Source organism: Scyliorhinus canicula, chromosome 8, assembly GCF_902713615.1.
Source record: "Scyliorhinus canicula chromosome 8, sScyCan1.1, whole genome shotgun sequence".
NCBI classification, from domain to species: domain Eukaryota; kingdom Metazoa; phylum Chordata; class Chondrichthyes; order Carcharhiniformes; family Scyliorhinidae; genus Scyliorhinus; species Scyliorhinus canicula.
The window spans coordinates 41,587,401-41,875,758 of NC_052153.1; the positions used below are offsets into that span (position 1 = coordinate 41,587,401).

General features: G+C 48.0%; 4 protein-coding genes across 17 annotated transcripts in view; 3 read left to right on the plus strand and 1 right to left on the minus strand.

The window, feature by feature from the left end:
- Positions 1 to 798: 798 nt before the first annotated feature.
- On the plus strand, positions 799 to 41,564 carry LOC119970192 (coiled-coil domain-containing protein 17-like). 2 transcript variants are annotated; one of them, XM_038804422.1, is made up of 13 exons: positions 805 to 1,042; positions 10,316 to 10,468; positions 10,651 to 10,780; positions 13,588 to 13,741; positions 15,084 to 15,209; positions 18,640 to 18,779; positions 20,458 to 20,628; positions 21,974 to 22,164; positions 27,440 to 27,525; positions 31,985 to 32,200; positions 34,402 to 34,624; positions 36,751 to 36,861; positions 41,279 to 41,564. In XM_038804422.1, the coding sequence occupies exons 1-13, from the start codon at positions 905 to 907 to the stop codon at positions 41,456 to 41,458; spliced, it is 2,019 nt and encodes a 672-aa protein (XP_038660350.1). In that variant the 5' UTR covers positions 805 to 904; the 3' UTR covers positions 41,459 to 41,564. The 2 variants fall into 2 exon arrangements, with proteins under 2 accessions (XP_038660351.1, XP_038660350.1); XM_038804423.1 differs by lacking the exon at positions 31,985 to 32,200 and having other exon boundaries at positions 799 to 1,042.
- Positions 41,565 to 56,235: 14,671 nt separating this feature from the next.
- LOC119969978 (protein FAM166B-like) lies at positions 56,236 to 71,409 on the minus strand. 2 transcript variants are annotated; one of them, XM_038803944.1, is made up of 5 exons: positions 71,251 to 71,409; positions 65,723 to 65,955; positions 61,541 to 61,722; positions 61,262 to 61,454; positions 56,236 to 56,514 (listed from the first exon to the last, which is right to left on the minus strand). In XM_038803944.1, the coding sequence occupies exons 1-5, from the start codon at positions 71,325 to 71,327 to the stop codon at positions 56,420 to 56,422; spliced, it is 780 nt and encodes a 259-aa protein (XP_038659872.1). In that variant the 5' UTR covers positions 71,328 to 71,409; the 3' UTR covers positions 56,236 to 56,419. The 2 variants fall into 2 exon arrangements, with proteins under 2 accessions (XP_038659872.1, XP_038659873.1); XM_038803945.1 differs by lacking the exon at positions 71,251 to 71,409 and adding an exon at positions 69,679 to 69,900.
- A 27,941-nt stretch (positions 71,410 to 99,350) lies between these two features.
- On the plus strand, positions 99,351 to 218,674 carry LOC119970193 (UDP-glucuronosyltransferase 2A1-like). Of its 7 annotated transcripts, none has more exons than XM_038804431.1 (7): positions 135,954 to 136,257; positions 144,769 to 145,185; positions 166,468 to 166,616; positions 183,033 to 183,164; positions 190,269 to 190,356; positions 201,620 to 201,839; positions 217,822 to 218,674. In XM_038804431.1, exons 1-7 carry the CDS (start codon positions 135,966 to 135,968, stop codon positions 218,102 to 218,104), a joined length of 1,581 nt encoding a protein of 526 aa, XP_038660359.1. In that variant the 5' UTR covers positions 135,954 to 135,965; the 3' UTR covers positions 218,105 to 218,674. The 7 variants fall into 7 exon arrangements, with proteins under 7 accessions (XP_038660354.1, XP_038660357.1, XP_038660359.1 ...); XM_038804430.1 differs by lacking the exons at positions 135,954 to 136,257; positions 144,769 to 145,185 and adding exons at positions 148,724 to 149,515; positions 157,419 to 158,045; XM_038804426.1 differs by lacking the exons at positions 135,954 to 136,257; positions 144,769 to 145,185 and adding an exon at positions 99,351 to 100,073 and having other exon boundaries at positions 217,822 to 218,104.
- Positions 218,675 to 269,581: 50,907 nt separating this feature from the next.
- The window catches only part of ythdc1 (YTH domain containing 1), an 81,936-nt gene continuing 63,159 nt past the window's right edge, over positions 269,582 to 288,358 (plus strand). For all 6 annotated transcript variants that reach the window (XM_038804432.1, XM_038804433.1, XM_038804434.1 and 3 more), the window contains exon 1: positions 269,582 to 269,748. In XM_038804432.1, coding sequence (XP_038660360.1) covers positions 269,721 to 269,748 — 28 coding nt within the window. In that variant the 5' untranslated portion in view covers positions 269,582 to 269,720. The remainder of the gene's footprint in view (positions 269,749 to 288,358) is intronic.

A 288,358-nucleotide genomic window follows, 5' to 3' on the forward strand; every position in this document is an offset into this window, starting at 1 on the left:
TAAAATATTGAACAATGAATAACTGGTTATTCTTAATTTGATAGTTCATAGAATCCCTACATTGCAAAAGAAGGCAATTTGGCGCATTGATTCTGCACCAACCCACTGAAAAAGCACTCCACCCCTGCCCTATCCCAATAATCCCTTAACCACTCCACATCTTTTTGGACACTAAGGAAAAATTTTGCATGGCCAATCCACCAAACCTGCACATCTTTGGACTGTGGGAGGAAACGGAGCACCCGGAGGAAACCCACACAGACACGGGGAGAAAGGGCAAACTCCACACAGTCACCCAAGGTTGGAATTGAACCCGGATCCCTGCCAGTGTGAGGAGCAGTGCTAACCACTGTACCATGGTGCTGTACAATTGATAACATTAGAAGTAGGCTAATTAGTCAATCATGCCTTTGCAGCCCAAAAGAAGAGCTATCCAGTTGAATCCCTCTTTACAACTCTTGTTTGTGTGGCTGTAGGCAACCCCACACAAGTGCATTTTCATTTATTCAAAATGCAATGAGGGTTTCTGCCTCCACCACGCTTTCATACAATTCCAGGGCCCACCACCCTTTGGAGTGAAGACAAATTCTCCTCCGGTCTCCTCAAAGCCTCCTACCGATTACCTTAGATCTATGCCTCCTGGTTATTGACCATGAGGTGAATCAGCCATATTTACGTTTAGAGTTAACTTCACTTCTGTTTTCTCTCCCCACAGGTGTTGCCAGACCTGCTGAGCATTTGCACCATTCTCTGTTTACAAAGCAACTCAATTGACTGCCGAACTCGCAGTGTCAGCCTGAGCCAGCTTGACTCCCACCGCTAGCTGGCATCGCGGAAGGCGGGTCCCAGCCCCGAAAGCTGGCTGCACAGTTTGGCTCACTTTGTTGCCGTTCATGGCTCGGGAATGACGCCGAGGTACCTGAGCTGTTCGTGCTGCAAGATGACTTTCAAATCCCCCTTCCTGCTTGAAAAGCACCGGGAAAAGTTTTGCATTGGGACCGAGATCGGAAGGGGATTAATGACCAAAACCCCAGAAGACATGGTAACTTTTAAAAAAAAAGATATAATTGTTTCCATGATCTCTTTTAAACGCATTGTATCTGCAGCAATAACATCATAAGCAAAGAGGCGGACACACAATGTGGCATTGTTGAGATCTAGTGTAAACCTCTTAACTGTGGCTGGCCAGAGTTTTCATTTGCCTTGGCTATCGATAATCTTCAGTATTACAGGGGCAAGTGCAGTTGAAGAACTTCACTTATGTTTGCAAAGAAACACAAAATAATTGTGGAAATAATTAAACGTGGTTCATTAACATGCTCCGTCACGGTGTTTAGATGGATACCGATGGCTCTTTTCTTTATTTATAGTATCAATTTATTACATTCAAAATATAGTTTTCCGATCTTAATGCAGCTTCCTTTGCTTTAGCTTTTTAAGTCTGATCTAGCTCGAGGGAACCAGAGAGCTGAGAATTAATTTCCTTTTTGTAAATTGCTCATTTTCTTTTACACGATTTTTTAGTTGCACATACTGAAACAAAGCTTGCTGCATTGAATATTCTTCAAAACCCGAGGAGAATAATTGCAATCGTCGATTTGATTGTTGCTTTCGCCATTGCTATCGATTCAAATCGATTGTCTCGGTTCTGAAACCCAGCAACAGGACCGTGTATTTACTGGAACTCGTCAGTGCCGTGTGTGTGTGTGTCTAGCGCTTGTAACTAAATGCTGGTTGCTATGGGCTACATACAGGCTTGACACTGGGCCCCACAGAGAGCCCAGTATTTACTAAGTCGCTGATAAGACATATCGTTGGTGATCAAGGGATCCAAGTATTTACACCACGCAGATTTGAACTGGAATTGGAAATAGACCTGGGCAAAGGATTTGCATTCATACCAACAAACTGCAACCATGGACAGGAGAAGGTCCTGCTGTTTCCAAGACCCTTATTCCACCACCACTCCATTGCTGCCTTAACCCTCAATCATGCATGATATTTTTTCTGCTTTCAAGATTCACCAATCAATTACCAAACTATTGGAGCGGCATGGTAGTGCAGTGGTTAGCACTGCTGCCTCACGGTGCAGAGGACCCGGTTTTGATCCCGGCCCCAGGTCACTGTCCGTGAGGAGTTTGCACATTTTCCCCGTGTCTGCGTGGGTCTCACTCTACAACCCAAATATGTGCAGGGTAGGTGGATTGGCCACGCTAAATTGCCCCTCAATTTGAAAAGAAGAATTAGGAACTCTAAATTTTAAAAATAATTGACCAAACCATCACAGAAATGTGTGAGTAGAACCTCTGGTGATCGCACGTGAGAGTAAGTCGCACGTTGTTTTGATCCCTTCTGCCTGATTTCTCAGGAGATTTTGCGTTCCACCCAGTAGGTTGGTGTGGAGAACGGAAAGGGGTCAGAGGACTGTCAAAAGCTTCGGTGAGAAAAGCCATGGGAAAGTAATCCCCGGCTGGTAGCCCGACAGAGGAATCTAGGAGAGAAAAGATGGTGGAGATGGTCACACCCATCACGTTAGAGACGCTGGCTGGGATGACGGCGCAGGAGGTGGAGAAGTTTGGAAGGCAGATGGATGGGCAATTTGAGGAACAAGGGGAAGAGATTAAAGAGTTGTTCAAAGCCACCATCGAGGAGGCATTAGGTCTGATACAGGAGCAGCTGGGCAAGGCGGTCAAAGCTATGAAGGAGCAAAGGGAGATGCTGAAGGGCGTGGAGGAGGCCTTGTCGAGGTACGAAGATCAGCTTGTCCCTTTGGAAGCTGAGATGCTGCTCATGATGGACAGAAATAAGGGCCTGAAGGCCAAAGTTCAAGATCTGGACAACAGGTCGAGGCCTGAATCTCTGAGTGTTGGTTTTTCCAGAGAGAGTGGTGGATTTGCTGGGGAGAATGGTGGGATTGCCGGAGAGAGTGGTGGTTTTGCCAGAGAGAGTGGTGGTTTTGCCGGAGAGGGTGGTGGGTTTGCCGGAGAGAGTGGTGGTTTTGCCGGAGAGAGTGGTGGTTTTGCCGGCGAGAGTGGTGGTTTTGCCGGAGAAAGTGGTGGTTTTGCCGAAGAGAGTGGTGGTTTTGCCGGAGAGAGTGGTGGTTTTGCCGGAGAGAGTGGTGGTTTTGCCGGAGAGAGTGGTGGTTTTGCCGGAGAGTGGTGGTTTTGCTGGAGAGTGGTGGGTTTGCCGGAGAGAGTGGTGGTTTTGCCGGAGAGAGTTGTGGTTTTGCCGGAGAATGGTGGGTTTGCCGGAGAGAGTGGTGGTTTTGCTGGAGAGTGGTGGGTTTGCCGGAGAGAGTGGTGGTTTTGCCGGAGAGAGTGGTGGTTTTGCCGGAGAGAGTGGTGGATTTGCCGGAGAGAGTGGTGGATTTGCCGGAGAGAATGGTGGTTTTGCCGGAGAGAATGGTGGGTTTGCCGGAGAGATTGGTGGTTTTGCCGGAGAAAGTAGTGGTTTTGCCGGAGAGTGGTGGATTTGCTGGAGAGAGTGGTGGTTTTGCCGGAGAGAGTAGTGGTTTTGCCGGAGAGAGTGGTGGTTTTGCCGGAGAGTGGTGGTTTTGCCGGAGAGTGGTGGTTTTGCTGGAGAGAGTGGTGGTTTTGCCGGAGAGTGGTGGTTTTGCCGGAGAGTGGTGGTTTTGCTGGAGAGTGGTGGTTTTGCCGGAGAGTGGTGGTTTTGCCAGAGAGTGGTGGTTTTGCCAGAGAGTGGTGGTTTTGCCGGAGAGTGGTGGTTTTGCCGGAGAGTGGTGGGTTTGCCGGAGAGAGTGGTGGTTTTGCCGAAGAGAGTGGTGGATTTGCCGGAGAGAGTGGTGGTTTTGCCGGAGAGAGTGGTGGTTTTGCCGGAGAGTGGTGGTTTTGCCGGAGAGTGGTGGGTTTGCCGGAGAGAGTGGTGGTTTTGCCGGAGAGAGTGGTGGATTTGCCGGAGAGAATGGTGGTTTTTCCGGAGAGAGTGGTGGGTTTGCCGGAGAGAGTGGTGGGCTTGCCGGAGAGAATGGTGGGTTTGCCAGAGAGATTGGTGGTTTTGCCGGAGAAAGTGGTGGTTTTGCCGGAGAGTGGTGGATTTGCCGGAGAGATTGGTGGTTTTGCCGGAGAGAATGGTGGGTTTGCCGGAGAGATTGGGGGTTTTGCCGGAGAGTGTGGTGGGTTTGCCGGAGAGAGTGGTGGGTTTGCCGGAGAGAGTGGTGGGTTTGCCGGAGAGAATGGTGGGTTTGCCGGAGAGAGTGGTGGTTTTGCCGGAGAGAGTGGTGGTTTTGCCGGAGAGAGAGTGATGGATTTGCCGGAGAGAATGGTGGGTTTTGCCGGAGAGAGTGGTGGGTTTTGCCGGAGGGAGTGGTGGGTTTGCCGGAGAGAGTAGTAGTTTTGCCGGAGAGAGTGGTGGGTTTGCCGGAGAGAGTGGTGGGTTTGCCGGAGAGAGTGGTGGGTTTGCCAGAGAGAGTGGAGGGTATGAGACCAACCGAGTATTTTGCAGAAATGTTCTCTCGACTGGTGAGGGATAAGATGAAGTGTTCGTCCCCCTAGATTTGGACAGGGCAGATTGGGCTCTGCGACAGAAGTCATGGCCGAATGAGCTGCCATGGGTGGTGATCCTCTGATTTCAGAGTTTTACCAGAAGAAGGAGCGGGTCCTAGAATGGGCCAAGAAGAATCTTGGACCAGACGGTGTGCATCTATCAGGATATTGGTACCGAACTGGCAAAGTGGTGGACTGCCTTTAATAAGGCAAAGGCGGTGCTGTACAACGAGGGTGTGCGGTTCACGGTGGTATATCCAGCAAGGCTGAGAGTCACGTTGGACTCGAAGGATCACTATTGCAACACGCTGGAGCAGACCGAGGACTTCATCAAGGGCAAAGGGCTGGAACTGGTTTAAGGAGAACTGGTGGGAGTTTAAATGTGAAAGTTAGGTCGGGGTGGTTGTAAATATTGCAATATAGTGTGTTAATGGGCTGGTTTAGCTCACTCGGCTAAATCGCTGGCTTTTAAAGCAGACCAAGCAGGCCAGCAGCACGGTTCGATTCCCGTACAAGCCTCCCCGGACAGGTGCCGGAATGTGGCGACTAGGGGCTTTTCACAGTAACTTCATTGAAGCCTACTCGGGACAATAAGCGATTTTCATTTCATTTTTCATTATGTCTTTGTTCTTCTTTTTCTTGGAGGTTAATGGGGGGGATTTTTCCTGGAGTCCAGGGTCATGGGGGATGGTAAATCAGGAGGATTGATATGGTAATTGGAGGGAAAGAGGAGAATGGTAAGGGTGCTGGGATTTGGACATGGGCTTCAGGAAACCTGGATGGGCCAGGTGTTTGATGGTCGGGCCTGGGGGTGCCGGCGATCTTAATTAATAAGAGAGTTTGATTCCGAGCGGAGAGGGCTAAAGCTGATTGGGGGGTGGGGGGGGGGGTAGTACATGATGGTTGCAGGGGCATTTGTAGGGGCTGGTTTAGCTCAGTGGGCTAGACAGCTGGTTTGTGATGCAGAACAAGGCCAGCAGCGCGGGTTCAATTCCGGTACCAGCTTACCCAAACAGGCACCGGGAATGAGGCGACTAGCGGCTTTTCACAGTAACTTCATACTTGTGACAATAAAATATTATTATTATTAGAGGGGATGTCGGTGGTTCTAGCGAATGTGTATACCTGGAATTGGGACGATGTATCGTTTATGAAGCAGTTGTTGGCTACAGTACCGGATCTGGACACCCACCAATTGATTTTGGGGGTGATTTAAACTGTGTTGGACCTGCAGGTGGATCACCTCGGGCCAAAATTGTTGGTCCCGGGTGGGATGGCGAAGGTATTGTCTGCGTTTATAGAGGAGATAGAGGGGGGGGCAGATCCGTGGCGGTTTACGCACCCTGGGCAGAAGGAGTTCTCGTTTTTTTTCTTCGGTACACAAGGTGTATTTGAGGATGGATTATTTTATTATGAGTTGGATTCCCCTCACAGACGTGAGGAAGACAGAGTACCTGGCGGTGGTTACTTCAGATCATGCCCCACAGTGGTAGGGCTCTGCTGGAGGTGGGGTTAGACGTGGGGCTGATGTCGTACTTGGGGTTCTGTGTGAGGGTTTCGAGAGCCATAAGGGAGTATGTGGAACATAATGATAACAAGGTGGTCTCTCCCTGCACTTTGCGGGAGGCACTGAATGCGGTGATTGGGGAGAGATCATAGCGTTTAAGGCACATGTGGATGTGGGCACGAGGGTGGAGTGACAGAAACTGGTGGATTAGATTCTAGGCGTGGATCATAGGTATGTAAGGGTCCTGACCCCGGAGCTTTTGCCGTGCAGGAAAAAACTGCAAATGCAGTTTGACCTGCTGTTTATTGGCAGGGAGGTGCGGCAATTGAGACGGGCGGAAGGGGCAGTGTATGAGTATGGGGAGAAGGCCAGTCATCTCTTGGCTCACCAGCTAAGGAGGCAGCCAGGTTACCTGTAAATATACATGTTAATTTTTGCGTATTTTTTCTTTTCTTTTTTTTTTTCCTTTTTCTCTCTCTAATAATTTGTAATTTGTTGGATATAAAATATGAAAACTCAATAAAAACCATTTATTTAAAAAAAAGGAGGCAGCCAGAGAGATTGTTCAGGTTAGGGATTTGGAAGGTAGGCTGTCTCCACCTGGTTAAGGTGCATGGAGTGTTCAGAGCTTATTTTGAGAGGTTGTATAGGCCGGAGCTGCCGGAGGACGAACGAGGGATGGCAGAGTTCCTGGGGGGTTTGGAGTTCCCCAAGGTGGGGATGAATTGTGGAAGGAGCTCGAGGCACCACTGGGCCTGGAGGAGATGCAGGCAGCGTAGAAGCATATGCAGGCAGGGAAGGCACCGGTGCCGGATGGGTTCCCGGTGGTTTTCGGATAGGTTGGCTCCATTGTTGCTGGGCATGTTTAGTGACTCTTTGGCACGGGGCGCCCTCCCAGAGACACTGGGGCAGGTGTCCAACTCACTGCTCCTGAAAAAGGATAAGGATCCCACAGAGTGTGGGTCGATTCACTCGATCTCCCCATTAAATGTAGACGCCAAGGTATTGGCACTGAGGCTGAAGAGATAATTGTATCATTGGATGCGGAGAAGGCATTAGACTGGATGGAGTGGATGTACCTTTTTGAGGTGTTGGAGATGTTTGGGTTTGGTCCTGCATTTGTGTCGTAGGTGCATTTGCTAGTGTTTGTACCAAAACCATGAGCATGGGGCCTTTTTGGTTGAATTGGGGTACAAGTCAGAGGTGTCTGATGTCTCCCTTGTAGTTTGTGCTGGAAATTGAACCATTGGCCATTTTTTAAGGGCCTTGAATTGGGGCCAATCCTGGAGGAGGATATATGGAGTGAGGGGCTGCGGAGGGTTGAACGCCACGTTGTGTGCAAGATTGAGGCTGTTCCAGTAAAGGCAGTGTTTCGAGCATACTTCACTCCGGCTCGGATTACTTTTTTTGAGGGGTTGGAGGAAAGCTCAGAGTGCTGCTCGAGGGGGGCCCACACGCCACACACACACACACATGTTCTGGTCCAGTTCTAAGTTGGTGATAAAAAGCACCAAGGAAGTTAGTTTAGCTTAGAGTAGGGGTTAATAAAGGTGGGACCTGTAAGGGAGGAAGCAGTCTTTTGCACTATGTTTATAGATTCATGTACATTGTTTATTTTGTTGCTGTAAAACCAAAAATACCTCAATAAAATGTTTATTTTTAAAAAAGCACCAAGGAAGAGTGGGATAGTAGGCAAGTAGACAAAAGGACAAGATTAAAGTCAATGGTAAAGATTCTTGAGAATCATATGCAATGTAAACCCTCACTGAGCCCATTAAGCACTCCCATCCTGGCAATTTCACCCCACAAAGCCTGCTCACAGTAAACATCCACATATGTAGAACTCCAGCAATGACTGTACCCTCTGTTCACAAGTTTGTGGATGACAAAATCTTTACATGAACATGTATTAAGAGCAGGAGTAAGCCATTCGGCCCCTCAAGTCTGCACCACCATTGATAACGTAGCCTATATTGTACCAATGACTAAAACTCAAGCATTTAATTGGCTGTAAAATGATTTGAGATATGGTGAAAAGGACTGTGTGGCGTTTGTCTTTCTTTCATTACACCCGCTTGCAGTAGGCAGAGTGACTAGCAGTGGCGAATTGTGAGGCCCAATGCTGATTCTCGAAGGACGATTAATCACAGAACAATCAACTGATGTTTGGAAAATGGCTACAAAGAAATCACTGCATTTACAAAACATTTTTGTAGCGAATACAATCTTACCATTCTGACTTCTCTAGTGCCAAACCACAATATACCATAAATGGCATCTGACCCTTTTACAATACTGACACTATCCTCAGGGTTTTTTAATCAGACATCTACCAGTAGCTTCAGAACAATGGAGATTGAGTTGTTGAACTGAATTTTTCAGAGAAGAATGATACATGTTACATCAATTCAGCACAACCTTAACTCTTAACTCAAGAACTTGATTGCTTCTGCTTCCCCCAGAAGCTGTCTCACTAATTGTGTTGTACATTGTCAATTTACAACCTAAATGGAAAAATTGAGTTAATTAATAAGAAACCTCAAGAGCTGGGTAAAACGGTGGCGCAGTGGTTAGCACTGCTGCCTCACGGCGCCGAGGACATGGGTTCGATCCCGACCCTGGGTCACTGTCCATGTGGGCTTTGCACATTCTCCCCGTGTCTACGTGGGTGTCACCCCCACAACCCAAAGATGTGCAGGGTAGGTGGATTGACCACGCTAAATTGCCCCCTCATTGGAAAAAAAAAATAATTGGGTGCTCTAAATTTAAAAAAAAGAAACCTCACAGCAAACAAATGACACCACCACCCCAAGCCACCTGCAAACGTCCCCCAACGCCACCCACAACCTCCCCCAACACCACCCCTGCCACCCCACCAAGCCAGGGGATAAATCTTGTTCAATGAAGGGTGCAGGAGGGCGTGTCAGGAGCAACACCAGGCATACGTAGAAATGAGTTGTCAACCTGGTGAAGCTACAACACACAATTATTTGCATGCCACAGAACAAGGAGCAGGTATTAGACAGATCTAAGCTATCCTGCAACCAACAACTTACTGGAGGAGCACGCTCCACAAATATCCCCATCCTCAATGGAGGGGGAGCCCAGAGCATCAGTGCAAAAGACAAAGCTGAAGTATCTTTAGCCAGAAGTGCTGATTGGATCAATGATCCATCTTGGCCTCTTCCGGTAGCTCCCAAGATCACAGATGCCAGTCTTCAGACAACTCGATTCACTTCACATGATAGCAAGAAACAGCTGAAGGCACTGGATATTGGGAAGGCTATGGGCCTTGACGATATTGGGGCACCGTGTTGCCCATACCTGCCCCCCCTGGCATGGCAGCCACCTGCCAGGATATTGTGCCCAATTGGGTCAGGTTGGGGGGGGGGGGGGGGGGGGGGGGGGTTTAGCCAGGGGTTAGCATGGCAGACGTGTCTGTTCGGGAGAGCAAGTTGAGTCATACTGGAGAGTAGTCCGGCAGGCAGTGTGGGGTTTAGAGTAGGTTTTCGGGTAGGTGGAGTGGTCGAGGGAGGAGTCGGGGATTCAGCGTTTGGGAAGTCAATTCCATAATTACGCAGGAGTTAGACTCGGACTTTTTCCGTCTAACATTTCCTGGGAAATTATCTAAGTAAGCACATTGGCACTGTTCGAAATCTCTGACTCACATTTGGAGACTTTTGTAGAGGCTTCCGTGCAGCAGGGGATTTGCCCATTGGAAGTTTAGCTTCCCAGGTATTGCATTCGGAGATCAGTGCGTCGGGACTTCCGAAGGGGTGCAACTCTCAAGATCATAGCATTCAGTCTCTGATGATCCAGAGATCGGAAGATCTGTGCCAATTTTGTCCAGCAAAGAATAAAATGGAAAGTCTGCAATAGAATGAAGTGCAGGGATGATTACAATCCTAATTTGTATGTTCACAAAGAAGCCACAGGCAAGGTGATAATGGTGCAAGTATAGAAACAAGTAAATGGCTCCAGATGTGGCTTAAATAGCAATTTAAATGCAGAATAGTAGGGCAGTGAAACAGGGAAAATATAACCGAGAGCTAGGAAAGTGGCAGGGGGAAGGCAGATATAAGGGGCAATGGCCATCCCACCAACCAAGTCCCAACAGAAGATTCCCTCCCCAAGCACCAGCCCACATCCCCTTCACTCTCAGCAGCTCTGCTACAAACCATACTCCATTAGCCACAACTGTTGGTTGTCTGAGAGAAAATTGCTCTCCAAAGCTGCCATCCGACCAGTTGACCATTTCCAGAATTTTCTTTTCTTTTCATTTTTAAATTTAATTCGTTCATAACAGCTTGAGCAGCTGACGGACTATAAGCGGCGCCGTGCAGACCAAAGGAAGCAGCGAGAAATGGAGGAGCGAGATATCCTAGAGGAAATGGATGAGAATGAGAGGAGGTTAACATATGATAATTTCATATCTGACGAACAGGCAACATTTGACCAGGTAAGCTGTCTAGCGGTATCAAAATGGCCGACTGTCAACATTGAAGATTTGGTGTCCGATGATCCAAACCCACAATCAACCATTTCATAACACGGCAATTTATTTTTGATTAAAAACAGCACGTTATCAAAAATACTAGAAAATGTCTCTACTAACATTTTTTCCTGTGTCTTAAATATTAGGATGGCCCAAGCCCCAGAGAGCAGTGGTTTCGGGAACATAAGAATCAGCTGCAAAACCTGGCACAGGATCATGGGAAACATGTCACTGATCTATTGTCTCGTAACAAGGAACTGGAGGAACAGAGAGCAGGTAAATCCCGACATTCAGCCAGCAGCAATACTGAACTGATCACTGGAAAATCACCAAAATGCACGAGAGACAAGGGGATCTTATTTAAATTGTAATTGATTCCTGTAGAGATCGAGAACTTTTAAAAAGAGACATGAATCCCCTGGTGACCGACAGGAATAATCACATGACAAGATTTCACATTTTAAGATGTTTACTGTAAGAAGCAAGATAAAACCTAAAACAACTAAATATTAGTTAGTAGACAACAAAGACACTGAACTACAGAAACTGTACTCACCATTAACTAATTAACAGAATCGAATGCCCCACACTATGGGCGTGATTCTCTGGAAAGACTTCTAAGTGTTGCAGCGAGCAGGAATTGCCACGAGCTTCCCGACATCGACGTGATGGTGCGGACCATGGGGAACCGCCAGGGTTGGCAGAACCAAATGATTCAAGGGCAGCTGGGGCTCGAACCAGTTGCTCTTCCATCCCAAGGTGAACCACAGTACCCTATGAGCACCAACTGGGAAGAGGGGGCACAGTGCACCAACCCGGACCCATCCTATGGGGTGGTCCATGTCAAAGTGGATGTAGTCTTCCGCCCAGGCATACAGAGCATTCGTGCCCTGCCGGATGCACCTGTGGGCTGTGGCCTGTGAGATTTCCGCACTCGAGCTCTGGAACGATCCCATGGCATAAATGTTCAGGGCTGCAGTGCCCTTGACGGCCATCGGGAGCGGGTGTCCTCCTCATCCACGTGTTGCCAAGTCCGCGAGGATATGGCACAGGTGCCGCACTGTCTCCTTGTTAAGGCAGAACCTCCTGCAGCGCGCGCTGTCCGTCATTTGTTCGAATGACCAGCGACACCTGTACACAAAGGGTCATCGTGAGACTCCCCTGCTGGGTCCCTCCCTGGCCTGATGGGCGGCTGGGTCCTCAGGGTGTGGGGACTGGCACGTGAGCCACTGCCTCGAGCATCTGCAGACGCTGATGCTGCCGCCTTCTCCGGCGTCTGGCTGCATCGCGTAGCACCAGCACTATTAGCGCAACCTCTGCGTCCAACATCCCTGCCATAGCGTTCTATATCTGTGAGGGATTGGGAGAGGATGGGGTTAGACTGACAAATAGCAGTGGCTCCCACCCCGGGACCTCCATTGCCCCACAGATCCCTTCCACCCCCTGCCTTAAACGCCCTCCCTATGCACATCTGGCCGCACCGGGCCCCCCTCACCGGATACCAGACACTGTACCCTGGACACAACATCAACCGGATTGGGCGCTGGCCATTCCCCATGGCACTCACCCACCCTCTGGCCGTGGACATGCCCCCCGGAGCTGTGTCCCATCCCCTGGTGTTCGGATGTTGGCTGCTGCGTGTGTGGTGTTGTCGCCCGTAGAGTTCAGGTACACTGTCCAGGCATTGTGGTCTGATTGGGAGGCTAGACAATGACTCCCACATGCTACATGGCCGACCCACCCACAGGAATCCACTTGGGTTGTGTGAAGTGCTCATTTAAACACGATTGCCAATTTCCTAGAGGCTATAGCCTTCAGCTGCGCGGTCAGAAGCCTCGGCAGTCAGTGACGGTTATGGCTGGTTGGTGGGGCTGATGGGCAGGGACAAGGGTTGCCCCCGGAACGGGTACACAATCCAGGAGTTGGCATGGTGGTGCAGCAGATGGTTGCCCTCCCCCCAGCGACCCCACCCCATGCTCCCATGATGGTCCTCCCATGACGGTCCACCCCTGCAGAGAGTCCCCCTACCCCCAGTTGAGGGTCCCCCATCCTCCATCGAGCACAGGGGCAGCAAGCCCAGTGCCCCTGAGCCCTTTGCCTGTGAGCAAAGATGGCTACTCACCTTCCCGGCTCTCCACCGAAGCCCTTCCGCCAAGTTCACGTTTTTCAAAAGGAGCACTAATCAGCGCCAGCGTGACCACTTGCTGCGGAAGCCATTGAATGACAGGAGGCCATTGGATCAGTGGTGGCTCTAGTTTTATGTATGTATGAGACTTAAGTGGTGATAATTGGTTTCTCGCTACGCTACAGCGAGATCCCGATTTCGCCTACGGGCGCGGGCCGGTTGTATCGCAAACTGTTTGGCGTCTGCCGTGTTTCCCGTTTTTGTCCTTTCCCGCTATTCGCCGGCCTCGTTACCCTTGAACGCAAGTGTAACAAGACCGTAAGATCACGTGCAATGCGTGGAGAACGTAAAAATCATTCTACTACTTAAAAACACTGAAACCTTTTTATGTTTTTGTGAACGAATTAAATATTTTCTGTGTTTTTTAATGATGTGACCTTGGACACCTGCCCAAAATGAAAGAAAACATTGAGAAAGATCATGCACCTATCTTGATCTCCTGGACATTGCAAAGCAGCCAATAAAGTAGATTTGAAGTGAAGTTGCTGTTGTGTAGCTGGAAACTAAGGCACAATAAGTATTGACAAACAACAATCAATAAAATGACCAGGTTTTTTTTTAAGTATTGTTGACTTGAAGGATAAATGTTGACCAGAGCAATGCAAGAATTCCCATGCCCATCTTGAGCCATGGAATCTTTTCAGATACCTGTGAGGACAGGATGGCATTGACTTAATGTCCATTCCAAATGACAGCACCTTTGACAATGTAGCACTCGCTCAGCACTGCACTAAGGTGCACATGCTCCATGTTGAGGTGTGGCCTGCACCAGGCAAGGGGTGCAAAACGATGAGTATGAGATTTTGTGTTCAAATTTGGCTTTTCATAAAGTATACTTGGTGTTAGGTAGCTTTACAGAGATTGCAACAGTGATTTAGCATTTGTTATTTTACCGCAGACATTGTGAAAAAATTAAATGAATTGTCTGAGAAAAGCAAGGTCTCTTCACAAGTGGAGAAAATGTTGGCAGAGCTTAAGGCTCAAGAATACAAGAATGAGCTACTTCTGGAGTCCATGAAGCAACAGCTGGAGGTCCTACAACTAGAAACAATGTAAGTACACTTAATTACATCAGAGGAAAGGAAAACATCAAGGGAGCTCATTTCTCCTACACCAATCTTTGAGCGGGTGGCATGGTAGCACAGTGGTTAGCACTGCTGCATCGCAGCTCCAGGGACCCGGGTTTGATTCCGACTTGGGGTGACTGTGGAATTTGCACTTTCTCCTTGTGTCTGAATGGGTTTCCTCCGGGTGCTCCAGTTTCCTCCATTTCTTATAAAGTTTAATCGGGAACCCATCTGGCCACAAAGCCTTCTCTACCTGTATGTGCCTCAATGCTCTCTGAATCACTTCCAGACCTAGTGGTGCCTCCAGATCCTCCCGCAATTCAATCAATCCCCCACCTTAGGAATCTCCCAACCCAAGAACTCTGCTATCCCCCGTTCGGCCTCCAGTGGCTCCGACCTATGCAACCTCTCATAAAAGGCCCTAAACACTCCATTCACCTTCTCCGGGGTGGAGACCAGCCTACCCGCCGAATCCCTAACCTCAACACTCTCCCTGGCCACTTCCTGCCACCTTAGCTGGTGAGCCAAGAGATGACTGGCCTTCTTCACAAACTTATACACCGCCCCTTTCGCCCGCCTCAATTGGTGGACCGCCCTGTCTGTGGACATTTGCAGTTTTTTTCCTGCACGCCAAGAGCTCCGGGGTCGGGTCTCTCACATATCTACGATCCACCCCTAAAATCTCATTCACCAGTTTCTGTCGCTCCTCCCTCGCCTCCCCATCCACATCTGCCTTATATACTATGAACTCTCCTCTGATCACTGCCTTCAATGCCTCCCACAACGTTGAGGGCGAGACCATCCTGTTTTTATGTTCCAAGTACTCCCACATGGCCCTCACACAGAACCCCAAGTCCGACAGCAACCCTACATCCAACCACTACCCCCTGTGACACTCCAATGTGGGGCATGGCCCGAAATAACCACATCCGCGTAATCTGCCTTCTTCACCCTAGTGAGAAAAGTCCAACTCATAATAAAATTACCAATCCTCAAATGCACCTTGTGTACCGAGGAAAGAAATGTGCAGAAATCCTCGCCCTCTTTCCAGGTCCTCCCATGCCTTGCACGTTCCAGGCGACTGCCCTTGTCGGGGGCTTTTAACTCCCCCCCCCCCCCCCCCCCCCCCCCCCTTTTACCCTCGAGGCAACCATCACCACCGTGATGCATCATACCTTCATCCCAAGTTTGAAGTGACAGTGTTAATCAGTCTTCAACTCAAGCTCCAAGGGCAAAGGCCTCAATATTGGGAAACCTGCCAAATGTCAGAGTGCACCCCCTGGCAAGGAGTTTACAAAGAGTAATTCTTACTCTTCTGTTAATGCAGGCGAAATAAAGTTGCAAGCAGGCACAATACATCACACTCGCATTTATCGAAGAGAAAGGAGAAGGTTCAGCAGCTGCAGACATTCCTTCCTTTCTATGGAGGAGGAAGCCTGTCTTCTGAAATCAGGTAAATCTTTTCTCAACTAAATCTAGTTAATGACGAGGCTGTGACACTACATGGTGTGAAGTGTGCTTTCTGGTAAACTACAGTCACTGAAGAAAATTAAGTTAACAACAACTTGTAGTTATATAAAGCCTTTAATTAGGGAAATGTTCCATGGCATCTTACAGGAGCAGAATCATACAAATCTTAACACCAAGCCAGTTAGACTAAAATATTACGGATGCTGGAGTTCTGTAGTAAAGATAGAAAGTGTTGGAAAAAACTCAGCAGGTCGGTCAGCATCTATGGAGAGAGAAATAATGTTTTGAGTCCAATCAGATTTTCACAGTAACTTAATTGTTGTGTTAATGTAAGTCTACTTGTGATAATAATATAGATTATTATTAATAAAGATTATTATATGTACATAGTGGGTTGAATGACCTGTGCTGTAACCATTCTGTGTTACTGTGAGAAATCTGGAAATGGCATCAGCTGCGGTTCTTAATCATGAGGAGAAAATATTTGAACATGACTCAGTCAAGGAAATATTAAAATGTTTATTTGGTGCTGAAATTAAGTCAACACGACGCAGTCTTGTATGAACTTGTTGGTCAAAGGCATTTAGTCCAAGTCTCCTCATCTCTGATGGTCAGGGACTCTTAGCTCCATGACTTCCTGCTCTCCACTTACCAACCCCCCGATCTGTGACGGTCCATCTCCAGTACTGTCCTGCCCCAAATGTCTCTTTCAAGGGGCACAACACCTGCGTGTGCCTGTAAGACGTGTTTTCATCTGGTAGATGCAGTGAATTCAGGGAGGGTGACTACAGGCAGATGCGTAACAAGTGGAACTTTTGCCGGTTCAATTCGAGGATGTTTGCTGAGAATCAGGAAGCTGCGGCAATATCAGTTTACATGAGGATTGAGGTGAGTGGCAGTGATAGAGGGTGGAAAGTGGAGTTGAGGCATTGAACTGGCACAGTGGGTGCTGCGGAGCGCAAAGTAGAGTGAGGTGATGGAGTATATGTGACTGAACAGAGTAAAGGAGAATTTGTGTGTTCTACAGGATGTAGATGTATCTGCACTTGTGCTCACCTTTTCTGACCTGGTGAGATTATTAAACTGATTCACCGACTCCATGTCCTGAGCACAACACTCCTGCAGCTCATCTCTTTAACATCAGTCACACCTTTTATTTTCATCCGAACTGCCATTTGCTCCTGCACATTATTGCAGAATAGGACCTCCTTCCTATTAACATTTAGTTCAACACCTTCAGGAGTGTGAACTCTCTCCTTCACCGTCACCCCATTTTTATTTCTGTTAATTTATTTTCATTTCTTCCATTGATCTGTTTTCCCCTCACCATTGTCCCTCGTTCCCCCCACCTCACTTCCGCCAACTGTTCCTTGTTCCTAGTTGTCCTACTCTGTTCTGCCTTTCACACACTCTAATCTCTTTATGTGCCACGATCGGTACCCTTCTTAGCTTAATCACCCCCATTTACATTCCTTTTGTCTTTCTATCCACAACATCGTTGTCAATCTCCATCTATCATTGGATCCCAATCCAGCTCCACCGTTCCACTCTTCCACCCCCCCCCCCCCCAATAACAGCACAAATCTGACCCTATTTCCAGTTCCCGCCAGCTTTGACAAAGAGTCATCCAGACTCGAAACGTTTGCTCTCTCCACAGATGCTGTCAGACATGCTAAGATTGCGCAGTATTTTCTGTTTTTGTTTCAGATTCCAGCATCTGCAGTAATTTCCTTGAATCTTAACCTAATTTATTAGTGTTTTTAGTGTAAATTCTTATGGAGTCAATTTGAAGACTTCCAGGGCAAGCTCCCATCTGTATGTGATTGTGGTCTCTGCCACCTCAGCTAGGCCTACCCTGTCAGTCAGATAGGGCAGACCCAGGGATGGCCATGGAGGCATCTGAGACAGCTTTTCCACAAGTCTCCAGGTGTTAGCTATGAGGACGTTGGAGGGTCAACAGGGCAGGGTTTGCTCTTGTCATGTCCAGTTTTGAGGTCAATCCCAGTTGGGATTGACCTCAAACTTTGTCCAGTTTTATTCCTTTTTTGCCTTTTCTGTGTGGTTTGGGTTCTGTGGAATGGCCATTTCAGACAACAGTTAAGAATCAACCAAACTGCTGTGGGTCTGGAGTCACATAGAGGCCAAAAATGAACCAGATTGGTTTTTACAACAATCTAGTAGTTTCATCGTTACTGAGACTCGATTTTAATTCCAGATTTCTTTATTGAATTTAAATTCTGCCATATTTGGTGGGATTTGGGGAGATGATAAAGCCACTGAACTAGTAATCCAGAGACCCAGGCTAATGACATGGGTTCAGATCCCACTACAGGAGCTGGTAGAATTTAAATTCAATTAATAAATCTGGAATAAAAGCTAGTCTCAGTAATCATGATGTGGAGATGCCGGCGTTGGACTGGGGTGAGCACAGTAAGAAGTCTTACAACACCAGGTTAAAGTCCAACAGGTTTGTTTCAAACACGAGCTTTCGGAGCACGGCTCCTTCTTCACCTGAAGGAGGAGCCGTGCTCCGAAAGCTCGTGTTTGAAACAAACCTGTTGGACTTTAACCTGGTGTTGTAAGACTTCTTACAGTCTCAGTAATAGTGGCTATGAAACTATCATTGATTGTCGTAAAAATCCATCTAGTTCACTGAAATCCTTTAGGGGACGGAATGTGCCATCCTTACCTGGTCTGGCCTACATGTGACTTCAAACCGGCAGCAATAGGGTTGACTTTTCGTAGAATCACTGCAGTGCAGAAGAAGGCCATTCAGCCCATTGAGTCTGCACCGACCTTCGAAAGAGCACTGTACCTAGACCCACTCGCCTGCCCCATCACCGTAACCCCATAACCTAACCGATACATCTTTGGACTTTAAGGGCCATTTAGCACGCCAATCCACCTAATTTGCACATCTTTGGACTGTGGGAGGAAACCGGAGCACCCGGAGGAAACCCAATCAGACACGGGGAGAACATGAAAACTCCACACAGACAGTCGCCCAAGGCCGGAATCAAACCTGGATCCCTGGCGCGGTGAGGCAGCAGTGTTGACTGCTCTCTGAAGTGGCCCAAGAAGACACTCAGTTCAAGGGACAATGAGGAAGGGGCAATAAATGCTGGCACAGCCGGCGATGCCCACATCTCATGAAAGAATTTCAAAGAAGCAACCTGTGTCAGAGCATTAGCCTGGGCCTCTGCATGACAATCCAGTGATACCACCCTTACGCCATCATCCCCTTGGTGTCTTGTCCTCTGCTCCGCTCTTCCACAGATGGCCTAACTGATGGCAACTCATTTTTTTGGGAATGGCAGGCAAGAGCCGTGCAGTCTATTTTTCAGCAGGATTGGGTAATGCGACTCCCGGTGCGATTTGTCCTGACGATTCATGTATCTGACTTTCTTCTCCAGCACCTTGCGGCTTTCCTACCTGCAGAATGGCGGCAATGATCAGCTGATCCTCATCCAACTGCATGACCTCTTGGCTGAAGCTCTGCAACTGGAACAGAGAGTGAAGCACCCAAGAACTCACCGGAAAGAGAGGAACCACAGTATGGGTTGTGTAAAAGTTTGTTTATTAATGGTGCTAGAGTAAGGGAACGTTATTTATACCTGTGAGGAATATTGCCAGCCTGTTGTGCTAACGTGTACATCAATCAGTGTATATCCCCTACTGGCCAGCACAAAGGCAGCTTGACCTTTGAACGAAGGAGCAAACTGTTATTTTCAGATCATGACCAGGCCCTTGCTGTGATTGGTCTTTCTGAGTGGTTCCCCTCGCAAATGACCTTACATGAGAACTGGCCTAGTTTAATGTGAAAACACAACATTTAGGTGTGCACATTTGTAACAGAAAAACAGAGGAAGGTACATAATTCAACAATTATTCCTAAACAATTGAGGCACCTCAGCTATCAGATGCTGCAATATTGAAGCTGTTTAATAGCCCAAAACAGCTGGCAAGGTAGGCCGTCAAAGAAACAGCCTGGGTGCTATAAAGACAAGGGGCGGCATGGTGGCACAGTGGTTAGCACTTCTGCCTCACAGCTCCAAGGTCCCGGGTTCAATTCCGGCCTCGGATACTGTGTGCGTGGAGTTTGCACTTTCTTCCCGTCAGTGGGTGGGTTTCTACCGGGTGCTCCGGTTTCATCCCACAGTCCAAAGATGTGCAGGTTAGATGGATGGGCCAAGCTAAATTGCCCCTTAGTTAGGTCGGGGATAGGGTGGAGGCGTAGGGTACTCTTTCCAAGGACCAGTGCAGACCCGATGGGTCGAATAATTCTATGATTTTTTGGAGTAGTAATCCAGAGTCCTGGTTCAATAATCTCAAGATTGCGACTTCAAATCCTGACACTTGAGAACAGTGGAAAGAAAACGTGGAAATAAATGGTTGGTGTCAGTGAAGTGACCATGTAGCTATCAGATTGTTGTAAATCCCAATGTTCTTCATGTTCACGAATGTCCATTCGGGAGACAACCCATATTATCCTCACCTAAATGCAACTCCAGATCCTAAACAAGTGAACCATTTGCACCCCACAGTGCAATTGAGAGCCTGATTTAAATTTAACACCAGCCAGACAGCTGGCTCGATTTCCCAGGAATTGCAGCTAAATGAATATGAGAGTAGCTGCCTACAAAGATGAGGTGATTTGCCGAGCCCTGCTTCTGATCTAAGAGGAGATATGAGTGATCCCCCCCTCCCCCCTGTCCCAGATCCTAGAGCAAACCCTCTGACTCTCTGCAGCGTTGTGATCCCGAGCCTCCTGCCCTGCGATCTGCCAATCATCCCCTTTCAACGTGTGATTCCTCCCTCCTAATTACTGCTCTGAGCTCCCCCTGTCAAACACATGCTGCGGGATGCTCCGTCTCCTCCCCGCCGGCAGCGCACTCAAGCGTTGCCCAATGGTGTGGGGGTGGCCCACAATGGGAAACTCCATTGGCCGGCTGCGGGAACAGATAATCCCGCTGCCGGCGGAGCGCGTCGCACTGGAAAACCGGGCTAGCGGGACGGAGAATTCCGTCCATGATCTATCCCGGTTGCTGGAAACCATCCGCAGCTGCGGTCTTGCACTGCTGGCTTTCACACCTGGACTAAAGAAATGAAAATGATTTGTCAGTGCCTCCGGTGTCTCTGGCTTTCTCCCCACCTAAGTATCGGGGGCCCACCCCTATTTAAGTAATGTTTATTGAAATCTGAATTTGAACAGACACCACCTTGATTAACAGGGGAACAACACAGCACCTTTAAACGCAATTTGGATTCGGAGCTGATCTCGCTGGAGGTGGAAAACCAGAGGCTGGAAGACGAAATTCTCCAACTACAGCTAAAAGGACAAAGGAGCCGCACAAGTCAAAAACTACTCAAGACTTCCATCGGCCAAAAGCTTATGTTATCGAGTAAGCTCCTGAAAGTACCGTCAGTACTTCTTTCTTTCTTGGATGCTAAAAAGCCAGCACAGTGCAGTTTTATTGTGTTTGTGAGAGGTCAGGTTAGAAACAAAGCTATCTCACCTGTAGCATCAACACCTGTAGACATGTATTATTATATTGAGAAAGAACGTGCGATACACTTTTGATTGTTCTTAGGCTGGTTGGATTTCCTGTGATAGGCCAGTTTGTCTGTTTAAAGAAAAGTCACACCTTCAGGATCTCTCAAAATGTTTTAATTACAATTAATTATGAAATCTAATCACCGTTAAACTATAGAAAGTGCGGCAGCCAATTTCACACAGTAATATCCCACAAACAATAATGTGACAATGAAATTTTTTGTGACGTTGTTTAAAGGACACCAATAAGAACCCGTGGTTCTTGTTCAAATTATTGTATTGCCATAGGATTTTTTGTTACATCCACCTGAGAGGCTAAATTTAGATGTGGCCTGAAAGACAGCACTTCCAACCGTGCAGCACTCGCCCAGTACTGCATTAGAGTGTCAGCCTGGATTTCTGTGCTCCAATCCTGGAATGGGACTTAAACCCACAACCTTCTGACAGAGACAAGAATGTTAGAGACTGAGCCACTGCTGAACAATGAATACACCTGCCCTTATGACAGGATAATTAAAAGGTCCCAGAGTATTTAGCAGAAACCTTGTTGCACAGTGGTAGTGTCCCACTTGAGTCTCACTCTGAGACTTGATGGGGCTTGAAGGAGCGTACATTCATAACGTGGTTGATTGTCAACCTGCAGATCCTTCCAATACATCTACGGTGGGCATTGAGATCAGGAGAGTCTCCTGCTCAATCAAAACCTACAGAAGGCCACGCAACCCACTGCACTATCTTATCAAACATAGCCATGGACCAACACAAGGAAGTCCATGGTTGTTAATGCCGTCTAAGGGCATGGTACCTGAATAGAGAAAGTGAGTGTGTCTGGTGGAGAGAGTTAAATGTCACATATCTGCAAGAAGGAAAAGTATGTCTCAACCCCAGTGAAGTTTGAGGTTAAGGCATATTATTGAGGCACACTGGTTAGCACTGCTGCCTCATGGTGCCAAGGACCTGGGTTTGATCCCGGCCACGAATCACCATTCGTGTGGAATTTACACATTCTCCCTGTGTCTGCATGGGTCTCACCCCCACAACCCAAAGATGTGCAGCGTAGGTCGATTGGCTACGCTAAATTGCCCTATAATTGGATTTTGTTTTAAGAAAGACTTTAGTTCCCATACATTCACACAATTTGCTATGAGAAGGGCATAAAACATTGTAATTGAACATCAAAATGTAATTTTTAGTAGATGGAGATGAAAACGATCAACGTCAGCTAACTCGGAAAGATAGCAATCAGAAAATGAGAGCTCTGAAGACTGAGATTGACATCTTGAAACAAGAGATGGAGATTCAGCGCCTTCAGCGTCGCATGAGGACCTCGAAGACACGAGACCTTCCCAATGTGACAGCTCGAACTCCTCCATTCCTCCCAATGGTAAGTGCAGATTGTGACCAGATCGCGCAGCGTGGGGCACCAAACGGGTATGTGTGGGTCCTGAGCATTAAAGACGAAAAGCATGAGGAAGATTGCTTCCACTAGTATGGAAGTGACCATCGACAGACCATAGGTACAGGATGAAATATCAGGGGCGCGATTCTCCACTGCCCACGACCGGTCGGAGAATAGCGGGAGGGCGTCCCCGACATTTTTCACGCCCTCCCGCTATTCTCACCCCCCCACGACACGAATCGCTGCTCGCCGTTTTTTACGGCGAACAGCGATTCTCCCCAGGCCGATGGGCGGAGTTCCCAGGCCTTTACAACCGTTTTTAAGGCAGCAAACACACCTGCTTGCTGCCGTCGTAAAAACGGCCGCAACATGCCCGTTCTGGGCATCCAGGGCCCCGATTGGCACGGCCGTGCCAAGGGGGGCATGGGCCCGCGATTGGTGGGCACCGATCGCGGGCAGTGCGTCTGTAACGGACTCACTCTTTCTCCCTCCGCCGCCCTGCAGGATCAGTCCACGGGGCGGCCGAGGGAGATGACGGCCCCGGGCATGCGCGGCTGACGTCATCGTGCGCGTCAGCCGGAGTGACGCTTGGCGCGCAGACTTAGCGACGGTCGCTAAGGCCGCGATGCCGTGCTTCATGAGGCCCCGCTGCTAGCCCCGCCCGGGGGGGAGAATCGGGTCCCGAGAGGGGGCGCGGAGGCTGCCGTGAAACACGGCCAGTTTCACGGCAGCCTTTACGATTTGCCGCATTTGCGGAGAATCGCGCCCACTGTTAATATTCCCAATTAGATTGGGATAGATGGATGAAGGAGAAGAGAATGGACAGAGTGGGTAATGTGATTAGGATTATTTACACAATATAGGTGCTGGCCTGTTCCCATGTTACAAACTGAGCTGTTTGGCCTGTTTCCAGGTTGCAACATTTATATATTTCTGTTCAGCTTTTGGTAGCCATTTTAAAAGTCAATGTGTAGCTAAACGACCATTGTGTAGTATGTAATTTTTTTTTAAATAAGGATACTAAGTGTGTGTGGTTGGGGCAGGGAGGAAGAGTAGGGGCTTGGACGTGATGTCTCCATGGTCCGATTATGCTGCTGGCACTCATTGTTCAAACATGAAGGATGGGAGATTGGGAAAGGTGCTGGCAGGTTGCTGCCAGAATGAGTCATTGCCTTCAGTGGGAGGTGGGGAACAAAGGTTGAATTGTTAATGGTAAAACAAATTGAACCACCTTGTCACATTGAAAATCGTAAAGCATCTAATAGTGGCTCACGGTTTTGCATTAGGAGGAGCCAAGCAGAGTAAACCTGATATGTCTTGCCGTGAAACTTAAGGCTGTTTCCTCCCCTAGGACAGGACTGAAGGAACTGAATTCTGTAACTTCTTTCAGGGTCTCATTGCTTCTCAGTACAGTTGCCACTGAATACAGGTTCACAACACAAAGCTACATGGTCATAAGATGACGCAACTTATACTCTCGTTCTTAACCAGAAGGATGACTGATGTAGTAATTGACATTGTTAAAGCAGGGCTGTAACAGGTTCGGATTGGGACTGAACAGACAGAACTTTAGAATTAAAGAATGACTTGCATTTACATTAAGAAGTCTTACGACACCAGGTTAAAGTCCAACAGGTTTGTTTCAAACACTAGCTTTCGGAGCACTGCTCCTTCCTCAAGCTCAAAGTGGAGAGGATCTCCAGGAAGATCGGGCATGTAGACACTTTTAACCTGGTGTTGTAAGACTTCTTACTGTGCTCACCCCGGTCCAACGCCGGCATCGCCACATCATTGCATTTACATAGCACCTTTCCCAACCTCAGGACCTCCTGAAGCACTTTACAGCCAATGAAGTACACTTGAAGTGTTGTAATAGAACATAGAACATAGAACGATACAGCGCAGTACAGGCCCTTCGGCCCTCGATGTTGCACCGACATGGAAAAAAAAAAACTAAAGGCCATCTAACCTACACTATGCCCTTATCATCCATATGCTTATCCAATAAATTTTTAAATGCCCTCAATGTTGGCGAGTTCACTACTGTTGCAGGTAGGGCATTCCACGGCCTCACCACTCTTTGCGTAAAAAACCCACCTCTGACCTCTGTCCTATATCTATTACCCCTCAATTTAAGGCTATGTCCCCTCGTGCTAGCCACCTCCATCCGCGGGAGAAGGCTCTCGCTGTCCACCCTATCTAACCCTCTGATCATTTTGTATGCCTCTATTAAGTCACCTCTTAACCTTCTTCTCTCTAACGAAAACAACCTCAAGTCCATCAGCCTTTCCTCATAAGATTTTCCCTCCATACCAGGCAACATCCTGGTAAATCTCCTCTGCACCCGTTCCAAAGCTTCCACGTCCTTCCTATAATGAGGCGACCAGAACTGTACGCAATACTCCAAATGCGGCCGTACCAGAGTTTGGTACAGCTGCATCATGACCTCATGGCTCCGGAACTCAATCCCTCTACCAATAAAGGCCAACACACCATAGGCCTTCTTCACAACCCTATCAACCTGGGTGGCAACTTTCAGGGATCTATGTACATGGACACCGAGATCCCTCTGCTCATCCACACTACCAAGAATTTTACCATTAGCCAAATATTCCGCATTCCTGTTATTCTTTCCAAAGTGAATCACCTCACACTTCTCCACATTAAACTCCATTTGCCACCTCTCAGCCCAGCTCTGCAGCTTATCTATGTCCCTCTGTAACCTGCAACATCCTTCCGCACTGTCTACAACTCCACCGACTTTAGTGTCGTCTGCAAATTTACTCACCCATCCTTCTGCGCCCTCCTCTAGGTCATTTATAAAAATGACAAACAGCAACGGCCCCAGAACAGATCCTTGTGGTACGCCACTCGTAACTGAACTCCATTCTGAACATTTCCCATCAACTACCACTCTCTGTCTTCTTTCAACTAGCCAATTTCTGATCCACATCTCTAAATCACCCTCAATCCCCAGCCTCCGTATTTTCTGCAATAGCCGACCGTGGGGAACCTTATCAAACGCTTTACTGAAATCCATATACACCACATCAACTGCTCTACCCTCGTCTACCTGTTCAGTCACCTTCTCAAAGAACTCGATAAGGTTTGTGAGGCATGACCTACCCTTCACAAAACCATGCTGACTATCCCTAATCATATTATTCCTATCTAGATGATTATAAATCGTATCTTTTATAATCCTCTCCAAGACTTTACCCACCACAGACGTTAGGCTCACCGGCCTATAGTTACCGGGGTTATCTCTACTCCCCTTCTTGAACAAAGGGACCACATATGATGATAATATATATGCAGGCAATTTGGACACAGCTAGGCCTCACTTACAGCTACGTTATAATATTGAGTTAATCTGGTTTAGTGACATAGAACATAGAACAGTACAGCACAGAACAGGCCCTTCGGCCCTCGATGTTGTGCCGAGCAATGATCACCCTACTCAAACCCACGTATCCACCCTATGCTCGTAACCCAACAACCCCCCCCCCCCCCCCCCCCCAACCTTACCTTTTAAGGACACTATGGGCAATTTAGCATGGCCAGTCCACCTAACCCGCACATCTTTGGACTGTGGGAGGAAACCGGAGCACCCGGAGGAAACCCACGCACACACGGGGAGGACGTGCAGACTCCGCACATTGGATAAACATTGACCAGGACACCGGGGAGGACCCCTCTTTTCAAAATAGCGCTGTGGGTTCTTTTATTTCCACATGAGAAAGCAGATGGGAAACTCAGTTTAACATCTTTCCTGAAAGATGTCACCTGTGACAGTGCGGCACTTCCTCAGTACTTTTCTGAGGTATCAGCCCAAGTTTTGTGTCTCTGGACCTCGCTAAAACAAAATAAAAAGTGAAAACAAAGAAGATCAATTCTCCAGATAAATAACATTTCAAGAGCAGTGTTGCCTTAACATGGACCTTACCAAGTCCTTCCTAAAATCATCAGTGAGAACCCATTGAGAATATTGTGTAAAGGTTCGGACTGTCAACCTGGACATTTTTTACTGGAACCCAGGAAGGTTAAGAACATATCTAATAGAGGTGCTTATCTAGAGTGCGATAGTGACTTTGCTTCACTGTTTCACCACTGGCCAGACGGTCGATAGGATATATGGCACAGAAATGGGCCATTCAGCCCAAAAAGTCCTCACAAACATTTATGCTGCACTCAAGCCTGCTCTCTTTTCTCATCCAAATCTACCTTTGTAATCATCTATATTATTATACTTTTCCAATGAATTTTTATCTATAAACAAGATTAGGAAATGTATTAGACACTTGGTCGTACTGAGCAAAAGTATTATGATGAGCTCTAAGCCCAGACACCAATTTCAAATAGCATCAGTGTGAGTGCTGAGATAGCATAGACCAATCAATGTGAGCTCTGAGATAGGACAGACCAATCAGCATTAGCCCTGTGATAGGACTGACCAATCAGCATGAGCCCTGAGATAGGACAGACCAATCAGCATCAGCCCTGAGATAGGGCAGACCAATGAGTGTGAGCTCTGAGATAGGACAGACCAATTAGCATCAGCTGTGAGATTGGACAGACCAATCAGTGTGAGCTCTGAGATAGGACAGACCAATCAGCATCAACCCTGAGATAGGACAGACCAATCAGTGTGAGCTCTGAGATAGGACAGACCAATCAGCATCAGCCCTGAGATAGGACAGACCAATCAGTGTGAGCTCTGAGATAGAGGACAGACCAATCAGCATGAGCTCAGGGGTAGTGCAGACCAATCAGTGTGATCATGGGTAGTGCAGACAAATCAGTTTGAGCTCGGGGTAATGCAAACCAATCACAGCCAGCACCAGTGGGAATATTTGTTCTCCTTCAGGCTGCCAGTCTAATGCGAAATCAAGGACAGCTCATTGCTGGGTCCTTGATTATGAGGAACTTCCCAAATTCTCCAAATTTATGAAGGTTATCCTTGAGAGCAAAAGAATATTTAAACAGAACAAGCTGGCAGTTGCAAATGGAACATTGGGTTTACTGAAGGAAGAACATTTCATGTCCAAACAGATAAGTGGCTTTTTTTATAAAGACACAGGCAAATAATCCGCAATAGTACTTGCCAGAATTCAGCATTACAATTTTTTTTACACTGAAGTTGCTTGCATTCTGACTATTTTAGGTACGTCTTATACAGCAAAAACCTGTAAGAATGTGCAGCATGTGTGGTAAATCAAACCTTCTGTTAAACTCTCTCTTTTGTTTTTCATTGATTTAGGAGGATCCCAGGCCTCAAACTCCAACTCTTGCCAAACATTTTCTAGATTCCAGTGAGGGCTTGGGACCTGCACCTTATGATCCAGTGTGAGTCCATTCAGTAGGTTCTTGAGGGGCTGTAAAACTATATCATCAAAATAAATTATTTGCCTGGAGATTGAGGATAAAATTCTTCCTTTAATATGTTTACCAAACAAAGATGACCATGAAACCATTGTCGGAAAAAACCATCTGGTGCACGAATGTCCTTTAGGGAAGGAAATCTGTTGTCCTTACCTGGCCTGACCTACACTTCAATTCCACAGCAATGTGGTTGACTCTGAAATGCTATCAGGAATGGGCAATAAATGCTGGCCCAGCAAAGCCCACATTTCATGAACGAATTAAAAAAAAACAAATTAGTTCTTAATTGGAGCTGAGTCCACAAGGGCAGCACGGTAGCATTGTGGATAGCACAATCGCTTCACAGCTCCAGGGTCCCAGGTTCGATTCCAGCTTGGGTCACTGTCTGTGCGGAGTCTGCACATCCTTCCCGTGTGTGCGCGGGTTTCCTCCGGGTGCTCCGGTTTCCTCCCACAGTCCAAAGATGTGCAGTTTAGGTGAATTGGCCATGCTAAATTGCCCTTAGTGTCCAAAATTGCCCTTAGTGTTGGGTTGGGTTACTGGGTTATGGGGATAGGGTGGAGGTGTTGACCTTGGGTAGGATGCTCTTTCCAAGAGCCGATGCAGACTCGATGGGCCGAATGGCCTCCTTCTGCACTGTAAATTCTATGTAAAAGATCAGCCATGCTCTCATTGAATGGCAGAGCAGGCTCGAAGGGCCAGGTGGCTACTCCTGCTCCTAGTTTTTATGTTAATTGGGATTTCTGGTTTCTTTTGTTGGTATAATTCTGACTATTTTAGGTACGTCTTATATAGCAAATACCTTTAAGAATGTGTAGCGTGTGTGGTAAATCAAACCCTAAGAATAAAATTCTTATTGGGAGTACTTTGAAAAAAACTTCAGCAAAGATAGTCCTGTTGAAAACAATTGCAGGAGTTCAGGAAGAAACCAACTGCCAATGAACGTTAATGTTTCCACTTTGAACAATAGCAATTAGCATTGTATCCAGTTTTTTCGCAAAGCCCAGAGTTATTGCAGCCATTTGACCCATTGAGTTCATGCCAGCTCCCTGGAGAGCAATCCAATCAGTCCCATTTCTCCGCTCATTCCCAGTTCTCCGCTCATTCCCAGTAGCCCTACAAGTGCGCATCCATTTGAAATCATTCATCATCTCTGCTTCTACAGCTCTGGTGGGCATCAGGTTCCGGCTCATTACCACTTACTGCATAAAGAAATTCTTCCTCTGCTCCCCCTGTATCTCTTGCCCAGAACCTTAAATCTGTGTCCCCTGGTCCTTCTATCATTAGCTAATGCTAATTTGTTTGTTCACCTTATCTAAACCAGTCATAATCGTGTAATTCGTATTAAAAAAAAATTAAAAAAAATATTGTCTCTCCCTATCTGTGATAGCTCTCACGAGGACCATGGGGGATCGCTGATTGATCCTTTGTGGGCTTCATAGAATTGAGCAAGCAACAGCCCACCAAGCTGCGGCTCGTGAGTGGGACATTTAAACGTAGTTCCCAGACCGGAGCGACAATTCCTGATAGTCCAGGCTGGGATATTTGTATTTTGGTTTAAAATAAACTTGTTTGGCCTTACACGCAGCACTTTCAGGCATTGGCGATGAGAGAGGGATCAATACTGTCGCAATACAAAAAATAATTGTTGGCAGAACACACCTTGACCTCAAAAGGGCCACAGAACGAGCACTACTCTTGGAGAACGCCAAGAAAGGGACCCAGGAACTCCAAGGAATTATGGACAGTAGCGTTCTCAGGTGGGGCGAGGGGGGACCCTCATATAGAAAAGTCAGCATTCCCAGCGAAGACTCCCACGTGCCTCACCCACCACTGACTCAACATTTAGCCAGGACATTCTGGCATCTCAAAAGACGGCCAGATAACCTTCGAAGTACCAGGGAAGCTTCTCTGGAAAACTACAAGGCTGCTGTATGTGTGGCCAAAGGGCACAACCCACGCAAGGCTGTCAGAATCAGCAGTACGCGTGTAGCCCACGCCGGAAGCCAAAGCCACCTCAGGCTCACTTGCAAGTCAATCAGCCTGTAGAGGACGAAATAATGCAACTAAACCACATTATCACCCCTAAGGTTGCCCCGGTAAAGATAACACTCTTCGTCAACGGCCATTCTCTATGAATGGAGAAGGATACAGTCTCCCATCGCTGGGGAACAGACCTTCCAGCGTCTCTGGATGGATACCTCGCCCCTGGGCCTGCGAGGCACCAGGGCCAGGTTGGCCACATATACAGGGGAACCTTTGAAGATTACGAGTACCTTCTTGACCTCTCTGCAGCCTTTGTTGACCACACCAACGTCCTCCAACACCTCTTCACGATCATCCTGCTGGGTAGGAGTGCTCTTACCTGATTTCATTCTAATCCATCTCATCGTAGCCAGAGGATCATCTGCAAAATGTTTTCTCTTCCTACTGCTGCACAATTATGTCTCGTCAATATTCCCAATAACTTCTGCTTGCTGTAAGCAGCCAGCTTGTTATAATGCATGTTAAAAAGGGAATGTTGCTTATGTTCCCAGCCCGACACATTCCCAATTGCAGCATGGCTGCATACCTGTGCAGCTTAGAAGATCGTTGCCCTTGAGGTACCAAAGATTTGTCCTTGGCACCTCCTATTTCTCACATGCATGCTTCCCCTCGGTGACGTCAGTGGAAAATACAATGTCAGTTTCCACATGTATATTGATTACATTCAACTCCACTACATCACTATCCCCCTCAATCGCTCCACTGCCTCTCATTTGACACACTAATTATCCAACATCCTATACTGGATGAGAAGAGATTTCCCCCAACAAAATATTGAGTAGATTGAAGCCTTTGTCTTCAGTCCCAAGCACATACCTTGTTGCTCCATCCCTCTCCTAGGTCACAGACTTAAGGCTGAAGCAAAACATTTGGGCTTTGGTGTCAATTTGACCCAGAGATGATATTCTAGCACCTCGACTGCTTGCTTCACCCTCAGTAACATTGCCTATTCCCACCTTTGCGCAGCTCAACTGCTGTTGAAACATTGATCCAAGCCTTTTTTACTTCCAGACTTAAGTATTCCATTGTTTTCCTGGCCGGCCTCTCATCTTCCACTGTCCAAACCACCCTTGTTGATATCTTAACACACATACCAAATTCCATTATCTCCATCATTCCTGTACTTACTGACCCTCTCTGGATTTTAGCATGGTAACACCTTGATTATCTCATTCTTGTTTTCAAATTGCTCTGTGGTTTTGTCCCTTCGGCTGTCATATCTCCCCAGTTGCACACCTCCCCTGAGATTATTCTGCTCCTCTAATTCTGACTTCTTGAGTATCTACCATTATAATTGCTCCACCATTGTCGCTGTGCCTTCTGCCTACACCCTGAGATCTGGAATTCCTAATTTAGTTAATGAATTAATCTAATCATAGAATTTACAGTGCAGAAGAAGGCTATTCAGCTCATCGAGTCTACACCGGCCCTTGGAAAGAGCACCCTACCCAAGCCCATACCTCCACCCTATCCCAGTAACCCCACCCATCCTTTTTAGATGCTAAGGGCAATTCAGCATGGCCAATCAACCTAACCTGCACATCTTTGAACTGTGGGAGGAAACCGGAGCACCCGGAGGAAACCCATGCAGACAGGGGGAGAATGTGCAGACTGTGCACAGTGACCCAAGCCGGGAATCGAACCTGGGACCCTGGAGCTGTGAAGCAACTGTGCTAATCACTGTGCTACCATGCTGCCCTTATCAATCTAATTTGATACGGGTAACTTCCTTAATATTTAGAGCTGGCCAACAAAATTGAAAATGGGAAAGTGAAATAAACAGTTTGTTCAGATAGGATCTTGTCAAATATCAGAGAGTTAAACTTATGTGAGTTTTTCTAGTGGAGTTCAGCACCTTTCATTGTTGACACACACTTCACTGCTCCAAAGTACTGACACAATGAAGTTGTATCAGTACATGGGGCCTCACGGTAGCATGGTGGTTAGCATCAATGCTTCACAGCTCCAGTGGTCCCAGGTTCGATTCCCGGCTGGGTCACTGTCTGTGTGGAGTCTGCACGTCCTCCCCGTGTGTGCGTGGGTTTCCTCCGGGTGCTCTGGTTTCCTCCCACAGTCCAAAGATGTGCGGGTTAGGTGGATTGGCCATGCTAAATTGCCCGTAGTGTAAGGTTAATGGGGGGATTGTTGGGTTACGGGTATACGGGTTACGTGGGTTTAAGTAGGGTGATCATTGCTCGGCACAACATCGAGGGCCGAAGGGCCTGTTCTGTGCTGTACTGTTCTATGTTGTATGCCGGGAATGGAGCCTCACAAAACATTCTGTGAGAGGTAGAGTTTGCGTGTGATATTCTAGACATTTTGGATAAGCTATTAATGTTATAAATTTCTATTAACTCCTTCGCCAATTTTCTTTCAGAGCTGGCTTTGTGGTGTTCTATGATTTTCTCCTGGGATTGGATCCCAGGTATCGGGTTTGCCGCCTGGTGGTGGGGCTGTATCATGGCGGACAGGAAATGGGAGATCCCTCTCCACTTCCGGCTGTCTACTGTGATATTGATAACTTACCGGCCTATTTTCCAGAGATTAACAGAGGCAACAGAGCAATCTTGGCAATCAAGCAAGTTGTGCCCAGGTGCTTATCGATACAAATTATTTTTCAACTTAACAACTCACCAATTTAATACATAAAGCATGTGTAATACTCAGTGAAAAGGGCCTTCTGTTAGGCAAAGTGCCATTTGGAAGTCGCTGGTGTAGAGTTGGGATCTATCTTCAATTCTCATTCGGGGCAACTTCAATTGGGCAGCATGGCAGCTTCATGTGGCTTCGCAGCGCCAGGGTCCCAGGTTCGATTCCCTGCTGGGTCACTGCCTGTGCAGAGTCTGCACGTTCTCCCCGAGTCTGCGTGGGTTTCCTCCGGGTGCTCCGGTTTCCTCCCACAGTCCAAAGGTGTACAGGTTAGGTACATTGGCCATGGTAAATTGCCCTTAGTGACCAAAAAAGGTTAGGAGGGGTTATTGGGTTATGGTGATAGGGCTTAAGTGGGTCGGTGCAGACTCTATGGGCCGAATGGCCTCCTTCTGCACTGTATGTTCTATGTAATGAGACGCTACTTCAGAAAGTGGTTAGCACAGTAGCACAGTGGTTAGCACAGTTGCTTCACAGCTCCAGGGTACCAGGTCCGATTCCCAACTTGGGTCACTGCCTGTGCAGAGTCTGCACGTTCTCCCTGTGTCTGCGTGGGTTTCCTCCAGGTGCTCCAGTTTCCTCCCACAGTGCAGCTGAGGTGGATTGGCAATGCCAGATTGCCCTTAAGTGTCCAAAAAAAAGTTAGGTGGGGTTGCTGGGTTATGGGGAAAGGGTGGAGGCATTGGCTTAAGTGGGAAGCTCTTTCTAAGGGCAGGTGCAGACTCAATGGGCCGAATAGCCTCCTTCTGTACTCTAAATGCTATGACAGTGTGTTACGGTATTTGCTTGGCCTGTCGGTAGAACGCTGGTTATAGATGGAAGGTTAACTGGTTGGTTCGATGTTTTACTAGTTGACTGGCTGAGTTCGCTGACTGGTTGGTTGAATTTCAATATCACGAAAGAAGGGGAAAGTAATGGTCAGGGGCAGAGACGAATATAAATAAGAATGAACAGGACTTCTGAAAGTTAGTACTCTTATGACCTTTTAAATATGGATATAGCAGTGTTTCACAAATCGTCCTATCGGGGATTGAAGAAAGGTCTCAAGAGTTTTCCTGCGACCATTATCCTGAAAACAATGTTTGCCCCCCCCCCCCCCCCCCCCCCCCCCCCCCCGCCCCAACATGATGTGAGCTAATTTCACCAATTCGGTACCCTGTCCCACAAACCACCTGCCTTTTTCAAAGGACGATGAGGCTCATGGGCCACCCCTAGGATTCTGCAAGTGAAACAGGAGTACTGTATTGACCCAGTGCCTCATTTACTGTTCCTACCGTGAGCAAGTTAACATAGAAAGGAACAAGAAAGAATTGCAGAAATTAGTACCTTACATGGTCTCAGGGCATCCTTGAGCACTTTACAAGCAATAAGGTTTTTTTGAAGTGTGCTCTCTGTCGAAGTTTGTGCAAAGCAAGGCTCCACAACCAGTGAAATAAATGACCAGATGATCTGTTTTGGTTGATAGAGGGACAAAAATTGGTCTGAAAGCTGGGATAAGCTGGGGGGGAGGGGGGGGGGGTGGTTTGGAGGACAGGTGGAGAGAGACAATCTTAGGGCATGGAGATGCCCCAATGCATACAGTGCAGCCCCCTCCCCCACTGAAAAGGATATACTCCTCTTTCTAGCCTTGTGTGAAAAACCAACCTTCCCGCTCTTTCCCACCTTCCATTACCCAACATATTATGGCAGTGGAAGGAGATAGAGGGCTTTACATAGGTAATATTTGGCTATTTTAAGGCCTCAATAGGCCTAAGAGCGGGTGGTAACATAACCCACCCCTGTATTGTGGGGCTCGGTGGAAGGTGCGCGGGAAGGAGTGGACAAGCCATATTTTACCTGTGGGGGGGGGGGGGGGGGGTGCTGTAAAATCCAGCTCCAAGTCTCGAGTGTGCCTTGAACTTTGCCCTTTAAACTCAGAAGCATGAGTGCTATCATTGAGCCAAGGTCAACACCTTAAATGTTGGGACTTAAGTCTCGAGGCCTGTGCGTAGGTTGTGAACCTGTGTGCTCAATCAGGCAATGGCATTAAAGACCCGAAAATTAAATGGAAAAGTAGACGCTAATATTAAATGGTTTGAGTATATTAAAACAGGAATTAACCATCGTATTCCCTGGATTTTATTCATCCATTTTGTTATATACCAGGGTCCGTCCATCTCCAGGCATTAGTCTTATAATGGAGCTGCAGGCTTCAGGGGGCTATGATCCCTATGGGCAGGACATCAACCGTCTCGTCTCAAGAGGCTGGATCAAGATTGATATTTTTGACTCCCAGAATCGCGTAATCAGTGGCCGATGGAAGGTTCCTGTACGAATCCTACCAGTGAAACCATCCATGACTACTGGTGAACTAAATGGAGTACCTCAGGTAAAATAATCTGTGTGGTGTCTGAGATGGTGAATGCCCTTCATTATTTAGGTGGGAGTTTAATTGAACCATTTTAAAGTTTTCTAATAATGAGTTAGTAATTCACATTAAACCTGTGGTTGTAAGCTTAGTTAGACAAATTAATGAAATCGAGTCCATGCGCTGTTTAAAATGATAAAAGGATTTGGTGAGGAGTACAGTAAATGCTGAGAATCTGGGTGTGAAATTCAGATCAGAAGTGCTACTGTGTCTGCAGTCCTTCAAAAGGGAGCTGACAGAAGAGGACATATCAGTTATCATAGAATTTACAGTGCAGAAGGAGGCCATTCGGCCCATCGAGTCTGCACCGGCTCTTGGAAAGAGCACACTACCCAAGGTCAACACCTCCCCCTATCCCAATAACCCTGTAACCCCACCCAACACTAAAGGCAATTTTGGACACTAAGGGCAATTTATCACGGCCAATCCACCTAACCTGCACATCTTTGGACTGTGGGAGGAAACCGGAGCACCTGGAGGAAATCCACGCACAAACGGGGAGGATGTGCAGACTCCGCACAGACAGTGACCCAAGCCGGAATCGAACCTGGGACCCTGGAGCTGTGAAGCCATTGTGCTATCCACAATGCTACCGTGCTGCCCTCACACGAGTTAGCTCTGATTGGACTCCTGCAGTATTCAGGAGCCATGATTGGTTGCCCGGGGGAGGCAATAAGGAGTTTGCCAGTGGACTGTATAAATTGGCTGCACTTTCTTGCCACTTGTAGCTGGGTGGTCTCCATGGCTTCACTATTGTCTGGAGGGGTCGCTCTTGATGGTCTTTTCATTTGTAAATTCATGCATTTGTAGTCATGAGAGAAGTCTGCATGCGTTTGTGTTGATTTAGTTGACTGACCACAATTGCCATAGCAGTATCCAAATACATTCAATGTTAGTTTTCCCTGCTGTAACTGTTAACATTGAGAATAGTTCAAGCTTCCCAAGGTCTCCACCAGCTGCTTAACAACCACTGAAGGCTAGTTGGAAAAGGAAGGTTTCAGACAGCTCCAGTCAACTGCTGCCCCTCCCTTCACATCTGTGAGGGAAGCACTTTCATAGAATTAGAATTATAAGTGCAGAAGGAGGCCATTCGGCCCAACGAGTCTGCACCGGCTCTTGGAAAGAGCACCCTACCCAAGGTCAACACCTCCACCTTATCCCCATAACCCAGTAACCCCACCCAACACTAAGGGCAATTTATCATGGCCAATCCATCTAACCTGCACATCTTTGGACTTTGGGACATTTTCTACGTCAAGGGCACTACAAGCTTTTGCAGTGGGTAGCACTGTTGCTTCACAGCACTAGGGTCCCAGGTTCGATTCCCGGCATGGGTCACTGTCTGTGCGGAGTCTGCACGTTCTCCCCGTGTCTGCGTGGGTTTCCTACGGGCGCTCTGGTTTCCTCCCACAAGTCCCGAAAGACGAGCTGTTAGGTAATTTGGACATTCTGAATTCTCCCTCTGTGTACCCGAACAGGCGCTGGAAAATGAAATGAAATGAAAAATGAAATGAAAATCGCTTATTGTCACGAGTAGGCTTCAATGAAGTTACTTTGAAAAGCCCCTAGTCGCCACATTCCGCGCCTGTCCGGGGAGGCTGGTACGGGAATCGAACCGTGCTGCTGGCCTGCTTGGTCTGCTTTAAAAGCCAGCGATTTAGCCCAGTGAGCTAAACCAGCCCGTGGAGTGTGGTGACTAGGGACTTTTCGCAGTAACTTCATTGCAGTGTTAATGTAAGCCTACTTGTGACAATAAAGATTATTATTATTAAATGTTCGCCACTGTTAATTTGACGTTGTTTATGCTCAAAAACATTATTCAGTAATTTAAATTAAATAATTGAAGTAGCCCAAGAGTTTTTGTGCCATGAAATAACAATCATTCAAAGTTATCAATCTTGAATTCAGGGGACAGTCTGCTCTTGAGAAAGGAACCTGGAGATATGATGACATTTCATAAACAGTAACTAAGGGCATGAGGATCTGGAAATGCTAATTTATCCTCTAGATCCAAAGATCGTATCTGGATGTGCAAATTAAAACTGACATACAATATATTTTCTGCTGTCTTGCTTTTCTTCTTCTAGTTGGAAAATATGGAGTTATATCTTCGTTTAGTCAATGCAAGAGATGCCAATATCCAGACTACTGCTGCTATTGATACCAATAATGCTCGACTGTATAAATATCCACCACTGGTAAGAAAGATTTTTTCACAATTCCAAACTTGAGTTTCTTCATACCAAATGAGTACCGAAACACCAGCCTTTGCCGGGCACCGAAACATATAGAGGGCGGGATTCTCCCAAGCACAGGAGAATCGCCGTTCGCGCCGGATTTTTGCGCGACGCCTGTCTGACGCCGTTCCGTCGTTTTCCCAACTGACAAAAGGGTTTGTCATCGAGGTCGCCGCCACGCCACCCGGACAATCGCCCGAGGTGCTAAGTTTGGCGATTCTCCGGGCCCCCCGCTATTCAGCAGCCCGGATGGGCCGAAGTCATGTTATCCCGGTGGCCGTCAAGGTGAAGGTTGCCCTCAACTTCTACGCAACGGGGTCGTTCCAGGCGCCAAACGGTGACCTGTTCGGTATTTCCCAGGCATCGGTGCACCAGTGTATCCGAGCAGTCACCGATGCCCTGTATGCCATCGCCGATCGGTACATCCAGTTTCCAGAGGACCGCGCACACCAGAATGCCCGGGCAGCGGGATTTGCCTCCGTGGCCAGGATACCAGGATCCAGGGGGTGATTGATGGGGTGCATGTCGCCATATGTCCACCACTGGAGAACAGGGGCGTGTTCATGAACAGAAAGGGGACCAACTCCATGAACATTCAGGTGGTCTGTGACCACCGCATGAAGATCATGCAGTGTGCGCCCAGTATCCAGCGATGTGCATGATGCCTTTATACTGGCGCAATCTTTCATCCCCGCCATGTTCGAGGGACAACCCCCCCCCCCCCCCCCCCCTCTGCTGCTCCTACCTCCACCTGCCGCACCGGTCCAGCCGTGTGGTGCGCACCAGTCAGTGTCCCAGAAGCCTCATCACTAATGTACCCAACTGAGGTGAGGGTATCTGCGATGGTGGAGGGTGTGGGTGACAGCAGTAACGCAAGGTTCATGCCCTCATCGGACCCCAGGTCTGAGGTCTCCTGGGTTGAGCCTTTGACCGATGGAGGTTGTCTCCGGCCCATGTGAGGGGCTGTGTCCAGTCTGTCCAACATCTGTTTGGCCGTCCTCTGTACGTCACTATCCTGAGTCCCCGTCCTCTGTCCGTCACTGTCCTGGCTCTCCGTCCTCTTTTGTCCGTTTCATGCCGTCTGTGTCCTGACCATCCTTTGTTTGTCAGTGTCTTTTGTGTCGGTCCTCTGTGCGTCCGTTTCCTGTGCCCTGGCTTCGGTCGAGGGCCTTCCTGTCCGTCTTCCTTCCCCTCCCTGGCGTGTCTCCCTGTGGCGGATGGACGTGGTCCTGTACGGCTGTGGCTTGTCTGAGACATTCCGGGCGATCATCGGCTGGCCCTGGAATACACAATAAAGCATGTATCGTTAGACACGCAGTGATGCCTGGCACAGTGATGTACAACCTATGCCAGGGTTGGACTGGGGTGAGCACAGTAAGAAGTCTTACAACACCAGGTTAAAGTCCAACAGGTTTGTTTCAAACACTAGCTTTCGGAAAGTGCTCCGAAAGCTTGTGTTTGAAACAAACTTGTTGGACTTTAACCTGGTGTTGTAAGACTTCTTACAAAACTAAAATGCTGGAAGCACATCTGCCAGCATCTGTTTGAGAGAAATGTAGGATTATCATTTCAGGTTGATGATCTTTCATTAGGAGTAGACCGCCTTCTTCAATGGCTTACCTGAGAAGTCCTTATAGGCCAGGAGTTTTATTTCAGAATTGAAATTGAACCATCAATCATGCTGAGATTCGAACCTGAAAGGCCGGAGCATTGCCCTAGATTTGTGGTTTGCCAGTTCAGTGACCTACATGACTAAACCACAGGAGGAGGCCAAAATCTGTCAGCTAACCCATGCCTGCTACTGGACAGTTTTATCATCTACTGTGGTGGGATTCAAGCCAAGGACCCCAGAATATTGCTCTAGATTTGTGGTTTACCAGGAAATTCCCAAATTCAGTTCCTGATTTGTGATGTGTTGATTGATTTCAAAGAACAAAGATAAGTACAGCACAGGAACAGGCCCTTCGGCCCTCCAAGCCTGCGCTGACCATGCTGCCCGTCTAAACTAAAATCTTCTACACTTTTGGGGTCCGTATCCCTCTATTCCTATCCTATTCGCGTATTTGTCAAGATGCCCCTTAAACTTCACTATTGTCCCTGCTTCCACCACCTCCTCCGTCAGCGAGTTCCAAGCACCCACTACCCTCTGTGTAAAAAACTTGCCTCATACATCTCCTCTAAACCTTGTCCCTCGCACCGTAAACCTATGCCCCCTAGTAATTGACCCCTCTACCCTGGGAAAAAGTCTCTGACTATTCACTCTGTCTATGCCACTCATAATTTTGTAGACCTCTATCAGGTCACCCTCAACCGCCTTCGTTCCAGTGAGAACAAACCAAGTTTATTCAACCGCTCCTCATAGCTAATGCCCTCCGTACCAGGCAACATTCTGGCAAATCTCTTCTGCGCCCTCTCTAAAGCCTCCACATCCTTCTAGTAGTGTGGCGACCAAAATTGAACACTGTACTCCAAGTATGGCCTAACTAAGGTTCTATACAGCTGCAACATGACTTGCCAATTTTTATACTCTATGCCCCGGCCAATGAAGGCAAGCATGCCGTATGCCTTCTTGACTTCCTTCTCCACCTGTGTTGCCCCTTTCAGTGACCTGTGGACATGTACACCTAGATCTCTCTGACTGTCAATACTCTTGCAGGTTCTACCATTCACTGTATATTCCCGACCTGTATTAGACCTTCCAAAATGCATTACTTCACATTTGTCCGGATTAAACTCCATCTGCCATCTCTCCGCCCAAGTCTCCAAACGATCTAAATCCTGCTGTATTTCAGCTTCATTTGATCTCAACATCCCTCTTCTAGAAAGCAGACACCAGACAAGGCTTTTTAACCCTGATCATTGTCCAGTGACCACAACAGCAGCATATTCACTGTAATAAAATGGCCCAAAGCACTTCTGCACAACCATCATAAAGTCAACTTTGACATCAGGCAATATTAGTGACAAAGACCAAAAACCTGACCAAAGAAGTAGCCTTTAAGGAACATTTTAGAGGAGGAAAGGACGGAAAAGTTTAGGTAGGAAATTCCAGAACTTTGGACTAAGGCAGCTGACGGTATGTTCGCCAGTGGTGGAGCAGTTAAACACAGAATATTCAAGGGTCCAGAATTAGATGAGCGTAGTTATCGTGAAGGGTTGTTGAGATGGAAGAGGTTACAGAGGCAGGAAGAGAATGAGGTAATGGAAGCATTGAAAACAAAAATTAAGCACATTAGAATCAAGGCTTAACCAAGACTCAGTGTAGATCAGTGAGAAGCTTAGGGATGGGCGATGGGTGGGGGATAGGTGATTGGGACTTGGGGTACTTGTTAGAAAATAATGAGCAGAGTTTCAGATGATTTCTGGTGGGGGGGGGGGGGGGGGGGGGGGGGGGGTGATTGCCTGATTACACTCCTGTGAAGCAAGTTGGGATGTTTCACACAATTAAAGATGCTGTATAAATGCAAGGTTCCGTTGTTGTTGGGAACCTCTGGATGATTCTCCCCATTAACAATTTGCCAACTGCTGTGCTGAGTGAGATCACTAATTGGGAACAGCTGTTTTGCAAGTGGGACTTGTCAGGATTTCTTCATGCATCATTACGGTAATTGTTTTGAGTGAGTGTCAATCCAACTGTACCACTTGGTGCCATTTGACTGATTGATGCTACTCATGAAAATGAAGAAGTGCTTCAGATAGACACATTCACAGCGAAAGGCAGCAATTTAATTATAGTTTATATGTGACAGTATCGATAATAATTTCAGTGATAATACTGACCTCTGACAGGTTTATAATGAGGAAGCTTTGGGTTTGCATCCGATTCAAAATGCATAACATTTCAAGGGCAGCACGGTAGCATTGTGGATAGCACAGTCGCTTCACAGCTCCAGGGTCACAGGTTCGATTCCGGCTTGGGTCATTGTCTGTGCAGAGTCTGCACATCCTCCCCGTGTGTGCGTGGGTTTCCTCCGGGTGCTCCGGTTTCCTCCCACAGTCCAAAGATGTGCAAGTTAGGTGGATTGGACATGATAAATTGCCCTTAGTGTCCAAAATTGCCCTTAGTGTTGGGTGGGGTTACTGGGTTATGGGGATAGGGTGGAGGTGTTAACATTGGGTAGGGTGCTCTTTCCAAGAGCTGGTGCAGACTCGATGGGCTGAATGGCCTCCTTCTGCACTGTAAATTCCATGAATCTTTTATATTTGTACCATGCCTTAGCATTGGATTGATTAAGCAGAGAGCAAACACAATGGGTCGAATGGCCATGTCTTATGCTGCAATTGTCTACATTTCAAATCGGAATGGTCTGAATTGAATTTAATAAAGTATAGGGAAGTTAATAATTACTTGGACAAACACTGCGCTGTTTTGTTTCAGGCTTCAGCACGCACCACTATCCCCATCGATGCTCCACTTTCGTCTTTCCGTTCATCTTACCGCTACCCGACCACGCAGCTGGCTTTTCCCTCTTTTGAGGAGACTGTGGACCCTCCACCTCCTTCCGCGGATGTGATGTTATTGCAGCATTCTGCTTCAGCCAGAATTCAGTCAGGATGATTCAAAGCCACCGGATGCCAAGGCAAACCAAAATTCAAAAAAGCTGCAAGAAAACTACATTGTTTCAGTCGCATGATATTAAAGAATTTGCAAAAATCAAGCAGAACTTCCACAAGGTCTCCTGGGGTGTTGCTCATGGTCAATGGGAGATTTTGCTGAAATGTGATGTTTAAACTCTCGTAGGTACTGCGACACCTGCAGGAAATATATGTAATAGCTTTGAATATAAAATATAGCTGAGCTTGGTATAAAATCATGGAGATTAAGGAGGACTCTAGTCTCAACCAGTAGACATTGTGCATTATACTCACGCAGGAGGATCAAAGATGAACCAGTGTAGCAGATCCTCTTGCAACTGGTTCTCGTTTGATCTGACCCCTCTGCTGGAGTTGTATATATGTGGATTATGGGTGACAATACCAGGCTCAGTAACCACAATCTTGATAGTCGACTAGAACGCAGACACTGATAACCCAAGCTGACATGTGTTGAATGGTCACCGTGGGTGTGGCCCCCATTGGACACAAAATAAACCATTGCATTCAAGAGGAGAATGAGTTAGGATCATAGTGGGCGGCACGGTAGCACAGTGGTTCGTATTGTTGCTTCACAGCTCCAGGGTCCCAGGTTCAATTCCCGGCTTGGGTTGCTGTCTGTACGGTGTCTGCACATTCTCCCCGTGTCTGCGTGGGTTTCCTCCGGGCGCTCCAGTTTCCTCCCACAGTCCAAAGACGTGCGGGTTAGGTGGATTGGCCATGCTAAATTGCCCTTAGTGTCCAAAAAAATATTTGTTACGGGGATTAGGTGGAGGCTTGGGCTTAAATAGGGAGCTCTTTACAAGGGCGGGTACAGACACTATGGGTCGAATGGCCTCCTTGGGCACTGTAAATTCTATGAGTCAATGAACATCATATTCAAGAGGAGAAGGAATTAGAACAAAAAGTAAAGGAGACAATAATATGTAAATAATAATTCATCAATAATGTGGGTTAGGCCACAGTTGGGATACTGTGTTTCCCATTATCGAAAGGCCATTAAAGATATAGAATGCATACAGCATAGATTCACAAGGATGATATTAGTGTTAAGAAACTCAAGTTGTAAGGGGTGACTTGACAGACTGGGACTCGTTCCATAGGAATGAGAAGAGTAAGCAGAGATTGAATAAAGGTTTGTGAAGTGCTTGGATGCCTTGATTAGGGGAGTCCATGACGATGCGCCTATAAAATTGTCACTCAGAGAGGGAGGAGAGATTAGGAGAAGTTTCTTTATGTGGATTTTGTTCTTTACAATGTCACAATGCTTTATATAATCTGCATTGTCACTTACATTAGCAATGAAGTTACTGTGAAAAGCTCCCAGTCATCACATTGCGGTGCCTGTTTGGGTGCACTGAGGGAGAATTCAGAATGTCCAATTCACCGAACAGCACGTCTTTCAGAACATGTGGGAAGAAACTGGAGCACCCGGAGGAAACCCACACAGACACGGGGAGAATGTTCAGACTCCGCACAGACCGTGATCCAAGCCGGCAATCGAACCTGGGACCCTGGCACTGTGAAGCAACAGTGCTACTCACTATGCTATCATGCTGCCCTTTAGAGACCATTGCTATGGGGAGAGAGCAAGGCAATGGAATTATTACTGATATTTCAGCAAAGAACTGGAACAGATAGAATTGGCTGGATAGCCTCCATTAGTGCTGGGAATATTTCTGGTTCTTTCCCCCTTAACATTATAATCACATTTTCACAGCAAAATGGCAGTTTCCATATATATCTCCAATTAATTGAAACTTAAAGCCTTGTGTGTGACATAAATGGGACAGTATGCACCAGGTCTAACCATTGCATAGCAGATAAGTGTGAAGTTATGCACTACGGATGGAGAAACAGAAGGGAAGATTATTGTTTGAATGGTGATAGATTGGGAAGTGTTGATGTAGAAAGTGACCTGGGTGTGCTTGTACTCCAGTCACTGAAAGCAAGTATGCAGGGGCAACTAGCAGGTATAGAGGCAACTGGCACGTTGGTCTTCATTGCAAGAGGAGTTGGGTACAGGAGCAAGGCTGTCTTACTGTAGCTGTACAGGGACTTGGTGAGGCCACTCCTGGAGTACTAAGTGAAGTTTTGGTCTCCTTATCAACGAAAGGATAAACTTGTCATAGAGGGAGTGGAGCATAAGTTCACCAGACTGATTCCTCGGTTGGCAGGATTGTCATATGAGGAGAGATTGGGTCAACTAGGCTTGTATTCGCTGGAGTTTAGAAAAATAAGAGGGGATGTCATTGAAAGGGATACAATTCTGACAGGTTTGGACAGACTACTAGATACAGGGATGTTGTCTCTCCTGGCTGGGGAGGCCTAGAACAAAGGGTCACAGTCACACAATACAGAACAGGCAATTTGTGATTTGAAAATTCAACCTAAAACAAAGTCAAATTTATTTCCAAGTGAGATAACACTGAAGCGGCAATATACAATAAGAAACTAAGAATAGAATATTAGGCTTAACTAATGTATAAATTGTTCAGAGTAATAAAGAGGTCCTGAGCGCGATTCAACCACAGCGTTATGCCCAGTGCCGGTCCAGGCAAATCATTTTGTAATTCACTGGGCCCGTTCCCGATGGCGAGTTCTGGATCACGGCCAACAATGGAGAGAATATCATGAACCCACATTTGTATTAATTTCGATCTCATTAACAAGATTGAAGTTGAATGCAGCGGCCTCGCAGGAATTACCCGAATCGCTGGCAGGAAGTCACACGGGGCGGTAATACTCCTTTTCAAAAATGGGAAGCTGGCACAATGGCTACTGAGGGGAAGTGAGGCAAGTAGCCATTTTCTTTTTCCAGCATGTAGCTCAAAGGCAACAGATGAAGTGTGACGATAGTGACATACTCATTTAAGTTGGTCGCTGAGTTCTTAAATATGGACCAGTCCACTGTCTCTAAACAGTCACGTCGGAGCAGTACTGTTGCACAGTGGTTAGCACTGTGGCTTTGCAGCGCCTGGGACCCAAATTCCATTCCCCGCTGGGTCACTGTGCGGAGTTTGCACGTTCTGCCCGTGTCTGGGTGGGTTTCCTCCGGATGCTCCGGTTTCCTCCTACAGTCCAAAGATTTTCTTTTAATAAATTTAGAGTACCGATTTTTTTTTTCCCAATTAAGGGGCAATTTAGCATGGCCAATCCACCTACATTGGTACATTAATACATTGGTACTGAGGAGAGGGTACCCTGTTTCTCCAACACAAAAGTAGTGCTTGTACCATTTGGCCTTGTATGTATTTTTACTGTTTTAATAAAATAATATGGCCAGTCCACCTAACCTGCACATCTTTGGGTTGTGGGGGTGAAACCCACGCAGACATGGGGAGAATGTGCAAACTCCACACGGACAGTGACCCAGGGTCGGGATTCGAACCTGGGTCCTCAGTGCCATAGGCAGCAGTGCTAACCACTGCACCACCGTGCCAACCCTACAGTCCATGGTGTGCAGGATAGGTGGATTGACCATGCTAAATTGGCCATAGTGTCCAAAGGTTAGGTGGGGTTACTGGGTTACGGGCAGGAGTGGGGGCTGGGCTTAAGTGGGCTCTTTTTTTAATAAATTTTTTTTGAGGTATTTATGGTTTTACAACAACAAAATAAACAACGTACATGACTTTGTATACATAGTGCAAAAAGCCGTCTTCCTCCCTTACAGGTCCCACCTTTACTAACCCCTACTCTAAATTAAGCTACCCCCCCCCCCCCCCTTCTGCTGACAAACGGTTGCCACCTCCGGATGAACACTAACATTGACCCTCTCAGGGCGAACTTGATTTTCTCCAAACAGAGAAAGCTAGCCATGTCAAATAGCCAGGTCTCCGACTTCGGGGACTTTGAGTCCCTCCAAGCCAATAATATCCACCTCCAGGCTACCAGGGAAGCAGAGGCCAGAACGTCTGCCTCTCTCCTGGATTCCCGGATCTTCCGACAGTCCGAAAATAACCACTTGTGGACTCAGGGCCACCCTTATTTTTAACACCGTGGACATGACATCTGAAAACCCCTGCCAGAATACCCTAAGCTTAGGACATCTCCAGAACATGTGGACATGGTTCGCTGGCCCTCCCGCACGCCTTACACACCTACCTTCTACCCCAAAGAACCTGCTCATCCAGGGCACTGTCATGTGAGCCCGGTGAACGACCTTGAATTGTATCAGGCTGAGCCTGGCACAAGTTTTGCACGCATTGACTCTACTCAACGCATCCACCCAGAGACCATTCTTTATCTCTCCTCCCAGCTCCGCTTCCACTTGCACTTCAGCTCCTCAGTTTGCATCCCCTCTGACCCCATGAGTTCCTTGTAAATGTCAGAGACCCTCCATTCTCCCACCCACCCTCTAGAAACTACCCTGTCCTGTGTGGTGATATGCATCACTGTAAATACACAAAGGGTAATGTAAATACACTACAACTAAGTAAACACTAGAGGGAGCACCAGAGACATCATGACATGCAGACATACAGCTAATGAACACAAAGCAACGATGGAAGCAACGCAAGACTCCAGAGCGCAGTCCTTGCATGAACAAGACCATGAAGGTCTAACAAATTTATCTGAGCAACCAGCAGCAGATGATGCAAGTCTGCCATGCTCAAGTGCAGGGCAAGACGACTATGGCTCACGCTCACGTGAACAAAAAGACTATGACAGTCTACCCAGATTATTTGAGCCACCAGAAGAAGACCCTGACAGTCTACCCAGGTCATCTTACCGACAAAAAGCAACCAAAGGTATATCCACTGTATGTGCGACAAGTGACAAAGGCTTCACAATTCCCAAACAAGATGCGCGATGTCTCAGCGAGACTGACAGACCTCAGCTAATATGTACAGAGGCACTCGACAATCAAAGTGAGGCTACTAGTGACTCCAGTGACACCACATTAATTCAAACCTCATTCACTCGAGCCTCTCCACAAGAAAATGCATTCCTGAACGTTTTGATTCCGGACGGGGAGCATCAAGACACCTCAGATGATTCGAGTGAACCTGAAATGATTCCGGACGGGGAAGCATCGACAAGCCGAAGATGATTCCAGTGAACCGGACATGACTCCAGACGGGGAACGCCGAGGAATCAGAGACAGCACGCTCAATGAAACAGCAGATGCCACAAAGGACACTGACACAAGTAACTTTGTGAAGGACTCGAATTCTCCACTCGGTGTGGTCATTGAGTGCAACAAACACAACAAAACCTACAAAAACAACAACAAAGACAACAACAAGAAGCGTACCAAAGGCACCAACGTCAACAAGAAGCACGACAAAAACAACAACTCTGGAACAACGACTGGTACGACATGGTACAACTCTGCAAATGCAGGACAATGGAACAGAACAGCTCCTAACACTGGCAAGAGTACAGCTATACCATGGCATGACAGCAAATCTCACCAATTCAAGTTTGCTCCACTACAAACAAGCAAACCAGCTTTCAAGGCAGATGATTTTGCTCCACTATGAACAAGCAAACCAGCTTTCAAGGCAGATGAGTTTGCTCCCCTACGAACAAGCAAACCAGCTTTCAAGGCAGATGACATACTGCATCAATATCGCCATCACAAGAAACAGTCCACTTCGGACAACACAGATGACATACTGCATCGCGACCACAAGCATAGAAAAAAAAGAGTCCAAATCAGACAACAACGTGATTTGACCAATTGCACACCTCCTGATGACTTCTTGGTTCCTTAAGCACAGGGACACTGATGGTGTTCACAAGGAAATAACAATATCAACATGGACTCTTCAATAACAAAACAAGAAAGCCACTCAACCATATTAATTCATGAACTTTGGACTTATATATATTATTTGGTATTGTATAATCATCACTGTCATCATGATTTGTACATGTCATCACTTATCTACCTATTTTGTTCAATTTTCTTTAACACTGTACAGAAAATATGTAACATGAAAAAAAGGGGAGATGTGGTGATATGCATCACTGTAAATACACAATGGGTTAATGCAAATACACTAATACTATGTAAACACTAGAGGGAGTACCAGAGACGTCATGACATGCAGACATACAGCTAATGAACACATAGAATAGGACACGACCAATGGGCAGTCAAGACACCCAGGGGTGACACTACCACAAGAGGGCAACACATATAAAAGGACAGGGCACACATGCTCTTTCTCTTTCCACAGGCAACACTCAGAGAGAAGGACAGGGGCAGATCAGAAGCATCACACCCACCGCATGGCTTAGAGCAGACTGGTTAGTTAGACTGAGTTACTATAGCAAGATTAGCAGGAGAGTCGAACTAAAGTAGGGGAATTGTTAACTGTTCAATAAATGTGTTAAACCTATCTCCAAGTCAGAACCTTCCTTTGTCAGAGCATACATCAAGGAAGCAGCTTATGCTACATGAAGAAGCATAACACAACACCCTATATCCCCTTTGGTGGTAGAAGTGGGAAGGTTGAAACCTGCCTGCGTAGGAAGTCCCGCGCCTGCAGGTACCTAAATTTGTTTCCCCTCGCCAATCCAAATTTCTCCTCCAGCTCCCTCAAGCTAGGAAAGCTCCCCTCTATAAACATATCTCCCTTCCTCTCAATCCCTGCTCTCTGCCATCTCGAAACCCCCCGTCCATCCTTCCCAGGGCGAACCGGTGATTATTAGAAATTGGAGACCAAACCGATGCTCCCTCCGCTCCCACATATTTCCTCCATTGCCCCACAGACCCTCAGGGCCGCCACCACCATGGGGCTGGTGGAGTACCGTGCCGGCGGGAATGGCAGAGGTGCTGTTATCAATGCCTCCAAGCTGGTGGCCTTGCATGAAGCCGCCTCCACATGCTCCCATACCGACCCTCTCCCCACCACCCACTTCCTGATCATGGCTATATTCGCTGCCCAATAGTAATTACTAAAGTTCGGCAGCGCTAGCCCACCCTAGCCCCGACTCCACTCAAGTACCCCCTTTTTTACTCGTGGGGTCTTTCCTGCCCATTCAAAGCCAGTGATTACCTTATTGACCCGTTTAAAAAAGGGCCGCGGAATAAAGATGGGGAAACACTGAAACACAAACAAGTATCTCGGGAGGACCGTCATTTTCACCGTCTGCACCCTCCCAGCTAGTGACAACGGGAGCACGTCCCACCTCCGAAAATCGTCTTTCATTTGGTCTACTAGTCGGGCCAGATTTTAAGTGGGCTCTTTCAAGGGCCGGTGTAGACTTGAGCTGAATGGCCTCCTTCTTCAATTTAAATTCTATGATCTATGAGCTGGGAGGCCAGAACATTGTTCCCAGTTGATCCTAGCTGCAGGTTTACAGGGTAACCCTGTTGATAGTCACACATCCTCTGCAGAACAGCAGGATCTGTGACCACGTGAAGTGAATATCTAGCAAAAACAGAAAAGACGAGCTCCATGCACAGCCCACACACCCCAGTCCCTGTAGTGTCTATCGATAATAAGCATTTCATATGATTAAGAGAAAATGATAGGGTAGATAAAAACTATTTCTGCAGTTGAGAAATCTAGGACAAAGGGACATGGTAAAACCAGGCCTTTCAGGAATAAAGTTAGGAAAGCTTCCCACAGGTAAAGGGCGGTAGAAGTTGGGAACTTTATTCCACAAATGGCATTTGATGCGAAGTCAATTGTAAAATTTAAATCTGACATTTTAAGATTTTTGTAACCAAAGATATTAACAAATATGGGGTAAAGGCCGGTATATGCAGTTAGGACTGTGATCTGACTGAATGGTGGAACAGGTGTGTGGGGTTAAATGGCCAATTCATATTCCTCTGTCCCTAGAGGACTGTTGAACTGCCTTGGGCAATTGAAGCATGCTCATGGACTAGTTGCGTAAGACTCAATGTGTATGGCGCAAGTATTAAATGAGCATTGTCACCAGATTTCCCTTTGGAGATGTGAAACATGTCCCTTACACATGTATCTAATAGCTCACTGCATTCTGAAATGGTTCCCGTAGACTGGAAGGAAATTCATTTTGATTCCATCCTTTCAAAAAAGTTACAGGTCTGGTATCCATATGCCTATATGTTTAACATCAGTAATATAAACAATACTTGAAGGAATGCAATGTAAAATAATAATAATCTTTATTAGTGTCACAAGTAGGCTTATATTAACACTAGGGGATTTTCACATTAACTTCATTGCTGTCTTAATGTAAGCTTATTTGCCTGCATTATATGAATAGAGAATCACAAATTAGCCACCCCCAACGTGGTCTCCAGGAAAGGTCAGGACCGGGATTCTCCGACCCTCCGCACTGGAATCATGTCCGCCGCGGGTCGGAGAATAGCTGTTCCCGCCGGAAATCCGTCGCGATGGCGCTTCCGTGATTCTCCACGGACCTGCCAGTCCCTCGCGCGCGGTCGATGCATCGCCCATTGGGGGCCGTTGGAACAGACTCCCGCAGCGATTCTCTGCGGTCGATCGGCCGAACCCCCGCCAGCATGGTTTATATGTGGTACCACCCAGCAGGAACTGTGACCCGCTGTCTGGGGTCCTGGTGGGAGGTAGGGTTATTTGACTCCTTGGGGGGGGGGGGGGGGGGGGGGCTCAGCGGTGGCCAGGCCTGCGATCGTGGGCCACCGATCGATGGGCCATCGCGATCTAGGAGGGACTACCTTCCTCCGCTGTGTGGCTCCGCCATGCCGGTGGCGCCCGTGCCGAGGTGGGCCGCCGCGCGCATGCACAGATCCGCTTGCCGCGCGGTCTGGACAGCCAGAGCTGTGGGACGGACACCGGGGCCCTGCTAGCCCCCTGGAAAATGGAGAATCACGCCGGAGTTTCGAGGGAAAGGTCCGGAGTGATTCTCGCCTGTTTTCTGGTGGGCGCTTAGTCCCCAAAAGGGACTACATCTTCCAAATTTGATATTTTTTGAAAACCCACCAAAGTTGGAGAATGAGCAAAGCCCAATTGACATTGTCTATTTAGACTTCCAAAAAGCCCCAGCCAAGTTTCTCAGCACTTTTGCCTTTATTCTCCTTCATTGGAGCAGAGATGTTTCTACAAAACTGCTTCAATCTGAATCTTACTCGGCAGCAATTAAAATAATTTAAACCTCTAGGTGGCAGCCTTGGCGCAGTGATGGAGTTGAGCTGAAAGATTGTGGGTGCGATCGAATGGCCTTGTTACGCCCAACTGGGTGACGTAACAATGCCATTAAATTCCTCGAGAGGCCTCTATCACCGGTACTATCACCGTAGATAAACTGCACTTCTTGAAATTCATTGGATGGGTATGTGAATGTTCTGGTCAACTGAAAGCATTTTGATTTTGCCAGTTAGAATCCTCTTATCCCCAGGTTCAACTATCCTCAGCCTTAGTCAGAGTGTCCCATATTAAGATTATCTTTCATGTGTTGTCAACCTCAGTGCATCTAGTCTCCACATGCGTTGTCAGGGCAATGTGTGTAAATCTTCCTATTTTGTTTCTGTCGATGTTGTAACTTTTGAGGTGAAGCCATTGAGATTTTCCTACCCCTTTAACAGCGCAGAATGAAATTATTGTCTTGGTGTAGTTTCCTGGGTAATGAGGTCTCTGTGCAATTGACCTGGATCCTGGCACTGTAGTGGCACCAACATGTGAATGTGTGCCCCAAGAAGGATCCCCATTGCCCAGATTCACAGACCTCCCACACTGCCTCATACCCCTCACAGACAGAACCCATCTTATTTTTGGTTTTGCACAATGGGACTTCAACTTTACTACAGGATGGAGTTGGACCCTCTGACCTATGTTATTCTCTAAGTCTGAATAAAGATTGTAGACTTCCAGTTAACACAAATACTTTGTTCAATGGGTTTGTTCTGTTTCCAGTGCTGAACTAGATATAATACAGTCAAGAGGTATGACCAGTGAAACTAAGGTAAACTGCCTATGCTGAGCTGTCTCTGTCTGCTGCTGCTCACTAGCCCTGTGCTTCTGAAAGAGGCGGATCCTTGGGATGGACCCTTTATACCCATCTCTAATGCTGCCCTCCAGTGATGCTGTGGCTGTTACATCTGTGCTGCAGTCCCTGGTGTATGTGCAGATGTATATACAGATCACTACATGACCCTCACTGTCCGCATGACTCTAATTTACCTGGAGCCTCACGATGTGCAAGTATAAATGCCACCTGTTATTTTCCAGCCTCCCCCACTAATACTGGATCCTGTCGTCATTGTGGTGGACATTCCCCCCACCCCCAAGTCCCTCACCTTCTCATGGTCCATGTGGACCTCTACCCACCCCATCTGGAGACTTTGTGCATCGTTACGTTCAGAGGTGACAACCCTCCATGAAAGAATCACATACCCCACCTCAGTGTTATGTCTTCCCTATAGAGGCTGCAGATGCCCCCAGTGATCATTCCTTCTACAGCCCAGTAACAGTCTGTCACACCCAAGGACAGCGACTGCAGGTACAGCCCTGCACACCGCCGTTAGCTGTGTATTTTCCTGTGTAACACACGGACCTTGCCCCTCCCTGCAGCTGGGGTACACCATGTTCCTATAATCGCTCCTGCTGCATGTCTGCTGCTCCTCGACACTATCTCCTTCAGACCGATGTCCACAGAGCCCCAGGACAGCCTATTATCTCCTTTCCATTTCACACCAGTAATGTCTGTACTCTCTGACTGCGGTCTTCCAGCTCCTGAACTTAAACCGGAGCCTTGGCATAGTTCCCATTCCAAAAGAGAATTGTGGATATTCAACTTCAACTCCCATATTCTGGAGTGTTTGTGCGTCTACTTACATTAAACAATGTGGAAGTCATTAGACCACTTTGCTGTCAGCGTGTCGTGCATCCTTGTCGGGGTCCAGCTTCGACCTTTGACCTGCCCTGGTAGCCACAGTATGAATATGGCTATTCCAGTTCAGATTCTGATCAATGGTAACCCCCAGGATGTTGATTGATTCCCTCCCTATGCCTCTCTGTTTCACTACCTTGCTCTCCTCTTTTTTGTAATGTTTTTATTCTCCATTTCTACATTTTCCTTCAACATTTACACCCCATCCACGAGCAGTAAACGGTAACAAATACAAAATCAATCCCCCTAACAATAACAACGATCCCATCCTCCCACCTCCCCAAACAACGGCCCACCTGTCAATATATGCGTCCAATAAAACAAACCTTCCCTTGGTGGAAACAAAAATGAAATGAAAAATGAAATGAAATGAAAATCGCTTGTCACAAGTAAACTTCAAATGAAGTTACTGTGAAAAGCCCCTGGTCGCCACATTCCGGCGCCTGTTCGGGGAGGCTGGTACGGGAATTGAACCGTGCTGCTGGCCTGCCTTGGTCTGTTTTAAAAGCCAGTGATTTAGCCCAGTGTGCTAAACCAAAAACAAAGGAGAAAAAGAAAAAAAGGAGTCCGGGACCACCCATGGTCACCATAGAGTCCACTCCCCCCGCCCCACACTCAATGCCATCCAACCTCTGAAAGAGTACCGTACATGATACCCAAGAGTTGTAAACACACTCCCCCTCCACTGCCTCTTGTAAAACTCCTCCCCCCAACCTCGGCACACACACCCCGCATATCCACCTACACCCCAAAGAGCCCTCATTTCGAGTGAAAGTCCCATCACTTCCCTTGTCCAGATATATACATTGGCTCATTTAGCCCATACACCCGCAGAGAAACAAAAAAGAAGAAAATAGTCATGAGGTGGGGGCCGCACGGTAGCATGGTGGTTAGCATAAATGCTTCACAGCTCCAGGGTCCCAGGTTCGATTCCAAGCTGGGTCACTGTCTGTGTGGAGTCTGCACGTCCTCCCCGTGTGTGCGTGGGTTTCCTCCGGGTGCTCCGGTTTCCTCCCACAGTCCAAAGATGCGCGGTTTAGGTGGATTGGCCATGCTAAATTGCCCGTAGTGTCCTAATAGTAAGGTTAAGGGGGGAGTTGTTGGGTTACGGGTATAGGGTGGATACGTGGGTTTGAGTAGGGTGATCATTGCTCGGCACAACATCGAGGGCCGAAGGGCCTGTTCTGTGCTGTACTGTTTTATGTTCTATGTTCTAGGTTACATCGGCACATGGCCATTTCTCAATTTCTCAGTTCTGCCAGTCATTCTGCCTTCGCAAACTCCTCCGCTGCTTCTGCCTTTTCAAAATAACAGTCCTTGAGTTTGTAAGTCACCCTCAGCTTCGCTGGATATACAATGCCACACTGCACCTTGCTAATGTACAGTGCTCTTTTCACCTGGTTGAAAGCAGCCCGCCTCCTCTCCAGCTCTTCCGTAAAGTCCTGGTATACACATATACCAGCTCCAGCCCACTGCACCACCCGCTTCTGCTTGGCCCAGCACAGGACCTTCTCCTTCGCACTGTACCTAAGGAAGCACAGAGTCACTACCCTTGGCGGCTCACCCGCCTTTGGTACAGGCCTCCACACCACCGATGAGCCCGATCCAGTTCATATCGGGAGGGATCCTTCCCCTCCCCCAATAGTTTCGCCAGCATCGTGGCAAGATACTCAGTCGGCCTCGGCCCTTCAACTCCTTCGTGCAGCCCCACAATCCTCAAATTCTGTCGCCTGGATCTGTCTTCCAGGTCTTCCATTTTTCCTCGCAGATCCTTGTTAATCTTCATCACCTTCCGCATCTCCTTCCCCATCGAGGTAAGTTGATCACGTGCTGCAATAATGTCTCCTCCACTTCCTTCAGCACTTCCCCTTGCTCCCGCACCTCCGCCACTGCGCTCGCCACTGCCGTCGTCACCGGGGTAATCGCCTCCTCCACCAGCTCACTCAAAACCTCCCTCATCTCCTTCCTCATTGTCTCCATGTATTTTGTCAACTGCCTTTCGAATTCCGCAGCCATCACCTTAGTCATTTCTTCAGCCGTAAGCCATGTGGCCTCCCCTGGTGATCCAGCCTCCATTTTCCTTGGTGACCCCGCGGTGACCTTTCCACTCCCCGACGGACCTTCAACTGTTTATTTTACGGCCTTTTGTTTGCTCATCCTCGACATTTTCCTTTACTGTGTCTTCACTGTGCCTCCTCTGCGCCTTCACCCTGCTTTTACCGCCTCCGTGGACCCTGGGACCGGACTTAAAGCCCCGAAAATGCCGTTCCTGAACAGGAGCCCTCCATTGTGCGGCTGCCTCCCACCCGCCGTCACCGGATGTCGACCCTTGCTCTTCTCTTTTAAGACAGTTCTTTAAATCTACCCCTTTTTTTGCCCATTTGATGCAATGGCCTGGATTTAATTCCGTCGAGGCACGTAGGGGGAAGCAGGAAATTTTCCTGTTTCCCTCACTGCCTCGGGATAAAATATCTGTCAAGACAGGATCTTCATTGCTGGGGCCGGATGCGAGCTGGAGTCGGACAAACCTATCTGGGAAAAGGTATGAAGGAAGCAACAGGGCTGCCAGGTGCCAAGGTGGGCTGTCAAAAGGCCGACCTCAGTACCCTGAGACATTGTCCCAATACAAAAAACACAAAATTTCTGCAGCCTTGATCCCTCATACCCCCTTCACTTTCCAATACTCCCCATACCTCATCCATGATGCCTCATGCCCACATCTCTCCCCCGCAAGCCACCGCAGGCTCCTCATGACCGCTCTGCCAGGTCAATTTCACGATGATTGTTGACATAAGTCAATGGTTTCAAGTGTTTGTGGTTCTTCAAATTTCAAAGGACCTGGCAACGAACACTTTTCTGAGCTTGTTCTTTATATATTTTTTCAAAATAAGGGAAAGTGATCAAAGGATTACATTTTTTTCAAAACATACACCTCCCACTTTACACTGTGGTGAACATTTGTTGTTGAAAGCATAGTGGGTCAATGGGCATGGAAATGCCAGAGCCTGGCATGGGGACATAAGGGGACTTGTGGGTGGATGGAAGGGCTGAACCTGGCATAGGGTGCATGCAGGAGACCTTTTGAACTAACCTTTAGAGTTTAGAGACTAGAGTTCATGATTCTTCCGAGGGGTTGAGAATCACAACCCCTTCAAAACCTGGCCCGACTTCATCACAATTGTGGAGGAATAGGAGTTACCTATCTCTGCAATGGACCTGGCGAAGTCAGGAGCGCCCGGAAGCAGCCAGTATTCTTTAAGGGCACTCATGAAAATTGCAGTCAGAGAATGAGGTCAGGAATCCCGAAATCGGGACTCACCCGCCATTTTTATCGGATACATGACTCAGGGCAAATCCAAGTTCTCCTACGTGTCCTCAGTGTCATATTTTATTTTATAATGTCCCTTGAGATGTTTGGTTCCCTTAAAGGTAATATATAAATAAATTGTTATTGTTGGTTGAATGATAAATGTTGCCCAGAACAATGGGATAACTCCCCATGCTGTTCCTCAAACTAGTGCCATGGGACCAGTTATATCCACTGGCGTGGGCAGCCATCTATTCCAGAGTTTTGTGGGAGGGGAACGTTCCTCACCTCCATGCTGGTGCCGTCAGCGGGATTCTCCATTCTCGCTACCGGCCAATGGGATTTTCCATTGCGGCCACCCCATGCTGCCGGGATGCCTGTGGGCGGGGGTGCGCTGCCAGCGGAACGGAGAATCCTGTTGGCGGAGAATTTACCCCTAGGTGTCTCACCATCTTGGCACTGGACCAACTCCTTGTCAAGTTTTTACTGAAAGTACCCCTTCAAATTTAAAGATCAGAAAAAATTATTGCCCTTCGTACAATTTAAGTTCCTTGTAAACAAATAGTACATTCATCGTAATAAAACTGGATTTTTGAAAATCCATTGGACAGAAGTCTTTGTGAATTTCTCAGCACATCATTTAATGTGTAGGAGAATTAGTTCCAACTTCAATTTAGCGAACATGATCAAATTAACAATAGGTTTGATTATTGAGATTGATCTGCCAACACTCAAGTTTTCCTGATGTTCTCAGAGATGTGAAAACGGTCCTGAATTCAGCTATTTAGATCGCTCATTCCCAAATCAAGTGGGGCACAGTGACTGCGGTTTATCCTCTCCAATGCCCAGAGCGTTATAAGTACTGCGCCCCCAGTTCTTTCCAATGGAAAACTGATGACCTGCAAGGTAATAAAACATAATCGATATATATTCATGAGTCATAACAACGCTCACACCTGGGATTGCTTGGTAACAAATTAATACTTCAGAGAAGTTAGGAACACATAAACATGAGCAGGCCATTCCATTCTCTAGCCTGCTCCACCATTCAACTAGGTCGTGGTGATCTGTGCCTCAGCTAGTCTCAGTAATAGTGACACTGAAATCGTTATCGATCATTGTAAATCCGTCTGGTTCACTAATAACCTTATAGGAAAGGAAATCTGCCATCCTTACCAGGTCTGGCCTAAATGTGACTCCAGATGAAATGAGCACTCTGCTCAAAGACAATTAGGGCTGGGCAACGAATACTGGCCTTGCCACATGCCATGAAAGAAAATAAAGATCCCACAGATGGCACCAGAATGGCTCTACTGAGTTACTTTTATTTCCTTATTTATATATTTATTGTAGCCTCTTGCTTTTATTGTACTTAACATCTTTGATGAATCTCCAATCTCACCAGAAACTCCCATTGCTACTCCATTTAGCAGATATTTCCAACTCTGCATGCACATGTTTGATAAATGGAATAGTTTCTTTTAATGAAATGACGTTTGGTTGGATAAGGAAAACAGTATTGGGTTTCTGAGGCTACGTGCCGGCAGCAACGGAGAAACCGCGGCAGGTTCACAACAGGAAAATTCTGGTACTGGTGAGGGGCTAGCACCGGCGCCACGTGAAACTCCCGCAGATCGCGCCGAAAATAGCCGGAGCATGGCTGGGTCCTGGGCCGCGCATTTGCACGACCGATGACTTGCACCAGTCGCGCGTAAAACACGGTGCTAGAACCCTCCAACCGCGACCCCACAGCCCACCCCCTGGCCACCCCCCCCACCCTGAGCAGAAGCCCCTCCGGCCAGCGGCACGGATCTTGGCCGACTGTGATGGCGCTGGGTATTGTCCGCAGCTGGTATGCCGGGTTCCCGACCGCTGGGACCACACGTGGCCTGCGCAGTCGGGAACTCGGCCCATCAGGGGCGGAGCATCATGGGTGGGCTGGCTGATGATGCGGCAACGGCGTACAAACTGTGTGCGGCGCGCGTCACAATGACGCGGTTTGGAAGGGGTGGAGCATGGCGGACCGGCGTCAAACCGGCGCTGGCCCCGATTTTGACGTCAGGCTACGGAGAATCCAGCCCATAGTGTAGAACGGACTAGAATGTAGATTGGACTAGAAGAACATAGAATTCCTACAGTGCAGAAGGAGGCCATTTGGCCCATTGAAAGGGGCAGCAAGGTAGCACAGGGGTTAGCACTGTTATTTCACAGAGCCAGGGTCCCAGGTTCGATTCATGGCTTGGGACACTGCCCGTGCGGAGTCTTCATGGGTTTCCTCCGGGTGCTCCGGTTTCCTCCCACAAGTTCCGAAAGACGTGCTTGTTCGGTAAATTGGACATTCTGAATTCTCCCTCTCTGTACCCGAACAGGCCGCGGAATGTGGCGACTCGGGGCTTTTCACAGTAACTTCATTGCAGTGTTAATGTAAGCCTATTAATAAATATATTATTAAAGAGCTCCCTAACTAGGCCCACTCTCCTATCCTCATAACTCCATATAACCTACACATCTTTGGACACTAATGGGCAATTTAGCATGGCCAATCCACATAACCGGCACATCTTTGGACTGTGGGAGGAAACTGGAGCACCCGGAGGAAACCCACGCAGACATGAGGAGAAAGGGCAAACCCCACAGTCACCCAAACCTGGGTCTCTGGCACTTTGAGGCAGCCGTGTTAATCACTGTGACACCATGCCATCCCATATCAAGAAGAAAAAAATAATGGCACTAATATATGTTGATTGTAAATAGTGTGTTTATTAAAGGGTCGTTATGAGGGGTCGGTTTGAAAAAGCAGGCATATGTTATCAGGAAATGTGGTAATCTAAATGGAAGGCTGGTTGTTGGACAGATATGAGAGATTTAGGGTAAAAACAATGTTGCTGTGATTGGTGACAATTTTCGAGGGCTTGGGGTTGTGAAGCTGGAATTATAACCCTCCGGGTGAGAAGTTGCAATTTAAAATATTTTCAAACAAAGCCCCAACCCACAATTCCGGTTTTAACTAAACTCGATGTCAGACAATAATCTGGTCTCAGGAATTGGGTCGGTTGATAAAAGATTTGAAGGAAAATTGCACAACTCCATTTTAACTGTAATTTTATTTCCCAATCCATCACCATTTAAACAATATTCTGTCATTCTGTTTCTTCATCCGAAGTGGATAACTTCACATTTATCCATGCATTTGCTCACTCACTCAACTTGTCTAAATTACCTTGAAGTCTTCAATATATCCCCTCAATAACCCTCACAATACACCCCCACTTCAGCCTCTCAACTAAAAACCCATCTTCAGGTGATTGAAGAGGTGAGTTCCACAGCCACATATACAGACAAAGTCAATGATGCAAGATGATACTCTGATCTTGGATTCATGTCTCATTACGTTCACCCCCCCATCATCTGGCCTGGGCTTGTAAAATCCTACCAACTGTCCTGGCTTGAGACAATTCACACCTCTTTAACCGATGATTACCCCTCTCTCCAGTCATTCAGTCTGGACCTGTAAAAACTTAATTACCTGCGAAGACTTGCATTCAAAGTATCCTCTTGCATCATTGACTTTGTCTATATATGTGGTTGTGGAACCCAGCTCTTCACTCACCTGATGAAGGAGCTGCGCTCTGAAATCTAGTGATTCGAATCAAACCTGTTGGACTTTAACCTGGTGTTGTAAGACTTCTTACAGTGCCCACCCCACTCCACCGGCAGCATTGGATAGAAAACTGGTTGGCAGAGAGGAAACAACGAGTAGGGATTAATGGGTCCTTTTCAAACTGGCAGGCAGTAACTAGTGGGGATCGGCGCTGGAACCCCAGCTATTCACAATATATATTAATGATTTGGATGAGGGAAAAAAATGTAACATCTCAAAGTTTGCAGATGATACCAAGTTAGATGGGAGGGTGAACTGTGACGAGGATGGAGGGATCCTACAGCATGATCTGGACAGGTTGGGCAAGGGGGCAAATCAATGGCAGATGCAGTAAAATTTGGATAAGTGTGAGGTTATTCACTTTGGAAGTAAAAACAGGAAGGCAGATTACTACTTGAATGGTTGTAAATTGGGAGAGGGGAGTGTGCAGTGGGATCCGGGTGTCCTTGTGCACCAGTCGCTGAAGGTAAGCATGCAGGTGCAGTAGGCGATAAAGAAGGCTAATGGTATGTTGGCCTCCATTGCAAGAGGTTTCGAGTATAGAAGCAGGGATGTGTTGCTGCAATTATACAGGGTCTTGGTGAGGCCACACCTGGAGTACTGTGCGCAGTTTTGGTCTCTTTCTCTGAGGAAGGATGTTCTTGCTCTCTCTCTCGAGAGTGCAGTGAAGATTTACCAATTCCAGGGATGACGGGACTGCCATATGAGGACAGATTGTCTAGGTTGGGATTGTTCGCACTGGAGTTCAAAAGAATGAGGTGGGATCTCATAGATTTATAAAATTTTAACGGGACTAGACAGGGTAGATGCAGGGAAGTGGTTACCAATGATGGGGGTGTCCAGAACCAGGGGTCACAGTCTGAGGATTCTGGGTAAACCATTTCGGACAGATATAACGAGACATTTCTTCACACAAAGAGTGGTGAGCCTGTGGAATTCATTACCACAGGAAGTAGTTGATGCTAAAACTTTGAATATATTCAAGAGGTGGCTAGATATAGCACTTGGGGAGAATGGGATCAAAGGCTATGGGGAGAAAGCAGGATTAGGTTATTGAGTTGGATGATCAGCCATGATCGTGATGAATGGCGGAGCAGGCTCGAAGGGCCAAAAGGCCTCCTCCTGCTCTCCTATCTTCTATGTATCTATGTATCTCCACATCAAGGTAGCAGGTGGCAGAGGGCATGCCAGGGTGCCACCCTGTCCTGTCCCCGACTACCCAGGGGTCTCAGTTGGCCTTGGAGACTCCCCCAGGAGCTATTACGACTGGTTCATGTTTGTGGAAACCAATACTAAACGCCGCCTTGTTGGTCACTCAGGCATGGCCATTAGGTCCCGGGTGCTGGGAGAATCATGCAAACGCCTATTTAAATGAGCTAATTTAAATCTGTTGATCTGGATCTCACTAGTGAAGGCGAGATCCAGCCTGCGACATCTCGCGAGACTCCATTAAATCTTGCGAGGCATTTTGAATGTCGCAAATCTTGCGAGATGCCTCTAGTGAGATCCAATGGCTTCGTCCGATACCAAGTCGGACGCGACGAGGACGTTAAACTATGCCTCTCGTCTTTCCAAAATTTATTCATTAGCCCCTCGAGTGAGAAAAAAAATTAAATGTGGACCCCCGCCCCCTTATGAAATGGTTGGAGAAGCCTGTATTGCATTGATTGGTATTCCAAGCCAAAACCTGATATTATTAAATATCTCTTCAAACAAGGAGCAGGAGTGCTCCCTTGTGAGGTAAGGTAATGTAGAATGACATGTATCGTTTGAAACATTCTGGAGCTTAATTGAGATATGCCTGCCATGGTATGAAGAGTAAAACATGCAATGAGATCTATTGTGAAAGGACTATCATCAAGAAACATGTATTCATTAATTTTAACTACAATGTACAAAACCCAAGCTCGTCAAGACAGTATGAAGCAAACTAAATGATATTAATATGAGAGTGAGAGAAAGAGTTGAAGAAAGAATGGTCATACCTGGAACAAAACCATTATAAGTGGAATGGAGTGGTGAATCAGGTCTATAAATGATCCTGCTATTCTGCTCCACTGGATTTTCATCTGGTGTTTGGAACGTATACATCCTTCCTGGGTAACAAGGGTCAACAGGTGGTTCACATACCATGGGGATGAAAGTACAACTATCTGGTGGTCTTATTTCACCTGTTGGCTAAGCAAATAGAACGGAAGTTGCATTATGTGTTACTTCAGACACCATGAACATATCTGCATCATAAAAACTCCACAGAGTCTTACAATAACAGATGGAGGCCTTGATGACATATTTGGTGCAATTAGATCACTCCTTTTGCACTCCATCATTTCACGTTGTTTCAGCTCTTTTATCGTCTGAATGGCAGATGTTGCTTCAGGATTGTTGTCATAGACAGAATGCTTCAGAGCAAAATGATATTTTCCATCTCTCGGATAGAAATAGCCTACAATTAAAGGTGACACAGTTATTTTCTAATACATAGTGAGGAAAACACATTCATGATTTGTACATTCAAACAACACAATGGGGAATGGGGTGTGGAAATAACTGTTTACTGTTGTAACAATAATGAAAATGAAATGAAAAAATGAAATGAAAATCGCTTATTGTCACGAGTAGGCTTCAATGAAGTTACTGTGAAAAGCCCCTAGTCGTCACATTCCGGCACCTGTCCGGGGAGGCTGATACGGGAATCGAACCGTGCTGCCGACCTGCTTGGTCTGCTTTAAAAGCCAGTGATTTAGCCCAGTGAGCTAAATCAGCCCCTTATATACCATTAATTGTAAGCCCATTGTAATTTGCTGAGGAATTAATAAGGTAAAAGGCACCTAATATAAAATAAAAACAGAAAATGCCAGAAACACTCAGCACGTCTGGCAGCTTCCGTAGAGAGAGAAACAGTTAACCTTTTGAGTCCATATGAACTTTCTACAGCGTAGAAGAGGGAGAGAAAGGTGGTGAATGTTCTACTGTTTAAGAGGGGTGGAGCAGGCAGAGTAGAACATAGAACAGTACAGCACAGAACAGGCCCTTCGGCCCTCGATGTTGTGCCGAGCCATGATCACCCTACTCAAACCCACGTATCCACCCTATACCCGTAACCCAACAACCCCTCCCTTAACCTTACTTTTTAGTAGAAGGACAGTGTTAAAATCCACCCCCCCCCCCCCCCCCCAATAATCAACCGATGCGTATCCAAGTCTGGTGTCCTCGCTAAGACCTTCTTTACCACTGTTGCTTCACAGTGCCAGCGATCTGGGTTCAATTCCCAGCTTGGGTCAGTATCTGTGCGGAGTCTGCACGTTCTCACCCGTGTCAGCGTGGGTTTCCTCCGGGTGCTCCGGTTTCCTCCCACAAGTCCCAAAAGACGCGCTTGTTAGGTGAATTGAATATTCTAAATTCTCCCTTAGTGTACCCGAACAGGCGCACTAGAGTGGTGACTAAGGGATTTTCACAGTAACTTAATGGCCGTGTTAATGTAAGCCTGCTTGTGACACTAATAAAGCTTATTATTATTATTGACGTAGTCCACATCGTCCCAGTTAAGGGCATATACATTCACCAACACCGTGGACGCTTCCTCTAACCTTTCACTAACCATCACATAGCTACCCCCAGGCCCTCGACTACGTTACACGCCGAGAAAGCCACCCTCTTACTAAACAGCACCGCTGCCCACCTCACATCCAAACCCGAATGAAACACTTGTCCCACCCAACCTTTTCCACAGCTTTGTTTGATCTTTAACCCTCAGGTGAGTTTCCTGCATAAAAAACACATCCGCCGTCAAACTTTTTAAATGAAAGAATACTCAAGACCTCTTAACAAGTCCATTCAGTTCCCTCACATTCCCTGAGACCAGTTTGGTCGGGGGACTCCAAGAACCACCCCCCCCCCCCCCCCCCCCACCCCCCACTCCAGGCCAGCCCGACCAACTGTATCCAGTCCGAATGGCCTGCACCAGACCCACGTTTCACCCACCTCTCAGGTCCTCCTAAGATGGCCGTCGCCCCCCCCCACCTCACAACCAACTAGTCTATTAATAAACCCTCCATATTAGCAACCCAATCCAACACCCCCATCCCCTCCCCAAACAGAGAAATTTCCACCACTCCGGACTCGCTGCCCCAACCCACACAAAGAACAACAAGACCAAAAAAAACAACCCTCCCCTACTTCCACACCCCTCCCCCCACCCCTCCCAAAGCAACCAGCAGCAAGTAGAAGGACAGTGATAGGTAGGAACTGATGCATGATCAATCACTACTGAAGCGAGATTGTAGTTCAATTGAAGGCTTTAATGAACAAGTAGTTACCCCAGCAGCTCCGGTACAGAATGACTGCTGTGGGTGAAACACAGACTCTTATGCTCCGTCTGCTGGGCGGAACCAGCAGGCAGGTTCTACCACTCATACTACAGTATAAGGTACATCCCACCTAGGTACCGCGACACCACTAATATAGCCTACCACAGGAACTATGAGAGATTGCACAACAAATGTTTAGGGCACAAGACAAAAGGAAGTTTAATGGGAATGTTAAGGACTACAGAAGACACTAATAGTGACATAAAGGTAAGAGAGCATAATGTGTTAATAGGAGAACAAAGGACAGCGAAAACAAAACTGAAGAACAATGACAGATGGCCCTGTGATGAGTGTGTGTGTATGTGTGTGTTGGGGGGGGGGGGTTGGTGTGGAATTGCATTGGGTCAAAAATATTTTTGAATTTAAAAGGAGAAAGTTCACAGTCTAAAGTTGTTGAACTCAATGATGAACCCAGAAGGTTGTAATGTGCCTGATCGGAAGCTGAGGCATTGTTCCTCAAGTTTATGTTGGAACATTGCAGCAGGCCAAGGACAGAAATGTGAGCATGGGAGGAAGATGGCGAGTTGAAATAGCAAGCGACGGGAAGGTTGGGGTTATGCTTGCAGACTGAGCGAAGGGGTTAAGCAAAGCGGACACCCCAGTCTGTACTTGGTTTCCCCCATGTACAGGAGACCGCATTGGGAGCAGCCAATACAGTAGACCAAATTAACAATGAGGAGGGAGGTAAAGGGGCAGGCGTTGCATCTTCTGCAGTGGCATGGGAAGGTGCTGAATAAGAAACAGTTGATTCTCACTTCACTGAGCCCTGATGGTCAAATTTCAACTGTTGTTCATTGCCTCTAGACAATCATCTATTAGTCAAGATGACAGCAGTATCAGTAAAAACATTGACCGATTCTGCTGTGGCTCAGTGATAGCGCTCTCCTCTCTGAGTCAGAAGATCACAGTGCAAGTTCCATTTCAGAGACTGAAGCACAATATCCAGGCCGACATTTCAGTGCAGTACAGAGGGAGTGTTGTACACCCAGAGGTACCACCTCTCAGATACAACATAAGATTATCTTTTTGCTCTTTAAGTGATCTCTAAATTTACCCCTTCGGGTGGACGTAAAATAGCCCACAACATCATTCAAAGAAGAACAGCAGAGTTCTCCCAATAGCCTGGCTAACATCTGTCCTTCTTGAAATTACACAACATTTTAGCCTCAACTACTTTCTGTTGTAATAAATGCCACAGATTCACCACTCTCTGGGCGCAGATATTTCTCCTCACCTCAGTCCTAAAAGGTTTATCCCTTATCCTCTGGACTCCCCCAACATCGGGAACATTCTTTCTGAATCTGCCCTGTCTAATCCTGGTAGACTTTTATATGTTTCTATGAGAGCCCCTCTCAATCTTCTAAACTCCAATGAACCGATTTAGTCTCTCCTCATATGACAGTTGTGCCAAAGGGATGATGGGTGGCATAAAGAAAGGAAAGGGAGGAGTACGGATAAGTGGCCTGAGTCAAGGTAATGGAGAGTTCAGAGCTGGGGGATGGAGGAACGGAGCAGTTTACAAAGGTAGAGAAGCCAAAGGGGTTCTAAACACGGGATGAGAATTTTAAGTAAATAACCAAAAAGCAGTTGAACCGAATCAGATGAGCAGTCTGTAATGTTCCTATATAACCAATATCAAAAATGGACTAGCTGATGATCGTCAGTACTTACACACACACAACTGTGAACTCAAGGTACATTTTTATAACATCTCAAGTAGTATTTTGGAACAAATCTAAACTATGGATAAGGCAACTAGAAAGCAGCAATAAATGCCAGCATTGCCAGAAATGTCTCCATCCCGAGAATTATTTTCATAACAAATTCAATTCTCCTTTGGATTTTCAGTTGTCTTGTTTGCAAATATATGCAAGCAACACGCGATCAGCAATCGGAGACTAAATTCAGAAGGATCTTCTTTCTAGAACTTGTGAAAGAAAATCTTTTTCTGATACTCTGGAGCATTATTTCTTTTACGGCGTGGGATTACATTGAACTAAACATTCCTTGTGCCTCTTAGTCATCTGTGAATTATCATGAAACAAGCCTCACTGAATCACAAAGGGTCAACATCACCGTTTTTAATGTTTGTATTCTGCACCTGTCCCGCATACGTGGTAATTTCTGGGTGCCCGTAGGTCCTATTCAGCAGATGCCTTGGGACCTGGGGGTTGTACAGTGGTTTTGTTTGGGTTAGGGTTAAACGCGGTGACTTGGGTTGCCCAGGTTCATATGACAGCAGTCCCAAAGTAGCGTTGCCATAGGTCTCCCCGAAGTGGCTTCGTAACTTTGGAATGTACCCTCCGTACCTGCAAAACGAACAGAGTTTTCAAATCATTTCTATTGAGGTGGGGAGGCCAGATATTTCAGCTTCAATCTGACTATATCACAAAACACAGGAATTACTACATGAAAAAGATTATGACCCACCTAAATTGTCTTCTACCATCGGTATGTTGAAACATGGGGACATTCAGCTATTGCTACCCTTCAGTTTGATCATGGCTGATCTGTATCTTAACTTCATCTCCTGCTTCCGTAACCCTAAATACCCTTGTTAACAAAAATTTATCAACCACAATTACATGAATAACCAATGATAATAACAGTAAATCTCTATCAATCAGCCGACAATGGACCCAGACATGACAAGAGGAAAACTCCAATGGTGGACAGCTTTTGGAACGATGGTCAAACATCACCCATTCCTCCCAAAAATACTACACATACCAGATGTCAGGTCTCCAATTACCCATTTACAGTACCCTAAAATGTTATTTTCTGAAAGGAAATGATCTAATGCTATCCTCAGATACTCTATCCTCCATATATAATCTGCAGTAAAAAATAAATGGATAAAATATTCCCCTTCCCCACTGAATCAGCCAGGTATTAATTTTCCTCACTGCTCAGGGTGCTGAGGACCTGGGTTCAATCCCAGCCCCGGGTCACTGTCCGTGTGGAGTTTGCACATTCTCCCTGTGTCTGCAATGGGTCTCACCCCCACAACCCAAAGATGTGCAGGGGAGGTGGATTGGCCATGCTAAATTGTCCCTTAATTGGAAAAAGAAATCAGGTACTCTTTTTTTTTAACGTTTCCTAACTTGCTGTTGTTACACAGAAACATGGAGGCCATTCAACTCCTCAGACATATTCCATCATTCAATTAAATCCTACTTAATCTATCTCAATTCCAATTACTTGTCTTTATTCTATATCCTTTGACAACCTAACTGAATGCAAATAGGTTAGCCACAACAGCCTTTTGGGGAAGGGAGCTGCAGATTTCCACTATCTTGTGTGACAAAATGCTTTCTAATTTCACCCTTGTTTCTTCCAGTTTTAGTTTTAGTACTCCAGAGGAAATAGTTTCTCCGCATCTATCATATTGAATTCCTTTATCATTTTAAATACTTCCATTCAATCACCTCTCAACCTTCTAAAGCTGTCTACCTATTATTTTTCTGCCTTTGTCCAGATTCCCCCCCAATTCGCTCCTTTCTTCTGAACATGGAGACTCATTTTGGGGTTTGTTTCCAAAAGCTACAGCTAGCACTGGGAAAACACATTAACCAGGAACATCATTTGCAGTTAATGAGACCTTAGTGGTTGCGTTTATAATAATTTCAAAGTAATTAATCACTTTGGGATTCCTTGAGGGATGATAAATACCACATAAAAATCTATTTTCCTTTTTTACTCCTCATAGTTTCATACCACTTAATAAATCCTATTTGTTGTTTTTGGCAGACGATGTATATTCTTTCAGGGTGTTGTTTGTCCATTTATTGAAGAGAATCGAACGTTGTGAAGCAGCATCATAATAGATTCAGTGCCCCTAACCTTGTCAACAGTATACTACAACCAAAGACTGTCCTGAGGTGCTTCATTGATACATAATCAGATAAAAATGGCCACCATGCCAAATAAGGAGATGTTAACTGGGGCAACCAAGGGTTGTATGAAGAGGTTGGTTTTAAGGCTTTCTTAATGGGGGAGAGGCAGACAGATATAGGGAGAACATTCCAGAGCATGGAGCTTAGGTGACCGAGGGCCCAAATTCCAAAAGGCCAGAGTGGGAGGAAGGAAACGTTCTTGAGGGGGATTATTGGGATGGAGCAGACTACAGAAATAAGGAGGAGTGAGATCATGAAGAGAGTTAAATGGATGAGAATTTTAAATTTGGATAACTTTGGTCTTCCAGGTGTTTAATTGGAGGACACTGACTCATCAATAGTTTGACAACAGAACGTAGTGGAGAGATGGAGTTGGCATGTGGACGCTAGCCCGCTTGGCAGTTTTAGAATTCCCCAGCAGGGGGTACCTTTCCCGACCTCGCCACAATTTTCACTTGGACGGCCGAGGCCTAGGCTGGTCCACCTGCCCTTGCCCTTTGGAGGTCCTTAAGTGGTCAATTACCGACAGCTAGTATCGGCAGTGATCTGTTCACCGCAAACTCTTTGGATGATGGTGGGGAAACCCCGCCATCCGAAAATCCTGGCCCACTTTTGTAGATGTTGTAATGAAGAAACAGCAAATAGCCGTGGAAGAGCAGGGGGATGATGTCAAGGGTATATCCAGAAGTAATGGTGAAGGCAGAAAGAGAGGTCCTTGCTGGAGATGCACTCCCTCAGTACAGCAGCAAAGTATAATTCTAGGTTATGTGAGCAAGCCCCTGGAGTGGTACCTAAATCCACAACTTTCTAAAGCAGCAGTAAGTGCTCTTCCACTGAATCATAAGAACTAGGAGCAGGAGTAGGCCATCTGGCCCCTCGAGCCTGCTCTGCCATTCAATAAGGGCGGGATTCTTCCCTACCGGCGAACCACTCCGGCATCGGGCCACCCCGAAGGTGCGGAATCCTGCGGACCTTCAGGGGCTAGGCTGGCGCTAGAATGGTGTGCGCCATGCCGGCTGGCGGGGAAGGGGCTTGGCACCATGCCAACCGGCGCCAAAGGGCCTCTGCTGGCTGGCACGATTTGGCACATGCGCGGGAGCACCAATGTGGCTGGCGTCATCCCAACACATTTGCAGAGGGGATAATCTCCGCACCAGCTATGGCAGATTGCTACAGCCGCTGGTGCGGAGGAATAGAGTGCCCCCACGGCACAGGCCCACTGTGGGTCCCGATCGCGGGCCAGGCCACCATGGGGACCCCCCCCCCCCCCCCGAGGCCGCTCGCACAGCCAGGTCCCGCCTGCAAATATCTGGTGTAACATACGCCGGTGGGACTGGCCGAAAACGGGCGGCCACTCGGCCCATCGCAGGCTGAGAATTGCCGGGGGGGGGGCTGCCAGCGGCTGCCGTCCCCCCCCTGCCAAATCTCCAGCACCGGAGAATTCGGCAGCCGGCGGGGGCGTGATTCACGCCGCCCCCCGGCGACTCTCCGACCCGGCGGGGGGGGGGGGGTCGGAGAATCCCGCCCTAGATCATGGCTGATCTTTTTGTGGACTCAGCTTCACTTACCCGCCCACTCACCGTAACCTTTTATTCCTTTACTATGCAAAAATCTATCTACCTTTGCCTTAAAAACATTTAATGAGATCGCCCCAACTGCTTCACTATGCTGGGAATTCCAGATTCAGTTCTAGTTACACCCGCCTGTGGAAAAAACCTCCATGCTTCTATCCTATCTATTCCCTTCATCATTTTATATGTTTGTATAAGATCCCCCCCCTTATTCTTCTAAATTCCAAAATCACACAGCTCAGCGTTTAATCTGACTCCATTTTTAAAGCTATTTTTCGCTGCCATCTCTTCTGTTTGCCTCATCCCCTAAGCAAATGGGTGAATTGGGTTTGAGTATTCCCAAGGCCCACAATGGTGCTCCTGTGTGGTGCTGGTTTGAGGTGACCTGGGTCCTGGTCTGGGGAAGTGGCAGTCAGGACTCAATGCATGTGTGGGCATCAACCAGACCTGTGCCACTGCCAGCTGGGGAGGGAAACTGGATCAGTGAACAAACATACAGGGCTGCCTCAAAATGCAGCACCTCCACAACTTACTTTCAGGAAAGAACATTTATCTCGGATCTTACCCAGGCATGAAGTTCGGATCAAACGTACTGAATACATTCTCTGCCTTGAGAGGTAATGGGAACGGCATCTTAGATCAACCCAAGAGTAATAAATAATGAATCTGAAAAGCAATATCCTTGAAGTGATATCCTGGTTAAGCAAAGGGTTGTCGTATCCCAAATTGTTCCTGGCTGTTAATTTGTAGTTGGGCTGAGGTGCAGCAGTAACCAGGCAGCGGCATTTATGTTGCTTTAACAACGGCGTCACGGGATTGGTCACAAACATCCCGGCAGCTTGCAACAGAGGTCGCTAACTTTTACACCGAGAGTTGAAAGACTGTCACTGCAGTCTGCACTATGCTCCCCAGTGCAAGGAAGCCGCACTGAACATGCTAGTTTAGAGCCATCATTCCAGTTTGTTTGCTGCATCTAGTTATATTTGGGTTATTGTTGCTAAGTGCGTGGCGCTGTGTATCTAAAACCAAACACGCTGCACTTTAGAGAGAGAACAAACACCATGTAGTCCCATTAACATCCAGTCTGTGCACGCAAATGAAAAGAGTTAGCGGTTTGTTTACATGATTTGCACCTTCGACTTAAACATATTGTTGTAATGCTTCAAAGTTAATTTAGGTGTGTCAGGTGGCTCTCTGTAAAAAGTTCCAGCATGTGTGATAATGCAGGCTGTAAGATGTGAGACGCCTTTTTACTCATCAGGTCGTTACCTTGAATGAATTTTACTCTTCGATAGTCCAATAAACAATGTTGCCATTTGAATGCACTTTTTGAAAGGCCAGCACCCCCACCTCCTTTTATTTGCTTCCCTCTCTCCCTGTATCTAACATTTATACCTCTAACCTCTCTGCTTCATGCAAGTCCATTCTCCTACTCAGTCAGATCGTGGCTGGGCTGTACCCCATTCCAGTTACTGACTTTAAGCCATGTGTCTCCATACTCTTACATTACAAAAATTAGTCACTCCCAGTCTTGATCATTTCAATTGACTCATTTACCAGAAGCCTTGTCAGGAAGAGCATACCATATTGCCATTGGATTTCACGTGAACGAGCTGCTCCATATTTCAATCTTGGATGGCCCAGTTATAATTTTAAGTCTACCCTGTGGTGATATGCATCACTGTAAATAGACAAGGGGTTAATGTAAATACACTAAGGCTAAGTAAACACCAGAGGGAGCACCAGAGACATCATGACATGCAGACATACAGCTAATGAACACATAGAAAAGGACACGACCAATAGGCAGTCAAGACACCCAGAAGTGACACTACCACAAGGGGGCAACCCATATAAAAGGACAGGGCACACATGCTCTTTCTCTTTCCATAGGCGACACTCAGAGAGAAAGACAGGGGCAGATCAGAAGCATCACACCCACCGCATGGATTAGAGCAGACTGGTTAGTTAGGTTGAGTTACTACAGCAAGATTAGCAGGGGAGTCGAACTCAAGTAAGAGAATTGTTAACTGTTCAATACATGTGTTGAACCTATCTCCAAGCCTGAATCTTCTTTTGTCAGAGTATACATCAAGGAAGCAGCTTATGCTACATGAAGAAGCGTAACACAACATACCCATGGCCGATATTCCCCACACATGAAAACAGTCTCTTCATATTTACTCCTTTCAATACTTTGATCACCAAGCACATTGGACTAACTATTGTGCCTCCCCACCCACCCCCCGTGGTGAGTTTGTTGACATTGTAGTCTCTGTCACCTTCCTGCTTACACGGCAATTAAGTCTGGGATATGAATGCCCACAGATGGTTTTCCCACCACAAGGCCAATTGAGGCCCTGAAGTGGAAACTTAATGCCCAATTAAAGGCCTCATCCCACTGCTGCTGAATAGTGGTAATGTGGGTCATTATGACACATATTTTTAATATAAATTTAAAGTACCCAATTTTTTTTTCAAATAAGGGGCAATTTAGCGTGGCCGATTCACCTACCCTGCACATCTTTGGGGTGTGGGGGTGCGACCCACGCAGACACGGAGAATGTGAAAACTCCACGCGGACAGTGACTCAGGGCTGGGATCGAACCCAGTCCTCGGCGCCGTGAGGCAGCAGTGCTAACCACTGCGCAATCATGCCCACCTGATTATGACTCACGTGCCAGAGTTGTAACATCTACAGGCCAATTGACTAGAGTGTGTACTCAGGTGATATCTATTCCAGAGGGATCTATCGAATGGAGAGATGCAAATGTTGTTGGACACACTGGGGAAGCTACTGGCAAGTTTAAATATTGTCTGAATGTCCAGGTGTGATGACCAAGAAGGAAGGTCCATGGGCTGACTGAATGGGGTGAAAGAGTGGAAATTAAGCAAGTGCTGAGATTGAATCGAGACCCGACTCTTGCATTAGAAAACTACCACACACCAGAGAAAGATAGTGTAGGAGGTAGATCCATGCAGCAGTTGACCCAGAACAATTAGATATAAAAGTAAATGTTGTGGATTGAATAGATTATACAATGAAATAAAGGCCATAAAACCACCTCGGAACGGAACTAGAAGGGTCAGTTCTCAGGATTGTGAAGTTTTGGTGGCTACCGATAAACTGATGACAAACTAAAAAGATCGGCAAGGCAAAGGGAGTTTGATAGTTGGAGAGAATTTGGAATTTGTTCTGAGATAGACCAATCAAACAGCTTTGCCAATTTGGTGGGCGGTACTGAAAAAGTTGTTGCAGATGGAACGTACAAAGCTGCTGCTAGAGGCCACTCCCCCCGGCAAGGTACTCTACGAGTCCAGTAGTGGTAGCTACCCTCAAAATCTGGGGTCAGTGGAGACATCATAGGGGGGAGGTGAAGGCCTCAGTTTGGTCCCCGATACGGGGGAACCACCGGTTTGTACCAGGGAGGATAGATGGAGGGTTTTTGAGCTGGTATCAGGCGGATGGGGGACCTCTTCCTCGACGGGAAGTTTACGACCCTCGAGGAGTTGGAGGGGAAGTGGGGTCTTCCCACAGGGAACACCTTTAGGTAGATGCAGATTCAGGCATTTGTTAGGTGGCAGGTGGCGGAGTTTCCGCTATTGCCGCCAAGGGGGGTTCAGGATAGGGTGCTCTCGGGGACATGGGTCGGTGAAGGCACTCTCACATGACACACTAGTCTGCTGATTAACATCCGACCAGCAGGTCACACAGAAGCCAACTCTGGCCAGGTTGGATAACTGGCCCTCATTTAACCTGATTCTGCAGGGAAGAATTTGTACTATCGCATACAGAACTGATCCAGTCCTAGTTTGACAACATTACCTTGTGATATCAACACCACTGGAAACACAAACCAGTCTTCAGTCAGTTGACCTCTGAAAATTCCTCATTACACTTTGATGCTGGACTCTGGAACTCATTTGAGCCAATGTTCATTTTCCCTATGGTCTCTGTACTATATAACCTCCTTTCTCGATCCCTCCCTTTATTGTTATTAAGTGGGAAGTTGCAGTCACTCCCTTTCACATTTTCTTTTATGTGTTTAATAACCTAACCTGAGTTAATCCTAATTTGAGTTTGCTGTGGGGTTATTACTAGAAATTGAATCACACAAAAATTGAGGGGTTGGAAAACAAATTCGAAACACCTTCTGTTTATGGACAAATAATAAGAGGACAGATTAGTTCTGTTTGAACTGACCCCCTCCTGTCTTTAACACTTGGTACATAGGTAGGGTAATGCCCATGGAAGAATGGATATGGACCTGAATCCGGGTTCTGTTTTTAAAAATTTTTTTTATTCTCCTCCTTTTTCACATTTTCTCCCAAATTTACACCCACCAACAATAAACAATAAGCAGTAACAAATATATCAATCCCCATATCAATAACAGCGATCCCATCCTCCCACCAAACCCCCAAACATTAGCCCACATATTCACGCAAACAAATGACAAAAAGGAATTAGGGATCACCCATGGTCGCCATTAACACACACCATCCCCCTCCCCACAACCCTCCCACCCTCACGCCCCAACTAATGTTCAATAGATAGAACATAGAACATTACAGCGCAGTCCGGGCCCTTTGGCCCTCGATGTTGCGCCGACCTGTGAAACCATCTGAAGCCTATCTGACCTACACTATTGCATTTTCATCCATATGTCTATCCAGTGACCACTTAAATGCCCTTAAAGTTGGCGAGTCTACTACTGTTGCAGGCAGGGTGTTCCACACCCCTACTACTCTCTGAGTAAAGAAACTGTCTCTGACATCTGTCCTATATCTATCACCCCTCAATTTAAAGCTATGTCCCCTCATGTTGGTCATCATCATCCGATGAAAAAGACTCTCACTGTCCACCCTATCTAACCCTCTGACTATCTTATATGTCTCTATTAAGTCACCTCTCAGCCTTCTCCTCTCTAACGAAAACAACCTCAAGTCCCTGAGCCTTTCCTCGTAAGACCTTCCCTCCATACCAGGCAACATCCTAGTAAATCTCCTCTGAACCCTTTCCAAAGCTTCCACATCCTTCCTATAATGTGGTGACCAGAACAGCACGCAGTACTCCAGGAGCGGCCGCACCAGAGTTATGTACAGCTGCAGCATGACCTTGTGGCTCCGAAACTCAATCCCCCTACTGATAAAGGCTAGCACACCATATGCCTTCTTAACAGCCCTATTAACCTGGGTGGCAACTTTCAGGGATTTATGTACCTGGATGCCGAGATCTCTCTGTTCATCTACACTACCAAGAATCTTGCCATTAGCCCAGTACTCTGCATTCCTGTTATTCCTTCCAAAGTGAACCACCTCACACTTTTCCGCATTAAACTCCATCTGCCACCTCTCAGCCCAGCTCTGCAGCTTATCTATGTCCCTCTGTAACCTATAACATCCTTCAGCACTATCCACAACTCCACCGACCTTCGTGTCATCTGCAAATTTAATAACCCATCCTTCTACACCCTCTTCCAGGTCATTTATAAAAATGACAAACAGCAGTGGCCCCAAAACAGATCCTTGTGGTACACCACTAGTAACTGAACTCCAGGATGAACATTTGCCATCAACCACCACCCTCTGTCTTCTTTCAGCTAGCCAATTACTGATCCAAACCGCTAAATCACCTTCAATCCCATACTTCCTTATTTTCTGCAATAGCCTACCGTGGGGAACCTTATCAAACGCCTTACTGAAATCCATATACACCACATCAACTGCTTTACCCTCATCCACCTGTTTGATCACCTTCTCAAAAAACTCAATAAGGTTTGTGAGGCATGACCTACCCTTCATAAAACCGTGTTGACTATCGCTAATCAACTTGTTCTTTTCAAGGTGATTATAAACCCTATCTCTTATAACCTTTTCCAACATTTTACCCACAACCGAAGTAAGGCTCACAGGTCTATAATTACCAGGGTTGTCTCTACTCCCCTTCTTGAACAAGAGGACAACATTTGCTATCCTCCAGTCTTCCGGCACTATTCCTGTCGACAAAGACGACATAAAGATCAAGGACAAAGGCTCTGCAATCTCCTCCCTGGCTTCCCAGAGAATCCTAGGATAAATCCCATCTGGCCCAGGGGACTTATAGAACATAGAACAGTACAGCACAGAACAGGCCCTTCGGCCCTCGATGTTGTGCCGAACAATGATCACCCTACTTAAACCCACGTAACCCGTAACCCAACAATCCCCCCATTAACTTTACACTACGGGCAATTTAGCATGGCCAATCCACCTAACCCGCACATCTTTGGACTGTGGGAGGAAACCGGAGCACCCGGAGGAAACCCACGCACACACAGGGAGGACGTGCAGACTCCACACAGACAGTGACCCAGCCGAGAATCGAACCTGGGACCCTGGAGCTGTGAAGCATTGATGCTAACCACCATGCTACCGTGAGGCCCGTGTATCTATTTTTACACTTTCCAAAATTGCTAACACCTCCTCCTTGTGAACCTCAATTCCATCTAGCCTGGTCGACTGAACCTGAGTATTCTCCTCAACAACATTGTCTTTCTCCAGTGTAAACACTGACGAAAAATATCCATTTAGCGCTTCCCCTATCTCCTCTGATTCCACACACAACTTTCCACTACTATCCTTGATTGGCCCTAATCTTACTCTAGTCATTCTTTTGTTCCTGATATACCTATAGAAAGCCTTAGGGTTTTCCTTGATCCTATCCGCCAATGACTTTTCGTGTCCTCTCCTCGCTCTTCTTAACTCTCCCTTTAGGTCCTTCCTGGCTAACTTGTAACTCTCAAGTGCCCTAACTGAGCCTTCATGTCTCATCCTAACATAAGCCTTCTTCTTCCTCTTGACAAGTGCTTCAACTTCCTTAGTAAACCATGGTTCACTTGCTCGACAACTTCCTCCCTGCCTGACAGGTACATACTTATCAAGGACACGCAGTAGCTGTTCCTTGAAAAAGCTCCACATTTTGATTGTACCCATCCCCTGCAGTTTCCTTCCCCATCCTATACATCCTAAATCTTGCCGAATAGCATCATAATTGCCTTTTCCCCAGCTATAATTCTTGCCTTACGGTATATACCTATCCCTGCCCATTGCTAAAGTAAACATAACCGAATTGTGATCACTATCACCAAAGTGCTCACCTACATCTAAATCTAACACCTGGCCGGGTTCATTACCCAGTACCAAATCCAATGTGGCATCGCCCCTTGTTGGCCTGTCTACATACTGTGTCAGAAAACCCTCCTGCACACACTGCACAAAAACTGACCCATCTATAGTACTCGAACTATAGTATTTCCTGTCAATATTTGGAAAGTTAAAGTCCCCCATAACAACTACCCTGTTACTCTCGCTCCTGTCGAGAATCATCTTTGCAATCCTTTCCTCTACATCTCTGGAACTATTCGGAGGTCCAACATCGCCATAGTTTGCTGACAGCTGTGCCCCTGGGGGGCTTCTGCTAGGACCGGGGGGGGGGGGGGGGAGGTGGTGGGCTGTGCAGTCGGGGTAGATGGGCACGGAACATCATTGCCGCAGCCAGCAAGGCAGCTAACAACTCACTCTGCACCTAGTCCCATGGGTCGTATAGGTGACCCTCCCCCCCAGGGAACCCCCCCCCCCCCGGGGTGCCGTCTGCCCCAGCCAACCCATCAGCTGTACGGGCGCACTCCAGCACAACCAGTGCCAGCTTTTTGGCTGGGATAAGTGCGTGTAGAGAGTGTAGAGCATGCCAGTCTTAGAGTCGGCCGGTCAGGCACTGACTAGAGAAGGTCCAGTAGAGAACTACTGGAGCTGTGTAAATAATTGACATGTCAAATAAAAATAAGTTTTTTTTTCTCTACATCTCGGTATGGACTTTTTTTGTTGCCCCTTACAGAAGACCCTCTTCTGCACTCTCTCCAATGCATTCAATGCCTTACTATACTGTGGCGCCCAGAACTACACAATACTCAACTGAGGTCTTACTACTGCCTTGTATAAGTTCAGCTTTACCTCCCTGAGCTTGTCTTCTTTGCCCCTATTAATAAAACCCAGAATATTGTGTGCTTTATGAACTGCTGTCTCCACTGTCTTGTTTTGCTTGTCTTGTTCAGACATGGAGATAACTTCAACACATTTATTGAACTATTTACAATTCTATTACTTAGGTTCGCCTCTACTGTTGATCCTTCTATAGCTACTCAGACTGACAAACCAGTCTGCTACAATCCACGTGGTGGGTGTGATATTGAATCAACCCTGTGTCTCTACTCACTGAGTGTCTCCACTGGAAAGAGGAAGATCATGTGTGCTGTGTCCTTTCTATATGGCTTGGTGTAATGCCCTCCTGTGGTAGTGTCACCTCTGTGTGTATCGTGAATGCCCATTGGTCATGTCCTATCTAACTGACCTATTGGTTGAGTGTCTGCATGTCATGTCTCACGTGCTCCCTCTAGTGTCTAGCTAGTCTACATGTATTTACATTAACCCCTTGTGTATTTACAGTGATGCATATCACCACATCTACTTCTCCTGATACCATCAATGATCTGTGCCAGGTTTTTCAAACTCAGGGTCATGGCCTATGGGTGGGTCACGGGCTGGTTTCGAGATGGTCAGTCGTGGCGTTTCCGATCACAGGAAGAATACCCCAACGGCCTGGACCGGCTTTTAGGAATGCTGGCCACGGCATTGTGGTGTTTGAGGGCGCGAGGTTGGGATGTGTGCTGGTCTCCATGGCACGCGGGGTGGGGGGGTGGGGTGGGGACAGGGGCTGACGGGCTTCCACGTGGGCGTGTGATACTAACGCTGGTGGCCCCAGCTTGGAGCTCTGCTCTGGTGCTCATCCTCTGTTCAGCTCATCCTCTGCCACCGATCGACAGTATGCGACCTGCGGCTCCGCGCCCTTTGGGGGAGGTATATAGAGCTGCTGCCCTGTAGGCAGCTCTCAGTGCAGAGCAGTCGCAGGCAGGCACAGTTCTAGCTGATTAAAGCCACTGTTCACTTCAACTCTCCGTTTCGTGTGAATTGATGGTCGCATCAATTTAATCAGCGACAACATTGCGACGGAAGCAGACCTCAAACCTGACCGACTGGAACTCGACCCACAGGCCGCTGAAGCCAAAGGGATTTTTTCGCACTGGCTCCGCCGTTTCGAGGCCTACCTCGCCGCCTCCTCTTCGCCCTCTGTCACCGACGAACAGAAGCTGAGCCTCCTACACGCCCGGGTGAGCCATCGAATCTCCGTGTAAATCGAGGAAGCGACCACGTACGGAGACGTGGTCGCTATCCTGAATCTGCAATATGTGAGGCAGGTGAACGAAGTGTTCGCGTGGCATCTCCCCACCACTCGCCACCAACGCCCCGGGGAATCGTTGGAAGAGTACCTACATGACCTGAAAGTACTCGTGCAAAGCTGCAACTACAAGGCCGTCACAGCCTCACAACACATGGAACTCGCCGTCCGGGACGCCTATGTGGCTGGAGTCCGGTCCAACTACGTCAGACAGCGCTTGCTCGAGAAGGGGGCCCTCGACCTAGAAGAGACGGTAAAACTAGCCACCTCCCTAGAAGTAGCGTTTCAGAGCCTCAACGCTTTCCCCTCCGACCACACGAGCCCCTCGTGGACACCCGACCAGAGAGTACCCCAGGCCTGTGCCGCGCGGCTGCCCGCCCAACGCGGGGGGCTACCCTGCTATTTCTGCGGCCAGCACCCCAGGCAGCGCTGCCCGGCTCGGAACGCAACCTCTAGCAACTGTGGCAAGAAAGGACACTTTGCCAAAGTTTGCCTGGCGAGGTCCAAGTCCTCCAAATCACAGGCCTGACTCTCAGATTCACAGGCCCGCAGACCCCACAGCATGGCTGCGTGCCTGCCGACTCCGCTCCCTTCGGACGCGTCACCCGCCTCGTGTTGTCCGTGGGGGCAGCCACTTCAACCCGACATAACACGTGCGACTCACGGTGGCCGCCATCTTGGCCGCCATCTTCATCACCGCCTGATACATGCAACCGACGGGGGCTGCCATCTTGGCCGCCATCTTCATCGCCGCCCGACACATGCGACCGACGGGGGCTGCCATCTTGGCCGCCATCTTCATCGCCACCCGACACGTGCGACCGACGGAGGCTGCCATCTTGGCCGCCATCTTCATCACCGCCCGACACATGCGACCGACAGTGGCAGCCATCTTGGGACCACCCCACCACTTTTTTTTTTTTTTTTTTAAATTTTTTTTTATTGGAATTTTTTGCAGAAAATATAACAAAAAGTATAGCAAAAAGCAGTAATATGCAACTAACAGCCCCATAACACCCACAATTCCCCCCATACCGTAACATCACATGTATCACATTCCCCCACCCCCCCCCCAAACAAGTGAACTTAACCATAAATTAAAATTAGATAAATCAAATTTAAATAAAATAAGCTAACATAATCAACGCCCCCCCCCCCCCCCCCCCCCCCCGGGTTGCTGCTGCTACTGTCCCAGTACCCTATCGTTGAGCCAGAAAGTCGAGGAAAGGTTGCCACCGTTTAAAGAACCCTTGCACCGATCCTCTCAGGGCGAATTTAACCTTCTCAAGCTTAATAAAGCCCGCCATGTCATTGATCCAGGTCTCCACGCTTGGGGGCCTCGCGTCCTTCCACTGTAGCAAAATCCTTCGCCGGGCTACTAGGGACGCAAAGGCCAGCACACCGGCCTCTTTCGCCTCCTGCACTCCCGGCTCTACCCCAACCCCAAAGATCGCGAGTCCCCATCCTGGCTTGACCCTGGATCCCACCACCCTTGACACCGTCCTCGCCACCCCCTTCCAGAACTCCTCCAATGCCGGGCATGCCCAGAACATATGGGCATGGTTCGCTGGACTCCCCGAGCACCTGGCACACCTATCTTCACCCCCAAAGAACCTATTCATCCTCGTCCCAGTCATGTGGGCCCTATGCAGCACCTTGAATTGGATGAGGCTAAGCCGCGCACACGAGGAGGAAGAATTTACCCTCTCCAGGGCATCAGCCCATGTCCCGTCTTCGATCTGTTCCCCCAGTTCCCCCTCCCACTTCGTTTTCAGCTCCTCTACTGACGCCTCTTCCTTCTCCTGCATAAGCTTGTAGATATCGGATATCTTCCCCTCCCCGACCCAGACCCCCGAGAGCACCCTGTCACTCACCCCCTTCGCGGGGAGCGCAGGGAATCCCTCCACCTGCCGTCTAGCAAATGCCTTTACCTGCAGATATCTAAACATGTTTCCCGGCGGGAGCCCAAATTTCTCTTCCAACTCCCCCAGGCTCGCAAACCTTCCGTCGATAAACAGGTCCTTCAGCTGTCTAATGCCCGCTCTATACCATCCCCGAAATCCCCCATCCATGTTCCCCGGGACGAACCTATGGTTCCCCTTAACGGAGCCTCCATCGAGCCCCCCACTTCTCCCCTATGTCGCCTCCACTGCCCCCAAATCTTGAGGGTAGCCGCCACCACCGGACTCGTGGTATACCTCGTGGGAGGGAGCGGCCACGGCGCCGTTACCAGGGCCCCCAGGCTTGTATCCCCACAGGACGCTCTCTCCATCCGTTTCCATGCTGCCCCCTCCCCCTCCATCACCCACTTACGCACCATCGACACGTTGGCCGCCCAGTAATACCCCGAGAGGTTGGGCAACGCCAGCCCCCCCACCCCACCACTTCTGACCACGCCGGCTACCCGCAACTCGGCGTGGTCACCCACGACCAGTCACGCCCAAAGCACCTCAGGAACTCCACGATGACCGTCCGGGTCAATGGGCAAGAGACGCCCTGCCTGTTTGACTCCGGGAGCACGGAGAGCTTCGTACACCCAGACACGGTAAGGCGCTGTTCCCTCCAAATCTTCCCCCACATTTCAAACAATCTCCCTCACTTCTGGATCGCACTCAGTACAGATCTGGGGGTACTGTGTCGTGAACCTTGTGATACAGGGCGGCGAGTACGCAAATTTTACACTATATGTACTCCCCAATCTCTGCGCTCCTCTCCTGTTGGGACTGGACTTCCAGTGCAACCTCAGGAGCCTGACCCTAAAGTTCGGCGGGCCCCTACCCCCTCTCACCGTTTGTAGCCTCGCGACCCTGAAGGTCGACCCTCCCCAACTCTTCACGAACCTCACCGCCGACTGTAAGCCCGTCGCCACCAGGAGCAGGTGGTACAGTATTCAGGACTTTTATCAAGTCTGAGGTCCAGCAGCTCTTGCAGGAAGGGATCATCGAGGCCAGTAACAGCCCCGGGAGAGCCCAGGTGGTGGTCGTCAGGACCGGGGAGAAGAACCGGATGGTTGTAGACTACAGCCAAACCATAAACTGGTACACGCAACTTGGTGTGTACCCCCTCCCCCGGATAGCGGACATGGTTAATCAGATTGCACACTTCCGGGTGTTCTCCACGGTAGATCTGAAGTCCACATACCACCAGCTCCCAATCCGCCCGGAGGACCGCCACTACACGGCCTTTGAGGCAGACGGCCGCCTCTTCCACTTCCTCTGGGTCCCCTTCGGTGTCACCAACGGGGTCTCGGTCTTCCAAAGAACGATGGACCGAATGGTGGACCAGTACGGGCTGCGGGCCACATTTCCGTACTTGGACAACGTCACCATCTGCAGCCAAGACCAGCAGGACCACGACACCAACCTCCAGAAGTTTCTCCAAACTGCCCAAGCCCTCAACCTCAGTTATAACAAGGAGAAATGCGTTTTCCGCACAACCAGACTGGCCATCCTCGGCTATGTTGTGGAAAACGGAGTCCTAGGGCCCGACCCCGACCACCTCCTGCAACTCCCTCTCCCCCACTGCCCCAAGGCCCTGAAAAGATGCCTTGGGTTCTTTTTTTATTACGGCCAGTGGGTCCCCAACTATGCGAACAAAGCCCGCCTACTGATCAAAGCTACCATCTTCCCACTGGCGGCTGAGGCCTGCCAGGCCTTCAGCCACATCAAGGCAGATATTGTCAAAGCCGTGATGCGCGTGGTGGATGAGTCCATCCCCTTCCAGGTGGAGAGCGACGCATCAGAGGTCGCCCTCGCCGCTACCCTTAATCAGGCAGGCAGGCCTGTCGCCTTTTTCTCCCGAACCCTCAACGCCTCCGAGATTTGACACTCCTCAGTCAAAAAAAAAGCTCAAGCCATTGTGGAAGCTGTACGGCATTTGAGGCGCTACCTCGCTGGTAGGAGGTTCACCCTCGTCACCGACCAACGGTGTTCGACAACACACACCGGGGCAAGATCAAGAACGATAAAATCTTGAGGTGGAGGATAGAACTCTCCACCTATAATTACGATATCGTTTATCGTCCTGGGAAGCTCAGTGAGCCCCCACATGCGCCAGAGCGCAAGATGACCGACTCTGGGCTATCCACGACGACCTCTGTCGCCTGGGGGTCACCCGGCCTCTCCATTCATCAAGGCCTGCAACCTGCCCTACTCCACCGAGGAGGTCAGGGCCATGACCAGGGAGTGCCAAAGCTGCGTGGAGTGTAAGCTGCACTTCTATCGACCAGAAAAGACCCACCTGGTAAAGGCATCCCAGCCTTTTGAGCGCCTCAATATCACCTTCAAAGGGCCCCTCCCCTCTACCAACCGCAACGCGTATTTTATCAACATTGTTGACGCGTACTCGCGCTTCCCCTTTGCAATCCCCTGCCCCGACATGACCGCGGCCACCATCATTAAGGCCCTACATAGTATCTTCACCTTGTTTGATTTCCCCACTTACGTCCACAGTGACCGGGGCTCCTCATTTATGAGCGATGAACTGCGTCAGTACTTGCTCGGTAAGGGCATCACTTCGAGCAGGACTACCAGTTACAACCCCCAGGGAAACGGACAAGTGGAGAGGGAGAACGCGATGGTATGGAAGGCCGTCCTCCTGACCCTACGGTCTAGGGGTCTCCCAGTTTCCCACTGGCAGGAGGTCCTCCCCGACGCACTCCACTCCATTAGGTCCCTTCTTTGCACAGCCACGAACGAGACCCCTCATGGCTGCTTATTTGTTTTTCCTAGGAAATCCACCTCTTGCTTCCAGCCTGGTTGACGACACCGGGGCCCGTATTCCTCCGAAAACACGTGAGGAGCCATAAGTCCGACCCCCTGGTCAAGAGGGTTGAGCTACTTCACGCCAACCCCCAGTATGCCTACATAGCGCACCATGATGGCCGACAAGATACAGTCTCCCTCTGAGACCTGACACCCGCAGGGTCCCCTACAACCATCATGAAGCTCCAGAAGATACGCTCCCAGAGTCCACACCCGTGCCCGCATCGACGAGATCAACACCCGTGCCCGCAGCGTAACCAGAGCTCAGGCGATCACAGTGCTCGATCAGGGTGCCGGACAGACTCAACCTGTGAGCCACTTCACCCCCACTGGACTTCAATTTTTTTAACAGGGGGTGAATGTGGTGAATGTATTATGGCAGCCATTCACCACTGTATTGCATTGTGCTATGTTGTTGCCCTTGTGGGCTCCACATATGGACCATTGTATTGTATTACACCGCATTGTATCATGTTGGTGCCCTTGTGGGCTCCGCCCCTGGCTCCTCCCCTTTGGGGGAGGTATATAGAGCTGCTGCCCTGTAGGCGGCTCTCAGTGCAGAGCAGTCGCAGGCAAGCACAGTTCTAGCTGATTAAAGCCATTGTTCACTTCAACTCTCCGTCTCGTGTGAATTGATGGTCGCATCATTCCCGTTTTTTTGTTGCAACGGTTATATGTTATTTTATTGAATTGTATGGGTCTAATTGTTTCTCTTTTTCTTCTGGGACTGGGTCAGGGGGCAGGTATGTGATTGTGACAGGGACGCTGGAGGGGATGCTAGTGATGCTGGTAAGTGTATATGGTCTCAATTGGGAGAATGTGGGATTCGCGAAGCTGGTGTGTGGGGCCATCCCCGACTTGGACACGCATAAACTGATAGTGGGGGGGGGTGGGGGACTGGAACTTGGTGCAGGAGGCAAAGTTGGACAGGTCAGGGCTGCGCTCACTGGTCCCGTTAGGGGGCACAAAGACGTTGGCTGGGCTAATGGTGGAAATGGGAGGGGTGGACCCTTGGAGCTTTCTGCACCCGAGGGAGCGGGAGTACTTGTCTTTCTCAGCAATCCATAAGGTATATTCGCGGATCGACTTTTTCATGGTGGAGAAGGCTTTGCTGGCTGGGGTTAAAGAGTCGGAGTACTCGGCAATTGCAATATCAGATCATGCTCCGCATTGGGTGGATATGGTAGTGGAGAAGGTACAGAGATCAGGGTGGAAATTAGATGTGGGACTGTTGGGGGACGGAGGGTTCTGTGACGAAATTGAAAAAGTAATCGAGGAATATGTAGGTTTCAACTGTCCGGGTGAGATTTCGAAGGCAGTTGTCCGAGAGGCTCTCAAGGTGGTGGTGAGGGGTGAGGTGATCTCACTCAAGGCTAGGCTAGACAAAGAGGAGAGGTTGGAACGTCAGAGGGTAATAGATGAAATGATGGAGGTAGACAGGAGATATGCAGAAGATGGGGACCCAGCGAAGTTGAAAAAGACGAAGGAACATCAGGCGAGCTTTGACTGATTAAGGTGGTGCGCCAATTGAGGCATGTAAGGTGTGCAATCTACGAGCATGGAGAGAAGGCTATGTTAGCAGGTCAGCTCCGGAGGGAGGCTGCAGCAAGGGAAATTGTCCAGGTGCGGGACAGGGCAGGGAAGTTGGTGGTAGCTCCAGATCAGGTTAACACGGTCTTTAAGGGATTCTATGAGAGGTTGTACAGATCAGAGCCACCTGGGGAAGACTGGGAGTTGCAGGAATTTCTAGATGGGCTGGAGTACCCGAGGTTAGGGGGGGGGGGGGGACAGGCAGGGCTACATTAGAAAGGGCGATAGTGGAGCAGGAGATAAAAGATGCGATTGGGAGGATGCAGTCGGGAAGGTGGCAGGGCTGGATGGGTTTCCGGTGGAATATTATTTAAAAAATCAAAGATAAGCTGGCGGCCCTGATGGTGGGGATGTTTGAAGAGGCGATAGGGAAGGGGGTGTTACACAAACTTTGGGGCAGACATCGATTTCCCTGTGGCTTAAAAGAGATAAGGATCCGACAGAGTGTGGGTCGTATAGGCCCAGATCACTTTTAAACGTGGGTGCAAAGATTATTGGCGAAGGTACTGGTAGGTATGCCAGAGGAGTGCCTCCCGAAGGTGACAGGTGAAGATCAGACAGGGTTTGTGTGAGGGAGGCAGCTCTTTTCAAACGTTAGAAGGAGGGGAAGGAAACAAAGGTGGCTGTGGCATTGGACGCTGAGAAGGTGTTTGACCGGGTAGAATGGGGGTACTTGATGGCAGTTCTAGAGCGGTTTGAGATTGGACCAAGATTTGTGCACTGGGTAAAGCTACTGTATAAGGAGCCAAGGGCGAGTGTCCGCGCAAGCAACATCAGCTCGAGATACCTTTCTCTCCACCGTGAGACTAGAAAGGGATGTCCTATGTCTCTCCTGCTGTTTGCACTCGTGATTGAGCCATTGGCCATTGCGTTAAGAAGTTCGGGGACATGGAAAGGGATAGTGCGGGGAGGGGGTTAGAATATAGCGTGTTCTTATATGACGATGAATTGTTGTTATACGTGTCGGAATCGAGTGTGTCAATAGCAGGAATACCGGAGCTGCTTCGGATTTTTGGGTCTTTCTCGGGATACAAATTAAATCTAGACAAGAGTGAATATTTTGTGGTGCCTCATCTGGGGGTGGGGTGGGGTGGGGGGCTGTTATTCCCCAGGGCAGGAACTCACTTTAGGTACCTGGGGGTGCAGGTTGCTTGGATTGGGGGGGGGGGGGGGGGGTGCTCCGCAGGTAAAACATTTCAGTTTGGTGGGGAGAGTGAAAACATATCTGGCAAGGGGGATGGTCTCCCTCTGTCACTGAAGAGTCGGGTACAGGCGGTTAAAATGAACGTGTTGCTGCGATTTCTGTTTATTTTCCAATGCTTGCCGCTTTTCCTGCCAAAAACATTTTTTTGAGAAATTGATGGGAATATTACCTCGTTCATATGGGGAGGGAAAGTGGCCAGAGTTAGAAAGGTGCTGCTGCAGAGGGGAAGGCAGGCAGGGGGTTTGGGTCTTCCGAAATACTACTGGGCGGCGAATGTGGAGAAGGTGCGGAGCTGGGTCAGAGGGATTGATTCCCAGTGGGTCAGAATGAAGGAGAGTCTGAAGGATTGAAGGCACTAGCAACAGCGCTGCTCCCAATGCCCCGGCGAATACTCACGGAGTCTGGTAGTAATAGCTTTGTTGAGAATTTGGAGGCAGTTTCACCAGCACTTCGGGTTCGGGGCAAGGCCAAGGGAAATGCCGATTCGGGGGAACCGTAGATTTGAGCCAAGGAAATGGGATGGAAATTTTCGTGGATGGGAGGAGAAAGGAATTAGGACACTAAAAAATGTGTTTCTTCGGCATTGGTTTGTGGGATTGAAGGAGCTGGGAACGATGTATGGGCGGGAGCAGGGGGAAATATACAGTATGCAGGTTCGAGACTTTGCAGAAAGGAGAAACAGAGATTCCCAGTGGAGCCGGCCTCCACATTGCTGGAGGAGGTGCTGACAACAGGGAGGTTGGGAAATGGGGTAGTATCTGGGGTTTATGGGGCCATTTTGGAAGAGGAGAAGGCACCGCTGGAAGGGATCAAGGCCAAGTGGGAGGAAGAGTTGGGAGAGGATATGGAGAAGGGGTTCTGGTGTGAGGTGCTCCGGAGGGTGAACGCCTCCACCTCATGTGCGAGGTTGGGGCTGATACAGCTGAAGGTGGTGTATGGAGCACACCTTACAAGGGCGAGGATGAGCCATTTCTTTGAGGGGTTAGAAGATGTACGTGAACGTTTGTGGGGGGGGGGGGGGGGGGGGGGGGGGGGGCTCCACAAACCACGTTCATATGTTTTGGTCCTGTCCAAAGCTGGAGGATTACTGGAAGAGGGTTTTAGGGTAATCTCTAAAGTGGTGCACGTGAAACAGGACCAGGGCCCCCGGGTGGCCATATTCGGGGTGCCGGACCACCCAGGGTTGGAAACGGGTGCGGAGGCAGGTGTTGTAGCCTTCGCCTCTTTGATCGCCCGAAGGCTGATCCTGTTGGGATGGAGATCAACCTCTCCACCCTGTGCCTTGGCGTGGTGGGGGGAACTGCTGGAATTCTTGACTCTTGAGAAGGTCAAATTTGAACTGAGGGGAAGGATATGGAGGGGTTCTACAATTCATGGGCATTATTATGCACTTCGAGAATTGGATTACATTGAACAATAACGGGGGGGGGGGGAGGTTTTTGGGAGAGTTGGGGCGGGATGACTGTATATGTTAATGCTGACTATGGGTGATTCCTGGTGAGTTCAAGGACAAACCTCTTGATTTTTTTCAAAGGATGCAGCGAGAACGTATATCGTCAACTGAAGTCCTTGTCAGAAATGTAACATTGAATGACAAAGCGAGTGAGATCATGAGGACCAAGCAGGGTCACCTGCCCCATTAAAGGTAAGCAATAAAGGTGTGCCATGAAGATAAGCCAGCATGGGTTGCTAAGGTCAGCCAGCATGGGTAGCGATCATCGGCCGGTGTGGGTCCCAAAGGTCCGTCGGTTGGTAAAAGTGGGTTCCTGGAAAAAAAGTTTGAAAACACTGATCTATGGACATATACACCCAGGGCCCTCTGCTCCTGCGCCTTAAGAGTTTTACCCCTTAGTTTACACTGCCTATCATGTTCTTCCGACCAAAATACAGCACCTCATACTTCTCCACATTGAACTTTATCTGCCACCTTTCTGCCACTCCACCAACCTGTCTATATCCTTTTGAAGTTTGACTGTCTTCTTCACTGCAGGGCCGGTTTTAAGCCTATTTGACCAATTTCATCAAATTGGGCCCCGCACCTAAAGGGGGCCCCGCGCCAGCGGCGACAGAGTTACCGTTTGAAGCCTTTTCTGTATTCTAAGAGGAACTATAGGGTAGTTTTTACTTTTTGGGGAACGCACCGCATTACCGTCGACAAATCCTTCAGCCCTGCGCCGCCAAATCCTTCCGCACCGGGTAAGTAAGTTTCAAAATTTTAGTATATCAAGCATTTAATGTTTTTTTTTTGGTTAAAGACGAGCATACTACACGAAATATAACATACATAAATTTTTACTTTTGTAGAGTAGGGGCCCCGCCATCACTTTTCTAATTGGGCCCGCAATTCCTAGCACCGGCCCTGCTTCACTGTATACAATACTTCCAAGTTTTGTATCATCCGCAAACTTTGAAATTGTCCTCTGCACATCTAGACCGGGATCATTAATATATATCTTGAAAAGCAATAGTCCCAATACCGACCCTTGGGTAACAACACTGCAAACCTTCCTGCTGCCCAAAAATATCCGTTGACTTTTATTCTCTACTTCCTATTATTCAGCCAATTTTGTACCCCTGCTGCTACTGTCCCTTTTATTCCATGCTCTATACCTTTTCTCACAAGTGGTATCATATTGAAAGCCTTTTGAAAGTCCATGTACACCACACCACATCAACAGCATTACCCTTATCGGCCCATTCTATTACCTCCTCAAAAAATCTCCAGTAAGTTAGTTAAGCTCGATTTTCTCTACAGAAATCCGTGCCAGCTCCCCATAACCCCTGGTCCCCTTATTAATCAAGAACCTATCTATCTGTGTCTTAAAGACACTCAGTGATTTGGCCTCCACAGCCTTCGGTGGCAAACAGTTCCACAGATTAAATACCCTCTGACTGAAGGAATTCCTCCTCATCTCTGTTTTAGAGGATTGTCCCTTTAGTCTGAGATTCTGTCCTCTGCTTCTAGTATTTCTACAATTGGAAACATACTCTCCACATTTACTATATCCAGGCCTCACAGTATCCTGTAAGTTTCAATAAGATCCCCTTTCATCCTTCTAAGTTCTAACAAGTACAGACGCAGAGTCCTCAACCGTTCCTCATATGACAAGCTCTTCATTCCAGTGATCATTCTTGTGAACCTTCTCTAGAACCTTTCCAAGGCCAGCACATCCTTCCTTAGATACGGGCCCAAAACTGCTCACAATACTCCAAATGGGGTCTGACCAGAGCCTTATGTAGCCTCAGAAGTACATCCCTGGTCTTGTATTCTAGCCTTCTCGACATGAATGCTAACATTGCATTTGCCTTTCTAACTGCCGACTGAACCTACACGTTAACATTAAGAGAATTGTGAACAAGGACTCCCAAGTCCTTTTGTGCTTCTGATTTTCTAAGCATTTCCCCATTTAGAAAATAGTCTATGCCTCCATTTCTCCTTCCAAAGTGCATAACCTCACACTTTCCCACATTGTATTCCATCTACTTCTTCTTTGCCCACTCTCCTAGCCTGTCGAAGTCCTTCTGAAGCCTACCTGCTTCCTCAATACTACCTGTCCTTCTACAGATTTTTGTATCATCTGCAAACTTAGCAATAGTGCCTTCAGTTCCTTTTTCCAGATCATTAATGTATACTGTGAAAGGTTGTGGTCCGAGCACAGACCTCTGAGGCACACCACTAGTCACCGGCTGCCATTGTGACAAGGACCCCTTTATCCCCATTTTCTGCTTTTTGCCAGTCAGCCATTCCTCTATCCATGCCAGATCTTGCCCTTAACACCATGGGCTCTTAACTTACTTAACAGTCTCCTATGCGGCACTTTGTCAAAGGCCTTCTGGAAATCTAAATAAATCACATCCACTGGTTCTCCTTTGTCTAACTTACTTGTTACCTCCTCAAAGAACTCTAACAGATTTGTCAGACATGACTTCCCTTTGACAAAGCTGTGCTGACTCAGTCCTATTTTACCATGCACTTCCAAGTATTCCACAATCTCATCTTTAATAATGAACTCTAAAATCTTACCAGCCTATAATTTCCCATCTTCTGCATCCCTCCCTTCTTAAACAGTGGTGTTACATTAGCCACTTTCCAGTCCCCTGGGTCCCTTCCTGCCTCCAGTGATTCCTGAAAGATCACAAGCAATGCCTCCACAATCTCCTCAGCTATCCCTTTTAGAGCCCTGGGGTGTAGTCCATCTGGTCCAGGTGATTTATCCACCTTCAGACCTTTCAGTTTCCCCGGAACCTTCTCCTTAGTGATGGTCGCTGCACTCACCTCTGTCCCCTGATTCTCCTGGAGCTCTGGCATCCCACTGGTGTCTTCCACCGTGAAGAGTGATGCAAAGTAACTATTCAGTTCCTCTGTCATTTTTTGTTTCCTATTATTACTTCTCCAGCCACATTTTCCAGTGGTCCAATGTCTATTTTTGCCTCTTTCTTACCTTTTATATATTGAAAAAAACTCTTCCTATCTTCTTTAATTTTACCAGCTAGTTTGCACTCATATTTCATCTTCTCTCCCCTTATTGCTTTTTAGTTGTCCTCTGATCGCTTTTAAAGGCTTCCCAATCCTCTGTCTTCCCACTAATCCTCGCCCCTTTGTATGCTTTTGCTTTTCCTTTTATGCTGCCCTTGACTTCCCTCGTCAACCATGGATGCCTTGTCCTCGTCTTAGCATGTTTCCCCCTCCTTGGGGTGAATTTCTGTTGTGCCTCCCGAATAACCCCCAAAATCTCCTGCCATTGCTGTTCCACTGTCTTCCCTGCTCGGCTCCTTTTCCAATCAAATCTGGCCAGCTCCTCCCTCATGTCTTTGTAGTTACCCTTATTTAATTGTAATACCGTTACATCTGATTGCAGCTTCTCCCTCTCAAACTGCAGGGTGTTTTGTGGTCACTGCTCCCTAAGGGTTCCTTCAGATTAAGTTCCTTAATCAAATCTGCCTCATTACACATCACCACATCCAGAATTGCCTGTTCCCTGGTAGGCTCTGTCACAAGCTGTTCCAAAAAAACATCTCTTACACATTCCACAAATTCCTTTTTTTGGGATCCACTACCAACCAGATTTTTCCAGTCCACCTGCATATTGAAGTCCCCCATGATTATTGTAATATTGCCTTTTTTACATGCCTTTTCTATCTCCTGATTTATTTTCTACCCCACATTGTGACTACTAATAGGGGGCCTAAATCCCCTGAGGGTCTGTGATGCTCACATCCCATGAAAGAACAAAGGTAAATTAACAGCATGTTACATGGATATATTACATCCAATTGCCGGCTGATTTCACAATGCAGTTAGTTATTTTCAGAACATTTACCACAAGTTTTTTCAGTTAGCACATCCTGAAATGCAGTCTTTCACGTGCCCCCTCTTCAGATGTGAAAAATGAAATGAAATCGCTTATTGTCACGTGTAGGCTTCAATGAAGGTACTGTGAAAAGCCCCTAGTCGCCACATTCCGGCGCCTGTCCGGGGAGGCTGGTATGGGAACGTTGAGCTTCTTTCAAATTTCCTGCAAACCTCATTCGAATATGTCCGAACATAAAATAGGTGGAATTCCCCAAAAAAACTAGATCCCAAGGAAACCCTCAATCCATATCATGTATCCCTTCTTTAAGTATGAAAATTGCTCACATATATTGAATAAAACTGGGTTGGTGAATAACTAACAAAATACATGGGTGGGATTCTCCGCGAACCGGCAGGGGCGGGATGGGCCACTCTGGCACCTTCAGGGGCTAGGCCGGCATTGGAGCGGTTTGCGCCGCGCCGGTTGGCGCGGAAGGGGCTTGGCGTCACGCCAACTGGCGGCAAAGGGCCTCCGCCGTCCGGCGCGACTTGGCACATGCGCGGGAGCGTCAGCGCATGCTGGCGTCATCCCAGCGCATGCGCGGGGGGGGACCCAATTGCGGGCCAGGCCACCATGGGGGCACCTCCCTGGGCCTGATCATCCCCCCCCCCCCCCCCCCCCCCCCCTGTGGACCCTGGAGGCCACCCTCAGAGCCAGGTCCAGCCGGTAAATACCTGTGTAACATAGGCCGGTGGGACGGCCGAAAACGGGTGGCCACCCGGCCAATCGCGGCCCGGAGAATCGCCGGGGAGGTGCTGGCACTGGCCCTGCGCGGCCCGAGAGAATCGCCGGGGAGGCTGTGGCAATGGCCACCTGTCCGGCGCGGCGTGATTTTCCGCCCCCGCCAAATCCGACCCGGCAGGGGGGGGGGGGGTCGGAAAACCCGTCCCATATACTTTTAAAAGGAGGCAGAACATATCTAGAGACCTGTTAGCTTAAATAATGCAATCCCTACTAAAGATGAAAATAGAAATATTATAGTATATATTTAAAACAAATTTTTTTTAGAAATATTTTAGCGAGGCATTAGAATTTTTACATTCTAAACACAGAACAGTCCAACACACGCAAAGCCCCACTATAACATACCCACTTCCCCCCACCCTAACTCCTGGCGACCCATATATTAGGACTGCCTGCCATTATTCTCACATCCATGCCTCCCCCCCACCACCACCTCCCCCCCCCCCCCCCCCCCCTTAAGGCGAACTTAATCTTCTCTAGCCTAAGAAACTCTGCCATGCCACTGACCCACACCCCCGACTTTGGAGCTCCAAGTCGCTCCATCCCAGCAAAATCCGTCTCCCGGTCACCAGGGAGGCAAAGGCCAAAACATCGGCCTCTCTCCCTCCCTGAGCTCCCAGATCTTCTGACACTCCAAATATTGCCACCTCTAGACTTGGAGTCACCCTTCCTCCCAGGACCTCTGACATGACTTCTGAGAAGCCTTGCCAAAATCCCCTGTGCTTCGGACAGGTCCAAAATATATGTACATGATTCGCCGGGCTTCCGCCGCACCGCCCACATCTGTCTTCCACCTCCCACCTCCTCAAAAAGCCTACTCATTCGGGCCACAGTCATATAAGTCCTGTGGACCTTCAACTGGATCAGGCTAAGCCTGGCACACAATGAGGATGCATTGACTCTCCTCAGGGCTTTCTCCCATAGCCCGACTTCCAACTCCCCTCCCAACTCTTCTTCCCACTTTCTCTTCACCTCCCCGAATGGGACCCCTTCCCACTCCATCAGTTCCTTATATATTTCCGAGACCCTCCCATCCCCAATCCCTGTTTTAGACATCGCCTTCTCCTGTAGTCCCCTGAGACGGAGGCGAGGGAAGCTTGGAATTTGCCTCCGGACAAAATTCCGTACCTGCAGGTACCGGAATCCGTTCCCACCTGGTAATTCCTCGAGCTCCTCCTGGCTTGGGAAACCCTCCTCAATGAAGAGATCCCCAAATGTCTCAATCCCTGCCCACTGCCACCTCCCAAAGCCCCCATCCAGCTTCCCTGGAGTGAACCGGTGGTTATCACAGATCGATGACCACACTGATGCCCCGTCCAGTCTCATGTGCTGCCTCCATTGCCCCCACACTCTTGGGGCTGCCACTACCACTGGATTTGTGGAGTAACGAGCCGGCGAGAACGGCAGAGGTGCCTTCAGACTTGTGCCCTTGCAAGATGTCGCCTCCACTCGCTCCCATGCCGACCCCTCCCCCACTACCCATTTCCTAACCATCAAAATATTGGCCGCGTAGTAATAGTTAATAAAGTTTGGAAGGGCCAAGCCTCCCTCCCCGCGCCCCCGCTCAAGAAGGACTTTCTTCACCCTCGGGGCTTTCCTGGCCCATATAACACCCTAGATCGCCGCGTTCACCTTCCTAAAAATTGCCTTGGGGATGAAGATTGGAGACACTGAAACACAAACAGCAATCTCGGGAGGACTGTCATTGTCACAGTCTGTACCCTCCCCGCCAATGACAGTGGGAGCACGTCCTACCTACGGAAGTCCCCTTTCACTTGCTCAATCACCCTGTCCAAATTTAGTTTATGTAGCTGACCCCAGTCCCTTGTCACCTGAATCCCTAGGTACCTAAAACTCCTTCCCACCACTTTAAACAGCATCTCCCTCAGTCTCCTTTGCTGCCCCCTTGCCTGGATCGCGAAGACCTCGCTCTTGGCCATATTCAGTTTGTAACATGAGAACCGACCAAATTCCTCCAGTATTCCCATTGTGGTAAACCACTGTTGCACCTGTATTAGGTGAGGTATGGTAGGACCTGTACTACAGGTAAGACGGTAGTCCCTGCCTGCTGGCTCCGCCCAGTAGGCGGAGTATAAATATGTGTGTCATCCGTGCAGCAGCCATTTCGCCAGCTGCTGTGGGAGGCCACACATCTTAGAGCAATAAAGCCACAGTTGTATCCAACTCTCGTGTTTGTGCAATTGATCGTGCATCAATTTATTGCTCTAAGATTTTCAGAAGGTGGACCTCCGTTTCAAACCGGATCGCCTGCAGCTGGATCCGCAATCAAGCGACGCCAAAAAGGACTTTAAGCACTGGCTAGCTTGTTTCGAGGTGTACATCAACTCACCGCAAGCCCTGTTCCGGAGGCCCAGAAAATACAGATACTGTACTCGAGGTTGATCTCCAACGTCTTTCCGCTGATCCAGGTTCACCAAACTACGCCGAAGCCATGGCGCTACTTAAAGAAATTACGCCCAGAAGACGAACACGCTCTTTGCCAGGCACGTGCTCGCCACTCGCTCTCAACTCCCTGGTGAGTCCATAGAAGACTTCTGGCGGGCCCTAATCCCACTTATCCGGGACTGTGACTGTCAGGCCGTTACGGCCACTGAATATTCTAACCTCCTTATGCGGGACGCTTTTGTCACGGGGATTGGGTCGGACCTCATACGCCAGTGACTTTTAGAAGGGGCCACGCTTGATCTCGCAGAGACAAAGAAGCTAGCGCTCTCTATGACGATCGCCTCGCGCAATGTTCAGGCATACGCCTCCAGCAGGGCGGCCCACCCCTCCTACGCATCGTGGACCCCACAGACGGCCACCCCAGCGGGGGCGTTACTCAGCCAATACGCCTGCGCCACGCCCCAGCCAGTGAACTCCGGGGGTCCCCAATGTTACTTTTGTGGCCAGCAGAAACACCCCCGCCAACGCTGCCCGGCCCGCGCTGCCCTTTGTAAGGCTTGCGGTAAGAAGAGGCATTTCGCCGCGCTGTTGCCAGGCCAGCGCAGTCGCCGCTATTACCCCCACCCCCCTCGTTTACGGACAATAACTAACCACGGACCACGTGTGGTCAGTGGGCGCCGCCATCTTCTCCCCATCAGACCGAGCGCGGCCAGTGGGCACCGCCATCTTCTCCCCCTCAGACCGTGCGGCCAGAGGGTGCCGCCATCTTCCCCTCCACGCAACACGTGCGACCCATGGGCGCCACCATCTTGTTCAACCCCTGCCATGTGCGGCCCATGGGCGCCGCCATCTTGTCTCCCCATGACACATGGGCACCACCAGCGTTCCAGGACCCGTGTCCCCCCGGGCACCCCATCATCCGACACCAGCGACGGCTAACCACGACTTGCCTCAGTGACCATAGACCAGTCTCGTCCGCACAACCTGGCCACCGCATCGACCAGCGTTAAGATCAACGGACACGTGACCTCTTGCCTGCTGGACTCCGGGAGCACTGAAAGCTTCATCCTCCCGGACACGGTAAGGCGCTGCTACTCGGCCTGGACTTCCAGTGTAACCTCCAGAGCCTATAACTGAAATTCGGCGGGCCCCTATCACCCCTTAATGTGTGCGGCCTCGCGACCCTAAAGGTCGATCCACCTTCCCTCTTTGCAAATCTAACCTCGGATTGCAAACCCGTCGCCACCAGGAGCAGACGGTACAGCACCAGGACAGGACCTTCATCAGGTCCGAGGTCCAGCGGCTGCTTCGGGAAGGCATCATCGAAGCCAGCAACAGCCCCTGGAGAGCCCAAGTGGTATAATTAAAACTGGGGAGAGAAACAGAATGGTCGTGGACTACAGCCAGACCATCAATCGGTACACGCAGCTCGACGCATACCCCCTCCCACGCATATCTGATATGGTCAATCAGATTGCACAGTACTGGGTCTTCTCAACGGTAGACCTCAAATCCGCCTGCCACCAGCTCCCCATCCGTAAAGCGGACCGTCCATACACTGCCTTCGAGGCAGACGGTCGCCTCTATCACTTCCTCAGGGGTCCCTTTGGCGTCACCAACGGGGTCTCGGTCTTCCAAAGGGAGATGGACCGAATGGTCGACCGGTACGGTTTGCGGGCCACCTTTCCGTACCTAGACAACATCACCATCTGCGGCCATGATCAGCAAGACCATGACGCCAACCTTGCCAAATTTCTCCACCTGCCACTCTCCTAAACCTCACGTATAACAAGTAGAAGTGCGTGTTCAGTACAAACCGCTTAGCCATCCTCAGCTATGTGGTCCAGAACGGAGTTCTGGGGCCCGATCCCGACCGCATGCGCCCCCTCATGGAGCTCCCCCTCCCCCACTTCCCCCAGGCCTTCAATAGCTGCCTGGGGTTCTTTTCATACTATCCCCAGTGCATCCCAAACTATGCGGACAAGGCCCGCCCACTCGTACAGTCCACCCATTGTCCCCTGACGGCCGAGGCTCAACATACCTTCGCCTGTATCAGAGCCGATATCGCCAAGGCCGGGATGCACGCAGTAGACGAGGCGCTGCCCTTTCAAGTGGAATGCGCCGCATCAGACGTCGCCCTATCCGGCATCCTCTATCAGGCAGGTAGACCCGTGGCATTCTTCTCCCGCACCTTCATGCCTCAGAAATTCGGCACTCGTCCATCGAAAAAGAGGCCCAAGCTATCGTTGAAGCTGTGTGGCATTGGAGGCATTACCTGGCCGGCAGGAGATTCACTCTCCTCACTGACCAACAGTCAGTAGCCTTCATGTTCAATAACACACAGCGTGGCAAGATCAAGAATGATAAGATCTTGAGGTGGAGGATCGAGCTCTCCACCTACAATTACGACCCACCCGCGGGCCGCGACTCTGAGTTTTAAAACCCCTGCCCTACAGTGCAGAAGGAGGCCATTCGGCCCATCGACTCTGCACCTACCCTCCAAAAGAGCACCCCACCCAGGCATAATCTGCTTCTCCATCCCTGTGATCCTGCCTAACCTTTTGGTCACTAAGGGCAATTTAACATGCTCAATCCACCTAACCTGTACATCTTTGGACTGTGGGAGGAAACCGGAGCACCCGGAGGACACTGGGAGAAAGTACAAATTCCACACAGTCACTTGAGGTCAGAATCAAACCCGGGTCCCTGGCGCTGTGAGGCAGCAGTGCTAACCACTCATGCGCACTACGCACAGCACATATTTAAACAGATGCGCTGTTCAGTTATTAATGTGACTTATAATCATACATTGAAAAATCCAATAATGCAGAGCTGATCTCAGTGAAGCTACATTGAAAGATAAACACTCAAAAACTTGTACTGACAACAGAAAAATAAATTAACTTGTTTCCTGGGGGGCCTGAAAATCCAGTTTAAGGAGAGCCTTCATGTATAGTTGCAGGAATCTAGTAATATGAGACTCTGTAATTTAGGAGCTTTTGGCCAAAGTTGTGTTTGGATAGATGGAACAAAAAACAATTGTAAATGATTGAGGTGATTTGCGTGTATTGCATTTCCAAGTGTACCTGAGTTCCATACAAACTGCAGAGTCTTTAGGCAGCATTTCTGTTTGGCACCAGGGTTATGCGTGTAATATCAAGTCATTAATTCCTTTGCTAATCTCTCACAACTCCATTCTAACTGCAGGTCAAAAAAAGGAAAAATCACAAACTACCATTTGGGGTGAGCATAATGTCTGTCAACATGGTTGGTTGGAAAGTCTTTGACAAGAATGTTCACAATCTTTCTCAGTGGGCAGCACACAGCCCAGCGGTTAGCACTGTTGCTTCACAGCGCCAGGGTCCCAGGTTCGATTCCCGGCTTGGGTCACTGTCTGTGCGGAGTCTGCACGTTCTCCCTGTGTCTGCGTGGGTTTCCTCCGGGTGCTCCGGTTTCCTCCCACACCTTCTGTAAGACGTTCTGTTAGGTGAATTGGACATTCTGAATTCTCCCTCTGTGTACCTGAACAGGCGCCAGGGTGTGGAGACTAGGGGCTTTTCACAGTAACTTTATTGCAGTGTTAATGTAAGCCTACTTGTGACAATAAAGATTATTATTATTATGAAGGATAGGTTGGAATTTTCCATTGGATATTATGTAACGTTGAACATTGGACAGTCCGTCATTGCAAAATGGATTATCTGGTAATTATTTTATTGCTGTTTGTGGGATCTGTCTATGGGAAAATTGACTGCCACATTGCAACTGTAAATACGCCTCAAATGTACTTCATGGTCTATAAAGTGTTTGGGGACATCTGGATGCTTCTATTTCTATTGGTTGTGTGGTTCCCAGTTACATGCTGATGCTACATGTCTGCCATTCCCTTATCTCCTCTGCAACCAAGCCAACTGCTAAATTGCGGCAAAGTTCAGTGTCAGCTGCTTCTGGTTTGCAGCCAGTATGGGCACAGTTGGCTCTGTATTGGTGTCCTATTTGCTTTGAAGCTCTTTGTGTTTTGGGAGGGCATTATTGTCACTGTATGACCATGGGTCACAATTGATTGGAATGGAGGTAACAAGCGCCACATGACATCAGGCCAAATCAGCTGATTTACCGAGCAGGGATTGTGACTGCTTTTCAGTGGTGTTTATGCATTCAAGGAAATCCATTGGATAACCACCCAGGGAATAGAATCTTACAGAACTGAAGTGTGTGTGTGTATGGGGTGGGTGGGGGGGGGTGGGGTCAGTCGGCATATCATGTCTGTGCTGGCTTTTTTAAAAAAAGTTTCCGATAAATCCCATTGCTCCTATTATTCTCAGTGATGCACAATCAATGGACACGAGACGAAGATGAGATCCAAACGATAGGCTTTAATGCACAAGATGTGTGCCCGGCAGCAGACGTACAGAAGAAAGGCCGACTGCCGGGAAGCACGGGTTCTTATATCCCGCCTCGTAGGCGGAGCTACCTACCTCTCAGCCAATCAGCTGAGAGGCACATGACTTACCCGGGCCAATGGGCAGCGAGTCCTCTGCACCAATAGCAGCTCACTTCCAGGTACCGTAATACCCCTAGTCATACTACCACACTCAGCAGACCTGCCAATATTTCCTTTTCAAGTATATGGATGGCCACATCCCATGAATGAATAAAAAAGGAGATACATCTAATTCATTTTGTAAGTTATGATTGAATCATTCAATCTAGATCCAATCCCAACATTTTTCAATCCAGTCCAGGTTTTAGGTTTCCTTCAATTTTACTTTGCAAAATTGAACTTTGTCCGATTAAAAAGCTCATGTGGCAACAAATGGACATGTTTTTGTTCAGCCCCTTACTAGTAGGAGCAACTTTCTCGTCTTTATTCAAGGATTCAGTGTACAGCTGCGACTGAGTCATTTCAAATGGGCACCATGCAACTCAGGCATCTCTTTGCAGTGTTTCTATCTCTCCAAGGGGTTACTGGTGATAAAGTGCTGATCTGGTCTGCAGAAGCCAGCCACTGGATTAATCTGAAACCCGTCATTTGGGAGTTGATCGAGAGGGGTCATAACGTTACTGTGGTTGTATATTCGGCTGCGCTTTACGTCAATTATTCTGAGCCCTCACCCATGTCGTTTGAAGTATTTCAAGTGCCGTTTACCAGTGAGGTAATCAGAGATGTTCTGGATGGCTTCCTCGAATTCTCCATTTACGAGAAACCACATTTATCTTACTGGAGTAGATACAGAAGATTCTCTGAGCTGATAGCAAATGATACAAAACTGCTCCGGCAGATCTGTGATGGAATGATCAAGAACCATAAACTGCTGCAAAAACTGAAAGAATCTAACTTTAAAGTCCTGTTGGCTGACCCTACGTATTATTGTGGTGACCTTCTGGCTATGAAGCTGGGAATTCCCTTCATCTTCACCTTGAGATTCTCTCCAGGATTTGCCATGGAAAGACTCAGTGGACAAATCCCAGCTCCTCCTTCCTATGTACCTACAACTATGTCCGAGTTTACTGATAAGATGACCTTTACTGAGAGATTCCAAAATGTCTTTTACTCCTTTATGTACGCTTGGGTGTGCAATCAGTTGTGGCGCGAGTGGGACTCGTATTACAGTGAAGCTTTAGGTGAGTTGAACAGTTTCACTTCCTGATGTCAAATGGATTGTACTATTAGTTTTAAATCTTTTCATTCCCCTCATTTTCAACATTTTCATCAAATAAACAACAAAAGGATTAAACCCCCCCCCCCCCACCCCCGCTTCAATATAGAGGTCAAAACATCCACCCGTACATTCCTGGTAAAAAAAATAAACAGTCAATCAGTTAACAGGGTAATCAAAAACAACAATAACCCCAACCCCTCTGTTCCCCTCCCCCCTAATGTTCGATGGCAATCAGTGCTCACAAGTGCATCATAAACAGTCTCCATGAATTGTAGAACCTTCCCTTCATCCCCCTCAGCTCATCCTTCCCCTTCTCGAGAGTCAGAAATTCAAGCAGGTCACAGTGGTAGTCACCCCTGTTTGTATAATAGTTGTATTAGAGGTAATACGGTAAGGCCCCTGTACTACAGGTACGGGGGTAGATCCCTGTCTGCTGGCTCTGCCCAGTAGGCGGAGTATAAATGTGTGTGCACACCGAGCTGCTCCCATTTCTGGTAGCAGCTGCAGGAGGCAACACATCTCTGCTTAATAAAGCCTTGATTACTCTCTACTCTCGTCTCGTCGTAATTGATAGTGCATCAATTTATTAAGCAGAGATATTACATCGATGGAACTATGCATCAAGCCAGATCGCCTACAGCTGCACCCTCAAGCAGCCAACGCCACGTCGGCCTTCGAAAGCTACCTCGGATGAGCGACAGAACAACCCTCAGAAGCACAGAAACTCCAGATCCTGTTCTCACGGGTGAGCTCCGAGATTTTTCCCCTTATCCAGGTTGCGCCCACTTACACTGAAGCTATGGAGCTATGGAGTTTCGGCCGTTGAGCATACAGAACTCTTAATCAGGGATGCTTTCGTTACGGGCATGTGGTCGGCGTACATCCGCCAGCGCCTATTAGAAGGGGGTACGCTCGACCTCGCGGCGACCAGGCAACTCGCAAACTCGCTAATGGTAGCCTCCCACAATGTACTGTCGTACGCGCCCGACCGCACGGACATCGTGGGCCGCACTAGCGGCTGCCCCCAGCCAACCCCAAGCCTGTGCCATGCGGCAGCCAGCCAACCCCGGGGGGGCCCAAATGCTGTTTCTGCGGGCAGACAAAGCACCCCCGGCAGCGCTGCCTGGCGTGGAGTGCAATCTGCAAGACCTGCGGGAAGAAGGGACATTTCGCTGCTGTGTGCCAGGCCCGGTCGATCGCTGTTGTATCTAGGCCCCATTGTTCCTGCACCCCCCACGTGTGACACGTGGGTGCCGCCATTTTCGTCCCCGCAGCCCACGTGCGGCCCGTTGGCGCCGCCATCTTTAATGCCGCCCGCCACGTGCGCTCTGTGGGGGCCGCCATCTTCAGCGCCATTTTGGACGGCGCCTCGGGACCCCTGCTCGCCGGGCACTTCATCTGGCCATTCATCGCTTGCCACCGCCGCCGACCAGCCTGGGCCTACCAACACCAGCCGCAACTGTCCTCCATCACGCTCGACCAGTCCCGGCTGCACAACCTCACAACTGCGGCGACGACGGTGAAAGTCGATGGGCCCAAGACATCCTGCCTTCTTGACTCCGGGAGCACGGAAAGCTTCATCCGCCCCTCTACGGTAAGGCGCTGCTCCCTCGCGGTACACCCCATGACCCAGAGAATCTCCCTGGCCTCCGGATCCCATTCCGTTGAAATCCGGGGGTACTGTGTCGCCACCCTCACCGTCCAGGGCGGAGAGTTCATCAACCTCCGGCCCTTTGTCCTCCCCAACCTCTGCGCTGCCCTGTCACTCAGCCTGGACTTCCAGTGCAACCTCCAAAGCCTAACTCTAAAATTCGGCGGACCCCTACCACCCCTCACCGTATGCGGCCTCATGACCCTTAAGGTCGACCCACCTTCCCTGTTTGCAAACCTCACCAGGGATTGCAAACCCGTCGCCACCAGAAGCAGACGGTACAGTGCCCAGGACAGGACCTTCATCAGGTCTGAGGTCCAGCGGCTGCTGCGGGAAGGCATCATCGAGGCCAGCAACACCCCCTGGAGAGCCCAAGTGGTAGTAGTAAAGACTGGGGGAAAACACAGGATGGTCATTGACTACAGTCAGACCATCAATCGGGAGACGCAGCTCGATGCGTACCCCCTCCCAGGCATATCTAATATGGTCAATCAGATTGCACAGTACCGGGTTTTTTCTACAGTGGACTTGAAATCTGCCTACCAGCAACTCCCCATCCGCAAGGCGGACCGCCCCTACACTGCGTTTGAAGCGGACGGTCTCCTTTACCACTTCCTTAGGATTCCCTTCGGCGTCACTAACAGGGTCTCGGTCTTCCAATGTGAGATGGACCGAATGGTTGACCGGTACAGGCTGCGGGCCACCTTCCCGTACCTAGATAACGTCACCACCTGCGGCCACAACCGGCAGGACCATGACGCTAACCTTTTCAAATTTCTCCACACCGCCAAACTCCTGAACCTCACGTACAATAAATGAAGTGCGTGTTCCGCACCAACTGCTTAGCCATCCTTGGCTGTGTTGTGGAAAATGGAGTTCTGGGGCCCGACCCCAACCGCATGCGACCTCTCGTGGAACTCCCACTCTCCCACTACCCCAAGGCCCTGAAACGATGCCTGGGGTTTTTCTCCTATTATGCCCAGTGGGTCCCTAACTATGCGGACAAGGCCCGCCCACTCATCCACTCCACAATTTTCCCCCTGACGGCTGAGGCCCGCCAGGCCTTCAACCACATCAAAGCGGGCATCGCCAAGGCCACGATGCATGCGGTCGACGAGACCCTCCCCTTTCAGGTCGAGAGCGATGCATTGGACGTCGCTCTGGCCTCCACCCTCAACCAGGCAGGCAGACCCGTGGCATTGTTTTCCTGCACCCTCCATGCCTCCAAAATTCGGCACTCCTCTGTCAAAAAGGAGGCCCAAGCCAAAGTAGAAGCTGTGCGGCATTGGAGGCATTACCTGGCCGGCAGGAGATTCACTCTCCTCACTGACCAACGGTCGGTGGCCTTCATGTTTAATAATACACAGCGGGGCAAGTAAAAAAATGAGAAAATCCTAAGGTGGAGGATCGAGCTCACCACCTACAATTACGAGATTTTGTACTCCCCCTGGGAAGCTCAACGAGCCCCCTGATGCCAGCGCACAAGTGGACCGACTCCGGGGCCTGCACGAGGGTCTCTGTCACCCAGGGGTCACCCGGTTCTTTCACTTCATAAAGGTCCGCAACCTGCCCTACTCCATCGCGGAGGTCAGGGCTGTCACCAGAGACTGCCAGGTCTGCGCGGAGTCTAAACCGCACTTCTACCGGCTAGACCGAGCGCACCTGGTAAAGGCCTCCCGCCCCTTTGAGTGCCTCAGCGTGGACTTCAAAGGGCCGCTCCACCCACCGAACCACGTACTTCCTGAACGTGGTCGATGAATACTCCAGATTCTCCTTCGCCATCCCATGCCCCGATATGAAGTCTGCCACGGTCATTAAAGCACTCAACAGCATCTTCGCCCTATTCGGTTTCCCCGCTTACATCCACAGCGACTGGGGAGCCTCCTTTATAGTGATGAGCTGTGTCAGTTCCTGCTCAGCAAGGGAATCGTCTCGAGCAGGACGACCAGCTCCAACCCCCGGGGAAACGGGCAGGTGGAGCGGGAGAATGGGACGGTCTGGAAGGCCGTCCAGCTGGCCCTACAGTCTAAAAGGCTCCCGGTCACCCGCTGGCAGGAGGTCCACCCTGACTTGTCCACTCCATCCAATCGCTACTCTGCACTGCGACTAATGAAACCACCCATGAATGTCTCCTTACCTTTCCTAGGAAGTCCACCTCCGGTGTTTCGCTCCCAACGTGGCTGGCAGCTCCAGGACCCGTCCTCCTCCGCAAACACGTGCGGATTCACAAGGCAGACCCGTTGGTTGAAAGAGTACAACTGCTGCACGCGAACCCGAGTACGGGTGTACCCCGATGGCCGCCAGGACACAGTCTCCCTCAAGGACCTGGCACCAGCTGGATCCCCACCCACGGCCCAACACCACCCGACACCCCCCTCTCCGATTGCCCCGGCGCCACCCACCCTCCCCCCAGCGCACCTCAGTACAGCCCCCGCCCCAGGACGATCCGTCCTCCCACTGGTTCCACCCGGGATGAAGATGAGGACAACAGACTCCCGGAGTCACAGGCGACCAAGTCGATGCCTGCATCACCACCGGGACCGAGGCGCTCACGGCGGAGGATCAAGGCACCCGACCGGCTAAATTTGTAAATTTTCACCAGACTGTAAACCTTAAATTCTCACAAACCTGTCCGACACCCCAATAATGGGTTTGTGGGGCTCTGATTCCAAGTTCACGTGCCCTACCTCCGAGATGACCCAGAAAACCTCCCTCCAATACTTCTCCAGCTTCGGATAAGACCAAACCATATATACGTGGTTTACGGGGCTCCTCCCAAATCGTTCACATGCATCCTCCACTCCCTCAAAGAGTCGGCTCATCCGTGCCTTCGTTAGGTGCACCCTATACACTACCTGCAGCTGTATCAGACCCAATCCCGTGCACGAGGTTGAGGTGTTCACCCTCCGGAGCACCTCACACCTTCTTCCATAGCCTCCCCCAACTCTTCCTCCCACTTGGCTTTGATCTCCTCCATGGACACCCCGTCCTCCCCCAAAATTCTCCTGTAGGTTCCCTTCTCCATTCCCCCTGCCGTCAATACCTCTTCCAACAATGAGGGGGCAAACTCTCGGAGCTGTAGGTACGTAAACCCTTCCCCTTGCCCCAGTCCATGTATCTCCCCCCACTGTTCCAACCTCGCAAAGCGTCCTTCCCAGGAACACATCTTCTAATACCCTGATTCCCCCCTCTCCTCCCATCTCCGAAACATCCTGTTCAGCTTCCCTGGCTCAAATCTATGGTTCCCCCTAATCAGCATCTACCCTGACCAAGTCCCCCAGCTTAAAATGCTGCCTCCACAGCCTCCAAATCTTCAGTGTTGCCACCACCACGGGACTCCCAAAGTACTTGCCCGGGGCCATCGTTAGCAGTGCTGTTGCCAGCGCCCTCAACCCCGACCACCTACACAGACCCTCCTCTACTCTAGCCCACTGGGAATCCCCACTTCCAACCCAACTCCACCTTTTCCAGCATCCACTGCCCAATGGTAATATAATACATTTGGCCGCCCTGCGAAATGGCAGCCCTCCCACCCCCTCCCCCACTCCCAGCCGGGACACCACAAAATATTCACTCTTTTCCAGGTTCAATTTATATCCTGAAAAAGACCCAAATTTTCAGAGAAGTTCTATTATGTTCCCCACCGATGTACCCGGCTCTGATTTTTATAAAAATAAATTGTCTGCAATTTGTATTGCTAATACAAATAGCAGAGGGAACATAGGACATCCCTGCCTGGTCCCCCGGTGTGGAGCAAAGTACCCTGAACTCATGTTGTTTATATGGATACTCACCATCGGTTCCTTATGTAATTGCCACACCCACTCAGTAAATCTCGGCTCGATCCCAAACCTCACAAGAACCGCCATCAAATACCCCCATTCTACTCGATCAAATGCCTTTTACGCGTCAAGTGCAACCACCACCTCTAACTCCTTTGCCACAGCCAGCGTCATGATTACATTTAATAACCTCCTAATATTTGAGAATACCTGCCTTCCTTTTGCCAACCTTCCCTATCACCTTCGGGAGGCACCCCTCCAACCTAGTCGGCAGTACCTTCGCCAGCATTTTTACGCCAACATTCAGTAGCGACGTAGGCCTGTATGACCCACTCTCCATCGGGTTCTTATCTTTCTTTAACAGCAAGGAGATCGAGGCCTGCCCTAATGTTTGTGGTAGCACCCGCTTCCCTATCACCTCCTCAAACATCTCCACCATCAGCAGTGTAATCCTCCACTGGGAACCCATCTGGCCCTCCCACCTTCCCCGATTGCATCCTTTCCGTCCTGTCCCCCACCGACTTCTCGGGTATAGCCATGTCTTCCTCCTCCAGCCTCGGCTACTCCAATCCCTCCAGTAACTCCCGCATCCCCTGATCCTCCCCCGGTGATTCCAACCGATTCAAATTTTCACAAAACATGGGGGCGGCACAGTAATAGAATGGTTAGCACTGTTGCTTCCCAGCTCCAGGGTCCCAGGTTCGATTCCCGGCTGGGTCACTGTCTGTGCGGAGTCTGCACGTTCTCCCAGTGTCGGCGTGGGTTTCCTCCGGGTGCTCTGGTTTCCTCCCACAGTCTAAAGACGTGCAGCTTTGGTAGATTGGCCATGCTAAATTGCCCTTAGTGTTCAAAAAGGTTAGGTGGGGTTACTGGGTTACGAGATAGGCTGGAGGTGTGGGCTTTAGTAGGGTACTCTTTCTAAGGGTCGGTGCAGACTCAAATGCATTGTAAATTCTATGATTCTATGATGCCTTAAACACCTTATTAATCTGGTCCACACCTGGACAATTTCCCTCTCCGCCGCCTTCCTCCAAAGTTGGCCTGCCAGCAAGTTGGCTGGCTAGGCTTCTCCCCATACTCATAAATCGCTCCCCTCACCCACCTCAGTTGGCGAACCTGCTTCTCCGTGGACAACCGATCAAAGCCAGCCTGAAACACCCTCTTGCTGCCTAAAAGTGCCGGACCTGCAACCCCTTGTACCTCCTGTCCACTTCCAACATCTCCTCTATAAGCCTTTGATGCTCTTCCCTGTCCTCTTTTTTTTTTAAATTCCGAGTACCCAATTCATTTTTTCCAATTAAGGGGCAATTTAGCGTGGCCAATCCACCTCGCTTGCTCATTTTTGGGTTGTGGGGCGAAACCTACACAAACACGGGACGAATGTGCAAACTCCACACGGAGAGTAACCCAGAGCCAGGATCAAACCTGGGACCTCGGCGCCGTGAGGCCGCAGTGCTAACCCACCGCGCCACCGTGCTGCCCTTCCCAGTCCTCTTTATCCACGTTGGCCTTAAACGATGTCACCTCCCCCTTCACTACCGCCTTCAGGGTCTTCCATATCACTTGATGAAGTCACACCTGATGAAGGAGCAGTGCTCCGAAAGCTAGCAATTCCAAATAAACCTGTTGGATTTTAACGTGGTGTTGTAAGACTTCTTAGAGGTCCCATACCAATGCCTGTGATACTTCCCCTATGCAGTTAACGCCCATGTACTCCTCAATCACCTTCCCGATTTTCTTACAAAAAGTTCATTCTCCCAGCAACCCCAAATCCATTCTCCACCCGGTCTCTGCGCTACCCTCTTCTCCAGGACCATATCCACCCAATGCGACGCGTGATCCGAGATCGCTATCGCCGAATACTCTGACCCCCTTACCCCCACCAGCAATGCCCTCCTGACTACAAAAAACTCTATCTTTGAATAAACCTCATTAACTGAGGAGAAAAACGAATACTCCCGTTCCCTCGGATGCTCCAAGGGTCCACCCCTCCCATTTCCCTCATAAGTCCAGTCAGTGCCTTCGCCCCCTCCGACTGGGCGAGCAAGCGCAGCTGTGACCTATCCATCCTTGGCTCTTGTACCAAATTCCAATCCCCTTCCACTATTAGCTTGTGTGAATCCAGGTCCGGAATGGCCCCAAATACCTTACTCACAAGTGCGCAAACACCCTCAACCTCTTCACTGGCCCCCCCAAACCCCTCACGTTCCATGTAACTATACTGACCAGGGGTCCCTCATGCTCCCTGCCCCTCCTATTCACCATCAGGGTTGGTTTAGCTCAGTGGGTTAGCCAGCTGGTTTGTGATGCAGAATAAGGCCAGCAGAGCGGGCTCAATTCCCGTACCAGCCTCCCCGAACAGGCGCCAGAATGTGGCGGCTAGGGGCTTTTCACAGTAAATTCATACTTGTGACAATAAAAGATTATTATTATCATCATAACTCTGGGCCCTGCCCACTGGGCTTGGCCCGCACCGTCCCTTTGTTGCCATTGAACCCCTCTCCCCCCTGCTAGAATCCCCCCATCCACTTCCTCTTGAAAACACCACACCGAGTATCGGACCCCTCCCCCCACTTTTCGCACCTCCTAGGCCCATCTGTTTGTTCAGGTTCCAATAACTGCAGCCCCCCCCCCCCCCTTCCACACCCCCGTTCACAAGCCAGCTTGAGCTTGATAGTGTGGGGACCCCTGCCCAGGACCCATTTCCCTCCAATCCCCTCCTCCCACCCAGTCCCAGGAAAACAAAGAAATCCCCTTCAAATAAACAATCCCAGTGAAAGCACACAAATCCCAGAAAACCATCATTGCAAAAACAACCCCACCTCTTACCTTACCCAAGTCGGCAACTTCACCCCATTTAACACATATAACAACATGAAATAAAACTATATACAATCTTCATTCCCCCTACACTCAATCCAAGACCAATCCTCAGCCCCATTTCTCACTTTGCCCCAGTCCTTCTGCCTTCACAAACGCCTCTGCCGCTTCCACCATCTTGAAGTAAAAGTCTTTTGAGCTGGTGGTCACCCCCAACTTAGCCGGGTACACCATGCTGAACCGCACACCGCTGTTATACAGTGCCACCTTCACTCGGCCAAAGGCTGCCGCCTCCTCGCCAACTCCATAGTCAAGTCCTGGTATCTATATAGCACTGCACCTCCCGCTTCTGCTTTGCCCAACTCAGGACTTTTTCCTTCATGTAGCACCTATGGAAACAAATAATCACTGCTCTTGGCAGCTCATTCGCCTTTGGTTTAGGCCTCCATGCTCAATCCAGTTCATACCGGGTGGGACCCCCCCCCCCTCCACCAACAGCCTCTGCCAAAATCTTGACAAAGTGCACAGTCAGCTTCGGGCCCTCCACCCCTTCGGGCAGGTCCACGATCATCAGATTTTGTCGCTTAGATCTGTTTTCCAGGTCCTTCAGCTTTGCTCGCAGCTCTTTGTTGGCCTCCACCACCCTCTGCAGCTCCTCACTGGAAGTCGAGTGAACTATTATCAGCAAAGTAGCATTTACCCCCCAAATTTCTGTCATCTGTAGAATTAAGAATGCCATTGATGTTATTCCAAACATGTTGACCCTCAAATGTTCGCCAATCCAGAAATGCCACCTTACCCGTGCCCAATTTCAAATTTGTTCAAACTTCCTGTGAGCCTCATTAGAATATGGTCAAATGTAAAAAAGGCTGGAAAGTGGGAGAACAAATGGGTCACTTTCCATTTCCAATTCACTTCATACATTTTTAAGTATGAAACATAAAATTCAACCTCATTTCACCATCACTAACATTATTTACGAACCTGCAATTGGGGAATCTTTTCAATTCTTTGAGGTGAGTTTTAAAATTTGTTTGTTTTTGGAATGCGAGTCTCTCTGGGAAGGGCAGCATTTATTGAACGTGGTATTCTGCCATGGGGAAAGTGATGGTGAGCCGATTTCTTGAACTGCTGCAGTTCACATGGTGTAGGTGCATCCGCAGTGCTGTTAGAGTTCCAGTTTTATTTCCTTAGCAACAGTGAAGGAACGGTGCTATAGTTCCAAGTCAGGATGATGTGTGACTTTAAGGGGAACCCCAAGATGGTGGTGTTTCCATGCATCCGTTGCCCTTGTCCTTCTACATGGTAGAGTCCGCGGGTTTGTAAGGTGCTGTTGAATGAACCTTGGCAAGTTGTGTTGCAATTGGAGATGGTACACACTGCTGCCACTGTGTGACAGTGGCGGAGAGAGTCAATGATTTAACCAAAATGTTTCCAGGTGCGGCTGCGAGTGGCACTGCCGTGAGCCTCCTGACGATCGGACCGGCGAGGCTGGCACCGCTGTACCAGCCACCTGCCAACAGCAGTTAAACGGCTCCTGCACAGCCAACCCCACACAGCTCACAGCCATGCCGCCGAGATGACCTGCCCCACAATGCCGACATGGCCAGATTGTTGGATGGGGTGGAGGCCAGACAGGTTGCCCTGTTCCCTTGAGGGTTATGGATGGTCAGTCACTGCTGCCTGGGAGGAGGTGGCAGCGGCAGTCAGCTCGGGGAGTGTCACCAGGACGACTGGCACCCAGTGCCATAAGAAGGTCAACTACCTCCAACAGGCCGCTCGTGTGTGTTTGCACATACGCATGTTCCCCATACGCCTCGTTCTCCATTATACGGCCCATCTTACCAAACCCCCTCCCTAACCCCCAAACCCCTCCCCCACCATCCCAAGTAACTACGCATGCGGCTGATGATGCCCCCCTGTGTCCCCGCGGGAGCAGTTGGCCCACAACCGATGGGAGAGGGCCCAGACAGGAGGTGGGGTGCCAGACACCAGAGTCCTCACCCCCTATGAGGACAGGGCTCTGGGTCATGGGGGTGGCTGAGGACAGAGCAGTGACCACTGTATAGCTAAGCAGACCTTGATGAGGTGCTGCAGAGCATGTCCTGGTCCATGGGGAACGTGTCCCAGTCACAGGTGGGCATTTCTGGGATGCTCCAGAGTATGTCCCAGTCACTGAGGGCATTGACACCATGCTGCAGACATTGGGGGACCGCCAGGGCTGGCAGAGCAAGATGACGCAGGGCAGCTGGTATTCCATTTCAAAGTTAACCAGACCAGTTCAGTCCAGTATACTTATTGTGTCGCCAATATTGGCCGGCGTGGGTCTCGAAGGTTGGCCGGCATGGGTCGCGAAGTTCAGCATGTGTCCCGAAGGTTGGCTGGTTGGTGAAAGTGGGTCGCGGGAAAAAAAGTTTGATTTAGAGAGGGCTTCCAAGCAAATACAATTGGAGGAACCCACGTATTCGAGACTCGTTAAATTGTGGGCCCTTATTGTGGCAGAGAGATGTTTGGGTGGAGAGATTGAAAAACGATTGAGGAGATTTGGGCAATTGCATTTACGAACCTAACTCGGTAGAGAGGATGAACGCAGGTTAAGGGATGATTTAATAGAGGCGTTCAATGATGAGAGATAGCGATAGAGTAACTAAGGAGAGATTGTTTTCAGCGGCAGAGGAATCAGTCATCAAAAGAAACAGGTTTAAGGTAATTGGAATGCACCGATTGAAAAAAAGCTCATTCCGTGTTACCTTTTAAAAGAAAATTGGATAAAACTTGAAGGGAAGGTATTTGCTGGGCTTTGGGAAAAAGTAGAGGCAAGGGATTAATTGGATAACTCTTTTAATTAGCCAATGTAGACATAATGGCTGAATAAACTCCTTCTGGATGATATTCTATGAAACAGATCATCTGATTAAGCCAAAGAACTGGAGGAAATGACCCAAGTCACCCAAGACTGGAATTGAACCCGGGACCTTGGTGCTGTGTGTTATGTTACATGACCGTAATACGTCGTTACTCTTTGCTTTACTCCCAGAATGGTCTGATGGTTAAATTTCAATGAAACTACCAATCTTCAATTTAATGCAAATTATATTTAATGAATAACGAATATTAAAACTAATGGCCGGGATTCTCCCTTCCGGGAACTAAGTCCCCATGCCGGCGGGAAAACAGGTGCCTACCACTGCGGCGTCAACAGCCCCCGAAAGTACGGAATTCTCCAGCCGGCGCCAGAGGGCCGGCGCCAGTTCGCGCATTCGCAGACTGGCCGGCGTATTTTCACGCATGCGCGGGGGGTTTTCTTCTTCGGGCCAGCCCCCGGGCAGTATAGTGGAGCCCTGCAGGGGCCCGGCGTGGAAGAAAGAAGTGTCCCCTTGGAACACGCCCACCCGCAAATTGTTGGGCCCCGATCGCGGTCCAGGCCACCGTGGGGGCCACCCAGGGTTGGATCCCCCCCCCCCCGAGGACCGCCCACGCATACACACCTGCCAGGTCCCCCCGGTGCGTGAGTTGAGTGATTCACACCGGCGGGACAGGCCAAAAATGAATGGCCACTCGGCCCATCAGGGCCTGGAGAATTGCCATAAGAAATATGAACTGTGTTTAACTACATGTGCCCAGATGGAAAGGCTCGAGGGGTAGTGGTGTTGCTCAGCAAAAGGGTACGCTTCCAGATGGAAACGGCGGTGGCAGATCAGGGGGGTAGATATGTGACTGTGCCAGGGGCGCTGGAGGGGAGATTAGTGGCGCTGGTAAGTGTACATGGTCCCAATTGTGACGATGTGGGATTTGCGAGGAAGGTGTTTGGAGCCATTCCCGACTCAACACACACGAGATGATTGTGAGGGGGACTGGAACTTGGTGCAGGAGCCAAGGTTGGACAGGTCACGGCCGCACTTGCTGGTCCCACCGGGGGGGGGGGGGGGGGGGGGGGGGGCGATGGCGCTGGCTGGGCTAATGGTGGAAATGGGAGGGGTGGACCCTCGGAGGTTTCTGCACCCAAGGGAACGGGATTACTCGTTTTTCTCAGCAATCCATAGGGTAAACTTGCGGATCGACTTTTTCGTGGTGGGGAAGGTTTTGCTGGCTGGGGTTAAGGGGTCGGAATACTCGGCAATTGCAGTGTCAGATCACGCTCCACATTGGGTGGATATGGTGCTGGAGAAGGGGGTAGTGCAGAGGCCGGGGTGGAAACTGGATGTGGGGCTTTTGGGGAACCAAGTATTCTGTGAGAAAATTGAAAAGGTAATTAAGGAGTATGTAAGATTCAACTGTACGGGTGAGGTGTCGAAGGTAGTTGTCTGGGAGGCTCTAAAGGCGGTAGTCAGGGGTCAGGTAATTTTGTTTACGGCCAGGGTGGACAAAGAGGAGAGGTTGGAGCGGCAGAGGGTAATAGATGAGATGTTGGAGGTAGATAGGAGTTATGCAGAGGATGGGGACCGAGCGAAGCTGGAAAAGAGGAAGGAACTACAGGCGAGCTTCGACCAACTATCCACCAGGAAGGCGGTGAGCCAACTGAGATGAGCGAGGGGTGCAGTTTATGAACATGGAGATAAGGCGGGGCAGGTCATGTTAGCAGGTCAGCTCCGGAGGGAGGCAGCGGCAAGGGAAATTCTTCAGGTAAGGGACAGGGCCGGGAAGTTGGTGGTGGCGCCGGATCTGATTAACAAGGTTTTTGAGGAGTTTTACGAGAGGTTGTACAGGTCAGAGCCACCCGTGGGAGACCGTGAGATGCAGGAATTTCTAGATGGGTTGGAGTACCCGAGGCTAGGGAGGGGGACAGGGCTACATTAGAAGGAGCAATACTGGAGCAGGAGATAAAGGATGCGATTGGGAGTGTGCAGCCGGGGAAGGTGGCAGGGCCGGATGGGTTTCTGGTGGAATATTATAAAAAATTTAAGGATGAGCTGGCACCCCTGATGGTGGGGATGTTTGAAGGGGTGATAGGGAAGGGAGTGCTGCCACAAACCCTGGGGCAGGCCTCAATTTCACTGTTGCTTAAAAAGGATAAGGATCCAACGGAGTGCGGGTCATATAGGCCCATATCACTTCTGAATGTGGACGCAAAGGTATTGACGAAGGTACTGGCGGGTAGGCCGGAAGGGTGCCTCCCGAAGATGATAGGTGAGGCTCAGACGGGGTTCGTGAAAGGGTGGCAGCTTTTTTCGAATATTAGGAGGGTTTTGAACGTCGTTATGGCACCGGCGGAAGGGAAGGAAACAGGTAGTTGTGGCATTGGATGCCGAGAAGGCGTTTGATCGGGTAGAATGGGGGTAGAGATGTCTGGAGCGGTTTGGGATTGGGCCAAGATTTGTGAACTGGGTAAAGCTATAAGGAGCCGAAGGAGAGTGTCCGCACGAACAATATCAGTTTGAGATACTTTTCTCTCCACCGTGGGACGAGGCAGGGATGTCCTATGTCCTCCCTCCTGTTTGCACTCGCAATTCAGCCGTTAGCCATCGCATTAAGTTCGGGAGCATGGAAAAGAATAGTGCGGGGGGGATAGAGCATAGGGTGTCCTTATATACCGACGACTTGCTGCTGTATGTGTCGGAACTGAGTGCGTCGATAGGAGGAATATTGGAGTTATTGCGAGTGTTTGGGTCTTTCTCGGGGTACAAACTAAATCTCGACCAGAGTGAGTATTTTGTGGTGTCTCAGCCGGGGGTGGGGGCAGGGGAGTGGGGCTGCCGTTCCGTAGGGCAGGGATTCACTTTAGGTACCTGGGGGTGCAGGTTGCCCGGGAGTGGGGAAGGCTTCGCAGATACAACATCACTAGTTTGGTAGGGAGAGTGAACGCTGACCTGGCGAGGTGGGATGGTCTCCCTCTGTCACTGGCGGGTCGGGTGCAGGTGGTGTTGCCGTGATTTCTGTTTATTTTTCAATGCCTACTGATTTTCCTGCCAAAGTCTTTTTTCAGGGAGATTGAGGGAAGGATTACCTCGTTTATATGGGGAGGGAAGGTGGCCAGAGTGAGGAAGGTGCTGCTACAGAGGGGAAGGCAGGCAGGGGGTTTGGGTCTTCCGAACCTGATGTACTACTACTGGGCGGCGAATGTGGAGAAGGTGCGGAGCTGGGTCAGAGGGGTTGATTCCCAGTAGGTCAGAATGAAGGAGAGTTCGTGCAGGAGGTCGGGGCTGAAGGCACTAGCAACAGCGCCGCTCCCGATAGCTCCGGGAAAATACTCAGGGAGCCTGGTAATAATAGCTTCATTGAAAATCTGCAGGCAGTTTCGCCAACACTTCAGGTTGGGGGCAGGGTCAAGGGAAATGCCGATTCGGGGGAATCATAGATTTGAGCCAGGGAGGTGGGACGGAAGCTTTTGGAAAAGGGAAGAGAAGGGGATTAAGACTCTAAAAGATTTGTTTCTTCGGGGTTGATTTGCAGGATTGAGGGAGCTGGAAGCGAAGTATGGGCTGGAGCAGGGAGAAGTGTTTAGATATATGCAGGTTCGGGAATTTGCCAGGAAGGAGATACAGAGCCTCCCGGAGGAACCGGCCTCCATGTTGCTGGAGGAGGTGCTGACGGCAAGGGGACTGGAGAAGGGGACAGTGTCAGCCGTATACGGAGCTATGTTGGAAAAGGATAAGGCACCACTGGAGGGGCTCAAAGCGAAGTGGGAGGAAGAGTTGGGAGAGGTTATAGAGGAGGGGGTCTGGTGTGAGGTTCTCCGGAGAGTGAATACCTCCACCTCATGTGCGAGGTTGGGGCTGATACAGCTGAAGGTGGTGTACAGAGCGCACCACGAGGGCGAGGATGAGCCGATTCTTTGAAGGAGTAGAAGATGTGTGTGAACGGTGCGGCGGGGGGCCCCGCTAATCACGTTCATATGTTTTGGTCCTGTCCAAAGCTTGGGGACTACTGGAAGGAGGTGTTTAGGGTAATTTCCAAGGTGGTGCATGTGAAGCTGGACCCGGGTCCCCGGGAGGCCATATTCGGGGTGTCGGATCAGCCAGGGTTGGAAACGGGTGCGGTGGCTGATATTATAGCCTTAACCTAGTTGATTGCCCGAAGGTGGATCCTGCTGGAATGGAGAGCAGCCTCTCCACCCTGTGCCCTGGTGTGGCGGGGGGACCTGTTGGAATACTTGACCCTTGAGAAGGTTAAGTTTGAACTGAGGGGAAGCTCGCAGAGGTTCCACAAGTTATGGGCACTATTTATTATGCACTTTCAAGAACTGGCGAACATCAAACATTAGTTGGGGGGGGGGGGGGGAGGGGGTGGGTTGTGAGGGAGGGGGGCTGTGTATATTAAAGATGGATATGGGTAATCCCTGATTCCTTTTTTGTCATTTGTTTATGTTAACATGCGGGCTAATATTTGGGGGTTTGTGAGAGGATGGGATCGTTGTTATTGTTATGGGGTTTGATATATTTGTTGTTGATTATTGTTTGTTGTTGGTGGGTGTAAATTCGGGAGAAAATGTGAAAAAGGAGAAGAATAAAAATATATTTTTTAAAAACTACATGTGCCAACTCAGTTATATCTCTCTAACACTCTGCTACCTAGTCACTCCTGGTTCGAAGAAAGGGAGGATCGTCCAGGTTCAGTTTATATACGCTTTTTTCCAAAATTTAGAATACCCAATTCATTTTTTTTCCAATTAAGGGGCAATTTAGCGTGGCCAATCCTCCTATCCTACACACCTTTAGGTTGTGGGGGCGAAACCCACGCAAACACGGGGAGAATGTGCAAACTCCACACAGACAGTGACACAGAGCCGGGATCAAACCTGAGACCTCGGCACCGTGAGGCCGCAGTGCTAACCAACTGCGCCACCGTGCTGCCCCAGTTTATATACCTGAATCTAGTGCTGCCATCTGGGGGTTGTCTAACACTATGATGCAGTTGTTAGCCCTTCATATACCATCAGATATACAGATCACTGCTCTGTGAGGCAACAATGTTAACCACTGTGCCAACGTGCCAACCTCCTGGTTGTCGGTATCTCACTTCATTGATGTTTAGTCATTGTTGCCAACCATCTGTTTTTCACATGAACAACCTGCCTTTGGAGCTTCTTCTGACCTCCTTCTCCTCAGCCTGTGTCATTCTATTGTTGTGGAGATCCTGGGATAAGCTGATTGTCAACATACCTCTTCTAAAAAGAAAGAAAGTTGGTCAAAAAGTTGTAAAGAGAAATAAAAGTTGGTAACTATTAAGACCCAGGAAACCAAATGGTAAGGTGAACGTTGATTTATTCACGGTCAATGAAAGTCAGCTTGTTGCAGCGAATATATTTAAAGAGTACAACGAACATGACGGTCCCTGTCTGGGCTGGCCTTTATACTAAATTCTTCTGATCCACAGCTGGGTAGGCCTCTGACAAGGATGGCCAGTCGGGTTGTGCGGAAAACACATTTTTCCTTGTTATAGGTCAAATTAAGGAGTTGGGCGGTGTGGAGGAATTTCTTACGGTTATCGTCGTGGACCTGCTGATCATGACCGCAGATGGTGACATTATCCAAATACGGGAACGTGGCCCGCAGCCCGTACTGGTCAACCATTCGGTCCATCGTTCGTTGGAAGACCGAAACCCCGTTGGTGACGCCAAAGGGAACACTCAGGAAATGGTAGAGGCGGCTGTCTGCCTCGAAGGCAGTGTAGTGGCGATCCTCTGAGCGGATAGGGAGCTGGTGGTACACGGACTTCAAGTCTACCATGGAGAAGACTCGGTAGTGCGCAATCTGGTTGACCATGTCAGGTATGCGCGGGAGGGGGTACGCATCGAGTTGCGTGTACCGGTTGATCATCTGACTGTAGCCGACGACCATCCAGTTCTTCTCCCTGGTCCTGACGACCACCACTTGTGCTCTCCAGGGGGGCTGTTACTGGCCTCAATGATTCCTTCCCGCAAGAGTTGCTGGACCTCCGACCTGATAAAGGCCTTGTCCTGAGCACTGTATCGTCTGCTCCTGGTGGCGACGGGCTTACAGTCGGGGGTGAGGTTTGCAAAGAGTGAGGGAGGGGCGACCTTAAGGGTCGCGAGGCTATAGACGGTGAGAGGGGCCAGGGTCCACCAATCCTCAAGGTCAGGCTTCGGAGGTTACACTGGAAATCCAGTCCTTATAAGAGGGGAGCGCTGAGATGGGGGAGGACGTAAAGTTTAAAGTTGGTGTACTCGACGCCCTGTATCACAAGGTTTGCGACACAGTATCCCTGGATATGTACGGAATGTGATCCGGAAGCAAGGGAAATTGTTTGGGACACGGGGAAAATCCGGAGGGAGCAGCACCTCACCGTATCCAGATGGACGAAGCTATCCGTGCTCCTGGAGTCGAAGAGGCAGGACGTCTCATGCCCATTGACCCGGTCGGCCATCATTGAGTTCTTCAGATGATGGGGCCGGGACTGGTTGATTGTAACAGAGCCGAGCTGCGGATGTCTGGTCCAGTCGGCGGTAGCGGGGTGGTCCCAAAATGGCGGCCTCCATGAGTCGCACGTGACGGGCGGCGTCGAAGATGGCGGCCAAGATGGCGGTCCCCACGGGTCGCACGTGGCGCGTGGCGTTAAAGATGGCGGACAGAATGGCGGCCCCCACGGACTGCACGAGGTGTGTGACGCATCAGAAGGGGGCGGTATAGGCAGGCACGATGCCACACTGCAGGATCTGTGAGCTTCAGGTTGGGCCTGGCAGGCTTTCGATTTGGGAACTTTAGGTCGGGCCAGGCAGACTTTGGCAAAATGCACCTGCACTCATTGCAGGTCGCGTTCCGAGCTGGACAACGCCGACTGGGGTGCTGGCCCTGGCCGCAGAAGTAGCAGAACGGCCCCCCGGAGTTAGCGGGCAGCCACACGGCACAAGCATGGGACACGCCCGGGTCGGGTGATGGCCGCGCCTCCGATGTCCACGAGGATGCCGCGTGGTCAGGCGTGAAGGCATCCAAACTCTGGAATGCTGCCTCTAACCAGGTAGATGGCTGTACCATGTCCTTGAGGTCGAGGGCACCCATTTCGAGCAATCGTTGCCGAATATAACTGGACTGGTCTCCGGCCACATAGGTGTCCTGGATCATGAGTTCCGTGTGTTGCACTGCCGTAACTGCCTGGCAGTTATAATTCCTGGCGAGTACCCTCAGGTCACGCAGGAATTCTGCCAGCGATTCACCACGTAGTAAGAAGATGTTGAGCGAACACCTCACCCACCGGCCTCACAAACTGTTCTTTCAACAGTGCAAACGCCTCTTCGTACGAGGTCGTGATTAATAGGAAAATGTTGTGGCTCACCCGAGCGTTGAGGAGACGCAGCTTGTGCGTCCCGAAGACATCGTCAGTCGAGGAGTCGAGATAGGCCTCGAAACAACTTAGGCAATGCTCAAAGATTGCAGTGGCTTCAGCTGCCTGCGGGTCGAGTTCAAGTCGGTCAGCTTAAAAGCGGCGTCCAAGGGCAGCACGGTGGCCTAATGGTTAGCACAACCGCCTCACGGCGCTGAGGTCCCAGATTCAATCCCGGCTCTGGGTCACTGTCCGTGTGGAGTTTGCACATTCTCCCCGTGTCTGCGTGGGTTTCGCCCCCACAACCAAAAAAAGAAATGTGCAGAGTAGGTGTATTGGCCACGCTAAATTGCCCCTTAATTGGAAAAAATTAAATAAATAATTGGGTAATCTAAATTTAAAAAAAAAAGCGGCGTCCATCGTGATATCTTAGCTTGTTAAATTGATGGACCATCAATTCACACGAGTCGAGATGTAGAAGAGAACAGTGGTTTTAATAAGCTAAGAAGTATGCCAGCCTGCTGCTGCTCCCGCACTGAGAGCTGGCCACAGGTCTGCCAATTATATACCTCCCCCGAGGGGCGGAGCCAACAGAAGCATCAACACAACAACGGTAAGTAACAGTGAATAAGAACAACAGTGAACATATTTTCAGTGGTGGATAACAGTCGGACGAATAACGAGTAAATATATATATATTAGCAATACGTGGTTCACCACAGCTAAATTGCCCATTCACTGGAAATTGTAAATTAAAAAGAAGTCCTTTGCATCTAAAATTTAATTACATTTAATAATTTGTGAGAAAAAGATGTAGTGTCTTATTATACATGTCTATTCAGATGAAAGATCGCCTGAAACACTAACTCTGTTTTATCTCTCGCCATTCATGCTGTCTGACCTGCTAAGAATTTCCTGCATTTACTGTTTTTAAATTAGAAAAAGTCATTCTGTTGCACCTGAAAACATGGCTGTGATATAAAGAGAGCCTCTGAGCTTGTGCCATCGCAGGAACTCGGTAAGGTGAGGCGCTGTAACATAGTAGCATTATGGGAGGAGAGGTGTTTGCATCGAGGGATCAAAAAGCAAGTAGAAGCGAGGAGCTTTGGTTAGACTGTTTTTATGAATGTAACTCAGTCGTGCACAAATCCCAAGCCCTGTATGCAGTGTATTACCTTTGTACCCAGCCCTTGGTTATAAATACACAGGAAATTCCAGACTGTTAACTTGTTTTCTAATCTCTCATTGCTCACTTTTAATACCGAGTCACATAGGATAAACCATGACTTAGGAATAAAAGCCTTCACTGAACAACCACAGGCAAAACCCCACATTTCTGCCCGAATCTTAAATGGTTCAACTCAAACAACCTCAGGATTTAATTGCCGCCCTTAAACTATCTTTAAACCTCAACCCAATATCCCTCGGGTTGGACTGATATTTACAACTCCCACACAGTTGGTCTTTCCAGTGCGAACTGCAGGTCCATGAATCAGATTGACCCTTCCCCATCCTCCTTGGTGACGGCAGTGCCAGATCCTACCGCCTTAATCTTTTATTAAATCGAAAATATCCAAGCATATTTCCTGGAGAGATCTGTTTGGATGGTCAGTGCTTTTAAAAAATCTCTTTAGCCTGGTTCCTGCCTTGCTCCAGACAAGTCCATTCATTGCGATGTTGTTTCCTGGACCGAAACAATGGACCCATTCAGGTGAGGTCCCTCTGGCTCCCAGATTTGTTTGTATAATGGTTCCTGACTGGGACCATTAGCTCTGAAGGCCTCCCTATTTCTTCAGTTGGATTGTCTGAGGTGATAATCTCCCAGTGTCTTTACATAGTATGGACTTAGTTCCATGCTTTGAAGGTTAACCCCGTACAGTACAGCCTGCCTCTGTGTTGAGATTTAGCCTGTTTGTTTGCAAGTTTATGTCCATGAAGCTTGTGGTGAATGTATTATACCAATAATCCACCAGTGTATTTGTATCTGTGCTGTTGCCCTTGTATTTGTATCTGTGCTATGCTGTTGCCCTTGTGGGCTTCTCCTATGGGCCATGTATGGCATTATCCATAGGGGAAAATGTTGGGGCATGTATGGGCTCTGCCCATGGCTTCTCCCCTTGAAGGGAGGTAAAAAGAGCAGTCGACCTGTAGGTGGTTCTGAGTATTGGTTCAGTCACAGGCAGGCACTGTTCTAAGTTGATTAAAGCCATGGTGTACTTCTACTCATGTCTCGAGTGAATTGATGGTCGCATCAAAGCTTTTGGGTGTTAAATTGAATTAAAGTCCAGTTGGAAAGGATTCCAATCCTGCAACCACTGGAGCCATCAAGCCTGTGTCAGTTCTTTAAAAGAACAAGCTATTCGTCCCACAGCCTTTTGCTTTCTCCATGAACTTGCCTATGTTTCCTCTTCCAGTATATATTGAACCCGGATCCAATATTTGTTTCATGCCAGACCTGGCTTTTGAATTTGCTGCTGTTTCATAAAGCAATGGTGAACTTTATTCCCTGAAGGGCCAATGTCCTTCAGGTAAATAGAGTTGGTTTGTTTGTATAGGAGCGGCTTTCTGCTGTGAATGTAAAGGAGTGATTTGAGGACTCAGTGTATATCTGCTATACGGAGCCATTCCTGCTGGACATCATGCAGCTCAGGCATCTGTTTGTAGTGTTCCTCTTTCTCCACAGTGTTGCTGGTGACAATGTGCTGATCTGGCCTGCAGAAGGCAGCCACTGGATAAATTTAAAACCTGTCATTGGGGAGCTGATCGAGAGGGGTCATAATGTTACTGTGGCTGTACATACAGCTGCACTTTACATCAACTATTCTGAAACCTCAGCCATCAAGTTTGCCGTATTTGAAGTACCGTTTAAGAGTGAGAAATACGAAGGATTTCTGAAGAACATTCTCCAGTTCTGGATCCACGACAAACATAATTTATCCTATTGGGGCAGATACACAGCATTAACTGAGGTAATGAGAAATGGAACAAAAATGGCCAAACAGATCTGTGATGGAATAATAAAGAACCAGAAATTGCTGCAAAAACTACAAGAATCTAACTTTAAAGTTCTGTTGGCTGACCCTGCACATTACTGCGGTGACCTTTTGGCTATAAAGCTGGGAATTCCCTTTATTTTCTCTCTGAGATTCACTCCAGGATTTACCGTGGAGATGCTTTGCGGACAAATCCCAGCTCCTCCTTCCTACGTACCCGTAGCTCTGTCAGAGTTTACCGATAAGATGACCTTCACTGAGAGATTTCAAAATGTTTTTTACTCCTTTATGTACGCTTGGGTGTGCAAACAGTTCTGGCACGAGTGGGACTCGTATTACAGTGAAGCTTTAGGTGAGTTGACCAGTTTCACTTCCTGATGTCAAATGGATTGAACTAGCATGAGCAATTTTGGATGTACATGATCTGTCTCTTTGCTAGCTGCTTTAACAATATGGTTAATGTTATCCTCGGCATTGTTAACCCATGTTTTCTCGCTGAATGCAACCCAGGGAATCCTCCTTTCCCATGCTCAAGTTATGTTCAAATTTCCAGGAAAACATCATTAGACGATAGCAGAACATAAAACATGTGGAAATCAGCAAAAAAAAAATTGGTCCCAAGGAAATTCTGCAAACCACACTATATATCCCTTCTTTAAGTAGGAAAATTAATTACAAATTAATTTCAAAAGGGAAAATGGCTTTACCAACCTTAATTGAATGCTTCAAAACGGTAACAGAATGAGTGGACAGGAACAAAATAGTACATGTGATTCATCTAAATTTCCAAAACGTCTTCAATAAGTTGTCACTTGACGAATGGATTGGGTTAGTTGATGTGCAGTTAATGTCAGCAAAGGATGGGCATGCTGGGTCTCTTTTTCTTTTAAAAACAGATGATAATGACCTAATTATGGAAGTTTTCGTGAAGTAGATACGGAAACAGTGTTTCCACTTGTGGGGAAGTGCAAAATTAGAGGTCTTCATTTATAATAGCGACACCAAGAAATCATGCAGGAAGTTCAGAAGAAGCTTCTTTACACATAGGAGTGGCAAAAATACAGAACTCACTTCCACAGGAATTAGTTGCAGCAAATAGTATCGACACATTCAAAGGGACCTTGATGTGCCTAGAAAGGGCTTGCTTAACTCAGTTGGCTTGACAGCTAGTGTGTGGTTCAGCAGCATGGAATTCAAGCCCTATTCTGGCTGAGGTAGACTTGGAATCTGCCTCCTCGCCTTGGCCTGTAGCAAAACTCGTGACAAAGCCATGGTTTGGCAACCCTCGAACAATCAAGAATACTCTCTGGAGAAGTTGTGCCATACGGGGGAAGAGAATAAAATGTTATTTGGAAAGAATCAGATGAGGAAGGATAGGATGAAGCTTCACTGGAGCATAAAGGTTAAGTGCCCGATTCTATGTTATATGTAATTCTCAGTACAGTTTAAACTCATTTCGCCATCACTCATGCATACTAGGCACAGTACAAACGTGCAATCTGGGAATTTTTCACTTGACTTATATCGTAGACCATTACATCTCATCATTAAATATAGTATTCAACATTCTTTGTTTTAGACATCATTTGAAAAGAAGGAATATTTACATACCATCTTTAATGAGTATAACTGCTCAAATGGACACAATAATATGACACTGATGTTAATATAAAGGAGACTTGCGAGTGGGAGGATAGAATTACACGGACGATATCCAGAAATCCAGTAGGTGCCAGCTGAAGCTCAGTGGGTAGAACCCTCCCATCTGAGTGGTATGAGCTTTGGTTAAAGCACCACCCCAGATACTTCAATACAAAATCTAGGCCGACATTTCTGATGCAGTATTGAGGGTGTGCTGCACAGTGGAAGGTGATGTTTTTGGACGAGTCATTTAGAGAAGTCCCTACGGCAACCAGTGTGGCAGATTTAAACAGAATCTGCAGTGGCTAAGCCATTTGGAAACAGAGCGCAGAGTTCAAACAGTGTATTGTGTTGGCAGCCGTCTATTGTGATGTGGTACAGGCAAGCCAAAGAAGACAGAGACCAGATTCAGAAGTTGAGGAAAAATCAGAGTTTCTGCAACTGTTTTGGTTATTTTAAGATAACGTTGGTGGATCGGGGCCAGCCAGACCGAGTTGAGAGGTTCAGCTTTCAGTCAAGAGTGTTTCTGAAAAAAGAGCCATGCTGTCAAAGCTTTTTGTCATGCACTCATCAGGACAGAAGGAAGAATTAAAAATCTCAATGGGAGCAACAATTTATACTGCATGAGAAAATGGTGCTGATTGGCAGGCAGGTCAACCTGGATTGGTCATCGTGTTACCATGGAGAATGTACCTGGGAGATATGGTCCCCCATGCTTTTGTTTAATTCAAGTGAGCACAATGGTGAAGACCATTCCCATGGAACTTGGGTTGATTGTGCACTGCTGCTGGCCGGGGATCAGACTATCTCCTAGAAGGAGAGGAGCTGAAATTCTTCAAAAGGAAGACAGAGTTTTGGAGGACCATGTGATGGAGTTGATGACATATATGCTGTAGGCTGACGTGCCATAGGTTAAGGCCCCTCTAGCTGCCAATTAATATGTAATAGTTCATAATGGACTGCAATGTGTCTATTGATTCAGATTTAACTTGTGAGCATCCTGGATTTGAAAGTATAGATGTCTACGATAATATTTAGCGATTCATTCACTTGACTCTTAGTAAAAATTCTTCTGTTTAGAATTGTGGAATCTTGTGGCTTCATTCTTTCAGTATACCTTTTGATTTTAAAAATAGATACTGGTCTCTACAGAGAGTGTAACATAAAGTATTGATCTTTAAGTCTGAGAATTGCGTCTATACCAGGTTTCAGGAGGTGGTCACCTTGCAATTTAAGAACATGCTATTGACATGCTAATGTATTAAAGGGAGGTTCCCAGGCTCCCGCCATGTTTTTCACGTTACTCCACCAGTGAGGGGGTTGGAAATGGGAAATCACCACCTCGCCAACGAGATTCACGATTTCCGAATCTCTTCAGATTTTGCGCCTGTGTTGACGATGCCGTGCCTGGCTAATGCAGGCTCAAAACCGCCCCCTTCTTGGTGTCCTGGCCAACATTCAGTGCTCAACCAAGATTACTAAAATAGATTTGAACTGGACCAAGCCCACCATGATGCCCGGGCTGCAGGGTTCGCCACCGTCGCCAGGATACCCCAGGTGCAGGGGGTAATTGATGGCATGCATGTTGCCTTGCGCCCACTGGGGCATTAGGGAGTGCCCTTCATTAGCACGAAGGGGTTCCACTCAATGCATGTCCTTCCACCCTCGTAGGGTCTGTGTAACATTACTCCAGGGTGATGGCTCTGTGTCAGCACTCTCAGCGGGGTCAATATACAAGGGAGGAGAGTGATGACTAATTCTATGAAGAAAGCTTTGGTGCTCCTCAGTTTCTGCCAAAATCTGATTCCTGTCTTTCTGCTGACAGTGCGCTCACACCCATCCTCTGAACAGGATCTGCATCGGGGGGCAGGTGTGGGGGAGAGGGGAGATCAACAGGGGGTGGGAATACAAGTGGGCCCACTGTGAAGTTGAACATTACAGAGGTTTCACATGTATCAGGTGTTACAGGGTCTAATTGCGAACATTTGCCAGTTCCATTCCCCCTATCTACAGATAGTGCCCACGCCCCCCGTTGCCCTATCGGTGAATCTCAATCTTCTTGATCTTACGTGGTCTACTTCTATGTCTAGGTGTGTCCCCAGGATGCGCTTAGAGGTGGAGGCAGTTTGCTGCTTTTCGTATCCTGTGGCCTTTGATGGTCTTGGCGGATGTCCTCTGGAGGGCCCCGGCCCACTTACCAGTATCACAGACGTCACTGTGCCACCTTGATCTGCCCGCTGCCCTTGAGATGCGCCAGTATCAGGAAGAGGGAGTTCTGAAAAACTGAAGACCGCCGTCTCCTCCTTGGTGGCAGGTCTCTGGTTGGCCTCCAGCGCTTTATCCTCCCTGATGGTACCTATATGACCCTGGGGGTCTCAATGGGATAGAGGGGCAGCTGGAGTGAGCTCCAGAGGTTTTGGCGTCAGCTGGCTCTGCCAGTCCTGGCGGCTCCCCATTGTCTACACCATGGTGTTGACGCCCTCAGCGATGCTCTGCGGGGCATCGGCAATGTCCACCTGCGTATGGGGCGTCCCTCAGTGACTGAGACATGATATTGAGGCCGTTAGCCATGGTCGTCACAGACTGAGCCATGCCTTTGGCACCACTACTCAAGACGCTGACCTCGTGCTCCAAGCCGTCCACTGTAGTTGCCACCATAGCAGTTTTGGACTTGGTGCCAGGCGTTTTCGACATCATCTCCTGCACCCATAAACTTTGGAACTCCTCCAATCGGCTATGCACACGCTGGAATGTTGCTGACACGGTAGCACAGTGGTTAGCACTGTTGCTTCACAGCTCCGGGGTCCAAGGTTCGATTCCTGGCTTGGGTCACTGTCTCTGTGGAGTCTGCACGTCCTCCCCATGTCTGCGTGGGTTAAATGGGCAGCTTAGATGAATTGGCCATACCAAATTGTCCCTTAGTGTCCAAAAGGTTAGGTGGGGTTACTGGGTTCCAGGGATAGGATGGAGGCATGGGCTTGAGTAGGGTGCTCTTTCCAAGGGCCGGTGCAGACTCGATGGGCCTAAATGGCCTCCTTCTGCACTGTAAATTCTATGATTCTATGATGCCCTCCTGAATCTCAATGCTGTGTCCTAGCATCTGGATCAGCTCTGGGATAACCTTGGCCAGGGGCTCGGCATCTGCCTGGGACTCAGCAGAGTCCTGGGATCCAGCAGATCTCCGACTGCTGTCTCTCTTGAATGTTCCTGTCTCCACCTGATGTCCATCGGCAACTGTGTGGTGCTCACCAGATTGTGCCCCTGAAGCCTGCCCACCGAGGCGTGTGTCTCTGTGCAGGTGGCAGCTGGGGGTGCCAGCTGTGATGCCTCGATAGTGGTCTCCTCGGAACTCTCCTCTGAGGTGGTCTTTTGGGTGGCAGGAGGGGAAAGACTCTGAATGGCCTGACCCCAGCAGATGGAGATCCTGTGAGACAATGTACATGTGGTCAGTGAGAGGTAAGGACCATTTTGTCTGACATGAACAACTCATTTGAGACAGATTATCTGGGTGAAGGGGCAGTGGATCCTCACCTCTATGGCGCAGGCCAACCCATTCCTCATAGGCGGTGATTCCAATTCTCTGTTACTCTCCCCACATCTTGGCCCTTTCCCGCTTATTATGGGCTGCCTTCTCCTGCGGGGACAGGAGCAAGGTAGCACAAGTGATTAGCACTGTGGCTTCACAGCTCCAGGGTCCCAGGTTTGATTCCCGACTGGGTCACTGTCTGTGTGGAGTCTGCACATTCTCCCCATGTGTGCGTGGGTTTCCTCCGGGTGCTCCAGTTTCTTCCCACAGTCCAAAGATGTGCGGGTTAGGTGGATTGGCCATGCTAAATTGCCCTTAGTGTCCAAATAAGGTCAAGTGGGGGTTGCGGGGATAGGGTAGATACGTGGGTTTGAGTGGTTTGCTCTTTGTAAGGGCTGGTACAGACTCAATGGGCTGAATGGCCTCCTTCTGCACTGTAAATTCTATGAAATTCTATGAGCGGGCTTCGTAAGCCGCACGCTTGTTGGATGAGGGGATGGAAGGCAGGTGACATTGGTGGCTCTGCTGCTGGCCCTGCAACTCCCTCAGGGGAATGGGATGTTCCGTCTCTCACCTACGCTGTCGAGAAGCCAGGTCGGCATCCCCAAGAGTGAGGAGCAGGATTTGCGCTTTGCCATGCTCATGTGTTGACTGGTTGTGAGTTGTCAGGGAGCTCCCCTTCTTAGAGGCGAGACACTGAGGTGTGAATCTGGCGATTCAGGTGGCGAGACAGCCACTTTTGGTCCTGAAAAGTGCTGGGTCCACCTCCCTGGAAGTGGAAGGCATATCAAAAATTTGTTGAATGCACGATGAAAATCTTCAGCAGCATGCCTCTTACACAGCAATAATCAAGTTGTTTACTACCGAACAACTGTTTGAATAATGAAGTCCTGCATCCAATCGTGGCACTTCTGAATCCAGTCCTGGATTTTGAATTTGCAATCTCCTTATCACATAAAACTGAACTTTGTTCCCTCTCATGGCTTAATGTCTGATGGTGAATGAGGTTAATTTGTTCTGATTCATTCTGATAGGAGCAATAATTTACATTTAAACATGTAATTTGACAAGTCAGTGTTGGTTATTTATGACTCGACACCATTCTGGATCGGCAATAATGCAGCTCAGGCATGTGTTTATAATGTTCGTCTTTTGTCAAAGGGTTGCCAGTGACAATGTGCTGATCTGGCCTGCAAAGCTAGTCACTGGATTAATTGAAAACCCGTCATCGAAGAGCTGATCGAGAGGGGCCATGACATTACTGTGGCTGTACATACAGCTGCACTCTACATAAACTATTCTGAACCCTCACCCACAAAATGTGAAGTATTTGAAGTACCTGTCTTGTTCTGCTCTTGGCGTAGCAGAAGCAGCTTCCTTGAAGTGCACTCTGACAAAGGAAGGTTCAGACGTGGAGATAACGTCAACACATTTCTTGAACTATTTACAATCCTGCTACTCGGGTTCGCCACTACTGTTAATCCGACTATAGCTACCCAGACTGACAAACCAGTCTGCTACAATCCACATGGTGGGTGTGATATTGAATCAACCCTGTGTCTGTACTCACTGAGTGTCTCTACTGGAAAGAGCCAGATCATGTGTGCTGTGTCCTTTATATATGGGTTGGTGTAATGCCCCCCTGTGGTAGTGTCACCTCTGTGTGTATCGTGAATGCCCATTGGACGTGTCCTATCTTACTGACCTATTGGTTGAGTGTCTGTGTGTCATGTCTCTGGTGCTCCCTCTAGTGTCTAGCTCGTCTACATGTACTTACATTAACCCCTTGTGTATCTACAGTAATGCATATCACCACATCCCCCCTTTTTTCTTGTTGCATATTTTCTGCACACTTAAAGAAAATTGAACAAAAAAAACAGGTAGATAAACGATGCTCTGTACAAGTTATGGTAACAGTCATTAAACAATAAGTCCAACTCATATGTGTGAGTCCAAAACTCATCAATTATCATGGTCGAATGTCTTTTGAGTTGGTAACTTTTTACGCCATCAGTGTCCCTGTGCATCAGGAACCAAGAAGTGGTCAAATCACTTTGTTGTCTGATTTGGAGTATTTTTTTCTTCAGATGCTTGTGATAGCGATGTTGGATGGCATCTGTCCTGAAAGCCAGGTTGCCTGTTGGTACTGCAGCACAGGGAATTGGGAAGATGCATCGTCCTGCCATGGCATGTCATTGTACTGAGCTGAGCAGTAACAGTGTCCCTCATGGGCAGAGTTGTACCATGTCGTACCAGTTGTAGTTCCATTGATGTAGCCTTTGTCGTGCTTGCTGTCGACGATATGGTTTTCATAGGTTGTGATGTTGTGTTGGTTGGTTTTGTTGCCGTGGTTGCTGCGCTGAAGGACCACATTCTGTGTGTAGAAATTGTCCTTCACACAGTTACTCGTGTTAGCGTGCTTTGTGGCATCTGCTGTCACCTTGAGCGTGCCTTCACTGAGTGCGCGGCGCTCCCCGTCTGGAGTCATGTCCGGCTTACTTGAATCAGCTTTGGCGTTTGGTTGCTCCCCATCTGGAGTCTGGTCTGTTTCACCTGAGTCAGTTTTGGTTTTCGATGCTCCCCATCCGGAGTCATTGCAGGTTCACTGGAGTCAGCTGAGATTTCTTGAGGCTGCACGTCTGGAGTCAAAACGTTCAGGAATGCATTTGCTTGTGGAGAAGTTCGAGCAAATGAGGTTTGAAGTAACGTGGTGTCACCGGAGTCACCAGTGGTCTCACAGTGATCGTCGAGTGCCTCTGTACACAGTAGCTGAGGTTTGTCACATCGCACATAGTGTATCCTGTATGGGAAGTGGGATGCCGTCGTCACTTGTCTCACATACAGTGGGTAGAGCCTCAGTGTCTTCTTGTCGTTCACTTGGGCTGGGTAGACTGTTAGAGTCTTCTGGTGGCTCAAACAATGTGGGTGGACTGTCATAGTCGCTTTGCTGTTCACTGGAGCGTGGTAGACTGTCATAGCCTTTCTGTTGTTCACTTGAGCGTGGCAGACTTGCATCGTCTGCTGTTGGTTGCTCAGAAGAGGCTGCCAGACCCTCATGTTCTTGTTCATGCAAGGACTGCACTTTGGAGTTTTGCGTAGCTTCTATCGTGGAGTTTGTCCACGAATTTGCTGCGGAGGCTTGTGACACTGGAGTCACTTCTTGTGTAGAGACGTGCAGTTGTCTCGCTGTTGAGTCTTTCATCGCTTCCTGTGCAGAGGCCGGGACCCTTTGTGGTGCGTGGACCACTCTCTGTGTGGCAGCAGGCCGCTCTCTGTGGGCTTGCACCACTCTCTGTCTCATGGTGTCAGGCCGCAGCATAATCCGGCACTCACGAGTCGGGATGTCATATGTGCTGGGCTGAAGATCCTCAAATCCGAAGAACTCGTCATCGGGGTCCTGAATGTACAACACGTCTAGTTGTGGTTCAGATTTGGTACTGGGGTAGCCTCCCAAGGTGAAAGCTTCGTCTGAGTCGTAGTCTTCTGGGACCATATCATCACTTTTTGTGTCGGAGCTGGCATTGGGCTTGCGATGTCCAGAGAAGAAATAAAGGTCGGAGTCGTAGTATTCAGGGACTGTATAATCTCTTTGGGAGGTGCTAACTGCTTGTTGCAGGGTTCTGCAGAGGTTACTTTCAGCTTCTGGTTGAATTCAGGCATTGTGTTGTCGCTCCAGGTGAAAGAATCTTGTTTTACGGCTTTCAGAAATTTTTTCCGTGTTTTGGGACATTTCCCCTTTAAGTGGGCGTGGTCCGGGGACCTCTGACGTCACGAAGCGTGTGACGTCGGTCGTAGGAAGCGATTGCGCATATTGCTGTTCCTGTACTGCTTCGCGCACGCACAAACGGACCTTCCAGTTCTGTGCGCTTCTCGCGCAACTGCGCATGTGCAGTACCTTTACAAAGATGGCCGCCGATCAAAATTGTCGTTCCCTGCTCCAGGATCTTGGCCTCGTGGTAAGTACTGGCTCCTCTCTTACTGTTTTCTGTTGGTTTGATTGTGTTTTCCTCGCAGTAGTTACCAAATTTGTCCAGGACTGTCTTGAAGTCGCTCTTGTTTTGCCCTTCGGGGAACCTGAACGTTTTAAAGATTTCTTCTGCTCTGGCACCGGCGATGGTGAGCAGAAGCTCTGTCTTTTCAGCATCGGCCACATCTTGTAGGTCGGCTGCTACCAGGAAGATCTCAAACCTTTGCCGGAATGCCCGCCAGTTTTCGCGGAGATCGCCGTGGCACTTGTGCCGCTGCGGAACCGGGATCTCGATCATCTTGCCTGGGTGTTGTTGCTGGTTGTCACTGTTTGCTGAGTTGTAGCTATATGGATTGAGACAGTTACTCACTGGTACCATGTCTTGTTATGCTCTTGGCGTAGCAGAAGCAGCATCCTTGATGTGCACTCTGACAAAGGAAGGTTCCGACGTGGAGATAACTTCAACACGTTTATTGAACTATTTACAATTCCCCTACTCGGGTTTGCCACTACTGTTAATCCTTCTATAGCTACTCAGACTGACAAACCAGTCTGCTACAATCCACATGGTGGGTGTGATGTTGAATCAACCCTGTGTCTGTACTCACTGAGTGTCTCCACTGGAAAGGGGAAGATCATGTGTGCTGTGTCCTTTATATATGGGTTGGTGTAATGGGTTGGTCACCTCTGTGTGTATCGTGAATGCCCATTGGTCGTGTCCTATCTTACTGACCTATTGGTTGAGTGTCTGTGTGTCATGTCTCTGGTGCTCCCTCTAGTGTCTAGCTAGTCTACATGTACTTACATTAACCCCTTGTGTATCTACAGTGATGCATATCACCAGAGTACCGTTTACCAGTGACACATACAACGATCTTCTGAAGAGCTTTCTGCACTTCTGGCTCTACGACAAACTCATTTATCCTTCTGGGGTGGATGTAGAAGATTCGCAAAAATCGTCGCAGATGCAACAAAACTGAAAAGACAGATATGTGACAGAATCATCAAGAACCACAAACCGCTGCAAAAACTGGAAGAATCAAAGTTTGCAGTTCTGCTGTCTGATCCGATACATCTTTGTGGTGAGCTTCTGGCTGTAAAGCTGGGAATTCCCTTTATTTTCACTCTGAGATTCTCCTACGGGTCTGCATTTGAGCGGCTCTGTGGACAACTGCCTGCTCCCCCTTCCTATGTACCTGTTGCTATGTCAGAACTTTCTGATAAAATGACATTTGTCGAGAGAGTTCAAAACATCCTTTACATGAACATGTACGACCTGATGTACCACTGGTTGTGGCGTGAATGGGACTCGTATTACAGTGAGGTTTTAGGTGAGTTTGAACGGTTTATTATACGAGAACAAAAAGGGGTTGAAATTTTGATTTATTCCGTGAGCTGCGATTGTGAGCTCTGTCAATATTGAAAGATCTCACCAAAGAAGAAAGGATCAGAATAGAGGAGGTACTGGAAAAACAAGACGTGCCCCTTGGTGTGCAAGCACTTTCACATTTTCAGTAAGTTCAAAAAGCGCTTTAGAAACAATTAAATCTCTTTGCTTTGCAGAGAAATGCTGCAGCCAATGGGAATTCAATGCAACATTGCCCTCAAAGCTTAAACCTGCAGTTAGTGTGGGAGAGTGGTGTTTCCTTTCCCATTTCAAAAGGGAATTATGGGTGGAGTTCATTCGTATCTCCAGGGATTTACTCCCCTTAGGACCTCAGTGGCAATCACAGCCAAGCTCCTTTGGGGCATAGTGAAAGCCTACAAAGTTCATTTGATTAACGTATTTCGTCCTGAAGGTCATTGCAGTTACCTTCTCTAATCAGAATTACTCCAATGGAAGCCAGGGTGCTTTGGAAGATATTTTCCTTCAGCCCGTTTGAACTTTGGGAGGTTTCTGCTGTACCTTAGAAGGGTGTAAATAAGATTGGTGACCTGCCCTGGCTATGCAAATGGCTCTTGACCCTGAAAGTTCTTCTCTGTAGCATTTATTGACATCAGGGCAGGGTACCAGATAATTCATGGGCATTATCTTAATTAACAGTCTGTTAATGATCAGTGTAAAACATTGAGAAGCATAAAAGGTGAATTATGGCCAGAGCCTGCAAGTTGATACACAAACTCTGGCACTGAGTTTGTTGAGTTAGTCCGATGGCTTTTGTATTAATTGCTCTCCAACTGAAATAATTTTTTAATATTTCCAGTAATGGGCAATTTAGCGTGGCCAATCCACCTACCCTGCACATTTTTGGGTTGTGGATTGAGACCCATGCAGACATGGGGAGAATGTGCAAACTCCATATAAATAGTGACCTGGGGCCGGGATTGAGCCCGGGTCCTTGGCAATATGAAGCAACAGTGCTAACCACCGTGCCAACGTACCGCCCTCTCCACCTGAATCATAACTTCATTTTAGTTATTTTTGCTCAATTCTTTGAACAAACCTGTTCAGATTTTCTCTCAATATCCCTAGTTTCCTGAAGTCTTTTAGTCGTGTTTAACTCCAACAGAATTGTATAGCATCACTGTAGCACAGTGGTTAACATTGTGGCTTCACAGCACCAGGGTCCCAGGTTCGATTCCCGGTTGGGTCACTGTGCGGAGTCTGCACGTGTCTGCATGAGTTTCCTCCCACTAGTCCTGAAAGACGTGCTATTAGGTAAATTGTACATTCTGAATTCTCCCTCTGTGTACCCAAACATGTGGTGACTGGGGGCTTTTCACAGTAATTTCATTGCAGTGTTAATTTAAGCTTACTTATGACAAGAAAGATTATTATATATGTTGCTTTACCTGTTGATTCACCTATATTTTTAAATCTTCTTTATCCATTCATGTAAAAATATTGCGACTCCACATGTTTCCCATGAGTTACCATGTTTTGAGTGATCAGCATCAATAATGTGCGACTTCTGTATTTTCTTAGGATTTGAATGATGGCAGGCTGCATTTATTGCCCATTCCTAGTTGCCCTTGGGGTAATGGGGATAGGCAACCTACGTAAGGTTTAGATTGTTTAAATCTAGGAGAGTTAAAGACAATAGAACATAGAACATACAATGCAGAAGGAGGCCATTCGGCCCATCGAGTCTGCACCGACCCTCTTAAGCCCTCACTTCCACCCTGTCCCCGTAACCCAATAACCCCATCTAATCATTTTGGACACGAAGGGCAATTTATTATGGCCAATCCACCTAACCTGCACGTCTTTGGACTGTGGGAGGAAACCAGAGCACCCGGAACAAACCCACGCAGACACGGGGAGAACGTGCAGACTCCGCACAGACAGTGACCCAACGGGGAATAGGCTTGCTCTCATACAAACATAGAAAATAGGAATCGGAGGAGGCCATTTTGCCCTTCAGGCCTGTCCCGCCATTCATTATGATCATGGCTGACCATCCAACTCAATAGTATGATCCTGCTTCCCCCCCCATATCCTTTTATCTCCTTCGCCTCAAGAGCTATATGTAATGGGCAGCACGGTAGCATGGTGGTTAGCATAAATGCTTCACAGCTCCAGGGTCCCATGTTCGATTCCCGGCTGGGTCACTGTCTGTGCGGAGTCTGCACGTCCTCCCGTGTGTGCGTGGGTTTCCTCCGGGTGCTCCGGTTTCCTCCCACAGTCCAAAGATGTGTGGGTTAGGTGGATTGGCCATGCTAAATTGCCCTTCGTGTCCAAAATGATTAGATGGGGTTATTGGGTTACGGGGATAGGGTGGAAGTGAGGGCTTAAGTGGGTCGGTGCAGACTCGATGGGCCGAATGGCCTCCTTCTGCATTGTATGTTCTATGTTCTATTGTCTTTAACTCTCCTAGATTTAAACAATCTAAACCTTACGTAGGTTTATTTAAACAATCTAAACCTAAACCGCGTAAACCTTAAGGTTAAGGGGGGGGTTGTTGGGTTACTGGGTATAGGGTGGATACGTGGGTTTGAGTAGGGTGATCATTGCTTGGCACAACATCGAGGGCCAAAGGGCCTGTACTGTTCTATGTTCTAATTGCTTCTTGAAAACATACAATGTTTTGGCCTCAACTGCTTCCTGTGCTAGCGAATTCCACAGGTTTACAACTCTCTCGGTGAAGAATTTTCACCTCATCTCAGTCCTAAAAGGTTTACTCATGTTTTCAGATCTACAGCAAGAACATCCTTACTCATATAAGGGCGGGAATCTCCGACCCCCCGCATGGTTGGAGAATCGCCCGGGGCTGGTGTCAATCCCGCCCCCGCCGTGTCCCGAATTCTCCGCCACCCGAGATTCGGTGGGGGCGGGAATCGCGCCGCTCCGGTCCGCGGGCCGCCCGCGGCAATTCTCCGGCCCGCGATGGGCCGAAGTCCCACCGCTGACAAGCCTCTCCCGCCGGCGGGAATCAAAACACATACCTGACCGGTGGAATTGGCGGCGCGGGCGGGCGCCAGGGTCCTGTGGGGGGGCGCGGGGCGATCTGACCCCGGGGGGTGCCCCCACGGTGGCCTGGCCCGCGATCGGGGCCCACCGATCGGTGGGCGGTCCTGTGCCGTGGGTGCACTCTTTTTCTTCCGCCTTCGCCATGGTCTTCACCATGGCGGAGGCGGAAGTGAACCCTCCCCTGCGCATGCACCGGGATGACGTCAGCAGCCGCTGATGCTCCGGCGCATGCGCGGACTAACGGCGGCCGACGAAGTCCTTTCAGCCCCGGCTGGCGTGGCGCCAAAGGCCGTTCACGCCAGCTGGCGGAGCGGGAACCACTCCTGCACGGGCCTAGCCCCTCAATGTGAGGGCTTGGCCCCTAAAGGTGCAGAGACTTCCGCACCTTTGGGGCGGCCCAACGCCGGAGTGGTTCACGCCACTCCGTCACGCCGGGACCCCCCGCCCCGCCGGGTAGGGGAGAATCCCGGCCAAGGAGACCAAAACTGCACACAATATTCCATGTGTGGCCTCATCAAGGTGCTGTATAATTACAGCAAGACATCCCTGCTCCTGTTCTCTCATCCTCTCTCTATGAAGGCCAAAATACCATTTGCCTTCTTTACTGCCAATATATATTGAACCCGGATCCAATATTTGCTTGATGCCAAACCGGGCTTTTGAATTTGCTGCTGTTTCACCAAGCAATGGTGAACTTTATTCCCTGAAGGGCCAATGTCCTTGAGGTAAATGGAGTTGGTTTGTTCTGACGCATTAAATAGGAGAAGCTTTCTGCTGTGAATGTAAAGGAGTGATTTGAGGACTCAGTGTATATCTACTATACAGAGCCATTCCTGGTGGACATCATGCAGCTCAGGCATCTGTTTGTAGTGTTCCTCTTTCTCCACAGTGTTGCTGGTGACAATGTGCTGATCTGGCCTGCAGAAGGCAGCCACTGGATAAATTTAAAACCTGTCATTGGGGAGCTGATCGAGAGGGGTCATAATGTTACTGTGGCTGTACATACAGCTGCACTTTACATCAACTATTCTGAACCCTCAGCCATCAAGTTTGCCGTATTTGAAGTACCGTTTAAGAGTGAGAAATATGAAGAATTTATAAAGTACAGTCTCCAGTTCTGGATCCACGAGAAACCTAATTTATCCTATTGGGGCAGATACACAGCATTATCTGAGGTAATGAGAAAAGGAACAAAAATGGTCCGACATGTCTGTGATGGAATAATAAAGAACCACAAATTTTTGCAGAAACTACAAGAATCTAACTTTAAAGTCCTGTTGGCTGACCCTGTACAATATTGTGGTGACCTTCTGGCTATAAAGCTGGGAATTCCCTTCATTTTCACTCTGAAATTCTCTCCAGGATTAACAGTGGAAAGACTCAGTGGACAAATCCCTGCTCCTCCTTCCTATGTACCTACAACTTTGTCCGAGTTTACGGATAAGATGACCTTCACTGAGAGATTTCAAAATGTCTTTTACACTCTCATGTACTCTTGGGTGAGCAATCAGTTCTGGCGCGAGTGGGACTCGTATTACAGTGAAGCTTTAGGTGAGTTGAACAGTTTCACTTCCTGATGTCAAATGGTTTGAACTATCATTAGCTGTTTTGGATGTACGTAATCGATCTCTTTGCTAGCTGCCTTAACAATATGGTTAATGTTATTCTGGGCAAAGGCGCAGGAGGGGTGGGGGGAGAGAATGTCCCACCGGGTGGAGGGGGGTCGTGGACCAGAAGTGGCCGATAAATAAGGGAGCACTCGGAGTTAGCTGGAGTTGGGCCCTGCAATAGATTAAAAGATGGCGGAGGGTCAGGGATCGGCTCTGCCAGCTCAATGGTCGACGGAGCAGCTCGTGGGCTTCCTTAACGGTAAGTTCACCCAGCAGAGGAAGGAGAATCTGGAGGACATGGCTAGGGCGGTGGACCCGATAAAGGCGTGGATCGTCCGCATGGAGGTGAGGCTGGAGGCCCAGAGCTTGGTGATCCAGAAGGTGGAGGAGACGGTGAGGGAGCATGAGCAGCAGCTTGCCTCAATGGCAGCGGAGATGGGGATGATGCGGGACTAACAGAAGCGGCTGCAGAAGAAAGTGGTGGACCTGGAGAATCGGTCTCCCAGGCAGAACGTGAGGATCTTGGTACTGGGGACGGCAGCGAGGGAGCGGATGCCGGCGTGTATATTGCTCAAATGTTTGAAAAGCTGCTCGGAGAGGTGGCATTTGAATGAGCCCTGGAAGTGCACCGTGTGTACAGGGGGCTGATGAGAGAGCCGTAGGGTAACAAGCCGCCGAGGGTGATGCTGGTGCACCCGGACAAGGAGCGGATCCTGAGGTGGGCCAGGCAGGCGAGGCGCTGTACTTGGGAGGGGAATGATCTGCGGGTGTACCAGCTGGTGCGAAGCTGGCCAGGAGGAGAGCAGGGTTCAATAAGTTGAAGGCGGCCCTCTTCAAGAAGGGTGCAAAGTTTTGCATTCTGTACCTGGCTCACCTGTGGCTAACCTATAAGGGCCAGGAGCTGTGCCTCGGGATGCCTGAGGAGGCGATGGTTTTGTCCGGGATAATGAACTGGCAGGAGATGGTGGATGATGTGTTGGGTATGCTGGGTCTGCGAGGACTGCGTTTACCACAGCAGAGAGAGAGAGACAGGCTACCAACACTTGTAGAGGTACAACTCTATTTTAATTAACTATGAGCTGTTAAACATACTTTCACTGTGGGTTGACACTATGTTGAGTTGACTGGAGACCTGAGGCTAACCTGACCAGACTATACTGCTAGCACATGGTAGATGTTCATGTTGCTGACCACGGGCTCTGGCTGTCTCAGAGGCTGCATCCCGAGAGAGCGGGAAAACTAGTGCCCTCTGGCTTTATAGTGGCCGCGTCCTGTCTGGTGATTGGCTGCTGTGTTCTGTGTGTTGATTAGTCATTCAGTGTGTCAGTCAGTGTCTGTCTGTGCACCATCATATACTTGTGCGTATATTATGACAGTGGACACTGAACTTTGGAGGAGATGTTCGTTTTCTGTCCCTTTGGGTGTGTTTGGGGTATTTTATTTATATGGGGTGTGGGGCCATTGCTCTGTGTTTGTATTTGATGAGCGAAGGGGCTCTTTTCTTTGTGTTTGGTGGGGCTTGTTATGTTTGCACCGGGACTTTGTTTGAGCGGGGGAGAGGGGAATCAGTGGGGGTAGGGTGCAGGGTGCCACGGGTTGATAATGTAGGGGGATTTCAATATGGTGTTAGATGTAAGGTTAGACCAGTTGAGTTTGAGGTCGAGGAGGGTGTCGGCGGTGGCGCAGGAGATGAGGGGGTTTATGGAGCACTTGGGGGAAGTGAAGGTTCGGGAGGCCGAGAGTGTTATATTACACTTTGATGTAATATGTCGTTATTCTTTGTCTTGAGATCCAGAATGGTGTGATGAGTGATAAAGAAACCAGCAATCATGAGATTGAAGCAAAAGTAATTTATTGAATAACGATTAAATTAAATAGAGTTCGCAGGCGCACACTCTACAGAGCTATAAATATTAATACAGGAATCTATAATCTAATATTAACTAATGATGTACTTGTGCTACTTCTTTATCTAACCTAAATTACTCCTAGAGCTGTGATCAATTCCTCTGCTAACACTAAATTACCCAAGATTCCCTGAGCTCTGATATTTATACTGGGAACTGGTGGTGACCTCTAGTGTTTGAATTACACTGAGATGTAGTAATTAACCCTTCACTGGTATACCGATATACATACCATTGCAGAGAGCGAAGGAATTTTCATTTTTTCCCGCATATGCACAGGGTGTTCTCTCGAATTGACTTTTTCGTCTTGGATAGATTGCTGCTGGTAGGGGGTGGGCGATGTGGAGTACTTGGCATAAGTGGTGTCAGACCATGCTCCGCACTGGGTGGACCTGTGGGTGAATAAGGGTGGGGGCCAGCGCACACAATGGAGGCTGGATATGGAGCTTTTGTCGGACGAGGAGGTGTGTGAGCGGGTGAGGGAAGCCATCCGGTGGTATGTGGAGCGAGACGACACTGGGGAGGTTTCGCCGGCCGCATTGTGGGAAGCACTCAAAGCAGTGGTGAGTGGTGATACGGGCACACAGGGAGACAGCGGAGGGGTTGGAGATGGAGAGGTTGGTGGAGGAGATCCTGCAGGTGGACAGGAGGTACTCGGAAGCCCCGGAGGCAGGGCTGTTGAAGGAGCGGCAGAAGCTGCAGATGGATTTGGGTTGGTGTTCACGGGAAAGGCGGTGGGGCAGCTCAGGAAGGCAAGAGGGATGGTCTATGAATATGGGGAGAAGGCGAGCAGGATGCTGGCGCACCAGTTGAGGAAACAGGGAACAGCAAAGGAGATTGGGAAAGTAAAGGAGGGGGAACGCGGTTTTGGACCCGGTGGGGGTGAATGGAGTGTCTAGGGATTTCTACAGCAAGTTGTATGAGTCGGAGCCCCTGGCCGGGGTGGAGGGGTTGAGACACATTTTTTGAAGGGTTAGAGTTCCCGGGGGTGGAGGAGGACCTGGTTGAGGGATTGGGTGCCCCATTGGGCTGGTAGAGGTGGTGAATGCGCTGGAGGCAAAGCAGTCGAGCAAGGCCCCGGCTCCGGATGGGTACCCAGTGGAGTTTTATAAAAGGTTCTCGGGAGTGCTGGGGCCCTTGCTGGTGAGGGCTTTCAATGAGGTAAGGGAGTGGGGGTGCTCCCCCGATGTTGTCGCAAGCCTCAATATCCCTGATTGTGAAGCTGGATGAGGACCCAGAGCAGTGTGTCATTGTGGTGAATGTGATTCACACCGGATTATAATCTGTATATACATGTGTCTATATTGTAAGTGCAGTTGCACTACCGGTCCTCCAGGGGGAGTAGCTCTGGGAATGCTCGAGTTGTACGTGTGCTTCTCCCTTGGCTCTGCCCAGGAGTCCTCCCCCAGAAGCTGCTGTATAAAGATCAGTGCCGCATGGTCAGCCGGCCAGTTCACCGAAAGTTCAATGGCTAATAGGCTGGCTCTGTTGTGAGTATATTAAAACCACTATTCTAATCCTACAAGCACGTGTCCATAGAATTGTTGGTTCCAACAGTCATATAGGCCGATCTCTCTATTAAATATAGATGTTATTGGCCAAGATCTTTGCCTCAAGAATTGAGGACTGTGTGCCAGGGGTGATAGGGAAGGACCAGACGGGGTTCATGAAAGGGAAGCATCTGGTGACTAATATTAGGAGGTTGCTAAATGTGATCATAATGCCTGCTGACGAGAGGTAGAGGTGCTGATCACCATGGACGCGGAGAAGGCCTTCGAGCGGGTGGAGTGGGTTTATTTGTGGGAGGTCCTTGAGCGGTTTGCGTTTGGTCAGGGCTTTGTGTATTTGGTCTGGTTGCTGTATCAGGCATGTTTGTGGACGAACCGGGTGAGTTTAGGCTATTTTAGGCTACACTGGGGGATGAGGCAGGGATGTCCACTCTCCCCACTGCTGTTTGCCTTGGCTATAAAGTTGATGATGGTGCTGAGAGCGTTGAGGGATTGGTAGGGGATAGTGCAAGAGGGGGTGGAGCATAGGATCTCGCTTTACGCGGACGATGTGCTACTGTATATTTCGGACCCGTTGGGGGGGTATTAGAGGGATCATGGGGATTTTAGAGGGATTTGGCCAGTTTTTGGGGTACAAATTAAACATGGGTAAAAGCGAATCCTTTCCGATCCAGGTGAGGGGACAGGAGAAGAGGTTGGGGAGATGCCGTTCAAGGTGGTGGGGTGGGGGGTAGCTTTCGGTACTTTGGTATACAGGTAGCGTGAGGGGTGGGAGCAGCTACATAAGCTGAATTTGGCGTGTTTGGTGGAGCAGGTGAGGGGTGCCTTTCTCAGGTGGGATGCACTCCCGCTGTCATTGACAGTATAGGGTTCAGAAGGTGAAGATGACGGTCCTTCCGATGTTCCTGTTTGTCTTTCAGAGTCTCCCAATCTTCAACCCCAAGGCGTTTTTTTAGGAAAGTGAATGCGGTGGTCTCTGGGTTTGTGTGGGTCGGGAAAACCTTGCGGACGGTGCTGCTGGAGCGGGGTCGAGGGATGGGTGGCTGGTTCTCCCGAACTTTATGAATTACTACCGGGCGGCGAATATTGTGATACCATCACAATATTGGAAATGGTTGGTGCGGGAGGGGTCGGTGTGGGAGTGGGTGGAAGCAGCCTCATGTAAGGGTACAGGTTTAGGGGCACTGCTAGCGGTGCCTTTGCCGTTCTCGTAGGCCAGGTACTCCACAAGCCCAGTCGTGGTGGCGGCCTTGAGGGTGTGAGGACAGTGGCGGCAGCGTATGGGGCTGGAGAGGGTGTTGGTTCGGGCACCGATATGTGGCAACCACCGGTTTGTTCCGGGGGGGCTGGATAGGTGGTTTCAGGGGTGGCAGCAGATGGGGATCAAGCGGTTCAGGGATCTGTTCATAGACGGGAGCTTTCCGATCTTGGAAGAGTTGGAGGAGGAATTTGAGCTGCCCGCTGGGAATGGGTTCCATTACTTGCACGTGAGCGACTTTGTGCTGAGGCAGGTATCGACTTTCCCGTAACTGCTGCCCGAGGGGATACAGGGCCTCCTGGTGTTGGCGCCCTCAGCGACGCTCTGCAGGGCCTTGGCAATGTCCACCTGCGTACGGGGCGCCCTTCAGTGACTGAGACGTGGTGTCGAGGCTCTCAGCCATGGTCGTCTCAGACTGAGCCATGCCTTGGGCACCACCACACAAGATGCTGACCTCGTGCTCCAAGCCGTCCACTGTAGTTTCTACCATTGCAGTGTTGGACTCGGTGCCAGGCATTTTCGGCGTCATCTCCTGCACCCATAACCTTTGGGATTCTTCCAATCAGCTATGCACTTGCTGGTATGTTGCTGACATGGTATCAGAGTGGTTAGCACAGTTGCTTCACAGCTTCAGGATCCCAGGTTCGATTCCTGGCTTGGGTCACTGTCTGTGTGGAGTCTGCATGTTTTACCTATGGCTGCGTGGGTTTGCTCCGGTTTCCTCCCACATGTCCCGAAAGATGTGCACGGTTGGTGGATTAGCCATGTTAAATTGCCCCTTAGTGTCCAAAAGATTAGGTGGGGTTACTGGGTTACGGAGATAGGGTGGAGGGGTGGGTCTGAGTAGGGTGCTCTTTCCAAGGGTGCAGACTCGATGGACTGAATGGCCTCCTTCTGCAGTGTAAATTCTATGATTCTATGATTCCCTTGTGAATCTCATGGCCGTGTCCTGGCATCTGGATCAGCTCTGAAATAACCTTGTCCAGAGGCATTGGACTGGGACTCAGCAGAGTCCTGGGATCCAGCAGATCTCCGACTGCTGTCTCGCTTGGATGTTCCTGCCTCCACCTGATGTCCATCGGCAACTGTGTGGTGCTCACCAGATTGTGCCCCTGAAGCCTGCCCACTGAGGTGTGTGTCTCTGCGCAGGTGGCAGCTGGGGGTGCCAGCTGTGATGCCTCGATAGTGGTCTCCTCGGAACTCTCTTCTGAGGTGGTCTTTTGGGTGGCAGGAGGGGAAAGACTCTGAATGGCCTGACCCCATCAGATGGAGATCATGTGAGACAATGGACATGTGGTCAGTGAGAGGGAAGGACCATTTTGTCTAACGTGAACAACTCATTTGAGACAGGTTATCTGGGTGAAGGGGCAGTGGATCCTCACCTCTATGGCGCAGGCCAACCCATTCCTCATAGGCGGTGAGACTCCAATTCTCTGTTACTCTCCTCCTGTCTTGGCCCTTTCCCGCTTATTATGGGCTGCCTTCTCCTGCGGGGACAAACAGAGGGCTTTGTGAGCCGCGCACTTGTTGGATGAGGGGATGGAAAGCAGGTGATATGTGTGGGCAGCACAGCTGGACGTGATGGGGTTGTGCTGGTGGGTGCCAGGAGGTGCTGAGGAGTAAGCACAAAGATCGGTTGTGGGGAGGATGCGAGGTGTCAGCCAGAGATTTGATGGGGGATGGGGGCGGGGACCACTGCCTCCCAAGCTGTATTGGTGACCCTGCTGCTGGCCCTCCAACACCTTCAGGGGAACAGGATGTCCTGTCTCTCACCTACGGTTTCGAGGAGCCTGGCCAGATCGGGATCCCCAAAATGAGGAGCAGGATTTGCGGCTTGTGTGTTCATAGAATTTACAGTTCAGAAGGAGGCCATTCAGTCCATCGAGTCTGCACCGACCCACTTAAACCCACACCTTCACCCTATCCCCGTAACCCAGTAACCCCACCTAAACTTTTTGGACACTAAAGGCAATTGTTATCATGGCCAATCCGCCTAACGTGCACATCTTTGGACTGTGGGAGGAAACCGGAGCACCCGGAAGTGCACCCGGAGGAAACCCACGCAGACACGGGGAGAACGTGCAGACTCCGCACAGACAGTGACCCAAGCCGGGAATTGAACAGCGGACCCTGGAGCTGTGAAGCAACTGTGCTAACCACTGTGCTTCCATGTTGACTGGGTGTGAGTGGTGAGGGAACATTTAAAAACAGCTCCCCTTATTAGCAGCAAGACAGTGAGGCTTGAATCTGGCGATTCAGGTGGCGAGACAGCATTAATGGCGAGAAGCTCGTAAGGGCTCATTTCTGCCACTAAGTGGCGTTGAATACGGGCCACGATCTCGCCAACGTGACCGTCGAGAAACACCCTGTCAATCGTGCCCAAAATGAAATCGCATTAAATCGAAATTTCCAGTAAATCGCACCGCAAACATCTGTCCAATTCAGCCTTGAATATATTCAATGACCCAGTTCCACTGCTATCTGGGGAAGATAATTCCAAAGACTATAAGAAATTCCTCATTATCACCAGCTTACATAGAAGGCCCCTTATTTTTAAGCAGTGATCTGTTCCAGATAACCCTTGCCTTGCAGGATAGCTTTGATACATTTATTTCAGCGCCAAGCTTTCAAAGTGAGCAAATAAATGGCTCAACATGTATCACAAGTGCTCACGAATGGGGTCAAGGCGGTCACTTTTGGTCCTGAAAAGTGCTGGGTCCACCTCCCTGGAAGTGGAAGGCATATCAAAAATTTGTTGAATGCACGATGAAAATCTTCAGCAGCATGCCTCTTTACACAGCAATAATCAAGTTGTTTACTACCGAACAACTGTACGAATAATGAAGTCCTGCATCCAATCGTGGCATTTCTAAATCCAGTCCTGGATTTTGAATTTGCAATCTCCTTATCACGTAAAACTGAACTTTATTCCCCCTCATGGCTTAATGTCTGATGGGCGAATGGGCTTGATTTGTTCTGATTCATTCTGATAGGAGCAATAATTTACATTTAAACATGTAATTTGACAAGTCAGTGTTGGTTATTTATGACTCTACACCATTCTGGATCGGCAATAATGCAGCTCAGGCGTGTGTTTATAATGTTCCTCTTTTGTCAAAGGGTTGCCAGTGACAATGTGCTGATCTGGCCTGCAGAAGCTAGTCACTGGATTAATTTAAAACCCGTCATTGAAGAGCTGATCGAGAGGGGCCATGACATTACTGTGGCTGTACATACAGCTGCACTCTACATAAACTATTCTGAACCCTCACCCATGAAATTTGAAGTATTTGATGTACCGTTTACCAGCGACACATACAACGATCTTCTGAAGAGCTTTCTGCACTTCTGGCTCTACGAGAAACATCATTTATCCTTCTGGGGTGGATGTAGAAGATTCGCAAAAATCATCGCAGATGCAACAAAACTGAACAGACAGATATGTGACGGAATCATCAAGAACCATAAACTGCTGCAAAAACTGGAAGAATCAAAGTTTGCAGTTCTGCTGTCTGATCCGATACATCCTTGTGGTGAGCTTCTGGCTGTAAAGCTGGGAATTCCCTTTATTTTCACTCTGAGATTCTCCTTCGGGTCTGCATTTGAGCGGCTCTGTGGACAACTGCCTGCTCCCTCTTCCTATGTACCTGTTGCTATGTCAGAACTTTCTGATAAAATGACATTTGTTGAGAGAGTTCAAAACATCCTTTACATGAACATGTACGACCTGATGTACCACTGGTTCTGGCGTGAATGGGACTCGTATTACAGTGAGGTTTTAGGTGAGTTTGAACAGTTTATTGTACTACAGCAAAAAGGGGTTGAAATTCTGATTTGTTCCGTGAGGTGCGATTGTGAGCTCTGTCATTACTGAAAGATCTCACTGTGGTGAATCACAGCAGCGTAATTCACACTGTATTACACATGTTGTACCATGTCTCGGTAAGCTCGACACACAAGCAGTTGCTCTGCTCTGCCACTAGAGGGAGATGCACTGGGAGTGTACGGGAGTTTATACTGGGCTCCACCCTTGGTTCCTCCCCCTAACCGGAAGTATAAAGGTTGATGCTGAGAGCCTGCCTGCCAGTTCATCTGGAGTTCATCTTGTCACAGGCAGGCTCTGTTGTAAGACGATTAAAACCACTGTTCGCTTCTAACCACGTGTCGCGTGAATTGATGGTCTCATCACTCGCCAAAGAAGAAAGGATCAGAATAGAGGAGGCACTGGAAAAACATACATGCCCCTTCGTGTTGCAAGCACTTCAATATTTTCAGTAAGTTCAAGAAGAGCTTTAGAAACAATTTAATCTCTGCTTTGCACAGAAATGTTGCAGCCAATGGGAATTCAATGCAATATTTCCATCAAAGCTTAAACCTGCAGTTAGTGTGGGAGAGTGGCATTTCCTTTCCCATTTCAAGAGGGAATTATGGGTGAAGTTCATTAGTATCTCCAGGGATTTACTCCCTTTAGGACCCAGTGCAGATCCTTTGGGGCATAGTGAAAATGTAGTCTCCTGTGGCACACGCTGTACATCATCTGTTCGAAAGACCAACGACACCAGTATAGCTTGGGCTGTCGCCAGCCTTCCCTTCCTGGTCTCATGGGCAGCTGGGTCCTCAGGGTGTGGGGCGGGACCCAGAACATGGACCGCCATCTTGAGTCTCTGTCAACACTGCTGCCACCATCTTCTCTGGAGTCTGGCTGCCTGGCCTGCCAGCAGCACCACGGGAGTAGCTTCCGCTGGGTCCAGGATATCATTAATTCAGGGTAACATCTGTAAGGAATTGGGAGAGGGTGTGAGACTGACAGTCAGCAGTGCCTTCCTCCCTGGGACCCTCCATGTCCCCCATCGCAATCCCCCACCCTCCACTCCCAACCCCCTACCATCCGACAACTCCTGCCTCTGCACGGAAGGCTGCAGCATGGGCCCCTGTTCACCAGACACCACATCCATTACCCCTGTCACCTGCATGTAACGTTACCTGGACTGCGCACTGGTCCTCTCCCCGGTGCAAACACCCACCCTCAGGTCGCCGATATGACACCAGTGCTGGGCCCAGCACTGGGTGTTCGGATGTCGGCTGCTGCGTCTGTGGTATTGCCTCCAGCAGTGTTCAGGCACAGTATCCAGGCATCACAATCTGGTTGGGATACAAGGCAATGACCCCCACATGCTACATGGCCTGCCCAGCCATGTGGGTCCACTTGGAAGGTGTGAAGTGATCTCTTAACTGCGATTGTCAATTCCCTATTAGCAATAGCCTTCAGCCGGGCGGCCAGAGGTCACCACGGTCAGTGGACATTGGATGGTCAGTGGGGCTAGAGCTGAGGTTGCCCTGGAATGGAAACACACGGTCCAGAGGTCCCAGAGATTGACATGGCGCACACGTGGGTGCTGAGATGCCCCTTCCGATGGCAGGCCACCTCAACAGGGATAGACCCCACGGGGGCTCCACCTCCGAGCACTAGGGCAGCAACCCAAGTGCCCCCGGCCTCTTTGCCTGGGAGCAAAGATGGCTACTCACCTCCTCGGGTCCTCGCAGCAGACCTTCTGCCAGTTTCACGGTTTTAAAAGGTGCCCGCGTGACCACTTGCTGGGGAGTTGGTTAGATCACTGGAAACAATTAGATAGGGGGTCGCCCCTGTTCATTGTATGGAGATTGGGCTTAAGTGGTGGTTATTGGTTTCTCACCGCGCTATGGTGGGATCCGTATTTTGCTAATGGGGGTGAGCCTGTGAAACCACAAACAGATCGGTGCCCGGAGCGGTTCTCAATTTTGGCCCCTCTCATGATTTAGCGGCCTCGTCACGCTCACGTTTAAGCGCAACGTGGCCATTAAATTGTGCCTTGAATGGAGAACATGTGATTAAGAGGTTTGCAGATGACACAGAAATTGGCAATGTAGTTGATAGCAGGCAAGAAAGCTGTAAACTGCGGAAGACATCAATGGATTGGCCAAGTGGGGCTAAAAATGGGAAGTGGGATGCTATCAGGAGAAATCTTTTTTTAAATAAAATTAGCGTATCCAATTCATTTTTTCCCAATTAAGGAGCAATTTAGCATGGCCAATCTACCTAGCCTGCACACTGTTGGATTGTGGGGGCAAAACCCATGCAAACACGGGAAGAATGTGCAGGCTCCACACAGACTGTGGCCCAGAGTTATCAGGAGAAATCTTAAGTAATGTACTTGCGGAAGACAAACAAAGTAAGGGAATACCTTATATATGATAGGAAGTAGAGAAGAGGAAATTGTGCATGACCACAGCTCACTGAAGGTTACACGACTGGCCATCATCTCTTGTTCAGAAGCCTCCACACCTATTATGAGTGACTCTATGGTTCCCAGGTGTATCTGCTGATACTGCTGACAGCAATAGTTTAAAAGGTAAAGTCGCCATAGTCCCAGATGACCATAGGGTGACTGGTGGTGATTAAACCTGAGGATCACCACACCGTAGGCAAGTGACAGGGTTGAGAGGGCGGGGCCTTCATGAATAACCTCAACTGGTACCGGAATTGAACCCGTGCTGCTGGCCTTGCAACACGAACCAGCCGTCTAGCCAATTGAGCTAAACTAATCCCCAACAGTAATAGCAGCACCTTCTTATAGTTCAATGTCCTTCAGTCAGGCCACATCTGGGTCTGTATTTGTGCCCCTTTTGATGTAGATCTCTTTGGATTGTCACAGTCCGTGTCAAATGTACAGTGTCACAAGCGGTTTGCGGTTGTTGCAGTGCAGTCGGTGTTTAAAGGGAACCATAATAGAGCGTTTGAGCAGCAAGTCAGCCATATTACTTGCCCCAACTGATTAGCTATCAATTAGACCCACTCCTCTGTACATTAGAACATAGAACATAGAACAGTACAGCACAGAACAGGCCCTTCGGCCCTCAATGTTGTGCCGAGCCATGATCACCCTACTCAAACCAACGTATCCACCCTATACCCGTAACCCAACAACCCCCCCCCCCCCCCCTTAACCTTACTTTTATTAGGACGCTACGGACAATTTAGCATGGCCAATCCACCTAACCCGCACATCTTTGGACTGTGGGAGGAAACCGGAGCATCCGGAGGAAACCCACGCACACAGGGGGAGGACGTGCAGACTCCACACAGACAGTGACCCAGCCGGGAATCGAACCTGGGACCCTGGAGCATTAACCTGCCAATGTTTCCTTGTCAGGTTCACTTTTGAAAGTTAACGATTGAAACCAGTCCCAATCCGAATAATTCATAATCCAGTCCAGGAATAACCATTTGCCTCAACCATAAAATGCAGAAGTGTGCCTTATCCTCCAAATGGTTTGGATTTGTTCTGACTTATAATGCTGGGAGCAGCTTCCTGTTGTGTTCGTAAAGGTGGTTTTGAAGGGTGTCAGAGCCATTTCTGGTGGACATTATGCAGCTCAGACATTTGGTTGCGGTGTTCCTCTTTCTCCGGAGCGTGACCAGTGACAATGTGCTTATCTGGCCTGCAGAAGGCAGTCACTGGATTAATTTAAAAACAGTCATTGAGGAGCTGATCGAGAGGGGCCATAAAGTTACTGTGGCTGCATATTCTGCTGCACTTTACATTGATTATTCTGAGCCCTCAGCCGTGAAGTTTGAAGTATTTGAAGTCCCATTTGGCCCTGCATTATATGAAGATTTTTTGAAGGAATCGATGGCATTCTTCATGTACGAGAAACCTTATTTATCTTACTGGGCCGGGTACAGAAGATTCTCAGCGATCATGGCAAAAGGAATAAAACTGAACAGACAAATCTGCGAGGGAATATTACAAAATCACAAACTGTTGCAAAACTTACACGATTCAAAGTTTAAAGTTCTGCTGGCTGACCCTCTCCATTACTGCGGTGACCTTTTGGCTATGAAGCTGGGAATTCCCTTTATTTTCACTCTGAGATTCTCTCCAGGATTTGCCATGGAGAGACTCTGTGGACAAATCCCAGCTCCTCCTTCCTATGTACCTGCAACTTTGTCCGAGTTTACTGATAAAATGACCTTTACTGAGAGATTTCAAAATGTTCTGTACTCTCTCATGTACACTTTGATGTGCAATCAATTGTGGCGCGAGTGGGACTCGTATTACAGTGACGTTTTAGGTGAGTTGGAAAGTGCATTTCCCTTTATGAATGTGATGGTGAAATTATACTTGTAGCTTTTAGAATCACAACCATGTCTGCGAGCCAGTCCCATAAATTCACCAGTTTTAAAGGCTTGTGATTATTGTTGTTTATGTTAGCAGAGAGGGGGCAGTAACCTGGTAACTTTAAAATCGATTTAAGAACGTTATCAATTAAGCATATGCATGATTTCAATATGCAAATAATTAACTACATTTATATAGCACCTTTTGACATCTTCAGCCCATCGCGAAGCATTTTACAGCCAATTTAGTACTTCTGAAGTGAAGTCACTGTTCTAATGCAGGATAGATTGCAGTAGGTTTGAGTGTGATGCCAGAACTTCAAAATAACTGGGGAGATTAAACACAGGCTGGGTGACTGCTTCGCTTAGTCTGCAAGCATGAACCTGACATTCCTGTCGCTTGCCCTTTCAACTCTAGCTCTCTGTGGTGAATGTAATATAGATGTATATATGTTAATTCACACTGTCTTTGTTAGCGCATTAGCGCTATCCTAACACTAGGGGGAGTAGTGCTGGGAGCACTCAGAAACTTGTACTGGGCTCCACCCTTGGCTCCGCCCATGACTCCTCCCCCTAGTGCAGCTGTATAAATACCCGTGTCCAGAGTCAGCCTGAGTTCACTACGAGTTCATCGACAGCTAACAGGCTGGCTCTGAAGTAAGTCGATTAAAGCCTAGATTCACATCGGAAACACGTGTCTGGTGAATTGATGGTTCCATCACTCTCATACCCACATATCTGTCCTTGACCAGTTATAGCGAAGCCTAACAACCCCTCAGGGACAGCACCTCAGCTTCTGATTAGGCACGGTACAGCCTCTGAACTCAACAATACTTCCAGCAGCTTCAGACCATGAACTCTCTCCACTATTTTTTTGATCTGACTTTTTTTTCCACAGAGCCCTTAACTATACAGCCGTGGAAACCATCCATGCCAGCCTGAGGACACCCAGGTTGCCTTTCTAATCACACCTTCCTGCCCCCGGTCCATAGTCCTGTAGTTTACAGCACCGAAGGTGCACACCCAGGTACTATTTATAAGGGTTTAGGGTCTCTGCTTTCACCACCAACTAGGGCAGCAAATTCCAGACATCTACTATCGGCATAAAAACGTTCTTCCTCATGTCCCCTGCACACCTTCTCCCACTTATCTTGAATCTGTGCCCCCTGGTTCTAGAATTCTCCGCCAGGGGACACAATTTTATCCTGCCCATTCTAACTCTTTCCCTCATAATTTTGTACACCTCAATTAAGTCACCCCTCAGTTTACTGGTTTTCCACTGATTTATCCTCTAGCAGTGCTGGCCAGTCTACCTCAACCAAGTCCCTTCTCATTCCTGCAAAATTTGCCTTCCCCACTCTGTTCAAAACTTTTTTACTTTTGAGAGCAGAGCTGGGCTGAAAAATGGCAGATGGAGTTTAACCCTGATAAGCGCGAGGTGATTCATTTTGGTAGGAAACATTTGAATGCGGATTACAGGGTCAACGGCACAGTTCTGAGGAATGTGGAGGAACAGAGAGATCTTGGGGTTCATGTCCACAGATCTCTGAAGGTTGCCACTCAAATGGATAGAGCTGTGAAGAAGGCCTATAGTGTGTCAGCGTTTATTTTTATTTTTTTAAAAATAAATTTAGCGTATCCAATTATTTTTTTCCAATTAAGGGGCAATTCAGCGTGGCCAATCCACCTACCCTGCACATCTTTGGGTTGTGGGGGTGAAACCCACGCAGGCACGGGGAGAACGTGCAAACTCCACATGGACAGTGACCCAGGGCCGGGATTCGAACCCGGGTCCTCAGCGCCGTAGGCAGCAATGCTAACCACTGTGCCACCGTGCTGCCCGTGTCAGCGTTTATTAACAGGGGGCTTGAGTTTAAGAGCCGTGGGGTTATGCTGCAACTGTACATGACCCTGATGAGACCACATTTGGAATATTGTGTGCAGTTCTGGCCACCTCACTATAGGAAGGATGTGGACCATTGGAAAGGGTGCAAAGGAGATTTACCAGGATGCTGCCTTCACCCACTTACTCTTCTTCGTTCCCAAGACTAAGTCTCGAAATGAATCTCCTCTCATTGGGTTTGTCACTAATTGGTTGAAAATTATTTCCTGGACACACTGCATGAATTTTTCTCCCTCAGTGCCCCTTATAATGTCTGAATCCCAGTTGATATTGGGATAGTTAAAGACTCCCACTATTTTTGCCCTCTTGTTCATACAGGCAGAAAATTGCCCACATATTTGATCTTCTATCTCCCATTCACTATTTGGGTGTCTGTAGTACACTCCCAGTAGTGTCACTGCCCCTTTTTTTATTTGTAAGCTCATCACAGAAATCCTCATTTGTTCACCCGTTTAGTATATCATCCCTTTTCACAACTGGAATTAATTCTTTAACCATTAGTGCTACTCCCTACACCGAGTATTTTTAAATCTCCCATTCTATCCTACCTGTAAACTCTGTATTCAGGGATATTGAGTTGCCAATTTTGTCCCTCCTTTAACTAGGTTTCCGTTATAGCAACGACATCCGGCTGCCATGTGTCTACCTGTGCCTTTGACTTATCTACCTTGTTTGTAATACTCCTTTCATCTGATTTGATTTATTTGTTGTCTCCCACCATGTACCAAGGTGCAGTGAAAAGTATTGATCGCTCCATACATTAATACATAAAGCAAACCATAAATACACAATGTAAATGCACAAACGTAAGACAATGGGTGAAGCAGACGGAATATATTGCTACAACTGTAGAGAAGATGCGTAGAAAGATCAGTTCAGTCCTAAAGCGGTCCATTTAGGGCAGCACGGTAGCATGGTGGTTAGCATAAATGCTTCACAGCTCCAGGGTCCCAGGTTCGATTCCCGGCTGGGTCACTGTCTGTGTGGAGTCTGCATGTCCTCCCCGTGTGTGCGTGGGTTTCCTCCGGGTGCTCCGGTTTCCTCCCACAGTCCAAAGATGTGCGGGTTAGGTGGATTGGCCATGCTAAATTGCCCGTAGTGTCCTGAAAAGTAAGGTTAGGGGGGGGGGTTGTATGGTATAGGGTGGATACGTGGGTTTGAGTAGGGTGATCATTGCTCGGCACAACATCGAGGGCCGAAGGGCCTGTTCTGTGCTGTACTGTTCTATGTTCTATTTAGGGGTCTGGTAACAGCAAGGAAGAAGCTGTTTTTGAATCTATTGGTGCTTGTTCTCAAACTTTTGTATCATCTGCCTGATGGAAGAGGTTGGAAGAGAGAATAGCCTGGGTGGGAGGGGTCTTTGATTATGCTGCCCACTTTCCCAAGGCAGTGGGAGGTTTAGACAGAGTCAATGGATGGGAGGGGGGCTTGCATGATAGACTGGGCTGTGTTCACGACTCTGTAGTTTCTTGTGGTCTTTGGCTGAGCAGTTGCCATACCAGGCTGTGATGCAGCCAGATAGGATGCTTTCTATGGTGCATCTATAAAAATTGGTAAGAGTCAATGTGGACATGCTGAATTTCCTTAATTTCCTGAGGAAGTACAGGCGCTGTTGTGTTTTCTTGGTTCTAGCGTTGATGTGGGTGGACCAGGACAGATGGTTGGTGATGAAAGGATGGTGAAAAGAAGTATTTAGATGTCCAGTTTGTACCAGCTTCCCCAGAACCGGACCCAGTGCCTCAAGAATCTAAATCCCTCTCAGCTACACCATCTCTCCAGCCAGGCAATGCCAAGGCTATGGGCTAAGTGCTGGAAAATGGGATTAGAATAGTTAAGTGGTTGTTTTTGACTGGTCTAGATGTGATGGGCCGAAGGCCTTTTTCTGTGCTGTAGACCTCCATGACTATAATGGTTCCAGGGATGAGGAACTTCAGTCATATGGATTAATTGGAGAAGCAACGATTGTTCCTCTAGGGGGAAAAGGATGGCTGAGAGATTTGAGAAGAGTTATACAAAGTCATGAGAGGTCTAGACAGAGTAGAAGAGGAGAATCTGTTCCCATTGGCAGAAAGGTTGAGAATCAGAAAACACCAATTCAAGGTATAATGAAATGACCATTAAAAGGGTTTTTTTTGCCTCTGCTTTTCTACTTTCGCATCAGGTAATGGCCTTTGGTTGATTGGAGATTGTAACTTTTAGGTGACAGAAGTTGTATTTGTTCTTGCCTGGCAACAAAGGCAGCACCGTGTTGGCAGGTGTCACTGGTCAGTTCAAGGGTCAGTGAACAGTGAGGTGGGAGCAGATGGACAGGAGACTTGTCTCCATAGAGCTGTCATTAGCTCTCTGCTGCTGAGGGGGCTAGGGCTCAGAGGAATCCCAGGAGCAGTATTTGCAGGGTAAAAGTTGGATAGTTGTGGGTCAGCGAAGCCCAGGAGCAAGACTGAGAAGCTGGGACTGTGCCTGCGTTTAGACGCTAGAACGTGTAGCCTGGCCAACACAAGGGTGTAGTCTAGGTGCAGGGTCAGGTCAACTGGAAAAGAAGAAATAGAAGGCTGGACCTAGAAGCAGATGCAAGAGAGATGTGGAAATATGTGCCTCCTGGGTTCTGGTTGTACCCTGTGGAACTCGGGTGGAGTAGAGCTGCTGTCAGCTGTGGATCAGGCTCGCTCTTGGAAGAAGAGGGGCGGAAGACCCATCCCCAGCAAATGAACGCTTGTTGGAGCTTTAAATGGTTGTGGGGCAGGCAGTATGAGCAGGAAGGTGTTCTGCTGACTCCTAGGATGGTGGGAAAAGAAACCCTCTGTCCTAAAAATCCTGGCCCAAGAGTTCAATGCGTTTGCAAAAGAAAAAGTAATTGACTTGTTGGTTGCCTTTGTTGCGCTGGTTCTGGGTTTTTTTAAGCGAAATAAATAAATTTGGAGTACCCAATTCATTTATTCCAATTAAGGGGCAATTTAGCATGGTCAATCCACCTACCCTGCACATCTTTTGGGTTGTGGGGACGAAACCCACGCAAACACGGGGAGAATGTGCAAACTCCACACAGTCAGTGACCCAGAGCTGGGATCAAATCTGGGACCTTGGTGCTGTGAGGCAGCAGTGCTAACTACTGCACCACTGTACTGCCCATATTTTGTTCTGTTCTGATTGATTTCTTGATAGGCATAGTTCTTTTTCCAATTAAGGGGCAATTTAGCGTGGCCAATCCACCTACCCTGCACATCTTTGGTTTGTGGGGGTGAAACCCACGCAAACACGGGGAGAATGTGCAAACTCCACACGGACAGTGACCCAGAGCCGGGATCAAACCCGGGACCTCAGCGCCGTGAGGCAGCAGTACTAACCACTGCGCCACCCTGCTGCTCCCACTTGACAGGTATAGTTAAGTATAACTAGTATGAGTAGTGAATAGAGTCTTACAGTTAAGTGTCAGCCCTGGCTCAGTAGTCACATATCTCTGGGCCTGATGGGTATGAGATCTAGTCCCACTCCAGAAAGTTGAGCATGAAACCTAGGCTGGCACGAGTGGAATACTGAGGGAGTGCTGCACTGTTGGAGGTTGTGGGCCCGAATGTACGGGACTCGGTGACACGACAAAGCCAGTAAATCTGCCGAGAGGCCCGCCGTGAGATTTACCATGCCGGGGACAATCTAACGATATCTCGCAAGACTTTGCGATTTGGATCTCGCCCTCACTGGGCGGGATCCAGATTTACAGATTTAAGTGAGCAGTTATCTTCCCTTAAATATGTTTACTCCGGAGTCTCCCAAGGCCTAGGATTGAACGCCCGTGCCTGGGAGACCTCGCCATGCCACTATTTAGCACCGGTTTACACAAATGTGGACTAGGCATAACAGCACTTGGAGAGGGGGGTGGTGATCTCCCAGGTGACCAGAGGCTCCTGGATGGTCAGACTCTGGGCAGGTGATACCCTGACATCCCCGATGCCAGTCTGGCACATTGGCACTCTCATTTGACACCCTGGCACCATGGCACTGCCAGGCTGGAAGGGGCATTGCTGGGGCACCAGGATGGCAGTGCCAAGATATCTGGGTGCCAGGTTGCCCATACCGGGGATCGGGCCTGGGGGTGCTTAGGAGGTGGTGTGAGGGGGGGACTCGAGGTCCCCCTAATCGGTAGGTTGGGGCATTAGGTTGGGGTCAGGTGCTGCGATGGAGGTCAAGAGTTCAGGGCAGCATTTACAAATGGTGCCCCAATCTCATTTTGTGTGCAAGAAATAAATTTAAGCGCAGCCTCCTCGGGGCTTTCCTCACCGAGGCCCCCAAAAACCCCCAGAATCCTGTTTAATAGCGGGGTGGTTCTTGGCACTGCATACATCGAAAAACACCCCGCTAAACACACCCAAATTGGGACTCTTTTTTCCCCGTTAAATTGCGTCTCTGTCTTTTGGGTGAGACTATAAATAGAGACCTTGGGTACGAATCTCCCAAAAAATTATGAAGTGTAATTTTGGGCAGAATTTGCGGGGGATTGCCGCTGGATGTTTGGGCACGATCATAATCACAGTTCACTCAGAGTTGTTTTTTAAAATAAATTTAGAGTACCCGACTATTTTTTTTTTCCAATTAAGGGGCAATTTAGCGTGGCCAATCCACCTAACCTGCCCATTCTTGGGTTGTGGGGTGAAACCCACGCAGACACAGGGAGAATGTGGACAGTGATCCAACACCGAGATTCGAACCCGGGTCCTCAGATCCGTAGACAGCAATGCTAACCATTGTGCTATGTGCCTCCCATTCAATTCATCCAGAGTTAGTTATTTTTTGGAGTATGGGCAGATTCTCTCTGAATTATCCAACGCCGAAATCAGGAAACGTGATTGAGCGGAGAATCGGTTCCACTGGGGCGAATTCCCGAAGGCGAGGTTCACTTGTGCTTTTAAAAATTGAGAAACAGATGCTGTGGCTGAGGAGGGAAAGAGTGTTGGTAAGAGTTGCGACCGTGGGCTGCCATTCCTGGTTGGGCTGCCTGTGGGTGGGGGCTATGCCAGGGCCAGGAAGGGGAGATGCGCTGGACATAGAGCATACTCTAGCATTGGCATGCCAGCTGATGGTACCCCTGCAACGGGGACTGGAGCCAGGGCCCCCATGGTACCAGGCACCGATGGTTCTTAGAGACCGACTTCTTAGAGATCGGTGCGCCCTTTATTAACGATGCTCAGATGTCAAAAATAAATCGATGAACCCCACACTCCCCACCCACGGACATCACAGCCCCCAGCAGATGAGCAACACCCTCAACCCCGGAGGGGCAACCTCTCCCCCACCACTAAATGTCCGCGACAAAACGCAGGAATGAGGGAAACCTGGTTCCACCCCCATTCAACCTCGCATCGGGGCATCATCCCTCTCCCTCTGAAGTGAGCATACCCTATGGGGGGTTTGGGGTCATTGACGGACCCCCCCCCCCCAATACCTTTAAGGTCAACCCCACTTTTCCGACCTCCCCCATTCAGCACCCCCCCCCCCCCCTGCTCCGCACAACTTTCTTTCTTTATGTATTCCCAAGCATCAGTTCTTTCCACAGTGTCCAAATTCACATCAGACAGCAGGGTTTTAATGTTGTAGATTTAACTTGATGTCAAGTCGTGAATAACAAAACTTGGATTCAATCACAGCATTTACTGAATCCAGTCCGGGATTTCGAATTTGCTGTGATCCAGTCCGGGATTTCGAATTTGCTGTTACTTTATTACGCAGAGCTGAACTTTATTCCACAAAAGCTCGATAGCCTCTTGGCGGACTGATTTTACTTGTTCTGACTCGTATGGATAGGAGCAGTGGTGTGATGTGAATATAAAGTTTATGATTTGAGCTGTGGGTTTCCGACTCTGCACCTTTTTGCATGGGCATTATGCAGCTCAGGGTGGTGTTTACGGCGTTCCTCTTTCTCCGGAGCGTGTCCAGTGACAATGTCCTGATCTGGCCGGCAGAAGCTAGTCACTGGATTAATTTAAAACCCATCATTGAGGAGCTGATCGAGAGGGGCCATAAAGTTACCGTGGCTGTACATACTGCTGCGCTCGCCATAAACTATTCTGAAGCCACAGCATTCACATTTGAAGTGTTTGATGTACCGTTTACCAGGGACACATACAAAGATTTTATGAAGGACCTTCTGCACTTCTGGCTTTATGAGGAACGTACTTTATCCTACTGGGATAGATACAAAAAATTCGGCGCCATCGTGGCAACAGGAACAAAACTGAACAGACAGATCTGTGATGGAATAATGACGAACCACAAACTGCTGCAAAAACTGGAAGAATCAAAGTTTGCAGTTCTGCTGTCTGATCCTGTACATCTTTGTGGTGAGCTTCTGGCTGTAAAGCTGGGAATTCCCTTTATTTTCACTCTGAGATTCTCCTACGGGTCTGCATTTGAGCGGCTCTGTGGACAACTGCCTGCTCCCTCTTCCTATGTACCTGTTGCTATGTCAGAACTTTCTGATAAAATGACATTTGCCGAGAGAGTTCAAAACATCCTTTACATGAACATGTACGACCTGATGTACCACTGGTTCTGGCGTGAGTGGGACTCGTATTACAGTGAGGTTTTAGGTGAGTTTGAACGGTTTATTATACGAGAACAAAAAGGGGTTGAAATTTTGATTTATTCCGTGAGGTGTGTGTTCACTCTGTGAGATCTCACCAAAGAAGAGTATTTAGAATGGATCAGAACAAGAGGACGCATTGGAAAAACATACATGTCTATTGGCATGCGCACACTTTCATCTTCACAAAGTTCCAAAGTCCTTTAGAACCAATGAAATCACTGTTGCTTTAAGGGCAACTGCTGCAACCAATAGGAATTCAACCTATATTCCAGCCAATGCTCTAAATCCCAGACATTGGCAACGTGTCAAGATAGTATTATGGATAATTTCAATGGGCATTTCTGGGACTTCACCCCCTTTAGGACCTCAGTGCAGCCGTGACCCTGGCTTTGAGAGATAACTTTCCCCTCTGCTGCACTCTATGACAATAAGGCAGGATGCTACGTAGTTCATGGGCATTATCTTAATTAATCAAAGTGAACATCAGTCTTAATAATAATCTTTATTGTCACAACTTCATTATATTAACACTGCAATGAAGTTACTATGAAAATCCTATAGTCATCACACTTTGGTGCCTGTTCGGGTACACAGAGGGAGAATTCAGAATGTCCAATTCACCTAACAGTCTTTCGGGACTTGTGGGAGGGAACTGGAGCACCCGGAGGAAACCCACGCAGACACAGGGAGAACATGCAGACTCCGCACAGACAGTGACCCAAGCCAGGAATCACACCTGGGACCCTGGAGCTGTGAAGCAACAGTGCTACCCATTGTGCAACCATGCTGCCCTGTTATGATCAATAAAAACTTTGAGAAATAAACGGGAAAGTGAACTATACCCAATGTTTGGTAGATCACCCCCGAATTCTGGCAGTGAGACTGGAGTTAGTCCGATGGCTTATGTAATAATTGCTTCCCCCCTGAAATACATTTTTGCGTCACTTTCTTTTAACTCTTCTTTGAACAAACCTTTTAAAAACAATTTAGAGTATCCGATTTTTGTTTTCCGATTTAAGGGGCAATTTAGTGTGGTCAATCTACCTAGCCTGCACTTCTTTTGGGTTGTGGGGGTGAGACCCATGCAAACACGGGGAGAATGTGCAAACTCCACACAGACAGTGAGCCGGGGCCGGGATCGAACTTGGGACCTCAGCGCCATGAGGCAGCAATGCTAAGCACTGCACCACCATGCGCCCCTCTTTCTTTGAACAAACTCGTTTAGATTTCCTGACAGCTTCTGAGAGTGTTCAACTCCAGCAGCCATTTATGTAACCTTACCTGTGATTCACATTCATTTTAAAATCATAGAATTTGCAGCGCAGAAGGAGGCCACTCGGCCCATCGAGTCTGCACCGGCTCTTGGAAAGAGCACCCTACCCGAGGTCAACACCTCCACCCTATCCCCATAACCCAGTAACCCCACCCAACACTAAGGGCAATTTTGGACACTAAGGGCAATTTATCATGGCCAATCCACCTAACTTGCACATCTTTGGACTGTGGGAGGAAACCGGAGCACCCGGAGGAAATCCACGCACACATGGGGAGGATGTGCAGACTCCTCACAGACAGTGACCCAAGCCGGAATCGAACCTGGGACCCTGGAGCTGTGAAGCAGTTGTGCTATCCACAATGCTACCGTGCTGCCGTTCTGGTTCATCTTTTATCCATTAATGTTTTAAAATATTTTAACCTCCTATATGTTTACATGGGTTTTTCGGTTTTATATGATCAGCATCAAAATAGTCAAATTTCTGTATTTACTTAGGATCTGAATGATGTTGGCAAGGCTGCATCTATTGCCCATCCTTAGTTGCCCATTGGGGTAAAGGGGATGATCCATCTTTTGACAACAAAGTGGTGCTTAGTTCACCCTTTTGTCTAAGTCTAGGAGGAATAATGAAATGGGCCTTCTATTGTCCAACATCCCTATTGGTCAGGCTTATTATGTTTTGATGCAATTTTTGAATAATTCAGTTGTTTGCAATTAGAATGTTGGTATCTGATTCATTTATCTGGCAGTTGAGTGCAATACTTCATTGGCATTAACACCATTGCATAAATTGACTTTAAATCCTTCCTGGAGCCAAAAAATTAGCATCTTAAAACATATCAATAAATCTGTAAATATATTCACCTCAAACAAAATCCCCCTTCTCTGGAATAAAGTGGCTGCAATGAGCATTAAGGAAAATAAACCTTGATATGGAACTTGCGTGAATGTTGTTCTGAAAGGTTTCCTTGAGGGAAATTAAAGGATTGTTAAAAATTGCATTTTGAAGCGACCTGAGGCCGCACTGCTCAGCACCAACTCAGCTTAAAAAAAACCTTGCCATCTCAACTTTGTACATGAACAAGAGTGTGTGGTAGAGGAGGATTGGCGGCAAAGGAGCGGGTGAAGAGGATATTGCTTCTCAATTGTGTCTTCAACATTAAAAACCTCCAGTTGCACATTTAACTGATTTCAATTGACACATTCCACTCTTAATGGGGCAATAAGCTGACTTTTCTTGCACAACACTGATGAACAGATTGATATGTGTTGAATCTGCTTCAGTATGTGTGGAGTAAGGACAGCACGAATCGCTCAGAATGGTTATGTAGTGACATTGTGTAGGATGGAATCGAACATGCCAGTTGATCACCTTGGGGAGGCGATGGCGTAGTGGTATTGTCACTGGACTAGTAAACCAGAGACCCAGAGTAATGCTCTGGGGACCCAGGTTCAAATATCACCACTGCAGATGGTGAAATTTGAATTCAATAAAAATCTGGAATTAAGGGCAGCACGGTGGCGCAGTGGTTAGCACTGCAGCCTCACGGCACCGAGGTCCCAGGTTCGATCCCAGCTATGGGTTACCGTCCGTGTGGAGTTTGCACATTTTCCCAGTGTTTGCGTGGGTTTCACCCCCACAATCCAAAGATGTGCAGGGTAGGTGGATTGGCCATGCTAAATTGCCCCTTAATTGGAATAAAAAGTGAATTGGGTACTCTAAATGTAAAAAAAAGAAAATCTAGAATTAAAAGTCTAATGTTGGCCATTGGTGATTGTCATAAAAAGCCATCTGGTTCACTAATGTCCTTTTGGGAAGGAAATCTATTGTCATTACCTGGTCTGGCCTTCTCGTGACTCCAGACCCACAGCAATGTGGTTGACTCTTAACTGCCCCCTCAAGGTCAATAAATGCTGCTATGCCAACGTCCCATGAACGAATAAAAAAAAAACATATCAGCATTCTGTAGAACGTCTACATTTCAGATTCAAACTCTTGTGATTTCACAGAGGTCATTCATATCGGTATGCCACATCATATGATTATCGCCTTGACAAAACAGGTTGAAGTCAAGGTGAAAGTTTAGCTTTCTCTGGACTTTGCTTAATCTTCAGCGTAGCTTAGTGGTGTATAATTGCTACGGTACTGGTAGGATTCATCATTACACGGTGATAAAGTTGAATAAGTGAATTTGAATAAGGGAAATTCCAGCACAGATTGAAGCCGTTCAGCCTCTCCAAATTAGTTTCATCTCCCGTTTTTTCCTCTTAGCCCAACAAATTTCAGTTTCAAATATACATGTCCAGCTCTCTTTTAAATGTTACTAATTGACCTACTTCCATCACTCTTTCAGACAGTACAGACCAGATCATATTAGCTCACTGTGTATAAGATACTCCTGGTCTTGCCCTGCTTCTTTACATCTGTATGCATCACCCAATGCCTGTGTCTATGTATTTACATTGTGTATTTATGTATGTCCTCTTTTTTTTTCATGTATGGAATGATCTGTCTGGACTATACGTAGAACAATACTTTTCACCGTACCTCGGTACACGTGACAATAAACAAACACAAACCAATTATTTTCATTCTATGACCTCAGACGAGCATGCCTCCTGTTAGTGGAAACTGCTTCTCCTTGTTTTATTCTGTGAGAATCCTTCATAATTTTGAACACCTCCATTAAGCTTCCCATTAATCTTCACTGCTCGAAGGAGAACAATCTTGGTTTCTAGTTTAATGTGCGTCTGGCCCCAAGACTGCAGTCATTCTTGTGTTTCTCATTTTCTTTGGTTACTAGGGGATTGAGATAGACTTGTCCGTGAGTTTGTATTTTTTATTGTTTGTCTGTTTCTTGTTTTACCTTTGAATCCATTTGCTGAGTAATTAAATCCTGGATGTTCTATATTGCTGTGGAATCTGGGTGAATAATACCTAAAACCTGTTACTGATACATATAATCGTAATTTCTTTGTTTCCTGTTTTACCAAAGCCATAAATCGGACAAGAAAATGTCACCCAAATCCATTAAATGATTCACTAAAAAGGGCATGATGGATCATATAATTCTTTTAATGTCAATGCTTTACATAACACAAGAGGCGATTTTTCTACATTATGGTAGGAATTGTCCAATATCGCATAGCATAAGTTCAGGCAGGTGAATTCTAGAACATTCCTTGCCAACAAATAATGTTGTTGATTTGTTGTTCATTCCTAAATGGGGGTACTTGTGTTCAAGTGGTGCTGATGGCTCCTACTCAAGGGCACAAGCCAATGGACAAACTAAGCTATTTTCTCCTTTATACACTGACTATGACCAGTGTTGTTAAGATCGGCCAAACCCTAATACATTTCAGGGACCTGTGCATCAGCTTCTGTGCAGTGGGTTTCAGAGCACTATTTGTATGCACACCAGTAGAAACCAGAGTTGGCGGAGTATGCCAATATTTTATTGCTTAAAATCCATCACTGAATTATGTGGAAAGCAGAGAAACTGGAGGAGTCTTGACAAAGTATGTTCAATAACAATTGTTAAGCACCAATGGTTAGTTGGTAAGAAGGATAAACACCAAGGGCAAAAATTTCCATGGCAGGATCTTCTGGTCTGCTGAAGGCGGGCCTGGCAAACAATGCACATTGCCATTGACTTTGGCGTGACTGGGAGACCCCGCTGGCAGCCAAAGCTCATTGCTTCTACCGTGGGGAAACCCACCACAGGAGGAATGGAAAATTCCAGCCCAAGCATTGACTTCTTCCAAACAGAGCTTTGTTCTGACTCCAATAAAACTCCCCCCACCTGTTTCACCTCGATATGCATCCAGTGGCGTGCTTAAACAATTAACCTAGAATTGATGTCTTAATCACTTGTTAATTGTTTCCTATCCGATCCACAATCCAAGCCCCATATTACGTAATACATTGTTATTTGTTGATGTTTCTAAGGTGTCTCACCAGGGGGCTATTAGGCAAATAAAGCAGTTTGGATCGAAAGCTGGTTGACGAACAGGAAGCAAAGTTACAGTAAATGGTTGCTGCTTAGGCTGGTGAAGTGGCTGAAATGGATTGCTGCTGTGGCCACTTTTGTTCTCAGAGTATATATTTGATTTGGAATTGGGTTTAGGCAACACAAAATCTGCTGGGGACATATTGAAGAGAGGTTAACAATTAATATGCAGGATGTTAAAAGACTTCAGGAAGACAGGGATGGGTTAAGAGATTTGGGCAGACAGGCAGCAGAAATTATTTAATATATAGGGCAGCACGGTAGCACGGTGGTTAGCATAAATGCTTCACAGCTCCAGGGTCCCAGGTTCGATTCCCGGCTGGGTCATTGTCTGTGCGGAGTCTGCACGTCCTCCCCGTGTGCGTGGGTTTCCTCCGGGTGCTCCGGTTTCCTCCCACAGTCCAAAGATGTGCGGGTTAGGTGGATTGGCCATGCTAAATTGCCCGTTGTGTCCTAAAAAGTAAGGTTAAGGGGGTGGTTGTTGGGTTACGGGTATAGGGTGGATACGTGGGTTTGAGTAGGGTGATCATGGCTCGGCACAACATCGAGGGCCGAAGGGCCTGTTCTGTGCTGTTCTGTTTTATGTTCTATAGATCAATGTGTGGCACATATTAGGTAGATGAAAAGGAAACAATGGAATATCATGAAAAGGTTATGGATGAACAGAGGAAACTAGGATTGCTGACATAATTCCAATAATGGTGGCATAGCTAGATTAAGTCATAAAAGAGCCGATAGCATTTTTGATTTTATCACAGTGTTAGGGAATACAAAAGTAAAAAAGTAATGATAGATTCCGAGAAAATATTGGTTGAGTCACAGTTAGAACATTGTTGCAGCTTTTGTGATGATATGTGAACTATCATCTGTGTATATAGTATAGTCAAACTGTGTATAAACATTAGTACCTGTATGTACAGATTACAATTCTAGCATCCGACCACAGGTGGCGTGGCGACAGGAGAATGTTACTGGAACACAGACACATGTGCCTGCATGTATAGATTACAATTCCTTTTTTAAAAATTTAGAGTACCCAATTCATTTTTTCCAATTAAGGGGAAATTTAGCGTGGTCAATCCACCTACCTTGCACATCTTTAGGTTGTGGGGGTGAAACCCACGCAGACACGGGGAGAATGTACAAACTCCACATGGACAGTGACCCAGAGCCGGGATCGTACCTGGGACCGCGTCGCTGTGAGGCAACAGGGCTAACTCACTGCGCCACCATGCTGCCCTAGATTACAATTCTAGCAGCCGACCACAGGTGGCGTGGCGACAGGAGAACGTTACTGGAACACAGACACATGTGAGGCAGAATGTGGATTGCAGGCGTAGAGTCCAGTCGCATATCAAGTAGCTCCTTAGTCAAGAGTAATTAATACTAGTTGATGGTTATTTGTATTGAGTTATAGTATCCAACTGTAATTATAGAAGACATCATAGAAATCCTTCAGTGTTTTAGTTAGTTAATAAACAGTTTTGTTCATTTAAAAGCCATATGTTCTCAGAACACTTCAACTAAAAAAGACATTGCTGTCCAGGCATACAGAGAATATTACAGTTTTGGGAGTTCCATTATAGAAAATACATGAAAGCAGTAGTGAACATAAAGTCATCAGCATTAAGTCAGAGACGATAAGATATATTTATTAGGATGTATTTGAAATCTAGGACTTGGTTCTCCACTCTGCAACTGGATCCTGATTTTCTGACCAACAGACCACAATCAGTAAGAATGAACACCAACACCTCCTCCATGATAGTCCTCAATACCGGTGCCCCGCAAGGCTGCGTACTTAGCCCCCTACTCTACTCCCTGTACACACACGACTGCGTGGCAAAACTTAGTTCCAACTCCATCTACAAGTTTGCTGACATACGACCATAGTGGGCCGGATCTCGAATAACGACGAGTCAGAATACAGGAGGGAGATAGAGAACCTAGTGGAGTGGTGTAACGACAACAATCTCTCCCTCAATGCCAGCAAAACTAAAGAGCTGGTCATCGACTTCAGGAAGCAAAGTACTGTACACACCCCTGTCAGCATCAACGGGGCCAAAGTGGAGATGGTTAGCAGTTTCAAATTCCTAGGGGTGCACATCACCAAATATCTGTCCTGGTCCACTCACGTCGACGCTATCACCAAGAAAGCACAACAGCGCCTATACTTCCTCAGGAAACTAAGGAAATTCAGCATGTCCACATTAACCCGTACCAACTTTTACAGATGCACTATAGAAAGCATCCTATCAGGCTGCATCACAGCCATGGTAACTGCTCGGCCCAGGACCGCAAGGAACTTCAAAGAGTTGTGAATACCGCCCAGTCCATCACACGAACCTGCCTTCCATCCATGGACTCCATCTACACCTCCCGCTGCCGGGGGAAAGCGGGCAGAATAATCAAGGATCCCTCCCACCCGGCTTACTCACTTTTCCAACTTCTTCCATCGGGCAGGAGATACAGAAGTCTGAGAACACGCACGAACAGACTCAAAAACAGCTTCTTCTCCACTGTCACCAGACTCCTAAATGACCCTCTTATTGACTGACCTCATTAACACTACACCCTGTATGCTTCATCCGATGCCAATGCTTATGTAGTTACATTATATATCTTGTGTTGCCCTATTATGTATTTTCTTGAATTTTGTTTAATTCCCTTTTCTTCCATGTAGTGAATGATCTGTTGAGCTGCTCGCAGAAAAATACTTTTCACTGTACCTCGGTACACGTGACAATAAACAAATCCAAACCAATCAAAATATTGGGACTCTTTTCCTTGGAGAAAGCAGGCGAACAGGAGAAAAGAGGATTTTTAAATTATGCAGAGTTTCGAAAGAGTAAAAATAAAAAGGCTAATAAGTCAAGGCTAGGGTGAAAGAGAACGTCAGTATGGTTCATTTTTGAACTGCTTGTATAAAGAACTTGCACAGACACAAGAGTCAAATGGCTTCTGTTGTTGGGCCTACAATGTGCAGTAAGCCCAAGTACATTGAGATATGAATAGATTAGCTTCAATGATTTAATCTTATTGGAGATAACATTACTAATAACGGGTGTCTGAAAAATAATTCATATAATACACACGCTCATTGTTCTAATCTCCTGTTTGTTCTGCTGCTATTTATAAAGGTAAACCAACCACATTCTGTGAAACAATGGGAAAGGCTGAAATTTGGCTGATTCGGACATATTGGGATTTTGAATTTCCCCGACCACTTCTACCCAATTTTATATTCGTAGGAGGGCTTCACTGTCGACCAGCAAAACCCCTGTCTCAGGTAAGACTGAAGAAACAATGGAATCTACAATTTTCCACCATATCAAATGACAGAACCATAAGAAGGAATGTAGTCCCTTTGTGGGATGATTTCATCAGATCAATTGGACATCCATCACCCAGGATTCTGAGAGGAATGTGTAATTTCATCCCATCAGAGTTCAAACAGAGTACAATATTCACACTACTCAATGTGCCATCATCTATAAAAAGGCACCACCTTCATTGAGGGCTTCCATGTCTGTTTTAACAGTATCCTTGAGTTGGATGGAAATTTGGGTGCCCTGCTGGTCTCTTTGCCCATGCAACATAATCTTCAGGATGCAGCCATCTTCCATTTTTCACACATGCCCCATCCAGCGAAGCCTTTTTTGTTTGATTAACATTGGCATGTCTGATCAGTGGTAAAGTCCAGTGCTGGGCATGCCCAGAACATATGGGCATGAGTCGCCGGACTCCCCGAACACCTGGTGCACCTGTCCTCACCCCCAAAGAACCTATTCATCCTAGTCCTGGACATGTGGGCCCGGTGCAACACCTTGAATTGGATGAGACTAAGCCTCGTACATGAAGAGGAAGAGTTGACTCTCTCCAAGGCATCCGCCCAAGTCCCGTTCTCTATCTGCTCCCCAAGTTCCCCCTCTCATTTAGCCTTCAGCTCCTCCACTGACGACTCCTCCACCTCTTGTATTACCTTATAAATGTCAGACACCTTCCCCTCTCCGACCCACACCCCCGAAAGCACTCTGTCCATCGCCCCCCGCGAGGGCAGCAAAGGGAACTCCTCTACCTGTCGCCTAGCAAACGCCTTTACCTGCAAGTATCTGAACATGTTCCCTTGGGGGAGCCCAAATTTATCTTCCAGTTCCCCCAGGCCCGCAAACCTCCCGCCAATAAACAGGTCCCTCAGTTTACTGATGCCCACCCTATGCCACCCCCTAAATCCCCCATCAGTGTTCCCGGGATGAACCGATGATTTCCACCTAATGGAGCCTCCATCGAGCCCCCTGTTTCCCCCCTATGCTGTCTCCACTGTACCCAGATTATTAGGGTTGCCGCCACCACCGGGCTCGTGGTATACCTCTTAGGAGAAAGCGGCAACGGCGCCGTTACCAAGGCACCCAGGCTCGTACCTCTGCAAGTCGCCATCTCCATTCTTTCCGCCCCCCCATCACCCATTTACGCACCATTGAGATATTGGCTGCCCAATAGTACCCCAAAAGGTTGGGCAGCGCCAGCCCGCCTCCATCCCTCCCTCGCTCCAGGAAAATCCTCTTCACTCTCAGAGTCCCACGTGCCCACACAAAGCTCAAAATACTGCTAGTCACCCTCCTGAAGAAGGCCCTGGGGATGAAGATGGGCAGGCACTGAAAGACGAACAAGAACCTCGGAAGCACCGTCATTTTGACGGACTGCACCCTCCCCGCCAACGACAATGGCAGCATGTCCCACCTCTTCAACTCCTCCTCCATCTGATCCACAAGCCTGGTGAAATTATTCTTGTGAAGAGTCCCCCAGTTCCTGGCCACCTGCATCCCCAGGTACCTAAAACTCTCCCCTGCCCTCCTAAGCGGGAGCCTACCAATTCCTTCCTCCTGGTCCCCAGAGTGCACCACAAACACCTCACTCTTGCCTAGATTTAGTTTATAGCCTGAAAAGGTCCCAAACTCAGCTAGCAGCTCCATCACCCCCGGCATCCCTCCCACCGGGTCCGCCACATACAGTAACAGGTCATCGGCATACAACAACGCCCTATGTTCCTCCCCACCCCACACCAAACCCCTCCACCTCCCTGAATCCCTCAATGCCATTGCCAACGGCTCGATTGCCAATGCAAACAACAAGGGGGACAGGGGGCAACCCTGCCTGGTCCCTCGGTAAAGCCGGAAGTACTCCGACCTCCTCCCATTCGTGGCCAAACACGCCATTGGGGCCTCATATAGTAGCCTCACCCATCTAATAAACCCTTCACCAAATCCAAACCACCCCAACACCTCCCATAAGTACACCCACTCCACTCTATCGAAGGCCTTCTCCACATCCAGCGCCACCACTATCTCAACCTCCCCCTCAATCGCCGGCATCATGATGACATTCAACAACCTCCGCACATTCGTGTTCAGCTGCCTTCCCTTAACAAAACCTGTCTGGTCCTGGTGTACAACCCCTGGCACACAGTCCTCTATCCTGGTGGCCAGGATTTTTGCCAGCACCTTGGCATCACATTAAGGAGAGATATGGGCCTGTATGAACCACACTGCTGGGGGTCCTTGTCCCTCTTTAAAATTAAAGAAATCAGCGCCCGCGACATCGTCGGGGGCAAAGTCCCCCCTTCCCACCTCATTAAGTGTCCGCATCAGCAAGGGGCCCAGTAGGTCCACAAACTTTTTCTAAAATTCCACCGGGAACTCATCCGGCCCTGGCGCCTTCCCTGACTGCATCTTCCCGATCCCCTGAACCAGCTCCTCCAGCTCAATCGGCGCCCCCAACCCCTCCACCTGCTCCTCCTGCACCTTCGGGAAAGATAGCCCGTCGAGAAACCTCTCCATTCCCCTCCTCTCCACCGTTGGCTCCGACCGGTACAGTTCCCCGTAAAAATCCTTGAAGACCTCATTCACCTCTACCCCTTTCCGCACCACATTCCCACTCTTGTCTCTCACTCCAGCAATTTCCCTAGCCGCATCCCGCTTGCGGAGCTGATGAGCCAGCATCCTACTCGCCTTTTCACCATGTTCATCATATACTGCCCCTTGTGCCTTCCTCCACTGTGCCTCCGCCTTTCTAGTGGTCAGCAAATCAAATTTAGCCTATAGGCTGCGCCTCTCCCCCAACAGTCCCTCCTCTGGTGCCTCCGCGTACCTCCTGTCCACCTCCAGCATCTTTCCCACCAGTCTATCACTCTCACTCCTCTTGCTCCTCTCCCTGTGTGCCCGGATGGATATCAGCTCCCCACGAATCACTGCCTTCAGGCTTCCCAGTGTTGGCCCTAGGGTTGCTGGCGCCCCGGGCAAGCTGAACTTCGGCGCCCTTACAAGTATAATTTTGAAATATTTTCACAAGGAGAAAAACTGAAAATGTAGAATAAAGAGTTTATTACAATATTACAAAATCGAGGCATTCAAATCTGTACAGAATCTGAACAAACTGAGAAGCATACTATATTCCGTAAGTTCACGATGATAAAGACTGTAGCTGTAACGAATTTTCTCCTAATAAAAAGTATGAACAAATGAACAGCATTATTTGTGTTGCAGTTAGGCATGTCACGTTTATGTTCTTTTAATCTAATAACTAAATATTCCCAGTTTCGTCTATATTACACGGTTTACACCAGCATTTGGTTTTTCTGAAATATTATTTCCTACTAACATCGACTTAATGGTAGAAGTGTACCTAATAGCTATATTCACATCGAGATCACATCTGTTTGTAAAATCATCTGTGGTATTTTTACGTGGGTCCCGCACTTGACTTGACCGGAATTCAAGTAAAAATAGCCAACAGAAAATGATTTACGGTCACGTAAAAATAGACACTGCGTTGTAAAATAAATTAAAAACAGTCAGATAAATACTTCATAAAAATTATGAAATAATTTACTTACATTTCACTATGCCCATATCCTCAGCTGCCCGCGACCCACCTTAGGTGACGTGTACAAGCTGACGGTTGTGGAAATTTCCTTGTCTTTGTCACGCACTCCTTCATGGCGCCCCGGGCGACTGCCCGAGTTGCCGGTACCTTGAGCCGGCCCTGCCCAGACCATCCCCACCTGGACCTCCCCCGTATCATTCACCTCGAGGTACCCCTCAATACTTGCCCGGACCCTCCTACACACCTCCTCCTCCGCCAACAACCCCACATCAACTGCCACAACGGGCGCTGGTCTCGCACCTCCCCCATCTGCTGGTCCCGCACCTCCCCCATCTCCAACTCCATCCAATGCGGAGCGTGGTCGGAGATTGCAATGGCCGAATATTCGGCCTCCTCCACTCTCGGAATCAGTCCCCTACTCACCACGAAGAAGTCTATCCGAGAATACACCCTATGTACGTGGGAGAAGAAAGAGTACTCCCGTGCCCTCGGCCTCACAAACCTCCATGGGTCCGCCCCTCCCATCTGGTCCATAAACCCACTCAGTACCTTGGCCGCCGCCGGCCTCCTATCCGTCCTTGAACAGGACCGATCCAGTGAAGGATCCAACACCGTATTGAAGTCCCCCCCATAATCAGACCTCCCGCCTCTAGATCCGGGACCCGTCCCAGCATACGCCTCATAAAGCCCGCATCGTCCCAATTTGGGGCATACACACAAGCAAGTACCACCTTCTCTCCCTGTAGCCTGCCCCTAACCATAACATACCTACCCCCCTTATCCGCCACCACCTCAGATGCCTCAAACGACACATTTTTCCCCACCAGAATCGCCACTCCCCGGTTCTTCACATCCAACCCAGAGTGGAAAACCTGCCCCACCCACCCCTTCCTCAGACGGACCTGGTCCGCCACCTTCAGGTGGGTCTCCTGAAGCATTGCCACATCTGCTTTTTGCCCCCTCAGATGAGCAAGTACCCTCGACTGCTTCACCGGCCCATTCAATCCTCTCGCATTCCAGGTGACCAACCGGATCAGAGGGCGTCCCACCCCCCTGCCCCGTCGACTAGCCATAGCCCGTCGACTGCCCGCCCCAGGCCAGCACCCTCCGCCTGACCCAGTCCCCACAGCGACAACACCTCACCTCTGTCCACCCGGCCCACACCAGCTCCTTCCTGACCCTGCCAGCAGCAACCCGGTATTCCCCCCCAAGGCTAGGAACCCTCCTAGCCTCAAACCATCCTCCGATGTACTTCCGTGGGTCAGCTAACTTCTGCTGACCCTGGAAACTCCCGCCAAAAACCCGACCCCTCCCAAAGTGGGATCATTCCCCCATCCTGTCCCTCCTCCAGGCACCGCTCCAGCGTGGGGGAGAACCAGTTAAGGCCCCCCCCCGTCGTCATCTCCAGCCCCCAGCCCCGCAACGCGGGAAACCAGAGGAAAGCCCGCGCTTTCGCACTGCCCCACCACACCCTTCTGACGCAGCTCCCAAATACCAGCCCCACTCCATACCCCCAACCCGACATAGAATACAACAAACCCCCCCAACCTCCCCGCAAGATACAAAACTCAAACAATGCCCCCCAACAAAAAACAGAACAACACCCCAATAAATAACAATATCAAAATTACAAAGTACAGAAAAAGAGAACACCGCAACAGCAGAAACCAGCAATAAAGCATTGCAACCAACCCCACAACCCCTAGGTCGAGTCCAGTTTCTCCGTCCCCACGAAGGCCCACGCCTCCTCCGGGGAATCAAAATAATAATGCCGGTCCAAATAAGTTACCCACAGGCGCGCAGGCTGCAACATTCCAAAGTTGATCTTCTTCTTATAGAGCACCCCCTTCGTCCGATTAAACCCGGACCGCCGCTTAGCCACCTCCGCACTCCAATCCTGGTAGATCCGTACTACCCCATTCTCCCAATTGCTGCTCTTCACCTTCTAGGCCCAGCGCAGCACACACTCCCGATCACTGAACCGGTGGAACCTCACCAGCACCGCACGCGGGGGTTCGTTCTCCTTGGGCCTCCTGGCCAGTACTCTGTGGGCTCCCTCCAGCTCCAGGGGCAGATGGAAAGATTCTGCCCCCACTAGCGAGTTCAGCATCGTAGCCACGTAGGTTGTCAGATCCGACCCCTCCAGCTCCTCCGCAAGTCCCAAGATCCTCAGATTCTTCCGCCTCATGCGGTGATCAAGCTCCTCGAAGCGGTCTTGCCACTTCTTGTGGAGTGCCTCGTGCCCCTCCACCTTACTCACGAGGACCACGGCCTCCTCCTCTCGTTCAGCGGCCTGCGCCTGCAACGCCTGGATGGCAGCACCCTGGGTCGTCTGAATCTCCGAGAGCTTTTTATTCATTTCCTGCAGAGAGCTCAGCACCTCAGCCTTAAAATCTGCAAAACAGCGCAGGAGAGCAGCTTGCTACTCCTGGGCCCACAGCTTCCACTCCTCTGGTGCTCCGCCGGCCGCCATCTTGGAATCCTTCCCCCGGTTTTTCTGGGGAGCTGCTGCCGTTTTTCCCCCCTTTCCACTCCGAGTTCGAGTCATGAAATGCGGAGAAAGTCGATCACACCTTCTCCCACCGGGAGACGTTGAAAAAATTCCGTTTTGGGCTCTAAAAAGAGCCGAAAAGTCCGTTGGAATCGGGAGCTCCCAAATGTGCGGCTTCCTACGTCATCGCCGCCACCGGAAGTCTCAGTGGTAAACTCTTACTTGATTGACCCAAATGGTGACACCAGCTGCATTAAATCAGATGCAAGTGGTCTCGGGTGGATTTTGGTAAGAATTTTGCAATTGTGTTGTGATGTAAGGAAAGTGCAAAAGGCTTATGAAGCATTTTCTCTCCTCGAAAAGTAATGGTATCCATTTAAGCCATTTATATGTGCTCTCTTTCTGAATTCTCTGAACTCATTCCAAGCTCAATCAGCTAATTGTAGTGAATGTTGGAGGAAAAGGAAGACACTTGAATGAGAGGAAGCCACTCTCTACTGAGCCATTAATACGATGAGGGGTTCTGCCACCTTTTTTAAAAGTGTTTTAATTTAAATTTTAACATTTTTACATTTAAAGTACATAGCATTACAAAACAAAATAAACCCAACACCAATCCCTCAACCCGTCCCTCCCCACCCCAACCAAACCCCCCACTCGCAAAATCCTTGGTCTGCTAACAATGCCATATCCAACCTCCATGGCGAGTGCTAAGATGGACCAAGTCAACAAAGTGTGGAGCATGGCCAAAATCGCAATCACCGAATAGCCCGCCCTCATCACCCAAGGAAGAAGAGATCTACCCACCAGAAAAAAGTCAACCCCTGAGTAAACCTGATGGACACGGGGGGGGGGGGGGGAGAGAAAGAAAAATCCTCATCCCTCAAGTACAAGAAACACCACGGATCTCCCCCTGCCCCCATCTGCTTGATAAAAGCCAACAACGCCTTTGCCACGCCTGATGGAGCCAGCGACTTGGGCTTAGATCGATCCAACTTTGAATCTAGAACACAATTTAAGTCCCCGCCCCTCTCCAGGATTAGTTGATGCGAGTCGCAGTCAGGAATGGAAGCCAGCAACCTCTTAACAAACCCCATATCATCCCAATTTGGTGCACAGACATTGACCTGGACCACCAAAGTGCCCGCCAAAGACTAACTTACAATCACATATTTACCATTAGAATTCACCACAATTTTAGTGGTCAAAAATAGAACCCGTTTATTAATTAATATCGCCACTTCTCGAGCCCTACCGTCAAAGCCCAAATGAAATACTTGACTCACCCACCGCTTCCGCGACCTGGCCTGCTCCCTTGCGTGCAAATGGGTCTCCTGCAGAAACACCACATCAGCACTCAAACTTTTCAGGTGAGTGCACACCCTCAACCTTTTCAGTGGGCCTACGTTCCAGGTGACCATCTGAATTGGGGGCTTCCCATCCCCCCTTGACCCAGAGTCAGAGAATACAGGCACAAGGCCAACCCAAATGGCCACCAAACCCAACAGCAAGACAAAACAAAGAGAAATCTGTAGTCACCTCCCCTGGTTCTTCTCATGGAGGTAGTTGAACCATACAATAACAGTCCATGGTGGTTTGTTGGGTCGGGGCATCTACTGGAGTGTCCATCCTGCTTGTGAGGACCCGTGAATCCACCAGACCCCAACATCTTCCCAAACATCTTAGAAAAGGATTATGTGGGAGTTGGGCCTTCCATACCCACAGTCAACCCTACAATTCTGACATTCTGCCTTCTAGAATGATTACAAAGAAAAGTACAGCACAGGAACAGGCCCTTCGGCCCTCCAAGCCTGTGCCGACCATGCTGCCCGTCGAAACTAAAATCTTCTACACTTCCTGGGTCCGTATCCCTCTATTCCCATCCTATTCATGTATTTGTCAAGATGCCCCTTTAATGTCACTATCGTCCCTGCTTCAACCACCTCCTCCGACAGCGGGTTCCAGGCACCCACTACCCTCTGTGTTAAAAAAACTTGCCTCGTACATCTCCTCTAAACCTTGCCCCTCGCACCTTAAACCTATGCCCACTAGTAATTGACCCCTCTCCCCTGGGAAAAAGCATCTGACTATCCACTCTGTCTATGCCACTCATAATTTTGTAGACCTCTATCAGGTCGCCCCTCAACCACCATCGTTCCAGTGAGAACAAACCGAGTTTATTCAACCGCTCCTCATAGCTAATGCCCTCCATACCAGGCAACATCCTGGTAAATCTCTTCTGCACCCTCTCTAAAGCCTCCACATCCTTCTGGTAGTGTGGCGACCAGAATTGAACACTATACTCCAAGTGTGGCCTAACTAAGGTGCTATACAGCTGCAACATGACTTGCCAATTCTTATACTCAATGCCCCGGCCAATGAAGGCAAGCATGCCGTATGCCTTCTTGACTACCTTCTCCACCTGTGTTGCCCCTTTCAGTGACCTGTGGACCTGTACACCTAGATCTCTCTGACTTTCAATACTCTTGATGGTTCTACCATTCACTGTATATTCCCTACCTGCATTGGACCTTCCAAAATGCATTACATCACATTTGTCCGGATTAAACTCCATCTGCCATCTCTCCGCCCAAGTCTCCAAATGATCTAAATCCTGCTGTATCCTCTGACAGTCCTCATCGCTATCTACAATTCCATCAACCTTTGTGTCGTCTGCAAACTTACTAATCAGACCAGTTACATTTTCCTCCAAATCATTTATATATACTATGAACAGCAAAGGTCCCAGCACTGATCCCTGCGGAACACCACTAGTCACAGCCCTCCAATCAGAAAAAGCACCCTTCCATTGCTACTCTCTGCCTTCTATAACCTAGCCAGTTCTGTATCCATCTTGCCAGCTCACCCCTGATCCCATGTGACTTCACCTTTTGTACCAGTCTGCCATGAAGGACCTTGTCAAAGGCCTTACTGAAGTCCATATAGACAACATCCACTGCCCTACCTGCATCAATCATCTTTGTGAAATCTTCAAAAAACTCTATCAAGTTAGTGAGACACGACCTCCCCTTCACAAAACCATGCTGCCTCTCACTAATACGTCCATTTGCTTTCAAATGGGAATAGATCCTGTCTCGAAGAATTTTCTCCAGTAATTTCCCTACCACTGACGTAAGGCTCACCAGCCTGTAGTTCCCTGGATTATCCTTGCTACCCTTCTTAAACAAAGGAACAACATTGTCTATTCTCCAGTCCTCCGGGACATCACCTGAAGACAGTGAGGATCCAAAGATTTCTGTCACGGCCTCAGCAATTTCCTCTCTCGCCTCCTTCAGTACTCTGGGGTAGATCCCATCCGGCCCTGGGGACTTATCTACCTTAATATTTTTCAAGACGCCCAACACCTCGTCTTTTTGGATCTCAATGTGACCCAGGCTATCTACACACCCTTCTCCAGACTCAACATTCACCAATTCCTTCTCTTTGGTGAATACTGATGCAAAGTATTCATTTAGTATCTCGCCCATTTTTTCTGGCTCTACACATAGATTCCCTACCTATCCTTCAGTGGGCCCACCCTTTCCCTGGCTACCCTCTTGCTTTTTATGTATGCATAAAAAGCCTTGGATTTTCCTTTACCCTATTTGCCAATGACTTTTCGTGACCCCTTCTAGCCCTCCTGACTCCTTGCTTAAGTTCCTTCCTACTTTCCTTATATTCTACACAGGCTTTGTCTGTTCTCAGCCTTCTAGCCCTGACAAATGCCTCCTTTTTCTTTTTGACGAGGCAAACAATACCTCTGGTTATCCAAGGTTCCTGAAATTTGCGGTATTTATCCTTCTTCCGCACAGGAACATCCCGGTCCTGAATTCCTTTCAACTGACATTTGAAAGCCTCCCACGTATCAGATGTTGATTTACCTTCAAACATCTGCCCCCAATCTAGGTTCTTCAGTTCCCTCCTAATATTGTCATAATTAGCCTTCCCCCAATCCAACACATTCACCCTTGGACCACTTATCCTTGTCCACCAGCACTTTAAAACTTATTGAATTGTGGTCACTGTTCCCAAAATGCTCACCTACTGAAACTTCTACCACCTGGCCGGGCTCATTCCCCAATACCAGGTCCAGTACAGCCCCTTCCCTAGTTGGACTATCTACTTTTTGTTTTAAGAAGCCCTCCTGGATGCTGCTTACAAACTCTGCCCTGTCCAAGCCCCTAGCACTAAGTGAGTCCCAGTCAATATTGGGGAAGTTGAAGTCTCCCATCACAACAACCCTGTTGCTTTTACTCGTTTCCAAAATCTGTCTACCTATCTGCTCCTCTATCTTCCGCTGGCTGTTGGGAGGCCTGTGGTAAACCCCCAACTTTGTAACTGCACCCTTCTTATTCCTGATCTCTACCCATATAGCCTCGCTGCCCTCTGAGGTGTCCTCCCGCAGTACAGCTGTGATATTCTCCCTCACCAGTAGCGCAACTCCTCCACCCCTTTTACATCCCCCTCTATCCTGCCTGAAACATCTAAATCCCGGAACGTGTAGCTGCCAATCCTGTCCTTCCCTCAACCAGGTCTCTGTAATGGCAACAACGTCATAGTTCCAAGTACTAATCCAAGCTCTAAGTTCATCTGCCTTACCCGTAAGACTTCTTGCATGAAAACATATGCACTTCAGGCCACCAGACCCGCTGTTTTTAGCAACATCTCCCTGTCTGCTCTTCCTCAGAGCCATACTGGCCCTATTCCCTAGTTCTCCCTCAATGCTTTCACCTTCTAACCTATTGCTCCGGTACCCACCCCCTGCCATACTATTTTAAACCCTCCTGTGTGACACTAGCAAACATCGCTAGTTTAGATGCAACCCGTCCTTCTTATACAGGCCACACCTGCCCCGGAAGAGCTCCAGATAACGGAAACCCTCCCTCCTACACCAGCTATTTGGACACGTGTTTAGTTGCTCTATCTTCCTATTTCTAGCCTCACTGGCACGTTGCACAGGGAGTAATCCCGAGATTACAACCCTGGAGGTCCTGTCTTTTAACTTTCTGCCTAGGTCCCTGAACTCCTGCTGCAGGACCACATGCCCCTTCCTGCCTATGTCGTTAGTACCAATATGTACAATGACCTCTGCCTGTTTGCCCTCCCCCGTCAGGATGCCCGCCACCCGTTCTGAGACATCCTGGACCCTGGCACCAGGGAGGCAACATACCATCCTGGAGTCTCTTTCACGTCAACCAGATTATCCAGATCGTCAGCCTTGGCTCTCAGTGCTTTATTTATACCAACCTTCAGAGAGGTATCAGCATCTAGTGGGGCAATCTGGTCGCTATGTTTTGAAAGCGCTGTCTCCACACCCTTAATCTCTGCACCACGCGCTTTTACCGTCTCATTGGCCTTTTGTAACCCGACCAAATGGGAGCCAGGGCATCCTCCATCGACTTAAAAAGGTCCCCGGACACAATCCTCCATTGCTTCTCAAGTTTCACCGACAGGACGCCGGCAAGCATCTCGGCCGTTATTGGAGTGGCAGGAGTCACAGGAGCAGTCTCCACCATTTTCCCCACTGAGGAGCCTCCAGAAGCCTCTAACTCTGTTGAAAAATTTCTATCCACAATTTTCTTTGCCCTGGTCCTTCTTGGCATTTACCTTATGTGGACAACTTATAACATCGATTAGGTGGAGTTTTACTCAAAACTCTCCCCAGAAACTGAGCAAAAAGGGGGAGCTACCTCGTGTGTGACTTCTCCCTACATGCAGCCACCGGAAGGAAGTCCCAATGTCACCGTGTTAATCACACTATCATTTGTGTTATTTATTGTTTATTTGGCAAATCCCGATCTTTTTGTCAGCTCTGCCCGACTTGAAACTGAGAGGTTGCTATGATTTGAGGCAAGTGGTCTGACCTAAGATTCTGGAGATGATTCATTTTAATATAATCTGCATGACAATGGCTCATTTCATGCATTGATAAAATGAGCCACTGAAAGGGAGTTGGCAAATCCAGGGCAAAGTAGATAGTTCCTAGATAGTACAAAGTCCACCACCGGGAAACCTGCCGCGGGGTCACCATCGATGGGACCAGAAGGTCCCGCAGGTGAAAAGGGCCGGACTATTCCACCTTGAGTTTAAAATAAAAGGCCCAATGCCAGAATTAGCACACTGGCACCATCAATGGAAGATTCTGTGTTCAGAGGTTTGGCCCACTGGTGTGTGCCCAGGCTTGGGCAGTGATTGGTCTTTGCAAACCCAACCTTAATTTTGGTAAGAGGTCAGGAATATGGCATCAGGTGGCAGGAGACCAGTGGAATGTTTCATAAAACATAGAACATAGAACATTACAGCGCAGTACAGGCCCTTCGGCCCACGATATTGCACCGTCCTGTGAAACCCTTCTAAAGTCCCTCTACACTATTCCCTTATCGTCCATATGCCTATCCAATGACCATTTGAATGTGTTTAGTGTTGGCGAGTCCACTACTGTTGCAGGCAGGGCATTCCACGCTCTTACTACTCTCTGAGTAAAGAACCTACCTCTGACATCTGTCCTATATCTATCTCCCCTCAATTTAAAGCTATGTCCCCTCGTGCTGGATATCACCATCCGAGGAAAAAGACTCTCAATGTCCACCCTATCTAATCCTCTGATCATCTTGTATGTCTCAATTAAGTCCCCTCTTAACCTTCTCTCTAATGAAAACAGCCTCAAGTCCTTCAGCCTTTCCTCATATGATCTTCCCTCCATACCAGGCAACATTCTTGTAAATCTCTTCTGTACCCTTTCCAATGCTTCCACATCCTTCCTATAATGTGGTGACCAGAACTGCACACAATACTCCAAATGCGGCCACACCAGAGTTTTGTACAACTGCAACATGACCTCATGGCTCCGAAACTCAATTCCTCTACCAATAAAAGCTAACACACCGTACGCCTTCTTAACAACCCTCTTAACCTGGGTGGCAACTTTCAGGGATCTATGGACATGGACACCGAGATCTCTCTGCTTGTCCACACTACCAAGAATCTTACCATTAGCCCAGTACTCTGCCTTCCTGTTATTCCTTCCAAAATGAATCACCTCACACTTTTCTGCATTAAACTCCATTTGCCACCTGTCAGCTCAGCTCTGCAGCTTATCTATGTAACTTGTAACATCCTTCTGCACTGTCCACAACTCCACCGACTTTAGTGTCATCTGCAAATTTACTCACCCATCCTTCTACGCCCTCCTCCAGGTCATTTATAAAAATGACAAACCGCAACGGCCCCAAAACAGATCCTGGTGTCCACTAGTAACTGGACACCAGTCAGAGCATTTCCCATCAACCACCACTCTGTCTTCTATCAGCTAGCCAATTTCTGATCCAAACTGCTAAATCACCCTGAATCCCATTACTCTGTATTTTCTGCAATAGCCTACCGTGGGGAACCTTATCAAACGCTTTACTGAAATCCATATACACCACATCAACTGCTTTACCCTCATCCACCTGTTTGGTCACCTTCTCGAAGAACTCAATGAGGTTTGTGAGGCACGACCTACCCTTCACAAAACCATGTTGACTATCTCTAATCAAATTATTCCTTTCCAGATGATTATACATCCTATCTCTTATAAACCTTTCCAAGACTTTTCCCACAACAGAAGTAAGGCTCACTGGTCTATAGTTACCGGGGTTATCTCTACTCCCCTTCTTGTACAAGGGGACAACATTTGCTATCCTCCAGTCCTCTGGCACTATTCCTGTCGACAAAGATGACTTAAAGATCAAAGCCAAAGGCTCAGCAATCTCCTCCCTAGCTTCCCAGAGAATCCTAGGATAAATCCCATCTGGCCCAGGGGACTTATCTATTTTCACACTTTCCAGAATCGCTAACACCTCCTCCTTATGAACCTCAAGCCCTTCTAGTCCAGTAGCCTGTATCTCAGTATTCTCCTCGACAACTTTGTCTTTTTCCTGTGTGAATACTGACGAAAAATACTCATTTAGCACCTCTTCTATCTCCTCGGACTCTACGCACAACTTCCCACTATTGTCCTTGACTGGCCCTACTCTTACCTTAGTCATTCTTTTATTCCTGACATACCTATAGAAAGCTTTAGGGTTATCCTTGATCCTACCTGCCAAAGACTTCTCATGTCCTCGCTTGGGTCTTCTTAGCTCTCTCTTTAGAGCCTTCCTAGCTAACTTGTAACTCTCAAGCGACCCAACTGAACCATCACGTCTCATCTTCACATAAGTCTCCTTCTTCCTCTTGACAAGTGTTTCAACTGCTTTAGTAACCCGTGGTTCCCTCACTCGACCACTTCCTCCCTGCCTAACAGGTACATACTTATCAAGGACACGCAGTAGCTGTTCCTTGAACATGCTCCACATTTCCATTGTGTCCATCCCCTGCAGTTTTCCTTTCCAGGCGATGCATCCTAAGTCTTGCCTCATCGCATCATAATTGCCTTTCCCCCAGCAATAACTCTTGCCCTGCGGTTTATACCTATCCCTTTCCATCGCTAAAGTAAACGTAATCGAATTGTGGTCACTATCACCAAAATGCTCACCTACTTCCAAATCTAACACCTGTCCTGGTTCATTACCCAGTACCAAATCCAATACGGCCTCGCCTCTTGTTGGTCTATCTACATACTGCATCAGGAAACCCTCCTGCACACATTGGACAAAAGCGGATCCATCTAAAGTACTCGAACTATAGTGTTTCCAGTCAATATTTGGAAAGTTAAAGTCCCCATAACAACTACCCTGTTATTTTCGCTCCTATCCAGAATCATCTTTGCAATCCTTTCCTCTACACCTCTGGAACTTTTCGGATGCCTATAGAAAAGCTCTAACAGGGTGACCTCTCCTTTCCTGTTTCTTAACTCAGCCCATACTACCTCAGTATTCGAGTCCTCATCAAATGTCCTCTCAGCCACCGTAATACTGTTTCCTTCCCTGATTTTCCTCCCTCTGCTCCCTGGGCAACAAAATATCCTAATTCCGATTAAGCAATGACCACTTTCAATATAATTTTTTTGTATATAAACAATTTTATTGAGGTATTTTTGGCATATAAAACAATGACATTGTATAGTACTGTACAAAAAGAAAAGCAAATAACGCATAGTACAAACCACAACTCCATTCTCGCAAGGACCTGTCTAAACCACCCCCGACCCTACTCTACCCTAGCCCCATCCCCCCGCTGCTGATGATTAATTCTCCGCGAAGAAGTCAATGAATGGCTGCCACCTCCGGGCGGATGCCGATAGTGAACCTCTCAAGGCGAACTTAACTTTCTCTAGACCCAGAAAGCTCGCCATATCTGATAGCCATGCTTCGGTCTTCGGGGGCCTTGAGTCCCTCCATGCCAACAGTATTCGTCGCCGGGCTACCAGGGAAGCAAAGGCCTCCTTCTCCTCCTGGACTCCGACACCCCAAAGATTGCCACCTCAGGACTCATTACCACCAAAGTTTTCAAAACTCGGGACATGATGTCCATGAATCCCTGCCAGTACCCCCTGAGTTTGGGGCACGACCAGAACATTAGCCGGCCCACCGGCGCATCTGGCACACTTGTCCTCCAGCTCGAAGAATTTACTCATCCGGGCCACTGTCATGTGGGCCCGGTGCACGATCTTAAACTGGATCAGACTGAGCCTGGCGCATGTTGCGGTCGTGTTTACTCTGCCCAGAGCTTCTGCCCAAATACCGTCCTCTATCTGCCCCCCCCCCCCCCCACCCCCCCCCCCCCCCCCCCCCCCCCCCCCCCCCACCCCCCACTCGAGCTCCTCCTCCCGCTTAAGCTTCAGGTCCTCAGTCTGTGTATCCTCTGCTCCCATTAGTTCTTTGTAAATATCTGAGACTCTATCCTCTCCAACCTCCCCCCGAGAAACTACCCTGTCCTGCCTCCCCTTTGGCGGGAGGCGTGGGAAGGATGGCATCAGTCTGCGCACGAAATCTCGCCCCTGTAAGTATCTAAAGTCATTCCCTCCCGCCAGCCCAAACTTCTCCTCCAACGCCCTCATGCTCGGGAAGCTCCCTTCCAAGAACAGATCACCCACCCTCGCAATCCCCGCCCTCCGCTACAGTCTATATCCACCGTCCATGTTCCCCGGGGCAAATCGGTGATTGCCGCAGATTGGGGTCCGCGCTGATGCTCTCACTTCCCCTATGTGCCTCCTCCACTGGCTCCAGATCCGAAGAGCCGCTACCACTGTAGGGCTGGTGGAGTACCGCGCCGGCGGGAGCGGCAGAGGTGCCGTAACCAGGGCCGCCAAACTGGTGTCCCTGCGCGAAGCAGCCCACTTTCAAAATAATTCGATAGCCAATGTAAACACCATTCTAGATTCATTAACCATGTCTGTTTGTTTTACAGGAGTTGGAAGAGTTTGTTCAGAGTTCTGGAGAGCATGGCGTTGTGGTGTTTTCTCTGGGCTCCATGGTTAAGAACCTTACAGCTGAGAAGGCAAACATGATTGCTGATGCATTGGGACAAATTCCGCAAAAGGTTTGTCTCACCTTGCAAACGCTTATTATATGTGCATTCGCATCGGGTCTTAGAAAAATTAGGATAAGGTGAAGATTTTGAGGTCACGGCAAAAAGCCAACTTTAACATCGGTGAAGATAACCTTCACTACCTCCCAGTATTTAGTAAGTTGGTGTGCTAAAGTCCAGGCCCAATTTGAAGTTGTCTAAAATGCATCAGTGGAAAGGACTTTTCCACTTCTAGCAGAGGTACTTAATGATTATTACTTAATGATCGCAGAAAAATACTTTTCACTGTACCTCGGTACACGTGACAATAAACAAATCCAATCCAATCCAATTCAGGTACTCAGGGGCTGGTTTAGCTCACCAGGCTAAATCGCTGGCTTTTAAAGCACACCAAGCAGGCCAGCAGCACGGTTCGATTCCCGTACCAGCCTCCCCAGACAGGCGCCGGAATGTGGCGACTAGGGGCTTTTCACAGTAACTTCATTGAAGCCTACTCGTGACAATAAGCGATTTTCATTTCATTTTCAATCGTCAAGGCCGATGCTTTTTGTTTATTTTATGCAGAATGTGACAATTCTAAGCAATGTTTTGATTGAGGACCCATCTAGGGCAAGTACATTAAGTACAAAGAGATGGGACAAGGGTCTGCAAATGTAACGTATTTCCTTCAAAAGTTCCCCTTTCCAAACATGTCACCCTGGTGAGTTGCCAAGTACAAGCCACACACCTTTTAAAATCTTGCTTGAAATGTAGGCATCGCTGGCAAGGCCAGCATGTGTTGGCCACCCTAATTGCCCTTGAATAGGTAGCGGTGAGCTGCCTTCTTTCACTGCTGCAGTTGGGGAGGGAGTTACAGGATTTTGACCCAGCAACAGTCAGGATGGCGTGTGACTTGGAATGGCGTGTGACTTGGAATGGCGTGTGACTTGGAGGGCAACTTGCAGGCATTGGTCTCCTCGTGTGTCAGCTGCCTTTGTGATTCTAGGTGGGAAAGGTTACCTGGGGGTCCTTGCCATGGCACCCTTTAGCACAGGTCCACAAAAATGTGGGCCAGGTGCTATGGCACCTGAAAGGGTCTCCCCTGGCCATCGGAGGCCTCTGCTCCGGTCAGGCTCTGGGCAGGGTGGTTCGCTGACACTCCCACTGGCACCCAGGCACATTGGTACTGCCTGCATGGCTCCCTGGAACTGCCAAGCTGGCAGGGTCACTGCCAGGGTGCCAGACTGGCAGTGCCCAGGGACGAAGGTGCCAGATTGCCTTTGCCAGGGAATGGAACAGGGGATGCCCTGCCCTTAAGACATGGGGCGAGGGGGAGCTCAAGGTTCACCTAAGAAGTAAGTTGGGGAGGTGGGGGTGTTCTGAAACTGAGGTGGGGTGTCCGAGGGGGGTTGAGAGATTGGGGTGGTGTTTTAAAAAGACACCCTGATCTCTTCCTGTACTGCCGAGTTGTGCTCGCTGCTCCATATTATGAACATTACAGATGGAGGCTAGCCTTCACTCACCTATAACCTGTTATTGGTTTTCACCTATATCCTGAAGATCGCTGGATTGAAATGCTGGTCTGATAGTTCAGTGGCAATTTTCCAGGCTGAACACAGTTATGCTGTGTGTTTCAAAGGATACTTTCCAGTAACAAATCTTGCCAAGTCCTGTTTTGTTGTTTTACACTAAAATGAGCAAAATACTGTGGACACTGGAATCTGAAACAAGAACAGAGGATTCCGGAAAAACTCAGCAGGTCTGTCAGCATCTATAAGGAGAGAAACAGAGTTAACATTTTGAGTGCATAGACTCTTCGCAAGAGCTGAAAGGAGGGAGAATGTGTTAGAATTGTAGAAACTGCAACAAAAGACAGCAACTTTAAGAATAAGAGACAGGTGGCTGGTGTGAGAGACGGGGGGGGGGGGGGGGGGGGGGGGGGGTTTGCATTGAGGCAATCCAAGTATGGGATTTTTTTTAAGAAGGGGGCGTTTAATATGGAGGAGAAAGGTCAAAAATCGAAAGTTGCCAAACTCAACGTGTCCAACCAGAAGATGAGGTGCTGTTCCTCCAGCGTATGCCAGCCTTCACTGGAGCATTGCAGCAGGCCAAGAACAGACATGTGGACATGAGAGAAAGAAGCTGAGTTAAAATGACAGGCGACAGGAAGATCGGGGTCATGTTTTCAGATACAATAGACATTCCAATTCGGTCTCCTTTACACTGGGGAGACTAAACGCATACTGGATGACTGTTTTGCAGAACACCTTCACTCAGTCTCATCTCAGTCCTAAATGGTTTACCCCGTATCCTCAGACTGCGATCTCTGGTTCTGGACTCCCCGGTCATCAGGAACATACGTCCTGCATCTGCCCTGTCTAGTTCTGTTAGAATTGTGTAGGTTTCTATGAGATCCTCCTCATTCTTCTAAAATCCAGAGAATATAATCGAAACCAACTCAATCTCTCCTCATACGTCAGTTCTACCATCCCAGGAATCAGTCTAGTAAATCTTCACTGCGCTCCCTCTGTAGCAAGGACATCTTCCTCAGATAAGGAGACCAAAACTGTACACAATATTCCAGGTGTAGTCTCACCAAGGCCCTCTATAATTGCAGCAAGATGTCCCTGCTCCTGTACTCTGATCCTCTCGCTATGAAGGCCAATATACCATTTGCCTTCTGTACCACCTGCTGCACCTGCATGCTTACCTTCAGTGACTGGTGTACAAGGAAGGACACCCAGGGTCTTGTTGCACATTCCCCGCTCTCAATCTGTAGCCATTCAGAAAGTAATCTGTTTTCCTGCTTTTGCTACCAAACTGGATAACCCCACATTAATCCATATTATACTGCGTCTGCCATGCATTTGTCCACTCACTCAATTTGTCCACACTCATTAAAGTATCTCTGCAACCTCCTCACAGCTCACCCTCCCACAACTTTGTGTCATCTGAAAATCTGGAGATCTTGCCTTTAGTTCCCTCATCCAAATCATTAATTATTTTTATTTTATTTATTTATTTTTTTTAAATAAATTTAGTGTACCCAATTTCTTTTTTTTCCAATTAAAGGACAATTTAGCCTGTTCAATCCACCTACCTTGCACATTTTTGGGTTATGGGGGCGAAACCCATGCGAACACGGGGAGAATGCGAAAACTCCACACGGACAGTGACCCAGAGCCGGGATCGAACCTGGGACCTCAGTACCGTGAGGCAGCAATGCTAACCACTGCACCACCGTGCTGCCCTATCCAAATCATTAATATGTATTGTGAATAGCTGGGGTCCCAGCACCGATCCATGCATTACCCCCTAGTTACTTCCTGCCGTTTGGAAAAAATCGTTCATTCCTACTCTTTATTTCCTGTCTGCCAACCAGTTTTCTATACATCTCAAAACACTACCTCCAATCTCATGCATTTTAATTTTGCACACTAATCTGGACTTGTCAAAAGCCTTCTGAAAGTCCAAATAAACCACATCCACTGGCTCCCCCTCATCAACTCTGCGAATTATACCCTCGAAGAATTCCAATAGATTTGTAAAGTATGATTTCCCTTTTGTAAATCCATGCTGACACTGTCCGATCCTACCGCTGTTTTCCAAATGCTCTGCTATTAATTCTTTTATAACGGACCCTAGCATTTTCTCTACTACTGGCGTCAGGCTTACAGGTCGATAATTCCCTGTTTTATCTCCATCTCCCTCCTTAAATAGTGGAGTTACATTCACTACCCTGCAAACTGTAAGAACTGTTCCAGACTCTATAGGATCTGCGAAGGTGACCACCGATATATCCACTATTTCTACGGCCATTTCAATAAGTACTCTAGGATGTAGATTATCAGACCCTAGGGATAGTAATAATAGTCTTTATTGTCACAAGTAGGCTTACATTAACACAGCAATGAAGTTACTGTGAAAAGCCCCTAGTCGCCACATTCCGGAGCCTGTTCGGGTACACGGAGCGAGAACTCAGAATGTCTAATTCACCTAATCGACCTTCAATCCCATCAATTTCCCCAACACCATTTCCTTACTAATTCTGATTTCCTTCAGTTCCTCCCTCTCACTAAACCCTGTGTTCCCCAACATTTCTGGTACATTATTTATGTCCTCTTTTATGACGTCAGCACCAAAGTATGTGTTTAGTTGGTCAGCCATTTCTTCCTTGGATCTAATACAGTACTGTCTCTAATTTTCCTTGTGAGCCTTGGTTTGGCCACCTTTCCCCGATTTGATTTTGCGCCAGCCAGGAATGAACAATTGTTGCAGTTCACGCATGTGTTCTTTGAATGTTTGTCGTTGCCTATCCACCGTTATTGTTTTCAGTTAGGTTCGCCAATCCATCATAGCCAACTCGCACCTCATACCATCGTAGTTTCCTTTATTTAGTTTCAGGACCTTAGTCTCAGAATCAACTACATCACTCTCCATCTCGATGAAGATTATGATTGCTCATCCCCAAGGGGCTCGCACAACTAGATTGCAAATTATTCCTTTCTCATTACACAATATCCAGTCTAGCATGGCATGTTCTCGGGAGATATGGTGGTGCAGTGGTTAGCACTGCTGCCTACGGTGCTGAGGTCCCAGGTTCGAATCCCGGCCTTGGGTCACTGTCCATGTGGAGTTTGCACATTCTCCCTGTGCCATGCGTGGGTTTCACCTCCCCAACCCAAAGGTGTGGATAATCTTAAAAGTAGAGCTAGGTTATCCAGGAGTGAAATCACTCTTTCAGTCAGAGCGTAGAAGAAATCTAGAACAATCTCTCCCAAAATGCTTTGACTGTTGAATCTCCTGGAACTTTCAAGGCAGAGGTTGATAGATTATTAGTCGGCAAGAATATCAAAGGTTATGAAGCACAAGGTAAATGGAGTTGAGCTGCAGATCAGCCAGAATCAAATTGAATGGTAGAACAGGTCTGAAGGGCTGAATGGCCTACGACTTAATGTTCCCATGTTCCTCATCCTTACACACTGATGCAGCTAGAAAATCTATCAAAGGTCGATCAGCTCAGGAAGTGACATCTGGGAGATGTTGGGAAATTGGATCAAAGATGTAGTGGGCAATTTGGGGGTAACAGCCTGAGGATAAAATTGCTAGCACTGAGTCAGAGATATACGGCCGCACCTGGCCGGAGTGACATTGTCCCATTCAGACTTAAACTCTTAATGGGAATGAACAAGATTATCGTATTCAGCCGGGGTGATTCACTCAAGATCCATTGTCATCTGGGACACTCTTGTCTGTCAGCCAGTAGCCCATTATGGAGTCTGATGGCCCCTTTTGTCCGTAAATTGGAGGATAGTTGCATTTTCATTACATGGCCTTGCTGTTTTGTGAAAACAAGAGTTTGGAATCAAAAGTCCAGAGAGCAATAATGAGTTCAAGTCTGCATACGTCCACGGTGGCACAGTGGTTAGCATTGCTGCCTACGACGCTGCGGGCCCGGGTTCGAATCCCGGCCCTGGGTCACTGTCCATGTGGAGTTTGCACATTCTCCCCGTGTCTGTGTGGGTTTCACCCCCACAACCCAAAGATGTGCAGGATAGGTAGATTGGCCACTCTAAATTGCCCCTTAATTGGAAAAAATAATTGGGTACTCTAAATTTTTTTTTTAAAGTCTGCATATGTCTGGACAGAACCATCTTTAAGGGGCTGAGGGGAGCTCAGAGAGATAAACGAATCCTGTTTGAACAGGTGGGAGCAGAAGGATTTGGAGAACAATCAGAGGAGGCCATGAAAAAGCTACTACAGAAACAGGCTTTCAGACAGGGCCTAAAAGACCCTCACTACCAGCAGGAAGATGTTGTCTAATGCAACTGTCGTTTTTGCCTGTCTGTGTCAGTGGAGTTGAGAGGTGTACGTTCATTTTCCATGCTGTTGAATAGGAAATCATCTGTTAGGGTTAAAAGATAAGCTGTATTTGTTAGGTTTGAAGTTTAAAAGTTTAAATATTGATTTTCTTTTGTTATTATAAAGTTTTGTTTGTAAAAATAACCAAGCCCTATTTCTCATGCAATCACTCCTGGAGCGAATCAGTCTTTCTGCACAGTGTTAAAAACAAACGTTGTGGTTCTGGTCCAGTATCATAGCCACTGTTGGGGATCTGGTCTGGTATCTGTAACATCAGGATTTGACATCTGGATTTTTCCTAAAAAGGGAGTCACTTTAAAAAAAAAAAAATTTCCACCCATCACCCATGGGTTCTGGCCCCATCCCAGTCTGAATGCCAGGAAGACGCTACGCTGGCCCCTATCGCTAAGATATGCACGGTGAAACTAGACGTACCTTTGGCCAACACTACGCCAGTTTCGGATTGATTGCCGAGGCATGGATCTCTAAATTATGGAAGTCCTGCCCATGGTCCAGCCCACTTAACCACCATCGCGACAAGGAAGTTGGTCTAATTTCATTCCCACAAGGCCCCACAAAGACTTATGAGCTTGCGGCCTTTCCAACAGACCTCCATCAATGTTATACTAGAACACTGGTACGGCCGCATTTGGAGTATTGCGTACAGTTCTGGTCGCCTCATTATAGGAAGGACGTGGAAGCTTTGGAACGGGTGCAGAGGAGATTTACCAGGATGTTGCCTGGTATGGAGGGAAAATCTTATGAGGAAAGGCTGATGGACTTGAGGTTGTTTTCGTTAGAGAGAAGAAGGTTAAGAGGTGACTTAATAGAGGCATACAAAATGATCAGAGGGTTAGATAGGGTGGACAGTGAGAGCCTTCTCCCGCGGATGGAGGTGGCTAGCACGAGGGGACATAGCCTTAAATTGAGGGGTAATAGATATAGGACAGACGTCAGAGGTAGGATTTTTACGCAAAGAGTGGTGAGGCCGTGGAATGCCCTACCTGCAACAGTAGTGAACTCGCCAACATTGAGGGCATTTAAAAGTTTATTAGATAAGCATATGGATGATAATGGCATAGTGTAGGTTAGATGGCCTTTAGTTTTTGACTTCCCATGTCGGTGCAACATCGTGGGCCGAAGGGCCTGTACTGCGCTGTATCGTTCTATGTTCTATGTTCTAACACCTGTGCACTATCTTCCTCAAATTCCTGAGGATTCAGCACCATGTTTTGTTGAGCTTGTCTATTTAATCCCAGTTCTGATATCTTTCAGGTCCTTTGGAGCTATTCCGGTGATCAACCGAAGGCGCTGGCACCTAACACAAAGCTGTATAAATGGCTGCCTCAAAATGACCTGCTTGGTAAGAGCCCTAGTCCATTACTTTCTCACCAATATTCTTTCCTCCATCGCCTTAATTTGTTTAAAAGGTTTTGATTTCTTCCTGGGATTGGGTTTTGTCGTAGCTAATTGCCCTCCGCTTCCTTATCTGCATGTACGGCAAGAAAGTGAATTTTGAATATCCTGGCCGTGAGGTTTGCTAGTGTCACACGGGAGGGTTTAAAGTAGTGTGGCGGGGGGTGGGTACCGGAGCAATAGGTCAGAAGGTGAAAGCATTGAGGGAGAACTGGGGAATAGGGCCAGTATGGCTCTGAGGAAGAGCAGACAGGGAGATGTTGCTGAAAACAGCGGGTCTAGTGGCCTGAAGTGCATATGTTTTAATGCAAGAAGTATTACAGGTAAGGCAGATGAACTTAGAGCTTGGATCAGTACTTGGAACTATGACGTTGTTGCCATTACAGAGACCTGGTTGCGGGAAGGACAGGATTGGCAGCTAAACGTTCCAGGAGTTAGATGTTTCAGGCGGGATAGAGGGGGATGTAACAGGGGTGGAGGAGTTGCGCTACTGGTTAGGGAGAATATCACTGCTGTACTACGGGAGGACACCTCAGAGGGCAGCGAGGCTATAAGGGTAGAGATCAGGAATAAGAAGGATGCAGTCACAATGGTGGGGGTTTACTACAGGCCTACCAACAGCCAGCGGGAGATAGAGGAGCAGATAGGTAGACAGATTTTGGAAACGAGTAAAAACAACAGGGTTGTTGTGATGGGCGACTTCAACTTCCCCAATATTGACTGGGACTCACTTAGTGCTAGGGGCTTAGACGGGGCAGAGTTTGTAAGGAGCATCCAGGAGGGCTTCTTAAAACAATATGTAGACAGTCCAACTAGGGAAGGGGCTGTACTGGACCTGGTTTTCGGGAATGAGCCCGGCCAGGTGGTAGACATTTCAGTAGGGGAGCATTTCGGGAACAGTGACCACAATTGAGTAAGTTTCAGTAAGTCACCATTGTCATTGCACCCTTCTTATTCCTGATCTCTACCCTTATAGCCTCGCTGCCCTCTGAGGTGTCCTCCCGTAGTACAGCTGTGATATTCTCCCTAACCAGTAGCGCAACTCCTTCACCCCTTTTACATCCCCCTCTATCCCGCCTGAAACATCTAAATCCTGGAATGTTTAGCTGGTGGACAAGGATAAGAGTGGTCCTAGGGTGAATGTGCTAAATTGGGGGAAGGCTAATTGTAACAATATTAGGCGGGAACTGAGGAACCTAGATTGGGGGCGGATGTTTGAGGGTAAATCAACATCTGACATGTGGGAGGCTTTCAAATGTCAGTTGAAAGGAATTCAGGACCGGCATGTTCCTGTGCGGAAGAAGGATAAATACTGCAAATTTTGGGAACCTTGGATAACGAGATATATTGTAGTCCTCATCAAAAAGAAAAAGGAGGCATTTGTCAGGGGTAGAAGGCTAGGGACAGACGAAGCCTGTGTGGAATATAAGGAAAGTAGGAAGGAACTTAAGCAAGGAGTCAGAAGAGCTAGAATGGGACACGAAAAGTCATTGGCAAATAGGGTTAAGAAAAATCCAAGGCTTTTAACGCATACTGTTCCTGTGCTGTACTTTGTTCCTTGTTCTTTGGCTGTAAGCGGCATATTAGCAGAGCCTGATCACTGCTCATCCAAAGTCTACAGGGATGCACTTGCAGGATGACGTTACTGGATAGTAATCACAAGTGGAACTTCCGGGTGATCTCCCTACTCCAGGAATGCTATTATTGTGCCTTACTTCTACCAAGGCCAAGATCAACCAACTCAACACCCATTGGGGCTGAACCTTAGTCTTTGTGGCTCCTCTATTACCTTGGAAAACTTACCATCAGTGGGATAGATACCTATTGCATGTTTAATGAAAAGGAAATTGTTTTAAATGTGAATTTAATGAGGCACAAATAATAATAATAATAATAACATTCTATTCAATGTTTTAGCAAATGTCCTTTTTTTTAAGTCGGATGCTCAACAATATTAACAACTGTTAAATCAATTTACAGCTTTTTTTTTACAAACTGCTACAAATGCTTAACTGTTATGAGGTTACTAAACATTTTGGTGAAAAAGTGTGATAAACATTCTTTCAGCGGTGTGTTCAAATACATGGGTCAAGTCTTTGGGGAAACTCATTTTCACTCATCAATTTTTAACATCGTAGAATCATAGAATATCTACAGTGCAGAAAGAGGCCATTCATCCCATCGAGTCTGCACTGACCCTCTGAAAGAGCACACTCCCCAGGCCAACTCCCCCGCCCTATCCCTGTAACCCCATAACCCCATCTAACCGTTGGACACTAAGGGGCAATTTGGCATGGCCAATCCACCTAACCTACACATCTTTGGACTGTGGGAGGAAACCGGAGCACCCGGATGAAACCCACGCAGATGCCGATTTCAGGCCAGGTGTTAAAATAAATCAAGGTTGATTTTCCATTATTATATACCTACTTTTTTTGTAGAATAGTGATTGCTAAAATTGTTCGTGATTCAGATTTCGCTGAGTATATGTTGGAGTGCTTTTACATGGAGTTGTTATCAATGGATTTCTGAAGTTGCAATCCTTTTGCAACCTGCTTTAAACTTAGTGCAAAGCTGCAAAGAAATCTCAATGGCTGCTCGTCTTTATTGGGTGTGGTTCCATAGGGGTTCCCAAGCTTGACTGCTGTAACTTTGGCGGAATTCACTTTGGTAGGAAAACAGAATTTCTTAAATGGCGAGAAGCTGAGAAGTGTTGAACCCCAAAGGAACTTGGTGTCCTTGTTCATGAGTCACTAAATGCTAGCGTGCAGGTACAGCAAGCAATTAAGAAGGAAAATGATATCTTGGCATTTATTACAAAAGGATTTGAGTACAGGATGTTTCAATGTAATTATTTTTAAAATATAAATTTAGACTATCCAATTATATTTTTCCAATTAAGAGACAATTTAGCGTGGCCAATCATTCTAATCTGTGCATCTTTAGGTTGTGGGGGTGAAACCCACGCAGGGACGGGGAGAATGTGCAAACTCCACACAGACAGTGACCCGGGGCCTGTAATCGAACCCGGGTCCTCAGCGCCGTTGGCAGCAGTGCTAAACACTGTACCACCATGCCACTCTGTTTTCATGTAATTATATAGTGACTTGGTGAGGTGACACTTGGAGTATTGTGTGCAGTTTTGGTCTCCTTACCAAAAGAAAGATATTCTTGTCATAGCGGGAGTGCAACGAATGTTCACTAAATTAATTCCTGGAATGAAGGGATGGTCCTTTGTGGAATGATTAAGTAGATGAGGCCTCTACTCTCCAGAGCTTAAAAGAAGCCCCGAGAACAGGGCTTGCCCGGGTAGATGCAGGAAGGATGTTTCCTCTGGCCCGGGTCTTTAGAACCAGGGGGAACAGTCTCAGAATGGCGGGCAGGACATTTAGGACTGATATGGGGGAGAATTTCTTCACTTGGAGTGTGGGAAATATTTGGAATTCTCTGCTCCAAAGATCTGTGCAGGCTCAATTATTGAGTATGTTCACTACATGTTGATAACATCGAGGGACACTGGGCTGGTGTTGGAAAATGATGTTGAAGTAGAAGATCAGTGATGATCACATTGAATGACAGAGCGGGCTCGACAAGCTGAATTGGCTACTCCTCCTTTTTCTTAAGTTCTTCTGTAAAAGCTGCAGAAATTCCACATAAATATGTTTGATATGTATGTGTGTATTGAAGGATGCACTGTTCATAATGACTTTAAATTCTGGATAGCCGTTCATTTGAGGCATCAGCCCTTAGCTCAGTGGTCTCTTGTGTCTGAGTTGAAAGGGCATGGGTTCTCTAGTTTCTCTCCAGAGGGCTAAGCGTGTAACCTGGATCGACATTTTAATTCAGTATGGTAAATCCTTGATTAAAGACGACTAGCTTAATGTTGTTTCATTTTAATGCCATTAACCTGATGAAGGAGCGGCTTCGAAACAAACCTGTTGGACTTTAACCTGGTGTTGTAAGATTTCTCACTGCACCCAACTCAGTCCAACGCCGGCATCTCCACACCGTGATTAAAGTTGTGTCGATCTAACCATTTAATGTTGTCATCTTCACTTCAACGTTGCTTATCACAGACTTCCTCTTCTGTCACCTGCCCTTCACATCCCCCAACGCCCCCCTCCCTCACCCACCCACCCGACCGATTTTCCTCTCCTGGCCTTGGCTCTTCCAACTCTTCCTGCCTTCCTTCTTTCCCCACTCATTTTGCCGACTCCTCCACCCACCTTGCCAGCGCCTCCACACCCTGCCGATTTCACCCTCCTGTCCTTGCCTCTTTCACCTACCTCCCCTCTCACCCATTTCCCTCTCCCGGCCTTGCATCTCTCCCACCCCCACCGCCCCACCCTTCAGCCTCCCGGCCTTCCCTCTCTCCCCACTTTCCAACTATCCCCAGTTACCTCACAGCTTCTGTTCTTACCTGAGTCCTCGGCACCTGTTCTTCACTGGCTCTTCTGCCTTTGGCTGTGCTCCTGAAGTCACATTAAATCCTGTATCCATCTAGTGGCAGACATTGGTCAGTGCAGGAAGCTGCTTCCATTTTTGCCACCGGATGGAGCCCGGTTAGTCTATTCCAGTATTTCTCAAACTATGGGATTTACCAACCACCCCGCCGCGTATTTTGCGGTGGCAGAGATGGCCTGCCAACGGCATCTACCGACCCCGCTGTTGTCAACGGAATTTCCCAGTGACAGCATCCCTTGCAGCCGGGAAACCGATGTGCCAACATGTGAAAATCCAACCTCGTTATGAAGGGCAATAGCAACAAAATGCTTGGTTTACTCAGCACTGGATGCTCTTCGGAGACACTGCTCCAGAATGCTGACAGCCTCAACGACTGATGCTGTGTTTTTAATGCGCTGTCACAGGTGAGGCGCAGAAGTTCAGTCTCTTCATTTGGAGTCAGCTGTAAGCCAATAATTGACTCTGGGGTCTCAAACTCAAAGGGCTTTTTGCCCACCTCTTCTCTTTCAAAATGTGAAACCTTTCCTCTGGAAAGTAGCAACAGAAGCTGTTGATCAGCGCAGCCAGATGCCAGTCTGTTGACAGTTTCCATACTAACACTGTTTTGTTTGATGGGTTGTAGCAGTGTGGGGAACATGTAGTAGTTTTAGCTTTGTATTCGCACTTGCCAAACTTTCAATTACTTTTGGAAAGCATCTATTTCTTCACAGTGCCAAAAGCAATCATCATCCTTCCCTTGAATTTGAGGTTCAGTTCATTTAGAATTGAAAAAATTAACAAATTGAGAAATTCAATAAAGCCGTAACTCAATAAATTATCTTTATTCTGCTTTGTTACCGATTTAAGTTTTTTCTTTGTTGGCTTTTCAACAGAGGCCCTGGAGCTCTGTACAGAGTGTCTAGCAGTGCTTTGTCCTGCCCTGGACTCTCCTGATCAGTTCTCTCCAGCAGATTCAGTTGTGGGATCCTGGTCTGTTTGTGTCTCTGGCCCTCTCTTCCTTATTACAAAATGACCCATCTTCACACTTGTTGCCTTGCTTGCTCGCTACTAGAAAATGGAGCAATCTCGAATAACGACAAGTCAGAATACAGGAGGGAGATTGAGAACCTAGTGGAGTGGTGCAGCGACAACAATCTATCCCTCAATGCCAGCAAAACTAAAGAGCTGGTCATTGACTTCAGGAAGCAAAGTACTGTACACATCAACAGGGCCGAGATGGAGATGGTTAGCAGTTTCAAATTCCTAGGCGTACATATCTCCAAAATTCTGTCCTGGTCCACCCACGTTGACGTTACCACCAAGAAAGCACAACAGCGCCTATACTTCCTCAGGAAACTAAGGAAATTCGACATGTCCACATTAACCCTTACCAACTTTTACAGATGTACCATAGAAAGCATCCTATCGGGCTGCATCACAGCCTGGTATGGCAACTGTACGGCTCAAGACCGCAAGAGACTTCAGAGAGTCGTGAACACAGCCCAGCCCATCACACGAACCTGCCTCCCATCCATTGACTCCATCCACACCTTCCGCTGCCTGGGGGAAGCCGGTAGAATAATCAAAGACCCCTCCCACCCGGCCTACTCACTCTTCCAAATTCTCCCATCAAGCAAAAGATACAAAAGTCTGAGAACACGCACAAACAGAGTTAAAACACCTTCTTCCCCGCTGTTACCAGACTCCTAAATGACCCTCTTATGGACTGACATGTTTAACACTACACCCCTGTATGCTTCACCCGATGCCGGTGTTATCTCGTTGCATTGTGTACCTTGAGTTGCCCTATTATGTATTTTCTTTTATTTCCTTTTATTTTCATGTACATAGAACATAGAACAGTACAGCACAGAACAGGCCCTTCGGCCCTCGATGTTGTGCCGAGCAATGATCACCCTACTCAAACCCACGTATCCACCCTATACCCGTAACCCAACAACCCCCCCCCCCCCTTAACCTTACTTTTTAGGACACTAAGGGCAATTTAGCATGGCCAATCCACCTAACCCGCACATCTTTGGACTGTGGGAGGAAACCGGAGCACCCGGAGGAAACCCACGCACACACGGGGAGGACGTGCAGACTCCGCACAGACAGTGACCCAGCCGGGAATCGAACCTGGGACCCTGGAGCTGTGAAGCATTTATGCTAACCACCATGCTACCGTGCTGCCCACTAATGATCTTAATAATCATTGTACTTATTGTAGGGAATTCTTCCCTACATTGTATCACACATGTACTTAATGATCTGTTGAGCTGCTCGCAGAAAAATACTTTTCACTGTACCTTGGTACACGTGACAATAAACAAATCCAATCCAATCTCTCCTCCTTGATTTTGCACCAAAAGCACGGATGTAAAGGACGTGTGTCGTCGGTGCACGTGCTGGGCGTGTGACCTGATCTCTGGCGCCATTTCTGGCTGGATGACTGCATCATTCCATTTAAAAGCCGGTCATGCCAACATTCTTAATGTAAAAACCTGTCACGGCCGGCATTCTCAATATAAAAGTCGGTCGTGGCCATTCGGTGCTTCACCTTCCGATCGGGAATGCTGCGACCGATCACTCTGTGACCCGCCCAGCGACCCACCTGCGGGTCACAACCCGCAGTTTGAAAAACCCTGGTCAATTCTATACTGTGTACTGAGGTGAGAACAGGTACTGTACTGCAATTTATAAAACAAATTTAATTTGTTTTATATATTTTAAATTTAGTGATGTATTTTGTTTTACAAGGTATTTCAACCAGCGATACACAGTGCTGTACATGTATGCTACAATATTTCAACTTACACATTTATTTTCCAGGTGAAAAAAGTCTGAAGGAACCTCATTCCGGTTTTAACATTGATTCATATGGAAGCCCATGATTCACTTAAAGGTGTTTCACTTCACATTGCCATTTTCAGAAACACAATCACAAATTTAAGTGAAGCCTTACTGTTAAATCAAATGTTGAAGGGTGGCACGGTGACGCAGTGGTTAGCGCTGCTGCCTCACGGTGCTGAGGACCCCGGGTTCGATCATGGCCTCTGGGTCACTTTCCGTGAGGCGTTTGCACATTCTCCCCGTGATGCATTGGTCTCACCCCCACAACCCTAAACGATGGGCAGGGTGGGTGGATTGGCCACGCTAAATTGTCCCTTAATTGGAAAAAAACAATTGGGTACTCCAAACATTTAAAAAAATCAAATATTGAAATTGTTAAACCAATCTCTTCTCTCAACTGAAGGTAAAGATTCCATGGCACTATTCAAAGAGAAGGACATCTTGATCAACCATTATCATTTAGCCATCATCACTAACACATTATCTAGTCAATGTTTTCATTACTGTTTGTAGATGCTTACTATGCACAAATAGACGGTCAGGTTTCCCTACAGTGACCAGTGACAACACTTCAAGATTAATTGGCACAGAAAGAGGCCCTTCAGCCCATCGGGTCTGTGCCAGCCATCAAACACCTATCGATTCTAATCCCATTTTCCAGCACTTGGTCCGTAACCCACTAGGCTGTGGTGTTTCAAGTGCTCAACTAAGTAATTTGGAACGTACTGATAATATGATAGGTCCTTTATAACTCCTTTCTCTTTTTCTTTCTTTCTATTTAAAATGCCCTTTACTGATCAACCTGATGTAATCACAACTGAAGCATGATGCCATCCTTAGTTCTCCTTTAACAATAGTACAGGAAGAGTTTTGTTGTTCTTGAAACAATACTCCATTTTGCAGAAGAAGAGCAACACGGTGACACAGTGGTGAGCACTGCTGCCTCTCAGCTCCAGGGACCCAGGTTCAATTCCGGCCTCAGGTGATGTGCGGGTTAGGTGGATTGACCATGCTAAATTGCTCCTTAGTGTCCAGGGTGGGTTGTACAGGGGAGTGGTCATTTGTAGGGTGTTCTTTCGGAGGGTTGATTCAGACTCAATGGGCTGAATGCCCGCATTATGCACTGTAGGGGTTCTATGATTGAAGGGGGGTTGGGGTGGAAAAAGTAAAATGTTGAAATTCATCACCGCGTGCCTAGGTGCCCCCGAGTTACAAGTCAATAGATGAGAAATGCACAAATTTAATAAGTAGTTCTTGTTTTAAATTAATAAGTTGCACAACACTGAATTATGGAATGTTAAGCAACAAACGAGTGATTCATTTGTGTTGTGAACATGTGTGGCAACATGGCACGGAATGTTATTAGACACAAAAAGTCCTTGCAAGTGCGAGTTTTTATAGAAAGTATAAAGTAGAAATGTAAACGTGTGTGCAAATTGTGACTAGGGAGAAGCTCCCTTATCTGCACTGTCATGCAGCCAGCCTTAATGATCTTTTTGCCCTAGATATGTTGTTCAAGTAACCATTGGTGTCAATCACAGGTACATATTTTCAACCATTATCTTTTATACCCATAAATTGAATAAATAACCTGGTACTAGCAGAAAATGTGCAATTTCTAGTGTTTGGAAAGTAATATTCACGGAGCTCTAACAGATGAATACAGTTTGACTTGTTATGATAGGGAGATGTTAGGAAATTGGATCAAAGATGTAGTGGGCAATTTAGGGGTTAACAGACTGAGGGTAAAACTGCAAGCACTTAGTCAGAGGTATACACCTACACCTGACCTGAGAGTTACATTGTCCCATTCAGACTTGAGCTCATTCATGGAAATAAACAGGATACCCCTTTTCAGCCGGGGTGATTCTCTCAAGGTCCATTGTCCTCCGGGACACTCTGATCTGACCAATCATTAGCCCATTGCAGAATCTGATCGCCTACTTTGTCCGTAAATTGGAGATTAGTTGCATATTCATAGCTGTTCTTGTGTGTAAAAGGGAGTGGGCAATCAAAAGCCCAAATAGTGATGATGAGTTCAAAGGGCTGGGCGGATAGCAGATAGAGAAAAGGAATCCTGTTTGAACATGTGGGGGCAGAAGGATTTGGAAAGCCATCGGGAGAAGTCATGAAAAGCTGGCAAAAAGGCCAAAAAGGGGTCTGAAGGAGCTGCACTAATAGCAGGAATATGTTCTGTAAATGCAAATATCATTTTTGCCTGCCTGCATAAGTGGAGTTGAGTGCTGTATGTTCATTTCTCTGATTAATGGGAAATTGTGTGTTCGGGTTAAGGGATACATGTAAGCTGCTCTTGTTAGGTTTCAAGTTTTAAAGTTTAAATGTTTTTTGTCTGTTTTAATAGAGTTTTGTTTGTAAAAATAACCAAGTTCTATTTCTCATGCAATCACTCCTGGAGCTAATCGGTCTTTCCGCACAGTGTTAAAAATAAAAAATTGTTGCAGTTCAGTTCCAGTATCTTAGCCACTGTTCGGATCTGGCCTCACATCCGTAACAGACTGTGTTCATAAAAAAACTCTCACCTCTGTACCTTTCATAACCATACGACATCGAAAGTAATTAATTACAGGTTTTGAGGTGTGCTCGCTCTTTTCATGCAGGGAATGTGCTAACTGATTTGTACACAGCTGAATCCCACAAACAGCTCTGAGATATCAATCGGTAATCGGCTATAGTTTTTTCAAAAATTAATTTAGAGTACCCAATTAATTTTTTCCAATTAAGGGGCAATTTAGCGTGGCCAATCCACCTAGCCTGCACATCTTTGGGTTGCAGCGGCGAAACCCACGCAGACTCGGGGAGAATGTGCAAACTCCACACGGACAGTGACCCAGAGCCGGATCGAACCTGGGACCTCGGCGCCGTGAGGCTGCAGGGCTAACCCACTGCGCCACCGTGCTGCCTGGTAATCGACTATAGTGATGTTGATTGAAGAATAGATGTTGGCCAGGACAATGGAGCAAACTCCCTGCTCGGAGTGGAGCGATCACATCTTTTTCCCACCTGAGAGGGAGAACGGTGCCTCAGTTTAACATGGTCCTGAAAAAGACAGCACCTCCACCAGGGCAGCATTCCTTCAGTGTGGCACTCGAGTGTCAGCCACCATTTTGTGCTCAAGTCTCTGAAGTGAGGCCTGAAATCAGAACCTTCTGATGTCGGTGTCATTTCCGTTAAATCGCACCTGAGATCTATGTTAAATGACTGGATATTCAAAGCGCTACCACTTAGCTGCCACAAACCTTATTATATTCTAATATATACCATCTCTTCTCTTAGAATTTTGAATAATCAGTCATTTGACATAGATCTCGGGCGCGATTTAATGAAAATGACACAGAGCCCCGTGTCGAGTGCATTCAGCCAGATGTTTCCCGGCACTCGCAACGCTGAGAAAGACCCCGCTATCTAACGGGACTCTGTTTCATTTTGGAGCCTCAGCGGGGAATGCCCCACCGAGACCGCACTTAATCCCATTTCCTACACTGAGGAGCTCTGCTAAATGTTGCCCCGATCTCAGGACTGCCAAAGAGACCCTCTGAACCCACCCCACACAGCACACATACCTTACCTAACAAGAGCAGGGCAACTACAATCCCAGCATGGGCAAAATGCCACCCAGGATCTTGGGCACGATTTAACAAAAATGAAACAGCATTTTAATATGCAGATTAGCTAGATCTGGATTGTGGGCGGGATCCAGATTGTGATGTCTCAGGATATCCTGTTAGAGCCTGCGAGACGTGGTGTGCGATTGAACGTCGTGAGCGGCCTATCGTGCGATTTACTGGCCACGTCCTGCCACGATCTTGGCGCCGCGGCCATTAGATTTTGCCCCTTAGCTTAGTTACAACCACGGCTCAACTGATCATTTTTATTTTCTGAAAATATAATTGCAGGGCATCCCAAGACGAGAGTATTTATCACTCATGGTGGTACAAATGGGATATATGAAGCTATTTACCATGGGGTGCCCATGATCGGAATTCCTCTATTTGCGGATCAACCTGATAACATGGTTCACATGAAGGCAAAGGGAGCTGCTGTGGTCCTCGATTTTCTCACGTTCAATACGCAGGATTTAGTTGATGCCCTCAACATGGTGATCAATGACAAAAGGTAAGAGAAAACTCTTCAAAGGAAGCAGAACAGAACCATGAACTCCTTGAAAAAGGCTGGGTTCCCAGCCATGTTTTTTTTTTATAAAATAATTTTCACATCCAACAAACCCATGTACACAATTCTCTCTCTTCTCTCTCCCCCCCCCCCCCCCCCCCCCCCCACCCCGGGTTGCTGCTGCTGCAGGCCTATTTCCAGGAAAGGCTGCCACCGCCTAAAGAACCCTTGCACCGACCCTCTCAGGGCGAATTTCACCCTCTCCAACTTGATGAACCCCGCCATGTCATTGACCCAGGCCTCCACGCTTGGGGGCCTCGCATCCTTCCACTGAAGCAAAATCCTCCGCTGGGCTACTAGGGACACAAAGGCCAGAACACCGGCCTCTTTCGCCTCCTGCACTCCCGGCTTTGCTGCTACCCCAAATATCGCGAGTCCCCAGCCTGGCTCAACCCTGGATCCTACCACCTTCGACACCGTGCTTGCCACCCCCTTCCAAAAGCCCCCCAACGCTGGGCATGCCCAGAACATATGGGCATGGTTCGCTGGGCTCCCCGAGCACCTAGCACACCTGTCTTCGCCCCCGAAGAACCTGCTCATCCTCGTCCCGGTCATAGGAGCCCTATGCAGCACCTTGAACTGTATGAGGCTAAGCCTCGCACAAGAAGAGGAGGAATTCACCCTTTCCAGGGCATCCGCCCACATCCCCTCCTCAACCTCCTCACCCAGCTCCTCTTCCCATTTACCCTTCAGCTCCTCCACCGATGCCTCGTCTACCTCCTGCATTACGTGGTATACGTCCAAAATCCTCCCTCCTCCAACCCACACCACAAAGAGCACCCTGTCCCGTACCCCACGTGGGGGCAACAGAGGGAACCCCTCCACCTGCCGCCTGGCAAGCGCCCTAACCTGCATGTACCTAAACATGTACCTCCCCGGGGGAGCCCAAACTTCCCCTCTAACTCACCCAGGCTCGCAAACCTCCCATCCACAAACAGGTCCCTCAACCTCCTAATACCTACCCTGTGCCAGCCCAGAAACCTGCCATCGATGCTTCCTGGAACAAACCGGTGGTTCCCCCGTATCGGGGACTCCATCGAGCCCCTCACCTCCCCCCTATGCCGTCTCCATTGCCCCCCAATTTTGAGGGTAGCCGCCACCACCGGGCTCGTGGTATACCTCGTTGGAGGGAGCGGCAAGGGCGCTGCTACCAGCGCCTCCAGGCTCGTGTCCACACAGGACGCCATCTCCATCCTCTTCCATGCTGCCCCTTCCCTGTCCATTAGCCACTTATGCACCATCACTGCGTTGGCAGCCCAATAGTTACCACAGAGGTTGGGCAACGCCAGCTCCCCCTATTCCTGCCCCGCTCCAAAAACACCCTTCTCACCCTCGGAGTCCCATGCGCCCATACAAATCCCGTGATACTCCTGTTAACCCTCATAAAAAAGGCCTTCGGGGTAAGAGTGGGAAGGCACTGGAACAGGAGCAAGAACCTCTGGAGCACCGTCATCTTGACGGACTGCACCCTACCCACCAGCGACAGCGGTAACATATCCCACCTTTTAAACTCCTCCTCCATTTGCTCCACCAACCTTGTGCGGTTAAGCTTGTGCAGGGCCCCCCAGCTCCTAGCCACGTGGACTCCCAGGTACTTAAAGCTCCTCCCTGCCTGCTTCAGTGGGAGCCTACCAATCCCCTCCTCTTGATCCCCAGGGTGCACGACGAACAGCTCGCCCTTACCCAGGTTGAGTTTATACCCAGAAAAGCCCCCAAATTTGCTGAGAATCCTCATCACCTCCGGCATTCCCCCCACCGGGTCCGCCACATACAGCAGCAGGTTGTCCGCATAAACGACACTCGATACTCCTCCCCACCCCGCACCAGGCCCCTCCAGTTCCCTGACTCCCTCAACGCCATGGCCAGGGGCTCAATTGCCAATGCAAAGAGCAAGGGGGACAGGGGACACCCCTGTCTCGTCCCCCGGTGCAGCCGAAAGTACTCCGACCTTCTCCTATTCGTGGCTACACTCGCCATTGGGGCCTCATAAAGCAGCCTCACCCAACGGACAAACCCGTCCCCAAAGCCAAACCTTTCCAACACCTCCCACAGATACCCCCACTCAACCCTATCAAAGGCCTTATCCGCGTCTAATGCCACCACTATCTCCGCCTCCCCTTCCACAGCCGGCATCATAATGACATTCAGAAGCCTTTGTATGTTGGTATTCAACTGCCTTCCCTTCACAAACCCTGTCTCGTCCTCGTGAATAACCCCCGGCACACAATCCTCTATCCTTGTAGCTAAGATCTTCGCCAACAGCTTGGCGTCTACATTTAGCAGCGAGATCGGCCTATATGACCCACACTGCAGGGGGCCCTTGTCGGATGGAAATCAACTCCCCTCTAATCACCGCCTTCAATGCCTCCCAGACCGTCCCCACTCGGACCTCCCCGTTATCGTTGGCCTCAAGGTACCTCTTGATACACCCCCGAACCCGCCCGCCCACTTCCTCGTCTGCCAGCAGCCCCATCTCCAAGCGCCAGAGCGGGCGCTGGTCCCTCTCCTCCCCCAGCCTGAGGTCCACCCAGTGCGGGGCATGATCCGAAATGGCTATGGCAGAGTATTCGGCATCCTCCACCCTCGAAACCATCTGATCCATAAATCCCCTCAACACCTTAGCCGCCGCCGGCCTCCTCCCCGTCCGGGACCTGGATCGATCCAATGGGGGATCCAGCACTGTGTTGAAGTCCGCCCCCATGATCAGGCCCCCCGCCTCCAGATCCGGAATGCAGCCCAACATGTGCCGCATAAACCCTGCATCGTCCCAGTTTGGCGCGAAAACATTCACCAGCACCACCCGCTCCCCCTGCAGTTTACCACTCACCATCACATACCTCCCGCCACTGTCAGCCACCACATTTGATGCCTGAAACGACACCCTCTTTCCCACCAGGATCGCCACCCCCTGATTCTTCTCATCCAGCCCTGAATGAAACACCTGGCCTACCCAGCCCTTCCTCAGTCGAACCTGGTCCGCCACCTTCAGGTGCGTCTCTTGGAGCATAGCCACATCCGCCTTCAGCCCCTTCAAGTGCGTAAACACCCGGGCTCGCTTGACCGGCCCGTTCAGCCCCCTCACATTCCAAGTTATCAGCCGGATCAGAGGGCTCCCTGCCCCCCTCCCCTGCCGACTAGCCATAACCCATCCCCTGCCCGCCACTGGCCAGCCCCCCCCCGCTCGGCCTGTTCCCCACTGCGGCAACTCTTTCCCCCCCCCCCCAAGCACCTCTGCACACTCCAGCTCCATCCTGCCATTTCAGCAGCAACCCGGTACCCCCCCCAACCAAGGCTAGGACCCCTCGTAGCCGCGCCCCCCTCCCCCCTCCAGAGCACTCCCGTGAGCCAGCTAACTTCTGCTGACCCCGGTGACTCCCGCCACACCTCCGACCCCTCCCCACGTGGGCCTACTCCTCCTCCTCCGTGCCCATCAGCAGGCCCCCCCCCCCCCCCCCCCCCCCCCCCCGGCTCTTGCGCGGAAAAATAAAAACCAGCAAAGGCCCGCGCTTCTCAGCCCCGACCCCGTCCCCATCACCCCGCAGCGTGAGAAATAAGAGTAAAGCCCACGCTTTCGCCCTGCCCAACCCCGCCTCCTCTTGGGAAACTCCCATTGCCAGTCCCCACCACCAGCTCCCCGCACTCCCAGTTTACCTCCCTGCCCGAACCCGTCCACCAGACCCATACAAAAAGACATAAAGACATCGCCCCACCCACCCTAAAGTCAACACACATCCTGCAAGAAACAGAACCCCCCCTCCAAAAAAATATAGACACAGTTACATTTACATACAAAACCCCCAACCCTGACCCTCAGTTAGAGTCCAATTTCTCGGCCTGCACAAAGGCCCACGCCTCCTCCAGGGACTCAAAATAATGGTGAGGTCCTTGTAGGTGACCCACAGACGCGCCGGCTGCAACATGCCAAACTTCACACTCTGTCTGTGGAGCACCGCCTTCGTCCGGTTGTACCCGGCCCTCCGCTTAGCCACCTCCGCACTCCAGTCCTGGTAGATCCGCACCACCGTGTTCTCCCACTTGCTGCTCCGCTCCTTCTTGGCCCACCGAAGCACGCACTCCCGGTCAACGAACCAGTGGAACCGCACCAGCACCGCCCGCGGCGGCTCATTCGGCTTGGGCCTCCTGGCCAGTATTCTGTGGCCCCCTCCAGCTCCAGGGGCCCCTGGAAGGACCCAGCTCCCATCAGCGAGTTCAACAAAACGACCACGTAGGCCGCCAGGTCCGACCCCTCCAGCACCTCCGTGAGGCCCAGGATCCGTAAATTATTCCGCCTCGACCGGTTGTCCAGCTCCTCGAACCGCTCCTGCCACTTTTTATGGAGCTCCTCGTGCAACTCCACCTTCCCCGCGAGGGCCGCGGCCTCATCCTCCCTTTCGGAGGCCTGCTGCTGCAGCTTCCGGATTGCGGCCCCCTGGGCTGTCTGAGTCTCCAGCAGCTTACCGGTGGTAGCCTTCAGCGACTCCAGCAGCTCCACCTTAAGCTCCTGAAAGCAGCGCCGAAGAGTCTTCTGCTGCTCCTGCGCCCACTGCCTCCACTCCTCGAGGGCTCCGCCGGCCGCCATTTTGTTTTCCTTCCCCTGCTTTTCCAGAGGCGCTGCCACCGCTTTTCTGCTCGCCCCACTCCTGGTCCGGACCATAGAACCCTGGGGATCTACTGCAGACCCCGTCCCACGTCGGGAATCGTCGATAAAGCGCCACTGGGGGCTCTGAAAAGATCCCCAAAGTCCGTTTCTAGCGGGAGCTGCCGAACGTGCGGCTTAGCTCTGCATAGCCGCAACAGGAAGTCGGGTTCCCAGTCATGTTGAAGGTTAAATGGCAAAAAAATTCTAGAACGGCATTGAACAGGCATGGAACTCGTGCCATCTGGTTTTAATAAAGATGGGCAACGGTTGTACCCCAAACCCGCTGGTAGGAAGTGAGTTGCTCATTACAATATTACATTGAGGTTGCATGCCTTTAATTTTAGTAGTTATTTAATTTTTATTAAGTAGCAACCTGCTTTTCCTGGTCTTAAACAGCCTACAGGAGGCAAGAGGAGCCGAACCTATGAATCTTTACAACTTGTGGGTCGGGGGAGCAGGAGTGTTTTCACTCCGTTCACTCAGTAACCTAATCTGATTTCCGTTCCTCCCCCCCCCCCCCCCCCCCCAACCACCCCAACGCCCAGACCACCAGTGGACCTTTCCCTGGAATTGGGATCCCTGTACCACCATGTAATCACCCCCTTCCCCTAAGATTGGGATCCCCTGTTCACCATAAAAACCCCCATATTCTGAGATCAGGTCCCTGCTGGGCCATCAATCAACTCGGCTCCTACAATCCAGACCCTGGCCTGGATTTTCCAGTCTTGCCAACAGCCCAGTATCATTACATGGGGGACTGGAAAATTACACTCCAAATGTTCCCATCCCGTCCGCGACAACGTCCTTAGTGAGACCGGAAAACCTCACCCCCTGTGATCCTGACGTGCCCACACACATGTCCCAGACTCCCCATGATCTGGACCATCCCCACAATTACTCTCACTCACCCCAAGATTGTGAAATTTTTTCTTTAAAGTTTTGCAGACGTCAAAAAAAAATTTCAGTGCGTTTAAACCAAAAAGGTTAACTCATAACATTAAATGGAGACATTAAGGGGAATTTGTACTTGTAGTTGTGAGTGGTTTTGAGAGGTGGGGTGGGGGGGGGGGGCAGGGTTGAGGGTGTGGGGTGGGAGTTGGGGCAGGGGTGTGTGAGAGGTGTGGTGGGGCAGGGTGTGGGGTGGGCCAAGGGGTGTGAGGGGTGGGGTGGGGGATGAGTGGTGCTTGGGTGGGGTGTGGGGGTGGGTGGGAGGTGAGTGGTGGGGCGGGGTGTGGGGTGGGAGTTGGGGCAGGGGATATGAGAGGTCTGGTAGGGCAGAGTGTGGGGTGGGGGTTGAGGGGTGGGGCGGGAGGGTAAGTGGTGGGGCGGGGATGTGGGTGGGGGCTGGGGCGGGGGTGCGAGGTTTGGTAGGGCAGGGTGTGAGATGGGGCGGTGGTGTAAGGGGTGGAAGTGTGAGGGTTGGGGCGGGGGAGTGAGGGGTGGGGTGGGGGAGTGAGGGTTGGGGCGGTGATGTGAGGGGTGGGGTGGGGGAGTGAGGGGTGGGGTGGGGGAGTGAGGGGTGGGGTGGGGGAGTGAGGGGTGAGGCGAGGGAGTGAGGGGTGGGGCGGGGGAGTGAGGGTTGGGGCAGGGGAGTGAGGGGTGGGGCAGGGGAGTGAGGGGTGGGGCGGGGGAGTGAGGGGCGGGGCATTGATGTGAGGGGTGGGGGGTTGTGGCAGGGGGTGTGAGAGGTCTGATAGAGCAGGGGGGTGGGGTGGGGAGTGGGGCGGTAGTGTGAGGGGTGGGGTGGGGTAGTGAGGGGTGGGGCGTTGATGTGAGGGTGGGGTGTGAGGGGTGGAGGTGTGGGGTGGGGTGGCGGAGTGAGGGGTGGGGCACGGGTGTGAATGGTGCGGCTTGCAGGGATGGGGGGATGACTGGGGGCTGGGAGGTGGGTGTTGAATGCAGTGGAATTCACTGCATCTGGAAGCCAGCTGCAAACCTCAACCTCGATATTTCACTCAGCAATTTTAAACTGCAAGCAAGCAGCCATCTGGGGGAAGGTGGGCTGTTCATTTGAAAATGCCGATAGCTGAGTAAAAACGAGACTTGAATGCGGGTTTCGGTGAGGATGTACGGTTTTCCCAGGCTTCTTGGAATTCACCAGTGAAAACAACATGAGGACGCAGGGGCAAAATACATGGCTAGAAAAAATCTGTATGGTCCAGTTGCTTCCTTGTCTAATTGTGTGAAAGGTTCTTTTGTTCACAGCCTGTGACAGGTTGTCACTGAGATATCGGAGGCTGATAAAACTTTACTGATAGACTGTCTCTGAGAGTTGTGGAATTGTAGTAAAATGAATAGATATCACTGACGTTAGTGGAGTTATACTGGATCAGTAAAGTGTCTAAAGTGTCATAAATGATATGCTACCAGTGGCTGTCCAAAGTCACCGCTACCCTCAACTTCCTGAGGGACTCTGCTGGAGAAGTTGACTGGAACGCCTGGTTGCCTGCACACAAATTAATTCAATAGATGACTGAAGCCATAGATGCCAGGACAGGCCATTATGTACATTTTGCCAGTCAGAATGAACTGGCATTTAGTTTTGCAGCACTGGCTGGTATTCCACAGGCGCAGGGTACCATCAACTGCAGGAAAGTGGCAATCCGCAGATCACCTGCCCCCACCCCACCCCTCTGCACATTGAAGCTTACTTGTGGCTGCCAACTTGGAGACGAGGAGCCCCATTTAAACGATGGCTGATGATCCCTGAGGAACACAATCAATAAGGCCCAGGAGCGATATGATGAAAGCCATGTGACATCGAGCAGATTGTCAGCAGGCTAAAGTTGGGATTCCGGACCCTTGAACGATCTAGTGTGTGCAGCAGCCTGGGGCTGCAGAATGCTCACGGTGTGCTGTGTTCTCCACAACATTGCATGACAGCAGTTCTTGGGCCTGCAGGAGGTACAAAGTACAGAGCCTCTTCAGAGGAGGAGGAACATGGTACAACCCAGCATTGCTGCCTGTCGTAGCCTCATAATGCTGCAATTCAGTGTTTCAGCAGCGCACCCATCTAACAGACGCATGTTCATCCCGTCACCCACTGGCCCAGTCCTGCAAATACCCAAGCGCCCCTTTCGTAGCCACCCATTGCTTGGTATTAAGTCTTCTCTACCATTCATCATGAGTGAAGAGATTAGCTAACAAAAATGGGCAAGGAGGTAAGTTTGTAAATAAATAAATAAGGGAATCAAAAATGTACCAGCCGAAGTTGTGTAACACACCCATGTGCAGACATTTGTGAAACATATCTTCACTCTTCTTCTTTCCAGCATTTCTATATGGGGAACACTTGTGTCTTTCGTAAAAGCAGAGACAGGTTGCTGTGATCCCCAATCTGCCACTTATAAAACAATGCAAGGCTTCAGCAGCTTCAGGAATATAACTTTGATCTGGTGCTGAAACACATTTTAATAGGCACAGGAGTAGGCCATTCAGCCCCTCGATCGTGAATCCTGCATTATATGGATAGTCTCCTATGGGTAATACCCAGGATCCTAATAAATCGACTGGAAAAACTTTGCAGAGAATTGATCTGTTATCATGAAAGAATAGCATGCCCCCATTAAGAGGGAATAACAGAGAGTGGAGGAAGAGTTGCAGTGAGGGGGAGCAGGAGGGAATGGCAATGAGAGTGGGGAAAGTGGGCGAGGGGGGGGGCAGGGGCAAGCGGCAAAGTGGGTAGGGGAGGGGGTAAGTGCCAAAATAGATTAGGGGGAGCAGCGGAGCAAGCAGACAAAGGAGGGGAGGCAATGAAGTGAATACGGAGATGCAGCATTGGGAGCAAGAGAGTAGCAGGGTGAGAATGGAGAAACAGGAGGGAGCAGCGAAGGAAATAGAACATAGAACAGTACAGCACAGTACAGGCCCTTCAGCCCACAATATTGTGCCGACCATTTATCCTAATCTAAGATCAACCGAACCTACACCCCTTCAATTAACTGTTGTCCATGTGCCTGTCTAAGAGTCGCTTAAATGTCCCGAATGACTCTGACTCCACCACCTTCGCTGGCAGTGCATTCCACACACCCACCACTCTCTGTGTAAAGAACCTACCTCTGACATCTCCCCTATACCTTCCTCTAATCACCTTAAAATTATGTCCCCCTCGTTCAGCCATTTCCACCCTGGGGAAAAGTATCTGGCTATCCACTCTATCCATGCCTCTCATCACCTTGTACACCTCTGTCAAGTCATCTCTTTGGCTTCTTCGCTCTAGTGAGAAAAGCCCTAGCTCCCTCAGCCTTTCTTCATAAGACATGCCCTCCAGTCCAGGCAGCATCCTGGTAAATCTCCTCTGTACCCTCTCCGAAGCATCCACATCCTTCCTATAATGAGGCGACCAGAACTGGACACAATATTCCAAGTGTGGTCTAACTAGGGTTTTATAAAGCTGCAGCAAACCTTTGCGGCTCTGAAACTCAATCCCCTGTTAATGAAAGCCAACATAACATATGCCTTCTTAACAACCCTATCAACATGGGTGGCAACTTTGAGGGATCTATGTACATGGACCCCAAGATCCCTCTGTTCCTCCACACTTCCAAGAATCCTGCCTTTAACCCTGTATTCAGCATTCAAATTCGACCTTCCAAAATGAATCACTTCACTTTTATCAAGTTTGAACTCCATCTGCCACTTCTCAGCCCAGCTCTGCACCCTGTCAATATCCTGTTGTAACCTGCAACAACCCTCAACACTATCTACAACTCCCCCAAACCTTAGTGTCATCGGCAAACTTACTAACCTACCCTTCCACTTCCTCATCCAAGTCATTTATAAAAACCACAAAGAGCAGAGGTCCCAGAACAGACCCTTGTGGGACACCACTGGTCACCGACCTCCAGGCGGAATACTTTCCATCCACTACCACTCGCTGTCTTCTTTTGGCCAGCCAATTCTGTATCCAGACAGCCAAATTTCCCTGTATCCCATGCCCCCTAACTTTCTGAATGAGCCTACCATGGGGAACTTTATCAAATGCCTTACTGAAATCCATAGACACCACATCCACTGCCAGACCTTCATCAAAGTGTCTCGTCACATCCTCGAAGAATTCAATGAGGCTTGTGAGGCATGACCTGCCCCTCACAAAGCCATGCTGACTATCTTTAATCAAACTATGTTTTTCTAAATAATCATAAATCCTATCTCTCAGAATCCTTTCCAATAATTTGCTCACCACAGACATCAGACTGATGGGTCTGTAATTCCCAGGGATTTCCCTGTTCTCTTTCTTGAACAGGGGAACAACATTCGCCTCTCTCCAATCATCCGGTACTACTCCAGTGGAGAGTGAGGATGCAAAGATCATCGCCAATGGCGTAGCAATCTCCTCCCTCGCTTTCCGTAGTAACCTTGGGTATATCCCGTCAGGCCCAGGGGATTTATCTATCCTGATGCTTTTCAAAATTTACAGCACATCCTCCTTCTTAATATCAACCTGTTCAAGTCTATTAACCTGGTTCACACTGTTCTCATGTGCAACAAGGTCCCTCTCTCTAGTGAATACTGAAGCAAAGTATTTATTTAGGGCCTCCCCCATCTCCTCAGACTCTAGGGACAAGTTCCCTTCACTATCCCTGATCGGCCCTACTCTCACTATTTCTCACATAAGTGTAGAACGCCTTGGGGTTTTCCCTAATCCTTCCCGCCAGGGCTTTTTTAAGCCCCCTTCTAGCTCTCCTCAGTCTATTTTTGAGTTCCTTCCTGGCTACCTTGTAACCCTCTAGAGCCGTGTCAGATCCTTGCTTCCTCAACCTTACATAAGCTTCCTTCTTCCTCTTGACTAGAAGCTCCACTTCTCTTGTCGTCCAAGGCTCCTCCACCTGACCATTCCTTCCTTGTCTCAGTGGGACAAAACTATCCAGCACTCGCAGCAAGTGCTCCTTAAAAAACCCCCACATTACTGTTGAGCATTTCCCCAAGAACAATTGTTCCAACTTTATGCTCCCCAGCTCCTGTCTAATGGCAGTATAATTTCCCCTCCCCCAATTAAATACCTTCCCATACTGTCTGTTCGGATCCCTCTCCATGACTATGGTAAAGGTCAAGGAATTGTGGTCACTGTCACCAAAATGCTCTCCCACCGAGACATCTGACACCTGGCCTGGTTCGTTGCCAAGCACCAAGTCCAATATGGCCTCCCCCCTAGTCGGCCTATCTACATATTGAGTCAGGAATCCTTCCTGTACACCTGACAAAATCTGCTCCATCCCAACCATTTGCACTAAGGAGGTTCCAGTCAATATTAGGGAAGTTGAAGTCACCCATGATGAAACTCTGTTACTTCTGCACTTTTCCAAGATCTGCTGCCCAATCTGTTCCTCTATCTCTTTGCTGCTATTGGGGGGTCTATAGAAAACTCCCAATGAAGTGACTGCTCCTTTCTTGTTTCTGACTTCCACCCATACTGACTTAGTAGACAAACCCTCCTCAACTACCTCCTTTTCTGCAGCTGTGGTGCACTCCCTAATCAACAATGCCACTCCCCCTCCTCTTTTACCTCCCTCCCTATTCTTCTGAAAACATCTGAACCCCAGAACATCTAACAACCATTCCTGCCCCTGTGAAATCTATGTCTCCGTAATGGCCACAATATCGTAGTTCCAAGTACTGATCCATGCTCTAAGTTCATCTCCCTTATTCCTGACACTCCTTGCATTGAAACAGACACTCTTTACCCCATTCCACCGAGTGCAACTTTGACTTATCAACTGTCTATCCTTCCTCACAGACTTGCTGCATACTATTTCTGCCTGTTCAACAACTACCCTATCCTCTGATCCATAGCTCTGGTTCCCATCTCCCTGCCAAACTAGTTTAAACCCTCCCGAAGAGCTCTAGCAAACCTCCCACCCAGGATATTGGTGCCCCTCCAGTTTAGGTGCAATCCGTCCTTCATGTACAGGTCCCACCTTTCCCAGAAGATATCCCAATGATCCACATATCTGATGCCTTCCCTCCTGCACCAGCCCTGTAGCCACGTGTTCAGCTGCACTCGCTCTCTGTTCCTTGCCTCACTTGCACGTGGCACCGGTAACAATCCTGAGATCACTACTCTGCTACTCCTGCTCTTTAGCTTCCAAACTAACTCCCTACAATCACCTTTTAGATTCTCATCTCTTTTCTTAGCTATGTTGTTGGTGCCTATGTACACCACGACTTCTGGTTGCTCCCCCTCCCCCTTAAGAATCCTGTAGACTCGATCCGAGAGACATCCCTGGCCCCGGCATCCGGGAGGCAACATACCTTCCGGGAGTCTCGTTCGCGACCACAGAATCTCCTATCTATTCCCCTAACGATTGAGTCTCCTATCACTATTGCTTTTCTACTCTCCCCCCTTCCCTTCTGAGCCACAGAGCCAGACTCCGTGCGAGAGACCTGGCCGTTCGGGCCTTCCCCCGGAAGGTCATCATCTCCCCCCCCCCCCCCCCCCCAACAGCATCCAAAACGGTACACATGTTTTGAAGGGGAACGGCCATGAGGAAGCCCTGGACTGTCTGCCCGTTCGTTTTCTTTCCCCGGACTGTAACCCAGCTACTCTTTTCCTGTACCTTGGGTGTGGCTACCTCCCTGTAACTCTTCTCTATAACCCCCTCTGCCTCCCGGGATGATCCGCAGCGTGTCGCGTCTTTTCGTCCGACGTCACTTCGTCCGACGACACTTCGTCCACGTCTTTTGGTCCAACGTCTTTTTGTCCGCACGTCTTTTGGTCCAACGTCTTTTTGTCCAATTATCCAATTACAAATTTAGCTGGACTTACCTGGTGATTTTTACCTGCTCTTATTTGACTGTTAAGTGCATGAAACTAGAAAGTATTTCTGAACGATAAATGTCAGCTACGACTAATCCATTTAAATTAGTAACTACGAAGCACATTCCTAAATCTAAACCCGGTGACAAAAACTTACTTTTCGTTTTATACATGTTTGTGCTGGGGATTGAATTGTTTTCGCTTTTGGCATCCGGTGTCAGCATCAAACACTTCCACTTCCAACAGCGTGTGCTGCTGCGCGAAGATGATTAGTTTCTCCATTTCCCACACTAAAATTCATGGCTTCTCGGAATGAGCTGCCAATTAGTGCCCAATTAGAGACAGTTTTGTGGTACACGTCCGTGCCAACTGGATACTGAATGGAGACTGCCCAAACTCTCTTTAGCCTGGCCCCTTACAAGCTCATTACATCTGACAGCACTGGGGTTGCGTTTAGGTGAAAGGCCAATGTCTGATCAACGGGACCAACCCTTTCCCACAAAACTTCATAAAATGTAGCCGATTTAATTTATTTTTAAAAATCTGCGAGGGACATGCAGAGCGTTGTCACCTCACGCCTGTGAACTTCTGTTAGTTCATTAAGGGAGGCATATGCAGGGTGTACTTGATTTTCCGGTGATTGACATTTTAAAATATATCCATCATTTGGGGCACTGGCGCCTGGCATATTTTAATGCAAAGGTCTTTGCAAAATGTGAAATGACAGCTTTGCGTTTCGCAGATATTAAACTGATTGTCGGAAGGAACTTGGTTCCCGTAAGTACACTAACACAGCAAAATCTGAATCAATCCGTACATGATCGGAATATACATTATTCAATATAAGATTTCAACCCTCTGCTAGGTAAAGTGCAAACACCCCTCTTGTAGAAAACACATACGAAAGGTGTATCACAAGGAATGGCGTGATTATGACAAATTGCAGCATCGGTTTTCAGTGATGTCCCCACTGCTAGTTACAGAGCCGCATCAAATTTAGACTGAGTAAATGTTCTGTTTATATAATCCCTATTTCAATAATCCACGCAGAGATCAACTCTGGCAATATAAGTCAAGTTACAAAAAGTCTTTGACAAAAAAAATCATCCGACAAAAAAACGTAACAAGTCACAAAAAGTCTTTGACGAAAAAAATCATCGGACAAAATGACGTTGGACCAAAAGACGTGCGGACAAAAAGACGTTGGACCAAAAGACGTGGACGAAGTGTCGTTGGACGAAATGACGTCGGATGAAAAGACATAGCACCGATCCGCAGTTCATCCACCTCCTTTAGGTTCTTTAGTTTCACTTTGAGTTCAGGGTGCTCTTTTTAAAGGGAGCCCCGATGTCTGTGAAGCCTGGCTTGTTGGCGTGTTTAGGCCCTGCCCCTCACAATGACAGTGCAAAACATGCCCCCCTTCAAAAAAAAAAGCAAAGCTTGGGAGGATCTCATCAGGAAACACTCTGGTTTTCTGACTGAACCTGCTATTTTCCAATTTTGGGGGAAAATTCCACCCTAAATCTTTAGCCCCACAAGTAATCTGCTAACATTCTAACATCCAACTGTTGATCCACCAAGGAACAGCCCTCCATGCACAACTTACAGCACCTGCAGAACTGACCCAGTCTCTGTGTACCTCGTAGTATCAGCACTCATTTAAAAAAAATTCTACAAGTTTGGTGTTCAGTCTGCTGAAGTCGAACTCCGGTAAGAGTCTTTCCTCTTTCTTTTATTTTTGCCATTACCTTTTTGATTCATGGATGATTATTGGACATCTGTCTTTAAGGCAAGTGGCCTGTGCCTTTAATTCAAGCAGAGGATTTCAGCAGTGGGAGAGATCAGTGCGCTAGTCTGTGCTGGTTCAACTGGAGCCGTAGACTGACCAGCACCAGAATAGAGATTGGCTCGGACTCGATTTAATTGATTTGGTCTGAAAGGCTGTGCTCTGCCCGGTAACAGGTTGTGATTGGATCTTATCCCAGTGGGATGGTTCAGAGTCCCATGGTTTTCAGCTTGGTTTCAGTTTGACTTCAGAAAAAAGGTCCTGCTCCATTTTTGTCCAGCTAAGCCTCTTCAAAAATATCCAGCTACTCTCTCACAAAAAACCTGCTGTGAGGGCTATTGCTCTCTCCAAAATGAACCAACTCTCTCCATTGAGCCTGTTGGTGCTGGATTCCTGAAGACAAGGCTTGATGAAACAGGGCCTGAAGACAGGCCACAAAAGCAAAAATTGATGAAACAGGAACTCTGCCCCTCCAGGAAAATTGTCAGTACAGGCTGCAAAACATAGACTGTAACCAACAAGCTTACTGTGAAGAAAGCATGCTGAGAACCATCATCTGAAGCAAAGACTCTTTTCTCTTTCACTTATGTTTTCCTCCCTTTTTCACCCCTCTGTGTTTGTCTGCCTTCTGTGTGTGTAGAGGGTGAGGAGGCGAGTTAAAATAGGAGGTAGGTACTTATTAATACTTAACCAACTGTATTTGCTGTGTGTTTCATTATAATTATTCTTATAATTAAACAAACTGTGTTTAAACTCACCAACCTGGTGACTGTAATTATCGGGCAGCCAAGGGCCAAATTATTGATTAATTCACTTGTGCCGTGACACCGGGGCACGTGCGGCTGGAATTGACCGTGCACTTGACGAAAATTGTGGTAAGACTCATATGTGAAAGAATTCCTGATCGAACTCTGGAAATCACAAATACTAATCTTAATTTCTGTGGTTCTTGTACTGTTTCTATCCGTAGTTGTAAAACTCCTTTTTCTATTGTGTTTATGTCAAATAAACTAACTTTCTGAGTTAATCATAACAGAGTAAATTGGATCACACAAACTTGAGTGTTTAGTGGTTAGCACTGCTGCCTCACAGCGCCGAGGTCCCAGGTTCGATCCTGGCTCTGGGTCACTGTCTGTGTGGAGTTTGCACATTCTCCCCGTGTTTGTGTGGGTTTCGCCCCCACATCCCAAAGATGTGCAGGGTAGGTGGATTGGCCACACTAAATTGCCCCTTAATTGGAAAAATGAATAGGGTATTCTAGATTTATTTTTTGAAAACTTGAGTGTTTGGCGAAACACGCCACCGCGTACTTTAAAAATAATTCAAAATACATTCTGTCTGCAGACAGGTGGTGAAAGGAATTAAGTACAGGTTGCATGTCTCTCTCCTGTCTGGAACATAATTCTGGCCTCTTGTGTGTCCCAGAATTGCTTCATCTCACCATTGGCAGCTATGCCTTCAGTTCTCTAGGTCCTAAGCTCTGGCCTTGCCCTTCAACTCATTCTCCTCCTATAGGACACTTCCTCCTTTAAAACATACCTTTTTAACAAATCTTTTGTCACCTGTTCAAATGTTTCCTTCTTTAGCCCTGTGTCTGATTATTCTCATGTGAAGCACCTTGGGAAATGTTATTACGTCAAAAGTGCTACATGTGATGCAAGTTTATTGTAGATTCATGTGGTGTTGGGAGTTTAATGGGACAAAATAAAGAAAGATTGTGAAATAAACTGTTTTGTTTCCTTAGGTACAAAGAAAATGCTGAGAGATTATCACGAATTCAGCATGATCGGCCAATGAGTTCATTGGACCAAGCTGTGTTCTGGATTGAGTTTGTAATGCGCCATGGAGGAGCTCAACATTTGCGCCCTGCAGCACATTCCTTGTCCTGGTACCAGTACCATTGCCTGGATGTGATAGCATTCTTGTGTGCCTGTGTGGCAGCAGTCGTATTTCTTCTCACAAAATGTTGCATGTTTTGCTGCAGAAGATGCAGAGGTACAAGGGGAAAGAAAAACAAAACTGAATAACGGCCGGCATTGCAAAGGATTACCTTAAATTTATAACACCATTTTGATTACTTTGGAACGTCCAATGTTGCAGTTTAAAATTGCACTGCGCCTCAAGCCAATTAATGCTTTTGTCAAAATTGAGTGTGGAAAAAATTCACTGGAATGCATTATTGTGTTTATTGCAAAAAGTGTGATTTCAAATCCTTGCTGAATCTTTCATTGCAGCCAATTAATGCATCTCTCAAAATCTAAGTTCTGCTTGAAGAATGTTGTATCTTTATACTTTTTTAAAATATTCACTTTCGGGGTGTCGGTGTCTCGCAATTTATTGGTTATCCTCCATTGTCCTTGAAAAGGTGTTGCTGGTCCTTCTTGCTGCAGATCGCATGGTGAAGATATTCCGATATCGCTGTTAGGCAGGAAATTTCAGGATTTTGACCCAGCATCTATGAAGCAATGGATGATCCATGTTCAAGTCAGGATATGTGTGACAATTTATGGAGACAAACCAATGTGAAAATGTCTGTCCATTTATTAATGTATCTCTACATTGAGGCAAAGCTATTTGCAAGAATTATGTAAGATGTACGCTTTGTGCCTCATTGATTGATTTGATTCAGAAAAGTATTTTTCTGCGGCCAAGGGAATGTACAGAGTACGTACATAGTAGACAAAAGAGTAATCGACAGAGTACATTGACAATGGTACATCAACAAATAATGGGCGGGATTCTCCGACCCCCCGCCGGGTCAGAGAATTGCCCGGGGCCGGTGTCAATCCCGCCCCCGCCGTGTCCCGAATTCTCCGCCCCCCCCCCCCCGAAATTCGGCGGGGGCGTTAATCGCGCCGCGCCCATCGGCGGGCCCCCCGCGGCAATGGGCCAAAGTCCCGCCGCTGACTAGTCTCTCCCGCCGGCGTGGATTAAACCACCTCTTTTACCGGCGGGATTGGCGGCACGGGTGGGCGCCGGGGTCCGGGGGGCGGGGGTGGTCAGAGCGATCTGACCCCGGGGGGTGCCCCCACGGTGGCCTGCCTGCGATCGGGGCCCACCGATCGGCGGGCGGGCCTGTGCCGTGGGGGCACTCTTTTGCTTCCACCTTCGCCATGGTCTTTACCATGGCGGAGGCGGAAGAGACCCCCTCCCCAGCGCATGCGTCGGGATGATGTCATCAGCCGCTGACGCTCCGGCGCATGCGCAGACATACGCCAGCCGGCGAAGTCCTTTCGGCCCCGGCTGGCGTAGCTCCAAAGGCTGTTCATGCCAGCCGGCGGAGCGGGAACCACTCCGGCGCGGGCCTCGCCCCTCAATGTGAGGGCTTGGCCCCTAAAGGTGCGGAGACTTTCGCACCTTTGGGGCGGCCCGACGCCGGAGTGGTTCACGGCACTCCAACACGCCGGGATCCCCCCTGCCCCGCCAGGTAGGGGAAAAGCCCAGCCAGTGATTGGTTACAGTGCGAAACAAGAGCCAAACAAGAGCAGCATATGGCGTCGTGAATAGTGTTGTCTGGCAGCTGTGGGGAAGAAGCTGTTCCTATGTCTGGATGTGCGGGTCTTCAAACTTCTGTACCTGCCGCCTGATGGAAGGGTCTGGAAGAGGGCAAAGCCTGGGTGGGAGGGGTCTCTGATAATGCTGTCTGCCTTCCTGAGGCAGCGGGAGGTGTATACAGAATCAATGTGGAGGTGGCAAGCTTGTTTGATGCGTTGGGCTGAGTTCACCACACTCTGTGATTTCTTGCGATCTTGGACCGAGCAGTTGCCCGAGCTGTAATGCAGCCGGACAGGATGCTCTCTATGGCACTTCTGTAGAAATTTGTGTGAGTGGATGCTGAATTTCTTTAACTTTCTTAGGAAGTAGAGACGTTGTTGGGCTTTCTTGACTGTTGCATCAACGTGAGTGGTCCAGGACACACTGTTAGTGATGGTGACCCCCCCAGGAACTTAAACCTATCAATCATCTCACCTTTGGAGCCACTGATGTAGACCCCGGGGGGGGGGGGGGGAGTATGCTACACTTCCTGAAGTCAATGATCAGTTCCTTGGTCTTTCCAACATTTAGAGAGAGGTTGTTTTCAGTACACCATGCAACCAAGTGCTCTATCTCCTTCCGTAGTCTGATTCAGCTTTGTTTGGGATACAACCCTCCACGGTCATATCTGCAAACGTATAGATTGAGTTAGAGTTGAATCTTGCCACACAGTCGTGTGTGTGTGTATAGGGCTTCAACTAATGCTTCAAATATTGATAACATGGTAAGCTTGGCATCGTCACAGATCAAAATGTTGTGCCGAATTTGCCAGATTAGGGCTCCCACTTAGTCTCTCATTAGAAAAGTCCCATCTTGGTTAGTTCCCTACCTGTCATGACATCTGCTCCTGGCTCAGGTTTTCACAGCCAAATAACTAACTGTGTGCTGCAGATGACAGGGTTTCCTCATTTGGTGGTTGTTGTATTGCAAGGCAAGCAACAAGGCACTGTTAAATCACAACGATAATTTATTTAACTAAGAACTAAGACTTGTTTAACTAAGTCCGGAAGGTAAGGGTGGGGGGGCATTTCGCCATTCAAGCAACCTGCCTTGGTAGCCAAACTCCAGCCCCTAACATCTCCCTTCCAGTGACTGGAAAGATCCAGTCATTCCTCATCCACATTCCTCCTTTCCTACAGAAATTTAAAAAAATAGAAGCAGACATTTTTTAAACACGACATGGAATCCAAAAAGGGTGGTTTGCCGATTCCTCAAAGGACGCTTGCAAGTGGATGGTATATTATTTTGGATCCTGATTGCTGCACCATTTGGCGGGCATGTCTTATGAAGAAAGGTTGAGGGAGCTAGGGCATTTCTCACTGGAGCGAAGAAGGCAGAGAGGTGACTTGATAGAGGTGTACAAGATGATGAGAGGCATGGATAGAGTGGATAGCCAGAGACTTTTCCCTAGGGTGGAATGGCTGAACGAGGGGACATAATTTTAAGGTGACTGAAGGAAGGTATAGGGGAGATGTCAGAGGTAGGTTCTTTACTCAGAGAGTGGTGGGTGTGTGGAATGCACTGCCAGCAGAGATGGTGGAGTCAGAGTCATTAGGGACATTTAAGCGACTCTTCGACAGGCACATGGATAGCAGTAAATTGAAGAGGTGTAGGTTAGGTTGATCTTCGATTAGGATAAATGGTTGGCACAACATTGTGGGCTGAAGGGCCTTTACTGTGCTGTACTGTTCTATGTTCTATGTTTACTATCTCAGGTATATCTTAAAGGAGTAATTGCGTCACATAAATCTCAACATATCATGCAGAGCACAGGGACAAAGGATTTAATCGAATGCCTTTTGAGTTGTTAGTTAAATAGAAAGAAAGATGCACATTTATATGACAATTATAGATGTGCAGATATTTGTAATACTCAATGAATTTGTTGGAAAAGAGGGAAATGGGACTGTCAATCTGCACACAGCAAAGTCTCACAAACAGCAGTGATAATTATTGTGTGAACTTTTGTAATGGTGTTGCTTTGGGGATGAATGTTGGCCCAGAGAACTCTCCTGCTCTTTAAATAGTGGGATCCTATAAAACACCTGGCAGACACGTTTGCAGCTCCATCAGTGTGGCACTCCCTCAGCAGTGTACTGAATAGTCAGCCGTGAGTCAATATCAGACCACAAACCTGTATCTAGGGCCAAGATGCTACCACTGAATCAATATTGCAGCAGCGTCTGCGAAACATGGTGTGATTATTAATATTAATCACTTATTATTTTTCATTGGGCCATATTCATCAATATTGATTTCCTAGGTTGGGCATGATCTTATCAGTCACTTTGCCAGGTATCGTGTGTTCAGATTTAAGGTTATTTTTTAACATCATTCTCAATTGATGCCTTATTAAATTCCTATTGGCGCAGCGTAATAACTCGGGGCATTTTAACAAGTGGGAAATAACTATCACTTTTTTAAAAGTATGGTTAGTCAACTTTCAACAGTTTAAACATTTAAAACGTACACCCAAAAGTAAACCCAACACAAAACCCCAAACCTGCCCCACTCCCTGACCAACCACCTCACCTTGCCCCTTCCACTTCCCCTCAGCAGTTGACATAACCACCTCTTTGAAATGTACTTTCAAGCTCTTCAGATAAGAGAAGACTCTCGCTCGCTTCACCGGTCCCCCCAGCCTTCACATGTTCCATGTTACCACCCGGAGGTCTCTCACTCCCCTGTCACTCCTATCGGTCATAGCCGCCATTCCTGGCCCCGCCAACATGCGGGATCCAGCCCTACCCCTAGTCAACATTTGCCACCCACTCTCCCCCCCCCCCCCCCCTTCCCAGACACCTCCTAGCCACTTCCTCTCCTTCCCAGACACCTCCTAGCCACTTCCTCTCAAAACCACATCTCCCAGTAGCGCCCCATCCCGCCACCATCCACATCTCCCAGGCCCATCTGCCATACAGGTTCCAATGACCGCGGCCTCACCCCCCCCACCTTGCTCCTGTTCACTAACCAACCTACATTTGTGAGCGAGGTGGCCCCCACCAGAGCCCCTCCCCCGCATAGAGAAAGGAAATAAGTATTACAATGGGGTTTGCTGCATTGCCAGCTGAACCTTGAAACATGTTTGAAGAGTACCATAGTCTGCACTGTGCTATCATGTCACTAAGGCAACAGATCTAATCTAGCTGTAATTTACTGCACCTTCAAGTAATGGGTTTTGTGAATCTTTTAATCTTTTAAAAAATTCTTCAAGAATGAGGCAATGGGTGGGGGAGGGAGGGGAGGAAGAGATTGGTCCTCTGCCACTAGGTGGAGCAACTGCTGTCCTCACTGTAGAAATTGAGTTTTTTTATACAAATTCAGCATTGAAAATTGTTCTTTAAAATAACAAATAAAATTAAAGATCTTTCCAAGTTCTGCCTGTTTTTTTTCCTCTGAGTTTATTGTGTTTAATTCACTATCGTGCTTTCAATGGCAGAATGGAATACCTTGAATGCCAATTATTTTATTGTTAGACGACAAATACACTTAGTCCCAGTTATGATAGGATCAAAACTATAGAGAGAGTGAAGTATTTCTTTTTAGTATAATGTCCCTGCTTAAAGAAGGATTCTGCTGGCATCTGTATGTGATGTTCCCTTATCAGGAAGCCACTTACCAATGATGTCAGTGTGGTGCACCTTGTTAAATACAATCACTTACATACTGCCCCCACTTCTGACAGCTCCTGTTAAACGGGCCGTATGTAGTGAGACAATTATTCTGGGCAATAAAGTGATGATGGAGGTAATTCTCCCCTGCCAATCATGCTTGGAGACTTCCATGCTGCAAGTGACAGAGATTAAATTAATGCACATAAATGGTATTATGTAACTCCATTCACTGCATTTTGCTTTTATCTGGAGAATTTGCAGCTGCTTCGATCATGAGTTCTCTTTGCTGCAGACATTTTCTTTGAAATTAACTCTGCAAATAAATGTTGTTTTGTTTTGTTATTTGCTGAGTATATTGGATATACTGAATATACTTCGGATATTGCGGGCTGGTTTAGCTCAGTTGACTGGAGAGCTAGTTCATGATGGAAAGCAAGGCCAGCAGCGCAGGTTCAATTCCTGTATTGGCTGAGGTTATTCGTGAAAGCCTTGCCCCTTGCCTGAGGTATGTTGACCTTTATGGTCATCTGGGACTATGGTGACTTTACACAGTATATTGGGCTGGATTCTCCATTTAAAGGACTAAATGCTGACGCCAGGACTGAATCACGAGTGTTCTACGTTCACGATAGTGCCGCTGTTCCTGAAGTGATTCAGGACATCCTTTTCTTTAAAATATTTTTATTAAGGCATTTATAAATATATACATAAAACCCAACCAAAACCGAGTAAAAGAGGACAAACAGGAAATCTTATAACCAGTAAATAACATCGTATCACCCCACCCTCCGTGCCATTCCGCTCCATCCATCTTGCCTCCCCCATTTTTACCCCCTATATCCCCTCCACTGCTGACGTCCTAACTATCTTTGAAGAATCAATAAATGGCTTTTGTCTCCGGCAAACACCCCCCCCGCCCCATGACAATCCCAAGGCGAACGTGATTTTTTTTTCCAGCTTCAGGAATTTCGCGAGATCGCTCACCCCCAGTTTTGGCGCCCCCGAGTCCCTCCATTCCAACAAAATCCGTCTCCGGGCTAGCAGGGAGGCAAAGGCCAAGACATCTCTCGCCCCCTGGACTCTCAGGTATTCCGACACTCTGAAAATCACCACGTCTGGATGCAGGGCAACCTTTACCTTCCTTACCTCGGACATAACATCAGTGAACCCCTGCCAGAATCCCTCTAGCTTCGGACAAGCACAAAACATGTGGACATGGTTCGCAAGCCCCCACCCCTGCACACACCCCACACCTATCCTCCACCCCCTCATACAACCTGCTCATTCTGGCCACCGTCAAATGCGCCCTATGATCCACTGTAAATTGAATAAGCCTAGCACACAAAGAGGATGTGTTCACTCTCCTCAGAGCTTCCTCCCACTTCCGTTTCACTTCTCCTATCGGGTCCCCCTCCCAATCTATTCATTCCCGACTTCCTAACCATTGTTATATTAGCTGCCAAATAGTGGTTCATTAAGTTCGGCAAGGCCAGTCTGAACCACTCCCCCCCCCCCCCCCCCCCCCCCCCCATCATGACCCCGTTCCATCAGCACCTTCTTTACCTGGGGGGATTTCCCTGGCCAAACAAACGGCAAAATCAGGCGTTAACGTTCCTAAAAAAAGTTCCGAAAAACAAATAGGAATCTCGGAAGCACCGTCATTTTCACGGTTTGCACCCGACCCGCCAGCGACAGCAGGAGCACGTCCCAACTCTTAAAGACCCCTTCACCTGTTCTATCAACTGCACCAAATTTAACTTGTGCAATTGTTCCCATCCCCGTGCCACCCTAATGCCCAAATAACTAAAGTTCATCCCCACTATAAACAGCAGCTCACCCAACCTCCCCTCCTGCCCCCTTGCCTGAATCGGGAAGACCTCACTCTTCCCCATATTTAATTTATACCCGGAGAACTGGCCAAATTCCTCCAAGATATTCATGATCCTCCCAATGCCTCCCAACGGTTCAAAAATGTAATGTAACAGATCATCCGTGTATAGCGAAACTCAATGCTCCATCGCCCTCTCCCCCACCTTGCACTATCCCTTTCCAACTCCTCGACGTTCCAAGCATCATTGCCAGTGGCTCTATCGCCAAGGCAAAACGCAACGGGGAGAGTGGGCATCCCTGCCTTGTCCCACGATGCAATCCAAAATATCCCGAACTCACCCAATTTGTCCTAACACTTGCTACTGGTGCCCTGTATAGCAACCGGACCAATCCTCAAACCCCTGCCCAAACCCAAACCACCCCAGTACCTCCCACAGATATTCACATTTTACCCGATCAAAGGCCTTCTCCGCATCCATAGCGACCGTCACCTCCACCTCCTGTCCCTCCGGGGGCATCATGATCACATTTATTAAGCGCCTAACGTTCGCCAACAGATGCCTCCCTTTTACAAACCCCATTGATTTAGGACGTCCTAATAGGCTGGCACTGGCGCCACGTGGAACTAATGCAATTCCAATGTATGCCGGCGTGTGATACAACAGGGTCGGGATTGGCGCTGGAGAGCCTGACAAGTAGGAGTTGCATATAGGCACTCCACTCCCCACACGCCCTCGTCCCAGCCAAGAAGGTGGCACTGGTTGCATGCCCAACCTGTTGATGAGTCTGGTGCCAGAGGATACCTAAGGGGGGGTGGCCTGGGGAGGCAGCCATATGAACCGTGATGCTAAGTTCACAGTTGCATGTGCAACGGTATGGCTGCCTTGCAAGCTGCGGCAATGGTGATCTGTGCCCATCCACCCCGACCCACAGCCTACCTCCTGGCTGCTCCCCCCGGCCCTTGCAGAAACCTCCCGGCCAGCGGCACACTGTCAGCACACTACAGCAATATTGGACATTTTTCGGACCCCCCTCCTCCCATCAGCAGCCACGGCATCTGTTCCCTAATTTTACATACACAGGTAAACCTCACTGTTTGATAATTCCTCCTGTGTGGGCGGAGCAGCGCGGGAAGCCCAGAAATTACCGGATCAGGTCTGTTTGTGATATGCCAGTAGTTTTTACTGTACAATTTGATTGCCCATGCCGGCATAGAATGCATTCACACCGCTGTCCTGGCACTGGAACATGGCATTCCGTTGGGCGCCCATCACCCGCCTCGATTATTGGCTGACACGATTCTGGCGTTGCTAGACAGAGAATCCAACTCATTATCTTTGCTGCTAACAGTGTAGGCACCTCTGCATTTAAGACCACTTTACAGATCACCTCTGTGTGCGCCACAGGCTGGACTCTGGGCTTCCAGTTGCCAGTCATTTTAATTCTCTGCCATATTTCCTCTTTCCTCGGCCTCCTACCCGGCTCCAGTGAAGCTCAGCATAATCTCGAGGCACCGGAACTGAAAGTTGGATTTGGCACTCTACAACCATACATACTAAACATTGAGTTCAACAATTTCAGATCATAACCTCTGCCCCCATGTTTTTGGACGGAGGTTTTTGGTCATGGTTCTGACATTCCCATTTTTTTTTTGTTTCTTTTCTTGACCTGTTACCAGCTTCTTTTGCTTGGTACCAATATCTCTTTTGTCATTTAATCCCTCCGGCCATCCATCCTTTTACCCACACACCACCCCCGCCCTCAAAACGCCAACCCCAAAACTACCCTTTGCTGCCTCTGAAGCTGCTTAAAACACTCCAAATGCTCCGTCCTTGCTGGCAGTGGTGGGCGGAGAAAATTCGGATTGGAGAATCCCGGCCTCTGTTTCATCTCCACAGATGCTGCCTGGCCTGCTGAGTTTTTGGAGAATTTTTATTTCAGATTTTGAGCATTTGCAACATTTTACTTTCATTTAAATAAATTTGGCTGTAGACTGCACCGTTCGTGTTAAGTCTTGTATTAAGTCCAAACCCATTGGCTGACAGACATGTGTCTGGATGCACGGTGAGAATAGCATTGAGCTTGGCTGTCATGCAGGTGTCAGTGGCTGCAAAATTTGATAGTGTAACTCTGTTATTTTTGGTGCTATGAGAGCCATTTCAGCCAAAAGTAGTATTCGTGGCAAGTGTCCACTCTGCTGGTGCTGGGCATGTCAGACGCCATTCTGGTTAGAGCAGGGGTGGGCAAACTTTTCCGTGCAAGGGCCACATTCAGAAATTCACAATTTTAAAGGGCCGCATAGTATATTAAGTAAAATAATTACTTCACACGGTTATGATTCTGGGCGCCTCATATAGAACATAGAACAGTACAGCACAGAACAGGCCCTTCGGCCCTCGATGTTGTGCCGAGCAATGATCACCCTACTCAAGTCAACATATCCACCCTATACCAGTAAGTAACCCAACAGCCCCCCCCCCCCCCCCCCCCATTAACCTTAAAAAAAATTTTTTTTTTTTTTAAATTTTTTAAAACTTTTTTTTTAATGACTTGGTGGGCCGCATAAAGACCTTGGCCCGCAGGCCGTAGTTTGCCCACCCCTGGGTTAGAGCATTAGTGTGGGTGAGGGCAGCTGGTCATGGAGCAGGGCCATTGCGGTTCATGGAAACAACAGCAATAACTTACACTTATATACCACTTTTAGCATAACAAAAGGTCCCAAGTTGCTTCACAGGGGCATTACAAAACAAAGAATGACGCTAAACCTCATAAGGAGCCATTAAGGCAGATGACCAAAAGCTTAATCAAAGAGGTACGTTTAAAGAATTGTCTTAAAGGAGAAAAGTAAGCTCGTGAGGCAGTGAACTGCAGGCAAGGTATTCCAGAACTTGGGATCTAGGCAACTCCACCAATGGTGGAGCAATAAATAATGGGGATGCACCGGGTGTTCCGGTTTCCTCCCACAAGTCCCGAAAGACGTGCTTGTTAGATGAATTGGACAGTCTGAACTCTCCCTCTTTGCACCCTCTGTGTACCCTTTCAGGCGCCGTAGTGTGGCGACTAGGAGATTTTCACAGTAACTTCATTTCAGTGTTAGTGTAAGCCTACTTGTGACACTAATAATGATTATTATTATTACCTTGTCAGAAGCTGCAGCCAAAGACGAGGCGGGAAAGCTCCTCCCTGCCCCACAGTCATATAGAAATGTCACTTCTACTTGTTGACCACCAGAAAGGCGGAAGCTCAGTGGAGGAAGGCTCAGGAGGCGGTGTATGAATATGGGGAGAAGGCGAGCAGGATGCTGGCACACCAGCTCCGTAAGCGGGATGCGGCTAGGGAGATTGGTGGAGTTAAGGAGCGGGGAGGAAATGTGGTGCGAAGGGGGGTAGACATCAATGGGGTCTTCAGGGACTTCTACGAGATACTGTATCGGTCCGAACCCCCGGTGGAGGAGGGGGGGATGGGGCGCTTTTTGGATCGGCTGAGATTCCCGAGGGTGGAGGAGGGACAGGTGGAGGGGCTGGGGGCGCCAGTTGAGCTGGAGGAGCTGGTTAAAGGGATAGGGAACATGCAGTCGAGGAAGGCGCTGGGGCCGGATGGGTTCCCGGTTGAATTTTATAAGATATATGCAGACCTGTTGGGCCCCCTGTTGGTTAGGACCTTTAACGAGGCAAGGGAGGTGGGGGGGGGGGGGGGGGGGGGGCTTTGCCCCCGACGATGTCTCGGGCACTGATCTCCCTGATTCTTAAGCGGGACAAGGATCCCCAGCAGTGTGGGTCGTACAGGCCGATCTCACTCTTGAATGTGGACGCCAAGTTGTTGGCAAAGATCTTAGCCACGAGGATAGAGGACTGTGTGCCGCAGGTTATACACGAGGATCAAACGGGGTTTGTGAAGGGGAGGCAGCTGAACACTAACATACGGAGGCTCTTGAATGTTATAATGATGCCGGCGGTGGAAGGGGAGGCGGAGATAGTGGTGGTGCTAGATGTGGAGAAGGCCTTTGATAGTGTCGAGTGGGGGTACTTGTGGGAGGTGCTGGAAAGGTTCGGGTTTGGGGAGGGGTTTGTCAGTTGGGTGAGGCTGTTATATGAGGCCCCGATGGCGAGCGTGGCCAAGAATAGGAGAAGGTCGGAGTATTTTCGGTTACACCGAGGGACGAGGCAGGGGTGTCCCTTGTCCCCCCTACTTTTTGCGCTGGTAATTGAACCCCTGACTATGATGCTGAGGGAGTCGAGGAACTGGAGGGGGCTGGTACTGGGTGGGGAGGAGCACCGAGTGTCGCTCTATGCGGATGACCTATTGTTGTATGTGGCGGACCCGGTGGGGGGGAATGCCGGAGGTGATGAGGATTCTCCGGGAATTTGGGGACTTTTCAGGGTACAAGCTCAACTTTGGGAAGAGCGAGCCGTTTGTGGTACACCTGGGGGACCAGGAGGGGGGGGGGGGGGGGGGGGATTGGTAGGCTCCCATTGAAAAGGGCGGAGAGGAGCTTTAGGTACTTGGGGTTGCAGGTGGCCAGGAGCTGGGGGCCCTGCATAAGCTTAACCTTACAAGGCTGGTGGAGCAAATGGAGGAGGAGTTTAAGAGGTGGGACATGTTGTCGCTGTCTCTGGCGGGTAGGGTGCAGTCAGTCAAGATGACGGTGCTTCCGAGATTTCTGTTCCTGTTTTAGTGCCTCCCCATCCTTATCCCGAAGGCCTTTTTCAGACGGGTTAACAGGAGCATTACGGGATTTGTGTGGGCACATGGGACCCCGAGGGTGAGGAGGGTGTTCTTGGAGCGGGGCAGGGATAGTGGGGGGCTGGCGCTGTCCAACCTCTGTGGGTACTATTGGGCTGCCAATGCAGCGATGGTGAATAATTGGGTGATGGAGGGGGAGGGGGCAGCATGGAAGTGGATGGAGATGGCGTCCTGTGTGGGCACGAGCCTGGAGGCGCTGGTGACGACGCCGCTGCCGTTCCCTCCAACGAGGTATACCACGAGCCCGGTGGTGGTGGCTACCCTCAAACTTTGGGGGCAATGGAGGCGGCACAGGGGGGAGGTGGGGGCCTCGATGGGATCCCCGATACGGGGGAACCACCGGTTTGTTCCGGGGAGAATTGATGCCGGGTTCCTGAGTTGGCACAGGGCAGGTATCAGGAGGTTGGGGGACCTGTTTATAGACAGGAAATTTGCGAGCCTGGGTGAGCTGGAGAGGAGGTTCGGGCTCCCCCCGGGGAACGCCTTTCGGTACATGCAGGTGAGGGTGTTTGTCAGGCGGTAGGTGCTGCTGCTGCCTGGGGTCCAGGACAGGGTGCTCTCGGGGGTGTGGGTTGGGGAGGGGAGGATCACGGCGGCAAACCAAGTGATGCAGGAGATGGACGCGGCCTCGGTTGAGGAGCTGAAGGGTAAATGGGAGGAGGAGCTGGGTGAGGAGATTGAGGCAGGGACGTGGGCGGACGCCCAAGGGAGGGTGAACTCCTCCTCTTCTTGTGCGAGGCTTGGCCTCATACAGTTTAAGGTGCTGCACAGGGCTCACATGACCAGAACAAGGATGAGCCAGTTCTTTGGGAGCAAGGACAGGTGTATTAGATGCTCTGGGAGCCCAGCAAATCATGCCCATATGTTCTGGGCATGTCCAGCATTGGGGGAATTTTGGAAGGGCGTGGCAGGGACGGTGTCGAGGGTGGTAGGATCCAGAGTCAATCCGGGCTGGGGGCTCGCAGTATTTGGGGTTGCGGAGGAGCCTGGAGTGCAGGAGGTGAAAGAGGCCGGTGTTCTGGCCTTTGCGTCCCTGGTAGCCCGGCGGAGGATTCTTCTTCAGTGGAAGGACGCGAGGCCCCCAAGCGTGGAGGCCTGGGTCAACGACATGGCGGGGTTTCTCAAGCTAGAGAAGGTGAAATTTGCCCTAAGGGGATCAGTGCAGGGGTTTTTCAGGAGGTGGCAGCCATTCCTGGACTTCCTGGCAGAACGATAGAAACAGGCCAGCAGCAGTAACCCAGGGGGGAGGGGGTGGGAGGGAGGGGGGAGGGAGGGAGGGAGCGAGGGAGGGGTGAGGGAGGGAGGGAGGGAGGGGGAGGGAGGGAGGGAGGGAGGGGGGATGTTTTGTTTTGTACTAAAGGGACGGGCATAGTTGTTCTGTGCCAATATCGGGCATTAATTCATTTCCTCTTCTGTGTATACGCGGGGGGGTTCTGTCCTGTCTATTGAAGGGACGGGCAGATGTTTTGGGGGAATGATGGATGTTAGTTTATCTCTTCCGCTGTGTATGCGCGGGGGGGGGGGGGGGGGGGGGGGGGACTGTTCTTTCTGTTCTTTGTAAAAAAAAAATTCTGTCTTTTTGTTGTTGTGCAAAAATTTGAATAAAAATTATTTAAAAAAAAAAAGAAATGTCTCTTCTGACTTTGTAAAGAGCTGTGTTGGTGCTGTGGCTCGGGGTGAAAACCAGATTGAAGGAATTCATCATGGATCTTTGAGAAAGATGGGAATGGATTTGAGAGGTAACATCGTGTTCAAGAACTTTGATGAGGAAGGGAAGTTGGAGATGGGATGTAGTAGTTGACAAAGATGGTGGGGCGGGGGTGTGAGGGTTGGTCTTTTGAGAAGGGTGATGTTGGCACATTTTACTGAAAAGGGGAACAGCAACTGAGGAGAAAAAGTAATTTACAATATAAGTTAACCTGGAGCCAGTCGGGGAAGTTGGATAATTAGCAGTTTAATAGTACAGTAGTGGTACGGCAGAGGCAGTTGATCCGATTGCCTCAACTTTAGTGACAAAAATGTCCATTAGTTCCTCACACTTGCTGGAGACTAGGGTGGAAGTAACAGCAGTGAGGGGTTCAATTAAATGGCATGCAGTACAGACAAAGAAGCAGGGATTATCTTTGCAATCCAGAATGATCCAGGAACAGCGAGCAGTTTTGGCAGATGAGAGCAGGAATTGATAGTGTTTTAAGTCAGGGCTTTTCAAACTGCGGGAGTCATGGGCGGATGTCGGGAAGGTCACAGAGGTTGAAGCATTTCCGATCACCGGACAGGTGCCCAATAGCTGCGACTGGCTTTTAAATTGGGAATGTCGGCCGCAAGGGCAACACGGTGGCGCAGTGGTTAGCATTGCTGCTTCATGGTGCTGAGGTCCCAGATTTGATCCCGGCTCTGGGTCACTGTATGTGTGGAGTTTGCACATTCTCCCCGTGTTTGCGTGGGTTTCGCCCCCACAACCCAAAAATGTACAGGGTAGGTGGACTGACCACACTAATTACCCCTTAATTGGAAAAAATGAATTGGGTACTCTAAATTTATATTAAAAGAAAGAGAATACCGGCTGCAACCGGGTTTTAAATTGAGAAAGCCGGCCGCAACCGCTTTAAAATGGAACGATGCAGTCTTCCAGCCAGAAGCAACAGCAGAGTTCAGGTCATGTGCCCTGTATGTCCGTGCTTTTGGCGCGAAATCATGGAGGAGAGATTCCTCCATTTTCTAGCTGTGAGCAAGCAAGGCATCAGGACTGTGAAGAGCTGAAGATGGATCATTTTGTTACAACGAAGAGAGGGCCAAAGACACAAACAGGCCAAGATCACACAAATGAATCTGCTGGAGAGAGCTATATAGGACACTCCATGGCAAGACAAAGCATTGCTGGTGTTAACTCTGTACAGAGCTCCAGGGCTTCTGTGGACAGCCAACTAAAAAAAAACTGGAATCCGGAGCAAAGCCGTATAAAGACAATTTCTTGAGATATGGTTTTATCAGTTGTGCTAATGAAAATGCAAAGCTCATGTGTGTTATGTGCAGGGAAGTACTTACAATTGGAAGTTTAAAACTCTAAAAATGTCAAAGGCATTTGAAGATGAGTTTGAGGGAAAACCTTTATTTTTTTGAAAGGATGCAGCCAGAACTTAAATCTTAGTTCAAGTCCTTAGCAGAAATGTAACATTGAATGACAAAGCAAGTGAGATCGCGAGGACCAAGCAGGATCACCTGTTGCATTAAAGTAAAAAATGGTGTGTGGCGAAGGTCGGCCAGCGTGGGTCGCGAAGGTCCGCCAGCTGGTAAAAAGGGGTCTGTTTTAAGTGGTCCAGCCAGATCCAGCAGTGGATGGCTAAACCAAGTGGTCTGCAATATCCTCTCACTTCTGTTTTTCTTGGACTTAAGGGAGTGGATATGGCATCTGTACCAGGGATAACAGGCAGGATGAGATAGAGATGGGGTCTGTACCAGGGATAATGGGCAGGCTGAGATAGAGATGGGGTCTGTACCAGGGATAACGGGCAGGATGAGATAGAGATGGGGTCTGTACCAGGGATAATGGGCAGGCTCAGATAGAGATGGGGTCTGTACATGGATAATGGGCAGGGTGAGACAGAGTTTTACTGAAGACTAGAATATCCAAGCTTTTTTCTAAATTTAGAGTATCCAATTATTTTTTTCCAATTAAGGGGCAATTTAGCGTGGCCAAACTCCACACGAACAGTTACCCAGAGCCAGGATCGAACCTGGGACCTCGGCGCCATGAGGCAGCAGTGCTACCCACTGTGCCACCGTGCTGCCCGCATTCAAACTAGAGTTGAGGGTGCAGTTGATTAAATCAGTATCTGCAGAATTGTGTATTGTGTCCAGTTTTGGTCTCCTTATTTGAAGAAGGCATTGGAGGTATTTCAGATTGATTCCAGGGATGAAATGGTTGACGTATGATTAAACAGTTTGGGCTTAGACTCGTTGGAGTTTAGAAGGATGGGAGAGGATCTGATCGAGGTATATAAGATACAAATGAAATGAAATGAATGAAAAATTAAATAAAAATTGCTTATTGTCACGAGTAGGCTTCAATGAAGTTACTGTTAAAAGCCCCTAGTTGCCACATTCCTGCGCCTGTCTGGGGAGGCTGGTACGGGAATTGCTGGCCTGCTTGGTCTGCTTTAAAAGCCAGCGATTTAGCCCAGTGAGCTAAACCAATCCCTATAGGGATTGATAAAGTAAACCTAGACCAAATGTTCCACTTTGCAGGGCAATCTAGAATGAGAGGTCACAGACAAAGGTTGTGAGGCGGCAGATGGAACAATAATAATCTTTATTAGAACATAGAGTGCAGAAGGAGGCCATTCGAGTCTGCACCGACCCACAAGCCCTCACTTCCACCCTATCTCTGTAACCCAATAACCCCTCCTAACCTTTTTGATCACTAAGGGCAATTTATCATGGCCAATCCACCTAACCTGCACGTCTTTGGACTGTGGGAGGAAACCAGAGCACCCGAAGGAAACCCACACAGACCCGGGGAGAACGTGCAGACTCCGCACAGAGAGTGACCCAGCGGGAAATCGAACCTGGGGCAATGGTGCTGTGAAGCCACAGTGCTATCACCTTGTGCTACCGTGCTGCCCTAAAGTGTCACAAGCAGGCTTACATTAACAGTGCAATGAAGTTATTGTGAAAATCTCCTTGTCGTCATACTATGGGTACACTGAGGGAGAATGTAGAATGTCCAATTCACCTAACAAGCACATCTTTCGGGATTTGTGGCAGAAAACCGGAGCACCTGGAGGAAACCCATGCAGACATGGGGAGAACGTGCAGACTCCGCTATCATGCCGCCTATTTAGAACTGAGATGAGGAGGACCTACTTCTCGCATAGGTGGTAAATTTGTGGAACTCGCTGCACCAGAGTACAGTGGAGTCTGAGTCATTGAATGCTTTCACGAAGGAGATGGATATATTTCTGATTTACAAAATGGGTTCGAGGGATATGGACAACAGGCACGGAGGTGGATTTGAGACCAGGAAAAGATGAGCCAGGATCTGATTGAATGGCGGAGCAGGCTTGATAAGCTGAATTGCTACTTCTGCTCCTAATTCTTATGTTCCTTAATGCGGCAAATGGAAGGAATTGTGAAAATGCAGAGGTAAGTAACTTGGGGGATATTTTTTTCCTCAGGCGTATATGCAAAAGAAAGTGGAGTTAAGCACAAAAGGAGGGCATGGGTGGTGAGTGGTATAAGTAAGGGATCATAGATACACTTATCTTTGATTGTTACGATGGCAAGATGCTGTGAGTTGGCAAGGTCATTAGGGGCGGCTTATGGGCTGCGAAGTTTAAAGGAAGGAGGGATTTAAGGAGAATAAGAGAAAAGTGAAACATGAAGAAAGAAAATAATATGAGTTGAGATGGAAGTTGAAATCACTGAGGATGATGAGTCCTTGAATTCAGAGACTGTGCAAGGAAAGCAGTGAAGATATCTCGGTGATAAAAAATTAATGGTATTTCAGAGCAGTACAGAACAATGATTTTGAAAGAGAGATGAGAGGGATGAAACAAAGTGTGATGCTCGAAGGAGGAGAAAGCGGCAGGCGAGTAGGGAATCAGGCCAAGGTGTGATCTGGTACGAAGCGCCATACCTTGTTCTTGGCAGGAAAATAGTGGAAGATGTGGGAGTGGGTGGGGGGGGGGGTTCATTAAATGGAGGAAGGTGTTATCAAAAGCAATACTTAAGCTTCCTGAGCTGCTCGGCTTAACTCGACAGAGTGTGTGTGAAGAACCACCCTGGAAGCCCCTTCGAACATTGGTATCCAGACCCAAGATGGGAGCAGTCTCAGAGTGCAAATTTCAATTTGAGATTCCCTGTAGCACCCAAACGCTGGGCATGTTTTGCTTGAGGCACCAGGCACTATCATGGATGGATCCACAAGTCAACTCTCATGGAGTTGAGCAATACTTTCAGGCTGGAGACAATGGATTCCAAGTTCTGCACAAAACTCGGAACCAAGTTGGAGCCAAATTCCTCCATGCTCCCTTGATATTGACCGATGTCTTCTTGACCCATTGCAGTCCATGTGGTGTAGGTACACCCAGAGTGCACTTAGGAAGGGTATTCCAGGATTTGACCCAGTAACAGCGAAGGAATGGCGATATACTCCCAAGTAAGGATGGTGTGTAGCTTTGTGGGGAACTTGCAGGTGATGGTATTCCCACGCCTTGCAATCCTTCTAGGTCACTGTTTTTCAAACTTTTTTCCTGGCAACCCACTTTTACCAAATGGCTGTCCCTCGCGACCCACACCACGTTCACTTATTACTCAGGTGATCCTGTCTTCACTTTTATGCATTTAAAATTAATATAATTGATCTTCCTCACTTATGACGGTAAATTGCATTCAGTTTTGTACACTTAAAGCCAAGATGTTGCATGGCAACAAGATAATACCTTGTATTTTGCAAATTTATCATACCAACAGTTTTACATTCCCGACACTGAAATCGCAGGTTTTGTCCAATCAGACATTTCCAACTTGAAGCCGAGGTTTAACTCTGGGTTGTAAAGGCTGCTTAATTGTTCTGAGAATTTGATGCGCCGGGGGCCATCCCACCAACATAAACACATTCGCTGATCTGGTCGCACTGTATCACCGTGAATTCAGCTCTAAAGAAAAATTATCAATCCTATTCTTCTCGTCAACATATAAATTTGAAATAAATGTCTGACATCAGACAATACACTCATTTACAGTGCATCAGCCATCCACGTTTTTCAGGCGTCATCTCATTTTGCTATTGATTCAACCGCAAAATATCTCAATGCACATGGGGAGAAATAATGAGTTGGAATGTGAGATCATGGCTATGCCATTATCATTATGGCAATGCCATTATCAAATTCAAATTCTGAAGCCATAACCTGCCTTCATGGAGGGAAATTTGAGACACGGGCAGAGTCCGCTGACCAGGCAAGCTGCAATACTGCTCCTACAGTCACAATCTAGACGGGATCACTGAACATTTAAAGTACACCTCCCTCCCAATTGTTACCTTTCCTTTCATAAAGTGGATGTAACTAGGACGAAGTACTAAGCTTTTCCTCCAGATCAACAGATCTCATATACTGGCTATGCCATCGTCTGAGAAGTCTTCTTTGCTATACTGCCTTCTTCAAAATGCCGCTATAAACAGAACAGAACCACATCTATGTGTTACGCTACCAGTCTTGATCTCACGGCCATTCCAAACATTAGATTTCATAATGAAACATTGTATTTATGTATTGGCTAGTATAGAATTTAATCTTATGAATGTGAACTTTATGGCGCTAACAATTGCACACAAAGACTCGAGACATGTACAATCGAGGCTTTATTGCTGTGTGATGCTATTCCTCCGGCTGCAGCTGTAGAATAGGATCTCAGTGACTCACACACATATTTATACACAAGCTCCCTGTGGGCGGAGCTAACCGGCAGGGGCTTACCGGAGGAACCTGTATTACAGGTACAGCCATACATCCCCCTACTGCAAGTACACATATCTACAGTGGTTATATCACCACATTCACCCCCTGTAAAAAATGAGTCCGGCAGGGGTGACGTGTAACTATAATACAAAGGATGATATATTTACAAAAGGGTTCAAACAAAGAAAACCAAGAGTCCATCCTGTAACCAGGTTACAGGTTGAGCCGAATCGGGGGTCGAACGTTCCACTGTGATCAGCGTAGCTGTGGTGGCGACATCGGCCCAGGCGGTGATAGCAACGATGGTGCAGGTGCTGGCGGTGTTGGTGCTGGCTGCTGGCGGGATGACTCCGAGAGTGAGCCGAAATCTTCCGAGTCCTCCAGTGTGGGCAGGGGGATGAGGGATGGACCTGATGGGGACGAATACGGGGGCGCCGGGGAAAAGGAGGGTGGCGCGGGGGGGAAAGGGGCGTGGGCATTGGATCGGCACCTGAGGGAGCCAGGTCCCAGAGCGAGATTGTGTCCTGGCGGCCGTCGGGGAACTCCACGTAGGCATACTGAGGGTTGGCGTGGAGAAGGCGTACTTTGTCCACCAGGGGTTCCGCCTTGTGGTGCCGGACATGCCTACGGAGAAGGACTGGGCCCGGAGTCGGGAGCCAAGTCGGGAGCGACACCCCGGATGTAGACTTCCTAGGGAAGGCAAAAACACGTTCATGGGGTGTACTGTTAGTAGCGGTGCACAGTAGTGACCGAATGGAATGGAGCGCGTCAGGGAGGACCTGCTGCCAGCGAGCGGCTGGGAGGTTCCTGGACCGTAGGGCCAGCTGGACGGCCCTCGATACCGTCCCGTTCTCCCTCTCTACCTGCCCGTTTCCTTGGGGGTTGTAGCTGGTCGTCCTGCTGGAGGCGATACCCCTGCTGAGCAGGAACTGACGCAGCTCATCACTCATGAACGAGGATCCCCTGTCACTGTGGATGTAGTCGGGGAACCCGAACACAGCGAAAATGGAATCCAGGGCCTTGATGATGGTGTCAGACATCATATCCGGGCATGGGATGGCAAAGGGGAACTAGAAAATTCATCGACCACATTAAGGATGTAGGTCTTGCGGTCGGTGGAGGGGAGGGGCCCTTTGAAATCCACGCTGAGGCGTTCAAAGGGGCGGGATGCTTTCACTAGGCGCGCGTGATCTGGCCAGTAGAAGTGCGGCTTGCATTCGGCACAGACCTGGCAGTCTCTGGTAACTGTCCGTACTTCCTCGACGGAGTAGGGCAGATTGCGGGCTTTGATTAGATGGTACAAACGAGTGACCCCCGGATGGCAAAGGCTCTCGTGCAAGGCACGGAGCTGGTTCACTTGTGCGCTGGCACATGTACCTCGGGAGAGGGCGTCTGGGGGCTCGTTGAGCTTGCCGGGGCGATACAAGATCTCGTAGTTAAAGGTGGAGAGCTCGATTCTCCACCGCAAGATTTTGTCATTCTTGATCTTGCCCCGCTGCGTGTTGTTGAACATGAAGGCTACCAATCGTTGGACAGTGAGGAGAGTGAATCTCCTGCCGGCCAGGTAATGCCTCCAGTGCCGCACCGCTTCAACGATTGTCTGGGCCTCCTTTTCAACAGAGGAATGTCGAATTCCGGAGGCGTGGAGGGTGCGTGAAAAGAATGCCACGGGTCTGCCTGCCTGATTCAGCGTGGTGGCAAGGGCAACATCTGAAGCGTCGCTTTCTACTTGGAAAGGCAGTGTCTCATCTACTGCATGCATCCCGGCTTTGGCTATGTCAGATCGAATGCTGGCGAAGGCCTGTTGTGCCTCGGCCGTGAGGGGAAAATGTGTGGACTGGATAAGTGGGTGGGCCTTGTCCGCGTATTGTGGGACCCACTGGGCATAATAAGAAAAGAACCCCAGGCAGCGTTTGAGGGCCTTGGGGCAGTGGGGGCGTGGAAGCTCCATGAGGGGGCGCATGCGGTCGGGGTCGGGCCCCATTAGTCTGTTTTGGACTACGTAGCCGAGGATGGCTAAGCGGTCTGTGCGGAATACACACGTCTCCTTGTTGTACGTGAAATTAAGGAGAGATGCAGTGTGGAGGAATTTAGAAAGGTTGGCGCCATGGTCCTGCTGGTCATGGCCGCAGATGGTGACATTGTCGAGGTACGGGAAGGTGGCCTGCAGTCTGTACCGGTCAACCATTCGGTCCATTTCTCGTTGAAATACCGAGACTCCATTCGTGACGCCGAAGGGAACTCTAAGAAATTGGTACAGACGACCGTCTGCCTCGAAGGCAGTGTAGGGACGGTCCGATTTATGGATGGGAGGCGGATTTCGGGTCAATAATAGAGAAGACCCGGTATTGTGCAATCTGATTGACCGGATCCGAAATGCGGGGGAGAGGATACGCGTCGAGCTGCGTGTACCGGTTGATGGTCTGGCTGTAGTCCACGACTATCCTGTGCTTCTCCCCGGTCTTAACCACTACCACCTGGGCTCTCCAAGGACTGTTGCTGGCCTCGATGATACCCTCCTGAAGTAGCCGCTGGACTTCGGACCTGATGAAGGCCTTGTCCTGGGTGCTGTACCGTCTGCTCCTGGTGGCGACGGGCTTGCAATCTGCGGTCAGATTGGCAAGGAGGGAGGGAGGCTCGACCTTGAGGGTCGCGAGGCCGCAAACGGTGAGGGGAGGTAGGGGTCCGCCGAATTTGAGGGTGAGGCTCTGGAGATTGCATTGGAAATCCAGGCCTAGTAAGAGTGACGCGCAGAGGTTGGGGAGAATGTACAGATGGAAACGGTCGAATTCCAAGCCCTGTATAGTAAGTTTAACCAGGCAGAAACCGAGGATCATGAAAAAGTGGGAACCGGAGGCGAGAGAGATCTGCCGGTTGGCGGGATGGACCGCAAGGGAATAGCGCCTCACCGTGTCCGGGTGGATGAAGCTCTCAGTGCTCCCGGAGTCGATGAGGCAGCAGGTTGTGGAAGAGGGTGCCAGGTTGCGAGGACGCGACTGTTTGAGCGTAACGGAGGCGAGTAGCGGGCGATCGGCAGTCGAGTCTGATGAGTCCAACGAGGAGCAGTAGCGACCCGTGTCCTGTGGCCCCGTCCCGGGGAGGACAAAATGGCGGCCTCTGGAGTACCTGTGTGGGAGAAGATGGCGGCGCCCATGGAGCGCACCTTGTGGGGTCAGGACGAGATGGCGGCGCCCATGGAACGCACATGGTGGTGGGGGGTGAAGATGGCGGCGCCCATGGAGCGCACGTGGCGGGGGCGGCGAAAGATGGCGGCGCCCACTGATCGCACGTGGGGTCGGGGGAAGTGGACGCCAGGGCCCATTGTGCGATCGGCTGAGGTGAGGGGGGGAACGGGGTCGCGATAGTGGCAACCGTCCGGGACTGACACACCGCTGCAAAGTGGCCTTTGTTGCCACAAGCTTTGCAGGTCACGGTGTGGGCCGGGCAGCGTTGGTGGGAGTGCTTCTGCTGACCACAGAAGTAACAGGGAGCGCAGTGCGGCGAGCAGCGCAGGCGTAGTGCGCGGGGGCGGCTGCTGGGGGGGGGGGGCAGTTGCGGGGTCCACAAGGGGTAGGACGGGTGGGCCTGGGGGGCCGTTTGCAGGGTCCACAAGGGGTAGGATGGGTGGGCCGAGTGGCTAGCGGAGTAAGGTCACGAACTACGGGAGGTGGCCGTCATTAAAAGCTTCAGAGTCTTTGTGGCCGCAAGGTCGAGGGCAGCACCTTCCAGCAGTCGTTGCCAGATGGGGTCCGATGCAATGCCAGTAACAAAGGCATCGCGCATGAGTAAATCAGAGTGTTCTGTGGCTGTGAGGGCCCGGCAGTCGCAGTCTCGTACCAGAGGTATAAGGGCCCTCCAGAAGTCCTCAATTGACTCACCCGGCTGCTGGACGCGAGTAGAGAGTAGATGTCTCACAAACAGGGTGTTCGTCGATTGTGCATAGTTCTCCTTGAGCAGTTCCATAGCTGTGGTGTAGTCAGGCGCATCTCGAATTAGCGGAAAGACACTGGAGCTAAGTCTTGAGTACAGGAGTTGTCTTTTTTGAGCCTCCGTCGGGGGAGGGTCCGCTGAAGAGATGTAGGCCTCGAAGACTGCAAGTCAGTGAACAAAGTCTTTCCTGGTGTGAGGCGACTGCGGATCCAGCTGCAGACGGTCAGGCTTGATCCTGATGTCCATGGTGTACGGAAAATCACACAGCAATAAATTGTGGCGCTAACAATTGCACACAAAGACTCGAGACATGTACAATCGAGGCTTTATTGCTGTGTAATGCTATTCTTCCGGCTGCAGCTGTAGAATAGGATCTCAGTGACTCACACGCATATTTATACACAAGCTCCCTGTGGGCGGAGCTAGCGGGCAGGGGCTTACCGGAGGAACCTGTATTACAGGTACAGCCATACACCCCCCTACTGCAAGTACGCATATCTACAGTGGTTATATCACCACAAACTTTATTTTCAAACAGGATCACATAAAGGCAGCAAGGTTTACCCAACGTGAAAACGTAAAAAAAGAGTCAGGTGATCTTTGGGGATCATTTTTGGCAACCCATTTTCAAACACCCACGATCCACCTGTGGGTCGCGACCCACACTTTCAAAAACACTGTTCAAGGTGATAGAGATCTCAGGTTTCGAAGGTGCTGTCGAAGGAGCCTTGATGAGTTTCTGCAGTGCATCTTGTAGATGGTACACATTGCAGTGTGTCAGCTGTGAAGGGAGTAAAAATCCTAGGTCATTGGTGGGGTGCCAATCAAGCATGGTGCTGAACTTGATGCGATCTTCAACATAAATCACCACTTCTGATCTTATGATGGAGGGAAGATGATGATGAAGCAGCTCAAGATGGTTGGGCCTAGGTACTTCCCAAAAGAATTCCTGCGGGCAGGAGGATGGACCTTACGCTTCAATACCTGGGAGAGTAATCCGGAGATGACTAATTTGGATCAATTAATAAAGAGATATAAAGGAATCCAGTGACCATGATAGCTCTACAGCCAACATACAGAGCCAGTACAATAAAGTAACATAAGTAATCCAAAGTTAAACAAAGTCAACTTAAGAGAAATAAACCAAAAGAGAAAATGCTGGAAAATCTCAGCAGGTCTGGAAGCATCTGTAAGGAGAGCAAAGAGCTAAGGTTCTGAGCCCAGATGATCCTTTGTCAAAGCTCTATTATGGTATGTTGCTTCCTTGGTGCCAGGGTCAAGGATGTCACAGAGAGGCTGCAGGGAATTTTTCTGGGGGAGGGTGAACAGCCAGAGGCTGTGGTCCATATTGCTACCAATGACTTAGGTAGGAAGGAGGATGTGGTGCTGCAATCAGAATTTAGGGAGCTAGGTATACAATTAGCAAGCTGGACCTCAAATGTAGTCACCTCCAGATTGCTCCCACTGCCATGTGCAAGCGAGTACAGAAACAGGAGGTGTGCAGGGGATAATTTCAAAGCGTGCAGATGATACAATACTTGGAAGCATTGTAAACGGAGGAGGGCAACGTAGAACTTCTAAAGGACATAGACAACTTAGTGGAGTGGGCAGATAGAAGGCAGATGACGTTCAACGTGATGCATTTTGATAGGAAGAACATGGACAGACAATACAAAATAAGGGGTACAATTCTTAAAGGGATGCAGGAGCAGATTTTGGTGTTTATGTGCGTAGATCATTGAAGGTAGCAGGACAGATGGAGAGAACAGATAATAAAGCATATAGTATTATGGGCTTTATTCATAGGGGCATATGGTAGAAGAGGAAGGAGGTTATGCTGAACTTAAACAAGACACTAGTTAGACCTCAACTCGAATATTGCGTACAGTTCTGGGCACCACACTTTAGGAAGGATGTGAATACATTGGAGAGAGTGTCGAAGAGATTTACAAGAATGGTTCCAGGGATGAAAAACTTCAGTTATACTGAAATTTGGGAAGTTGTAACTGTTCACCTTGGAGCAATGAAAGCTAAGAGGAGATTTGACAGAGATGTTCAAAACCACGAGAGGGTTGGACAGAGTAGATAACGAGAAAGTGTTCCCCTCGTAAAACAATCGAGAACAAGAGGGCACAGATTTAATGTGATTTGCAGAAGCAAATGTGATTTGAGAAAAAAGCTTTTTCACACAATCAGCAGTTCCAGTCTGGAATGCACCCACCTGGAAGTGAGCTGGACGCGCGTTCAATTGAGGCATTCAAGAGGGCATTTGATCATTATTTGAACAGAAACAATGTGCAGGAGTATGGGGAAAAGGCAGGGGAATGGCACTAAGTTACAATGCTCATTTGGATACCCAGTGCAGACATGATGGGCCGAATGGCCTGCATCTGCACCTCACCATCCTGTGATTCTGTGAAGATATTTGGTTAAGTCACTGAGCTACTTAGAATAGGAAGGTTTAAGGATAGTCCCCAGTCTGTGCTGAATTATTTGTTTTCAGGTAAAGCAGTTCTGAGTTATACAATTAGCTTCAGCAACCTATAAGACTAAAAAAACCATAAGATGTAGGAGGAGAAGTAGGTCACTTGACTCAGCGAGTCTGCACCGCCATTCAATGAGATGATGATTGATCTGATGTGGTAATCCTCTACTCCCACTTTCCCGCCTTATACCCATAACCCTTGGTTCCCTTACTGATTAAAAATCTATCTATCTCAGCCTTGAACACACTTAATGACCCAGTTTCTGCGACAAAGTGTTTCACATATTCACTCCCCTCTGAGAGAAAAAATCCCTCCTCAACTCGGTCTCTAAATGGCGACTCCTTACTCTTTAAAAAAAATTTAGAGTACCCAATTCATTTTTGCCAATTAAGGGGCAATTTAGTGTGGCCAATCCACCTACCCTGCACATCTTTTGGGTTGTGGGGGCGAAACCCACGCAAACACGAGGAGAATGTGCAAACTCCACACGGACAGTGACCCAGAGTCGGGATCGAACCTGGGACCTCGGCGCCGTGGGGCAACAGGGCTAACCCACTGAGCCACCGTGCTGCCCGGCTCCTTACTCTTTGATTATACCCTCTGGTCCAAGACTCTTTCACAAGGCGGAACAACCTCTCAGAATCTAGCCTATCAATACCCTGCGAACCCTATATGTCTCAATAAGGTCACTTCTCATTCTTCTAAACTCCAATGAGTACAGGCCCAACCTACTCAACCTCTCCTCATAAGAATATTCCTCCATATCTGGAATCAATCCAGTGAAGCTTCTCTGGACTGCCTCCAATGGCAGTAAATCTTTCTTTTGATATGAGGACCAAAACTCTTCACAGTATTCCAGGTGTGGTCTAACTAGTGCCTTGTATAGTTTTAGCAAGACTTCCCTATTGTTATACTCCATTGCCTTTGAAATAAAGGCCAACATTTTCCGACATTATATTCCCACTGCCAAGTTTTTCCACACTCACCGAATCTGTCTGTATCCCTCTGTAGATTCTTTGTGTCGTCGTCACCACTTGCCTTCCCACCTATTTTTGTGTTATCTGCAAATTTGGCAATTGTACATTCCCTTCCCCTCTCCAAGTCATTAATATATATTGTCCATAATTATGGCCCAAGCAAGAATCCTTGTGGCGCTTCACTAGTTACATGTTGCCATCATGAAAATGGTCCTCTTATCCCAACACTCTGTCTTCTAGCAGTTAACCAATCCTTTATCCATGCTAATATACTACCCCCATGGTAATATACTACCAAGGGGTCTTATTAAGTAGCTTCTTGTGGGGTACCTTATCAAACACTTTCTGTAAATCCAAATATATTACATCTACTGGTTCCTCTTCATCTAACCTGCTTGTTGCCACCTCAAAGAAGACTAATACATTTGTCGGGCATGATTTCCTTGTCATGAAGCCATGCTGACTCTGCTTGATTATATTATGCATTTCTAAATGCTCTGCTAATACATCCTTTATAATGGACTCTACCATTTTCCCAATGACAGAAGTTAAGCTAACTGGCCTATAGTTACTTTTTTTTTGTCTCCCTCCTTTTTTGAATAGAGATGTTACATTGGCAGTTTCCCAATTCTCTGGGACTTTTCCAGAATTTAAGGAGACTTGGAATATTACTACCAGTGCATTCACTATCTTTGTAGCTACTTCCTTTAATATCCTGAGTGCACCCCATCAGGTCCAGGGGATTTATTGGCATTTACCCTCATTAGTTTCCCTAGTCCTTTTACCCTCGTGATTGTTATTGTATTTATTTCCTCCTCCTTCTGCCCCTTGATTTTTGTTTTTGGAATGTTATTAGTGTCTTCCACCATGAAGACAGACGCAAAGTATTTGTTTAATCCTCTGGCGTTTCTTGGTTCTCCATTATTATTTCCCCAGTCTCATTCTCTAAGGGGCTTCACTTTGACCTCTCTCTTACTTTTCATATATTTAAATAAACTCTTGCTGTCCAATTTTATTTTATTTGCTAATTTACCCTCATTGTTTATCGTCTCCCTCTTTATTATGTTTTGATCATCTTTTGTTGGTTTTTAAAACTTTCCCACTCCTCTGGCTTACCACTAATCTTTGCCATATTATATGTTTTTCTTTCACTTTAGTAAGACCATAAGACATAGGAGCAGAATTAGGTGACTTGGCCCATCGAGTCTGCTCCGCCATTATTTTTCTCATACTCTCATTAATACTATCCTTCACTTCTTTGGTTGACCATGTGGTGATTGTGTATCAGTGTAGATGCAATAAAACTGAGCAAGCACTAGAGGGAGCACGGGGGAGCTATAAATACACAGGGACAGGAGTGAGGATACACTTCACGGAAGGGAGAACTGGTAGCAGACACAGACACAGGCAGGCAGCATTTGAGGTAGCTGTAAGTTAAGCTCTGAAGACAGAACAAATTCACAATAAAGCATCTACTCCACCTTTGAGACTACGGGCTTTATTAAGACACGAGGAATAACACATGGTACCAGGAGTGGCTTCAGACACTTACTACAAGACAACTCAGCTACAGACACAGACACAGGCAGGTAGCATTTGAGGTAGCCGTAAGTTGAGCTCTGAAGACAGAACAAATTCACAATAAAGCATCTTCTCCAAATTTGAGACTACGAGCTTTATTAAGACACAAGGAACAACACAGACCATAGTTGATTTCTCCCCTTCCTCGAATCCTTCTTCCTCGCTGGGATATATTTTGTTGTGAGAAATGAAACGTCTGCCATTGCTGATCACCGTCTTTTCTGTAAAACCCGTTTCCCTGTCCACTCCATCCAACTCTGCCCTCATTCCTTTATAATTACCCTTATTTAAGTGTAGCACAGTTGTTTCTGATCCAAGTTTCTCACTCTCAAATTGAATGCTAAATTCTACCATGTTATGGTCACTGCTTCCTAGGAGATCATTTACTCTCAGCTTGTTTATTAAACCTGCCTCATTACACATTACCATTTCCAAAATAGCCTGATTCCTGGTTAGATCCACAACATATTGTTCTAGGAAACTGTCCTTGAATATACTTTATGAATTCTTCCTCGTGGCTACCTCTGCCAATTTGATTTTCCCAATCTAGTTCAGATGGAGACCATCCCAACGGTACAGCCCCCACCTTTCCCAGTACTGATGCCAGTGCTCTCGTAGTGAAACCCACTTCCTCCACACCAGTCTTTGAGCTACCTATTCATCTCTCTAATTTTATATATGCCATGCCAATTTGCACATGGCTCAGGTAATAATCCAATGATTATAACCTTGGAGATTCTGTTGTTTAATTTGGTGCCCAGGTCTTCAAATTCCCAGTGCAGAACCTCTTTCTTCATTCTCACTATGTTGTTGGTATCCACATAGGCCATGATAATGTGATCCTCTACCTCCCACTGCAAGTTCCTCTCTAGCCCGGAGCAAATATCCTGAACCCTGGCACTGGACAGGCAACACAGCCATTGGGACTCTTGATCTTGGCTACCGAGAACAGTGTCCATTCCCTTAATTATACTATCTCCGGTGACATTTCTCTTTTCACTCCCCCCCCCCCCCCACTTGAATGGCTCCCTGTACCAGTTTGCTTATCTCCCCTACAGTCCCAACTCCAGTCCACACAAGGAGCACAAATCTCAAACCTGTTAGACAAGGGTAGGGGCTGATGCTCCTGCTGTCCTACCTCTAGGATCCCTCTAACTACTCCACTTGCAGTCACACTCTACAAGTTTGCTGATTCCACCTACAAGTTTGCTGATGAAACGAACATTGTGGGTCGGATCTCAAACAATGATGAGTCAGGGTACAAGAGGGAGATAGAGAACCAAGCGACATGGTGTAACGATAACAATCTCTCCCTCAATATCAGCAAAACTAAGGAGCTGGCCATTGACTTCAGGAAGCAAGGTGTTATGAACACCCCTGTTTGCATCAATGGTGCCGAGGTAGAGATGGTTGACAGCTTCATATTCCTAGGTGTACACATCACCAACAACCTGTCCTGGTCCACCCACATCGACGCTACGACCAAGAAAGCACAGCAGCGCCTTACTTTCTTCAGGAAACTAAGGAAATTCGGCATGTCTATATTGGCTCTTACCAATTTTTACAGATGCACCATAGAAAGCTTTCTATCTGGCTGCATCTCAGCCTGGCATGGCAACTGCTCGGCCCAAACCTGTAAGAAACCTCAGAGAGTCGTGAGCACAGCCCATTCCATCACGTGAACCCGGCTCCCATCCAGACTCTGTCCACACCTCCCACTGCCTTGGAAAAGTGGGTAAAATAATCAAAGGCCCCTCCCACCCGGGTTATTCTCTCTTCCAAACTCTTCCATCAAACAGAAGATACAAAAGTCTGAGAACAAGCACTAACTGATTCAAAAACAGCTTCTCTGCTTTTACCAGACTTCCGAATGACCCTATTATGGACTGAACTGATCTTTCTACATATCTTCTTCAGTGTTGTTAGCACTACACTCGTATGCTTCACTTGATTTCTATGTCTATGTATTTATGTTGTGTATTTATCGTTTGTCCTAACTTTTTTCATCATGAAACTATCTGCCTGGACTATAGTTAGAAAAATACTTTTCATGTACCTTGGTACACGTTGTTGTGTTATGCTTCTTCATGTAGCATAAGTGGCTTCCTTGATGTATGCTCTGACAAAGGAAGGTTCAGACTTGGAGATAGGTTTAACACATTTATTGAACAGTTAACAATTCTCCTACTTGAGTTTGATTCTCCTGCTAATCTTGCTATAGTAACTCAGTCTAACTAACCAGTCTGCTCTAAGCCACGTGGTGGGTGTGATGCTTCTGATCTGCCCCTGTATTTCTCTCTGGGTGTCGCCTGTGGAAAGAGGCAGAGCATGTGTGCCCTGTGCTTTTATATGGGTAGCCCACTTGTGGTAGTGTCATCTCTGGGTGTCTTGACTGCCCATTGGTCGTGTCCTATTCTATGTGTTCATTAGTTGTATGTCTGCATGTCATGATGCCTCTGGTGCTCCCTCTAGTGTTTACTTAGTCTTAGTGTATTTACATTAACCCCTTGTGTATTTACAGTGATGCGTATCACCACATTCCCCCTGTTCTTGTGTTACATATTTTCTGTACAGTGTTAAAGAAAATTGAACAAAATAGGTAGATAAGTGATGACATGTACAAATCATGATGACAGTGATGATTATACAACACCAAATAATATGTATGAGTCCAAAGTTCATGAATTAATATGGTCGAGTGGCTTTCTTGTTTTGTTATTGAAGTGTCCATGTTGATGTTGTCATTTCCTTGTGAACACCGTCAGTGTCCCTGTGCTTAAGGAACCAAGAAGTCATCAGGAGGTGTGCAATTGGTCAAATCACGTTGTTGTCTGATTTGGACTCTTTTTTTCTATGCTTGTGGTCGCGATGCAGTATGCCATCTGTGATGTCTGACCTGGGCTGTTTCTTGTGATTGCGATAATGATGCAGTATGTCATCTGCCTTGAAAGCTGGTTTGCTTGTTTGTAGTGGAGCAAACTTGAATTGGTGAGATTTGCTGTCATGCCATGGTATGGCTGTACTCTTGCCAGTGTTAGGAGCTGTGCTATTACATTGTCCTGCATTTGCAGAGTTGTACCATGTCGTACCAGTCGTCGTACCAGTGTTATTGTTTTTGTCGTGCTTGTTGTCAACGTTGGTGTCTTTGGTATGCTTCTTGTTGTTGTCTTTGTTATTGTTTTTGTAGGTTTTGTTGTTGTGTTTGTTCTGCTCAATGACCACACCTAGTGGAGAATTCGAGTCCTTCATACAGTTACTTGTGTCAGTGTCCTTTGTGGCATCTTCTGTTTCATAGGGGCAGCACGGTAGCATGGTGGTTAGCATAAATGCTTCACAGCTCCAGGGTCCCAGGTTCGATTCCCGGCTGGGTCACTGTCTGTGCGGAGTCTGCACGTCCTCCCCGTGTGTGCGTGGGTTTTCTCCGGGTGCTCCGGTTTCCTCCCACAGTCCAAAGATGTGCGGGTTAGGTGGATTGGCCATGCTAAATTGCCCGTAGTGTCCTAAAATGTAAGGTTAAGGGGGGGTTGTTGGGTTACGGGTATATGGTGGAGACGTGGGTTTGAGTAGGGTGATCATTGCTCGGCACAACATCGAGGGCCGAAGGGCCTGTTCTGTGCTGTACTGTTCTATGTTCTATGTTCTATTGAGCGTGCTGTCTCTGATTCCTCGGCGCTCCCTGTCTGGAGTCATTTCAGGTTCTTGTGGAGAGGCTCGAGTAGATGAGGTTTGAATTAATGTGGTGTCACTGGAGTCACAAGTAGCCTCACTTTGACTGTCAAGTGCCTCTGTACATACTAGCTGAGATCTGTTAGTCTCACTGAGATGTTGCACATCTTGTATGGGAATTGTGAAGCCTTTGTCACTTGTCGCACATACAATGGGTAGACCTTCAGTGTCTTCTTGTCGGTAAGATGAGCTGGGTAGACTGTCAGAGTCTTCTTCTGGTGGCTCAAATAATCTGGGTAGACTGTCATAGTCTTTTTGTTGTTCACGTGAGCGTGGTAGACTGTCATAGTCGTCTTGCTGTGCACTTGAGTGTGGCAGACTTGCATTTTCTGCTGCTGGTTGCTCAGATGAGGGTGCTAGATCTTCATGGCCTTGTTCATGCAAGGACTGTGCTCTGGAGTCTTGCGTTGCTTCCATTGTGGAGTCTGTCAACGAGCCTGTTGTGGAGGCTTGTACTGCTCTCTCTGTGGAGTCAGGCATCGTTCCCTGTGTGGAGTCATGCAGTGGTCTCGCTGTGGAGTCGATCTGTGCGCTCTCAACGGAGTTGTGCAGTGGTCTCGCTGTGGAGTCTTTCTATGTTCTCTGTGTGGAGACATACAGTGGTCTCGCTGTGGAGTCTGTCATCGCTTTCTGTGCGGAGTCGGGGACTCTTCGTGGTGCGTGGACCACTCTTTGTGTGGAGTCGGGGACTCTGCGTGGACCACTCTCTGTGTGGCATTGTACCACTCTCTGTCTCTTGGCTTCAGGCCGCAGCAGAATCCTGTACTCACGTGTCGGGATGTCATCTATGCTGGACTGAGGATCCCCAAATTTGAAGAACTCATCTATGTCTGTGTCAGATTCTTTAATGTACACATCATCTCGTTGCGGTTCGGATTTGGTACTGAGGTCGCCACATCCAATGATGAAATCAACTTCCAAGTCGTAGTCTTCAAGGACCACATCATCACTTTTTGTGTCGGAGCTGTCATTGTGCTCGCTATGTCCAAAAAAGAAATCAACATCTGAGTGTCCTTTTATATGGATTGCCCCCTTGGTGGTAGTGTCACCTCTGGGTGTCTTGACTGCCCATTGGTTGTGTCCTATTCTATGTGTTCATTAGCTGTATGTCTGCATGTCATGATGCCTCTGGTGTCCCCTCTAGTGTTTACTTAGTTGTAGTGTATTTACATTAACCCCTTGTCTATTTACAGTGATGCATATCACCACACACGTGACAATAAATCTAAATCTCCTGATTAATAAGGGGGTCAGGGGTTATGGGGAGAAGGCAGGAGAATGGGGATGAGAAAAAAAAATCATGATTGAATGGCGGAGCAGACACGAGTGGCCTAATTCTGCTCCTATGTCTTATGGTCTTAAGGTCCCTGACCACTATACAATTTAAAGTAGTTAATCTAAGGGGTGTCACTGCCTCCTGAAACACAGCGTTCAGGTAACTCATCCCTCTGTAATGTGTCATGGACTCCAGCTCATTAACTCTGAGCTGAAGTTCCCTGAGCAACCAACATTTGCGGTCTCTATGAACCACAATGGGATCCACCATCTCCCGCATGCTGCAAGTACAACGCATCACCTGGCTCTCCATCCCTATTTTATTTAATTAGATTTTCAATTTGTTTTTAATTTTCAGTCAACAAAAAGGGTTTCCCCCCAATACGGTCTAAAATATTGTTCTCTGGAGTGTAGTTTTCTTTTCTTCGTCCGAACAAGTTTCTTCCATCTGAAAAATCAAATGAACAGGTGTACTTTCTATTGTGTTTGGATACTCCAAAAGTGCCCTCTTCAGGACGTCTGGATTTTCTTTGCTATCATTTCTTTCCTTTTTCTTTTTTTTTTTGAATGGTTTGTCGTCCTTATCATTTATGTACATCATAAAATGAAGGCCTGTTAAGCCTCCTCCTTCTGTCATGCACCCCTGAGTGAGATTCGAAGAATCTCAAACTCCTCCTCTTTTGCTCGCTTAGTGATCCAATCTGGTCGAAACCTTACCCTGATACATTTCGGGTATTGCTACTGCTTTTACTTCAATTTCTTTATTTTTGATTACGACTGGATCTTTATGAAGGTAAGTTCTGAACATGACATTTTAACTTTATCTCATCAATGCTGCTAACGGGTTTAAATTCACAGTCTTCCCACCAATCGGGTCATGTGTTTTAATTGTGATACAATTTCTGTTGCTCCAGACACCATGCTTCTCTAATTCAACTGTATGTTGACCCAAATTCTGAACAATTGTGTCTTTACCTTTTACAGTGTCACTGATTACTTTGCCTGTGGTTTTAGTTGGTAGCTTCACCCAAACTTCCTCTATTATCGATTGGTTCTAATATCTTAATTTTCCCTGCATCTATTTTCATTAAATCTTTCCTGCCATCAGATTCTCATTTCCTGATACTGCAAGTAATTCTCCAAATCTAATTTCTGGTCCACTATCATTATTCCCTAAAGCTCCTTCTACCATGTATTTAACATTCCAAACATCATTTTATTTTCCTGCTTCTGAATTTCTTGTGATCATTGGGCACTAGGACCCTGGTGGAGCTATGCCGTGTCAATTTCAACACATTCGTTTCAAAGTAACTTCCTGCTAGCAGTTCTGACTGCTGCTGAGTTAACTTCTAATTGATGTGAAACTCGGTTTTGTAAAATACAATATTTCAAAAGCTACAAACACCAAAGGAAATTCACAAAGCCTTACTGAACACACACACATTTAACCACTTTAGTTTTGCAAATTCTGGGATATAGCTCTTACAGTTAAGCCTCCTCCTCCTCTTACAGTTGCCGGGCGCGGCATCTGTTGTACCGCTTTTTTTTTCTCGGTCTACCAGCATTTCTTTGAGTCCTTGTGAGATTAGATGTCCTAAATATAGCACTCGTTCTTTTCCAATTTTGCGCCTCTTTGGGACTCACTTTAAATCCCGCAGTGTTCAATTCGCCTAACACCACATATGATGCCGCCTGGTGTCCGGACTTGGATTCCGAGGCTATCGGTATATCATCTATATACTGTAATATTGTACATATTCTTTCATTAAGTCATTCCCCATTATTGTTTCCTCATTATTTTTACATACATAAAATCGCATTGGTATATACTAGTTATTTATTTCCACCAATGTGGTTTCGCTTAAATAGGCGGGTGTTTTACTTCCTCCTACCCCGGTTATATAAATCATTTTATTTGAGGTAGGCAGCGGGAGCTCAGTAATTGATATAGATGCGCCTGTATCCACCAACATTTCACATTGTCGGCCCCCCACCAGTGCAGACACATAAATCCTCCCCTCTTTTTTGCTCTTACTTATGGAGGCCGCAGACTGTCAGTCTATCTTTTCCTCGGTCCCCTGTTTGTGTTGCAGTGACTGCAATGGGGCCCTCCATTCCCAGATCTGTTTCCTTTCTTTGGTTGTCAGCAGTTCTTCGCGAAATCTCCCTGTCTGCCACAGTTGTAACATTTTAAATTTGGCTGTGTCGCACCTCTGCTACCATAAGTGCTAATGTTTTCTTGTTTTATTTTTATTTGGCGTTTCTCTTCTCCGCCGGTTATTCCACACGCCCACTCTACTAGAGCATCAGACCCTCGGGGTGCGACTACTCCTATTGTTAAGATGGTCTGGTGGTTACTTGGGAGCCCGTCTTTAAAGGCTTGGATAAATGCACGATCAGCGCGTGCTGGGTTTTCTATTCCTCAACATTCTTCGCAGACCCGGAACAATCGTTCCCCATATTCAGGGGCTCCCTCTCCCTTTTGTTGAATCTTACTTCAATGGGTGGGGGTGTTATGCAGGGCAGTTTGTACTGCTGTTTTAAATGGGGCGAAGTTCGCCTGTTGGGCGTCTACTTCTGTAAAGAGGGGTATTGCCTGCGCCCAGACTCCAGTTTGGAAGCCATTTGTGTTGCCTGGACCGTTAACCAGTCTCCCTTTATCCTGAGGGCATGCGGCTCTGACTAATTGGTGAATGTCCCACAAATGTAATTGATATCCTACCCATACGGTGTCTAATTCTGCCCAAAATTTGGCATTTGCACTTCATGGTTGTAATTTGCCCAAGGAGTCCTATATTTGCTGTCTTTCCCCGGGAGTGAAGGGTTTATAAGTTGGCCTCGGTTGTGCAGCAGTTCCTGTCCCGGTTACCGGGGCCATATTACATTCTTCCGTATCCCCCTGAGATAGGGAAGGGGCTGTTACCTCATGTGTTGTCTCATAAGGTGGAAGGAGACCCCAATGATTCTCCTCTAACAGTTGTTTCCTTTTTCCTAATTCCCTTACCCTAGATTCTAATTTCTTTATCTTATCTTTGTCCTCAGACTATTTTTTGGTAGAGGCTGTTACCTGTTCAAGGCTAGATTCTAATTGGTGCACTAACAAAACTCCTGCTTTCTTTGTTTTATCTTTCTTTTCCCCATCTATCCATTTCCTTTGTTGCTCCAATGTCTGAGAGACATCCCAACCATCTTTCTGCATCTTCTTAATTAGTGAGTGTCTGTCGGTCAGGTACTTATTTGTCAGTGACCCCGTCGGTCCCTGTTTCACTTCCTCTCCTGCCATTTCGGTAACAATTTTTATACTCATGATTATCCCTGAGTCTCCAGATCGTGTTTACCCACCGAAGAGCGCTTTTCAACAACCGGTATTTTGAGCACCTTTCACCCCACCGGCCACGTCTTTCTCTCGGGGGTCGTCGTCACCCAAGTCCGACAAACTCTGGAATGATCAGTTCTCTCTTGCCGTAAACACACGTTGAGATGAAAGTATACTTACAATCCGTATCTTGTTCCGACCTTTGACCGCTCACACATACTTTCTCACAGCTGCCTGAGTCTCCCTCACAAGTGCTCTTTCTCCAATCCCGACACCCACTTCAGACCTTCGCGGGAGAGGATTTCCTCCCTTAACAACTGGTCTAAGGCTGTGTGTTAGGGAGGTCCTTGTCCTCAGATTAACTCAGGCAGTTACCATTCTCTCAGTCACTGAACCTTTCATGAATTGACTCAAGTCTTTACCAATTTTCGGTTATTCTGTCCCGGCTCTCTCGAAGGGGTGGCCAGCCGCTTTAGTCCGAAAGCAGAATCCCATCCTCGTCGCCAATTGAAGTGGTAAATAATTTATTCATGCCAAAGTGTTGAGTCAAGTAAATTTATTGGCAAAAGCTTTTGGGAGAAAGCCAGGCACACCGCAGTGCTCGTGGTCACCTTCTCAATTGTACAACGGCAGTTAGCCTCTTTTATACATGTACACGCTGAGCTTGGGGGGGGGGGGGGGGGTTACATCCACGACCAATTAGGCCACCCTAGCAACAATTAGCTTCCAATCACATTCCTCTGAGACCATCCATTATCTGCGGTAAATAACTCCTTGTCCACAATTACAAGGATAACAGGTGTCTCAATAGTTAACGGTCAGTTTGTCAGTTACAGAATGACTCGTCAATTAATCGGAACATGGCAGATGTCATTCGGTCAGTTAGAGAATAACTCACCAGTAACAGTAAGCTAGTATAGAATGACTCAGCAGTCCACACTATTGCAGGCATAAAGCTAATAATTAAACATAATAAAATAGAGAGATTCTTAATGAATCAATGAATAACCTCTAATGTAAATTTCCCTTAACACGACGGATCTTTAGTTTTTGCACTAACTTTTTCAAACTAGCCTTCAATTTCAAAGCAATTCCTAAAAGGTAGAAGAGAGAAATACTCACTGTTGTGATCTGTGACCTTTTCTTTGCAATGATTCATACAGAACTGCTGGTGACTTAACTAGAATGATGATTTATTGATCAACACATGGTAAGGTAACAATCAGAATGTTATACAGACTAAGTTATTATTTGAGTTACATGGACTCTCCTAGAACTTCCCGTATATGCGACTGTCCTGTTGTACGCCTTACAACCATCTGGCGAGAGTCGGATCTCACATGATCGATGTCTGATGCCACCTGCTGGTTGGAGGTCGCATTGCTAACTATATACAATATTATTCACAGGCATTTCACCACATCCCTCTTCCTTTGGAGCTGTTGACCTTTATATACAAAACATTATTGGTATCATTATTTGGCACATTTGGCTTATGTATATACAGATTTAACTAATGCGTCCATTGACATGAAATGAAAATCGCTTATTGTCACAAGTAGGCTTCAATGAAGTTACTGTGAAAAGCCCCTAGTCGCCACATTCCAGCGCCTGTCCGGGGAGGCTGGTACGGGAATTGAACCGTGCTACTGGCCTGCTTGGTCTGCTTTAAAAGCCAGCGATTCAGCTCAGTGAGCTAAACCAGCCCCTGATATGCCTGCTAAGTGTGACCCCTGTGCACAGCACATTGTGCCTCCCCTAACAGGATCACCCTGCTGATCGTCTGGGTTGTTGTCAGCTTTTTGGAAGACTAGTTTCCATGCCAGTCTTTTGCGTCTTATTAATTTGACACAATGCTTTTTGAAGGCCCGTTTCTTTGTTGACCACACCTGCATCACCAGCTTTTCTTGTATCCTTATGTGATGCTTTTTGCTGTTGGTTGTTGTGTACTCTCTGGCGCCATTCAGCTTTTTCTGAGTCTTTACACAATGCATTTTGCTGCTGCTGCGTCGTGTGTATTCTCTGGCCTGTCGGCCACATTGTCGACGACTTCTCGCTTGGTGTCATCAGTGGGACTCACGGTATCTTCCACTCTCCATCTCTTTCTCTTTTTTGTTTTGAGAATGATTTTGTGACTGCTCCTCTTTTTCTGGCTTGAGTTTGGTAACCCCCACCTTGCCGCTGGCCTGCGAGTAGATCGTGTGTGCGTCGGTTGGGACTTCTCGTGTTGACGTGCTTCCGAGGGACTGTGGGGTCGAGGCCAAATCTGTGCCTTCAATGGGTGGCTGCGGAGCCTCACACTCTGGTGTCTGGGTTGGAGCCACACCCTTAACTCTGGGCGCTGGTCCCTACACCGTGTTTGAACCCCAAGTGATGACTTCTCGAAACCACAATACATATGTTCTCTGGTCCTGAAGAACCAAGTGTTGGCTCATCCTGGTTTTGCAATATTATGTACGTATCATCCGTCGTCATAGAACTACATACTGACAAAGCCATCTGCTCCTCTAACTAATTTTTCAGTGGAGTGGCCTCAAGTGTTGGGGAGTCCACTACTGGAACCATTTCATAGGCCTGGGATGATTTACCAAATGCGTCTGGAGCCAGTTTCTCCAGGACTGGTATAATAACTTCCATCATTAGTCTGTTCGTAGCTGAGTTCTTTTCCTTTGAGGTGGCGGCTACTGCAATCTCACCTTCCATCTCTGCATGCGCCATCTTAGAGCTTTCACACTTCTTGGTGTCCTGCATAGCCTGGATGTCGTTTGTGACCACCTCGTCGTTCTCGCCAAACCACTGGAGCAGCGCTGCACTGGCTTCCTCATCTAGTTTGCCATCGTTCCCGCGAAACAACCTCACTGGCCTTTCATAATTGTCTTCATCTGGCTCACTCTCCGAGTCTTTACTTTCTTCATCGTATTCATGGTGTTCGTCGTATTCGTCATCGAAGTCAGCATCATCTGTAAAGACTTCTCCTGTAAAATACGACATTGCACGCGCAGGAGGCGACCAATTTCAAAGTCAGCAGCGAGTTTTGCTGCAGAACCTTTATTTAACATTCCATGCTGTGGAACTTCAGGAGGACTGAAGAAATTGAAGAATGAGTCATTTGGAACAGTTTCCGTAACTGTTTTGCGAGTACTCTGACCCTTATACTTCGGCTTTGTTTTAATGGTTTTCAGTGTGACATTTTCTTCTTCCAGAAATCAAAACGTGATTTCTGGTTCATCAAAGAATGAAAGTTCAAGTTTGTCAGGCCGTGATTCCAGCTGGTATACTTTTGTAATGACCTCATTTGTAAAATACTCATTAGGCGCAAACTTAAACTCCAGAGTGAAGCTCATTGGCTATTCACGATCTGAACATTTAACGTTCACATCTTGTAGATGCTTTAATACGGGCTCATCCTGCTTCTGCATCATGTCACTGAATATATACGCCTTCTTGAAGACTGTTAAGCAGAAGTCTGAAATTCCCTTTGGCTCTTCCATCTCTTCACCCGATTTATCGTCCACCGCCTGGACTTTCGCTTGTTTCTCATCGAATGACTGCGCAAGCATATCTCATTGAGATTTATAGAATGTGCTGGCCACCTGCTGTCTGGTATCTACAGCCGCTCAACTATGTTCAGGGCCTCACACGCATCCATTCCTATGATGGACTCGCTTTTCATGTCCACAATTGAAAATGGTAACATGTACGTTGTGTCATGCATCGTTAACTCAAGCTCACATTCATCCAGCCTCTCAATCTCCTTCCCACCATAGTGTATCAGCAGTCTCGGTTGATCGACAACTTTCGGCTTAATGTTCAGCCAGTGCAAAGCGGACTGGCTGAAGAAGTTTGTCCCCATTCCCATGGTGAAGTCACATTATATCAATTCGTCGTTCATCCACACAAAAGTTTTCCATCTGGTTTGGATGGCATCAGGTTTGTCCTTACTATCATCACGACTTTTCGGAGGGACATCGTCACTTTTATTGGTCGGACTCTTCTGGCCCTTGGTTGAAATGAGATCAATGAAGCACTGTTTGGCCGGAGTCATCTCATCACGGTAGCACGGTAGCACAGCGGTTAGCACTGTGGCTTCACAGCGCCAGGGCCCCAGGTTCGATACCTGGCTGGGTCACTGTCTGTGCAGAGTCTGCACGATCTCCCTGTGACTGCATGAGTTTCCTCCGGGTGCTCTGGTTTCCTCCCACTAGTCCCGAAAGACGTTGCTGTTAGGTAATTTGGACATTCTGAATTCTCCCTCTGTTTACCCGAACAGACGCCGGAATTTGGCGACTAGGGGCTTTTCACAGTAACTTCAATGCAATGTAAGCCTACTTGTGACAATAAAGATTATGATTATTATCAACCGCGTCAACTGAGCTGATTTGGTCCACTGTAGGACACAAAAAATATTTTTCCGCAAAACGCTTTGTGTGGCCACACCTGGAATATACTTTTCCACATGCTGGATATTGCCATGGGCCACGTCGGTTGCCACATTTTGGGCATAAGATGGCGGCTCCTGTTGGCTGTTTAAAATGGCCACCCACACTGAAACCAGGTTTCCTATTGACCTACGTCACATTGCTGATGACGCTGGCGTCCTCTTCCATGTTGGCACCAAAATGTTTCAAACTGAGTGTATTGATCTGCTGTGCAGCCAATTCACTCGCATGACAAATCTTTCTTGCTCTTTCCAATTTCAGGTCTTCTTCCCGTAACAATCTTTTGCGGAGCTTATCATTCGATATGCCAAATACTATTTGAGTCGCGGATCATCGATGATTCTAGATCACTGAAATTGCAGGACTGGGCCTTCAGCCTAAAGTCGGTTACAAAATTGATGAAAGATCCACCTGGTTTCTGGGTATGCCTACGAAAAATATATCTTTCAAATTTTTCATTTCTTTTTGGAGAGCAATGCCGATCGAAGTACTTTATCACACCATCGTAGCTCTTGCTTTCCTCTTCGCTATCAAAGGCAAATGTATTGTAGATTTCAATTGCTTGTGGACCTGCCATCATGAGCAGCAACGCAATGAGCCTCTCGTCAGGCTGTGCCTGCAGGCCAAGGGCTGAGACATAGAGTTTAAATTGCTGTTAGGCTGGTGAGGTGCCTGTCAACCTTCCATCTCAAACTTCAATGTCTTTTGTTGTGTTGAGTCGTCAATGGCCGTAGTTCACCAGGGCGATGGAAGAATCTTCTCTTTTTTGTTCTTCGGCCAGTTTCGCTACATGTCTTCTGCTGTTATCTTCAAATGTTCAACAGAACCTGGTACCATGTTGTGTTCTGTGACCTTGTTTTTTGTTATGGGCCAGGGCTTAGAAACTCCAAAGTATATTATGAAGTCCACCTGACCGACAGCCTTGATGTTGAATTTGGCTAGGATGAGCACAAGAGCCTTCCTTTCAGGTGTGATACATCAGTCTTCCTGGACATTTTAATCAAAATAAGCTTTATTCTAAGAACTTAGTTAACATAAATAGGTAAACACACAGCAAGAATTTTTTTATCAATTACAAACATAAAGACACCCACAGCTATAGTAATCTATGTAGAATACTTAATGAATTCCCCCTTAACTGTTCCAATTCAAAAACAAAATACCAGAGGGTAGGACGGTGGCACAATGGGTTAGCCCTGCAGCCTCATGGCGCCTAGGTCCCAGGTTCGATCCCGGCTCTGGGTCACTGTCCGTGTGGAGTTTGCACATTCTCCCGTGTTTGCGTGGGTTTCGCCCCCACAGATGTGCAGGCCAGGTGGATTGGCCACGCTAAAATCGCCCCTGAATTGGAAAAAATGAATTGGGTACTGTAAATTTATTTTTAAAATACCAAAAACCCCTTTTCAAGGGCGTGGCCCTACAGACTGCATTCTCACTTGAATAAGACTGGCTTTTCCTGAGATTCGCATCCTGTCTCACCAGGTTTAAACCCTTCCGGAAAGCAAACTACATCTTTTAAGTTACCAAAGTAGGCAGCTATAATCAATGTTTTTTTCTGGAACAACTCTTTAAAATGAAAATAGAGAAAGACAGGCCAAAACACTTATTTCCTCTGTCTGTAGTCCAGAGCAGTCGCAACCTGAAAGTGAAATCAAAAACAGCTCTCAGAGCCACAGCCCAGCTCCACCCACACAATGACCTCACTGAAGCCATGTGATAAAACAAAAACCTTTCTTAAAGGGACACTCCCATGATATTTTGCAGTGATTCAAACAGAACTGCTGGATACTTAACTAGAATGATGATTTATTCATTAACACGTGGTAAGATAACAATCAGTATACTATACAGACTAAGTTACTATTTGAGTTACATGGGCTCTCCTGGAACTACCCGGAAGTGCAACTGCCCTGTTGTGCGCCTTACAACCACCTGCCGAGAGTTGGATGTCACATGACCGATGTCTGACGCCACCTGTTGGTTGGAGGCCGCACTGCTAACTATATACAATATTATTCACAGGCATATCACCATACTCACCTACCAAATACTCACTGGTGTTATTACATGGATGTGTTCACTCAATGTTGTGGGACTGCTGCAATAAACCCCTGGCCTTGGTCTCCTCCTGCCCCACAGGCATATGGACATAGTAATGGAAACAAGACACAGCAATACCTCCCTCTCCCACTTCACTAAACTTCCACACTTACCTCAACTCCAGAGCCTCACTCACTGCAACTAGAACTCCAACTCACTACATTTTCTAAAAACAATTAGAGTACTCAATTTTTTTTTTTCAGTTAAGTGGCAATTTAGCTTGGCCAATACACCTAACCTGAACTCATTACACTTTTGAGGTCTATTTTTATACTCTCAGCCTTTCCTGACTCTGGAACCAGTCTAAGCCAGTTACAAAATGCCCTAATTAACTCCCCTGACTTGCCCCACTAGGAGGCTTGGGCGAGATCTTCCGGCTGGGTCACAATTGAATGGGAGCACGGCGCAGCCAGTAGATGCCGGTTGAAGCCTCCCACTGGCTTCCCGGCAGCCACTATGTCCGTGGGATCTATCTGAGTCCCGTGAGGAGTTGAGATAAGGAACCTGCCCACAATGGACCTACTGAGGTCTAAATACCCAGTATTTACCGGCCACCCGGCATCTAATGGCCTCCCCAGGGAGTCCTCAGCTGGGTGTCATTCAGTACTGATCCACACAAACATGGAGCAGGCGGAACAGTACCCGGGAGGTCTCCTGTGCCCCCGGATAGTCAGGGCTACGGCAGGGTGGCCCCCTAGCCCACCTCCTGGAATGGAGGCACCTTGGCTCTGCCACCCTGTCACTGCCAAAGTGCCCGGGTGGGACGGCTAAGCTGGTAGCACTGCCGCAGTGCCAGGCTGGCAGTGCAAGGGTGCCAGGTGCCAGAGTGGCACTGCCAAGGGTCAAGACCTGAGGGTGGGCCATATTCATGAAAGGAAGATGGAGGACAGGGAGGATGGAGGGGTACAGGGCTGGTAGAAAAGGGGCTTCTGGGAGGTTGGGGGTGTGACAGGTGGGATTCTTGGGAGGGGGGCCTATAAGGGAGTGAGGGGGACCTGAAGAGGGGGGCCCCAAGCACTCCTCATAGGAGGGTGCCCTCACTTGGGGGGTGTGGGGTAATGCCCATGTGTGTGGGGTGACATAGCTCTTGGGTGCGGAATGTGGGAGACCCACAAGCTCACTTAGAGATCGGGCACCCTATCAAAATGATGTCCCGATCTCTGAGTTCAGCCACCCAATGAAGAAAAAACAATTCTAAGTGTGGGCTAAACCGGTGAGGAACTCCCCAGGGCCCCAAAAAAGTGAAGGGCGCAATTCAACTAAATGGGAACAAAGTGTTATTGCAAGCTTGCAAGCGTGTTCAGCTGCGTGGTTCCTGGCGCTCGCAGCGTTCCTGGCTGTACAATGCCACTCGAGTTAAATAAGGGATCTCAGTGGGGAAAGCCTGGCCCAGGCCCTACATAGCTCCGTTTTCAACACTGAGGAGCTCCACTCTTCAACATAGCAAGAGATCGTGATTCTCTTTTTAAATGGCGTCCTGATCTCTGAGGCCCTGACGTGACCACCAACCCCACACCAGCCCCAATGCACTATGGGAAGGCCCCTCGCAGCACCCCCAAACACATGCGCAGGGCAGCCCCGGCCCAATTGCCAGCGCATAAAAAATGCTAGCTTGGCACCTTGAAACTGCCAATCTGGCCCACCCAGGTGGCCTTGCTGGGGTGCCAGATTAGCACTGCCAGGGTGTCAGGCTGGCATGCCAGAGTGCCTGGGTAGCACCAACAGTGCCAGGGTGCCACACTGCACAAAGGGCATGCACCTGGGGGCGTCCAATCCTTTGGAAAATTCCCACGAGTGCCATTCCGCCTGGTCCCCATTTGTGGGGCGCTCCCAGAAACTCCCAGAAAAACTGACCACAAATGACACTTAGAACCATTTCTGTTAGATGAGGCCCCTCGGCTTTCTTAGGCCTGAAAAGATGCTTAAATGTCTACCCTTCAACTACCAGCAATTTGTGTTGGATTTTAAGAAGGTAAAACATTCAAATTAAGACCTGGGTTAGAACGGCTGATATAACAATGGTTATCGTCTGATTCTAGTCATTAGAAAACAACATTAGCTGATAATTATATAAGGACAGCAGGATTAAGCTATTGAGTTCGATGATCAGTCTTGATAAATGGCCTCCTCCTGCTCCTATCTTCTATGTATCTATATGTGGGAAGAATCAGTTTATCTGTTTAGGGTGATAGCATTCATCCCCACTCCCACCAACCTTTACCTCACCACCACTCCATCGCATCCTATGGCTGAATATCTTCTGCACTCAGGATCCTGAAAGGGTAAAGTAAGGCTTAATAACAAGATATAAATAAAAGTGCATTATAGGGACTCAAGATGAATAAATAAAGGAATAAAGGGTTATGGTGTTTGGGCGGGAAAGTGGAGTCCACAAAAGATCAGCCATGATCTCATTGAATGGTGGAGCAGACTCGAAGGGCCAGATGGCCTACTCCTGCTCCTAGTTCTTATGTTCTTATGCAGCTGCATGATCATGTGGGAACTGCTGGGTGGGTGTTTTCTGACAAAGATACAAGATGCTGCTTTGCCCATTGTAACGCAGTGTTGAAGGTTGTAGCTATAGTGTAAACGTGATAGTGAGGTGGTTTGCAGGAGAATAATCTGGCAAGAATTGATCTGCTTGCAGAAAAATACTTTTCACTGTACCTCGGTCAGTGGCGTGCAGAGGGGGGGGCCGACGGTGCATTGGCCCCGGGCATCCATTGGATGGGGGCATCCAATCAGAGAAGGAAAAAAAAAAATTTTTTTTTTAAAATTTTTTTTATTTTTTTATTTTTTTTTTTAAATTTAGATTACCCAATTATTTTTTTCAATTAAGGTGCAATTTAGCGTGGCCAATCCACCTACTCTGCACATTTTTTGGGTTGTGGGGGCGAAACCAACGCAGACACGGGGAGAATGTGCAAACTCCACACGGACATTGACCCAGAGCCGGGATCGAACCTGGGACCTCAGTTCCGTGAGGCGGTTGTGCTAACCACTAGGCCATCGTGCTGCCCCAGAGAAGGAAATAAGATAGTAATTTTAAAATTTCAGCGGTGATAAATCAATTTTTGGAGGCTCACCACACTGCAGAGGCAGTTGTTAGCCCTTTATTCCTTTAACATGGTGTACCCTTTCTGTCTAGAGAAAATGGTCCTTCTCCCCATCCCCCCACACGCATGCGGATGATGTACGTGGTGCAACCATAAAAAGCAACAAGCAGACGTGGCTGCTCGTTCCTGCGTTTCCTCGAATCATAACTCGTCTTTTCTTCAGCTTTTTGTGCATCTAGATTAGTTCTTTTACCTACTCAGGTCAGTGAATAGCTCTAGAACAGGTGCAACTATGGTTTTTATAGGTTTTTTGGCGATATTTAATGAAATATTTACGTGGGATGTAGTAAGAGTGAAGCCTGGATGATCAGAGGACTGCTATGGCATTTAATCTCGGAATAGGAGACATTTATTCCTTAACATGCTAATATTCGAATACAGATACCACTAATTTGCAAGTCTATGATATAAATTGCACAAAATTATCAGTGGAGAATCAGTGTGAAATAATTTGATACGAAGGAACAAAGAAATGAAATATGGTTTATCCGTCTGCAACTGACCGATTGTTTACCATTTTCTTCCCATTTTCTCATGCGTCTTACGGTTTTTGAGATAGAAAATGAAATGTTAAGAGTATTTCGTGTACAACCGAGTGGAGCACAGAACAGGAAAAAAAAGAGGGCCAGAGTTGAAGAAGAGTCCCATCAAAGAGGGGCATTAGATGCATGGATAAAAAGAAGTAAAGAAGAAGTAGGAGAACCTGGAGAAGTAAAAGATGATGTGGGTGCAGAGAAGGATTTTTCTGATACGTATTCAGCTCGGTCAGAACATAATACTCTCTCTCCTCAGTCTCGTTGTCAGGATGATGATCCATGTGAAGAAAATAAAGAAGATATTTGCATATTTTTGCAAAGAAGCGATTTTGGCTGTTTGAAGAAACCGATTCCAGATCATTTGAAGATGACAATATTACAACATGGCCCTGAAAGATATCAGAATAAAAGTGGTCCATTTGCTGAGAAGGATGGGAGATCATTTTCCAAACAGTGGTTTGATAAAGTTTCCACAAACGGAGAAATTGTGGAGAGAAAATGGTTGTTATACTCTCCATATCGGAAAGCATGCTACTGTTTTGTTTGCTTTTTGTTTTAAAAGGAGCATTTGTCGTCTGTGTCAAACTTTGGAAAGGAAGACGGTTTCTCCACTTGGAGAAAATTAAATCCAACAATACCTGACCATGGGAAAAGCCCTTCTCATAGAGCTCACATGAGGGAATACCTGAACCTTGTAGTTCGACTCCATCATTCAACTACGATAGATGCTGAACTTCAACAGCAAATGTCTGCTGAAAAGAAAAGATGGAAAGCTATAACTGAACGGATTGTCGAGGTTATATCCTTTCTGGCAAAACAGAATCTGGCCTATCGTGGACATCGAGGAGAAGGAATATCTGGGTTATCAGAGCCAGGGGAGACAGTCAGTGAAAATACAGGAAACTTTCTAGCAACAATCAGACTTTTGGCCAAATATGATGACATCTTAGCAAAACACTTGCAGAGAGGGAAAGAGAAACCAAAAAGTGTCACCTACTTGTCCAACAGAATTCAAAACGAAATAATCAATCTTCTTGGTGAAACTGTCAAGAAAAATATAATTTCTGAAATTAAGGACGCAAAATATTTTAGCATAATGCTGGATTCAACTCCAGATATTGCCCATGAAGATCAGGTTTCTGAAATTCTGCGTTACGTTCATATTGATGAAAACAGAAAATTAGAAATAAAGGAGACATTTCTGGGATTTTTTCAAGTCAACAAGAAAGATGCAGTCAGCCTGGTAAATAAAATTCAGGAAAAATTGGAAGAAGACAAAATTTCCATGAATGACTGTCGTGGTCAAGCATATGATAACGCAGCAGTTATGGCTGGAGTGAGAGGAGGTGTTCAACAAAAAATTCTTGAAGTTAACCCAAAAGCTGTGTTTGTGAACTGCGAGAACCACAGCCTCAATTTGGCCTGTGTCCATGCAAGTGAGGTGCAACCTGTTGTTGTTACATTTTTTGGCATTCTAGAAAAACTCTTTACTTTTTTTTCTTCATCTACTTCTCGTTGGGAAGTGTTAAAATCATTTGTCACTCGGACTGTGAAAAGACAGTGTGACACAAGATGGAGTTCCAGCCATGATGCTGTGCAAGTAATCCACGAAGAGTGTGACAACGTTATTGCAAGCCTTCAACACCTGCTGGAAGGAGAATTTTCAAGGGAAACTAAATCTGATGCAGGATCGCTACTTAAGGGGCATAGCCTCAAAATAAGGGGAAGTAGATTTAGAACTGAGTTTAGGAGGAACTTCTTCACCCAAAGGGTTGTGAATCTATGGAATTCCTTGCCCAGTGAAGCAGTTGAGGCTCCTTCATTACATGTTTTTAAGGTAAAGATAGATAGTTTTTTGAAGAATAAAGGGATTAAGGGTTATGGTGTTTGGGCCGGAAAGTGGAGCTGAGTCCACAAAAGATCAGCCATGATCTCATTGAATGGCGGAGCAGGCTCGAGGGGCCAGATGGCCTACTCCTGCTCCTAGTTCTTATGTTCTTATGTTCTTAACTCTATTCAACAGTTCCCGTTTATAGCTTTATAAAATTTTTGGTACTCAGTTTTATCATCAGTGGAGAAAGTCTCAAAACGTTTGCAGGATCCGAAAATGGGGTTCCATGAAGCTTCTTGTGATCTGAGAGGACTTATTCATATCTTGAATTTGAAGAGTGACGAAATTATCCACAATGCAATAGATTTAGCCAATGAATATTGTGAAAATTGGGGAATACCAATTGCACGAACAAGGAGAAGAAGAAGAATGCCTGGAGAGTCAGCAAGAGATAGTGGACTGACGGCATAAGAAGAAATGAATAGAGTAATGGTAGAGATTGTGAACAGATTAAAAACTGAAATTGAAGACCGCAGTGTCCGTCTTCAAAGACTCAGTGACCGATTTTCTTTTCTTCTGAACTTGAATTCAGTAGTGATTGAAGATGAACAAGAAAGAGAGAAATTAAAAAAGGAATGTTCAGACTTTGCAAATTATTATGACAATGATGTGGTTGCAATTCAGTTATATGACGAAATTATTGATTTTGTGAAGCTCCTTCGAGCTGGAGGGAATAGAGCTCCCCTGATCCTAAAGATGCTCTGGAGTCTTTACTGCAGTATGGGAGGGATGTCTTTCCGACGCTGTGTGTTTCATACAGATTACTGCTTACAATTGCATTTTCAGTCGCAAGCTGTGAAAGGTCATTTTCAAAACTGAAATTAATAAAAACATATCTGAGGTCTTCTATGTCACAGGAGCGACTGACCAACCTGGCTTTAATAAGCATTGAAAAAAAATTTCTCACAGCTGATGTAAAAAGTGAAGTAGTTCAGGTGTTTTGTGACAGGAGGTATCATTTGGGGAAAAGAACTTAATAAATTTGATTGATTAATATTAAAATCGAATAAAGCGTTTATTTCATGTTTCATCTGTGTAAAATGTTTTCCTTTCTCATAATATTTCTCAGTATATTAGGCCTTATACTTGAGTCTTTGGGGCATACAATCAAGATTTGCCCCGGGCATCACCAGACCTCTGCACGCCGCTGACCTCGGTACACGTGACAATAAACAAATCCAATCCAATATCATGCCGTATAAGGAGATATGATAGATAACCAAAAGTTTGGCCTAATATGCAGATTTTAAGGAGCATCTTAAAGTAAGAGAGAGCGCCGTAAAGCCTGAGAGGGAACTTCAGAGTTTAGATATAGCTTAAAGCTATTGCAAATGAGGGTGTCTGTATGAGGCCAGAATTGGAGTTGCACAGGGATCTCTGATAGTTGTAGGACTGGAGGGTAAAGGAGCAATATAAATGAAAAATATTTTTGTAATGCTTATGCTGTGCCATAATAAATTGAAACTAAGGCCTTGCACCAATCATCCCCAAAAATAGATTATGTTGCTAAAATGCACTACTTGTTTTGACAAATCTCAACATTTAAACATTGTTCCACTGCCTGTTTTGGAATTGTTATTTTTACAGAAAACAAAATGTCCCTCTAAAAAAAAACAATAAACACACCTGTATAATGTATTCCCATGGCACAACAGCAATTGTTAATTGTTATCTTTAAGCTTGCTAGCAAGGCATGGGAAAAGTCAGACAAGTGGTTGTTTTGGATGGCAAGAGAGGGGAATGGTCATCTTGAGTTGTCCCCTAAATTGGTAAACAACTTGCATTTATATAGCACCTTTAATGTAAGAAATACTTCCCTCAGTGCTTCACATACAAAACTGACACCGAACCAAAAAGGGAGATGTAACTTCTAAGTGGTGAGACCTGTGGAGGAGCAGAATCATTTACACTAATCACTAAAAAACTAGTGGACAAACATAATTTGAAAGGTTCATGGAGTGTTAGCCTTCATATGACTAGGGCTGTAGTACAATGGGTGCAAGTTATGCAACAGTTTCGTAAACTTCCACTGCGACCGCATTCAGTTCTGCCAACTGCACCTCCAGAAGGATACATTGACTTGGGAAGGGGTGCAGCAAAGACACCAGAATGATACTGGAGCTAGAGGGGCTGAATTTTGGGAACAGAACAGCTTAATCTTCCATGAGCATAGTTTGAGGGGTAATCTAACTGAAGTGTTTAAAATGATTATGGAACCAAGATAGATGGAGTCAAATGGATTGGCAGTACAGGCTCAATAGCCTATTTTTCCCCTTAAGTCCCTACATGAGTGGTGACAAAGGCTTGGTTAAAACAATAGCCTTGATGTGTTAAAACCACTTTGCTATTGTGGTTGAACTCTTACAACAATAAGTGAGCACAGTAAGAAGTCTTACAACACCAGGTTAAAGTCCAACAGGTTTGTTTCAAACACGAGCTGAGCTTTCGGAGCACTGCTCCTTCCTCATCCAACTGCTCCTTATCCAACAATAAGTGAAGATGAAAAGGATGCAAGGACACAAATGTGGTTTAACTTCCTCTGGTTTGTAGGCACAACTTAGTGATCATTAACACTTTGTGTGTTAATTCAAATGTCATCATAAATTGTTTCCCCATGGATGGTTTAAACATTTTTCGATAATACAAAATAAAACTGATTATTATTAGTGCAAGGCCATCTGAAAAAGGAAAGACATGGGAGGGGCCTGGTGTTGAACCTATTGTGAGAAATGCTGCTGTGTTTCAGCAATTTGACCTCAGGTTTTGAGTTTATCTTTGAAGTGTGCTATCTGAGCTAAGTTAACTGCGGTTCATTGTCGTTGATCACAGCTAATTCCCCCACTGAAAAGCCTCCAGAATGAAGTGTCTTCTCCTGGTGACTGCGGGGGGAGGGGAGGGGAGGGAGTATGAGGGGGCGACGCCGCTGATTGTTACGTCAGGACGGCGCCCATTGTGACGCGGGGTGGCGCAGAGGCCTGTGGGATGACGGCGGTCCTGGCTGGCGGCGCCATTTTGCGAGCAGCGGACAGTCGGCAGCGGCGACAGCGCAGTCCCCGGGGCGGAGCGAGGCGAGCCTCCCCATACCATCCATGGCGGCCGAAATTCGGGACGATAAAGGTAAACAGAGGCGCCACCGCCACTTTGCCTCAGTGGGTGTTTGGCAGCCGAGGAGGAGGAGCAGGGAAACGCGAAGGGTCAGGGCCTCTGTGGGCCTCTTTTGTTTAAATGAAGCGAGGTGGGAGGCGACAATCCGCCGATCCGGGCTCCCTCTCGCGGGGTGTGAGGGTGACGGGGACGACGACACATTTACAGTGTGCCCGGCTCCATGTACTGCTCTGCGCTTCTACACCACCGCCCATCCGTATGCTGCTACAACATTTGGACAGCTCCGGTGGGGGGAGGTGGAGGTCAGGCCGCCATGTTACTGATGTCGGAGGCGCCCTCCCGGCCTCTCCGCCTCCCTGAGCCAGGGAGAGGAGCAGAGTGCCCAGAGACATGTAAAATGGTGCAGTCTCCACCGGGGTGCAGGAATAGAGGGACCTGGGATGATGGGTGCCTAAACCATTGACGGTGGTAAAGTAGGTCGAGAGAGTGGAAGTATAAAGCGTGCGGCAACCTGGGCTTTATAAATGGGGACATATAGTGCAAAGACAGGGATGAAACAGGCTCTGCCTCAACTGGAATATTATATTCAATTCGGGGCATCACAAAGATGTGAAGGCATTTTAGTGGTTGAAGAAGAGGTTCATGAGAAAAGTTCCACCCATTATTAACTTCAGTTTCATGGATAGACTGGAGAAGCTGGGACTGTTCTCAGGGAATGAGGTTTGTGAGGAGATTTGACAGCTATGGGGCAGCACAAGTGGTTAGCATTGTGGCTTCACAGCGCCAGGGCTCCGGGTTCAGTTCCCAGCTGGGTCACTGTCTGTACAGAGTCTGCACATTCTCCATGTGTCTGGGTGGATTTCCTCCGGGTGCTCCGGTTTCCTCCCACAAGTTCCAAAAGACGTATTGTTAGGTAATTTGGACATTCTGACCTCCCTCTGTGTACCCGAACAGGTGGCGAAATGTAGAAACTAGGGGCTTTTCACAGTAACTTCATTGCAATGTAAGCCTACTTGTGACAATAAAGATAATTATTATCCCAAACCAATGGGGGGGCTGGGCAGAGTAGGTAGAAACTATTCCTTCCGGCTGAACGGTTGAGAATTGAAAGACATTCAAGACTGGGCCAAATGGCCTCCTTCTGCACTATATGTTCTATGTTCTAATAACAAGTGGCACAATGGCCGATGGCCACATGAAAAACATTTGCTGCAGCGATTGGCTAGGATCTGATCTGGATTGTGCTACCAAAATGTGGAATCTGGGACAATGGATGCTTTGAAAAGGGAACTGGATAAGTTTTTTTTTTAATAAACATTTTATTGAGGTTTTTTTGGCATTATAAACAATGTAAATGAGACAATAAACATAGTGCAAATACCACCTCCCCCCCCCCCTAACAGGTCCTACCATTAATTAACCCCCTAATCTGCGCAAGCCCCCCTCTGCTAATGATTAATTTTACGCGAAGAAGTCAATGAATGGTTGGCACCTCCAGAACCCCAACAGTGACCCTCTCAGGGCGAACTTAATTTTCTCCAAGCAGAGAAAGCTAGCCAGGTCTCCGATTTCAGGGGCCTTTAGTCCCTCCAAGCTAAAAGTAACCATCTCCGGACTACCAGGGAAGCAAAGAGCGTCTGCCTCTTTATCCTGGATTCCCGAATCTTGCGACACCCCGAAAATCGCCACCTCTGGATTCAATGTCACATTTGTTTTTAATACCGTGGACATGACATCACCAAACTCCTGCCAAAATCCACTGAACTTTGGACATGCCCAGAACATGTGGATGTGGTTCGCTGGTCCTCCTGCACATTTTGCACACCTGTCTTTCACCCCAAAGAATCTGCTCATCCGGGCCACTGTCATGTGAGCCCGGTGAACGACCTTGAATTGAATCAGGCTGAGCCAGGCACATGTTGCGGTCACGTTGACTCTACTCAACACATCCGCCCAGAGACCACCCTCTATCTCACCTCCCAGCTCCTCCCACTTGCGCTTCAGCTCTTCTGCCTGGGTCTCCTCTGATCCCATAAGTTCCTTGTAAATGTCAGAGATGCTCCCTCTCCTACCCATCCTCTGGAAACTACCCTGTCCTGAATCCCCCTTAGCGGCAGGAGTGGGAAGGTTGATACCTGTCTATGCAGAAAGTGCCGCACCTGCAGATATCTAAATTTGTTTCCCCTCACCATTGCAAACTTCTCCTCCAGTGCCCTCATATTCTGAAAGCTCTCCTCTATAAACAAATTCCCCATCCTCTCAATCCCAGCTCTCCAGCATATTCGCAAGCTCCCCCATCCATACTCACTGGGGAAAACTGGTGATTATCGCAGATTGGGGACCAGACCGATGTGCTTCCACTGCTCCCACATATCTCCTCCATTGCCCCCAGACTCTCCGGGCCGCCACCACCATGGGGCTGGTGGAGTACCAAGCCAGCGGGCATGGCAGAGGTGCAGTTACCAGTGCCCCAAACTTGTATGAAGCTGCCTCCATACGCACCCATGCCGACCCCTCCCCCACCACCCACTTCCTAATCATGTCTATGTTAGCGCCCAGTAATAGTTGCTAAAATTCGGCAGCGCCAGCCCGACCTCTCCCCGACTCCGCTCAAGAATTCTCCTCTTCACTCGCGGGGACTTGCCCCCACACGAAGCCCGCAATAACTTTGTTGACCCGCTTAAAAAAGGACCGCGGAATACAGATGGGGAGACATTGAAATACAAGCAGGAATCTCGGGAGGACCGTCATTTTCACCGTTTGGACTCTCCCAGCTAGAGACAACGGGAGCGCATCCCATCTCTGGAAATCACCTTTCATCTGATCCACCAACCGGGCCAAGTTCAATTTATGTAGCCGGTCCCAATCACGCGCTACTTGAATACCTAGTTACCTGAACTGTTCCTTACCAATCTAAACAGCAGTTCCCCCAGTCGCCTCTCCTGACCCCTTGGCTGGACCGCAAACATCTCGCTCTTCCCCATATTCAGCTTATACCCCGAGAACCGGCCAAATTCCCCTAAAATTACCATGATTTCTTTCATCCCCTCAATTTGATCTGAAACATACAGGAGCAGGTCAGCCGCATAAAGCGAGACTCTGTGGCCCCCCCCCCCCCGCACCCGCCCCACCCCGCCCCTTGAGGCTCTCAGAGCAATTGCCAGCAGTTCTATAGCCAGCGCAAACAGCAGTGGGGAGAGGGGGCATCCCTGCCTCATCCCCTGGTGCAGTCTAAAGTATTCCAAAGTCGTCCTGTTCGTCCGTACACTTGTCACAGGAGCCTGGTACAGCAACCTGACCCAGTCAATAAAGCCCCTCCCAAATCCGAACCGCCCCAGAACCTCCCAGAAATAATCCCACTCAACCCGGTCAAAAGCTTTTTCCGCATCCATTGCAACCACTACCACCATCTCCCTACTTTCTGGGGCATCATGATCACATTTGACAGCCGCCTTACATTGGCCACCAGCTGCCTGCCCTTAACGAACCCCGTCTGATCCTCCACAATAACGCCCGGTACATAATCCTCAATCCTGGGGAACAAAATTTTGGCCGACAGCTTGGCGTCCACATTCAACAGGGATATCGGCCTGTAGGACCCACACAGCTCTGGGTTCTTGCCCCGTTTTAGGATCGTGGCCTGTGACATCGTCTGGGGCAGAACCCCTCTATCCCTTGCCTCATTAAAAACCTTCATCAGCACCGGTCCCAATATCCTGGAGACATTTTTATAGAACTCCGCTGGGTACCCGTCCGGTCCCGGGGCAGTACCCGCCTGCATGGCCTTCAGACCCTCCAACCCGATCGGGGCCCCCAGTCCTTCTATCAGCCCCTCCAGGAAGCACCTCATTCCCTCTGGACCCGTAGTGGGTTCTGACCTGTACAGCCTGCTTTAGAAATCCCTAAACGCCGTACTCACCCCTGCCGAATCCCCAACCAAGTTCCCATCTCCGTCAATAGCTTTCCCTATTTCTCTAGCTGTTTCCCTTTTTCTGAGCTGCTGTGCAAGCATCCTGCTGGTCTTCTCACCATGCTCGTAGACCGCCCCCCTCGCCTTTCTGAGCAGTTCTGTTGCCCTCCTTGTGGTTAACAAGCCGAACTCCGCCTGTAGCTTCCGCTGTTCCCTTAAAAGCCCTATCTCTGGAGTCTCCGTGTACCTCCTGTCGACGGATCGAGATCAGCTCTCTCACCACTGCCTTCAGCGCTTCCCAGACCACCACTGCTGAGACTTGCCCCGTTTAATTTACCTGTTGGTAATTTTGTATGCATTTCCTCAGCCTCTCAGTGCCCCACCCCTTCTGCCGATCAGCCATCCCCTTTCTTGGGCCCACCTCCAGCCCGGCTGCCCCTGCCACCAACCTCTCTGTCCCTCAACCAAAGTCCCTCCCTCGTCAGCAAAACAACTACCCCCACCCCCAAGCAACACCACTCTGAAATCTAACACATACAATAAACTGAACATATGCGCACACCCCACTGCGCTTCCGTGAGCTAGCTCACCCAGTTTACTTGGTGGCCCCCAACCTGGCGCCAAATAGTCTCCCACCTATTGTCCCCCCCCCCCCCCCCCCCCCCCCGATCATACAAACAATTTTCCTCATCTAACAGTCACCCAACTGAAAGAAACGCATCAAAATCCAAACAAGCACGTCTCCATCCCACAAAAGTGCACATCAAAGCAAAAGGCATTGCCAACATTCACCAAAAAACCCCCCGAAAATGAAAAGATATTTTTCCCCCCTTAAACAGAACTCAAACAAACCAACATAAGCCAAAAAGTTACATCAAAGTTATCAGTTCACCACCAGTCCTTTTTATGAAGTCCAGCGCGTCTTCGGGCGACTCAAAATAATGATGCTGGACCTCCTATGTGACCAAGAGACGAGCCGGATAGAGCAGTCCAAACTTCACCGTCTTGAAAAAGATTGACTTAATTTGGTTGAAGCCTGCCCTTTTCCTGGCCACTTCCACACTCGGGTCCTGGTAAACCCGCAGGATACTGTTGTCCCACTTACAGCTCTGCGTTCGCTTGGCCCACTGAAGAATACATTCCTTGTTCAGGAACCTGTGGAATCTCACCACCATTACCCTTGGAGGGTTCCCCGTTCGTGGCTTCCACACAAGTGCTCTGCACGCCCTGTCCATCTCCAAGGGTCGGGAGAATGTCCGCTCCCCTAGCAGCTTCTCAAACATGCTGTCTCCTGCCTGTCTTTTTATTTTTGCTTTTCCGTGCACTTCAGGTTCTCTTCTCCATTCACTGATAAGTAGAAATGGCGCCCAATTGCCTCAGCCTTCGAATTTACTGTTTAAAACCGGAAAAAAGTCCGGAGGGAAGGTCCAAAAGTCAGACCAGAGCGGGAGCCACCAAATGTGCGCCTTACTCCTTCATAGCTGCCACTGGAAGTCTGCATTGTAGATTTCAATTGCCTGTGGACCTGCCACCAGGAGCAGCAACACAATGCACCTCTCGTCAGGCTATGCCTGCAGGCCAAGGGCTCAGGAGTAGAGTTTAAATTGCTGTTTGAAAAGGTGCCAATTTTTGTCTACATTACCCGAGACTTGAAGCTGGTGGACTGCCTTTAAATCTTCCATCTCAAACTTCAATGTCTTTTTTTGAGTTGAGTCGTCAATTGCCATAGTTCACCAGGTCAATGGAAGTTGTGATTCATCTGTCTTCCCAGTCAATTTAATCAAAACAAGCTATATTCTATGAACACACAACAAGAATTTATATCAATTACAAACATAAAGACACCCCACAGCTATAGTAATCTATGTATAACACTTAACGAATTCCCCCTTAATTGTTCAAAAACAAAATTCCAGAGAGCAGCACGGTGGCGCAGTGGGTTAACCCTGCAGCCTCACGGCGCCGAGGTCCCAGGTTCGATCCTGGCTCTGGGTCACTGTCCGTGTGGAGTTTGCACATTCTCCCCGTGTTTGCGTGGGTTTCGCCCCCACAGATGTGCAGGCTAGGTGGATTGGCCACGCTAAAATTGCCCCTTAATTGGAAAAAATGAATTGGGTACTGTAAATGTTTTTAAAAAAAATACCAAAAACCCCTTTTCACTGGGGGTGACCCTGCAGACTGCATTCTCACTTGAATATGACTGGCTTTTCTCGAGATTTGCATCCTGTCTCACCAGGTTTAAACCCTTCCGGAAAGCAAACTAGATCTTTTAAGTTACCAAAGTAGGCAGCTATAATCAATGTTTTTTTCTGGAACAACTCTTTAAAATGAAAATGGAGAAAGACAGGCCAAAACACTTATTTCCTCTGTCTGTAGTCCAGAGCAGTCGCAACCTGAAAGTGAAACCAAAAACAGCTCTCAGAGCCACAGCCCAGCTCCACCCACACAATGACATCACTGAAGCCATGTGATAAAACAAAAACCTTTCTTAAAGGGACGCTCCCATGATATTTTGCAGTGATTCATACAGAACTGCTAGTGACTTAACTAGAATGATGATTTATTCATTAACACGTGGTAAGGTAACAGTCAGAATACTATACAGACTAAGTTACTATTTGAGTTACATGGGCTCTCCTGGAACTACCCGGATGTGCAGCTGTCCTGTTGTGCACCTTACAACCATCTGCTGAGAGTTGTATGTCACATGACTGATGTCTGACGCCACCTGTTGGTTGGAGGTTGCACTGCTAACTATACAGGTCCTCGGCCGTGCTGTCTCCTGCAGCTTCAGCCAGCCCTCGCCTGTCTTTTTATTTCTGCCTTTTCATGCACTTCTGGTTCTCTTCTCCATACACCGATACGTGGAAACGGCACCAAATTGCCTCAGCCTTCGAATTTACAGTTTTAAACCGGAAAAAAGTCTGGGGGGAAATGTCCAAAAGTCCGAACAAAGCGAGAGCCACCAAATGTGCGACTTACTCCTTCATAGCCGCCACTGGAAGTCGGAACTGGATAAGTTCATGGAGAGATAACTTGCACGGTTAAAGGAAATGGGATGAGATTTAACAGAGAGGTAGCATGACACAATGGACCAAATGGCCTTCCATGGCTGTAACAATTGTGTGATTCCTCCTGGTCGGGGACTGCCTGTGCATGTGTTCTGGGAACACATCACCAGCAGGTCCATAACTCTTAACATTTGAGTCAGAGAAGATTGTATTAAAATAATATTCTGGAGACCTGCACACACAATTCAAGTTGATTCTCCAGTACAATAATGAAAGAGTGCTCTATTGTTGGAACTGACTTTCAGATTAGATAATTCGAGGCACTGTCTTTGCTTTGTGATCGTAAACGATTTTATAGTGCTGGAGAAGATCGGGGAAATTCTCCTGCTGTTTAAGCTATTAGCCCTCAGCATCTAAAGCAAATTCAAGAGCAACATAGTATTATATTGGAAGTTTGAAAACTATATAATGCTGGAAATACTCAACATCTCCGGAATCATCTGTGAGAGGGAATGGGTTAACAGTTACTATCTGTCAGAGCTGGGAAAAGTTGCAGATGCAAGTGATTTTTTGGCAAGTATGACAATGCATGGTGGGAAAGTAAAGGAAGACCTCTAAGGAAGATTGATTTGGTCGTTGCAGCATGGTAGTGGTGGAGATGGTGGCATAGTGATAACGTCAATGACTAGTCATCCAGAGCAGTGTTTTTCGAGCTCTTTTCCTGAGGACCTGCTTTCACCGACCCACTCCACCTGAATTTCGCAACACACACATTTGCTTACCTTTAATGTGATAGGTGAGCCTGCTTGGACCTCACAACCTCACTTACTTTGTCATTCACTGTTACATTTCCGCTAAGGACTCAGCTGATGATTTAAGTTCTCGCTGTATCCTTTGAAAAATAAATCAAAGGTTTGTGCTCAACGCACCATGCTTTGTATTCAAATGCCTAAGTTTTGAGGGTTTTAAACTTACATTTGCTAGTACTACCTGCACATGACATGTATGTGCTTTGCATCCTGATTTGCATTGGCACAATTAATAAAGCCATACCTCAAGAAATTATCTTTATACTGCATTATTCCCGATTTCAGAATGGGTTGTTCGTCAGAGGCCCTGGACTCCGGTGTCCTGCTGTGGACGAATTCTGAGTTCCCTGCAGATTCAGTTATGCGATCCTGGCCTGTTTGTGACTCTGGCCCTCTCTTTATTACAAACTGATACATCTTCAGTTCTTCACACAGTCCTGTTGCTTGCTTGCTGGCAGCTACAAAATGGAGGAATCTCTCCACTGTGATTTTGTACCCAAAGCACGGACAGCATGACTTGCTCTCTGCCACCGCGTCTGGCAGGATGACTTTGCTGTTTTAAAAAATAAATTTTGTTCTGGGGCAGTGTGCTGATGTCAGGTGGGGGCAGTCTCTTTCGCTGTGCTCTGGGCCTGCACACTGCAGTATCTGCCTGAGGGGGCAGATGTATAACCCCGCGGTGGCTGTTGGTCACATGATTCTCCCATGATCGTGAGCACCGCGACCCTGAGTTTGAAAAACACTGATGCAGAGGATATACTCTGGACGCTGGTTCAAAACTTGCCGTGACAGCTGGCGGAATTTAAATTCGATTAATAAATCTGAAAAATAAAGCTAGTCTCAGTGATGGTGACCATGATAACTATCATTGATTGTTGTAAAAAAACATCTGATTCACTTAAACCCTTTAGAGAAGGCAATCTGTCCTTAACCTGAACTGGTCTACATGTAACTCCAGACCCACAGTGGTTTACTTTAACTACCTTCTGGGATAGCCTAGCCAGCCACTCTGTTCAAAAGCAATTAAGATGAGAAACAAATGCTGGCCGTGCCGGTAATGCCCACATCCCATGGAAGAATAGGTTTTTAAAAAGCTACCACCAGGTGAAAATTTGCTGTGATGTTGATGTTTCCTAACAGTGAATCTACCCTGAGGACTTTGTTGTCAAGTGCACAGGGAGTCTTGGTGTTGTGGAAGATATCTTTCTATTCAGGGGATGAACTAGTTTCCTGTCCCTCTGCCAGTGAAATTACTGTAAGAAGTCTTACAACACCAGGTTAAAGTCCAACAGGTTTGTTTCAAACACGAGCTTTCGGAGCACGGCTCCTTCTTCAGGTGAAGGAGCTACCGACTGCAAGCAACAGTGAAATTACTGAACACATTCCAGCCCTTTGGTTCTGGTTTGCCCATTGGAAATTGGAACCTCCTGCTTTACCTGAATAGGGAGAATTGGTTTGCACCATTCAAGGGAGGATACTCCTGGAGTTTAATCTTAGGTTAGATTGCTAAGTATGAAGAATCTGCCAGCAGTGCATTCTCTGTAAAAAGGAAGATTGTTGCTTGGCTCCAAGGGTTAGAATTCCTAGTTTTCTGTTTGACTATTTGTTGGGTTTCGCACTTTGCTTATTTTTCCCAGCCTGTGGATATGATGATGGTTGGTACTGCTGTAAAATTGCGACCTACAATTAATTGTACAACTGTCTTTGTCTCTTTATTTCCCCATTTACCTACCAGTAAGAATAAACTGAGTATTTCAATGTGGAGGCCCCAGGTCTCATTTAGCACTTTGGCTCCTCTTCTACTTCTGAAGGAAATGCTGTGCTGAAGCAACTCTCCACCCACCCCTTTACCGTTGCTTCCTATTGCCCTTTTCTCCAGTTTGCTGTCGTCCTCCCCCCTTTCTACCTGTCCCATTCTGCATACCCACATCTCTTGCAATCAGATGCCTTCCACCCCCAAGTCTCAATATACTGCTCCCCTCCCTGCCTCAATTTTGCCACACCAAGTCTGAATCATCTATTCGTCCTTTTCCAGTGACGCGTGACAGCTTGCTCAGTGTCCTTTCCATTCATTATTTAGTCCTGCTTCCAATTAGCAGAGTGAGAAGAAGACTGACCACCGCTGTAGTGCAATATTTAAAAGGGTGCACTTCACAAGGCTGTAGCTATTGACATGGGGAAAATTATCCCAAACATAGTTACAGTTTACGTGGGTTATACACGATTTGTATAATATCAAGGATGCAATCTTAAGTTGATTTAAGAGAATGAGAACTAAGCTTTTCAAACTAGTAAGATTCCAGATACATTTCATGACGTGGACTCTGCGAATTTTTTGTTTACCGATCTGAAATCCAAAGATTGTCTGTGGTTGCTCTACTATTTTGGTCTATAACATCAATTTAATTTGGTTCTTGTTTTTTTAAAAATTTAGATTACCCAATTATTTTTTCCAATTAAGGGGCAATCTAGTGTGGCCAATCCACCTACTCTGCACATTTTTGGGTTGTGGGGGCGAAACCCACACACACATGGGGAGAATGTGCAAACTCCACACGGACAGTGACCCAGAGCCGGGATCGAACCTGGGACCTCAGCGCTGTGAGGCAGTTGTGCTAACCACAAGGCCACCGTGCTGCCCAAATTTGGTTCTTGTTAATGCTAATGTGTACATCAGCTGCCAGATGAGAAAATGCATGCATTAGATCATCAAGGGAATTATCAACACCTGGAGTACATTTTTACAAAATGCATTTCTTCTGTTTAAGAATGCTCATTATTGTTGAGACAAATCTGCACCATCTCTCAACTCTGTTTCTTCTATTCACCGGTGTACATTTAAAAGTAATTATGGCATCTAGGATGCAATCCAGCTCTGGTTTTGAAGTGAGAAAATGAAAACAGAAACATCAGTTTTGTTTCACTGGCAGTGATCTCATCTAAGTTGCCCTGCCAGACACAGTTGTTCTCTTGACCTTGCATCTCATGTGGCCTTGTTCCCATTTGTCAATCACAGATAAGGCCATCCCTGATCACATTCTTCAATCGTTCTCCATTCACTTTGCAACCTGACTTCAATCTCACCCATGGAAAAATCTCTGAAAATTTCTCTTTAAGTTCTCCCACTCCTTCCCTCTTCTGTTTTGAAGCTCCTTCAGACTTGCATCCTTGACTAAACCTTTGGCCATTTGCCATAACATGTCTATGTATTTTAATATTAAACTTTGTGCAATGCTCCTATAAATCACCATGAGCCATTATACTATAATTGCTTTGTATATGAATCCAAATTGTTGTAGAAGCATTTGAACCCTCACTAGTGCAGAGATTTTACTGTGTCTGAATACCTGTGTGCAAACACTGATCTTCCATTTGTGAAACTAGTTTTACAGAACTATAACACAGTTGGAGATAATAAATTTCTGGGTGCATGGAATTTGTGGTAATATGCAGGCATGGATACAGGATTCGTTAGTGGGCAGGAAACAGTCAGGATAAACCTGCATCTTCAAATTGGCAGACTTATGGAATGTAGCTAGCAAGGATCAATGCTGGGCCTCAGCGATTTACAATCTGTTGATGATTTTGACAAAGAGACCAAGAGTAATGCATCTTAGCTTGCTGACCATGGAATGCTAGGGGGAAATGTAATCTGTGAGGAGGATGCAACGAGGCTGCAACCAGATATAGGCAGGTTCAGTTAGTGGGCAGCAAGATGGCACATGGAGTATATAATGTGAGGTTATTCATGCTTGGCAGTAAGAACAGAAAAACGTTTTTAAAAAAAGCATGGAATGTTGATCCGGAGAACTTGGGAGTACTCATACATGATAACTTTGTTTCTTGGAAGTATTGCAAGACATTCCGAAGGCAAATGGCATTTTGGCTTTTATTGCAAGGGGATTATAGGGAGCTTTGAAACCACACCTGGAGCTGTGTGCAGTTTTGGTGTCTTGTGTTTAAAGGAGGCTATGCTTGCATTGGTGATGGTACGGCAAAGGTTTACTAGATTGGTTTCTGGGATGAGTGGATTGTCTTATGAGAGGCTGAGCAAATTGGGACTGTTGTTATGAGTGAGAGGTGGTATTAGATGATTATGTTTTGGAACTATCCAATTCTAGCCAGAATGAAGGGTGTCATGTGGCTTGCTCCAAATTCTGCCCGGAAACAAGTCTGGGTCGATTGGTTACTGTGAGGAAGGAGGCTGCAGGTCGACTTACTGGCAAGAGAGTACAAGGTGTTCACGCGAGTAAACTGGCAAGAGCATTTGTGTTGACTATGGATAGACTTCAGTCTCCATGTTTTAGGCAGTAAAAGAGATTTCACAAAGTCTGAGAGACAAAGGATTGTAGTTAGTCTGGTCAGCAGAGAAAAAAGACTGATTGCCTTCACACTGAAGCAGAATGTAGGAGGGAAGATGGTTGAACAGATGCATCCTGCGGCCACCTAAGGAATGTGGGTGACTTGTCCTTGTGTGGACGGTGGGGTGAAAAGAATTGCTGGAGTTGGCCTTACTGGTGGTGTTTAGTTCGGAACTTCTCTGGAAATTGAGGCACACCTCATGCTAGTCACTCAACGTTACAACTCAACAAAATGGGGAAAAGTGTACCCATTGGAAGCTTAGTGATGTTGGACTTGACCTTGTGGCAACTGTTATTCTACAGAGAATGGGGTGTATAGTCTAACTATGGCATGGGGATTTAGTAGTGTTTAATGTTACTGAAGATATTCTTTTTTTGCTTTAATGTCTATTAATAACTATGAAAATATGAAAGAGGCCATGGAGCAGCTGAGCACATCATTAGTCTGCCTGCCTCATTGCGTGTTATCCTGAGTGAGGCTGTTTTTAAAAAAACAAGTGATCTCTAAGGGACTAAGGTACCTAATGAATCTTCTCCCAGATGCTCTGCAATTTGCCTGCGATAGTCCCAAGGACCTGCCAAAATTTGTTTTTATGGGTTACTGGAGTCCATAAGCACCCAATACTTCAACCAGAAAGCAATGAGTCTATGAAAAATAAATACTGGGCAATAGCTAATCTTAATATTTTGCCGATCAACTTGATTCACATGTTCCTCCGTTCTGCCATCCTAATCCAACTGGTTGATTTCCGGGACTCAACTGCATCACTATATTTGTGCATTTAACCCAGTGTTTTTCAAACTTTTTTTGCCTGAGATTCATTTTTACGAAATGGCCAACCTCATGACCCATGCCGGGCAACCTTTGTGACCCACCTTTTTGCTTACCTTTAATGTGACAGATGAGCCTGCTTTGTCCCCTCAATCTCACTTGCTTTGTCATTCAATGTTACATTTCTGCTAAGGACTTCAGCTAATGATTTAAGTTTTTGCTGCATTGTTTGAAAAAAAATCAAGATGTTTGTCCTCAAACGTGCAATGTTTAGACTTCAAATGCCTTTGAAGTTTTGAGGGTTTTAATCTTTCATTTGCCAGTACTTCCCTGCACATAACACACATGGGATTTGCGTCCTGATTTGCATTGACACAATAAAGCCATACCTCAAGAAATCATCTTTACTGCTTTGTTCCTATTTTCAATTTTTTCTTTGACTGTTCACCAAAGGCCCTGGAGCTCTGTCCTAGCAATCCTTTGTCCTGCCATGGACTCCTAAGAAGCTGTCTCCAACAGATTCAGTTGTGAAATCCTGGCCTGTTTGTGTCTCTGGCCCTCTCTTCCTTGTTACAAACTGAGCCATCTTCAGTTGTTCACACTCATCATGTTGCTTGCTTGCTGGCAGCTACAAAATGGAGGAAACTTTCCTCTGTGATTTAACGCCCAAAGCAGGAATTGTCTGACATCCGTGTACGTGCCGGGTGCATGACCTGCTTTCTTTCACCACATCTGGTGGGAAGACTGCTGTTTTTAAAAATAAATTTGGTCCTGGGACAGCGTGCTGACATCAGGAGGTGGCAGTCTGCCAGTTAGACGCAGGGCCTGCGCACTGCCAGATCCGCCTGAGGAGGCGTGCATGCAGGCGATATTCTTTTATCGTTAAACAGCACATGGCGTCCCATGAATTTTATTTGTGAAGACTGATCGCTTATAATGCACGTTATAGTGACGCGATTGCAGAGGTTTCAAACAGTCACATAGATTTCACATGCTGGTCCTTAAATTCCACCTGCCCTGCCCAGAGAAGAACCACACAACATTTATTTTCTGTGATTGCCTTCTTGGATCTCAGTTTGAAGAACACAAATTGCTCCAATCCCTGTTTTTGTAGCTATCACATAGTTCCGCCTCCCTGTGATAGTGTAGGCATTGAAGTACTTGTGGAAGCCAGTGAACTGGTGCTGACTGTCATCATCGTGACCTGCCATTCTCACCCCTCACAAACCACACGGCCACTCCCCGAATTCCAACAGTCCCACCACAGGAAGAACCCCCCCCCCCAATAATCTGGGTGGCAATTGGATGGAGCGGAGCAAAGCAAAATGCTACTGGCATTCTCAATCTGCAAGTCGGCCGCTGCAGTTGTGCGCATTGCCCATGACTGGGAAAGCCACAACTGATCACTTTCCGCCACCCACCCATGATCTATCTGCGGGACGAGACCCTGAGTTTGAAAAACTGTGATTTAAGCTATCAATTTAGTATTTTTTCATAAGCCACATCATTCAGGATGAGGCTCCCAAGTATGGGACCATTCAGGACTTTGCCTCACGTCAGCCTGTGATCTTGCCAGTAGAAGTAAGGGCAGTAGGATTAATGTTGAATTAGGTTTCTAGAATGCAGAGGTGAGGGATTATGCTGTGATTAGACAAGGCCCCCCTGCCTTGCCCCTCGCTGGAGGTGTGGTAACCCTCTCGTTAAATCATCACCAGTTAGCTCGCTCAAAAGGGGAGAGCGGCATATGGTCCTTTGGGATTGTGGCGACATTTTACATTTGAAGAAAAGGACTGGTTCAGACTTATTTTTCACTTTATTCTATTTTTAATATATTTTATTCAAGCCTTTTTATACATATGCACAGAATATCAGAAGAAAAACACATCAACCCAACAAACAACCACAGATCTCCAAAACACCGAGGTTCTGGAACACAAACAGAAACCAGGCCAGCACTGTCATTTTCACTGTCTGCACACACCCAGCCAGCGATAATAAGAAAATAAGAACTAGGAGCAGGAGTAGGCCATCTGGCCCCTCGAGCCTGCTCCGCCATTCAATTAGATCATGGCTGATCTTTTGTGGACTCAGCTCCACTTTCCGGCCCGAACACCATAACCCTTAATCCCTTTATTCTGGCAACACATCCCACCTCTCAAAAGTAGCCTTCGTTCCCTCCACCAATCAAGCCAAATTCAATCTATGTTGCTGGGCCCAACTCTGCGCCAGTTTCCCCCCCACCACCCTAAGCGGCAACTCCCCATATCTCATTTCTTGCCCTCTGACATTGATCGGGAACACCTCCATCTTTCCCATGTTCAATTTATATCCTGAAAACCGGCCAAAATCTCCATAACCCCTCCAATGCTGTCCACCATGTCCGAAATATATAACAAATCACCCGCATACAACAAAATCCTATGCTCGGCAAACCCCTCACCCCTTCCTCACGCTCAATCCCTCGACTCCCTCAATCGACAAGGCGGAAAGAAACTGAGGAGAGCGGGCAACCCTGTCTAGTCCCCCGATGTAGCTCAGAATATCCTAAACTCATTTGAGTCATCCGGCTGCTCTGTAAAATAGCTGGACCCAATCCACAAACCCAAACCACCCCAGGACCTCAAACAAATACGCCCACTCTAACCCGATCATAGGCCTTCTCTGCGTCCATCGCCACCACCACCTGCCCCTCCGAGGATATCACAATCAAATTAAGTAACCTCAGCACAGTCCTCGACAACTGCCTTCCCATCACAAATCCTGTCTAGTCCGCCCCTATCACCCAGGCACACAGTCCTCAATTCGCGAAGCGAGCATCTTCGGCAGCAGCTTAGCTGTGATATCGGGCGGTACAACCCACACTGCTCTGGGTCCATATCCTTCTTTAGAATCAGGGAGATGGAAGCCTGCGACAGTGTGGGTGGAGGGTGGGTGGTTTGCCCTGCGCCTCATTCTATGTCCCCACCAGCAGTGGCCCAGCTCCACCCTAAACCTTATATAAAATTACTGGGAACCCATCCGGCCTGGGCTTCCCTGCCTGCATTGCTCCCAGGCCATTCACTACCTCCCTGAACCTGCTCCTCTTCCACTTCTGGGAACTCCAGCCCATCTACGAACCGCCACATACCCTCTACTCTTGTTGGGGATCCTAACTCATACAGCCTCATATAACAGGCCTCCTCTGCCCCTTCACTCCCTCTAGGTCTGTTACCACCTTACTCCTCTCGCTTGTCACCCCACCGATCTCCCTCACTGTTGCCTACTTTCTTAACTGGTGGATCAGCATCCTACTCGCCTAGTGCCCATATGTACACTGCCCCTCTGGCTCTCCGCAAGTGCCCCACTGTCTTCCCTGTGGACACTAATAAAAACTCTGTCTGGAGCCTCGATCTCTCCCTTAACAACCCATCCTCTGGCGCCATCGAGTACTTCTGGTCCACCCTCAGAATCTCATCGACCAGCCTTGCCCCCTCCTGCACCACCCTCCCCAACCCCGCACCCTTCAATGTCATTCGACTCCATGTAGCCCAGATAGCAGTCCTCACCCGCTCGTACTCTCCTTTAGCCAGTGGCCCCACATCTAGCCTCCACTGCGGCTGTTGGGTCTCACCCTGAACCACCTGGAAATCTACCCAATGTGGCGCGTGGTCAGAAACTACAATCGGCAAGTACTCCGAGTTGACCTGGTCCAGAATTTTCCCCTCAAAGTCCATGTCATCCCAATTCGAGGCATAAACATTTACTAGGACTACTGGTAAACCCCCCCCCCCCCCCCCCCCCCCCCCAACTGTGCCACACCCATGTCAGCAAAGAACCAAACCCCCCACCCGGCTTTCCTCTTGGCAACCTCGCACATCACTACCGTTAACTAGCTTGTCCAGCTTGCCTCTGCTCCACTCACTCAATTGCAGCTTTGAGCAGCTCCACCACCATGGCCAAATCCTCTCAAGCCCCTTTCCCCTGCTGCTTGAATTTGTTGTTCAAAAACGCATTCAAATACTCAGTCGACCACTGGGCAGGCAGCGCTGCCCCCATGTCCTCAGCCATCTTCACCCGTGGCGCATCACAAGTGGATCAGCATCCAACTCGCCTTGTACTCATATGTACACTGCCCTTCTGGCTCTCCGCAAGTGCCCCACTGTCTTCCCTGTGGACACTAATAACAACTCCGTCTGGAGCCTCGATCTCTCCCTTAACAACCCATCCTTTGGTATCATCGAGTACCTCCGGTCCACCCTCAGAATCCCATCGACCAGCCTTGCCCTCTCCTCCTGCTTCACCCTCCTCCTCTGCGCCCCCAACCCCAGCTCCAGCTGCGCGCTCTGTCTCGTGGCACTTCTCATCCACCGATCCATACATCAGCCTCACCAGAGGAGTATTACTGTCCCTGTGTGTACTCACCTTTCGACATTGTGAGACGAGTTTTCAATTCCACGTTTATTAATTAGTTAATTGAATTAAATTCCACCATGGTGGAATTTGAACCTCTGTCCCCAGAGCATTAGCCTGGACCTATGGTTTAGCAGTTCAGTGGATTGTCACTCTGCATCTCATAATGGTTCATTATTGTACTTTAACAATCTCTGATTCTAATATGGAAAAGAAGTAAAGGTAGTAGTTGGAGATGAGAATAAAAACAATCTAAGGCGGAAACTGAAGAAAATTTAAGAACAATGAATGGTAGGGTAGCACGGTGGCGCAGTGGGTTAGCCCTGCTGCTTCACGGCGCCGAGGTCTCAGGTTCGATCCTGGCTCTGGGTCACTGTCTGTGAGGAGTTTGCACATTCTCCCCGTGTTTGCGTGGGTTTCGCCCCCACATCCCAAAGATGTGCAAGGTAGGTGGATTGGCTGCACTAAATTGCCCCTTAATTAGAAAAAATCAATTGGGTACTCTAAATTTATTTAAAAAAAGAACAATGAATGGTAAAAAAGGCAAGTAAAGCAAGAAAACAGTGGGAGAAGGCAGCGACTCGGGCAGCATCAGCACACCGAACAGACAAGATGATGTTTAAGGGTAGAAATGAGATACCAGAGTGCGTCCAGAATGAAAATAAAGCAAAAAGTATTTTTACTAAAATTCACCCGTTATTCCTTTTTTTCAATGTATTTTATTTCAAACATGTATCAAAACAGATTACAGCAAATAAATATCCCAGGAAACATACTTCCCAACAATCAACTACACAATCTGTACAGATTTTTCTCCTTTTTCATCACTCCCCTGCGACGAACAGCTCCTCAAACACGGTCACAAACATCCTTCACCTTTTCTCAAACTCTCCTGCTGAGCCCCTTAACTCATGCTTTATCTTCTCTAACCGCAGGAAGTCGTACAGATCACCCAACCAAGCCGCTACCCCGGTGGCAATGCCGGCTGACACTCCACCAAAATTAGCCGCCATGCATTCAGAGAGGCGAAGGCCACAAAATCGGCCCTGCTCCTCTCAATGAGCTCCGGCTTCTCTGAAAACTCAAATATCACCACCAAAGGGTACGGGTCCACCTCCTCCACTACCTTGGCTTTGACCGCAAACACTCCCGTCCAGAATCTTCCCAATTTTTTGCAACCCCAAAACATGTGCGTGTGATTTGCTGGCCCCCACCCACACCTCTCACACTCATCTGCTACCCGCTGAAAGAACCCACTCGTTCTCGCCCGAGTCATATGCACCCTGTGCACCACCTTAGACTGTATCAGGCTCATACTTGCATGAGAGGAGGTCCCGTTTACCGTACGCAGTGCCTCACTCCATATGCCC

Excerpts from the sequence above, each read along its gene's own strand:
- LOC119970192 (XM_038804422.1), top strand. The coding sequence starts at position 905 with ATGACGCCGAGGTACCTGAGCTGTTCGTGCTGCAAGATGACTTTCAAA. Across the intron at positions 10,469-10,650 it reads AACAGGCAACATTTGACCAG|GATGGCCCAAGCCCCAGAGA; the intron begins GTAAGCTGTCTA and ends CTTAAATATTAG. Across the intron at positions 20,629-21,973 it reads CCAAAAGCTTATGTTATCGA|TAGATGGAGATGAAAACGAT; the intron begins GTAAGCTCCTGA and ends TGTAATTTTTAG.
- LOC119969978 (XM_038803944.1), bottom strand. The coding sequence starts at position 71,327 with ATGTGCTTGGTGATCAAAGTATTGAAAGGAGTAAATATGAAGAGACTG. Across the intron at positions 65,956-71,250 it reads GTGGGGAATATCGGCCATGG|GTACGGAGGGTACATTCCAA; the intron begins GTATGTTGTGTT and ends TTCGTTTTGCAG. Across the intron at positions 61,723-65,722 it reads GAATACAAACATTAAAAACG|GCTATTTCTATCCGAGAGAT; the intron begins GTGATGTTGACC and ends CTTTAATTGTAG.
- LOC119970193 (XM_038804430.1), top strand. The coding sequence starts at position 148,810 with ATGCAGCTCAGACATTTGGTTGCGGTGTTCCTCTTTCTCCGGAGCGTG. Across the intron at positions 183,165-190,268 it reads TGGGACAAATTCCGCAAAAG|GTCCTTTGGAGCTATTCCGG; the intron begins GTTTGTCTCACC and ends GATATCTTTCAG. Across the intron at positions 190,357-201,619 it reads GCCTCAAAATGACCTGCTTG|GGCATCCCAAGACGAGAGTA; the intron begins GTAAGAGCCCTA and ends ATATAATTGCAG.